The following is a 288,358-nucleotide window of genomic DNA, read 5'->3' on the forward strand; positions in this document are numbered from 1 at the left end:
AAGGTGACGTGGTATATTATAAAGAACAGAATGTGGAAGTCTGAGAGTCGGGAAGTTATTCTTTTTTCCTTGAAAGAGCAGATAGTTACACTGTAAAGCTCCAGTTTGTGTTTGCTATCCAAGATAAATATATTTTCATGCCAAATGCAGTGTAAATGAACTTTTTCATTTACTGAACTCATTAAAAATGAGGACCTTCTCAGTCATATAATATTATCTTAAAGTTTCCATTTTAACTGGTTAATTGTATCCATGTATAATATTAATGGACTTTTTTTTCCTAATAAAGAAGAAAGCTTCAGAAAAAAAAAAAAAAAAACTAATAGCCAAGCTAATATTAAAACTCTTCATTCTAACAGGGACATCTTTATTCGACCATTTAAGTTATGTAAGATGCTGCATTTTGAAATCATCAGTTATAAAAATAAATCACATATTATCCTAACTGCATTTTAAAAAAAAAAAATTAGAACTTGGATAACTCCAACCTGATGATACTATTGTTCATTTTTTGTTTCTCCTCTTAATTATTCCATTTTCTCTGCCTAAAGAGGAGAGTGTTTTGGGGCAGAGTTTTTGGTGCTACAATCACTTTTTACATTTAATGTTGTATGAGGCGTTCTACTAGCAGCATGTGTCAGTCAGCTTTTATAAAAGACTTGCCCAGAACCCATGTTGTGACTTGCGAATTTTTTGTCTGACATACTTAGGTAAACATATCATTAAAAGATACCTGAAAGTTTACAATATAGTCTAAACTTTACCTGACTAATGTTCAATTTCCACTCATAATTCAAGAGGCAAAGAAAGTCAGAATAGATTATAATGAGAATGGTATCCAGTGACCTGAACATTTGTTTTATTCAATATCATCCCTTATACTGATCTATGTTGATCTTTTAATATATTTGAAACCTGATATTTTTCTCTTTTTCACAAGTTGGTCTCATCTACTGCTCTCTTAAGCTATCTCTTCTTTCTTTGACTCAACGTGGAATGTACCTCATTTCTTGAGGGATTAAGTGCATAAAGCATGGGACTTGGGTAGGAATTTTGTCACTTACTACTTGAATGTGGGCAAGTTATCAAATCTCTAAGTGCCTGTTCTTCCTCCTCTTCTCCCTATGAATATTTTCATTTTACATATGAGAATCAGTGAAAAAGAACCTTGGAGGAAAAGGGCTTTTAGCCTGGGTCTGAAGTACGAGCATGGATTTGTCACGCCTCCACCCCACCGAGAAATTTGAATAATATTAAGTACTTTTGAGTCAAGTTCTTGGCATGTACTAATAAAAGCCTCAGATAAGGTTATCCCTTCTTTCCATGCCTTTGTGCATAGATGTCTGAGCTTAAGTAAGATCCTTAACAAGCCACCAGCCTTATCATTTTAGCTTTACCAGTATGGCCTTGTGGCTGGGGGCCAACAATGAATATAGCACCTCTAGCTGAATACAATGACTAACATTTTTGTGGGCTGATTTGTTTCCATATTTCTGTTTCCTCTCTTAAGGTCAACTGAAATGGGGCAGATATTTTGAGTAGAACTAGGGGGAAAGGGTAAGGGAAAGAATTGTCCATATTTTCTCTTTTATTGTCTTGATTTGAGGTAGCAGACGGGGATAATTTCTTTTGGGTTTTGTCTGAATTCAAAATATCCAATTAAGTCAACCAATAACAAATAAAATATCCCCACACTCACTTATTTGGTTATCTCCACAGACAATAAAAGGAAATTTCTTCACTAAAATTTTCATTTCTCAACTGATTGTTTTGACATTGTGTAAACTTAGCATCGGGCAAAACTAAAGTTACAAGGGCTCTTGAGAAATCTCTTGAGGGAGGTCTGTGACAGTTCTATCCTCCCTCAGATCCACCATTTTCTTTTCTACCCTTCTCCATCAAATACATGATTTTTTTCTACTATTCCCATTCAAATCTGTTATCTTTTTTTCTACTGTTTTTCTATAAGATGCATTTTTTCTTTTCTCCTTTTTTTTCTTTTCCCTTCTTCCATTCCTGTATTTCCTTTCCTTTTTTTTTTTTTTTTTTTTTTCTCTATGCATATGACTTACAATTGCCAGTAGGATTAAAATCCATTATAACTCCCCTACTACAGTGAGCAGAAGGGCTGAGAGTTAAGTTTTGTAACAAATCAAAAGAAAAACTGGCTGGTTTAGATGTTTCAAAGCCCATGTAACACTGAAATACCTACGCCACATAGAAGCTTATATATCAGCTTACAAATTTGTCAAGGGTTCTGGGCATAGCTTCAGAGTTAGGATGATAAGGGGCAATAATAGAAGATCTAAAGGGAATGGTAGTATGAGATTTATTACCAAAAAAGAAAAATATTGCCTTAGTCATATGGGGAAAAGGGTACAATTGTGGGGTATTTAGCAATAAGATATAATTGTTCTTCTACATTAAATATTTGATGAGATTACCCACAATAAATTAACTTCCCTAGGTACTATGGTTCATACTTACTTTGTACTCATTCCCCATTTAAGGACTTCTGGAAATTTTTCATGGAACAGGGCAGAAAGGAGATTTGGAGTCCCTTTTAAAAATCTGTGACTGTTAGTTTGGGAAGATATGTCTACAGTTGTGTTTTACTTATTACTTTACCTAGGTTTTTTTTTTTCCCCATTGCATAGACCCCTAAACCATCATAGTCACTTTATCTCTTCAAAGACTTCTTTATGTATTTCATAAGGGATTTAATCAATTTAACTGATTTGTGAATCCAAAAGAATTTCTTTATTGAAATGAATGCAAGTTTTATCAGTTCTGAAAGGAGATGATCCATTTATCAGGGTTCTAGGAGCATAGATCTACAATTGGAGGGATTTAGGAGATTAGCTATTTTACAAATTCAACAGCCAAGATCCAGAGAGGTTAGTGACTAACCCAAGATCACCAGAGCAGTGCGGAGCAGAGATCTGATCCTATTATTCCATATTCAGTCAGAATTCTTTCTACCATATTAGACTTCTTCCTTTCATCATCCTACCTATTTTTTCCATCACCCTATGGTAGATTTTGGAAGTTTGGGGTGGTGAATAAGAGTTTGGAGAAGATATGACTAATCTATCACCAAATGATTTTAGTTCAACAGATAAGGAGAAATGATAGGGAGTAAAGACAATGGATAATATTTCCATTATAGTAATTTAAGGATCTTCTCTCATTGAAGGATCTGTGGTTAGATTAGTGATAAGGCTTAGAGTAAAAAAAAAGAATTGAGCTCATGGGCCTTCCAGTCCCATCAGCAAACTAATCATTTGTCTTCCTGTAAATTTGCAGCTCTTGAGCTACTGAGTAAGATCATTTCTGCCCTTATTCACTATAGACCATAGTGTTTTGGGTGGGAGTCATGGGAAGGAAAGAGGAGTATTTAATCCATTGATTAGTAAGCTTTCAAATGCTACTTCCTCCATACCACTGTTAGATGTTCAGCCATGGCCACCTGTACATCTGACATTTTTCTGGGTGACTATTGGCAAATCAGTTACCTCCACAGATCGTTGAACATTTTCCTGCCTCCCATTTGGACTTATCCAGGACTGACTTCATATGATTTGTCAAGAGGGAATTTTCAAAAGCAACTCCCCCATTCCCCAACTCCACCACTTCCAAGCAAAACCACACCAAACAAAATTAATGTTTGCTATTTGGGAGAATAGCAAATGCATTTGGAAAACTTTCACCCATATCATCATCTCTTTAAAGAAAAATGAGGACAGGTGGGTTTAGGAAGAGCACCTCTCCTCTCCAAAGAGATATTTAATGTGAATTATCATTTGGAAAGCTAGTGCATGGATATACTTTTACTGCAGACAGACTCAGTCTTTTGGCCTAAAAGCTATCAACTCATTTGAGCAATCACAAACCATGTTTAGTGGGTAGTGAGGAAGAGAAGATGTCCTTCCCTTTTTTTCTTTGCCAGTTCTACCAGTGACAAGTCAAATGGATTCTTTAAGAAACAAATCCTTCCTCCTCCCCTCCTCCCTTCCCCTCATTTTCTCTCTCTCTCTCTCTCTCTTTCTCTCTGTCTCTCTCTGTCTGTCTGTCTGTCTCTCTCTCTGTCTCCCTCTCTCTCTGTGTCTCTCTCTCCCTCTCTGTCTGTCTGTCTCTCTTTCTTTCTCTCTGTATTTCTATATATACACACATGGTATATCATACATGTATATATATATATATATATATATATATATATATATATCTCACTCTCTGGGGATACATTTCTCATTTCTTTTGCAGAATTGCTTTCTGGGATTAGAAGGAGAATATTCTAAAGGGACCAAGTTCAGAGTTGGGAGGGGGGTGAAGAGACATTCAGCTTCTAAATGAGGTCTCCTTTTTTTACATTTCTGTCCTTTTGGTATTCAAGGTGTTCATCAATATAATGAAGTAGACCCATTGATTTATCATCTATTTGGTAATGTCATTACATTTTTAGCTCCCTGTGTCTTTTTGTCATTGGGTTACATTCAAGCACAGTAAAGACCAACTTTGAAACCTCCTTACTCAACAGCTTTATTAGTTATAGCATTCCACGACCTTTCTCAACATTCTTAAAGAAAAAGATAGAGTGTAATGTCGCCTTGCTTTGCTTATTGTTCTTTGTTGGGGTGAACAAAGCATTTTCGACAGTGGCTATAGCACATAATTATACAGCTTTCAATAGCAGTGTCTTGGCACATATCAAAGTTCAGAAGAGCCTTTAGAAAAAAAAAGCTGTTTTGTGGCAGCCCGGGGAGGGTCTCATCTTTCCTTCAGAAAATAGTTCAAGGCTCTTCTGTCAAGCTTTCCTACTTAGAGCTTTTTCTCCTCCTGCTTCATAAAGTTTAAAGGGGATTCAGTGGAGTTCTATGATCTATTTCCTTTGAAAGATTGTTCCTCTGCACAGAGAAGTCCTTTGACTTCAAGAGTTCACAGATTCATGTCTTTAGGTATCATATGTCTGACCTTATCAGTTACTCTATTTAATGTAGGAGAAAAAGTCTCAACTCTTTGTGTTTGTCTGTTTTGCCTCTGTGAAATGATTTGGTGAAAAGACCATCCTTTTTAACACACCACTGAGAGGCCGTTTCTGACTGTAACCTACCCTGTGGCTCTGCTCTCTTTAAAAAAAAAAAAAAAATTGTCCTTGTGTTTTGTGTATGGATAATTTCACAGTGAGAATAGAATTATACAAGGACAGGCGCACACACACAAAAAAATCTTTTGCTCTCCCTCTTACCTCCCTCCCCCTATCCCACCCCAAATGGTCTATTGGCTATTTTGGTGGCTGTACCCCAACAGGCAAAGCCATTTAACAAACACGGAGCTAGCGGCTGGAGTGCTGGGACAGCAGTAGGTTTTTTCCCTTGCTTCGACCTACCCCTAAGGCCTTCATAATTAATTGTCCTTCAGAGATGAGGAAAGTTCAGAGACAGTGTGTGTAGCGATGTCTATTGTCTGACATTCAGCTCTCCTTCCCTCTGCTCTTTTTCTTCATTCCACAAAGGGTTATCAATAGGAGCAAGAGAGCAAGCTCTCTTCTATAACAGCTGCTGGTGGTGGTTGTAGCTTTCAGTGGGACGTTATCATTGTACTCAGCCCATCTATGGATTAAATGGAAAGTTCTAACAGCCTTTTTTCAGACTTGCATGTTTATTTCATCTAGATTAAACAGAATTGTTTAGCTTAACTAAAACCTGTTCAAAGCTGGCATTTTTTTCCTTCAGATGGCAGAAAAAAAATTTTTTTCATCAGCCTTCTCTTTCTTGCTTTTTTTAACCATAACTTTTTTTTGCAAGGCATATGGAAGAAAGGTTAATGAACATATATTCATTTCTCTCCAGCACATTCTATAAACTTTGAAAAGCAACCTTCATTTTAGTAAATATTGTCTATTTCATTTGGAAGCTATCATTTCTGAAAACAGATTATTGTGATAGAGAATCCTTTTGTTTCACTTTCAGTGAATGATTTCAGGAAATCTTTACTACTGATTTTTTTAAACATGAAATAAAACAAAATTAATACTATCTTTTTCTTCTTCTTCTTCCTCCTCCTCCTCCTCTTTTTCTTCTTCTTCTTCTTCTTTTCTTTTTGACTAAAGCACTGAATAAAATGTGTGTCACATTTGAGAAGTGTAGGAAAAAATGCCTATTAATTATCATTATGTTACCGTTCCTGCTAAATAAGGTGAATCCAAGAAAAACAAACATAATCGTTCTTCTGTAGTGCATTTGAACTAGTAAATTAGAAAGGTATAAGTTGTTGGGGCTTTTTCAACCATATTATATACTTCAGTACTAGAGGGAGCAGTCAGGTCATTTAAAAAAAAAAAAAAACTAAATATAAAAATGTACTTCCTGGAATTTTCAGTGAAAGAACATCTGAAGCATGGGTCTTTTTTTTTGTCCCTATTAAGTTACTCTCCAGGTTGTTTTACTACAGATTTTCCTGTATTTAAGGAGAAATTGTATGTGAAATAGACATAACTCATAAAATCACACCAAAAAAAGAAGTCATAAAAAATTCAAATTATTCTTATGAATCTTTCATTAGAAGCAATGAAAAGGGACATTGGTATAGCCAAATCCTTTGTATGAGAAGCTCTTCTTGGGCTTTGCTTATCATTGTCTTTCAGTTTCCAAACAGACTTTCACTTTAAACCTGACAGAAGTCACCTAAAAGCCAGGCAGTTGTACTAACACAAATACTTACCTTACCAAGAGAGTCACTGCTAAGTGATTAGAGATACTTAGAGTCAGTGCTTGAAATAGGGTTTGATTGTTTTTTTCTTATACCATTCCCCCCTTCTCTTTTTAATACTAACTTTGGGTTGCTATTTTATTGATAATTAATAAGACTCCCATTCCTATGGGATCCTCTATTCCCCCCTTTCCATTTTTTCCTCACGCTTACCAAGTTGCACCTCAACTGGCACAGAGTTTGATGCTTTTGAACTTGACAGAAGTTTGGGGACCTTTTGAGATTCCAAATTCTCTTTCTTCTCTTCTCCCTGCCTAGTCCCTTTCTTCTCAATTCTTTCCACTCAACTCAAACAAATCCTTCTCAAGCCTTCAGATTTCTGTTGCCACTTCAGACTATATTCAACAACAACAGAAGGAATAGAATAAAGACTTCTAAGGGAGAAGGGGGGAAAGCACCCATTTTTTCAAGAGTCATCATCACCTTAGGGTTCCGGGGGGGGAGGGGGCAGCTGAAATCACCGCAAGCACCCTGTTTGCCCAGTCAAGTCACTCAGGACTCAGTGGCAGCAGTCATGAGAGATGGTAAGTCGTTCCTGTGTGTTTATTACGGGCCTCTAAAGACTCTTATTTATTCTCTCCCATGTCACCTTGTGTACAGTCTGGTCTGTGACACTGATGGTGATTATGTCATTATTTTGCTCTGGGGGCTTTGGCACATCTGCAGAGCTGATGCACATCTTCTTTGTTACGCTGGCATACGTCCCATATCGCAAATGCTTCATTAGCCTTACTGCCTGCCTCCTTGCCAGACGTGAGGGCCCAAATCCAGCCTCTCTTTGCTTCATTCTTTTGTGTGCTTGATGATCATCTATTCATCTTCGTGGTTCTTCCCTATTTTCCTCGACTTTTGAACTCCAGATGTCCTAGGTTTGGGTTTTTTTTTTTTTCCACCCAAATCACTCCAAAGTCCACAATGAGAAACAAGGTGACTCTTCACCCCTCCTAAGTCATCTGACCCCTTTTGACCTCTCCTGCTTTTTCCCTTCTCAAATGAATAGGGACTTTGAATAGGCCCCCCACCAGGACAGTTAACATTTTCTAACTTGCAATTTTAAAAGGAGTTGCTTATAGTTTATGATGGCTGGTAGGAACAGATTCAAGGGTTATTAGATATTGCTTATTGTATGCTTTCTTTATCCCACTCCCTTCACCCTACCCCCATTCACTCTCCCTGGTTCTTTTATTTTTTCCACACAGTGCTGCATTTTACCAAAGGGTTTTCAAAAAGAAGCTTTGAATGTGAGCACAGGAAATTTTCTTCCTGCCTCACTATGCAGGTTGTACTGTATTGAGGTCTCCTCTTCTCTGAACGGAACACACACACACACACACACACACACACACACACTCACACACACACACCCTTGCTCTCCTTCTCCCCTCCAGCCCATTGACTTACTATTAAATTTTGGGGGTGGTTAAACACTTGGCCCTTTTGAAACAGAAAATTATTTCACTCCCTAAATGTTTTTTTTAACCTTTCAGAGATAATACTATAGAGTCAGTCCTGTTCCTTTCACTAATATGTGTTAGCTTCTTAACTAACCAGAAGAGGTTTAAAGCTTACTATCTTGAGCAACGATTAGTGATAAGGATATGTTCTATAGTTTCTTTGTTTTTCTTAATGTAAATGAATTGAGCTATGTTAATATATTACAGACAGCTCCTTCAGGAAGTGCTTTGATGAGATTTCTTTCTTCCAGTCCTCCTCACTATAAAGCTCATCATTACTCTCTACCCCAATAAAAGATTTTTTAAATTTATTTTCATCTTTGATTAAAGCCCATTCAGATTTGAGAAGATGCTTCAGTGTGAGTGGCACATGCTCTGTGAGGTTATGGCCACGTTACTTCCAGTGAATTTTAATCAAGACTGTAGGACAAAGACCTTGGCATGGGTTAAAAAACAGTTTTCCCCAAGGGAAGCAATTGTTTCTTGGTAGACTCAGAGTTGTCACATTGTACCAGATCACTGACCCCTCTGATCTCCATCCCCTCGAGATCACTGAGCCAGACCCTAGTGTGGGGAATTGTTCTGTTGATATGTAAGTAGAGTCATAAATTTCTATAGCAAGGAGCCTCAGAGATAATCTAACCTTAGAGGAAAGAGTCCAACCTCATTTTTACAGACAAGTGGCTAAACCAAAAACAGAAACAACCCCAAAACATTAAGTGGCAAATCTGAGTAGAATCCATATCTCTTGAATTCCCATTCATTATTCTTTCTACTAGGCCATATTTTGACAGTTAAAAACAACAAAAATGCCATCCTGGGATAGCTGTGAATCATCCAAGTTAATGTGGTCTTTGACAGTGGCACAAAAGAATGTTTTGTGGGAAGAGAGGCTTTGGGTAGAAGTTGAAGAGAATCAATGTTTTGCTCAAAATAAGGATTCATTTCCTAGCAATTCAAGCTATCTAGAAATGGAAGGAGCTGTATTAGGAAGATCTTAGATGTCTTCAAGCAGGTTCTGAATGCTGGCTTTTCAGGGATATTGTACAAAGGGATTTCTATTCAGATATGAGTTGAATCAGATGATCTCCAAGATCCCTTTTTGTTCTGAGATCATTTCTAACTTTCCATGGGAAAAAATATACACAAAACTATAAATTAATTTTAGCTCTTTATAAAATAAATCTTATTTTCAGAATGTATCATTTCTCACGGCACAGAACCATAAATTTGCAACCAGCTGAGAAAAAATAACACTTTATTTCTGTTGGCCAAAAACTATTTTCCCTGAATTCCAAGAGGTGCTCCCTAGTTATAGTACTCAATAATAACAATGATAACAACCCATGTCTGTATATGGCTTTAAAGCTTACAAAAACACTTTATCTGCATTATCTCACTTGATCCTCATAGCAACTCAAAGAAGTAGGTACTATAATGATTCCCATTTTATAGATAAGGCAACTGAGGATGTGAAATGTTAAGACTTACCCAGAACCATGCAGCTAACTAGCAAACATCTGAGGTAGGATTTTAACTCAAGTCCTCCTGACTCCATCTCAAGCATTTGGAATTTTAGAATTCCAAATAAGTCTTTACTCAAACTATCCATGTCTTTCTTGACTTAATAGACTTAAATTTTATCTCCCCTCAGCCTTCCTCTCTCTAGAATGGAATCTTAAACCCAGTAGTCTAATCTCATATGGAAATTACTCTATCCTCTAAATCATTTTAATTGGCCTTCTGTGAACCCTTGGCAGCTCCAATGTGTTTTTCTCGGAATTATACTTGGTTTTTCAGATGATTAAGCCATCATACCTAAATTTAGGCCACTGTACCTGACGTGCATACCCCAGGTGAGGAGGGTCTTTCTTTTGTTGTCACACTAGCTATTCATCCTTTAAAGCAGTATAATCTGAGAATGAGCATCTTAGTAGCACTTGTTCATTGGAATTATCTTTCAATTGCTACAGGAACAGAGTATCAGAATCTCAGTAACCATGGTAAATATAACTGTGTCCACATGACGTCAGTCAACTGGATGAAAATGAAGAAATCAGTCCTTTTATCTGAATATTTTTTAATTTTTATAGATAAAATATCTTGTATATCTGAGTTTGCATCCAGAAAATGTCCACTAAAGACAGTTGCCATCAGGCTAGAGTGGACTTGATGTTACCATTGAAAATATCAATCAAATCTGGAGAGTTCATGGCCCTACATATTACTCGGTGTTATCCTCAAGAGGCATTTTAGCCCCTGAAATGTTCATTAACAAAGAAGTATTCTCACAAATAATTAAAAATAATAATGACTGTTAATAGTTATATGGTACTTTGAGGTTTGCAAAACATATATGATCTCATTTGAAACCCAACCACAACCTTGGGAGGCACATGCTGTCATTATCTCTATTTCACAGATGAGGATACAGAGGCTGAGGAGGTTGAAAGGCATGTCCAGGATCACAAAGCCAGCAAGGATCTGAAGCTGGATTCCAACTCAGATCTTCCTGGCTGCAAGCCTAATGCTCTGTCCATTGCTCGCTCTTGTGCACATCCCCTCTCCCCCCCCCCCCACACACACACCACACACACACACACACACACACACACACACACACAAACGCACACAGAGTTGTTTAAACTGCTTTGGTTCACTGCTTCAGCAGAGCAAGGCTTTCTTGTGTCCCTCCTGTTGCATCACTCACTAAAGCACAGAAAGTGGGAGATTTCTGGGTTTTTCCCTCCCTTCCTCTCTGGTACTAATAATCAGTTAGTACAAAAAAAGGTTTTCAGAATAGAAACTGACTTGCTTCCATTGTACCAACATTGCCACTTTTCTTCCCTCCTCAACCCCATCAAGTAACTTTTCCCAAAGAGCAAACAATAGGTTCCTTTCAATTAATCTGATTTGAGGGGTTAGCAACTGGACTGGGAAAAAAGATCTGCACAAAGAATCAGGAGACCCGAGTTCAAATTCTGACTCTGACATTGTGACCTTTGGAAAATGGTTAACTTCTCTGGATTTTATTTTCTTCATTGGTAAAATGGAGGGTTAGACTAGATGATCTTTTAGGGTCTTTCCAGCGCTATTTTGTAAGATTCTGAATGACATTCCTCTCAAAATAAGGCCTGTTACATCACTAGAGAAGGTAAAATAACCCTAAACATTTTGCAAAGCTTTAAGAGGTCAGAGTGATGGCTCTTGCAAGTCAGAAGTGCTCCATTCAGGGCCCTCATTCTTCTGTGCCATTCCTGCAGCCTAATTATCTCTGTAAAAAAATCTCCAGGGACCCCATTTGAGTCTTTACCGAGGCCTCCGCTGGGCTTATCTGAATATCTGCCATACCCTTGGGGACAGGATAACTGACCTGCTGGGAATACCGAGATTTAATTTTGGGGCATAAGCCCTTTACTGCCTGGAATGACGCTGATTGTTACCAAAGAGCAAAAGAGGAAATAAGTAAAAGTTAGATTTTCTGAACACTTTGTAGGTGATTTTTGATTTTCCTACTATATCTTCATGAGTGCCCTTCAGATCAGAGTATAGACATGGCAAAAATAAGAAAGAATTGATTTACTGAACATCTCCCATCCTGTCCAATCCAACCTAAAACCAGCTAAGCTCGCTCGCTCTTCTACTGCTTTACTTCAAGTTCTCTCTTTGGATAGAACTTTTTTTCCATAACCTACCTCTCCTTCCTGTTGCCCACATCAAAAGATAAAAGTTTACAAATCTCTGTGTGTGTGTCTCTATCTCTCCCTCTCTTTCTGTCTCTGTCCTTGTCTCTATTTCTCCCTCTTTCTCTGTCTCTCCACCCTTCTCCATTTCCCTCTTCATTTCCCTAGATGTCAATAGCATAAGATCACAAAAATCTCTTTCACTGAGAAATTTTGTTTATTGTGAGTCTATACAAATTTGTAATTTCATTAGACTGGGGAATTCTCCATGTGGACACGCTCTTTACCAACATAGATCAGCAATACAGTCAGTGCAGAACTTATTCTTAGAAAAAGTTCTTTAAGACATTGAGAAGCTAAGTGATTTGTCCGTGGTCACAGAGCTGGTATATGTCAGAGACAGGACTTGTCCCCAGGCTTTCCTGATTCTAAAGGCAGCCACCTATCCCCTCTACCATCAGTAGCCAACAAATGTTCAGAAATCTCCTGTTTCCCATATATTGGTAATGGATAATTGGCTCTGGTGTTGATTGTTGCTGGGTCTGTTAGAGTAAGGAAAGGGATATTAGAAAGTTATAAAATAAAGATTTGGTAATTTTAAATAGCTTTGGGCAAAGTTGTATTTGCTAAGTGAGAACAAGTATGGGGGAAGGGGAGGATGACAGACAGAGAAATTAGATAAAAGGAAAGAAAAGTCTTTTTTTTTTTTTTTTGTAAATATAAGACAAAAAACAATCCAAGGTGAAGGAGTGATTTTTCTAATGAATTAATAATGTGGAATTTGCTTTGCTTTTTCCTTCTCGGAAAAAGAAATTTTTGGGAAATTGCCATTTCAATATGGCAATAAGATTTCTGTCCCAAACATCCTCTCAAGTACTTTTAAAGCTCAAGGCCTTAGCCTTGAAGCTCATTCCAGCAATTCTGCTCTTCCTTTCAAAATTGTTTGCCTTGCATCTCCCAGGGATCTCAAAGCTTTTTACAAACTTTTATGTGACATGACCTTAGAGGGAAGGTTGGAACTTCTGAAATACAGTCATCCCTTGGTCCATGATGAAGTGTTTGCTGAGTTGCTGATCCTAGCAGCAATGGGCTTCCTATTTTGGAAAGAGAGAGGAAAGTGCACAAAACAGATTGTCTCTAGTCTTAGGAGTTGTCAGTCAAAACCATGTATTAGAATATAGGACACCCTTGTCCTCTATGGTGACTCATGGATCTTGGATATCACAAGAAGTCACTTCATCTTCAAGCTTAGAGGAGATATCTGAAGGCTTAAAATACTCTCTAAAGCATTGTTTGCACAGGGGAAGTGCCAACTTGACAATCACAATTTCTGCCCATTTCATCATTGAGAGGTGTCAATTATTCAATTACTGGCTCTCAGTTTTCCTGTACCCAGTAGATGCCTAGGTTTCTTACCCACATTTCCCACCAAGGAAATACAAGACTTTGTTGAATATTGGACTAACATAAGTAAGATGAAATTAGAAAGACAGATCTTCTGGAAAAGATAATTGTGAAATATATTGCAACACCAAATAGAAATAACATAGGATTATCTGGGCTATTATTAAGTTTAATGAATATGAAGGTCAAACAAGAGTTAGTCGAAGGTTTGCTGTCCAAGTAGGGACCATGGTTGATACTTCTTGGCTTATTATTTTAGTTGGTAATCATATACAAGGTAAGAAAAATAATATTGGAATATTATCTACTTCCCAAGGCTCTTAGGTCCCCAGCACAACCAGGATATAATTTCCCTTGCAAGTTTTAAGTGATGTATAACATCCAATATGAGCAATACACTGTTCCAACACAGATTTTTTTTATCCAAGATATCGGACAGATTTTTATACTGTTATTCTGTTTATATTTGGCAATAAGCAAAGTAAGGCTGTAATGCACAACAGGGCATAACATATGTTGTGGACAGGATATGAGGTGTAATAAGGATATTTATAAATATTGTCTTTTATTTATTTACCTAACCATTCAATATCTATTTCTCTTTCTTTCTCCCTTCCTTCCTTCCTTCCCTCCTTTATCTTCCTTTATCTTTATTTTTTTAATTCCTTCCTTCCTTCAGAACAGTGATTGAACAATGTAAGGGACTCCTGGTGAGGAAGCTCCCTCCATGAGCATAGATCTGCAACTGTTTTGTAATTTAAAATGTAGTCTAGGGACACTAAGTTGAAATTACTTCCCCAAGATCATGTAAACCATTATGAATCAGAGATAATATTTGAAATCAGGTCTGGCTCAGAAGGTGAACATCCGCTGTGCTATACTGCCTCTTTTTTTTTTCTTTTTTCCCCATAATATTTTAAATATCATAAATTTAATGATATGTAGGTATTTGTCATGTCAAGTTTATGTTAGACTGAAGAATCCCAGTCCCCCAGCAGTATCACACAAGTTTCTAACTTTGCTCCTGCTCATGGAGTATGGATGAACTCCTCAGTTTAGCATCATCTTAGTATTTACTGGTCAAAAAGCATCTAGTTGTGGACTTGGATATATAGGTGCAAATCTAATAGTTCTTTATGCAGAACATGTCTATATGTAGTTTAGAGAAATGCTTTATGACCAGATTAAGGTGTCATTAGCTGACCCAAGAGACCTTGGTTAACTGTTGAAGACATGTTACCACATTACATTTGGGTGAGACTAACCTGCCTGACCCAGAGAAGCAAAGAATGAATACTGGACCAGTAAAGAAGACCTTGTAAACTGAATGCAGGAATAGAGACAAGGTTTGTGATGTCATTGGTGTAAAGAATTCTTGAGTGAGAAAACTCTCTCTGTCCCTTCAGCCTCTAGTCTTAGAGAGTTGCTTGGATCACTGAGAGGTTCAGTGATTTGCCTGGGAACAAACAACCTGGATATATTAAGAGACAGGATTTGAACCCCAATTCTTCCTGGTTTTGAAGCTAGCTTTATCATCTATTCTACACCATATTGCTTCTCATCAAGTCTTGGTTATCCAAGATTAAGAAAAAAAAAACAATATTTTCTATAGTTATTTATCCGGAAATCTGGACACAGTGAATAGATTGCTGAACTTGGAAAATCACAACCTCTCACTGCCTCAGTTTTCTTGTCTGAAAAACAGAGTTAATAAAAGCATTCACCTCACAAGGTTGTTGTAGAGACAAAATGAGAAATTCATAAGGTACTTTGTAAACCTTAAAGTTCTATATAAATGTTTGCTAATTATTTTTTTTAATCTCCTAGACTTAAAAAATTTTCCAATAGAAAGATTGCTCTATTAAGGAGTTAGCAGAACTGAGTTATATTTACATCTTTCATACTAACTCTCTGAGAGCTAGGCAAGTCATTTAGCCTTTCCAAATTTCAGCTTCCTCATATATCAAATGAGAGAAATTGGTTTATGTGTGTGTGTGTGTGTGTGTGTGTGTGTGTGTAAAGAAAAAAGAGGCTTTCCCTAAGTAAGGCTTTTCCCTAAGTAATACAGACACATGAAGAAGGAAGAATTAAATCTAGTAAGAACATATCATCAAAACAGCAAAACCTATCTAGAACCATAATATTCAAGAATAAGTCATTAATATAACATTTAATAAACCAAATTACAATCTTTAGGGGTTCGTTTTCTTGGGATTTTACCCAGAATCTATAAAATTCTCATACCTTCCTCCAGAACCTATTTTGAAAGATTGCAGTTATAATCTATATAAAAACTTAAGCTTTTACTGAAAGCTTGATTCCAAGTTGGGAGACCAAGGCCATGTTCAGGTAATGCTTCTATCCTTGGTTCATCTTGTTCCATGCCAAGAAAAGCCAGAAGTATCACCGTATCAGTTCATGACATAGTTTTTTCCCCACACCATGAGAATAGAAACTAAAATTTACTGAGCCTTTTACATGGCATTTCATGTCCATTTATGTGAGATCCTTAACTTTACTTAGAGATAGTCTCTGAGTGAGTGTTTATGGGGGTTTTTCAAATTACATTTCCTCCAAAGAGTCATTTCTACTGAACCATGCCCAATTGCTACCTACCACTGATAGTATTGTCTACTTCTGTTTGTTCAAACTTAAGACTATTTTACCTCTAAGTGATCCTGTCATTTGTACCATGTGCATTCCCAAGATCAGGGAAATTGGTTTTTGTTTGCTATCTTTGATGATGGTCAAAACTTTTGACACCTTAACTTTGTCTAAGGGAAGTCCTGAAGTGATTTATGAATCACTTATGACTTATGAGGAAAGCAGTCACTCATTTTCTTACTTCTCAACTCTTATGTCCTCTTCTCTCCATCTTCCATCTTCTGACCCTCAATATGACTTCACATGCACAGAAAGCATAACAGCATGAGCAGCTTTCACTGGCCCAAACCTCTGATCCCATACACACGAGAGACCTCGGTTTGGATTTTGACAAGAAATTTTGTTGCTCATCAGGTTAGGTTGAATAAAGATATTTTTTTTTAAACAAGAGGCAAACATTCATGATAGCTGCCTCAAAGCTTCTCTCAAGATGATATAGCCCCTTCTCTAATACTTATATCCTTATCTAAATGCATAATGGCTCATTGCATTTTGTTCCCACAATGAGACACCCAAGAATTCTACTTTATATTCAATTTGAAAGCAAAATCAATCCTGAACCAATCTTATCATTTTTAAAGTATGTTTATCTAGCTTTGTAGTAGGAACAGGCAGACTGTTTGAAGGCCACATACTTTTCAAACCTTGGTTGCAACACGTTGCCCCATTTTGAAACCATCTTTATCTAGCCGAGAAAACTAAAATCTATTTGACAAAGTGGTACTCTGGCCAGTTTATCTTGCAATATGGCTTTAGCTCACTGAGTCTATTGATCTCCTTAAATTAATGTTTACAGAATGCTACTGAATTTTGCTCAACAGAACATTGTTCTTTTGAAGCTTGACTTAAAAAAAACCCACAGTACTGTTTTTGCCATGTTTTCCTTTGTTAGTACCAGGGAAACTCTTCCTTGCCCACCCCACCCCCTGTTACCCCCCAAGGGTAGCCTTGAACTATTACTGTATTCACTTCCTACAAATGTGTTTGCTCTCAGAATATTAGAAGCATGACACATGACTGAACTGTAGTTTGCAACTAGGGTGATTCTGGACAGTTTTTTGGGACTGTTCTCATGATTCTAGGATCCCTTAAGTTTTAATAGAAAGCCAACACAACAGAGTGGATTGAGTGGCAGCCTTGGAATTGGATAGACCTGAGTTTAAGACCTACCTTTGACACAAATTAGGTGTATGGCCACAAGTCACTTAATTTTGGACAGCTTGAAAACCTTCAGTGGTTCTTTATTGCCTCTGGGATGAAAAAACAAAACTAAACAAAACACTATTATCTCTAGAGTAAACTATATGCCTTTCAGATTGACCTTTAAAGTCATCTATAATTTAGCTACAGCTACCTTTCCAGGTTTTGTGCACATTACTTCTCCTAAATAAAATGTAAGGTTCTTGAGGGCAAGGATTGATTGAGTTTTTATCTGATATATATATATACCCAGCACCCAGCACAGTGCTTAAGAAATGCTTGTTGAATTTGTATTGATCAGAATTCACCACACTCCACATTCCCACCACACCAGCCTACTTCCTTTTTTCTCCAAATTCAGCATCTTGGCCTCCACAGCACCTTCTGTGCATTGTACAAACTATACCCATGTGAAAATATACTTCTTTCTCATAGAATCCTAGCTCATGTACTATCTCCTACAAGGAGCCTTCCCTGAACTTTTTAATTATTCTCTCTTGCATCCTTTCTCCTCTCCTTAAATTGGTTTATTCTATTCAATGTAGTTGAATCCTGGATGGTAAGTACTATTTTCACAATTTTATAGATGAAGAAACTGGAAGAGAGACTAATTTACATTGACTCATATAGCTAGTAAATGAGGATGGATTTGAACATAAATAGAAGAGTTGCTGATCTACATTAGTACAAAAAGTTTCCACACCTGGACTTCTAAAACACAGATGAATTCAAAGGACTAGATTTTTTTTGTTAAGTTTTTAACACTACCTATAACATCAAAACAGAAAGGACCTGAGCATAAAACCCAGTCATTGCTCCAGAATCTTCATTATTATATGTCACAATACAGCAAACACTTTGAAAGTATCTCCATTGCTAGTGGTGGAGTCCTATTCTTTATAAACATAGGTGCAAGGGGGCAGGATTCCTCATTAAAATTTAGATGTATTTTTGGAATTCTAAATATAATATTTCATTCCTCATCCACAGATGTCTGCATGTCTCAGACTTAGCATGAGGTTCCATTCAGCTTTTGACAATTTAAGAAAGAGGGATTTGAGTCACAATGTTGAAATATGGCCGAATTAAAACTTATCAGAGTGGGAGGAGCAATTCTGTTGCTTGAGTTTAAGGAAAGATACCATGTTTAGTTCTCCCACAGGATGTTTTACCTCGATATGCAGACAAAATGAAAGATATACCAGGAATCAGAGATCTTTTTGATATTTCAAAGTGGGATGATGATAATGATAATGATGCTACTTTGTGTTCACATAACACTTTATATTTTGATACTGATTATCAGATCCTCAGTCTTACAAATAGAAATAGGAAATCACACCCATTTCACCCTCTGTAGCATCTTAACCTCTTCCTTCTCAGAGCTTCTCCACTTCTCACTGTGTGTGCAAAATAAATGGAGAAATGACAGTCAAGGAAAGTGTTCACTTCTTACCTAGTTTCATATCACTTTGGATTCCCTTTTGTAAAGAGGACTTATGGTGGATGTAGAGATTTCTCTGCTTCCAGGAAAGGAGTTCCTGTGGGTAAAACTATTGGGGCTTCAAGTAGAAGACTGGGGAGGGAGCCCCCACAATGGAGAGACCTAGAACTGACATATCTGTTCTTACCTTTTCATCTGATAATCTCTATGTGGAGTTACTAAAGCATCTGAGTTTATCCATTTAAGTCCACTCTGTCTGCAGGGTAAGTCCCTAGCTTGTGCCACTGCTGTCAGGAGATATGTCTCTCCTTGATCAATATTTACTTAACAAACAGCAGGGGTAGGAGAGTTTGTTTAGAGGAATCATGTGCACACCAGGGTGAATGAATGCTCGGTAAAGTGCTTCAAATGTTGTTTTTTTCCCCCCCTTTCCTAAGATCTTTTACTTCTCTCTGTCCCTCTGTTTCTTTCTTTCTTCTTCTTCTTCTTTTTCTCCTTCTTCTTCTCCTTTTTCTTTTTCTTCTTCTCCTTCTCCTTCTTTTTCTTCTTTTCTCCTTCTTCTTTGTTCTTTTTTTTCCTTCTTCTTTTTCCTTCTCCTCCTCCTCTTCTTCTTCTTTTTGTATTCTCCTAGAGACACTTAGAAATCACCTTCAGAGAATGACCTTGCTGTAGGATTAAACATATTGTTCACATCTTGGGACAGCTCATGACGCAAGTTAACTTTTGGAAAACTTAGTATGTTGTTCCTTTTCAAATTCTGGGCCAGGTTAAATATTTTGGACAAGGTCTTAGGAAGAGCTGAACTTTCAAGTGTTTTGCCTTGACAACTTTGGGAGAAGGGGGAAGGAGGTACAAGAGAGGAAATAATCGCAAATTAACAAACGAGATCGCTTTGATCTATTGAAGGTTGGCATAAAGCAAGTTTCAAACTGGGCATTCCTGATCACACAGTTCTTTCAAAAGAAGAAAGCCATGTCTTTCCCATGATTTTTAGAACTATTGGAATGAAATAAAATGAAACATTATTTCTCTTTCTTTTCATACATTAGGAAAGGGGGAAGGGAGAAGAAATACAAAGAATTAAAGTTTTCCCATCTTTTTAACTTCTCTTCTTGAACAATGAGTGCTGGATCTCTGGAGTGACAGCCTTCAGTGCAACTGACTTGGAGGCATATAGGTCTAGTTGAAGGGGTTTTTGTCTCAGTGTGTTGGTGTGTGTGTGTGTGTGTGTGTGTGTGTGTGTGTGTGTGCTGGAGGAAGGAGTTATTTATTTATTTGATTTTGTGAATCAGAGTTGTAAAAGCCATCTGAAATATTCATGCAGAATTGTCTGGGCAGCCCGTTTCTGTTTTATTTACTGCACAGTAGAACAGCCACAGCGGATTAGTTCTACAATACCCATAACAAAGGCACAACAGCTGATGCATGTGATGTGAGGAGGTGACAAAACAGTTAAACTATGCTGCTGGCTACAGGCAAGCAGTCAGCAGATGCAGACAAAAGGGTTTGTGACAAGAATAACTCTCTCTCCAAGGCGAGCAGTGAAGAGTATCCAAAATACCAATACCCTTTTCTCCTTGACATTGTCTTCTTACAGTCAGCGTTTTATTGCCCTTTTATAGTAAAAATTTTAAAAAGAAAGAAAAGAAAAGAAAGATGGGGGAAAAAAGGAAAAAGAAACTCACACTTAAACTAATTCTTGAAAATATCAGCTGGAAATTGACTCCTTTCTTCACACAGCCCTGCTGGTTTCTCAGAGTGTGTGTCCTCAGTTTTCCACTTGAAGTTGAATTAAAAAAAAAACTACTCAAAAGTTTAAAAGAGGAACTGGAAAGCAAATCACTCCTAATGGGGATTAATGAGATGAAACTTAACTAAGAAAAGCATTTTAGGATAAGGATAGTGGGAGAGGCTATGTATAATTTGTTCTTCCATTCATTTTAGTGAAATAATTTCATTGATGAAATAAGGTCTGTGAGCCAATTCTTCAAAATGGTCAAGATCTAGGAGAGGATGGAAAGGAGGGGTGTGGGTGGGGCAGCAGTGGCTGGAAAGAGTTGGGCAAAGCACAAGATTAAGGTCCTCTGTGAGGGGCCCATGAATGAGCTTTATTTCAGAAGTGTGAAAAATCAGCTTCTCTATCTCCAGAAAATAGGAGAGGCTGTCTTCTTTTTAACCTTTGTAATTCCCCTTCTATTCTCTGTGACATTCATTCAGCTGCCAAGTTCGTTTGGCAAGGTTTGGGCTAGTAAGCGCACTTCCAGTGACCGCTAACCTTGGTATGTCCTGACACTTATGATGAGTATCTGCAGGACACAGAAGGCAGGCAGCCTGCTCTGTCAGGCTTTTATTATGTACTGCAGAGGCTGGGGACAGCCAGTTTAATAAAACAAATCATCCTTGAAGGTAAAGCAACTGGGAAGAAGAGGAGGAGGAGGAGAAGGAGGAGGAGGAAAAGGAGGAGGAGGAGAAGGAGGAGAAGGAAAAGGAGGAGAAAGAGGAAAAGGAGGAAAGGGGGAATAAGTGTCTTTGCCACTCAGTCCAAAAAAAAAAAAAAATCACCATCCACCCAACAAACTGAGCAATGCAGTGGCTGAGTGAACATACTTCAAACAGTATAAATTCTTCTTGCTCAGTCCCCTGCCCCCAACACCTCTCTACCATCACTTCTTTCCTCCTCTCCACCCCCATCACCTTGTCCTTCTTATATCCTCATTTATAGTACAGGAACAACAAGCTTACTCAACTTCTAATGAAAATTAATAAGTACCAGCGGCTGTTCTCCACCCCCATTAGAGGTCTTCTTACCCCCTTCCCACCTTCTCCTTCCAAATAACTTGGCAAGGAGTGACTAGCCCAGTTGGAGCTTGGATTCATCCATTTGGGTCTCTTACATTTGCCTTTGTTTTAAAACCCTAGATGAAGTAGTATCTGTAACATCTTAAAACTCCCTAGCCCTTCCCCCACCCCCAGCCTTGAGAAGCCTTTTCTTTCCCCATCTGGCCTGTGCAAGTAAAGCTATGGCATGACTCCTCTGAAACAGTAGAGTGGGGTCAGGTTTGCCTCTCCCCCCCCCACCCCTTCTACCCCCTCCACTGAGTCCACATTGTCTTACATTGGGGTCATTTGATTGACTCCTGCCACCTGATGCTGAGAAGATACTCAGGAGTTCATTCTGCAGATAGTTGAGTTCTATTAAAAGAAACCCAGACAACGGCTTACTTGTCACCAGGGGATTTTCGGCAGATGTTTATTAGTGATGTGAAAGCCATTAGGTGTAAAGAACTATAGAAAAGCATAGAGTCAATAGTATAAGCCTAAATTATGGTCCTCCCTGTCACCTCTCACACCACCCCCAGCATAATTTTTTTAAAAAAGTCCCCGTTGCCTTATTTTAACTGCAGGAATACCTGGAAAAAGGCATTCCCTCATCCCCTTTACCCAAGACTAAGTAGGTAGCATTGTATCTGGAAGACTAGAACAGACTGATTCTCTCAGGAAAACGAAACCAAAAACATTCAGCATATAAGCAGGATTTAGTGTTAGGTACTCCTTGATCTCCATTTGAGAGTCTAGTCACTGAGGTACTAACTAGAAGGACATTGTCATCTGACCTCCATGGCAATCCCACAGAGTCTATTCCAAGGTTAGCTAGCATTAGTGAGAAGTGGCTAATCTATTCATGTATTAACTGAAGAATTCATTGCCCTCACCACCACTACCAATGACCCAATACCCAAAGCAACTGCAGATCCAGCCTTGTTTATTAATGAATTCCAAGCCTTCTTGGGGATTTTCTCCATCATAATACTGCTATGGAGAGATGCCACTCTGAGGTCAAAATGGCACTCAATGAATTCCTAAGGCAAACAGCCCAATGTGGTGGAAAGGGTATTGGACAGGTTGTCGCTGCCGCTGCCCAGGTGTTTGACCCTTGGCAAATTATGCCTCAGCTATTTTTCTATAAAATACAGGATCTGAACTAGATGATCTCCAAATACCTTTCTAGTTCTACAAGTTCTATTTCATTTTCTCTTTATCAGCTCTCATTTAATAAGCATCTAGTTACTATTAAGTACAATATAAGGTATACCCAGAAGATAAGGTTTATTATATCAGCCAAGTATTTATTATCAATTATATTCTAATAATAATGACATTTTATATAAATGCTTTAAAATGGGGAGAGGGTTTTATATATATATATATATATATATATATATATATATATATATATATATACATATAAATCTCATTTGAGACTCAGAACAATTCTGTGAGTCACTTTCTTATTACAGATGGATAAACTAAGACTCAAAGATTGTGACTTGTCATTGGTCACTACAAATAAAGTGTAAGAGACAGGTTTTGAATTCAAGTCTTCATGATTCCTACTTCAGCAGTGTCTGATTATATCACATTGCTTCTTAAACATCTATTAGTTGCTATAAAGAATACAAAGAAGTATTAGCCTTAGTCACTGCCTTCAAGTTACTCATCTCTTGGCAAGGCAGAAAATAATATAAACAATATAAATTGTGACAATACAAGAATTATATGGTAATTTAAGACATCAGTATAAGAGATATAAGGCAGTATCTGATTAATTGCCAAATTAATCCATAAACAATATGGGATACAACCCACTAATAACCATTAAACAACATGGAGGAGAAGAGTAGGGAATAAAAGACCATTATTACTCAGTGGAATAATTAACTTTAATTGTTTCCAAGAATTATACTTACTTCTACGAGCCCTGATCTTTTTGCATTCATTCCCCTACCACTGTTTCTCTCTCTCTCTCTCTCTCTCTCACACACACACACACACACACACACACACCACACACACACAAACACACACACACACATACTCAAACTAGAGAAGATACCCATCCTTCTATTTTCTGTCTTTGACCCTCCTACTCTCACCTTTCAACATTCTCTGTTAAGCTTGGAGTGGTAAGGAATGACTTCCACGTAGGAAATGAGAACTATGACCTCTGGAGAGACAATTGGATGTAACAGAAAGAACATTGAGCTATCATCAGTTAAAAGATATGGATTTGTTTCCTGACTCTTCTCCTTTTTAGTTATGTGACCTTAAGCAAGGACCTTCATCTCTCTGAGTGAACATCAGTTTTCTCTTCTGTCAAATGGGGATGCATAGTGTTTATCCTGCCTAATTTATAGGCCTATATTGAGGATCACCTGGAATGTATAAAATACTGTGTGAATGTCAGCTGTGAATATATAAGCTTTTTTTCTTACTACTGTTCTCTGGGCTTCACCTACAGTGGCTGCCCTTATTGTCTCCCTAGTTAAGCCATGGGCACCATTCCCCTTAAGTCTCCATGCTGCTTTCTTGTGACACTTCTCTGGAGCCAAGGAAAGGATCTGAATTCCTCTATTTCTGGTGGCTGGTATCACCATCCTTCTTGAAATGTTTATTTTAATAAATGCCTTTGGTTATGGTTTTGTAACATTTGGCTAACAGCTCCCAAACCAAGCAGTTATAGTGGATAGTTGCAGAGTCTAACTGTTCTCCAGCCAGATTCCTCCTCTCAATAAAGCCTATTGGATAAAATGTGAAGATTATCTGTGGGGAGAGGTGGGAGGGTGGGGAGAGGGAGGAAAGAAGGGATGCTCTCCAAATGACAGTTAAATGGCTTTTTGTAACCATTAAAAAGTGAACAGGAAAGCCCAGCTCTCCTTTGGCCCCCCTCCTTCCTCCTCACACATTGCTCACAGCAGATAGAAGAAAACTTGGGAGATTTTGTGGAACATTGCCTACTAGGAATAGCAGCTTGGGGTAGGGGGAGAAAGGGGGTAGAAGGGAAAATACAAGAAGATTTACACTTAGAATCTTAGAAAACACTGGGTCCAACTGTTGCATTGTACAGATGGGGAAACTGAGGTCCAGGGAGGGGGCAAGACTGGGTTTGGAATTCACACTCACCTCAATGCCTCATTTCTTCTCACACTTGGTAAGGTAGAGAACAGCTTCAGGGGAAACTCTTGTGGTTGCTGCTACAAAGGTTCATTTTACCCCAAATCTGGTCAAGTCATCCAGGTAACAGAGAACATTGGTCTGGAAGACAGGAGATCTGAATTCTATCGTGGATCTCCTACTAACTTGCTATATGGCCTTGGGAGGCATACTTAATCCCCAGGAGTTTCAGTCTCATTTGAAAAATGAGAGTATTGGAATAAAGATCTTTCTCCTAATGGAAATAGAATACCTTGAGGGCAGGGACTATTTTGTTTTCTTTATATTCCCTGCCACCCTCACTCCCCCATGCTTAGCAGAGTGCCTAGCACATGGCAAGTGTTCATAAATTTTTGTCTCTTTTGTCTCTGACATTCTATGAAGGAGTAAAGTCCTACTTCTCAAGACAGTCATCACAGTATTTTTATTCTCTAAGAAATAAGTCATTTGAGGAAACCCATAAACTTTGAGAAGACGAATTTAACTGTGAAAATAGGGACGTTTAGTCTTTGTTCCTACGTCCTTACAGTCATGGCCAATATTGGTTGTAGACAGAGAAGAAAGGAATGAGGTATTTAAAATTTTTAAATATCTTTTGTTTAGATTAATTAGTTATATATCTAAAACAGAGAATATCTCACTCTATATGTTTACATTTATAAATTTCTGCCTACATATCTGCAGTACATTTATTTTTATATTTATACAAACACACATAGAGAGAAAAAGAATGTAAAAATCAAATGATACTCTTTTCTCCATATTAATACAGTTGTACTCACTTAAAAGAAATTCACTAGGCATTCATTTACACTTTCAGAAATAATTTATGATAATGATCCCTTCAGGGACATCTTATGGAAAGAAACCCACATTTTATCTCAGGGAATTTTCAAAGGATTCCAAACAAGCACATCAATAGCCACTAACTTCCCAATCTGGATTGTTAAATAAGTAAATAAATAAGAGAGATAACACTAAAAAAAAAAAAAAATCCCTCTTTCCTCCAACACTTTGGAAAGAACAGATTAAAGTTTGGGGGCTTAAAAAGGGATCCTTATCTCAAGAGACTGAGCCATAGCCTTAGTTTAAAAGACTAGGCAAACTAAAGTTTCATCAATCCATAGGACATGTCTCCTCATGTAGATCCAATTCTAAAAGAAAGATGGTTTAAAATGACCAATGTAACATCAACATTCTTTTAAAAATCATACAAATTATATTGGGGATAATCGTGACTTCTCAAGCATTATGACAGACTGAATGATCTGTCAAATCTTATCAAATTAGAAAGTATCAGAATTGGGGTATTTAAAAGAACCATATGCCTGCCATCTAAGAACTAAATGCTGAGAGGCAATATGGTGACATAAAAAGAGGATTTGTTTTAGTCAGATGATCTGAATTTGAATCCTGGTTCTGTCATTTTATTACCTGTATGATTCTGGGCAAATCAACAGACTTAATTTTCCCTACTGTAAAATGAAGGCGTTGGACCACTTTACTAAGTTGGTCCCTTTTGATTTTATGTTTCTATGTTCTGGTGTGATATTTTAGATTTCCATATATTTTGTAACTTATTTAAAGTTGATTACTTTATCTGACTTTCTTTTTTGTTTTCTAAATTATTATTTTTGTCATTTTTGGAGCCCAAATATTTTTCTGCATGAAAACCTTTAGAATTTATAATGGGAATAATTGGAGAAATAGGACTAAGTTTTGGGAAATTTCACTTTTAAAACTTTCAGTTTCGTTTCTGTTTTGTAATGTAAGGTCCCAGGGATGTCATGTCATCTCTTCTTCTCTTCCCAACCCCCATTCCCAAAGAACCACTCTAGAACTCAGGAATTTGTGATTTCAGTCAACCTCAGTATTTTCCTTGTGGGATCCTATTGCTAAAAGTCCCCTGAGCTACCCATCCTGTGTTCCTTATGCTACTATATATAACAACTTTTACATAAAAGAATATAGGACTGCCATTTTTAGAAAATGCAGGTGCCATATAAGCTGCTTTCTGAAAGAAAGAACTTAGCTTAGTTTCCTTTGAAGAACTGGAGACTTGAAATTGAAAACTTTATTAATGCCATTGTCTCCTTGTATCAGCAGGTTCCAGAGAGATTCCTGGAAGTCGCACAGATCACATTACGAGAGTTTTTCAATGCCATTATCGCAGGCAAAGATGTTGATCCTTCCTGGAAGAAGGCCATATACAAGGTCATCTGCAAGCTGGATAGTGAAGTCCCTGAGATTTTCAAATCCCCGAACTGCCTACAAGAGCTTCTTCATGAATAGAGATTTTCAACAACTCTTTCTGAATGTATGAAAAGTAGCAGTCCCCTTTGGATGCCCAAGTTATGTGTATCTAAATTTTGATTTCATATACATGTGTATGAGAGGCATAGATATGTTTATGAAATCAGCTGGTAATTCTGCCTCCTCCTCATGAACTCTCTCTTTTTTTTTCTTTTGTGTTGTTCTGTTGCAAGGGGATACTGAATTGTCCTTCTGCCTTCAGTTTACTTTTTGCCCAAGGCCCTTAACATTTGGAGACTTAAATGGGGTCCATTTTCAGGGAGAAGAATTTTGAAGTGGGTAAAGCCTGTCTTAGCAAGGTAGGGCATCATGTATGTGATGCTTCTGTCAGATACATGGCTTGCTGCTAAGTGGCATTTTGGCTGAGGGAAACCAGCATCATGGCACACTACTGTAGACAATGAAGTTTCCTCTTGTTTTCACTGCTAAAAAGGTCTGAAACTCTATGGAATCACTATTTAAGCTTAGTTTTATTTTATTTAGCTAATTATGTTGCTTTTGCTTTCATCTCTAAAAACAGCTAATGACATTTTTAGCAGCTCATTGCCTAAAGTGATACCCCCAGAAGACCAGATTTCTAAACAAAACAAAACAACAAAAAGCTATCAACTTTTTCCTAATAGGAATGATGATTATTCCCCCCCAAAAAATTAATGACTTAGATGCCAGTTTCTTATTGAGGCAAACCGATTTTGCACAAGATTAATCCTTTCGGGTTAAGACTGGCAATTCATGCATGATGGTCTAGCCACTTCTCTCATTTTACAGTATGGTCCTCTTGTTAAAAACAAAAACAAAAAAAAAAAAAACAGAACATATTTCATTCTCCACAAAGTAAAACTTAAATCTTTTCTATTTACCCTCATCTTGCTTCAGATATTAAAAGGCACACAAGTTTCAAACCTACTCTTTGCTCAACTTTGCTTAAAGTTGTATAAAAAACAAAACTCTCTCCACTTGATATTTAAGTTCTCCCCCCCAAATATAATTGTCTGAATTACCTTTATACAGAAAGAGAAAAAATAACCCCATCCTGGATTTTCTATTCCTGGTTATGCTGGAAACTTTTAAATAGCAATTAAGTTTGCTTGGACTTCATCTTGTCAGAGGAACACATATAAGAATTACCCTTCCACCCATCTACCCCCCCCAAAATAAAAAAGATGATCCTTCAAATTCACAAGCATTTATTAAGCACCTACAATGTAACAAAATAAGTCAGTCCCTCACTGTCTTGATGGATATGCAAAGTGATGACAACCTGAGTTTTCCCTTGCTTTTCTGTGCAGCTTTTAAAAATGAATGATGTGCTACCAGTCTCTTCTAACACAGAAGCTAGTATTGACCAAAATATGAGTAGAGTGAGTGTACAGTATAAGAAAGTTTGGGATTAATCTAAGTGACACTATCTCAGCATAATATAAGAAAGCTAGCTGCTAGTTCTTTGTGCTTTCTTCAATGGTTCTTTTTAAATTATTATTTTCAAATGTATACTGTCCAATATTTACTTTAAAAAAAAACCACATCTGATGGCATTTATACTTCTTTATTCTGATTTCTTTTTGAACAGATGCAGTAAGAATTTATTGTTCATTAATGTTTTCCGTCCCTCCCCCTTTCATCAGGTATTTTGGTTAAAAACAATTTTCATCAAATGATTCATTAACAAATCTGATATTTAGATCATAGGAAACATAAATATGGCATTTCCTTAACTTTTTTTCTATTCCAAAATTGCATTTGACTTTGGAGAGTGAAAGTTTACCCATGTGACTAAAGAGCTGACCTGATCACTGCAATTTCACTTCATTTATAAATACTGCTGATAGACAGAAATGTATGAAAGCAATTATTGTCAGCACAAAGCCTTAAAAACCTGCTGACTTCAAATTAAACAGCCCAATCCTATGATGCCCTGTCATTATTCCCAAGCACAGGCAGGATCCCTGCCGTATAGACAATGAAAACAATAACATGGGATGAAGTGCCAGCAGCTTCAAAATGTGTCAAACACAAAAACACATCTTTTTTTTTTTTCCAGCTTACTTTTCTTAAAGGATGGACACATCAACAGGATATGCATCTTTTTTTTCCTTTTAAAAAATATGATTTGGCAACTATGGCATTTAATATGTCTACAATGTGATCTACATTAAGTAAAGAGATGATCAACTGGTGATAGACCCCCTTTTGGGGTATTGCTACCCACAGGAGAAGGTGATCTACAGGGCCCAAATTAGGATCAAGTTAGTCCTTGGCTGTTAAAATATTACTGACATAGTGTTATACTACTGCATTGCTATTGACAACAGGAAAAGGCAAAGCCATACTTTATGCAGACTCTGTGGAAGAATTGCTATATCTTTTCTTGATCTGGAATGAAACTGATCCTTCGGTTATGATGAGTTGATTTTTAAATTACAATTCTGTCCCCCAACCACACATACTCTCCACCCTTCCCCTGCACCTTATTCAATTAAGTGAGCAAAACTGTAGACTCACACCTAGATGCTGTGGCATTTATTTAGCAAGAGTAAAAGACTCTCGATCTTCACTGAGGCATAGAAATGATTTCAGAGTAGAAACTGAATCTGCAGGAAACATTTCATTGCTTGGTTCTATAAAGAATAATCCTTCATTTTGCTTTTGGGTCAGGGGAGTTCCCCACCCAGTACAACCATATTATCTTATGCCTCTTAGTACATCAAAAATGACAAAAATTTGGGTGACAAAAATTCTTATTTAATTGAAAGTACAAACTGCCATTTTTCAGATGGTATGGCCACTCTCTCTAAAAGAAATTTCACTAGGTTAGAGAAGGCTAATTTTTTTTGTGGTGGGGGAAAGTTTAGACAGAGAAAAGAGTTTAAAGTTCCTGTTGAAATGACCACATTGCCACTCATTTTCTGCTAATTCTGATTTCTTTCTGCATACACACTTGAGGTTATAGTCTGTGCCTAGACCTTAAATGCACCAGCGGAAGGATTAAAAAAAAATCCTTCAAAATACCAGTTTTTTCCCACAAGTACAATTGTTCTTGTGCCTTCTGTGGCTTTCAATTTCATCTTTTAGACTTTATTTCCAATTACTACAGCTGCAATAAACTCTAGATTTTTTTTCTGGCTGTTTGACATAATGTTGATAGCTATGCATATTTTGTGTCTTTTTAAAAAAAAAACAAAGCGGCAGACTACGTTTTTGAAGAAGAGAATTTTTAGAACAGTTTGATAACGCAAATTATTTTTCCTCAATTGTTTGAGCAGCATTCAAGTTTTGAAAATTCTTGTAGAAGCCAATTTTTTGTAACTGTGGTGCAAATCTTGTGTTTTCTTAGCCTAAAGAAAAGTAGTATAGAAGCAATATTTCATATGATGTGCTATACATGTGTATGCATAAGTATACATGTGAATAGACACATACAGAATCTATCTATATACATATATATATATGCGTGTGAAGTGAAAAGCTTACCTTTTTCCTATCTAGATTTAAGATCCTATTTTAGACATCTGTTATGTTTTGTGAAAAGAATGTTCTATTGCAACTGCAAAACATTTAATTCTTACTGTATTCTGGTTGTTTAATGAGAACGTTTCACATTAAATGGTATAACAAGTGGAATATGTTAGAATGTAGGCATTATTTAAGGAAATGTTCACCCATATATATTCCTGAGGTTTGCTTTGTGCCTCTGAGTATTATTTAATTAAAAGTGTTTTAAGTTTGCAGAATCTTTGTTACTGTACCAGGGAAGTGGGTGAATACCTTTGAAAAAAATACAAAAACATAAAAATAAAAAATAAAACAAAACAAAACCAAGAGGGGAACTTTTATAAAGCAATGTAAATATTTAACCTTATGGCTGTTCTTGCATAAGACATAAGATTTTAATAATGACATTCTCAAAACATCTGTTGGATTTATTAGGAACACTTCAGTAACTGTATAGATAGTTGAAAGCATTCTTCAAAATCCAAGCCTCTCTACTTTTAAAAGATAACAGTCTCTTTCATCAGATGTCAAGGACAAGGGTGATACGGTTTCTGTAAAAATTACAGAATTTTTTTTCTATGTACATGAAGTCATTTAATAAGTAAAACAAAAAATTCTTTTCCATAGGTTAATGTTAAGATATAAAGGTGAAGATATTTGTGGCTTTAAAACTAGGATTTTCACCAGCAGCATTGATAAATTTGTAAATGAAGAATGGTTTACAGATCTCCCGGAATAAGCATTGTACATGCGAAGTTAGAGCAAAAATGATTTTCCATGTGTATTATAGAGTATTCATTGATGTGACTAGTGCAAATGTTTCCTTCTGGTACCAACTGTGTGTTTGAATATTCCAAGAGGCATTGTTTTCAAAAAGCTCCCCTTAAAAGAATGTAACTGGTTTATATGAGTATCAGTTACTGTATTGCACTTAACTGTTATGTTGAAGGAAATGCAATTTTGTTTTCTGTAGAACTGTTGGTTGTAAACCATCTATAAACTGAAGCTAAGAAAGGCTCATTCAAAGCTGGGATTAAAAACTGGTATTTTTTTTTTTTTTTTTTTTTTTTTTTTTTTTTTTTTTTTTTTTAGCCTTTGGGTCTTCTTAGAAACACTTTTTGTGTGGGATTTGATGGTTACAATTCCTTCTCCCAAAACTGACATTCAGTAAAATGCAGTCTGTTTGAGAGGGAGCAACAACCAGGAGACGTACATTTCTTGGGCTAGTCCTCTCACATGAAGATTTATTCATTCTGTGTTTTGGAAAAACATAGGTCCTCCCTTTAAGGGGACAAAAACTGTTTACAAGTGTGTTTGAGTTGCCCCCTACAGAATCAGAAATCAGACTGAGAAAACCCATATTGAGTAGGATGGAAAGCTCCCTGGAAGAGTCAAAGGTTAAAGTTCACACTGGTATCATCCCAGCCATTACTCATTTGTATATAGTTAAAAAAGTGACAAGACACTGCCTTTATATTATTTAGCAATATGTTGTAAATAGCATTAAGCTTTTTTTTTTTTGTAATAAAGACCCTTTAATTTGAAAATAGTACAATAACCGAACTGATAAAGTCAATTTTTGAGTTTGTTTTGTTTTGTTTTTTAGCTAGAGGCAATTTCAACTGTGGAATTTTTTTGTTGTTGTTGTCTATTGTTCTAAAGACTTTGCATAATTTATTGGTTTAATTTATCCTAATTTATTTGATGAAGGTGTACAATTTTGTATTACCAAGGATGTACTGTAATATTAATTGATGATATGATTTAAAAAAATGAGATTCCCTGTCCATATTAAATAAATTTTTAAAAGGTGCAGTAGACAATTGATTTTAAAGTCAAAGTGAACATTTTAGTTTGGCAGCTACTAAATTTTAAAACAGGAAAAAAAAAGACGTTGTTTGGGGGTAGGGTGGGAATGGGGTTTTATTTTGTGTGTTTTAAGCTTTTGTATACTCTCCAAACTTTGACCTTTTTGCTTTGTACCACTTAAAGGATACAGTAGTTCAATTGCCTTGTGTGCCTTCCATCTTCTCTTAAACTGAATGTATGTGCAGTATATATGCAAGCTTGTGCAAAATAAATATAAATTACAAGCTCATTGATATGCTTTGGATTTTTTTCCGAAAGTATCTTTAGGGGATTTGAATGTGGGGTCGAGGTCCACTCAGTACTATGATGTGGTTAATGACAATTCTATAGTGTTTATCCCCTAAGATTCTGGATGATATAACCTAACAACTGGGCCCTGAACACCAATGATACAAATGCCTTTTGTTACCTGGGCTGTTTGATTCACCCAGATTTCAGGGTTTCCAGGTAACCTCCTATTGCCACAAGGTTGATTCCAAGGACAAATTTACCTTTGTTTATCCCTTATGAGGAAGAACACAAAGCCAGGTTGGATCAAACTGTTGTTATAATTTTCTCCCCACAGTCACAAACTCCAGATGATTCAGAGGAAGACGTAAACATGACCACATTTCACCTACTTGCTAAAATCATAGAATAAAGAGAGGCAGCCTAGAGGAGAGGGAGGGGGAAATGGGAAAAGGTAAAAAGACTTGAGACAGACTCAAATTAAGCTCTGACACCTCCAAGTGACCTTAGCCAAGTCATTTATTTCAAATCTGACCTTGATTTCTTCATCTGTAAAATAAGGCTAGTTGCACATACACTGCCTCCCTCAAGGGAGTGTAATAAAGAAATATCTTGGAAACCCTGATTGGGTAATAGAAATGTTAATTGTTCTTTTGTAAACTGTTCCAGGAGAACCCAAAGCTTTTGTGACTTCTATTCTGGAAAATTTCAAGACTGACTAGCTACTCCTGTCTTTTATAAATGGGTTTAGATTAGTCTCTCCTGTAGCCAAACTTCCCAGACGTGTTAGTATATATGTGGTTTGGCTTTAGAGGGAAAAAAAAAAATTTCCTCTCCTTCCACTTGTCATTTGGACAAAGTTGGTGGTATAAGGAATGGACTACAGGTTTTGGAAATCAGAGAAATCTGAATTCCTTCCTATCTGTTTCTCTTTGCCTCCATTTCTTCAACAGTAAAAATGAAGATAATAATAGCACCTCCCTCAAGGGGCTGTCATGAGGACTGAATGAGATAATATTTGTAAAAGGTATAGAGTAGGCACTATATAAATACTTATTCCCTCTCTTTCATTTGCTTTTATTTAATGTAAACTTCCTTCTTAATCCAGCAACTAGAAGAATGAGCCATAAGACTTTAGAGACTGAAGTGATCTTAGAGATCAAATAGTACAATGATTACATTATGGATAAAGAAGTCACAGTCCTAAGAGGGAGCTTATTTAAGGTCACACAAGTAGATGAGTCAAGATTCAGATTTGTGTCCTTGATTTTGATGTCCTTGCCATTAAGTTATTTCCCCTTCTCTAGGCTTCAGTCTCGTTGGATTAAATGATAAGATAGAAATTTTGTAACTTGCCCAGAGTCACACAATGTTAAGCCCTCTAACCCTTTGACTCAAAATTCAGTAATCTTTTTATGGTATTGTTTTCCATTTTTAGGAGACTCACTACTTTAATATTGAAGCATTTATTAGGCAACTACTGTCTGCAAAACATTGTACTAACCACTTCAGAGGATACAAAATTTAAGTCCCAATCCCTGTCATCATTCTTTTATGAACAAAAGACATAAACTCAGATGATAATTTTAATATAAAACAACATAAGTACATTGGAAAGTTCCTAATGAGGTATAAAGTAAAGTCATTTGCCTTATTAAATAATGATAGGAACAATCGTAATCTTTTAGATCTTAGTTGTATCTTTTTTTTTTTTTTTTTTTTTTTTGGCCTGAATGCTAAATGTTTTACATTTTAACCATATCTTCCTCTTGGTAGAGGATGCCTAAAAATCAATGGAAGAGTTTTTTAAGTGACATAAGAACATGTTCATTTTTAGCTCTTTGTATAGAGTCTGAGATGCACCCCTCCCAAAATATCATGACCAGGAGTTCTTATTTTAGAGGTTGGGAAAGGAAAATCTTCTGCCTGTGTGGGACCTCACAAGCACCACAAAGGCTATTGGGAACAGATAAGCCCCTCTTCCTAATGGCCATCTATAATCTGTTTTGAATTGACACAGGTAATCTTCCATTCTAATTTATCCTAAATCATGAAAAATGTTAATTTCAAGAGAAATTACCTCCTTGACTTGTTTGTGTTTAAACAGCAAGCTTAAGAAAACTATGTTGTTTTTCAAATTAGGCAATAGATTTTAGACATTAAAATATTTCACCATCTTAACTGGGGAAATATTTAACCCTTTATTTCTCAATGGTCTTCAAGCAAAATCTAGATATCCAAGGACTAGATATCCTTCAGAGGGGATCCTTTGTCAGGTACAGGTCAGATCACATGATTTCTAAGGACTCCTCCAAAGCTAAAATCCCATAAGTCTATGACTAGCCATTTTTTAAAAAAATATTTTTTTTCTCATTCTGAATTTGACAAACACTAAAAGACCTAAGTGTTTCCATGTAGAAAGGATAGCAATATATTGAATATAAAGCTATAAATCTCATCATATGTAGCTTTTGGTTTTAAAAGTATGTGCTAACTTTACTGTCTGTAAAGCTATCTGCTTGTTTGTATAGCCAAATGGTATAGTGGATTGAATCAGTAAGACATAAGTTTAAATTCTACTTCAAACTGTATGACCCTGAACATATCATTTAGCCACTTTCAGTCTTAGTTTTCTCATCTGTAAAATGGGTATAATTTTAGCACCTAACCCCAGTGTTGTTTTATCAACATTGGTTTAGACCATTTTGAAATCCTAAAGTTCTATGTAAAACTTATAATCTATTTTTTAATAATAGCTATTAAATATTACTATGTCCTCTAAGCCTTCCTTTGTTCTCATTTGTACATTTTAAATGCTTCCTTAACACCCTTTTTTAGTATTACTTTCATTAACCTTTCTGATTACTTCAAATGTCCTCCCTAACCCCTGAAAAATATTTGAAATCCTTCATGGTAACAAGTTAGCATAGTCATACAAAACAGTAGCATGTCCAAAAATATATGTGTGTCTAGAGATATTAAGACTAACGGAAAAAACCCACAACTTCACTTGAACTAATTATATTTATTTGTTAGAAGAGAGAACTTTTATTAAGGGACTGTGGTATTGGGAGGTATATAGTATAATGACTGAGATGCAGAAATAAAAAAGAGAAAAGGAAGGAGATGAAAAGAGAAGAGAAGGGGAAAGGAGGAGAAAGAAGAGAATATTGCCTAAATATCTTCAAATAGACAAGAGGGAAATAAGTCATAGCAGAACAAAGACATACTGGGTTGTGTTTATAGTACCAACTTGCTAAGTGCTCATCTTGCAACTCAAAGTTAATTTCCTTAGAGAAAATAAAAGAAAGGTCAGCAAATAATAATGAGCAGCTAAGTGGTGCATTAGATAGCCTGATTTCAGGAAGACCTAAGTTCAAATGTGACCTCAGATATTTAATAGCTGTATGACCCTGGGCAAGTCACTTAACCCTGTTTGCCTCAGTTTCCTCAACTGTAAAATGAGCTAGAGAGGAAATAGAAAACCATTCCAGTATCTTTGCTGAGAAAATCCCAATGGGGTCATGAAGAGCCAGAAATGACAGAAATGACTCAACAATAAAAAACAACAGCAAATGATCTTACCATACTACATTCAACCTTCCTAAGGGATTCCCTCTGTAGGATATCTAATTCTTAGGCATCCAGCTTTTGCTTGAATCTATTGAAGAATAAGGTGTTAAATATTTCCCCAGTATTAGTAGTCCCAACATACTATTATATTAAAATTGGCATAAACTTTTAAAAATAGCTGTCACTATGAAGTGACAATTTTTTTTCTCTTTGTGTTCCTTTTCCAGATTTTAGTCCCTTCTGTCCAATTATAATATCATTTTATAACAACTTTTGTTTTTTTGTCACAGAGAAAAACATCCAATAGAGTCATGCTAGAATGTTAGTCATTTGGAATATTACTATTCCATTATTTTAGTTACATTATTTAGGGCCACAAAACATTAAACATTACTTAACCCAAAGGAATGAATCTCTAATAGTGAAACTTTAGGCATGGAACTAGATGCAAAATTAGAGGGTCAAGTGACTCTTCTGGAAGCTCTTACCTCATAGCATTTAGGTGATTTGCTCTCTAAAATATAAAATTACTCCATTGACTTCTATTCCTTGTTTTGCTATAAGTAACTCCTGGGACAGAGGCAAAATTCTGTGATTTCTAAATTTAGGGCAGAATTTTGAATACACAAGCCTTATAGGGCCATTCTTCAATATTTAAGATCTGGTCACCACAAAGGCATAAAAAGGACCTCCTGAGCAGTCTCTATCTGTGTAGGTGGACCAACAGATAAGAGTGGTCCCATATCTCCTGGAGGCCTGTTTGCTTTAAAGATAACCAAGATTTAGGGGAAGGGTTAGAGCTCCTGACAAGACTGAGGGAGGGTCAGGATAGAAGTAACCCAGAAGACCTCATCCCTTAATCTACCTAAGCAGCCATACTTCTTAGTGAAGGGATGGCAGAGGAAAGAATTTCAGTAATAATGGCCCTGGGCTCCAGGGTGGGGAGGAAGGGAATTAAGTTGAATCCCCCAGCCTCTTATTGATATCTTAATCACAAACTAAAGATAGGAACTGCACCTATTGATTAGTACAGAAAAACCTGAATGAAAAAACTTCCTCTCCCAAGTATACAAATATTTCTTTTCTACAATTTATTCTCCTACAGTTGGTTAACTGACTTACCCAAAGTCAGTGAGACTTGAACCCAGGTCTTCTGATCCCAAAGCCAGCTCTTTATTGACTGTGTCATGCTACCTCTCTCAAAGCTAAAAATTCAACTAAAATATATTATTTTTTAAAGCATCTTATAGATATGAAGCATATTTGCATGTATTATCATTTCAGTTGTCTAAAAACTACAAAAAAAGGTGTAACTGTTATTACAAGGAGGTGATAGCCCTTTTCTCTGACCTAGTGGGACTTAATCTGCAGTACTGTATTCAGTTCTGGGCATCACAATTAGGCAAGTTATGGTTGATAGACTATCTACAGAAGAAGACAACTGGAATGATAGAACCATACAAGCACAGGTTGAAAGAAATGGGAATATTTAGTTCAGAAAAGAAGACTTGGAGGGATGCAATACCTCTCTTCAAGTGTTCAAGGGGCAAGAGAGATCATATCTCTTCTAGTAGGTCCCAAAGGGCAGAACTAGGAACACAGGTACAAGGAGCAGGGAGGGAAATTGAAACTTCCTAACCATCAGAGCTTCCCCAAAGTGGACTACACTGTCTCAGAATGGAATGAATTCTTCAGTCATTAGAGATTTTCAGGCAAGGGCTAAATAACCACTTATCAGATATGTCGTGGGGGTTATGAAATGGACTAGGTGAAAACTAGAGGCAATTCCATCTCTGAAAATCTTTGATTATATGATTTTCATTTTATGTCAAGGAAATTGGGGCCCTGAACACTTAAGTAATAATATATAATTTACTTATGTAGCACTATAAGGTTTTAAAAACTCTATAAATATTATCTCATTTGATTTTCATTAAAAGCCGCAGGAGATAGGTACTGTTATTAACCTAATGCTAACCATTTTACAAAGGAGGAAGCTGAAGCTCAGAGGTTTGGTGATTGTCTGAGGGTCACATAACTAAGTAAGGTTGGATTTGAACCAGACTCAAGGCCTATGTCTCTATCCACTGTACCACTTAGCTGCCTTTCTCTGATCTCTAAGATTGCTATTAGCTCTAAATTCATTGAGCTGCTCAAAATTGCCCACATGAAGAAGTCAACTCTTCCATCTTCCAATCTAGAACTCTTCCACACTGTCTTTGTGGTTCAGAACACTAATATCAATCATTTTAAAGCTTTGTCCCCATAACCCTTTCCTTTACCTGCTGTATTCAGTCCTTGGTCCATCACCAACTCAATCCCTCCCTTTCCCAGCCTAGTATTCAGGAATGGAGCTACTGAGGTGGATTACGTTATGAAGTAATCTAGGCAGCATCTACTCCAAGTGAATCTATGTGGTTATTTAACCCAAGTGCTCACTTAAAACAGGAAGAGTGGACTATTTGGCTTCCACTCAGGAAAATATGCCTGCATCTGTACCTGACTTGCAAGAACTGGTTTCTCTCCAATTTGTACAAATGTTCTGGGCTTTGCTTGGTATCACTCCTTAGTGTGAACAGCCCTGAATCATTTCTAGAACTATTATCAAATAACAAGCACATAGGAGTCACTTATTTATTATCTGCCAACCACTGTGCTAATTGCTGGGAATACCCTTCTAGTATCATAGATGGAGAGCTGGAATGGATCTTGGAGGCCATAGAGTCCAAGCTCCTCATCATTTCACAGATGAGGAAAATGAAACAGAGAGGACAAGGGATTAGCTCAGAGTCACACAGATAATTCCCTTGATTTTCTATCAATTACCTAGAAATGTTTACATGTTCATAAACTCTGAAATCTCTTATCTGATCACAGTATATTGTCATTCTATTTTTCCTTTATCTTGCATTCCCAAACCCTGTCCTGGGTCCTCACTATGACTTTCAGTCCCTCTATCCTTCTATCCCAAATTATGTCTCATACTCACACACACACACATACACACACACACTACCCTTGTACTAACTACACCTCTTCCTTTCCCATCTTGATCTTTTAGTGAACCAGTCCAACCATACACAATTCTCTTTTCTCAAATCCCTTGACCCTACATTCCCCTCTCTGATTCTGTCTTGCCAAGCTCATCTTTGAATTATTCCCACAATCTATTGATTTTACTTCCATTCACAAGCTGCTGGAACAAAGCTAGAGAAAAATCATGAAACCTTGCTGTACCTACGAGAAATTTATGTTACATAATCACAATTGGGCCTTTACTATAGCAACATAATTCTTCCATAACTAATACATTAATTGACTATTTCATTCACTAGGTAAAAAAAACTTTTCTCAGCCTTATCATTCCTCTTCAAATCTCCCATGGTTTCCCTCTTCCTATTCTCTAAGCTGAGAACCATGTTTCATATCTAACTGAAAAAAATTGAAACTATTCACCAAAAGCTCCCTCTTTTCCCTATATCCTCATTTTACACATCCATACTATCCCACTACTATTACTCCTCTGTCTCAAACAAGGAAATGGCCCTTCTCTTTACCAAGACAAATTCTTCTACATGTCCAAGTGATTCTCTTCCATCCTGTCTTCTCCAGTGGATCATTCTCTCTATTATGTCACTTAGCTTTAATTATTCCCTATCTAGGGGCAGCTAGGTGGTGTAATGAATAGAGCACAAGCCTTGAAGTCAGGAGGACTTGAGTTCAAATGCGATCTCAGACCCTTAACACTTCCTAGCTGTGTGACCTGAGCAAATCATTTAACCCCAGTTGCCTCAGGAAAAAACAAACAAACTATTCCCTATCTACCAGTTACTTCCAGACTACCCACTAACATGCCCATGTCTCCATCATTCTAAAAAAGAAAATCTTCACTGAATTTGCCTATCTCCACTAACTCTTCTCCTTTATCCAGCTCTCTTCCCTTTCAAGGCTAACATCTTTGAGAAGGCTATCTACAATTGATGCTTCTACTTCCTTCCTTCCTTCCTTCCCTTTCACTCACTTCTTTATTTTTTGTATTCTTGCTCCTAACCCTATTACTGAGACTGCTCTCTCCAAAATTACCAGTGCTCTCTTAATTGCCAAATCTAATGACCCAATCTCAAACCTCATCCTTCTTGACTTCTCTGTAACCTCAGACATTGTTCATTCATCCCTTTTCTTTGATATGTTCTTCTCTCTTAGTTTCTGTGATATTATCTCCTAGTTATTATCCTTCCTTTCTGACCTCTCCTCAGTCTCATTTGTAGGATTTTCATCCAAGTTACATGGTAGTACCGAATAGCCCCCGGGTTCTACCCTGAGCTCTCTTTACTTCTCTTTCAATATTGTTTCATTTGGTGATCTCATCACCCACCCCACCTCCGAGATCAATGGTCATCTCTATCCTGATGATCCTTAGACCCATTTATCCTGCCCTAACCTCTCCTAACCCCTAGACTCACATCTCCAATTGTCTACTAAACATCTTAAATTAGATATCCTACAGCTCTCTTAAACTCAAGAGATCCACAATTGAACATACTATCTCCCCCTCAAAATCATCCTCCTTTTAAAATTTCCTATTATTTTTGAGTGCATCACCATCCTCTCAGTCAACTGAGTTCACAACCTATGTGTTATCTTTGATTACTCACTCTTTCTCTTTCACACACCCCTGCCCATATTCAATTTGTTGCCACATCCTGCCAATTTTATCTTGACAACTTATCTCTGCTATTCCCCCTTTAGACTCTCATCACCTCATATCTCAACTGCCGACTGGTCTCAGTGCCTCAAACCCCTTCCCATCTTCTATTCAACTATCTAATTGTTTCTCCTATAACACAGGTCTGATGTCACCTTCTACTTAAATTCTTCTATTTGGTTTGCTAAATCTTTCACAACATTTTATGAAGGCTCCTCCTACTTTTCTGGTTATCATATATTTTCCTCTCTTTACTTTATACAATTCATAGTCATTGGCCCCCTTTCCATTTCTCATACGTGACATTTTGTGTCCTTTCATTGGCTGTCCCCCAAATTTGAAATTCTATTCTTTCTCACCTTTGCCTCCTGTATTCTACAACTTCACTCAAGTCTCAGTTGGAATCCCAGCTTCTGAAAAAGGTCTTTGCTAACCCCCTCTAAATGCTAATGCCTTTCCACTGAATTTATTTTCAATTTACCTAGTATATTTCTTGTATGTATGTAGTTGTTTGCATTATTGCCTTTGCCATTAGAGTATAAATTCCTCAAGGGCAAGAACTTATTTTTGCCTTTCAGTTCTTAGCAGTGTTTGGCACATAGCAGGCACTTCATAAATGCTTGCTGATTTATTGACTTAACAAGTCTATACTTATATAACTATAGTCTCAAAAACAAATTAAGTCTGCTCTCTAAGCACTGGTCTAACCAAATACAAAGAACTTTATCATAATTAGAGTAATTTATGTTCTACGTCTTGTCCTTATACTTATAGATCTTGGTTTCCCAAACAAATCCCAATACCATTTTGCTATGATTTAACCCCTTTCAGGATCCTAGGAGCAACCTTTTTATAACAGAGAATGTGATCCCCTCATATTATCCACCATTTTAGCTCATAATCTTCCACTAATGTAATTCCATTTATACAAAATCAGTTACCATAACACCATTAACTCTTAAACATAAAACATATATTAATAGTGAGACAAAAATAAGAATAATCATAATATTACAGTCACTCAATATGTGGCAAAGGCAATAATAATACTTGACAGTCCACACATAAACTTGATTCACACTATTCTACTGATACACCAAGTGTCCATGGAGATCGTGGGTATGTACTTACAGAAACACAGAAAGGAGACATAAGATGAGAAAATCCATGTTTTAGGAGCAACTCAAAACTCTGAAATTCAGATGTCCTTGGTTCCCTCAGGATTTATACTGGTTGAAAATATAAACTCATTTGTAAAATCTCAGGATAAACGATGGCTGATTAAGAATAATGTTGTCTCATATACAGAGGAAAGTGATGGCAGATAAAACAAGCTTAAATAAAGTTGGCAAAAGACCTAAATCAAATCATCCCAAGAGAACATAAGAATGAAAATGAAAGAAATAGAAGAAAATGTAAAAGATCTGTTTAAAAAAAGTATAACAAATATAACAAACTTTTTTATCATCAAGGTCAGTAAAACTCACTGATTTGAACATTCCTGAATGTGTTTGTGGAAGGCACAGAAATGGTACCAAAGAAAACAAAGATGGGAAAAGCAACTGGGTTAGATACAGAGAAGATCGATGCTGGAGGCAATATGATTAAGAGGGCGTTTGGAGGGTTGATTCACAAGATACACAAAGAAGATAAAAAATCCCATGGTGTAGAAAAAAGTTTGGCATCTATACTGAAAAAAAAGCTAATGAAAGCACCTTAACAATAATTTTTTATAAAAATGCTATGGACATCCATAATGAGGGTACTTGTGGGAAATAGTCAAGCTTTTGCAAATAAATATTTGTAACAGATCACATCTTTAGTATTACATACATGCAAATGACTGAAAATATAAAAATGCCTATTTATTTTCTAAGTATTATTAAAGCAAAATGCCTTAGGAACTTACTTCAATAAGATGCATACCATCCATACATCAAAATTATTCCATATATCTTGAAAGATATAAAAGATGTTATTTGATGGGACCCACAGATCATAAATCCTGAACAAAGGATAACCTCACTGAAGTTGCTTTCATAGAAAGATACAATTTGGAATACAAATGGAAGAGAAACCACTTATATAATAGTAAGGTCCTCCAACTATTCTTGCCTATAAATGGTGTTGTATCAGTTAAATAAATCTCCAAAATATTGCAGAAACCAGAAAAGAGTCTAAAATACTCCTAAGCATTCTGACCATAATATAAGAAAAACCAAGTGGATGAAAAATAGATTCTGTCCAGATTATGCCATGAAATTATTGCAGACATATAAACACATGTGCATACTATCCATGCTCACTTTCCCCCCAATTTTATTCTTGACTTTCTAGATCTTTACATTTCTGAAAGTGAAGACTTTTTTTTTTGCTTGTGTGTTTATATTTATGTTTTCAGGGCTTAGTATAGTGCAAGGTATACAATAAGTACTTAATCAATTTTTGTGCATCTAGCTATATATCTAAGAGGGACATGTACTAGAAGGGCAGCTTTATTACCATCAAGTTATATTTAGCCTATACTAATCCATATTCTAAATTAATACAATATGCAATCTTTTTTTCTGTTATTTGGATATTTAAATATTCATGTTTGCTGAAGTTTAAATTTACAATTAAAAATTCTACACTTAAAAAAGCAAATCCTTTGTAAAATACAAAGTGCTATGAAATATGAATTTGATGTAAATTATCACTGTAGAGGAAACACCAAATGGTGATACAATTTACAAACACGGGCCAGAGGTTTTTGTTAAAGAAATATTTCTTACCATGACAACCCATTTTTAAAAACTATTGCTGTTTTTGTTATATACTAGTAAATAACCACAAAATCTGGCCCATTGCTCCTTTATCAAAGGCCAAGAGATGTGAAAAAAGAGGGTAGTAGGAATGAAGACATAATAAGACAGATTGCAGAGTACAGGCAATCTCTGGGTAAATCCCAGGAGCAGAGCAGAGGGCTTCTCATATACTTAGTGTAGTAGAAGTGTAGAAGTGGATTTAGAAGTAGAAGAGATGTATATTTAGATGTCAGAAGATCCTAATTCAGCCATTTTTCTAACTATGAAATGAAGAGTAAGTAATTTCATTGCTCTGAACATTCATTTCCTTAATTAAAAAAAATGCATAGACAACTATCTTTTCTATGTCACAGAATAATTTTGAGGACTGAAGGAAATGTCTGTTATACATACATCATATCAGTTATAAAAACAGTTTCCAAGTGTAATATATATGTTTATTAGGATAATTTGGGGAGCTAATAGAAGAATAGAGAGTTTCATCCTACCTGAGTTGTTTGCCATGTATAAAATCTCTAAATTTGGGATGAGGTAGGAATTAAGGACATGCTAAATCCAGCTTAGAAATATAACTTTGTGATTTCCAGAGGAATCCATAGGATATAGATTGGTTGAGTGAAAAGAACATGGATGAAGAAAAGGAAGCCGGAAGATTAGAGAGAATGACCCAGTTAGCCTCCTGACCTTTGACCACTCACTCTGAAACTTCAGAAAAAGGAAAATCAATGTGTTCTTAAAGCCTATAACTACAGGAATAGAATTTGATCCATTCAGAGTACTAACCATTCAATCAATTAGTTGAAATAAACCCAATTTTTCTTGAGTAGAAATCTAGGAGCATAGACCAAGATAAAGCCACATATTATTAATTAACTGGAATTTAGGAGGAAAAAAAAACACAGCCTACAGCATAGCAAATAAAACCCTCTGTCCGACGGAGCAGCCCATTCGCCATAGCTAGGTGTCCTAGAGGTCAACAAACAGGGGCTTGTGTGCCTACAGAGGAGGGGAAAAATAGTGATGCCAGAGTATCTTAGATTTATCTCTCCCTCCTGCTGGTCTGGATCCCCTTCACTGTTGGCAAATATTGACTGAGTTCAAGGGCACACACTGTACAATCTGGCTTGAGAGTTAGAATGGGGTAAAATCCTCAAGATGGAGTAATGTTGTTGTAACACAGCCTCTATCCAAATCCAAGGCTGGTTAGGGGCCATTTAGACCCCCTCCCCTCCTCTGATCTAGCTGATATTTGTTCCACCAAAGCAGGGATCATTTTATCATCATTCATCTTCCTCTTGCCAAATCTGCTACAACTGAAACTATGCACTTGATATATATTGAGAGGAGTGAAAGTACTCAAAGGAAAAAAATCATTCCAAAGCTTCCAGCCTAGATATTCCTCAGCAGAGCTCACTAGGTTTATGGCTTCCCCTAATTAAACAAAAAAGGGGCAAAAGGAGACTAAATGGCTTTTTTTTCAAGGTCATACAGGTAGTGTGCATCAGGTCAGTCAATAGATCAAAAACTTTTATTAAGTAAGCAGCTACTACGAGTCAGGTTCTGTGTGAAGTGTTTAAGGGTACAAAAAGAGGCAAAAAACAGTCTATTCTTTCAAGGAGCTCTCAATCTAATATGGAAGGCAACAAGCAAATACAACATATATACAAACAAGATGTATAGAATAAATGAGAAATAAATAAGAGAGCAAAGACACTAGGATAAATAATTGAGAAAGATTTCATATAGAAAAGATTTCAGTTGAGCCTTCAATCTCTTCCAGGGAAAGTAGGAGATGGAGATGAAGATAGAGATATTATGGTATTGCAGACAGCCAGAGAAAAAGCCTGGAGGCAAGAGATGAAGTGTTTTCTTCACGGAAACAAGAAAAAGAGACCAGCGTCACTAAAGAGAAGAGTAAGTGGCAGGGAGTAAGGTGCAAGAAAGCTGGAAAGTGGAAGGCAAAGTCTAGGTTATAAAGAGCTTTGAAAAAGAAGATTTGTATTTGATAGGAGTTGACTGAGGAGTGTAGAGAATGACATGGTCAGATCTGTGCTTTAGGAAAATTACTTTGATGGCTGAATGGGCAGTGGTTTGGACTGAGAAGAGACGAAGCAGGAGATCTAGTTCAATAGTCCAGGTGAAAGGGTCCTGCCCTAGTGTGGTGGCTGGGTTATAGGAAAGAGGGGGGGCCATATTCAGGGAATGTTACAAAGGGGGAATCAAGAGATCTTAGCACCAAATTGGAAGTTGAAAGGGAGGAAGGGTTTAGTGGGAAAGTTAAGAAGTTCAGTTTTGGACATGGTCTGCTAGATATCTAGTACAAGAGGTCTGACTTTTCCTCTGCCTCTCTTACTTGATCTTCCAGGAATCCTTCTGGGGGCTGAGACCAATTCATATTTTTCTTTGAGGCTTCAGATGTAATAGGGTTTTTTTGTTGTTGTTGCTGTCTTCTTCTGAGTTTGTATTTTGATCTTCCTTGTCCCCATAATAATTGTCCATGGTCAGCATCATTGTTACTGCTGTTTGTTCATTTTTCAGCCTCTTTCTTGACTTTTATTTTAAAGTTGGGTTGTGCTCCTTGGGTAGAAGGGACACTATCCCTAGTTTCAGATAAATTTTCAGTTCTTCCAAGGGGACATAATCTAAGGAGAGGTATGTTTATTACTCTCTTGACCTCTTTAAATGACCACAAGCATTATTTTCTGCTCTGGAACTATGACTAGAGACCCCACTCTTCTGCAGCTCAAGCTCTGGTGTGCTAGTCCTTGCCCTGGGATTGTGATCCAAGAGAGCAATCCAGATCTGTGTATGGGCAATGTAGCTGAGTCCTGCTCCCAGTGCCAGCAAAGGGGCCCCTGTAATCTGCTACTGACTCCCTAACCATCTGTGCTTCTGAAGCCACAATTGCCCTTGATGATTCAAGCACTAAAAAGACCTATTGCCAGTTTGCTGGGATGTAGTTTATGCTGGTACAACTATACACTACTATCAGTCTGATGCAACAGACCCTTCCTGCTGACTTTCTAAATTGTCTAGAAATTTGTTTCATCCCAGCCTTTCCTGAGTTCTGCTGCTCCAGAATTTGTCTTGAGGTGTTATTTAAAGTTGTTTGGAGGATAATTTGGGAGAGCTCAGGCAAGTCCCTGTTTTTTCTCTGCCATTTTGGCTCAGCCCCTCAGTTCAAGATGTCTGGAGATATGAGATTAGAGGTCAGCACAGAGGTTAGGGAAGGATAAGTAGACTTGAGAATCATCAGCATTGAGATAATAATTGAAATTCAAGCAAACCGAGCACATAATCAAGTGAAGTAGTATAGAAAGAAAAAAGAAGAAGCTGAAGATCTGTAGGATATCTATGGTTAGAGGCAAAGGGGACTGAGAATGAACAGCCTGATAGACAGGAGGAAAATAAAAATAGAATGGTATTCCAGAAACCCAGAGAGAAAAGAGTATCAAGAAGATTATGAGTCAAAGGCTATAGAGAGATCAAGGAGAATGAGGATTAAGAAAAGGTCACTGAATTTGGCAATTAAGAGATCGCTGGTAACTTTGGAGTGAGCAGTTTTGGTAGAATGATGAGGTCAGAAAACAGAATTAATTAACTAAAACAGTAATTAAGAAGAGGAGAGAAACTGAGGGTACCTATTGTAGACATCCTTTTCAATAGGTTTAGCCATAGAGGGCAGAAAAGATATAGGACAATAATTAATGAAGACGGGAGGATAATGAGTTTTTTTTGAGAAAGAAGGAGATATGGACATGTGTGTAGACAGTAGGAAAGGAGCCAATAGACGGGGTGAGACTGACAATACAATGGAGATGACAAGAAAGAAATCTATTGAAAGAAAAGGAATGGAATAGTATTACTTTTGCAGGGTGAGGAGTCAGCCTTGATAAGGAGTAAGGCTGTCTCTTCAGGAAGGAAAAGAGTGAAGGAGTAGATAATATCAGAAGGTATATGAGGGATATGAAATGAGGATGGTCCAATTTTTTTCCTGAAAAATATGAGGCAATGTTCTCAACTGAAAGGGTCAGAAACCACGAGGAAGAATCAAAGTTTGGAAGAGAGGTTATGAATACTGACATTGTAAATTGATAAGGAAAAAATAGTAGGATTGCCTAGCAGCAGTGAGAGTCCAGTTGAGGTTTTACAACATGAATTTGTAATGAACCCAATCAAAATGGTGGGCAGGGTGGGTGGCCTTTATTTGGAACTTTGGAGGGGGAGGATTGAGTAGGATAGGAAGGAGAATAAGCAACCATGGTGGGAGGTGGGAAAGGGGGTTAGATGAGGACCTCCAAAGATATGTAAGGGATGACAAGGTATAAGAATGTTCATCATTGAATGGAAGATACTCTTTCCTAAGGAAACTGGAGACAAGTGCAGCATAAGATGGAAAGCACAGTCAGTGCTTATTTCAATATCTTATTTCAATACTTGATTTTGCTTTTTTGTTTGTTTGTTTTTTGATGGGGTGATGGAGTTAATTGACTTGCCCAGGGTCACACAGTTAGTAAGTGGTAAGTGATAAGTGTTTGAGACTGGATTTCAACTCAGTTCCCCCAGACTCGTGGGCCAGTGCTTTATTCACTGTGTCATCTAGCTCCTGCCCCCCCATTTCCATACCCTTCTTCCTTATGAAAGCTGAAGATTTGGCAGGAAATGAGGCAGCAAGTGATAGAGATCAAATCTTCAAAGCAAGAGATAGATGTCTCAATCTTTCCTCTTTCCCTTGTCTCAAGAATCAGGTGCAGCAGGGAATGGAAAGCCTAAAGTCAAAGGGCAGATTGCTGCACTTTAAACCAGTGGTTTTTCCCATTGAGGTTGGGAGATCAGTCTGGCAGCAGCAGGTGGAAGTCGCCTTGTGGGCACAGATGAAAAGTTGATCTCACATGTAGCAGGAGTTGGAAGATGTAGTCAGAAGAAATTCTTCTCCTTTATCACCTGAGATCCAGAAATTAAACTAGCAGCAGGAGGTGAGGGGTTCTTAGAATCATGTGAAATTTGAACCGAGTTGCTCTTTCTAATGGATCACTCTGCCTTCTATATTCATTTCAGTTCTGATTTTTATTTATTTACATTTTGAAATTCTCTTTTGCCTTGATGCTGGTGGTATGGTGGGCAACTGAACAGCTTGACCTAAGTGTCCATAGGAGTTCAGTTTCAATGCGAGAAAATGAACAAAATAAGTTAAAGGAACATACAAAGTACCCCTAATTCATATGAATTTAGATATAATTGGCACAATGATTTAGGGACTACTGTTTGAGTTTCCATTATAGACAGATACTTTGCATGTAATGCCTACATGGAAACTTCTGTTTATAAAAATCAATAAGAATTATTGACTCTACCCTTACTGGTGATTCCCATTTGTTGAGGTGAAAATTCATCTCCTGTTAGCCTACATTTTAGAAAGGAGCCTCTTTTTAGGTCAGCTACACTGGCCTTCAGGCAAGAGACAAAATCCATTCTAGGTTCCAGACCTAAGGCTAACTCCCTCCTTGTATGCCTGGATTTCTAAAAATTTCTGTGAAAAAACAAATTGAAGAAAGCACAGGACATGATATCAGGGACTGGATATGTTAGCAACACAAAACATCAGAAGGAATCATGGACTGGAAAGTGTAGCCACATATAAATTGTGAATGTATAATTGGAACTGGGGGATGGGGCGCAGTTGTTGCATGCCTACCTTTCAGAAAGCAGGTAGCAAGAGCTCTCTCTCCTCCCACACCCACAGAAGGAGGATGTTGTTCCTATCTTGCCACCTTAATATGATGACAGAAGCTCTTCCCTTAGAGACACTGGCTCTCATTCCACCGGTGGGGGTGGGGTGGTAACTGGATCACTTACAGATTCACATCCAGAGGGGTTGACAGAGATTCAGTGGCTCCAGGCCTGAGCAAGAAAGGAGACTGAGGAGCCTGTCATCTGAAGAGTTCTCTCCCTGCTCTGCCTCTGTGATTTGGGGCTGTGTGCGTGGCTTTCTGACGGGCTGCTATTAAAATAGCAGGAGATGAACACTGATTCATCAACGGGCAAACATTTGTTCTATACATCATTAATTTCACTAATGATATCTCTAATTCTGACAGGTTAACCCTGGCCCTTCAGCAGCTATTTTCCTGGCCAGTGTCAATATTAAAATAGCCATTCTGTGGCCACCCTAAAGGTTGGGTTGCTTTCATTTAAGGTCATTCATTAGGGCTTCAAGTAATTAGAGTTTTTCTCCTTCTTGGATGATTCTTCCTTGCTGATTCCAAGCCTGGTGCCTTCTCCATTATTATTCCTGATTTACAAATGAGAAAAATGAGACCCTGAAAAGTGAAATTACTTTTCCAAGATCTCACAGTCTCAAGTCCAATGCTTTTCCCATATGTCATTCCCATTATGACCACACAGAGAGAAAGCAGAGTTGATACCACATACCTTAAATACCACAGGACCTTTGGGTATGCAAAACACACCAGATGAAATGTACTACTCTGCCCTTCCACCAGTTAATAAATGTAGAATTCAAGTATCCATGTGCAAATCCCTGAAAAGAGAACTGAGCTCCACATTTTCTTCAATCCTACCCTGCTCTCCTGCCCCCACCACCTGTTATGATTAGATTAACTCTAAGGCAGATAGGACTGAGCTAATTATTTTGAGCTATGTAATATCACCAAGGTTAAAAATAACAACAAAGAATACTTGGGAGGCACCTGAAAAAATGGCTCCTCTTAAAGATGGTTCCCTTTCCCAGCAAGAATTTAAGGAGTCTAAATGCTCTTCTCAAAATCATTCCTTCCCCCTCCTTAGCCTCCACCATCCTTTTCATACTGTACCATATTCAGGATCATGGAATCATAGAATTTAGAATCAAAAGACAAGTTGTAATTTGTCTAACTCAAATCCCTCATAAGAGGAGAAGATTCTTAAACTAAGTTACTTGGACAGTAAAGAATGAAGCTGGGATTCAAATCCAGCTCCTCTGGTTCCATACCCACTAAAGCAGTGCCATGATTCCACACTGTCCCTTCCTAGTATTCTTCCCTGAGTGTCTACCAGCTCAGTAAACCTTTTTTTCCCTTTATTTCCTGCATTTATTTGTAGTTCCTAAATCTAGTTCTCTCCACAAAAGTCCTCTGTCCACAATGGTGTGACAGTGCTGCTCAAAAATTATGACAAATAAGGCAAGTCAGCTAGAAAGGCTTGGCCTCCAGGTATGGGACTCAGGAGGGACTCTAAGGGCCAGCCTAGTCTATACCTCCTTTCTGAAATATAGACCAACAACAGATGAATTTTATTTGGCCTCAGTAACTCAGGAAACCACCACGAAGTGAAGAATTACCTTCTAATTAAGCCATAAAATCACAGATCTTTGGATGTACAAATCAATCACTAAGCGTTTACTATGTCTCTTCTGTGTGCTGGAGAGAGGAAGACAAAAGTTAAATGATCCCCACCCCCAAGAAGTTCCATTATATAGTAGAGAAAATATGTATTTATTAATATACATCAGATAAATATATACAGAAAAGGAACAAGATAAGTGGGTTGGGGGGAGTACTATGAGCTGGGGAATTAGAAAAGGGAGGTAGCATTCAAACAGAGATTTGAGTTCTAAATAGCACAGCTAAGAAGAGAGGGCATTCCTAGGATTGGGTTCAGCCAATACCAAATCATACAGACAGAAATGGAGAGTTAGAAGAGAGGTCCAGCAAAAAAAAAAAAAAAAAAAAAAAGCCATTTTAGTTTAACCCCAGTGCATGAAGGGGAAGTAATATATAATATGGTTAGAAAGGAAAATTGGAGCAAGATCAGGAAGGACCTTCAATGCCAAAAAAAAGAAATGAATATCATTTAGTTCATAGTAAGATTTTCCAAACCAAGAATTCTAGGGGAGCTTTCTTCATTGAGAGACTAAGAGAACTTGATTTGATTGGAGTAGTCCTGAAATGCTTCTGTCCCTTCTCTCTCTGCAATCATCCATTCCTTCTACCCCAACAGGAAGATGGTTCTTTGAGGAACTGAGAAAGGTAAGAGAAAGAACAGACAAATTTATTAGCCTTAAATACTCATCCTGAGCTCCTAACTTGTTCTTTAAGATGAAAAACAAGTGAATCCCAACATAGGGAGGTTGAGGAAGATTGATTTCTAGAACTTATGAATTCTGATATATAATATGTGTTCATTATGTATATATGTATCTATATATACACACATATGTATGTGTATATATGTGTGTGTATATATGCACTTACATACATATATATCTATATTGATAGGTTATCTGTACAATCTGTCACCAATATGGTGAGCCCCAAGAAAAGAAAGGTTATGTGTGAAGAAAATCTAAGTCAGGAAAACCTAAATGTATAATCCTGCCATAGACACTGACTTAGCTGTATATAAGCATGGACAAATCATTTAATCTGAGACTCAGTTTCCTAATATAGATGTAATGCCCTTTAAGTCCCCACAAACTCTGCATTTTACTTTTACCTTGCAGAGAAATACTCACAAGGAGTTGGACATGTTTTCCCCTTTTTTGGGTACAGAATCCCTATACTCTCCTATTCTTACGTATAGTTAGAAGTGAAAATGATAAAGCTATTTAATTTTGAAAAGTGGTAAAGGGGAACTAGATGGCACAGTAGATAAAATAAAGAGCTTAGGGTGAGGAAGACTCATCTTTCTGAGTTCAAATCCATCCTCAGACACTTACCAGCTATATGGCTCTGGACAAGTCATTTAACCCTGTTTGCTTCAATTCTTCATCTATTAAACAAGCTAGAGAAGGAAATGGCAAACCACTGTAGTATCTTTACCAAGAAAACCCCAAAAGGAGACATAACTGAAAAATGACTGAACAAATTTAATTTTAAAAAATAATACTAATAGTCCCCAATTTTATCATAGCACTTTATATCTTTTCCAAAACACTTAATAAAATGGCATATTAGAGAGGAAAAGAATTCTAGACAAGGAATTAAAGGGCCCAGAATCCAAAAGTCAATTGGGGTATTTTCTAGCTTATTTTCCCCCTAGAATATCACTCAATCTCTCTGATTTGTTAGTTTTTTTTTTTTTAATGCTCCTTTGAGAGTATGTTTTCCAGCACCTAGTATAATGCCTAACTGCATATAGTAGATACTTAATAAATGCCTGTTGGATTGGCTTGAACTCAACTCCAATAATAATGACATGAGTATATTTGAGTAAATACCATTCCCATTTCACAGATGGGAAAACTAAGACCCAGAGGAATAGTCATATTACAAGTTAGTGGCAGAGTGGGGACTATATTTCCAGTTCTCCAAAGCCTCAGAAAAAACTCTGTGCAAATGACAGGGAAATCATTCTTTTAGAGCCACTGAGTATCATCAATCATTATAGGATCTCAGAGCTAGAAAGAACCTTAGAGATCATTCTAGTCCGATCTATATTTCACTAACTATGGGAATTGTTCAGTAAGTAGAAAACATAAGCTGATGGTTTCCTCCTCTTCTGCCTTTATGGAAGCTCAAATAGCCCCCTAAGACAAGTCCCAGTCTGGGGGAAGGAGTTTGAGAGAGGGTGGAAAGCGGAGGAGGGGGCGTGGAAGAACAGGGAGGTGGCAGTGATTGAAAAGAAAAGAAGGAAATTATCCCAATTCTCGCACTGCTGGAAAATGGCAAAGTTATTGCTGCACAAAGACCCTCTCGAATGGCCTGCCTTCCAAAATTTCTACTGCACTCTCTGCAGTTACTTGTGTATGGCAGAAGCAGCATCTTTGTATTATATGAACAGTCTGCTTCATAATCAAATACCATCTGTCGCTACATCTGAACTTGTTTTCAACATCTGTGCGTTCTGGTCTTAACAAAGCTTTAAAAACTAATTCAAAAACTTTCACAGATCACTGCCTAAATACGTACATTGACCATCTTTCCACGTTGGTTCAAAATGCTTCTTCTATAGGTGCCTCCCCCTGCCTGGGAAGAGTGAAGAGGTATACACTTCACGGCTTTATTAAGCTTATTTCCTAATGGCCTTGGGTAGCCAACTGCAAGAGAGGGACACTTGCTTATGCACCGAGAGGACCCATCATATTCTTTCTTGTTGCCAACACAGTCCCTTTCTGCCAATGAGAAACCTGTAAGTTGATCAGCTACCATACCCCAATTACTCAAAATGACACTACCGATAAAACAGCAACCAAGGGGAGAATCAACTGGATGGCTTCTACGCGGCTAAAGTGTGTTTGAACAAATGGTGAAGTAAAATCCTGAGAGCCCTCGGGAGGATAAGGGCGCTGTTACTTTGCACATGCTTCAAAAATGTGAAGTACATCTTTACAGAACTTTTGGCCAACCCACTGGCAGATGTTGACCAGTTTTGCTTGTGTATACATCAGTTGCAGAACACTAAAACAGAGATTGGAAATTTTAATTTAGTCAAGGCAGTTGGGCTAAAATGATGGCTTTTGTTGAAACCATTAACTAGAGCTGCCTAATGAAGTACAGTATTGCACTGGCAGACAGAGCCTTAACGGGAGGTTGCCGGTTCCAAGCAGGAGAGAGAGGAGGCAGCGGGCGTTCAAGTTTCTGAATACAGGCAGAAGGGCAACGGGGACCTGAGGAAGCTTGAGCAGATTAGCCAGAAGAGGGGAAAGAGTCTGGGGAGGGTGTGATGGAGGGTATTAGAACATAGCACAGATCCTGGAGGACGGAGGAAGCTTAACCTTTGAGAATGTGAGTGTGTCCACACGGGTTGCTGTGAGCACAGGGTTTATTTTGGAAACATTTTCTTTTAAAGTTACAGCTGTATATTTCCAATAACTTGTCAGAAAGGGTGTGTTGGACTGAACAGGTGTTACCCCTCTTTGAAGGTTATTAGGTTCAGGACACAAAGAATGAATGTAACTTCTACAGCATGGAAATTCCTCATCTGATCAAATGGCACTTTGCGCTCCTCTAGTGCATTTATATGCAATTTTGTGTTCAAATTATTTATATACAGGGTACACCTCCCCTACGAGATGATAAGTTCCTTGAGGACAAAGATGGGGTCTTATTTATTTCCTAAGCCATAACTAGGACAGAGCAAATGAAACTCTGCCCAGAAGCACCAACATTCAGAGGGTGCAAAAATCTAAAACAAAAACTACTTCAGCATTGTGGAAGTCAACATGATAACCAATTCCCCCTAGTACTCAAAGGAATTTATCTTAATTGCTTCTTGTATCATGAATTACAAAGTAGATCTGGGGGCACATTTTGAACTATTTGTCCTGAGTTTTTAAATTGCTAGTAAAGTTCTGTTTATCTTTGTATCTCCCCATTGCATAAAGGGACCCTTAATAACTATTGAATGAATAAGGGATCAAGGAAAAGAAGGAGGTAAGAAGACCACAATCCTAAAATAAATTTCTCTATAGAAATAAAATTGCCTTTATTTGGCTATTGAATTTCAAGTAACTTTCAAAGGCAACCTACCTGTTCCTATTTTATTTAGGGTTGGTTTGTGGTAAAGCAAAAAGTAATTTAAATGTTGATGATAGATTTTAACAGGATTACTTCCTGTTATTAATGTTAATCCTGTTAATGAATAATAATTGAGAGAACTTGAAACAATCTGGTGATTTTGGAGATGTTTTCCTTCTACTGCCTCCATCTTTTCTTTGCTCCTCTCCCCATTTGTCTTTTTTTCTTTGTTTATTTGCTTAAAATATTGTGCCATTTAATAATGGGGTATCCATTGAATGATTGTAGCAATACCATCAATATGATCATTTTCCAGATAATTATTATTGCAGCTTGCTTTGGAGTCATTTTCGAATTTTTGCTTTTCTTCATCCCTCATATCCAATTATTTGCCAAAATCTGTCCATTTTGTATCAATTCCCATACATAGATCTTTCTTATCTAATCTTTACAAAGTCTCACCATCTGAGTTCAGACTCTCATCAACTTTCATTTCACCTATTTAAGTACCCTCCTAATAAGCCTATCTATCTCAAATCTCCTCCAGATCCAATGTACACTTCATATGTTGAAACAACAATTTTCCCAAGACACAGGTCTGGACACATCATTCCCCTGCCCTCCAAACTCTAGTAGCTCTTAATTAATGGCTCTAGGATTAAAAAGAAAAAAAAAATGTTACACCCTGTCATTTCAGGCCCTCCCAAAATTATAATCTAGCTTGAATCTAGAGGCACATAATTCCCTTTTCACATACTCTATGCTTCAACCAACAAGCTGCACCTTGAACACAGGTTACCATTTCCTGGTTCCCTTGTCTCCCTTTTCATCTCCACTTGTCAGACCATTTCTCTTCTTCCCACATTCAGTTCAAATGGCATTTCCTCCATTAAGCATTCCTTAATTCTCCTACCTAAAAATGTTCTATACTGCCTCAAATTTTCTTAGAGCATTTTATCTAGAACTCACCTTATCTGCATTCAACTTAGACCCCTCTAGTAAGTAGGTTTTTATCTTTTTGGTCTCAGAGCCCCTTTACTTTCTTAAAAATTACTTAAGACCTTTCCCCAAAAGAGCTTTCATCTGTATAAACTATATTTATCTATTATTTACCAAATTAGAAATTTGAATGTTTTGGTATCATAAAGATAGGTTTTATCTCACCAACCCCTTGAAAGGGTCTCAAGGACCCCCAAGAATACCCAAACCACTTTTTAAGAATGGCTACTCTGCAGAAGAACCTAAGAGCAGGGACGATGTCATTTTTATCCTTATATCTCAAACATCTAATATGTCATGGATGCTTACTAAATGTTTCCTATTCGTAAACATACAAATAAATATTGAATGGAAAATAATGGTCCTATCACTATTTATTATATTTATGAATAAAAGCATTACCTGTGTATCATATGGAAACCCTCTTGATAGAAAGGGTTCAGGTATAATATGGGAAACTTACCACTTTTATATCTTGTTGCCCAGATCATTTTGGAACTTCACTGTCTCCCTTCCTCACTCTCTGTTTCTCTGTCTGTCTGTCTGTATGTCTCTCTGTCTCTCTCTCTCTCTCTCTCTCTCTCACACACACACGCACACATACACACATGTATATATAGACAAACATATACAAACTTTATAGAGCTTCACCACCATATGTCTATAAAAGCAAATGGGCTTATAAGACTAGAAACATGAATATGTTTATATTATGGGAAAGAAGCTAAATTGTTTCAGAAGTGTTACAGAATTCCAAAATATCAGAGCTGTAAGAGATATCCAAGGCCATCTAAGCCAGTGATATTAAATTCAAGTAAATAAACGTCTGGCATATTACATATTGATTTAGAAAAACACATATTAACATTTTCTATGCTCTGTTGTATTTCTACTTATTGTGTTAAATATTTTGCACTTATATTTTGATCTGGTTTGGCTTGCATGATACCTTAGACCAATTAGTCCAATTATACCTGAACAAGAATCCCCTCTTCAATAAGTAATTGTTTGAACCTTGCTAGGTCTCCAGGAGAAAAGGAATCCATTGCTTACCAATGCATTTCATTCCACTTTTGCATAGCTCTAATGATTGGGAAATTTGTCATTGTCACCAACTGGAATCTTCTCTGAAATTTCTACCCATTGCTCATAGTTCTCCAATCTATAAACAAATAGAACAAGTCTAATTCTCCCACATAGTCCTTAAGATAAATACTTAATACTATTTATGACTATTAGGTCTTCTTTTCTCCAAGAAATGAACCTTTATATGGTCTATATATATATATATGGTCTATTCTTCTTACCATGTCACTCCTCTGGATGCAACACCAGTTTGTCAATACTTTTCCTGTTTGTCCTATCTAGAATCGAGCAAAGTACTTAAAATGTAGTCTGATTAAGGTAAAATATACCAAGACAATCATGTCCTTTCTTGTGGACACTAAGCTTAATATCAGTATAGCAACATGGCAGCCATGTCACACTAATGACCCACGTTAAGCTTTTTGGGTCTTGCTGGATCATGGCTGTCTAGCATGCCTTCCCTATTTTATAGTTATGCAATTGATTCTTCTTAATCCACCTGCAAAACATTCCATTTATTCCTGTTCAATTTCATTTTTAAAAAATTTGTCTCTTCATCACATTGACATCTTTATAGATCCTAATTCTATCAACCAACAAGTTCCTCTCCATCATCTTTGTGTCACCTATGAATTTAATACATTGACATTCATAAGAAAGAATCTTATTCAGCAAACATTTGACTTACTTGTCTTGAGAGTAACTGCCAAAGGCAACTAATAGATCATATATTCGTTTATAAAATCTTATGAAGAAAGCTAATAGATTATTTTGAACACTATCATCTCATAAGATAGAAAGAGGTAGTGGAGGGTAAATCAGGTTAAAACAAACAGCAATTGATCCAGCTAAGCAAAGTCATCCTAATGATTCTTAAAGAATTACAACAAATAGAAGAGAAATGGGGAAGATCTCTACAAATTATTTGATTGTTAAACTGTTTCCATAGTCCAGGATAGTAGAACTATCATTCCTGTAACTTAACATCACAGGATCAAATATGTTCATAGAAATGCCACTGAGGAGAACAAACATGAGAAATACAAACGGATTAAATTAAATTTGCTTCATGAGTGGCTTTAAAATAACAGGAGAAGTCCAAGAAAGTCCTCTGTACATAATATTAAGTCTGAGGGATAAACTTATGAGAGCTCATGGCCAAGAGTCACACAGGATGCAGAGGTTTGGATAGATTGTGATTCACATCATTGGAGGAAAATTTTTAACTAATGAGATTAGATATACATCTGACTATCTTCATGTAAGTTCAAAAGAACAAAAAAAGAACATAAAAGCAGATCTCTGGGCTACTTCACTAGAGACTCCCTTCTAGTCTCTTTTAGTCTAAGTTATACTCTTTAATTCCAATCAATCAGCCAGTTTTGAATCCACAAAATCCTAATATCATGTTGCTTTTATCTTTTCACCTTGTTTACCATATAAAAGATTTTGTCGATTGCTGGTTGGAAATCTAGGCATAACATGCCTAAAACATTCACTTCACCTGGAAGTTTAGTAATCTTATTCAAAAAAGAAAATGAGTTTATTCTGACATAATCTGTTTTTTAAGTGCCCATTTTGTTGTTGTTAAGTCATTCTATCATGTCTGTCCCTTTGTGACCCATTTTGGCATTTTCTTTGCAAAGATATGAGTGATTGGCCATTTCCTTCTCTAGTTCATTTTATGAGTGAGAAAAAAAACAAAAAACAAAAACAAACAAACAAACAAAAACTGAGATAAACAGAGTTAAATCCTTGCCTAGGGTCACACAACTAGTAAGTGTCTGAGGCCAGACTTGAATTTATGAAGATGAGTCTTCTAGCTGCCCTTATGAACCAATGTTGGCTCTTAAAGATCACTGCTTTCGGGGCATATGATTATGCAGTGGATAGAGCACCAGCCCTGAAGTCAGGAGGACCTGAGTTCAAATTTGACCTCAGACATAGAACCCATCCTATCTGTGTGACCCTGGGCAAGTCACATAACCCCAATTGCCTCAGTCCAAAAAACAAAAAGATCACTGCTTTCACTTCTAATGTGGATTCAATAAGCATCTATTCAATGGTAGATTTTACTGAAAACATTCAGAAGACTTGATCCCTATTGGTGCACATTCTATCAGGAAAAAAAATTAAGTCAATAATAGTTCACATTTACATAAAAATTTAAATTTTCCCCAAAAAACCCTTTTCATTTCCTACAATCCTGCTAAGTAACAAATACAATTATTCTTATCCTCACAAGATCATAAAAAGCAATTGAAATGCCTTGTGCAGAGATCATAGAATCCACCGGTGAAATCTTAAAAGGGATCTTAGAGATCATTTAGCTCAATCTCCTTGTTTTACTAATAGGAAAATGGATATCCTGAGAGGTTAAATGTACCCAAGGTCACACAGGCAGTCAGTAGCAGAATCATAATTTGAATTCAGGTTTTAAGACTACAAGTTGAGTATTATAGGTTCAGCATTCTTTCTACTGCACCACAATGGAAGGCAGCTAAAAATCAGGATTTTAACCTCTAATCTAGTGTTCTTCCCTCCATGCTGCATTAACAACAGTAACTAGGATTTATATAGTGTCTTAAAATTTACACTTAACAGATATTACTTCATCTTAACAGTAACAATACAATAAATGTGTTATCCTTAAAATGATTTTCCAGATGAACTGAGGCAGATAGAAGTTAAGTGACTTGTCCAGGATCATACAACTAATTATCTCTGAGTTCTTCAAGTCTATCTGAGTTCAAATCTAGCACTCTTTCTACTGTGCCAACTAACTGCCTCAAACACCATTAAACAAAAGCTAATTTTGTAAACAAATGGTAGAATTAGTTATTAAAATTGTTGTCCGATTGAATTCAGCTAGTGGTGTAGGTATTTTTAAAGATGATTTGCATGTGTCTGTAGATGCAGTCAAAGTAAAAGAAATCACCTAGTATTTCCAAGTGGTTTTTAGGACAGTATCGGTTGGTCGTTTGGTCTAATTTTATTGCAGGAACAAAATGAGGTTTCATCTGCCTGAAATCTCCTCCTTTCTCTTTCCCTGTCCATCAACTTTCTGGTTTTAGATGTTGAAAGCTTCTTGTTCTAAGAGAATATGAATCTAAAGGAATGCCCGCAGCTAGATAACCCTCAGCCATTCACACTAGTGAAGCCCCAGAGGCACAAATAATCCAAGTAAATCTAAAATATACATTTCATTTCTATTTAACCAAAGAATACATTATATGAGTTTGTTCATGTTATTGTTTCTAACATGAAACCTTTCCTTATCCCCTTAGTCATTGAGGTAGAGTGGGGAAAGGAGAGAACGAACAAGAACTCATTAAGCACCTATTGCAAGTTAGGCATTGTGCTGAGAACTCCAAAAATATCATCTCACTTGATCTTCACCATCCTTACAATAATCAATTTATAAACATTTATTAAGTGCCTATTATGTGCTATATACTGTGGAGATAAAAAGAGATAAGACATTCCCTGCCCTCAAGGATCTAATGGACAATCTAAAAGATAATCCTAAAGGAGGGATTTTTTTTAACCTATATTTACAACTAACCCATTGACAGGTTAAGTGACTTGCTCAGGCTCATCTGAGGTTGCATTTAACTTAGACTCCATCTCCAGCATTCTATCCACTTTGTTACCTAGCTACCATTAGTTTGTTTTCCTTCTTGAAACTACCTTACGTTGCATTATATATATTTTGTATTTAAATGAATATATGCTATATGCCCATAATAGAATATATGCTCCCTGAGGGCAGGAGTTGCTTGGTTTTGTCAATTCATCCCTAACATATAACAAAGGTGAATCAAGTTGGATTTATTACCTTCTTTTTCTCTAAGAGATTTAACTTTTATAGTTATGTTTATATTATTATTAAAATAAATTCAAATTTCCCTGGTACGTGCTGACAAATAGAGAGTAAAGCAAAGGGGTAGTTAGTCTTGGATTAAATATGTGCCATGATAATTCAGAATATGGTTGCCCTTTTATTTAACAATAATTCAGTAACAGAATTGCATATTGTTTTTTTGTTTGTCCTTAATATTTATATTTGTCTTTTTTTGAGAGAAGGTTTATAGAAATGAAAACTAAAAGAAGATTTACTTTTTTATTTATTAATTTATTTAAACTGAAAGAGGTTTGACTTTTATTTATTAACTTATTTATTAATTAATTAATTTATTTTATTAATTACTTTTTTATTTATTAAGTAGAGGCAGAAGAAACTATTGGGAACATCAAATCAATGGGGGCAGGAAAATGGGGCAAAGGGAAGAAATATTAAGATACTATTACCATTCATTATAGAACATGCTTCCAAGACATTTTCCCCTCAAAGAACAAGTGCATTAGCAAACAACGTTACTATTAAAGGTTTGTTAGCATTTCTATAAGAAATTCTTTATTTATGCCCAGGGTGTGGTAGAGCATATCAATTTCCAATCACAATAGTCTCTAGAACTGTATATACATTGTGGGTATATATGTCATTTTCTCTTCTCTGCCACTGTAAAAGTCCAGTGCTTGGTGTACACTTAACAAATGACTGCTTACTTAACTTGATGTTATAATGACCAAGTTTAAAATCAGGGAAGTTGCTGAACTTTTTGTTGAGCAGGAGAGACTGGCAAAAGCCTGGCAGAGCAAAATAGAAAGCAGGATCAGGGAGGAGTCAAGCAAGGTCTAAATTTGAGTCTCACCTAAAGATATTTGCTAGTTCTATGACTCTGGATTTTTTTTTATTTTAACTTTTCTTAGTTTCCACTTCCTCATGTATAAAATGGGCATAATTTTTGTTGTTGTCATTAGAATTTATTCCAACTTGTTGTGAAAATTGAATAACAATATTAGTTAATTTTTTGAAATTGTTTAAGGTTTACAAAGAATTTAATCTATTAATTCATATTATCCTCATGTCTACCTTGGAAAGTACCAAAAGTGTCATTACTATCCACATTAAAGTTGAGGAATACACGGACACAGGTAGTTCCAAGTGATATTCTCAGGTCCACAGAAATCTAAAGAAAGAATACAACTAGGGACTTTTTTCTTCCAAGTAAAGTTCTTAGTCATTGTGCTAACTAGTTTCTAATACCTATCTTCAAAAAAGTGTTTCTAAATCATATGGGAAGAGAGCCACTAACAATCTATAAATATCATTTACAGACCTCAAAAAGCAATATATATAAATGTGAGCTATTACTTTTGTTGTGTTTCTTGGATAGAAGGAGAAGAAAAGGACAATAATTTCTACAGCTGTGGTGTGGTAGTTCTCTTATTAAGTAATTACTGTCTGTCTTTGTCTGTCTCTGTCTCTGTCTCTGTCTCTCTGTCTCTGTTTCTCTCCCTCTGTCTCTGCTCTCTCTGTCTCTCACTTTCTGTGTCTCTTTCGGTCTCTGTCTCTGTATCTCTTTTTCTCTCTCTCTTTCCCTTTCCCTTCCCCCTCTCTGTCTTTGTCTCTCTGTTTCTGTTTCTCTCTCTTCCCCTCCTAATGTCTTTATCATGTTTTCTTCTCTCAACTAAATTCAAAAAAATCACAATTCAAATACAAACCCTAAAAATAGGTTTTGTTCTGACTTTCCTCTTTATTATGAGGACTGAATGAAAACTAATATATTCTATTGGTACTGTTTGTGGAAAAAATATCCATATTCTGTCCCTAGATATTGATGCTCTTACATCTTTTCAAGTATGACATAACTATTGCTATACCTGCTTTATCTCTTAAAGGGCAAAAACTGTAACTAAACGGTGCAACCTTCTTTATCTAGGGCCTGTTACCAGCCTTCTCCAGTCAATAAGTATTTATTAAACACCTACTATGTATCAGGAACTGAGCTAGGCCCTGGAAATAGAATAATAAAATGATATTGTCCCTGAATTCAAGAGGGTTATATTTTAATAGAAAAAATATGAATATGTTTAAGTTATATAAAATATAGGCAACTAGACACAGGCAAGATACTCTTTGTGGGGGAAAGACTGAAGCAAGAAGGGGACTGGGAAAGGTTTCTTGCAGAAGGTGACTCTTGAACAGAGTCTTGAAGGAAAACAAGGATCCCACAAAGTGAAAGAAGAGAGAACATGGGGGACAGTCAGTTTAAAGGTCAGGGATGGGGAGAATGGAATGATACGTGAGAGGAAAATCATGAAGGCTAGCTTTATCAACTGTAGATATAATGAAAAAAAAATTAAACATAATAAAAATGGAAAGATAGGATGGGGTCAAGTTGCAAAAAGTTTTCATTGCTAAACCAAGGAGCTCATATTTTATTCTAGAGCTAATAGAAAGCCACTGGATTATATTGAGTTGGGAGGGCAGGTGACATAGTTATTCCTACACTTTAGGAAAATCAGTTTGGCAGCTCTAAGTATGATGAATTGGGATGCAGGTAGAGTTAAAGCAAGACATCAAATAGGAGGTTATAGCCATGGTCTAGAATAGAGTTTATGAGGACCTAAACTAGAGTTGTGATTATGAGTAGATAGAAGACAATGAATGAGACAGATGCTATAGAGATGGAAATGGCCAAGTTTAGGTAGTAATTGTTTGAGGCCAGTTTTGAACTCAGGCCTTCCTGACTCCAGGTTTAACACTATCCACTAAGCCACATAGCTGCCTAATAATGCACAGTGATAAACGGAATGGTAGGGAATTGTGATCGCTTATGTTTTATGTGTTCACCAAAGTCACTGGACCTGAAGCTGTGTCCTAAACCAAGATTATTATATATTTATACACATATGTGTGCATATATATCTATTTATATATATACAGGCATATATGGAGAGAGAGAGAGAAAGAGAGAGAGAGAGAGAGGGAGAGAGAGAGAGAGAGAAAAAGTTAAACTGTTTTTAAACTGTTTTGCTTAGCATTATTATAATTACTTTATATATTTGTATTTTGGTTCTTCTTTCTTTCTATCTATAGATACTGGAAATTTCTATATTCTTGATCTTAGCAGTGGACCACTTGTGGACAATAACAAAATCAAGAGAGTGACCATCATAACTAAAGTAAGCAATAGAGTAAGTCATGGGAGTTGGTTAGAGTAAGGAACTGGGAGATTAGAATGTTTGAAGGTCTATACTTGAGTATACCCAGAACTACTTTTGGGAGCTGAAATGACCAATTAATTTAGTCTACCATTTCACCATATAATCAAACAACTGGTATATATTAAATTGACTGAGTAGAATGATTAGCTTGACCTTATTTAGAAAAAAACTTTTTTAGATAAGATAAAAAAAGCTTTTTTGGGGGAAGATGAAAAGAAGTTCCTATATCTCTTTCCCTGATCAAAAAAAAGGTTCATTAAAACATATGAGAATTTGGACAATAGTTGGAGCCCAATCATGTTCTTGCAATAAAAGCATTTTTCAGTCTAAGAGCCAAGCAATTCAGGGAATTGGAACCAAAATAGGTACTCATTTACCTATGTTTGTCAGGAAAATTTTTTTTGATATACGAATATAATAAAATATTATTATGCCATTCAAAGTAAAGAAAGCAATATACACAGCAACCATAATAATGCAAATGAAATCAATTCTTAAAAGCAATTGGACTCTAATAAAATATAATTAATACTCATAATCCTGGAGACCTGATAAGGAAACACATCTACCTTACTAGAAAGGGGAAGTCACAATAGAGATACAGGATGGGGTAATAAACACTTTCAGAGTTTGCCACGTTTTTGTTTTAATGTTTTGAATGTTAAAAATGGTTCATAGAGGGGTAGAAAGGAAAGGAAAAATAGCAGTTGTGTAAAAACTAAAGGCAACAACTGTTCTAAGTGCTACAGATACAAAGAAAAGATAAAAATAACCCCTGCTCTCTAGAAGCTTGCCAGCTAAAGAAGGAGATAATAAGCACATAAATAAAGATCAACAAGATTCATACAGAGTAGATACAAAGTAAACTTAGAGCATACAACTTTTTTTAAAAGATAGTTATAGAAGTTATAGAAGACTTTGGCAATGACAAGAACTGGATTTGGGAATCAAGTATAGCTCTGTAGCACCAGTATCTCACCTAAAACAGCAGCTGGGTAGATATGATACCAAAGTATGTTGGCCCTAGGATGGCTACACCAAAAAGCTGACTCTCCAGAATGTTCTGCTGAAAAAGGGATGAGGATGAGGCACCAGAGGAAAAACTAGCCCTGACTGACACTATATGCCACAGCATCTGGAGCCTTACTCAGGAGATCTCCTATGCCCAAGCTAACCTAGCTTCCCTTTGCTGAGCTAGCAGAACCTGATGGATGAGGTCATTTTTGACCATGACTAAAAATAGGTAATGACAATTGAAACCAGGAGGGACTAACAGACTGACATTTCTGAACAAGGAATCTGGGGGATACATTAAAACCTGGATATAGTAAGGGTGGGAAGCAAAGTGCCATGAAAAAAAATCACATCTTCTCTATATGAGAGAAAAAATATATAAATACATATCTGTACATATATATATATGTGTGTGTGTGTATGTATGTATGTATATATATATATATAAAACCTCAGTTCTCTACCCCCTGCCATCTTCTGCTATCTTCAGTCACCTCTGAGAAGTCCCTCAACTCTAGAAAGTTTTTCTTAGATTCTAGCATCTAGGTGAGAAAGGATTCTGTGGAATTTCCTACTGTGTGGGCTTTCCACTTAATGATAAAGGGAACCACAGGGATATCTAGAATACGAAAGACTTTGCCCCAGAAACTCTGCTTCCATCACAAAAATGTACCTGGGCTCACTAGAGTCTCCATGAAGACCCAGAGTCTTAATTTCATGGGTGATCCAGGACATCTAAACAAAAGAGGAGAAACCTTACAGTAATGCAATTAGATTGCAAACCCATTAGGGAAGGGACTAAAGATAGGTGAAAACCCTTGCATTAAGAAGACCTGAATATAAATCTGATCTTTTATTTACTTCATTACCCTGAACAATACACTATCAGGCTCAGTTTCCTTACTGTAAAATTTGCATAATTATAGCACCTACTTCACTGGGTTGCTATGAAGGTCAAATGGAATCATGTAAAGCATGATGAAACCTTAAAAGCTATATAAATGCCAACTCTCATTATTATTTACTCTATTTTCCCATAGCAATTGGCACAGAGATATTCAGTGACTTCATGATGTGAATTCAGTTCAGTGAATTATGATGACAATGATGATGTAACAAAAACAAGAACAGATGATCCTAGTAGATAATGTTGGTGCAAGTGCCTTTGGTTTTTGAAGAATACAAGCATGGTTTTAAATATAATTACAGAATTGGACATTGATTCAAATCTCAGAATTATAAACATGGAAGGTCCATTACAGATCAGTTATCTTGTATATAACTAGCATGAATCCCTTCTACCAAAACCCCAATAAATTGTTGTCCAGTCTCTGTTTTCACATCTACAATAATGGGGAACTCATTACCTAATGAAGAAATCAATCCATGTGAACTCAGATCTAATTATTAGAAAGTTCTTCATGACATTGAACCATGATAGCAAAATATCATTTTCTCTTCCACCCATTGGTTCTGTATTATGAGGCTAAGTTGAATAAAACTAATTCCTCTTTTATCTAAAAGCTTTTCAAATATTTGAAGGCTAAGCACCCGCAATTACTTCAATCACTCCTCAGATCATATTGGCTTAAGTTCCTTCACCACTATCTTCAATACAGAAGAATTTAGTTACTCTGGTATCGATTTGGAGGAGAGCAAGAGGGAATACTCATCTTATGAGTAAAAGATGTATCATACTAAGCCATGAGAGCTCTTTGAGTGATTCATATGTTCATCATCAGGGTCTCAGTAGACATCCCTGGAGTGATTCTGAAACCAGGTCAAAATACTGTCACTCCCCATCTTTAAGCAGAATGCATAATATTTTATTGTTAGCACTTTGTCCCCTCTACCTAAAGGTACCTCAGCTCAGGAATTTTTTTTTTCTTTTCTATCACAGAGAAAATTCTTATGGGATAATGGCTTCATAGTCTGCATTAGATATTCATGGGGCAAATCACCTAACCTCTCTGTGCCATTTTTTCTCATCTGTAAAATGGAAGGGAGAATGAAATACATGTCCTCTAAGGTTCCTTTTCTATCTTTAAATCTAATATATATATATATATATTTAAATCTAATATATTATATATATATATATATATATATATATATATAATTTCCCTACTCCAGAGAGCCAGAGAGCAATGGAATCTGCCACCCAGGATGCTTTGGGGACAGAATCCCAAGTCTTCATTGTCTGAGCTTCCCACCAAAGATGCTCTGTAACCAGACTCAGCTGGAGCAGCTGCTGTTGGATTAAAATGCATTCAATTACAAAGCTTTCTCCTGAAGTCATGTTAGGCCAAACCTTCTCTGAATTCTCTCATTATTGTCTAGGCTTGAATAGTAAAATTGAAAGCATGTTCTTAGGAGTTGTGCATTTACAAATAATATAAGGTATAGAATTTTTCTTTTCTCTCTCTCCTTTTACCAAGGATTAGAAGATTTAGGGAAAATCTATGGAAAGATATTTCTTTTTTGACATGGTCGTGCCTTGCCTTGTCCAATGGACATGAACCTTGAGAACATGTGTAAGTTATATACTTGTAAATAAAATCCTGTTTTCCCAATAAGTTGTAGGATAATTTATGATATTCTTAAGTTTTTTGATCAGATAGCAAATAATCTGTAAACAAATATGTGACTATTTAAAAGATCCCTGTACTAAATGCTTCTGTAAAATGAAGACTCCTCTTGTAATGCGGTAATAAGCTATGATTTAGCTGGTTTATAGATTAGGATGTCCTTGTATCAGGTTTTCTTAAAGCAAAGAACATTTAGATTTATTTTCTTGGTGAAGATTAGCAATTATAATGTAAGCCCTATAAGGAAAGTCAATAAACTCAACAACCTTTTATTAAGCATCTACTACATTGTCAGGCATTTTATTAAAAACTGAGCATACAAAGAAAAGCAAAAGACTCTGCTCTATAAGAATCTTGAGAGGCCTAATGAGGAGAGATGTATGAACAACTACACAAAAACAAGATATGCACAGATAAATTGGAAATAATTTCAAAGGAGATGCCAGATTACAGTAAAATCAAAAAAAGACTTCTTGCAGAATGTGAGATATTAGCTAAGACTTGAAGAAAGCCAAATATTGGAGACAAGGAGGAAGAAAATTCCAGGCATAAGGGAAAGCCCGTGAAAATTCTCGAGTCAGAAAAAGGAGGTCTTGTATCATGAATAGCAAGGAGACCCAGTGTCACTGTATTTCAGAGTATGTGGAAGGGAAAAAGGTGTAAGAAGCCTGAGGGGAAAAAATAGAAAGAGGTCAGGTAATGAAGAAACTTAAAAGCCAAACAATAGAATTGAAAATAAATAGGAAGCCAATGGAATTTATTGAAAGGGGGGGATGACATAGTCAGATCTGTACTTCAGGAAGGTCATTTTGAGAGCTGAATAATAATGGACTGGAGTGGGAGAGATTTGAGTCAAGGAGACCGATTAGAGAAATCAAATTTTACTTGTTTTCAACTCACCATCGTCTCCTTGTCCATTTCCCTCCTACAATTTTGAGCATATTTCAGCGTGTTCAGCTCCACTCCAGCCCATAGATTTAGAGTTAAAAGAACCTCAGCAGTCATCTAATTTAACTCTGACATTTGATGATGAAGAAAATGAGCCCAGAAGGTGAATTACTTGCAGAATTCAAACCCTGATCCTCTGTCTCCAAATGTAACTCCCTTTCCACTATACAATGCAAGTCAACACAATATGAATGTTAATTTCTGTTATTGTCCCTACTTTACTCTATCACCTCATCTCTGTTGGCTCAAGACTTATTTGAAAATTGAGAAATTGTGCCACTGATGCTTTTGCAATGGGATTTGCCCTCCTGCATGCTGTCATCAATGAGGTAGAGGTTCTTCATCACCTGAGATTTCAAAGATTTCCTCACTTGAACAAACTTCCCTAGAGAGCAAAGATGGGGGAGGGGGATTCTGAGTTTTAATACATTCTAATAATCCTGGACCTATCATAAAATGCAACTGAAACTCTAAAGATATGCCATCTGGACTGAGGAAATATGTCAGCTCTCAGTTTCTGCACAGCAGAAGAGATTTCCCTCTCGTATATGGTAGTGCTCAGTCCATCCCCCTCTCCTTGCTGCATCCTATCTCCTCCCTCTCCCAGTCCCCAGCCTTCTGGCCTCCCCCACCTTTTCAACAGCCTAGTCATCTGAGAAGCCTTCCCTGTCTTTAATTTTTCATAGCATTCTCAAGACCTATCACATATTTGTTTTGATTTATTCAATACCAATCCCTTCTTTGACTTTGGGGAGGGCTATCACCTTCCTTTCCTACTTCTGGAGAATCTGCCAAATCAGCAATTCCCAATTTTGTCATAATCATAGAAAGAACAAGCAGACAAGAGAGCTAGAAAAGGCCTTAGTGATGCAGGTACTTAAAAAACATCACATCCCTCCCAAGGGTCTCTGGGTTGCCTCCTTTTTCTGACTGAATGGAGATCTACCAGTATGAATTGAGAATTCTACAATATTCCTTCCCTGATAAGAGAAAACTGTTTTTCTCCCATTTGTTCCCTGAAGGAAGAGGCATTTGAATTTGTAAGATGTCAGTTAACTGTGGCAAATGTTTCCCATAACAGACTGGAAACATGTGAGCTTTTGGAGGATTAGAAAATAGACCGTCTCTGCTTCTCTGCCAGGGCTTGGAATCCTGTTGGGTCATTGTAAACAGTTAGCATTTAGCTGCCACCTCCGGTGTTAGAAAAAGGAGGAGAAATTGAAGTTTACTGAGGAGTGAACTGTCTACAGAGGCAATAATTCAGAAATAGAAAGACAGACAGAAAGACAAATACAAATAACAGCTAGGTGCAGATCCTGTCTCTGCATCTCCCTTTCAATGTGACCTTAGCCAAATGGATTCCCTTCTGTGGACCTCAGTTTTTGTTTTTTTTTTATCTATAAAAAGAAGATTTTGGCCAAAATGACCTCCAAGTTCCCTTCTAGGTCTAAAGATATGTTCTAATTAAGTTTTTCCAAAAGCTCTCTGATTGAACTATAAGAGAAATTCACCTCAACTGTCAATAATACGTACAATCAACACATGTTTGTTGAGTAGCTACCAAACTCAGTGTTGTGGGGAAATCAAAGTGTAAAAAAGAATGTCTAACTCTCCATATGTGTAGTTATGAATAAAAAGATGGATTATCATGATAAGTCCCTTCATATATCCATGAGTCTGTGACAATTACCAACAATATTCAGAACCCAGGCTTTGGTGCTTCTTATTATGAGCTTATGGTTATCTGGAAATTTTTGCTCAAGGAAAGCCCCCTGACTCATTAAATACATCTTGTATCTTTTTTTCCACTTTTTTATTATAGCTTTTTATTGACAGAACATATGCATGGGTAATTTTTCAACATTGTTTCTTGCAATCACTTCTGTTCCAACTTTTCCCTTTCTTCCCTCTTCCCTAGATGGCAGGCAGTCTCATACATGTTAAACATGTTAAAGTATATCCTAGATACAATATATGTGTACACGTGCATACAGTTCTCTTGTTGCACAAGAAAAATCAGATTTAGAAAGTAAAAATAACCTGGGAAGAAAAACAAAAATGCAAGTAGTCCACATTTATTTCTCAGTGTTCCTTCTCTGGGTGTAGCTGATTCTGTCCATCATTGATCAATTGGAACTGAATTGGATCTTCTCATTGTCGAAGATACCCACTTCCATCAAAATTACATCTTGTATCTTTTCTGCTGTTGCCTGTCCATGTCATACCCTGTTTAAGGTTCATTTTTTAAAATGAAGCTTTTTATAGAAACACCTTTGAACTTTATTTCTACTTTTCTTGTTTGTAGTTACCTGCTTCTTTTCAGTAGCTGATAACAAATAATATGATATAATATTAGGATTATTTCATTAAAAGGCTTAGAAAAACAGGATTCTAAGATGAGCTTCACCTTTTAGTCTTTAGTAGATGATTTTCATGAATTGTGGAATAAAAGAAAAATACATCATTCCAAGGCCAACTTTCTGGTACCAAACCCCTCTAAACTAATCTAAGCAGGTCCTAGTGCATCATTGGGCCCTTACTTGAATTAGAGCCTTTGCCCTTGGATAGAACTCCCTAGCTTATGTTCCACAACCTATCTGTACAGGGTGATCTCTTATCCCCTTTATGCCATAATGAGGTATTAGACTTAAGATGACAGAAGATTTCATTTGCAAAATAGAGAAAATAGCACATGACCACACTATAGGAGTTTTTTTGAAGGGTCAAATGAGATCATGTAAATTAATGTGTTTTGAAAATTATAAAGCATCATGTAAAGGCAAGGCATGAATATTATTATTCCAATCTGCCAAGGTTTATTGTGAGAATATCCATTGATATTCTGGATTTTCATTTTCCTTACTTATCAAAATACAAATGTGCTTTGAGATCTTAGGGAAAAGGTGCTGTTGGGTAGCAAATTACCATGATCTAATTAGGACTCCTTCCATAAATCTGTCATTCATCATCCATTTGGTCCTGTGCAGCAGAGCCCTCAATTTAAACTGTTCCATGAGTCTAGTCGAAGATATGTCCAGGACAGAATCCAACACAATATTCCAGTCTCCTCCCCCTAGTCCCCTGAGAATGGGCTACTCACCAATTTTGGCCACAAAAACAGTTATGTAGAAGAGAGATTCATTACGGTTTGGGCATAGATCTCAACCAGTGCCCATGCAACCCCATGACAACATTATTTAGCATTCAGATTGGATATGAGTTCTTACTGGGATGCAGAATATTCTAAAGATTAGTATTGCTAGCTCTTGAAACTAAAAAAAGAAGAAAAAAAGGGAATGGGGGAAGGGAGGAGGGCACAGAATTGAACTGACAAGTGTATCCAGCAGACCCTAAGTAAGATGAATACTTTGAGGAAGCATAAAAACCAAAACCAGAGTAAGAAAAATGTCAGTGCTAGGAAAATCAAATATAATCAACTCTTAATTATTCATGCTAATGGAGGGAATAAAGGTTTAGATAATACAAAATAGTGAAGAAGCAGAATGATGTGATAAAAAGATCTTCCTAATAATTGGAGCTATTCAAAACAGAATCGGTTGCCCCATGAGACAGCGGGCTCACTCTTATTGGAGGCTTTCAAGTAGAGGCTGGATGACACTTGTAAGGTATCTTATAGTAGGGATTCTTTTTCAGACATAAGTTGGATCACATGACTAATGCAGTTTCTTCTAATAGTGATACTGCATGGTTCTCAGTAATCATAATGGTGCTATGGAAAGAGAAAGGAATCTGGACTTGGAGTTCCAGAGCCTGAGTTTGAATCCTGACTGTCTCAGATTGCTTGAGTGACCTCTCTAAAATGAAGAGGTTGGGTTAAATAACCTCTGAAAACCTTCTGGTTCTTAATCTATAAACCCATGCAGGTGTACAATTCTATTCCAAGAGAAGATCATTAAGCAAAGTAAGGTTTTGCTTTCCTTATCTCCTGAGGAGGTAAGGATGTGCTGGAAAAATCTGACCATAATTATGTTCGCCACTGGGTCAGAGATCAGCTCCTTAGTAGTTTCATTTCACAAATCCTAACTGGAAGGAAATAGGCTAATCATATGACTAATGAAAATCTAATATTCAAAGATACTTACTGATTTACAGGGTGTTTAAAAGAGAGTAGGACTTACCCCCAGAGAGCAATAAAGTTAGTTCAGCTGATGGCCAGGAGAGTGAGAGCATTTTTTTTCCCTCTAAAAGGGAGGGAGAGAGGAAAGAAGCAGTAATTGCCAGAACCCCTGGAATCCCTACCTAGTGGTTCGGCCTCCCAGGGAGTTGAGCAGACTACTTTGTGCAGGTCATCCGTTCCTGCCCTCATTCTAACCATTAGCCAAAGCTGATATTAAGATCCCGGTGTTTATAAAGATGCAGGAGGATGAGAAGATTTGGGAGAAGGAAGGAAAAGAAGAAACAGGCCAGGAGGGTCAGAGGCAATAAGAAGTAAGAGAAACGAGATGTTGAATGAAGCTGTAAAGGGTAAATTCAGTTTCCCCTCCCGTGTGTGTTCAAATTAATGGGAGAGGTAAGTGTCCAAACACATCAAGGAGAGAACAAAATCAAACATCTTAACAGAAAGCATCACAGGAAGTAAAGTTTGCAAAAGCCTGAGCAGAGGCCTGAAACTAGACTAAGGAAGGGGGTCAAATTAATTTTTTTTCCAAAATAAAAAAGAGCTTAGAAGAGAATGGAGAAGGGGGGTGGCATCTGAGGTCAAACAGTGCATTCTAGTGTTTTATTGTTGTTATCAAAAAGATGCTCGGAAAGAAAAGGGAGAAGGAAAAAGCCCTTTTCCTTTCAAGTTTTAAGTTCCTTTTTTCTTCCTTCAAAAATGAGGTGTTTGAGAGGCTGAGCTGAGGTTCATCTCCGTCTATTTTAGGAGGCATTGCTGGTGGCATTGGACTCTAACCAGCCAGGGAGGAAAGAGGCAAGCAGTTGAGTTTGAACCTGAATTTCAGAATGACTGCAGAGTGGCAAGCTGAGAGGGGGAGAGCAGGATGAGCAGGGAAACAAAAAAGGGAGCAGGGTGCTGTTCTGAGTCCCCATCAAGGCCCTCCCCTCACCCTCCTCCCCAGTTAAGCTTAACCCAGACAGAGAAAACTTCTGCCATCTTTGCTGCTGTTCCCTTAAACCCTCTCTAATCACATGGGGAAACCATTGGACCAAAACACCTCCTGAAGAACTGCCTCAGGACTCAATGCCAACCTGAGACAGCTGCAGATGTTCAACAACGACATCAAGAACCTACTGTCCTTTTCTGCCCCCCCTCCTCCTTTGCCACCCTGGAAAGAACTGTGAAAAGACCACGAGTTGGTGGGCAGCCAACAAGAACTAAAGAACTTGCAGCTGGTAAAACCACCTGTGCCTTGTCAAATTCCAGCCAAAACAATCTCCTCCCCAGAGCCTCCTGTTAAGGAAAAGGGGAGAAAACTCTGATAATAAGTTAAGAATCAGGGGAAGGAAGGACACCAACCCCAGGTAAAGGAAAGAGGATTTTGGAAAATGGTAGATCAAAAATGTGATGAGCATGAAAAAGAAAGAGAGCAACAACTGTGTACAACCCAGCAAACCAGTCCCGGCTTAAATAGCAGTATTCCTAATTTGAATAACTTTATAGTCCAAACTCAAGCTAGGAAATTACTGGCAAATGAAGTGAGATCAGTGGAATGAGTTCAAATACAGGACCCAAAGCAGATATTTCACACGAGGTCGCCTTAGCCCTTATTAGCTGCAAAATAAACAGGTGTCCAGTGGAGATGGCCTCCTTTTCGACGGTCACATTATGAAGCAGAAGATATTTGGAAGGTTAAGGTCAGAGGATATAATGGCACAGAAAACAAATCACAAACAATGACTCAGAAGAAACCATAGTGTAAGAGACAAGGAATTCTGCCTTTTGGGATGAATCAACCCCTAACATCCCTCCCAACTATAAAATCCTTGCTACTTCTTCCTCATCACCCTTTCCCACCATCCTTTGGTCCCTTTTCCCTTTCTTAGAGATAAAATGAGTAACACAGAGGTAGCCACATTCCCTTAATGATATAGTAAGAGGATTGCTTATTAACAAAATTACTAAATGGTATCTACATTGTCTTTGGAAGACAGTAACTAAAATGTAAACTTAGAATAAGATGGGAGAATGCTCCTAAAAGGCAGCTGAGGGCCAAGGATGGACACAAGGCTGAGTGGGTCAAGATAAAAGTCATCAGGGTAGATGATGTCCTGGATGTCTTCGATGGGCCAAGAAAAGGAATTGAAAAGAGGATTGCTTTCCTATCCTATAGGATTCAAAACCGGAAAGTCTTAGATCACTATTCCAACCCCTTCACTTTAAGGTGGAAATGGAGGTGCAGAGAATTAAAGAAACATGCAAGAGATTATACAGAAAGTAGGCAAGTTGGAATCTGAACCCATATCCTCCGCATCCAATGTCCTTCCCACTATAATGCTGCTCCACAACAATGAAGGAATGTAACTGAAAAGGACATGATCAGTCTAACACTTCTGAAGACGTTGTGGGAAAAACATTGAAATCTTAACATTAGGAAATATTCACAAATCATTGGTTTAGCATCTGAAATCAAAGTCAAGAACAAACATATTACCCAGGGATTGAAAGTCAAATGACACACAATATGCATAGCCCAGGTCAGGGCAACCATAATGTCAGGAGCAAATTTCAGGGAAGAGAGAAAGACAAAAAAAAAAAAAAAAAAAAAAAATCATGGCATGGGAAATTGTTTCAGTAAAATTTAAATTGGCCAGGCCTGTTTTTGAAGCAAAAAAAAAAACAAAAAAACCACACTCATGGGTCATGAACAATTATGATTTAAAGATATCTTAACTGGGAACAAACATTCTCTCTTTCTCCCTCCTTCCCTCCCTCTCTTTCTTTCTCTTCCCCCTAACTTTCTCTCCCTCTGCCTGTCTACCTCTTTATTTCACTATCTCACTGTTTGTCTGTCATACACACAAAACTTAAATGCCAATAATTACTCATACTGGAAGGTAATAATAATAATAATAATAATAATGTTATTAATGTCTTCTTGGTTCTCAAATGTTGAACATAAGCCAGTCTTTTTTTCTGATTAATATTAACACTGACTAGATAGTCACGATATTATTGATCAGATAATGTTGATATTAACAGCTTGGCTTTTAACCAAGTAAAATAATGAAATTCTAGTGAAATTCCATGAAACATTAATGGTTCGTAACTGTGACAGTACTTATCCCTCAATCTAGGTTTGCTTGTTTTACACTAATGGTTAACATTTCATCTTCTTTGCTTTTTATAGAAACTAGAATAGTGCTACAGTGACCACAATGATGAAACAATTCCACCAGACAATGCTCAATGCGATGAAAAAACAAGAATGAAAAATCTTAATCTAGCCATTTATGACATGAGAAAATAGTACAATTTGGGAAGGAGTGGGTCATGATGGTGGAGAGGCATTTGTTATATAATAAAATCTCACTCTCTGTTCCCTAAGTCGAGATTCTTCCATAGAAACAATAATCCAATCATTTGCCTCAGCTGTGAAGATGCCATAGGGAATTTCATAAGCAATCTTAGGAGCAAACTCTACCCAATCAATGCCTGTTCATTCAGCCATATCTCCCTTGACTGGCATGCAAGACCAAATGATTTTTAACGAAGTGTAAGATCTCACCAGAGATGTGACTATATTTGACTTTTGACCACAACATTCTCAGGTAATCAGGTCAGTGACTACTTACCACATATGGGATATTTTCCAACTTTCTTCCAAAAGATCTGATGTTTTCATGGCATATTGAGGTCATTTTTATTAGATAATTGGTCCAAATAGAGTAAACAATATGGTTATTGCAGAAATTCTAGGAATAGACATTTAGCAATAGCAAAGTGAAAGGCCTCAGTTATCTTACTGCATATATAATACTGTAAGTGATAGGATCCACAGATACATCCTCACTAGAATGCCAAAAATAGGACATATACTACAGATTTATTTCAGGATAAGAGTTTTTAGTTTAGTTTAATTAACATTTTGTTGCTAGTATAACTTCCATTCAAAACTACAGTGGAAAAAACACTGAAGATGGAGCCCAATGACTTCAATTGATTCGGGATTCTGCCTTTTATTTTTAGCTTATATGACCTGTTAACCTCACTTTCCTCATCTGTAAGTTGGAATTGACATTACTTCTGTGAAATTAGATGTGAGATACAGATGAAATAATCTAGTAAAGTGTTTCATCGACTTGACATAGCTACAATAAATATAACCTATTATAACTTTTTTTACGAAGCTCTAATAAATACAAGCTATTATAACTTTAGTTCATGTATCAAAATATTTCTATTTAGTTTAGAGGATCCTGTCAACTCAATGTTGGAAAAAGTATTACTTTATCACAGTATTAGCAATCAAGACGCAAATTGGTAATCTGCTATTAAGTTTTTGAACAATACTGATTTTTCTTCTTAGTTTAGGGCCTAAAATGGGAGTGTCTCCATAAAGATGTGTTCTTGCTTGTGTGTTTGTCATAGTCATGTCACATATTAGGAAAATAATAATGATACTATTAATGAGAAGCCGCCTAGCTTAATGCAATACAGAATGATCCTTTGACATATACTGATCCAACCTTTTCATTTGCTCTAAGCAATTCTCTAAGACTAAGTTTCAGAGAAGGTGCTGACCTGCATTGGTATAGGAAGTTCTCTAAACAAATGAAATCATAGTTCCAGCCTTCAATTTCCTCCCCCCCCCCCATGTAATAATCCAAAAAATTAGTTGGACTAAGCTTTGGAATGTCTGTTTATTCTTACATTTGATGATCCATGTCGCTAGTATTCTGGGGATTTTTATTTTATTTATTTATTTTGCTAACTCTCTAGGCAAAGCATCTGTTTTGCTAAATTCCAAGGGACTGTGTAGCTTTTCTGATTGTTCTAGAATTTAATCTTATTGAGAGAGCTTTACATGGGCCATAAATTAGAATTGGGGGATAGCTTTGTTATGCAGAGAGTTTCATTTGAATTCATCTATATCTGGGTTTGTATCCATCTTTTCTTCATTGTTCCCTTTAGGTTATAAGCACTCTGAAAACCAGGACAGTGTCTTCTATTCCCTCTGTACCCCTATAACATCATCCATAACAGACTTTAAACATTATTTATTTACATTTTTATTTATCTTTTTTTGTTTTTTAAGTAGACCTGTGATTTCATTGTTAGAGAATCCCAAATGAAGAGACTCCCTCTAGCAAAGCAGATTGGCACCTGCTCTGCCTAGTCTTAAACAGTTCCCTGAGGTCAACAGATCATAAATACAGAATTGGCAGACCCCTCAGAGGTGATATAACCCAACAACTCTCATTTTTCAGATGAGGAAGCTGAAAATTAAGAAGATACTTGCCTAAAGTCATGTAGGAGTAAGTGTTAGAATCAGGAACTCAAATCAATTTTTTTTCTAATTCTGAGCCTGGTTCTCTCTCCCCTCTTTAACCAATAATATATGCTGCTGTTACTGATGGTGAATCATTCAGTAAGTCCATAAACATTTTTTAAGCCCCTATCATGTGCAAAGCACTGTGCTAAAGCACTGGGGATACAAAGAAAGGCAAACACTCAAGAGTTTGATATCAAAAAGATTGCATTCTAAAGGAAGAAAAAACATGTACTGAAATAATTCAAAAAATCTGGAGAATGATCTAGAGGTTCAAAGACAGCAGCAACACTGATGGGCAGAGATAGCACGTAAAGAAGAAAATCTAGGACAGAAAGCAGAGTCACCTTCCTACATAGGGAACATCAAGTCTTAAGGACTGGTTAGCAGCTGCTCAGTCTGAATGTGTGCTCTATAAAGCAAGGATTTCAGATATCCCATGCAGGTTAAGTAAGAATCTGAGGGGTACCACAAAGACTAACCTATACTGAATTAATACGAATGTTCACCATGGCACTACCAAATCCTCCTATCTCAACTCAAATAATCCCCACTAAAATAATTCCTCTGGCTTAGACAACAAAAGCATTACCTTTAGCTAATATTCTCTTATTTCTTGAGTATGAGGTGAGGATGAAGGGTCTTGTTGCTATCTCCTACTAATGTAGTAACCCTCATGACCACATCAGTATCTACTAGTTTGACAGATTTTCTAGCCCTCATATTGGGAACTAGAGAGCACAGCTTAGAAGAAATCACACATAAGACAGGTAATTTTTGATGGAGGAAAAGAATACAATTAGGAAATATCTGGTACAAAGGATGCTAGCAAGGGAAGACAGGGCTGAGTGAAGAAAGTATAAGGACATCAAAGGGTGGAGAGCAGCAGACTTTACCTATTTCACAATTCTTTCCCAGGATTATAAGACTTACTGAGATAATATTTTGTCTCCAACTGTGGTTTGCTTCAATGTCATTCATTACTTAAGAGTTGGTTATGAGTTTCCTAGGGTGAATAATGGGATATTAAATAATGGGCTCCACTATCCCATGCAGAAATATTTCAACAATAAATCATGATGGATAGGACTTTTCTGCTTAATTACACTCTGCCCTTTAGGTTCTCTGGATGAGAATTGAATGAAGTTTAGTAGAATATATTTCCCAAAGGAGAAAAAGTAAAATTCCCTTTGAGAGTAACTACATTCTGATTGTTGTTGCTCAGTCATTTCAGTGACGACTGATTCTTTGTTACCCCATTTAGATTTTGCTTGGTAAAGATACTGGAATAGTTGACCACTGCCTTCTCCAGTTCATTTTGCAGATAAGGAAACTGAGGCACACAGTGGGAAGTGACATTCCTATGCTCATTCAGCTAGTAAGCATCTGAGACGAGATTTGAGCTGAGAAAGATGAGTCCTCCTGATTCCAGGCACAGCACTCTATCCACTCTACCACCTAACTACCCCAGTATACCCTGAAGCTACTACTAAAGTTGTGTATCTGCTAAATTTTTTCACAAATGTGTATTGAAAATTAGGACTAAGAAGCAGAGACAAGTTAGCACAGTAGAGAAGTAGTCAGCTAAGCTCTTCTAACATTCTCCTACAAATAACTTTAACATATGCCTCAAATTGAATACTGAAATGGCAGAGACAACAAAAGGTCAGTGAAACATTCTTCCAGCATTCCATTCCTATAGGATAACATAGGAGGTCATAAAAAGAGATCTGTGACTTTGGGGAAGAGGCTGTTAGGAAGCACACAAGGATGAAAAACTAGGTGATGGAACAAAGTGGAGGTTGGCAGAAATATCAGTATCTTTAGGAGCACTCAAGTCAGTGATAGTAAAGGGACCTAGCAACAAGCCAGAAAGAGAAATGAGGGCACCCCTGTGGACACAGGACCAAAGCTGTTGGGAAACTCTATTACTTATACTCTCTTGAGTCATAATTCAAGGGCAGATCAAAAAGGAGTAGAAGCCCTGAGGGGCAATATCACTTTCCCATTCTAAGGAAAAAGGGACTCTGATGATCAATATCAATTGCAATCCCAAAGAATCAGGAGCCTTTCCTGTGTAAGGAAAAGAGTGCAAAAGAACAGCACAGTGACCATACCTGTCCCCAGAACATTCCATCTTGAAAGTACCTAAAATTTTCAAAACTTCTGAACTAGCTCTGAAAACATCAATACAAAAATCCTGAAATTTGAAAAGCTAGAGATAGAACTCCTGTACCTGTCCCCAGAACAGACGCCAACATTTACATAATGTTCCAAATCAAGAAATAGGGTGGGGAAATGAGAAAAAAAAAAAAAAAAGGGAAACTGACCATAAAAAGCTCCTGTGGTGGAAAGGAAGATCAAGATACAAATTCAAAAGAAGATAAAGAAGTCAAAACAACTATAAACAAAGCTTCAAAATGTGAATTAGAAACATAAGAATTTCTGGAAGTTTAAAAATTATTTTAAGAATGTTAGAGGAAAAAATAAGAAAAGGAAGAAAATTATGAAGCTATAATTAATAGCTTGATAAAAGGGACACAAATAAATACTAAAGAAAACAACACCTTAAAAACAGAATCATCCAAATGCTAAAAAAAATATGAATGGATAAATAGATAGATAGATAGATAGATAGATAAAGGCACAAAGTTCACTGAAAAATAATTTTTTAAAAATTAGAATTGGGCAAATGGAAACTAATGTTACTCTATCACATAGCAAAAAACAATAAATCAAAATTAAAAGAAAAAAATAGAAGAAAATGTGAAATTTGCTCATTAGCAAAACAACTGACCTGGAAAACAGATCTAGGAGAGATAACTTAAGAATTGTTGTATTATCTGAAAGCCATGATCATAGAAAAGACTAGACATCTTATTTCAAGAAATAATGATGAAAAACTATCCAGATATCCTAGAATTGAATGAATATACAGATCATCACTTGAAAGAAATCCCAAAATGAAAACTCCCAGGAATACGAAAGCCAAATTCTAAAGCTGCCAGGCCATAGAGAAAATACTTCAGGCAGCCAGAAAAAAACATTCAAATATCATGGAACCAAGACAGGAACACACAAGATTTAGCAACTACCACTCTAAAGGAATGGAGAGATTGAGATATGATACTCTGGAAAGTAAAAAAAAAAAACTGGGCTTACAATCAAGAATAACTTGCCTAGCAAAACAAAGTATAAACTTTCAGAGAGTGGAGGAGAGAATGGATACTTAATAAAATAGAGGACTTTAAAGAACTCATGAAAAGACCAGAGCTTGTTAAAAAAATTGACTTTCAAATATAAGACTCAAGAGAAACATAGAAAGGTAAACATGAAAGAGAAATCATAAGAGACTCATTAAGATGAAACTGTGTATCTTTCTAATGGTAAGATGATACATCTAAGATACATATATTTTCTTTTTATTTTATTATTTTATATACATATAACTTATTAGGGCAGTTGGAAAGATTCTATATAGAAAGAGGGTATGTGAATGAGTTGATTGTGTTAGGTTGTTGTAAAAATAAAGGATAGGCAAAAAGAGAGGGATGCCCTGGGAGAAAGGGGAAAGGAGAGAAAGAATGGGGGCCAGTATCTTACATTAAAAAGTGCTAGTGAAGTACTTTTACTTTAGTGGGGGAAATGGGGGGGCAGGTCATTCTTGACCTTTATTCACATCTAAATCGACTCAAAAAAGGAATATATATATGGGTGTGGGGGTATGTATGGGTGTGTTGTACATACATATGTGTGTATATACACATATATACACACAGTAGATATGTATATGGGTATGTGCTTATTACCTTATCCAATTAGGAAGTAGAAGGAAAAGAGGATAAGAGAAAGGAAGGGAGATAAAAGGGAGGGCAGATAAAAGAAGGCAGTGATCAGAAGCAAAAGAGATTTTAGAAAAGGAACAGAACAAACCAAGAAGGAGAAGGATAAACAGAAGAAATTAGAATGGAAGGAAATGCACAGTTAGTGATCTTAACTGTGAATATAAACGAGATAAACTTATCCATAAAATGAAAGTAAATATTAGAACATATAGAAAGAAGAACCATACTTGAAAGAGAGAGACACATGCAAAGTTAAAATAAGGGGCTAGAGCAGATTTTATTGTGCTTCAATTGAAGTAAAAAAGGCAAATGTGGCAATGATGATCTCAAACTATGCAAAAACAAAAATAAGCCAAATTTAAAAAGAGACAAGCTAAAATTTAGGAACCATAGATAATGAAGCAGTATCAGTCTTAAACATAGATGCACCTAGTGGCATAGAATACAACATTATAAAGGAAAAGTTAAATGAATTATTGGAGGAAATAGACAATAAAATTATACTAGGAGGACCTCCACCCTTCTCTTCTAGGAGTTAGGTAAAGCTAATAAAAGAGAAATAAGAATGTAATAAATATAAATAATAAGAATGTAGTCAAGAAGAAAAGGATCCTCGAAAATTTAGATATGGAAGCATAGATTAAAAACTATTTGGAAACTAAGTAATCTAAAATGAAAGAATGAGTGGGACAAAGAATAGTCATAAAAACAATGAAATTCATTAAAGAAAATGACAACAATAATCCAACATTACAAAATTTGTGGAATACAATCAAAGCAATACTTAAGGGAAATTTTCTTTCTCTAAATGCTTACATCAATAAAAAAAAAAAAAAGAAAGAATAGATCAATGAACTGGGCAATTGGGTATGCAATTTTTAGAAAACTGGAAAAAGCAAATTTAAAATCCAAAATTTATTTACTAATTTTATTTGTTTACTAATAAATAAAAGCAGGATCTGGTTTAATGGGGGGGGGGTGAAAACTAACAAAATAGATAAACCATTCATTAATTTGAATTAAAAAGGAAAGGAGAATCTCAAATTACAGTGTCAAAAATGAAAAGGGTGACTGTACAACCAATGAAGATAAAATTAAAGCAATTATTAGGAGTTATTTTGTCCAATTATGTGCTTGTAAAACTAATAATTTAAGTGAAACACATGAATATTTACAAAAATATAAACATCCTATATAAACAAAAAAAGCAATAAAATATTTCAGTAACTTTACCTAGAAAAAGAAATTGAACAAGTCATCACTGAATTCCCTATGAAAAAAATCTCCATGATTAGATGAATTCACAAGTGAATTCTACCAAACATTTAAGGAACACTTTAATCCTCATATTATATAAACTATTTTTAAAAAATAAATAAAGAAGAAATCCTACAAAATTCCTTTTACGAACAAATATAACTTTGGTAATTAAACCAGGGAGAACAAAAAACAGAAAAAGAGAACTTTAGATCAATTTCCTTAATGAATGCCAATGCAAAAGTTTAAAATAAAATATTAGCAAGGAAATTACAGCAATATATCACACCTATTATATGCTATGACAAGTTAGGATTTACCAGGACAGCAGGACTGGTTCAATATTAGCAAATCTATCATCATACTTGACTATATTAATAATAATAAAAATTACATGATTATATCAATAGATACAGAAAAAAGCGACAGCAGCCATTCCTATTAAAATACCAGAATGCATAGGAATCAATTAAATCTGTCTTTATATGATAAATTGTATTTATTTAAAACCATAAGCAAATATTATTTGTAATGGAGATGAGCTAGAAGTCTTCCCAATAAAAACAGGAGTAAAGCAAGGCTGCCTATTATCACTATTATCATTTAATATTGTACTAGAAATGCTGGCTATAGCAATAAGGCAAGGAAAAAATAATTGTAGAAATAAAAATGGATTATGCAGAAACAAAATAACACTCTTTGCAAATAATATGATTTTATACTTAAAGAACCATAAAGAATCATCAAAAAAAAAAAAATCCAACACAACTAGTTAATACAATTAACAATGTTAGCAGAGTTGCAAGATGTTAAATGAAATATAAAAATACCATCTCATACCTATTAGATTGGCTAACATAACAGAAAAGGAAAATAAAAATGCAATAGGATTTGTGGGAAAATAGGGACATTAGTGCATTGTTAGTGGAATAGTGAACTAATCTAACCATTCTGGACCACAAATTGGAACTATACTCAAAGGACTATAAAATGGTACATACCTATTGACCCAGCAATACCACCACTAGGTCTGTATCCCAAAGAGATCAAAGAAAAGATAAAATGGTTTGTTTGTGCAAAAATATTTATAGCGGCTCTTTTTGCATGGCAAAGAATTGGAAATTGAAAAGATGCCCATCAATTGGGGAATGGCTGAACAAGCTGTGGTACATGATTGTAATGGAATGCTATTACCCTAAATGAAATGATTGGGAGATGGTTTCGAAAACTTTGGAAGACTACTTGTATGAATTCATATAAAATGAAATGAGCACAATCAGAATTGTGTTGTACATAGTAATAGCAAATAATGATGATTAACTGTGAAAGATTTTGCTATTCTGATCAAAACAATTCAAACTGACTCATAATGAAAAATACTATCTACCCTCAGAGAGAGAACCAATGAACTCTGAATGCAGATGGAAGCATACTTTTAAAAACTTTTATTTTTATTATTTTACTTTGTTTTTGTATTCTTTTGCAATGTGGTGAATATGGCATGACCTCACATGTATAATCAAAATTCTTGCCTGCTCAAGGAAGAGGGAGGAACAGAAGGAAGAGAATTTAGAACTCAAAAAAAAAAAAAAAAAGATTTACTAAACAATTTTTTAAAAAGGACTTTTGTTTTTAAATTAATTTTAGGCTCATTTCCTGCAATACCCAAACAACTAGTCAAACAAATAGTGGCGGGGTTTTTTTATTATTTATTAATTCATGAACTAGACAAATGGTTGAATTGGCTTGGTATGATAGGTTACAATTGATCTGAAGGGAAACAGCTGGCAAGAAGGAATTTGCCCCTACGTGTTTGATTTAGGATACGGGTTTCATATGGGATGACACACGAAAGGAAAGGTTGGGGCTGTAAGAAGAAGTACATGGGGTTGCCCCAACCTAATTCTTAAATGCTCCTTTGACCAGATAGTGGAATACACTTTTACTTGGGGTTATTGGCATTCAACTTTTTAGTTAAGGAAAAGTGGAGGGAGCCAAGCTCAATGATTTTTTTTTTTAATCTCAACAAAAGCAACCACCTGATTTAGACATTTCAGTTCTCAGTGTTCTGTTTGCACAAGATCAGATCAAACTAAGTCCAGGACAACTTGTCACCAAACTAACAAATTACTTGAACATCTTATAAACAGAACTTTGCTTGTCTGTATGATGACTTGTTCAAGTTTTGATCTAGTCAATCTCTTGCCCTTCAAATTATCAAATGTGTCTCCCTGCTCTTTCCATACATCCAGATCTGTCTTTTTTCCTTAGTAATTTTTATCCATCTTATTGATGATGCCTTTAATCTTTATTGCAATTATTTCTCAACCCCACTCCAAACTGAAACTTTCTTTGTTACAAAGAGAAGTAGTTTACTAACATTTCTAACATAGAGACCATATCTGACAATGTAGAAAATATTTTCATGCCTACTAGTCTCTTACCTCTCTGCAGTAAAAATGAATATATGTTTATGTCTTTTCTAGATCTTCATTCTTAGTATTCAGAATTCAGTTTACTTTCAGTGATCTTAGAGTGGTACAGTAATAGGACATATTGTTCTCATGGTTCTATTTAATTCATTCTGCTTCAGTTCAAATAAAATTTTCTCCACTTCACTGAAGTCCCCATATCCAACATTTTTTATTGCATAATAATATTCCATGACATTCATATACCAGATTTATAGTAATTCTCCCACCACTCAGTTTTCAATTCTTTGCTATCATTAAAAGTGCTGACTATTTTGAGATATATATGTGAGCATGTGTATATATATATATATGTATATACATATATATACACATATATACATGTTTATATATATATATACACACACACACACACATATATATATATATATATACAGAGAGAGAGAGAGAGAGAGAGAGAGAGAGGTGCTTCTGTTTTTTTCTTTGACTTTCTTGGGGGAATATATGTCCAGTATTGTGCTTTTGGGGACAAAGACAAGGCCTAGTTAGTCATTTTTCTTGCATAATTCCAGATTGAGATACAGAATGGGTGGGTAACTTCACAGCTCCACCAACAGTATATCAGAATAGTTATCTTCTTGCTGCTCCTCTAGCATCAGGTCTCTTTTGCATTCTTCACCAATTTTCACAGTTTAAAGTACAACTTTCAGAGTTGATTTAATTTGCATATATCCTAGTATAATTGATTTGGAAGATGCTTCATAAGGTTATTTATATAGTTTGCAACTCCTCTTTTGAAAACTCTTCCTGCTTTCTAGAAAACTGCTGTCAGTCTCTTATCATTTGTACTCTTCTGGAGTACCTGACAGCAAAAGTGGTGCTGTAAAGATGGCCTTTGAATCTAAAAACAATGCTACTTACAATCAATCCTGAAAACAGCACAAAAATGGAAGCAAGGAACCAGGGTCATGAGATATGAGCTCTGTGAAAGGGATTGATCCCAAGTTTCTAAGAAGTAAGGCTTTGTCAGGAAGAAAACAGCAAGAAGAGAATGAAGGAGATATAGAGCAACACTGATAATGATAATGAAGTAATAATGATGATGACAATACAGTAATTTTAATAATGAAGAATCTCTCATTCAGTTCTTAACCTGAAGTCTATGAACTTTGTAAAAAATATGTTTTATAATTGCATTTCAATATTATTGATGTCTTTTGTAATCCTATGTATTTTATTTTATTCATTTAAAAACAATGTTCTAAGAAGTAATCCATACACCTATGCAAAAATTGACAATATATTAGAGCATTAAAAACCTCACAATCAAATGTAGAAAGTCATAAATACCAAATGCTTCCTTTTCAGACCACGATGCAATAAAAATTATATTCAATAAAGGACCAGGGAAAGGTAGTCTAAAAACCAATTGGAAATTAAATAATCTAATTTTAAAGAATGAGTGAGTCAAACAACAGTCACAGAAACAAACAATAATTTCATCCAAGAGAATGACTATAATGAGACAATGTACCAAAACTTATAAGATGCAACCAAAGCAGTTCTTAGGGGAAATTTTCTATCTCTAACTAGTTACATGAATAAAATAGAGAAAGAGAAGATCAATGAATTGGATATACAACTAAAAAATCTGGGAAAAGAACAAATTAAAGAAGCAATCCACAAGCTTCCTCAGAATATCAAAAAAAAATTTAAAAGCTTAAGAACCTTTCTCTGGACAGTAAGGTGAAGAGATACAGAAACATTCTGAACCCTTTGGCCTGTCCTTTGAGAAAAAGTCAATAATACATCTTAGATGATTTAGCTGTGGACTTGCCTCAAGATAAGAGTATGGTGGTAGAGGTTCCCAGAAGGATAGATTAGATAACCTTAGAATGTCTAGGATTCTGATATTTGACTCACACTTCTTCGTTTTTTTGCACCCACTCTGCCCCCTCCCCTGGCCATTCCACTCTGCTGCCACTCTTGAGTGCCCTGGCTTTCAAGTGGACATAGATACTGCCCATGACCAAGGCCATATCATTCAATTCCAACCCATCACTTCTTAAATTGTATCGGAACTGGCCCTTACAATTCCAAATATAAGAGCTACTAGGAATATCCTGTCTGGCCAAGTAATATTTTTTAAAGCAGAGATGGAAAAGATAGCTGCAAAGTTTTCTTTGTGATCATTGTTTAACATCGTATGCAATTAAATATTAATGAAAGTATGCTACTTTCATTTTGTGAGCAATTTAATTCAATTAAAAATAAATGGATCTCCTTGGCTCAGTGGGTATACTGATGCACAGTACAGCACTACCCTTAACTTGGTTTTAACTGTGTTTAAATACAGCACAGAGGAAAGCAGCTGAAATGAAACCCCAGGCTAACAGGATTAACTCTTTAGGCACCAAAAAGTCAGCCAGTCAGTCAATTATGGGCACACCTATTGAGCATGCAAGTACATGCAGCCTGTACCAAGCACCATGAGGAGGTAGAAACAGCAGGGATGTCCTCACCCTGGAGGGGCTAGTTGAGGAAACAAGTCATATGAAAAAAAAGACTTAGCTGATTTAGGAAGGTGTTTTATTTTGATTTGTTTTGATTTTTGGTTTGGTTTGGGGCTTTTTTGTAGACCACAGATCCCTCAGCATGCCTCATCAGTGTGCTGCAACAAACCCATAAGCCAAAATAAATTAACATGATCAATTAGCTAAGAACAAAATCTAAGCTGATGAGGAGGCAGTGTCAAGCCCTGGTTAAACCATATTTGAAGTTCTGAGTCCCTTTATTTAGGAAAGACATTAATATGCTGGAGAATGGTCAGAGAAACAAGTCCAAGATGATGAGAAAATACAAAAACAACCTTAAGGAGCATCCATTGATGTAACTAGGAAAAAATGGAGGGATGAGAGTGAAATGGTATAGGATCGTCATTTTTATCCTCCTGAAAGTCTGTTCTATGACAAAGGAGTATAAATCTATATGCTTGGTCCCAGAGAGCCCCAGAGAAAGAAAAAGGAGCTGAAGACTGAGGTTATAGACAGATTTCAGCTTAATATTAGGAAAAAGAGTTGCTAACATTTTTGACTAGTATACAGAAAAATTCCTGCAAGTGAAATTGGAAGTTCTTGGTAATGTATTTCCCATTACTGGAAATCTTCAAGATGAGGGTGAATGGTGAATTATTAAGGGTGTTGTCAAGGAGATTCCTATTCAGTTCCTTCTAGTGATCTCAAAGAATTACAGCAGAGACAGTATACTCAGTTGGGAAAAGCACTGAATTCAGTCAGGAATCCTGTTCTCTAGTCCTACCTGTTCCACTAAGTCCATGTGTGATATGGGGCAAGGTAGTTTACCTTTCTGGGTTTTCTCATCTGTAAAATCAAGAATGGCCTAGATTATCTTAAGATGTCTTGAAAAAAAAACCTTAAAAGTACTTAATTTTCCTTCACACTGACTTTCCAAACACACATGAAAACAATAAAGTTGATAAAGTCTTAGAGAAGATGTAAAGGGATAAAAGGGTGATAACAATTACTTGCAAAGAAATTAGGGAAAGAGTCAGAGTGAGTTTTCAATATTTTTTTTCAAGAAAGGTTTTTGTTCATTCATTTCAACTGCATCTGACTCCTCATGACTCCTTGTGAGATTTTCTTGACAAAGACACAATAGTGATTTGCCATCTCCTTCTCCAGCTTATTTACAGATGAAGAAACTGAGGAAAGCAGGATTAAGTGTCATGCTCAGAGTCACAGTTAGTAAATGTCTAAGGTCAAATTTGAACTTGCAATTTCCTGTCACTCCACCTACCATACCTCCTAGCTGCTCCAATTAAAGAAAAGAAGGATGTGAAATTTTGCAGAGGAGAGAAGAAAATATTTCAGGCTAAAGAAATGTCAATGTAAAAAGAGCACAAAGACAGAAACTAATGTGTTGATTTTGGGGGTAAGTGGTAGTTTCGACTGTGTTAGAGAGGAAATGTACCAAAAATGTTACAGCTGGGAAAAAGAAGCAATATCACCTCATCAAATGTCTTTTTAAAGTACAGGAAATAGGCCCAGAGTAGTAACAGGATTTGTCTAAACTCCTACAGGACTAAAAACCTGGTGGCCCAAGATCCAGGACCATTCTCTAAACAATACTGGGGGTGCTTCATGGGCTTCTGGGGAGTGTCATAGTGCTGAACTTGGAATTAAGAAGCTTCATCTCCTTGAGTTCAAATCTGGCTTCAGACACTAAGGGAATAATTCTGATGGATCACTTATCCTTGCTTGCCTTGGTTTCCTCATCTTTAAAATGAGTTGGAGAAGGAAATGGCAAAACGTTCTAGTATTTTTACCAAAACCCCAAATAGGGTCACAATGCAACTGAATAATGACTGTGCCAGCATTATATTATATAAAAATATAAAGATGTAAATATAATATAAAGATAAAAAGATAAAGATAAAAAGAAAATAGCCTTTGCCTTCAATGAGGCACAGGCAGCATATATACAAAATAAATATATACTATACATGTGAAGATAAAAAAAAAATTATAAAACTAAACATATAAAGATAAAGATAAAAAAAACTGCCCTTTCCTTCAAAGAGGCGAGATAACATGTAAATAATTAGGCACAGCCAGCATGGTATACAAAATAATATAAATATATATTACAAATATGAAGATAAAGATAAAAATATAAAATTTAAAAGATAAAGATAAATATATACTATAAATATGAAGATAAAAATATAAAACTAAAAATTATAAAGATAAAAAATAACCCTTGCCTTTAGGTACTTTATATTTCATTGAGGCAGATAACATAAATAATTAGGTACAGCCAGCATATATACAGAATAATATAAAGATATACTATAAATATGAAGATAAAGATAAAAATCTAAAACTAAAAAAAAAAAAGTTATATAAAAAGAAAAATAGCCCTTGCCTTTAAGTACTTTACATTTCATTAAGGGAGATATATAAATAATTAGGTACAGAGATAATATAAAAACAAATTGTACATATGAAGCAAAAGATAAAAATATAAAACTACAAAATATAAAGATATATGAAAAGAAAAAGAAAAATAGCCCTTGCCTTTAAATATTTTATATTTCAATGAAGGAGATATGTAAATAATTAGGTACAGATGTAATATAAATACATACTGTACATATGAAGCAAAAGATAAAAATATAAAACTACAAAAGATAAAGATATATGAAAAGAAAAAAAAAAGCCCTTGACTTTAACATGTAAATAATCAGGTATAGAGAGCATATAGAGAGAGTAAACCTTTTACTATATGGTCCTCAGTTTCCCTATTTCATAAAATGTGAGTCATTACACTTGCAGTTTCTATCTCATGAGCCATTGTGAGAATCAAAAGAAGTGTATGTAATGTACTATTTAAAGGTAAACAATTGGGACTGCATGATATTTGAAATCAAGGAACAACAGGAAAATAGTGTTGGTGAGACAGAGAGCAGAGGAGAAGGGCTTAGCTCGGTTACCATGGGCTCCCCTGTTTCCGCACAAGGGAGAACTAGCATCTGTGCCCTGTGTTTCAGAGGCTATCATTCAGTGGGACACTGTTGTCTTGAAAGGAAGCCATTTGAGAAAGTCTGAGCAGGCTGGCCTCCATCGGTTTGTCTGATAGCACATAGGACTCTGGTAAGTAATGTATCTGGGAAAGCCACAGAGATAACACGGAACTATTCTCTCCCTGCACCAAGAAGGGCTGTTGTTGTGGAATGAACTCCCTGCTTCCAGGGGCCACATCTAATAATAACAATGTTATCAAGGCTGTAATACTGAGCCTGAAATCTCTGTGTGTGTGTCTCGGACGGAGTATCTAGGAGCTATTGCCCAGCACTGAAAGGGAAGCTGAGCTCTCCTCAATGGGGAGGAAAATGCCAATCTGTTGACAAAACGTTTGCTGCAAAATAAAAAAGGGGGGGGGGGGAAGCAAAAGGAAAAAAAGAGAAAAAAGAAAGAAAAGAAACCTGAAATCCCAGCCAACATTTTACAACCTGAACGCATTGTGAACGTGATGATTTATCTGGCAGGAATAGGAAGCTGTGTTTGAAAACAGTGTATTCTTTTTAGGTGCAAGGTCAGCATTTGTCACACCTCAGGGTTACAGCCAGCCCCACTGTCTAAAGGAGAGAAATGCTGCACCATCCAATCCAAGAGGCTTCTTGGACTGAAGAACCTCAGCAAGAATAACAATGAAGGGAAGATGACATCCCCCGGAATTGTGCAGGAAGGCTTGTCTGGGAAAGATAATACAGACTGCAGAGTTAAGTTTATTCAACAGTCAGCAAGCATTTATTAAACACCTCCTGTGTACCAGACACTACAATAGGCATTGAGGATACAAGCACAAAGCAAAAAAAAAAAAAAAAAAAAAAAAAAAGGGAGAGAGACAGAGACAGAGACAGAGACAGAGACAGAGACAGGGACAGGGACAGAGGGAGAGGGAGGGAGGGAGGGAGAGGAAGGAAGGAAGGAAGGAAGGAAGGAAGGAAGGAAGGAAGGAAGGAAGGAAGGAAGGAAGGAAGGAAGGAAGGAAGAAAAGAAAACTCTGTACCCTCCAGTAGCTTTTATTCTATTGGAGGAAGAACAAGACATACAGAGATAAGTAAATGGAAAATATGTAAACAGGTCCTTCAAAGACTGGAACTGTGTCTGGGAATGTGGAAAAGGGAAGAAGGGTAGAAGAAACTTCAGAGCAAGGTCAATTCAATTCAGCTAAATAGTTATTAAATGCCTAAAATGTGCAGAGCCCTAGACAATTGTAAGATTGCAAATTATAGACCATTTATTTGCTAAGCTCCTTCATTGGATGGATTTACTGAAAATACCAATAATATCATAAGTCTGGACCAAAAGAAGGAAAATAAATATGTTTCATACTGTTCTGGGCTTATAGAAACAAAAAATGACACATTAGCTACCTTCAAGGAGCTGAAAAGGGGAGATACATAAGTATATGTAGGCAACTAGGTTGCCTACAGTGAATGTGAGATTTGGAGTCAGGACAACCTGAGTTCAAACTCTGTCTCTGAAATTTATAATTATGTAGCACTGGGGAAATCACTTTATCCTGGGACCTCATTCTCCTCATCTATGAACTGGGGGTAATAATAGAGGGTTTTTTGGAAGGTTAAATGAAATAAAATTATTAAGTACTTTTCAAATATTAAAGCACTATATAATGCTATCTAATGTTATTATTATAAATACATATTTTTATGTCAACATTGTAAGATGGAAAAAGTATTTATTAGATTTTTAACCAAAAGGCGTGTGTTCAAATTTTCACTTTGCTAAATGCTACCTGTGTGACCTCACTTTTCTCTTCTGCAATATGAGGAGATTGGATTTCCTAAAGTACATTTCAGCAAAATCTGTGATACAATATGAATTTTAGACTCTTGAGAAGTCAACTGAATGAATAAGGAGAATGAATCAATGAGATCTAGTTGGGGGGTAAGAAGGAAGGGGAGAAAGACAGTTAAGCCAAGATATGAGTTCACTACTCACAAACTGCAATCATAATCAAGCAGAGCAAGGGAGGGAGGAAGGAAGGGAGGGAGAGAGGAAGGACGGGAGGGAGGGAGAGAGGAAGGAAGAAAGGAAGAAAGGAAGGAAGGAAGGGAAGGAGGGAGGGAGGGAGGAAGAAAGGGAGGAAGGAGGGAAGGAAGGGAGGGAGGGAGGAAAAACTTGTACCTTACTATATATCATTGGCCAGAAGCAAGTGATTCTATTGCAAATGTTCTGGCAGAAGTCATGTCAATCAGTCATAGTCAGAAAGAGAAGTACATCAGAGTGGATGCAATAAAATCTTTCTTAAAACTTCTAGGCATAAAAAAAATTCTCAGTTAACCATTTGACTTCAGATTAAGGCAATCATGGGAAAAAAAAAGTAAACCATCTTTATTAGATTCTAAATTTCTTGAGGATAGTACAGGTATATTCCCATAATTTTTAACAACCAGATTTCCAATAAAAAATGTATAAATTGCATTGTTACATTTTCTCCATAATTTCCTTAAGTCTAGACAATCAATAAAACATTAAACAAATCCCTGATTTGTACTGATTGCTGATTTCCAAGTAAAAAATGCCACACTAAAAATTTAACAATCAACTCTCACCAGCTAAGTTCTGTACATGCCTGCAAGAAAACTGTATTTTATATGTCTTTGTATATCTCCCTCCTCTAACATAGCACAGTTCTTAATATGCAAATATTTGTTATATGAAATTTATATGAAATATATTAAATTTGTTTAAAAAAATCATGGATGATACCCCCCCAAAAAAAAAACTGGGAATAGGGTAGAACTGAAATATCAACTTCTCTGTATCTGTTTTTTCTAATTTGTTTTTCAAGGGATTTTGCTCACTTGGGAACTTTAAAAGCAGGTGCTACAACCAGATGCTTATGTTTCTTCAGTCTTGTGATACAGAGAAGTGAGGGAGAAAAATGGAGGTGACATCAAACCAAAAGAACCCTGGGACACAGAGCTAGGGACAGTGCCAAAGATGATAAGCAAATGATTCTCAGGAAATACTATGCAAGACTTGAAGAAAGTTTCATTTCCTTGATGCCCTGTCCAAAAATTTCAAATAAGGGTGCAAAATAAGAATGAGAGGCACTAACTATAAAGCAAGGGTGAGAAGCATTTGGGAGGGGGGACAGTTTGTTTCTTTATTGAAGGTTGAGTACCATCACTCTTCTACATATTCACTCCTCCTGCAAAAACTTATTGCTTTGGGGCAGCTAGGTAGTGCAGTGGATAGAGCACCAGCTCTGAAGTCAGGAGGATTCGAGTTCAAATATGACATCAGACACTTAACACTTCCTAGCTGTGTGACTTTGAGCAAGTCACTTAACTCCAATTGCCTCAGCCAAAAAAAAAAGGAGAAGAAGAAGAAGAAAGAAAATCTTATTGCTTTCGTTTTTCTCATCCTCCTCTTTCTTTCTTTTCTTTGTCCTTTTCTCTTGCCTTCTTTTAGAATCAGAAAATCAAAAATTTCAGATCTGGACCATCTATACCAATCTACTCCTGAAAAAAAATTTTCCCTCTACAATATTCCTAACAAATAGTTGTGCTATGTCTCCTTGAAGATTCCTAGAAAAGGATAACTCACTGTCTTCCAAGGTATCACATTCTACTTTTGGACAGCTCTAATTGTAGGGAGTTTTTTTTTACATTGACTTAAAACTTTTTGCAATTTCTGTTTATTGATCCTAATTCTGTCATGTAAGGCCAAATAGCCCAACTCTCATCTGTCTTCCACTTTTATCCTTTCAGATACTTGAAAATAGCTACTGTAGCTGCCAGTCTTCTCTTCTCCAGACTTAACATATCTAACTCTTTCAACCAGTGTTCATATGGCACACTAACTTCTTGTTATAGAAAAAAAAAAAAAGAATTCTGAAATTTAAGTTACAACCCCTGGGTTAAGCTCTTGCCTTTGCTATTTCTTATTTCTTCTTCTTCTCCCCTTTCCCAAGACTCCCTTTCTTTCCTCCTCCAATCATTGTTTTTATTTTTCTTCTTTTCCTCTCAATATCTTTTTCATTGGCCAAAGTGATTTCTTTGAAGAATAAGTATGATCATATCACCCCTTACTAAACAAACTCCAGTGATTCTCTATTATCTCCAGAATTAAATATCAACTTCTGTTTGAAACATAAAGCTCTTCATAAACTTGTCCCCCTTCTCCTTATAATTTACTCCTCTCTATATATTCTATAATTCTGTAACACTGACTTCCTTGCTACTCTGTGACCATGATGATCAATCCCCTGATTTCCAGGCCTTTCTTACTGATATCCTCCATGCCTTGAATGTTCTCCCTTCTCACTTCCAGATCTTAGATTCTCGGACTTCCTCAGATTAAGTATTAGCTTCTACAAGATACCATTCCAAGTCCAGCAACTGGACTGCTTTCTCTCTGAAATTACCTTCCATTTACATGATCTATATCTTTTATATATTTAGTAATTTACCTGTTGTCTCTCATTACAACTCAAGCTCCATGAGAAACAGGAATTGTTCTTCCTTCCTTCCTTTTTCCCCTTACTTTCTCTCCTTCTTCCTGCCTTCTTTCACCCTTTCCTTCCTTCCTTTCTTCTTTTTTTTCCTTCTTTCTTTCTTTTCACATCCCTAGCCCTTAGCCCAGTTCCTGGCACATAGCATGATATATATAATAAAAAATACTGGTTGACTTCAATTATTTTTTTCCTTTCTTTGTATCCCTAACACTCAACACAGTGCATAGCACCATAGTGACAGAGAGAAAGAGAGAGAGAGAGAGAGAGAGAGAGAGAGAGAGAGAGAGAGAGAGAAAATGAGAGAGAGAGAGAGGGCAAGACAGACAGTGAGACAGAGATAGAGACAGAGACAGAGACAGAGAGAGATGGAAAGAGAGAAAGACAATGAGACAGAGAAAGAGAGAGAGAGAAGGAGGAAGAAAGGAAGGAGGGAGAAAAGAGGAAGAGAGAAGGGAGAGAAAAGGGGAGGCAAGAAGGAAAGGAGGGAGACAGACAGAGAAAGAGAAAAAGGGAGAGCTTAACTTGACTTTTTTTTGCCTTATATTCTATTGATAGAATAGTGCCATTAATATATATGTTTGTTGTTGGATTAATTGACCTTTAATGGAACAAGTGAGTTTTTACTCTCTCAAAAGAGCCATAATAAAAGAATTTGAAATGGGAATTTGGTCAAAGAAGATAGCTCCTTCTGACCAAGTAATTCCCTGTGTTTCCCTTTTATTTGTATATATTAAATCAGTCCTTGCTTTCTATCTTCCACCAGTTTATACAAATGAAAGATTATGCAGATTATTATAAGAGGTTTTTGGGGGGTTTTTTAAATGATTTTCTCTAAACATTCAAAACTACAAGCCTCCAGACTGGAAGAACAAAAGTGTTCTCATGCCAAAAGGACCTTCCCTTTCTCTTTGCCTTTTCTAACTCCCACTTTAGGTGAGATATACAATATATCTAAAGACAAATAAATGTTCTTTGCAATCCCCCAGATTGTTTTAAACTCTGAAAGCAAAATACAGCCTCAAGGCTCATTAGATCTATTTATACAATTCTTCACTGGGAAAAGAAAAAAGAAAAAAAAAGAAATCTTCCAAAGAATGATAAACAAGCCATTGTGGCAGGGTCCTGTTTGAACTTCATCTCCAGTTCTGACAAATGCACCTAGCCCAGCCCTCTGGGCCAGGTAAACACACGTCTTTATCTTGAGTTCCCCTTGGTTAAGAGAAAAGAAAACAAGGGAAAATCGGGACACTCCAGGCAAGGGATGAGGACAGAGGTTGAGGGAGAGAGGTGGGAGGGAGGTAGAGGCCTGGCAAACGTTTATGTTAGGAGGGAAAAAAACACCTCTTAGTTCAATGTAAGATTTATCTCAACCTGGTGGCAGGAAGCTTGCCACCCATTCCCACAAAGCTGCTCAAGCCCCTTGGCTAACTGATTGTTTCTCAATCCAGATGAGGGCCATGTTAAGGACAGTGCTGACTGCCAGCTCACAGCTACCTGTATCTGATATCCTTGGGAATTTCAAATAACATGGAGTGACACAAGGGCCGCCCCAGAAATGGCTCACCATCTGCCCCCTCAGAGTTTCTCAACAGGCTTCTGTCTTTTCCAGGAATTACTCCCTTTCTGGGAAAGGCTGTGACCCTGACAAGAGATGGCTAGCCAAGTCCAAGGGCCTCTGGCAAGGGGCAGCTGGAGAGACAGAAGAGAAGAAAGAGAAGTCTCCAACTAGGCCTTTGTAATTTCTCTCCTAGGCAGGCAAAAGCCCAGATAGGATCCCCCTCAAATTCTACTTCCTTGACTGAACAAACTTGACCTAGGATTCTTTTAATAGCCCATTTTCCATTCATTGTAAGATTCTCTTTTCTTTACTACCAAAATCTCTTTCTTCATTCTTCCATTTTCCTCAGCTCCAATACCATATCCTTTCTAAGCTGGACAATTGGTTACAAATCAGAATATTAAAGGGCAATCAGAGACCAAATGGGACCAAATAGGACAATTTCCTTACAATACTTAGACATCAAAGATAACAAAAAACATGTATTCCAGTACCCAGATTTATCCAGAAAAGCTAAGCAATTTGACTGAGGTCACATAGAGAATGAGTAGAGCATTGCAATACTGGTCTGGTGATTCACCCAAACATTGTTTTCCCTTAAGCCACGAGCTCTTTATTCCCCAAACCAAAAGTAAATCTATAAAATCGAGGAATTTCAGAATTCATCTCTTCTTTTCCAAACTATAGGTCTTTCTGGTTTTACATCTACATAGATGATTCAAATCTCACCTCGGATACTTGCTAACTATATTAAGAGTGGGGAATCTCTAGCCCATGCTCTGCATAAGGTCTTCAAAATCATTTGCTAAGGCAATGGCAGGTGATGGATGAGCTGAAAGTTAGATATAATAACTTCCCATTGCTTGAGTTCTATATGGTGATAATTTTGTGTGGCCTGCAAATGATGTTGTAAATATCCAAATGGCCCTTGGTAGAAAAAAAAGGGTTCCTTATCCCTGAACTATATAATTCTGGATAAATCACTTGATTTTCCTTACCCTCAATTGTCTCATCTATAAATTGGAACCATAGAATCACAGGATGACTGATTTAGAGGTGGAAAAGTCTTTGATCTGATCCAAGTCTTTTATTTCACAGTTAAGAAAATAAGCCCAGGGAAATTGATTGCCTGAGGCCATACAGGTAGTAAGTAGGATTTAAATCAAGAAATTCTGCTTCCAAATCCAATCTACTTGGGTAGCAGTGGATTTCTAGGAAGCATGGAAAGGATCACTAAGAAAAGTGAAAGTTTCCTATGAAACTGCACTCACCAATTCTCTTTATAGGATATATATTTTCATGGTTGTGGTGAGGATCAAATTGGGTAATTATGTAGAGCTTCTTGCAAACCTTGATGTACTAAATAAATGTTTGTTATTGTTGCTACCTCTAGCACCTCAGTATTAAAGCAGATAGAAAGGGACACTAACCCCAGGCCTATGTAACTGAGGATATTAAGAAGCAGCTAGATAACTCAGTAGGTAAATATACTGGAGTTGTAGTCAATAAGACACGAATTCAAATGCTGCCTCAGATACTTACATGGTTCTGGGTAAATCACAACTTTATCAGCTACAGTTTCTTCATCTATAAAATACTTATGATTTTGGGGAGAAAATCTGTTTGTGTCCCAATCCTAAAAAAGGACAATACCAAAGAACATCCAAATTGCTGAAGAATTGCACTCATTTTACATGCTAACAAGGTTATACTTAAGATTCTGTAACTAGGCTTGAAGGCTATGAAGAAGAGCAGACTTGGTTTTCTAAGGCAGAAGAACTAGAAATTGCCAACATTCACTGGATTATGGAGAAAATAATGGAGTTTGAGAAAGATATTTACTTCTTTTTTACTGACTACACTATAGCTTTTAACTTTGTTGATCACAACAAAATGTGGCAAATTCTCAAAGAGAAGGGAGTACCAGGTCATCTTACATGTCTCCTGAGGAGCCTGTATGCAGGCTTTCTAAAAACTGAATATGAAACATCTGATTGGGAAGCAAAGCAAGATAAGGCTGCATATTGCCATCTTATTTATTTAACTTATTTGTACACTACATCATGTGAAAAGCCAGGCTGAATGAATGAAAAGCCAGAATTAAGGTTGCCCAGAGAAATATCAGTGGTCTCAGATAAGTGGATGACAATCACTCTGATGGCAGAAAGTGAAGAAGAATTAAGATGTCTTTTGAAAGAGTGAAAGAGGGTCAGCTAGGTGGCCCAGTGTATAGAGCACCAGCCCTGAAGTCAGGAGGACCTGCGTTCAAATCTGGCCTCAGACACTCAGCACTTGCTAGCTGTGTGACCTTGGGCAAGTCGTTTAACTCCAATTGCCTCAGCTAAAAATAAAAAATAAATAAAAAATTTTTTAAAAAGAGTGAAAGAGAAAAATACAAAAATTGGCTTGAAATTCATCATTAAAATCCTAAGATCTTGATAACTGGTCCATCACTTCGCAACTAAAAGAGGGAGAAGAAATGGAAGTCTATCAGATTTTATATTCTTGGGCTCAAAAGTCACTCTAAATTATGACTGCAGCTATGAAATTAAGAGATATTTCTCTGTGGAAAGAGCTATGGCAAATCTGGAGGGCAACCTCAAAAGCAGACCCATCGTCTTTTTTTTTTCCTCTGAGGCAATTGGGGTTAAATGACTTGCCCAGGGTCACACAGCTAGGAAGTGTTAAGGAGACACATCATCTTGCCAACAAAATTCTGTATAGTCCAAAGCTATGGTTTTTCCATTCACAATGTGTGACTATGAGAGTTGTACTACAAAGAAAGATGATCACAGCAGAATTGTTGGTTTTGAATTGTGGTGCTGGAGAAAATTTTTGACAGTCTCTTGGACAGCAAGGATATCAAATCAATCAATACTTAAATTAATTCAGGCTATTCACTGGAAGGTCAAATACTGAAGCTAAAGCTTAAATACTTCAACCTCTTAATGAGAAGATGGAAAAAGATATTGACAATGGGAAAGACTGAAGGCAAAAAGAAAGGAGGAAGACAGTGGATGAGATACATAGTGTCATCAAAACAATAAACATCAACTTGAAAGATAATAGAGGACAGAAGAGCCTCATATGGTCCACGGGATCTAAAAGTCAGACACAACTGAACAATAATTACACCCAGTTCCCAGGGTAGTTACAAGGATAAAATGAGATAATATATGGAAATCACTTTGCAATTTTTAATGAGTTAAATAAATACTCCCTATTAGTTTAGAGGGAAAATCACAGCATTCTCAACTTCCAAGTGCTAGAATATGAGAAACTTCTCCTTGTCCAAATGGTATGAGTAGAATAGCTTCTCCCTCTGGGCTGGAGGATTTGAAGACTCTTTGATTCAATCTAGCCAAATAGTGGCTTCCAGCTTAGTATTAAATATTTCTGGGGGAAGAAAGACTGTTATCTTCCTCAGAAATCTGTTTCTGGAAAAATTAAAATAAGAAGAAAGAGTTGGATCCTTTAAGCAGATTAAAAAGAGAGAAGAGATAACTAGGCAACTTCACTGGTATATGCAAGAAATATTAAAAGAGTCAGAGGAAAACTTTCAGGGCAGCTAGAAGACAAAAACAAGAATTGTAGAGAATGAAACATTAAAGGGTTGTGCTCCTTTTACCAATGAGATCATGAATCCTTTGAAGTATTGATGTAAGAATCACCCTTTACTAAAGCTGAAACCAGATTCTTTATTTTTCCTTTGCTGCTAGAAAGAGTGGGCTTGTTGTTCAGTAGTGTCTGACTCTTCATGGCTCTATATAAGGTTTTCTTAGCAAAGATACTGGACCCATTTGCCATTTCCTTTTCCAATGGATTAAGACAAAGTTAAGTGACTTGCCAGGGATACACAGTTAATGACTTTGTGAAGTCACATCTGAACTCAGGACTTCATGACACCAGAGCCAGTGCTCTATCTATGACCCAAATGCCTCTCCAGAGTGGTCAAGGACTTACCTATCTCTAAGTACTATACTAGCATTTATAAGAAAGCAGAGAGACAGAGACATAGATATAGAGACACTGAGAGAGAAAGTATGTATGATGTGAGAAGACAGACAGACAGACACAGACAGAGAGGAAGAGAGGGAGAGAGAGAGGATGAGGGAAAAGTGGAAGAGAGAAAGAGGGGGAAGAAGAGGAAGAGAGGGAGAAAGAAAGCGAGGGGGGAGAGAGAGGGAGGGAGGGAGAAAGAGGATGGAGGGAGGAAGGTCTTTCAAGGAACATGGCTGGTCCACTATTATGCTATTGGTGATCCCAATAGATCAGGCTTTCTTTTGAGAGCCATTAAAATAACAAAGATGATAAAAGGCAGATATGGTAAATGTTGAAAGGTCTATGGATAGACAGATATACCAACACACTGTTGATCAAGCTGCCAGTTGGTCCAGTTATTCAAGAAAACAATTTGTAAATTGGTGAGGAAAATCACAAAATTGTTCATAACCTTTGACTGACAAAAATCTATCACAAGACAAGTATTCTAAGGGGGGTCAAAGATAGACAGAAAGGCCCCATATTTAGCAAAATATGTGCCACAGCACTGTTGAAGTAGCAAAAGCTAGAATCAAAGTACTTAGCAATTGAGGACAGGCTAAGAAAATTGTTATATGTAAGCATAATATAATATCGTGCCATTAAAAATGATAAATTAGGAAAAAAATCAGAGAAACATAGGAATATTTGCATAAACTGATACAGAGTGAGATAAAAAGAAGCAGGAAAAATATATACAAAAACTATGGTAATACAAACATGAAACTCAAAGTTAGACTAATTAATTACAATAACTAATATTGGTCCCAGTAAATAGATGATTTTTAAAAATGCCTTCTTCTTTAGTAGAAAGGCCACTGAAGCAGAACATTGCCTGTGATGTCATGTATAGCCTTCTCTTTAGAAAGGAAGTTTCATGAGAGTAGAGATGATCTTGCTTTTTATTGTGAATGTTTAGCATGTAACATATTCTCATTATTTTCTTACAACAATTCTGGAAGTAGGTCCTACTATTAACTCCACTTTAAAAAAGACATACCTGAAGATGACAAATTGTTAAGAGATTTGTCTGCGGTCACATAGCAATGAATTTCTGAGGCTGGATTTGAACTCTGGTTTATTCTGACTCCAAGTACAGTGATATACCCATTATACTACTACCTAGCTTTCTCTAATATACCTTTCCAATTTTCTTACTCCCAGACACATACTCTTTGATCCAGTAACACTAACCTCCCGGATGTTCTTGGAACAAAATTCTTCGTCTCTTCACTCCAGGAATTTTTCTTTGGCTGTTTTCCAATGCCTAGAACACTCTTCCTCCCCAGCCCAAGTACTGAGTTCTCTGGCTTCCTTTAATTGCCAACTAAAACATCACCTTCTACAGAAAGCCTTCTGTAACCCCTCTCAAATACAGTTTCTTCCCTCTATTATCTCTTGTTTATTTTGTGGATTGCTTTGTATCTATATATTTTTGCCTGTTGTTTCCTCCCACCTGCACCCCCTTAGACTGTCATATCCTTGAGGGCAGGAATTCATGGGGGTTTTTTAACTGGCTGATTGGTTGGTTTTTGATCCTTTTTATATCCCCAGAGTTTAGCATAGTGCCCTAGAAACTAGTAGGTGCCAAACAACAATTATTTATTGATAGATTGGTTATTCAGTTGGCTTTTCTTAATCGTTTTCTTTGTTATAACTGAGGGTTCAGTGAGATAACATTGGGAAGGTATAGCTTTTATGGTATTAAAAACAAAAGACATCAATAAAATGTTTTTAAATGCTGAATATTAGTTAAATAAATGGAAGACTAAAATTTCCCCTATGTTAGCCATTAGGTATGCATTTTTTCTTTCCAGTAGACAGATGATCCTTCTTTAATTCCAATGATATACAATCAAGCCATGCTGCTATATATAGGTAGTTATCTCTAAATGGCTTTCGACCCCTCTAACAGGAAGAGGAGATGCTTTGGATAGCTTTTGACATGGCTGAGGAATGTTGGGTAACTAGCATAAGGATTTAATCCTGTCTGTTCAATTATCCCATAATTCTTAATCTATACTTCTCCTCATCAAATCTTCAACTTCACAGTCCTAAACAACCGTTCCTGGCCATTTATGTGTTATCTTTCTTATTAGCATGTAAGATCCAAAGGGCAAGATTTACCCTTGTATTTGAACCCCTAGCATTTAGCACAGTGTTTAGTACATAGTGTTTCATTCATCCAGTCAAAAGCTGAAATCTGCCATTTGCATAGTTTATGGATTTGACTCCCAGATATCTGGAAATAGAGTCACAGAAAATTAAATGCAGAAGGCTCCACATGTTACCGATAAGTTAACTGAAGCTCAGGGTCACTCAATAAGTGGCAAATCCAAGATGTGCATCCCAATCTTCCAGCATCAGTTATCCCTTCATGGCCATATTTTTATAACTAGAACTTTTTAGTATTAACGAAGATGCTTGTCACTATTTGTTATGTCCTAAAATGCCTTCTTATGTAGTGGTATGAGTGTCTTTAACTAGAAGATCCTGGAGGATCCGGATTAAATCTATCTAAAACTGTTGCACATAATGTTTTGGATATTGATGGTGAGGATAACCTCCAAGACATGATAAATAATACAGCAGTTAAAAATATCCATTTAGAGACTGTTCAGCTTAGTGCAAAGAACATTGAAATTCACTTTAGAAAAATGCATTTAAATCTGACATCATAGATCTTCATCTCTTCAGAGGTTATCTGATCCAACTGTCATTTTACAGATGAAGAAATTGAAACCTATAGAGGTGGAGTGATTTGCTTGAAATCTCACAGGTAGAATCAGAAGTAAAATTTGAACCCAAGTCCTCTTACTCCATAGCCACTTCTTTCTTAACTTGCCATGGCATCCATTTCCTCATCTATGAAATGGGAATATACTAGTTTAACTGACAGTGACTAAGTGTAATTAAGACAGATCATGAAGGACAAGCCAAGAAGCTTACAGAATTAATGGAAAACACCATTTTTTTTAGATGTAACATTTTTATTTTATTTATTTATTTATTTATATTTATATGTATATTTATATGTAACAAATTTTATATGTGGGATTAACACCCTGAATATTGAAAATCACATATAATGCCATATTGGTTTTTGTTTCTTTGTTTGTTTTTGCTAAGGCAATTGGGGTTAAGTGACTTGTCCAGGGTCACACAGGGAGGAATGTTAAATGTTTGAGGTCACATTTGAACTCAGGTCCTCCTGGCTTCAAGGTTGGTGCTCTATCCACTGCGCCATGTAACTGCCCCCAGATTTTAAAAAAGTGTATAGATCAGGAGCAGTTAGATGGTACAGTAGATAGAGCACTTGCTCTGAAATTAGAAGGACTCGAATTCAAACCTGGCCTCATACACTTAATATTTACTTGGGTAAGTAACTCAACTCCTATTGTCTTGCAAAAAATCAAAAATATGTAGATCAGTGTTCCTGAACTTATCTTTCTTTTTGAAATAATATTTTTATAAGGCAGATATCCTTAATCTGAGGACCTAAACTTTAAAAAATAGGCAATCTGCATTCAGAAAAAGAACTATGGAGATTGAATGTAAATCAACACATGCTACATTCACTTTTTTGTGTCTATCCCATATTTTTAAATATCATTTTTAAAAATCATTTATTCACTGGGATTGATATTAGTTATTGCAATTAATTAGACTTGCTTTGAAAATACATTTCAATATAATTGTTTCACTTGTAATCTTATGTATTTAATTTTATATATTTGAAAATATAATTCTAAGAAAGAGCCATAGTTTTACCAGAATGTCAAAGGGGTCCATGGCACAAAAGTGGTTAAGAACCCCTGGTATAAGAGATGGTTCTCTGGGAGATTGGGAAAAGGGAAGGAATACAGAGGGAAATGTAAAACCAAGCAAAAGAATCAATAAAAATCTTTTTTCTTTTAATGTGAGGTATTATCATTTGTCTAAGTGTAGTCTCTAAGCCATTTAAAGTCATTTTCATATGAAATATTTGCTCATTATACACCAATATGTCTCCTCTTAAGAGCTTTTATTTCATTCTTCATATTGCCTTGAGAGAGAAACTGAGACCAGAAGAAATATATGTGTAGTCCAAGAAGACATGCCTCAGACAGAGTCTATGATAACCAGTAATGTGTTTTTCCTCTTGTGGGTCGGGGCTGTGCCCAAAATACATGGTTGAAAGTGAAAAAAAATCCAGTCCCTCTATAAGTTGTTGAAAGGATGGGTTGCTGGTATTTTTTAAATGCCTTGACTGGATCGTTTGGTTTTCTTGTAGTCCCAGATAGTCTTACCCAAAGGGCAGCCCCATCAAACATCTACATTTCTCACCCTGATCCTCAATTTAAAAGACATATTTCTGAGAAGTCCAAAGTTCTAATTCAAATGCCCTCCCCCCCCAAAATAGAAGAGATGGTCTTAGTTAGATAAAGGGAGTTCATTTATTTAAATTTTGCCCAATGGGATATCAATCCTACTATTTGATACTACATGCCCTGAAGGAAAAAAAACATACATGAAAAGAATTTTTCCAGGGTTTGCCTCATAAAGGAACTATATCACAAAGTTAAAAACAAAAATGAATTATCTTGAGTCTTAAAAATCCCCACCCACCTTAGTCCCAGGTGACTCTGAAAAAACTTTGACTCACCAGGCTTCCCCATTGACCCACCTTTCCCATCTATAAGTCTTTGTGCTGGCTCAAAGGGAACTAGAGCCCTGTGTTGACATTTCCCAGGTGACAACAAAGTTGAGCCATATTTTAGGGATCTGAGTCTTTGCATATAATTAGCAGGTCAAATTACCCATGGGGAATTGAGCCTGGGCAAGCTGCAAATCATTATCAAAGGGATCTTCTGGTGGAGGAAGGGAGGGCTGGTTCTAATTTCCTTGTTTCTCTTGCTCTGGAAGATCCCTGTAGGGAGTGCCTCTAGGAAAGAACTTTTAAAAATTAGGGCTGTGGATAGACCACTGGCCCTGGAGTCAGGAGGATTTGAGTTGAAATCTGGCTTCAGATATTTAGTAGCTGTGTCACCCTGGGCAAGTCATTTAATCTTCATTGCCTCCCCAATTTTATTTTTAATTTTAAGAGTGTATGAAGAGTTAGGGGAAAGGGTTGAGAAAGATTCAAGGTACCATTTGTCAGTTATCTTCTGGATTAACTTTTAAGAAAGCATAGTCAGAACCAGAACAGAGGCTGGAACTAACACTTTGTAGAACCTTTGTGCTTTCAATCAGAAGAATAACTGCTCCATGTAAGACACTGGGGGGGGGGGGGGGGGGGGGGGTGGTGAGGAGATTGTTAAAAAGAATGCAAAAAAGCAGATCCCCATCCCTAAAATATTCTTTTTTAACCTCTATTTTTTGGAATCCCTTCTATAAAAGCCCTTTCCTAGTAAGAATTTTAGGGATCATAGATTTAAAAGTCTAAAGCCTATAAAGAGATCCTTTTGCCAGGAATGGGCTCCAGACAATTCAAATGAAGGTACTGCTAAATTTTCAGTTGGAACATTTACCCCATGGGATTTGGCTTACACTATAAACCAAGACTTAATTTATTGTTTTTTGGTTTTGTTTAGACTTAAGAAACCAAGAAAATACTAATTGTACAGGTTAAACTTATATTCTGCATACTTTTTTCTGTAAAGTTAGTTGTTAAAAAAAATTACCAGCATGTGCCCACATCCCTATCTATGATACTTCCTTCATTTTACAAATGAGGAAAGTGAGCCTGAGATAGGTTAAATGATTTGCCTAAATTCACACGAATAATTAACATAAGAAGTTGGATTTCAACCCAGTTATTCTAACTACAGAATTAATATTTTTCTACCAGCTGCCCCCTTTAATGAACGACATATTGAGTAGAGAAAAGACATGGCCCTCAAGAAGTTTACAGTCTATTTGAGTAACTATCAACACAAAAGTCTATGTGGTGGGTGTTAAATGAATAATAGATAGAAAAACTATCTGCTTTAGAGAAACCTTCAGTTCATCTTAGTCTCAGAAGGCTTTATTGGGGAGGTGGGATCTGAGGGGGTTTTGAAACAGCAGAAGGATTTTGTTTGGGAAAGGGAACAGGAAGCATTCAAAGGGGAAGAAATGTCATGCAATGAGCCAAAGTGAGAAAACAGGAAAGTACAAGCCCCCAAAGCAGATCATGAGGTATCTAATTGGGTTAGGAAATAATGGGAGATAAGACGTGGGTCAAGGAGTTTGGCCTGGATGCTATAGACAAGATCATAAATTCTTTCTGTATGCATAAACAAAGCCTTGTCTTATTTATTGTGGTATCTCCCCCATGCTCAAGCACAGTATGTTGTTCTTAAAGATAGGGGAGAGACTGGAGCTGTGATTTCATCAGTAGAGGGAAAACCCAGCTAAGGAAACTCCCTTTAACAATGCAGGTAAAGAACTTCTTTTCAATATACTCTTAAAGACTTGCCCAGAACATTGAGAGCATTTTACTAAGGGTCTCACAATGTATAAATATCAGAGTTAGAAATGAACACAGATCATCATGCTGGCTAATTCTTTACTACTATATTATACAGCTTCTAATAATGAGCAGAGTAACAAGGTCCTTAATTGTTGTTTATGGTAGCCAATAAGTCAATAATTATTTATTAAGTACTAATTATATGCCAAGCACTTTGCTGAGTGCTGGAGATAAAAAGATGGCAAAAAGAATCCCTCCTCTCAGGGAGCTTACACTCTAGTGGGGCTAACACATAGCTAACTAGGCATTCTTAAGATATAAACAAAGTTGATGGGAGGTAATTTGATTTATTTATTTTTATTATTATCATTATTATTGGGTAGATTATTGGGGTTGTGACTTGCCCAGGCTCACACAGCTGGTAAGTGTTATGTGTCTGAGAGCACATTTGAATTCAGGTCCTCCTGACTTCAGGGCTGGATCTCCATCCATTATGCCAATGGGAGCTAATTTGAGAAGGAAAGAAACTAGCAACTGGAGAGCGCAGGAATGGCTTTATGCAGAAGATATTTGACCTTTGATCCAGCAGTGCCATTACTGGGTCTTTTTCCCAAAGAGACCATGAAATAGGGGAAAGGACCCACATGTGCAAAAATGGTTGTAATGGCAAAGAATTGGAAAATAAGTGGATGCCCATCAATTGGGGAGCAGCTGAATAAGTTATGGTATATGAAAGTAATGGAATATTATTGTTCTATAAGAAGTGATAAATAGGCTGATTTCAGAAAAGCCTGGAAAGATTTACATGAACTGATGCTGAGCAAAACAAGCAACACAGAAGAACCAAGAAACCCAGCAACAACAGAACTATATGATGATCAACTATAATAGATTTAGCTCTTCTCAGCAATTCAATGATCCAAAGCAACTCCAATAAACTTTGGATGGAAAATGACATCTGCATCTAGAGAGAGAATGATGGAGACTGATGGCAGATTGAAGTGTACTATTTTCACCTTTTTTTCCTTCTGTCTTTTCTTTCTTTCTTGTGGTTTTTCCCTTTTGTTCTGATTTTACTTTCCCAACATGACTCATATGGAAACATGTAAAAAAAAAAAAAAAGAATGTTCATTTATAACCTAAAAAAGTAGAAAATGAAAAAAAATAATAATTATATAGAGGAAAATGCCAAAAACAAACAAACAAACAAACAAAAAACCAACATGGTACTTGAGCTGAGTCTTGAAGAAAGTCAGCATCTTGAAGGTAAATATGAGATTCTCAGAGCATTCCAAGCATGGGGGACCATCAAGACAAAAGCATGGGAATGGGAGATAGCCTGTTAATGGAATGCTGTGTTCAGGGAATAGAAAATAGGACAGACTACCTAATCATAAGGTTCGTGGAAAGGAATGAAAGGAGCAAACTAGTAAGAACTCTAAATACCAAATGAGAATTTATATTTGATGCTAGAAGTGATAGGAGGCACTTTGGGGAAAGAGGTTGGAAAAGTGACACAAGGGAATGAGAGATATTAGTTGGGATAAAAGAGCATGGAAGCAGGAGCTGTGTGAGCCTGCTGGCCTAGGTTCTGACCCCACCTTTTCTACCACCTTGCTGAGGAGCATTTCACCGCTCTATCCCTTCATTTCCTCATCAGTAAAGTAGAACCCTAAATGATTTCTAATGTCCATCCAACTCTAAACATTCTATTCTAACCCACATACATATCTATTTTTCCTTTGTCAGTCCTAAATTCCTTTACTGGTGTTTTGTTTGTTGGTTGGTTGATCTTGTTTTTGCTTCTCCCCCTCACCCCCCCCCAGTAAAATAATTCCACCAAAGAACTGGATTCCACTTCATCATATCTTTCCTTTTCCAACATAGTATGCTAGAGAGAGCACTGTCTTCCTATATATCATTGCCAAAGAATTGGATCCCATTTAATCATATCTTACATCTCGATCTGATTCTAAATCCAATACTTTTTTCAAGATCCCATACTGAAAAAGGTCAGATATGATTAAATTAAATCCAGTTCTTTGTAAGTTATTTTATTAAACACACACACACACACAGACACACATACAGACACACCAAAAGTATTTAGAATGAACAAAAAAATGCATATAGCTAGTTATGTGTATTAGAATAGAATTTTTTGAATTGGAAGGGACATTAGAGAACATTAAAGCTTCCACTTAATGATAAAGAAATTAAGGAACAGGGAGGTGAGGAGATGTTCAGCTAGTCACTGGGAGGAGAGCCAAAATCCAAATCACCCAACTCCTTTTTGGGTGCTTTCCACTACATAAACTCCCATAACACTTCCTGCCTAAATGTTCATTTAAGACTAATTTACTTCCTGTTATTGTTAGCTACCTAAATAGATTACCAATTTCTTGAGGACTAGGATTGTAGCATATTCAATTCAATTCAATAAACATCTACTAAGCACAACAAAACTATAATTTTTAGTTGTGAATTCTCCCTCTATGAGGAGCTCTCCTCCAGAACATTTGCTTCTTGAAGGAATGAGCAGTGTTTATGCTTTATATCTCTCCAGTGCTTACCATAGTGTCTAGCATAGGCTAAGGGTAATAAATGCTTCTTGACTAGCTGATGATTAGGCATTAGGAATACAATAAGAAACAATTCTGGCATTCACAGAGATTACATTCTACTACCTCCCCAACATTCTCCCTCTTCAATTATTACTACAAATATCCCTAGTTTCCTTTTAGTCCAGACTAAAATTTTATTTTCTATAGGAAGTTTTCTCAAGCCTCTATTCATTCCAGTGCCCTCTATTATTTCTTATTTATCCTGTCTCTCTCTCTCTCTCTCTCTCTCTCTCTCTCTCTGTGTCTCTCTTTCTCTCTCTGTCTGTCTCTCTGTCTTTCACTTTGGCGCTCTCTCTCGTTTTCTCTCTCTTTCTATATAATATATTTGGATATAGATATGTGTATATGGTTATATATGTATATGTACAAATATTTACAGATTGAAAGATTTTACATTTTTTTTGCTTTTTTGTGTGGTAAGTGAAAATCCTCTCATAGGAGGCAGACCTGAACTGGATCTTGAAAGGAACCGGAGATCCTGAGGCAAAGATGAAAAGGGAGAACATTTCAGACACAGGGAAAGTGTTTATTTGTATTCCTTTCAGTCCCTAGCACGAGTACTCAATAAATACCACTGGAGGCAAAAGTATACCATTAGCTGATTCTAGCCTGCGACTACACTTTCTCAGAAATTAATTTGGAAGATAAACCGCAAACAGCCAATAAGCATTTATTAGATTGTAAGCTCCTTCATTTGACTGTAAATTTCTTGAGGGCAGGGGCTGTCTTTAGCCTAATTTGTATCCTTGGAGTTTAGTATAGTGCCTGACACATAGTAGATGCTTTAGTGTTTAGTGATTGATTAAGCTTTAAAAGGCCAAGTTCTCCCATTTCATCCAGGGCTATTTCCAGTGGTCCCAATCTATATCTGTCCACTGGACCCAAATGGCTCTGGAGGAGAAAGTGAGGTAGGTGACCTTGCCCAGCCCTCCCTCCCTTAAATGCAATTTACTTTCATGTCATGATATCCCCTCCCTGATGTCACGGTCCTCTTGAAGCATGAAGGACAAACAAGAACAACAAGCACTTGCTATATGTCAGCAAAGGGCGGCTAGGTGGTTCAGTGAATAGAGTAGTCTTACTGGAGTCAGGAATCAGGAAAACCTGAGTTCAAATATGGCCAGACACTTACTAAACTGTCTGGCTCTGGGCAAGTCACTTATCCCTATCTGCCTCAGTTTCCTCATCTGTAAAATGAACTAGAGAAGGAAATGGCAAACCTGTGCTGTATCTTTGCCAAGAAAACCTTGAATGGGTCATGAAGAGTTGGACATGACTGAACAACAAATTGCTGGCTACTATTCTGGAGAAGACAAAGAAAAAAAAAAGTCATTCCCTACCCTCAAGTAGTTCACAGTTTAATGTAGGAAATATCTGAAAACAACTATTACAAATAAAACATAAATGGGATAATCAACAGAGGGGAGATACCTTCAACTTTACCCCTAATATTAAACTTCAACCTACCCTTTCTAGACATATCCCAGACCTGGGATCTTTCAAAGCAAAGAAATTCAGTTCAATTGTTGTTTAGTTATGTCTGACTTTTCTTGACCTACTCCATTTGGAGTTTTCTTGGCAGAGATACTGGATTGATTTGTCATTTTCTTCTCCAGCTTATTTTACAGATGAGAAAACTGAAGCAGAGTTAAGTGACTGGCCCAGGCCAGTTACTAACCCAGGCTAGTTAAGTATTTGAGGTCACATTTGAATCCAGGTCTTCCCAGCACTCTATTTACTGTGCCACTGGTGGTCCTAAAGCAAAGAGTCTCACCACTTAAATCTGAGTCTGTTCTCCTCTCCATAATATGTAAATAAGGATACCTGTCCATACCTTCTTTTAAAAGTATAAAGGATTATATAAATGTGGGTTATCATTATTTTTTCATATCTACATCCTTTCTTTGAAATACTCTTATACTATTCATTTTTTCTCCTGGCTATAAAACTCTTTAAAGTTTTGGGCAGGATCCATCTTTAATACTTGAAAGTAAATCTATTCATTTTCTTGCCCCAGGGGCGGCCTATATCTAAAAAAGTTTTCTTCAATTCTCTGAGAAACTTTCAAAGAATGAGGATGAGTGGAAGGAAAGACTAAAGAATATATCGCATCATAGATCTAGGCCTACTTAGGACCTGAAAGCTCCTCTGATGCCCCAAATCCTTCCTTTTACAGGTTAAAAAAAGAAGAAGAAGGCAAGAGAAAGACAGTGGGTGATTTGTCTATGGTCAGTCACCCAGGTTTATAAGTGTCAAAAACAGGATTTGAACCCAGTTCTCTGAATCCAGCATCCTTGTTTTTTCTACTATACCACAAAATAGCCATCTTGAAATATTTGAAAGACTAACCCATGGAATTGGATGTGTTCAATTTCTCCACAGAAGACAGAGCTTGAAGCATTGGGTAGAATTTACAGAAGCAAGTTTAGAGTTGAGATAAGGAAAATCTCTCTCACAATTATAGCTATCTCAAAATGGAATGGACTGCCCCATGAAAAATAAAGAAGTCCCCCTCACTGGGGTAAAGAATGTATGACCATTTGTCATATGCAGACTGTAGAGGTCCCTTCCAAATCTGAGATTCTGATAAACATCTATCTTCTAGGACATGGAGGATTAATACCTGAAATGGACCTTGGAGATTACAAATGAAGAACCATAGACCCAGAAGTATCCTTGTTCAAGAGCACACAAGTAGTAAGTCATAAAATCAGAATCTGAATCCACATTTCCTGACTCCAAATTCAGTGCTCTTACCCCTACAATACACTGAGGTCCCTGCAACACTGTATTTTGCTTAGCCCAATGGATAATTAAAGCACAAACTAAAATTTGTTTCTCAAAGTTCTCTGATGTCCTGTGGCTGTGTCTGCATGGAGGGAAGTAGGATGCGGGATGGAGCTCCCAACTGGAGAGTGGAACTGAGATACTCCCAAAGCAATGTCGCCTATCTTCCAGAGACAGTAATGTTGTTTTCCAGGAGTGATCAACTTTCCAAATTCACACCTGGAACTTAAAAATAGCTGACGCCAGCTGACAGGACCCTGAGGGCCTTACCATGCTGTGGGTTTCCCTTCTCCATTGCTGGAGAATTGAAATCAGAGGAATTACTGACATCTGGTGGTTGCTGGGCATAGTGTAATATTGGTCTTGGAAGTACATTGGCCTGAAATTTTAAGAAACCCATTTAAAGTCTTTCATTCCTCAAAGCCTGCACTAAATCGGGTGAGTTCCAGAACCCAAATGGATACTAGACCAGGTAAAGATTGACACATGACACTTTTTCTCAATAGAGAAGATGGGCTTGAGAATCTGTATTCAATAGCCTTTGTGGATCTGACTGTTCATTATTTCATCAGAGTAGACTCCTTAAATGAAGATCAGCCTCTAAAGGTAAAAGATATTATAATTCATGAAGAAAAATGTATTCCTCGCTTCAAAAAATAATTTTCAATATAAGAAATACCAGTTTCATGAGAGTGAAGATGCTCTCTGAAGCATCCCCGGGTTAGGAGATGGCACTTCAGGTATGTTTCCTCAGCACAATGTGCTTGGACTAGGGTAGCGGGAGGCCCCTCATATACAATCACGAGAGCTCAACAACTCCCTAACTTCAGAGAGAAAAGAAGTGAGGAGAGAAAACCTATACTCAAAGAAATGAGAGAACTCCCAGTGTAATTCTTTAATCCATGTCATTCAGATAACCCCAATTTATGGAAGACTTTTAGAAACTTTCTTGGAAATGCATATGTAGCAGGGCTTATGTGTCTCTATACCTTTATTCCAGAAAAAGTAACATAGAGACCCCTTTTCATGCCTTTCAACACCAAAGAGTCCATTGGATTTTACTGTCCAGAAAAGTTGGGGCCTCTATCAAGGTGGGATCCCCAGAGAGATTGTGTATGTCTAGCCCAGCCTAGCGGTCCATAGATGCTGCCCGATTTCATCCCCTTCATTTTCCAGAGGGAGTTAATATGGTACTTAAAAGGAGTTGGGAGTAGGAGAACAGAGGGGATTCTGTATCCAGCCAGAAAAATGTGAATGTCTCTGGGACTTTGAGGCATAAATTTCATGGAATGCCACAATATGCTCTGGGTACTATGTGCTATCTGGATGGATACACATGCCTCGGTGAGGCCTGGGGAAGTGTGTTGGAAAACTTTCCCTCTGTCTCTAGCTAAATGGTTTCCTGAGGAAATGAGAAAGAAGGAGGAAAAGGAATGAAAAAATTCCAGTAGAAAAAAAAGTCCCTGCTCTTCAACACAGGGAAGGTTACTGACAGAGCTGAAAATCCCAAATTCCTTTGCAATTCCAAGAGACAAAATAAGTGGATAAGGAGTAGGGACAATGATATAAATGGAGGTTTCTTTGGGGTTTACAGTGATCAGAACTGAAGTCAGATTCATTGAGCAGTCCAAATCTATCATAGCCCACACTCATAAAGCCCAACAGAGCATAACAAAACCTTTTTGGTCTTCCATTAGCAAAGGTAAAATCAAAATCCAGGACCCCAAACTACAATTTCACAAAGATTAACTATTACCCTTTTCTGATGCCCCTTCTAAATATAAAAGAAATGTCTCCAGAGGCAATAGAGCTCCTTCTTTCCTGAAGCCCATGCCTTTTGAGAACTACCTACCTAATAAATGAATTGGGGAATTTAAGTAATGGAATATTCCATTCCATTTATCAATCATCCATCTCTGTAGTGGAAAAGAAAATGAGAAAGAGGTAAACAGAAAGATGGAAAATAATCTGACCTCATTTTAATATATCAAAATGAATACCTTGGTTTTGATGTTCTTGACAAAATCAATAAAGCAAAGTGAACTCACAAATCAAGATAAAATAAACAAGGATTTAACACAATCATTACCACAGAAATGAATATTTATTGAGTATTACCATTGTATACCAGATCATCCATCCCCTTAGGCCCATGTAGCTCTTTTAGGTTTGCAAGACTTCAAACATCTTATCAATTGTTCTTCAAAGCAACCCCTTGAGGTAGGTGTTATTATCCCCACTTTGCTGATGAGGACCCTGAACCTGACATTTGACACTTGCATAGGGTCACATAGTGTCTGAGACAGGATTTGAATTTGTGTCTTCTTGACTTAAAGTCAAACACTGTCCCCAGTATGCTAGTTAACTCAGATGGGGCTTTCTTAGGAGAGACAAATATCTCACCTTCCTAATCTTATCATCATCTCAGACATGGAGGTGGTTTAGTGCCATCTGTATGTGGTAATGACATAGACTTTGTACTTGGAAAAGTACAGATACAAGTCTTCTTCCCCATCAAAGAATGACACAAACTTTTCCTGGACTGGGGATGGGGGAAGGGGAGGGAGGCGGAATTATATACACTAAAGGATACAAGATCCATTCTTTTCTTATGTTTGCTTCCAGTCAGTCTCAGAGAAAGAAGAAAGAGTCTTCTGTAGAAAATTAAAGAATAGAAGGCTAATTGTGCACCCCCATAGTGGAAGGTACATTGGATTGGAAATCAGAAAACCTACATTCTAATCTAAGAACTGACTGAACCAGCTGTGAGATCTTGAAGTTTTCATTTAATTCCTCTAGGTTTCATTTTTCTTTGAAAAACAAGGGGGAGGGGAAGAGCTGGGCTAGAAGATCTCTGGGGTTCCTTTCAGTTCTAATATTCTATGATTCTAAACCAAAGAGCAGTTCAAGCTACTGAATAAGTTTAGTTGATCTCCAAGTCAAGAAGACTCTGGTTAATGCTGATTGTGTGACCCTAGACAAGTCACAACCTCTCAAGACCCCAGGCAACTGTCCAGACTACTAAATTGCTGAGCAGGTGTCCATCTGCATGGGTAAAGGAAGTTCCCCCACTGAGAGTTCCCTACAGTGAACCTGTGAAATCACAGGTCAAATTTTTTAAAATGCTAAATAAGTAAGCTGTCATTTCTTTCTAGAAAACAAGTACACGATCACTCTCCATCAGCTCCATCTGCTGCTACTTGCAGATAACAAAGGAGATTGCCCAGCCTCTTAGATCAGCTTCAATAAAACATATCTTTCCAGGTTATAGGGAAGAGGGAGAAGAAGAGAAGTGATAATCTGGGAAAAGACAATAGTGTTTGTTTGTTTTTAAATCAACAATACATAAAAAGCCATCTTCCCAATTCTGGCTCCAGATCTGAGTAGAAAAGGAGAAAGCACAGCAACAGCTGAGGATCAGTTATATAATGCGACACTGACCTCCTTCTGAAATTGTAGGTGTGTCCCATATTGGTCAGTGACTATCTGGAAGCAGAATCAGGTCTACTTGGTTTTGTGAGGAGTTCTTGAAGGGAGGCAGACCTGAAATGAGCTTACATGGAATTTTTTAAATCATTTCCTGAGTCTCAAAAGTGAGAACTCCCCTAGATGTCAATTGCCTGTACATTTCCCAGAAGGAAAGAATGAAGACTTTCAAAAATTAATAATAATAATAATAGCAAGGCTGAGGAGTTGACTGAATAATTCAGTTTTTACTACACAGGGAGATGGAGAGAAAATCCAGGCACAGATGAAGTATTTGAATTACATCTTTTTTAAAATAACTTTATTATTTTAAAATATAGGCAGAAACATAAAAAACTAACCAAGTATTAGCAGGTGGGGTCCTGAATAACTGCTTTTAATGAATAAATAAAAGTGTGATTACTTTATTAGATATTTATAGGCAAATAGTATTGCTAAAATACTGGACAAGTTTATTTTAACTTTGGTTGGGTCTGTGAAATTTTATTGGTATATGAAGCTCAGGCTGAGGAAATTTCTTTAAGCATACTAGGTGCACATTGAGAAGGGGGTGTTTTCATACCTGTGGCATTGGTCTTTATTCTGAGGGCCAGACAGACATCCTGAAACATCCATGTTGATTCACATTTTATGAAAGTAAATTCTAGCTCTAATCATCTATGAATTTGTGGCCTATTGGTTTGAGAGTTAACATGGGGTTGAAAGAAAATAGGGGGAATCCAAGGCTATAAAGTTATACTTACAGCCTATAAAATTATAGAAGAGAAGGGAATCTAGGATTTAAAAGTCAGGAGACTGGAATTAAAATACTCTCCCCAAATATTTACTAGGGATGTGATCCTGGTCAAGTTATTACATCTCTCTTAATTTTAAATATTGTTTTCCCATAGTTAAGAGTCTTGTGGAAGAGGATGAGGAGGAAGAAAAAGAGAAAAGAAATGAAGAAACATCTTGATAATTAGAGGTCAGAGAGGAGACACAAAGAGACCACATAAATCAACCAATCTGGAGCCAGAGAAAAGCAGAAAATCTCAGGTCAAGGGGGAATCATTAAAACCAAATTCTAGCACTCGCCTTTTTTCTCAATATTTTATTTTTCCAAATATATGAAAAATAGTTTTCAACATTCATTTTTGTAAGACTTTGTATTCCAGATTTTTCTCCTTCCCACCTTTAATTCCCCCTCCCCAAGACAGCCAAGAAATCTGATAGTTTAAATATGTGCAATCCTTTAAACATTTCCATATTCATCATGTTATGCAAGAAAAATCAGACCAAAAGGGAAAAACCATGAGAAAGAAAACAAACAAAAAAACTAACAATACTATGTTTTAGTTCACATTCAGTCTCCATAATTCTCTCTCTGAATGCAAATGGAATTTTTCATATCTTGTTTATTAGAATTGCCTTGAATCACCTTATTGTTGAGAAAAACCAAGTCCATCACAGTTGATCATTACATAATCTTGTTACTGTGTACAGTATTCTCTTAGTTCTGTTTATTCCACTCAGCATCAGTTCATTAAAGTCTTTTCAGATTTTCTGAAATCAGGCTAGCACCTCCCATTTTAACTTTATAGGAAGTTAAAATCAAGATGAATCTCCTTTCCTTAAATCAGTCAAGATATATTTCTAAGACTCCAGATTGCTGGGCTGAACATCTGGATCATTATTCCCAAATGTTGCCATACTTTCTTAAGTAGGAAAAGTATATGAAATATTTCTACATGGAATATGGAAAAGATTTTTTTTTGTTACTAGATATCCTCCCCTATCCTTTTTTCTCCATTAGCTCCTAAGGGATTCTGTCCTATTAGATATCATCCCAATGGCTCCTTCCACTAAAGAAAAGTAGTTTAGAGTTCTCTATAATTATTTCATTCTTACAAAGCTTCTGAGAGGATACCGAGCAAGGTAAAGCCCTTAAATCAAAGCAAGAGAGATCAAACTTAATAACCCAAGGTGAGTAATAATTCTATAATCACAAAATTCTGGAATCTTAAGTGTCCAAAAGCTCCTCAACCTGGATTGAGGTTCTGGCCATCTAACTTTATATTTTGGCAGCTACCTTGAAGAAGAAAATATGCCTCCAGATCAATGAACTAAACCAGAAACCAAACCACCAATAAAATGGTACCATAGTATGTTACCTTAACCTTTTCTCTTCTTTACTTTTACCTTGATTATAGTCTCAGTTCACCATCTATCATAGCAATTCTCAAAGTGTAATCTGGGGTCTTCAAGGGATTCATAAAACAAAACCATTTTCATAATATTGAGATGTTTTAATTCCTAATATGGTAAATATGGACAAATATAATCCAAATTAAACAAGAGATCTGGGTCAGGAATGTTCAATAATTTTATAAATGGTCCCTGAGGTCATTAGTTTGAGAACCCCTAGTCTATCAGATCCCAAAATAGAGAGTTCCACCAACTTGACCTTCTATCTCTCACTTTCAGATATTCACAAATGCCTTCAAGAACCTCCTTCCTCTCTGCCTCTCTGAATCTTTGTATAATAAGGGTTTGAGAAATAGTCTTCAACAGCTTTGTCCTACCATTTTATATATCTCATTTCCCCCCCTTTTCACCTTCCTTTCCATTTCTAGCTCCCTTATATATGTATATATATATATATATATATATATATATATATATATATATTATCATCTACCTTCATTAGAATGTAAGTTCCTTGAGATCAAGGATTGTCTTGCTTTCTTGTGATTTTATCCCAAATTCTTTCAAGGATACCAGAGGAAGGTGTAGTTAGGACCTTTGAGGTAATGCCTGGAATATTGTAAGTGCTTAATAAATGCTCTTATCTATCATTGCCTATGATAGGAGAAGAAAATCTCATTACTACAGCTGCTCAATCTATACAGTTGTGGCTGTCTGTACTCTGTGGGTGGGCAGAGTGATGTGTGGATATGTGGGTGTTTTTTTTTAAACTCTATAGTGTCATTGCAGTGTGGCTTGTGCTCAAGGATCCCAGTTTCAAAATACTTGAATGCTGTTCCTTTGGAACTACAAATCCCAGTATGATGATAGCCATATCTCTTATCTTTATTACATTCATCTTATTTGAGGATCAGTTCAGGTGCCACTGCTTTTGTGAAGCATTTTGCCTCCAGCTATTTATATTCCCTTTATCTCCTCAATTTACCTTCTATTATTCTTACTCCCTATTCCATCTCCCAAGCAGAATGCAAGAGTCTTGAGGGTAATGATTATTTCATTTTTGGCTTTGCATCTCCAAGCACAAGGCCTTTGCACATAGTAGGCACATCATGAATGTTTGATTGTTAAACTGAATGTATCAGCACCTAGCTCCAAATCTACCACTCTTATTCTTCCCTTGACCCAACCCTCCCCACCCAACTGCTGAGCCAGCTGCCAATGCTAGCTTACTATTTCTGAATGAATGTAATCAAGCATATGGATGGCTCTAGGTCCAGATCATCAGTACAATGGCAGACAGCCCTGTGCCAAGCACCTCAATTATTTAAAGAGAATCTGTTGGTAGAAAGATCAGTGCGGGTCAGAGTTGACTTGCATACTCACGGGGAGAGATATTAAATGTGGTTAGCTCTTGGAAGATAAGGACTGTTCTTTAAGAAATAGTGCATCTATATAATATCTGTGATTTCCATTACCCATCATAGAACACAGATTCAACTGAACTATAGCATTTACCTGTGCCCCAATGGTAGGAAAATATTACTATATGTGTCAAGCTGGTGTCATTGCACTTAGGGATGCCCTTATGAAACTCTCTCCAAGCATCTAAATTGTTTCCCATAGCCTTCCTCCTCACAAAATCAAAGCCTCTGAGATTTGAACAGTACCTCAAAAGTCCCAACTATACTCTCTTCTGGTATTCCTGAAAGTGGTCGGCACCTAGCACCTTCTGAAGTAGCCCATCTTACTTTGGGGTTGCTAATTGTTAGAAAGTAGTTAGAAAGGAAAAAACTTTCCTTATGTCCATAAAATCTCACCCTGCAGCTTCCACTAATTCTTCTTAGTTCTATTCTCCAGAGCTGATGAAAACAAGTCTAACCCCTCTAAGGAGGGACTAGAAAAAGAAGGAGGGAGGGAGAAAAGGAGGAAGGGAGGGAAGAAGGAAGGGAGGAAGGAAGGAAGGAAGGAAGGAAGGAAGGAAGGAAGGAAGGAAGGAAGGAAGGAAGGAAGGAAGGAGGGAAGGAGGGAGGAAGGAAGGAAGAAAGAAAGAAGAAGGAGGAGGGAGGGAGGGAGGGAGGAAGGAAGGAAGGAGGAAGGAAGGAAGGAAGGAAGGAAGGAAGGAAGGAAGGGAGGGAGGGAAGGAGGGAGGAAGGAAGGAAGGAAAGAAAGAAAGAAGGAAGGGAGGGAGGGAGGGAGGAAGGAAGGAAGGAAAGAAGGAGGGAGGGAGGGAGGGAGGGAGGAAGGAAGGAAGGAAGGAAGGAAGGAAGGAAGGAAGGAAGGAAGGAAGGAAGAAAAAAAGGAAGGAGGGAGGGAGGGAAGGAAGGAAGAAAGGAAGAAGGGAAAGAAAGAAGGAGGGAGGTAGGGAAGGAAAGAGGGAGGGAAGGAAGGAAGGAAGGAGAGAAGGAAGGAAGGAAGGGAGAGAGGGAAGGAAGGAGGAAGTAAGAGAGAAAGGAAGGAAGTTCTTCCTCTTCAGTCCAGTATAGACAGGGAATTCCCATGGCTACTTTTGCCATCTCCCCTCAACATTCCACTCATTCTTTTACCTGACCCTGAGATTAACCCCTTGTTGTTGCCTTTCCTCTTGTTGAGAGCATTATCCTGCCATTTGTCTACATTGTACATGTGTGTCTATCAAACTACATGTTTCTAGAGAAGAACTGATTCTAGGTACAGTAGTAGTTCTGGTGTGATATTTTGCACAGCACGATGTCACATATGATTGGCAGGTTAATGAAGGAATGATAATGACCAGGAAGCAAGTCTGGTTTGCTGAGATAATCTGCCACCTTGATCATCTTTGTGTATATGTGGATTATATTTGGCAGAGTAACTGGGGAGGAGAGTGACAGGCAAAGGAGGGGTGACACATGGAGTGGGGAAGTCAAGCCAAATTTCTGTGGCAACATCCACACCATTAGAAATGGCCAGAAGAATCCTGAAAAATCTTGAAAAGAATCTTCAGGAAGTTATTCAAGTGCATCCAAGTATCCAGGTGCCTACTGACATGTGGAACAAATGTCCAGAAACTTGGCTGAGTTCGTCTATATTCATGCAGATGTTTGGCATCATGAAGTTGTTGATAATTTTTGTGGTTGGTTGTTTTTCTTTTCTTTTTCAGCTACAATGAAAGGGAATTAAAAAGTAGTAGGAAATGCACTAACTGAACTAGGAATGAGGGAAGTATCAGTTCTAGTTTCAGGAGTGACATTGCTACTTGGCCTTAATAAGTGGAATTACCTCTTTGAACCCAGTAGTTCAGAGCTAACTAGATGGTGTCTAAAACCCATTGCAACTTTAATATTCTATATTTTATAGTGGCATTTTCCCCATTTCTGTCCCCTTTAAAAGCCTTCCTATTCTTTCCCCATTTCCCCAAATATTTTTATACTTTTAAGTCCTAAGCAAATAAGCACACTGAATACAGTAATTAAACTCTCATATGGGGAATGGAAAATGAATTGTTTTTTAGGATTTTTTAATATTTATTTGGCTCAGAATTACTCCAAAATATGAAGGCTTTAATAATAAAATGACTGAAGAGAGGAAAAAAGAGTTTTCCAAAGATGGAACCAAATAATTTAAGATTATGGAGGGAAGAAAAGCAGCAGTGAAAATTAATGTCTTCCTCAGAACAGAAATATCACCACCAGCATTCTCATAAAATTAAGTCATTTCACATTAACAAACATTTATTAAGTTTCAGCTCTGGATGAAGTCCTGTGATACAAAGGTAAAACTCAAATAGGTCCTGCCCTCCAGTGCTTACATTCTAGCATTTTGGAGGTGATGGTAGTCATGGTAGTAGTGGTGGTGGTTGTGGTGGTATGGTGGTAGTGGTGGTGGTGATATTCCCACCTGTGATTTCACAACTCACTGGGGTTGAAGCTCCCTAAAAATTTACAGTCTTAGATAATGATTTGATCAGTCAGATAGTTATGTATAAAAGGCAGGATTTGAACCCAAGTCTTCCTGACCATTATCCACTGCAGCATGTTGCCTTACTGCTTTCTAGTAAGAAGAAGAGATTATGCACTGGAGGTAAAGGGGAAAGACACTGCTATCCACCAAGTGGGCCATCCATTACATAACAAACATAAGATTATAAATAGTGAAAATTAATCCAGGGTAAGCCCTCCTACAACTTTATCCACAACTCTACCACTACCTATCCCCACTTCTCCCTCTCTTTTAAAAGTCAATTCTAATAGATGCATCAACTGGTATGTGCTTAACAAGCCACTCTAGGCAGGTCTCAATGAACATGTGCATCCCCCAGCATGAGCAATTTAGGTGGAAATTCAACTGAATCACAATGAATAAGCTTGTCTATCAGACTGCAGAATCACTGGGAGGTTGAAACCCTTTATCAAGTAGCATTAAATGTATGCCCAATTAATGTGATGATATTAATGGATGACTTTACTCCCAAATGACAAAACAATTCATATTGTTTCACATTAAATATATGAAAAACATGGAGTGTGGATGATTTGGAACCTCAGCAGTAGCAAATGTAGCAATTAAGGTTGCAAAGAGGTTTTCATTATTCCCCACTGTTTGCAATAACTTCAAGTCTGAAACCCTCTCCATTTCAACAGACATGGCCAAGCAATCGTTTTTACTTTAGGTTGGTTGTAGTTGCTGTTAAAGACTTTCTGAGAAATCTGCTTAACTGGTTTGGATTTTTTATAAGAGAACAAAGGGAAATGTTAAATAAAAATTGATTAAAAAGCAAGCAATCATCATAACCAGAAATTTTGGCACGTGGAGCAATTCTATTAATGGATCAGGATATCACGAGTCCTGTGCCCAGGCAACTCATTACAAGTGGACTGACTAGAGTTCACCTAAGGTATGGGAGAAATAGAGAAGACTGAATCATCTGGTAGCTTTCTTTTTAAACCAATTATTCTTACTTTCTGAGAGAACTAGGTCTTGCTTCTGATGTTTACTAACTGTATGACCCTAGGTAAATTATTCAACTTCATAGTATCCCCAGGCAGATTTCTAAGACTCTAAACTATAAAGATGGATTGTTAGAGGAAGTTTTTCATTAGGAACTCTCGACAATGATAAAATTACATACAGGTCCAGCAGAGAAAAAAAAAAAAAAAAACAATTATGTTACCTGGGGGCCTTGGTTTACTAGTGACACAATAGATAGAGTGCAGGACTTTTAGTCAAGAAGTCAAGTATTCCTGACTTCAAATTTGGTTTCAGATACATGTAGCTGGATGATCCTGGATAAATCACTTAACCCTCTTAGCCTCAGTTCCTTCAGCTCTAAAATGAGCTGGAGAAGGGAGTGGCAAATCATTCCAGTGTCTTTGTCAAGAAAACCCCAAAGGGGCATAGAGTTGACCACAACTGCACAACAACTCCCAGTTAACAAGTTTTAGTAGTGAAGTATTACCAGTAGCCTTTAATTTTTAGTATCCTTGTTCCAAGTCCCAGTTTCCCTGTCATAGTTACAATTTGGCACATCAACATCTAGAAAAGGAAAGCCCTTTATTCCCTAAGTTATACAAAGTCTCAAAAAGATGTTTAGTAGCAATTTTTTTAAAAGACTGCTCAGTAATAAAGAGGGAAAAGCTCTAGGCTAGAAGCTAGGAAGTCTGCCTGCCACTTACTTGCTGTGTGACCTCTAAATGTCTATTATTAACCTCTCCTGGACAGTTCCCTCATTTATAAAGTGGAGATAATAACACCTGCCCTGTCTACCTTATAGCATTTGTACAAAAATCAAATGAGGTTATGTCCCGAAAGCTCAAAGCCTATGCAAAAGTCAAATTATTATCCATGACCTCTTCATAGAATCACAGAATCTCAGAATTGAGAGGAAACTCATGGGCCATCTAATATAACCTATGCCTGAGAGGAATTCCTTCTATGTTATACCAGCAAGCTATCATCCATGTTTCAACTGAAGACCTTACATTGGTCTCCATTACTATTTAATCTTGCATGAGAGTGTGCTGGTCCCTTTAGTTAGAATGGAATATATAAAGCTCCTTGAGTACAGAACAACTAAGAGCTCACTAGAATGGCAGAACACTGGCTGGATGACAGTCACAAATTCACTTCTTTCTGATGGAAACAACTTGGAATGCTTTGGGCTATTTATGGATTCTGCTAAGTCCTTCATGTATTTTGTGTTTTCTGAGTGGTGAAATGATGACTGCTCTCTACTCATATGCGATTATTATCTTGAGTGCTTTTAGAGGAACTGAGGAACCTTCTCATCCACAATAGGAGAAAATTAGGTACAATTTATTTGGAAGTTTTTGCAGAGTAAACTGTAAGGTATCCCAAAAGTTCTATTACTCTAGTAATTATGCTAGTAATGTCTTCTGAATGCTTCGATCATTACCTAGAGATGATACTCCTTCACTTGAACCAAAATTCTCCTTGAAGTATTGGTTAATTTTCTTCAAATTGAAATATTTTATCTGCCATTGCATTAAAGTACATCTACAACAGGGCAACTAGATGGTACAGTGGCTAGTGACTAGGTCTTGAGTCAGAAAAACCAGAGTTCAGATCTAACCTTAGACACACCTGCATTGGACAAGTCACTTAACCTATGCTTACATAAAACTGGAGAAGGAAATGGCAAATCACTTCAGTATCTTTGCCAAGAAACCCCATAGACAGTTGGTCAATGAGAGTCATGGACATCACTGAATAACAGACACCCATAACATCAAAATTATTCTTTACTTCCCTCTCTGCTCTGGGTTCCTCTGATCCCTCTAATTGCTTGGGAGATTCTGAGACTTTAATTATGGTCCCTGACTAGGAAATGCTAGCTTTAAGTAATGGCTTCTCTCCTTATCTCTAATTGTATATTTCACTAAGACTTTCAGGATACCTATATATGTAGGAAACAAAACAAATTAAAAGACAAATCAATCCTATACATTTATTATAGTTCTCTTTGCCTATGTATAAGTTTGTTATTTATAAACTTTTGAAATTTAAGGTCAAAAGATGTTTCATTTTTATTTTTGTATTCCTACCACTTAGCTCAGAGTCTAGCAACAGCAGATTATTAATAAGTGCTTGTCCAATTAATTTGAAGATCGATTTCTTTAGGATGTAGGACCTTACTGGCCTAAGCTACATTAAATATTTATCACCAACTCTCTTTGTGATGGTAGGCAAATCATTTCACTTCCCTGCCAAGTTCCTCATCTAGAGACTAGAGGTTTGGTAAATTCTCTTCTAGCCCTAAGATACTATATGATGGATAAATTGATTCTGCCATTAGATTGTAAACTCCTTAAGGAGAGGGAACATATTTTTTCTCTTTTTATTTCCCTGGTGCTTAATCCAGTGCATGGAATATAGTAGGCTCTTAATAAATATTTATTAAATGAATGAATATACCAATGACTGAGTAAGGTAAGAATGGAAGAGCTAAGGAAACCTATATCCAATTCTCAGCCTTGGATCTTGCTTTTTCCCTTAGGCCCCATTCTAGAGAGCTTTCTCTTTGACACTGTATTTTTTCATTTTTATTATTTGTCTAAACCTTCCCCCTCAATGAGTGCCAAAGGCTGAGTAACCTTCCTGATTTCTGATTTTATATCTCCCTAGATTTTAAAACCTGTGACACCCAATCCCTAATAACATTTCACCTCCTCACATGGCACCCTGCTCCCTACCCTTGACTGCTGAATTTCTGGTTTTGTAGAGCTTAAGAATATAAAAGTTCAAAAATAATTAGCCAGAGTAAAGCTAGAAGTGGTGTAGTGGAAAGAGTGCTTGGCTTAAGGTCAGGAGCCTCATCTGAATCTTGGCTACAAATTTTACCAGCTGTGCACTCCCTCCATTGATACAGATCACCACCCATCCATGCCCTCTAGTCCTATATAACACTTGCCCGGCTTGCCTAAAAGTCCTCCACAGGGAATTCATTGACATGCTGAGGACCTTCATCTAGTTATCTAGGGCTACTATACGTAAGAAAGGAAAGAATTATTCAGAGCCTTCTCTATAATCTGTTATCCCACAGGGAGGAGGAAGGGACAAGCCCAGTGGGGAATCAAGCATATTTCTGGTCTTGGGGAGAAGGAAAAGAGGAGGAGGAGAATCTGCATTGTTTACCCTTTCAAGATATAAGATGGAAGCTGTAGTGGTCTGAATCTTTCCTTCCCCCCATGGTTACCCCATGGGTCTGACATCCTTAGTGCATCTATCACTGTACTAAGAACATCACCACTGTGCTAGGGGAGACAGGGAACTTGGTGAAAAGAAAGGGGAAAAGTAAAAGGAGTCCCCAGAATTGCCCAATTCTTTCCCCTCACTCTTCCCCTCGACCCCCCACCTCTGATTAAATGTCCTCAGGGATCCCAGTAGGGAGTTTAAGAAGCTTATGCAAACCCACAATAACTTGTCTTGCTGCTCCAGCCCCTAAGTTCTTTCATGAACAGGCCTGAAAGACCACACAAATCAATTGATTAATCAGAACTCCAGGAAGTTCAGGTGGGGATGGGGAGGCAGGAATGCAGCAGCTGGGCTGAGGAAAAGGAAGATCATTATTTTTAATTCCAGCAAATCAATGTATTAATAGAGAAGAGAAGAAGGCAAACACAGTCCGACATGCCATGGGGGTGTGGGGAAGGTTGGGAAAGGGTAAGAGAAAAGCCCCCTTTCTAAATCTGCAGCCATAAAGGCAACCTGGTCTTTGAAGTCACAGTGGAGAACACTTAAAGTCTGGTATTAGCAAACACAGCTAACACAGCTCTACGTGCCCTTCCAAGGCTGGTGGCTACAGACATTTTTTTTTTTTTTTTTTTTTTGGTTAAACAATAGGAAAGATGGGAAAGAAAAGGCCAGCTTCTGCCCTCAGGGGTTTTACCAGAGCTTTTTCCGCTCTATCCCACATCTAAGAGGAAGGGAAACTATCTTTTGTTATCACTCAATCTCCCTTAAATTTAAGAACAGCTGGGGATATTTTTCATGATTCATTAAATTCATCTTATTCCAAAGAAATCTTCCTGCCAATTTATCTTTGCCTCAGCAGTTGGGTCTCCAGGAGTGTGCAGTTTCCTGAATGCAGTCAACCCAGGTCCACTGTTTGGGGCTGAGTCTGTGATCTTTCACGCCGGAATACCTTTTTTGAGGGTGAAAGAGAACAGGAAAGGAACCATCGTATTGAAATGAATCTTTCCAGTTAAGTTTTCCCTTTTAGAAGATAAAGAGAAAGTCCTCTCTCGATCACAGCTAAAGACCAACTCCGGCTTACTGCTTCAGTAGAGAAGAACAATTAGCAAGTTTGCTAATTGGAGTCCTGTTTATCTTTTCTGTTGTACAAACTGAGTTTGGAGAAGATGGTCCCCCTAGATTAAAACCGTTATTCTCTGGAGTAAGGACAGAGGTGTTTGAATTACACATTTTTATTGTTGTTGTTGTTGTTGTTGTTTATTTATCTCCCTCACACTTCAAAGCAGTTGTCCAGCCTTAATGAAGTGTTGGGGTACTCATCTTTCAAAAGACTTTTGTTATTAAATTAACAAATGATTCCTCTTTAAAATAGACCAAAAACAGGGCAGGTAGCTGGATAGAGTGTTTGATTTAGAATCAGAAAAGCCTGAATTCAAATTTGTCTTCAGGTATTTACCAGCTGTGTAAGTCTGGATGAGTCACTTAACCTCTCTCACTATCTCAGTTTCCTCATCTGCAAAATTGGCTAACACAGGGCTGTTGTGAAGCTAAAATAAAGTAATATTTGTTAAATACTTTGCAAACCTTGCCATTTCCTTCTCCAGCTCATTTTGTAGGTGAGGAGCTGAGGCAAACAAGGTTAAGTATCTTGTCCAGGGTCACCCAGCTAGTAAGTAAGTGTCTGAAGTCAAATTTGAACTCAGATCTTCCTGAGTCTGGGGCCTATGTTCCTAGAAATGCTAGATAATATGATTAGAAATAAGTAGCATGCTCATTTTGTAATTATCTCCTTTCTAATGCTGTAGAAACATTTACTAATTAGTTGAAATATAGGAAATCAATTCTTTATCTTGTTTCCCCATACACCTCCCCAATCTTTGGCTTCTCCTCTGTTCTCTCAAAATCGGGGGTAAGCCTTTCATTTTGTACATTTAGAGTTAACACTCATAACCTCTCTGAAGTCCCTTCTATCAAAGCCAAGTTCAATCACATCCTGCCTCCAACGGAATGATGCACAGTAAGCTTGTATTTCAACAAGCTTTTGAGGAACTCAATGATGATATATTAACTGATAAACAAAGGACCGCTGCTCAGCTAATATCCCTGAATAAGCACTAAATGAAAAACTCAAAGGACATTGTGGAAATCTTTTCCCACTGACACAAACAATTGAATATATTCTTTCCCTCTACATTGTGCCCCACATACCTCAATACATATGCTCCTGTCAATCCATCAGCAGCATCTGTGGCATTCCCATTATGTACAAAGTCCTATCCTAGATAATGAGAATACTAAAGAATTTGCTGGGTGATCTTGAATAAATCAGTTTACTTCTCTGAACATCAATTTCCTAATATGTAAAATATGAGAATGAGCCAGAAAATCTAGCTCTTTTGATCCAACCATAATATTTCATGATGTATAATCTATAAATGGAAGAGATGGTTCTTGACAGGAAGGGATTAAAATGGCACATGGATGACAAGTGTGAAAATAACAGACAATATTAGTAAAGGAAGAGGTTAACCCTGGTTTTATTTGAAGTAATACATAGTGGGGCAGCTAGGTGGTGCAGGAGAGTACCAAGCCTAGATCTAGGAAGATTCATCTTCCTTAGTTCAAATCCAGCCTCAGGTATTTACTAGCTGTGTGACTCTGGGCAAGTCACTGGAATCTGCCTCAGTTTCCTCATCTACAAAATGAATTGGAGAAGAAAATGGTAAACCATTTTGCCAAAGAAAATCCCAAATGGGATCCTAAAGAGTTGGATTAGACTGAAAATGACTAACAGCGTATCAATTGTGTCATTGTGTGCTGGGGATCCAGAGTGCCTGAAACAGCTGTCTAGGGCCAGATTTGAATTCAGCAAGATGAAGGCCAGCTCTGTATTGATTGTACCACCTAACTGCCTTCCATACAGCAGATGCAATATTATTTCCTTCCTACCGGCTCCCCTTTTCCCAGACTTCCCCTAGCATCTAACATGTAGAAAGGATCTAACAAACCCAATCATATTCAAGTGTTATAGAACTGGAAGTTTTTTGTATTATTAAAGAAAAAGGAGGACAGAGCAAATTTAACACAAAGAGATGAATCGCTAAGTGTAGAGATTCAGAGATCTTTGGTGGAGACAGTTTTAGTCTGGAAGGAGACCCTGAAATAACATCATATTGGTGAGGATCTGCTCTGTCTGCTATTCACATCCTTAACAAGGTTCTTATTTTCAACAAAAGATGAACATATAAGCTTCCTGAGTTGATAAAACACTCATAGAATCATCGAAAGTTATCACTAGCAAGAACCTTAAATATTATCTAATTCAGCCCCTTCATTTTTCACTTGAGGAAACTAAGTTTTTTCCCAATGTATTCAGATTTACAAAAGGGTTTTCCATTGCTAGGATTTCTTACCGAGATGCTCTATACCTTTACTTAAGGTCTACATTCTCATCATATGACAACTGTGGAAAGTGAGCAGAAAAGTAGATATGTTTGGTATCCATTTATGAAAAACTACCCTGGGTATAAGATGCCTCCAATATCTCTGCCATTTCCTTCCTTCATTCCACACCCAATGAAACCACTCTGGTTCATATCTTCTTACCTAGATGACTGAATTATGTGGTATAGTAGACAGAACACTGGATCTTAAAATAGAAAAACCTGGGTTCAGATCTAGATTCAAATGCTTGTGAGTTATATAACCTTAAGCAAGTAACTTAACCCCTGTTTCCTCTTCTATAAAATGAGAATGATAACATATATATCTCCCAGAGTTATTGTAAAGATAAAATGAGATATAAATACTTTACAAACCTTAAAATGCTATGGAAATGCTAGTTATTGTTAGTAAAAATATAAAATAAAATAAACTAGAAGCATGGACAGCAAGGTGTCACAGTGGAAAGAGTTCTGGATTTGAAATTACTCCTTCTTGACTCCAGGTTCAGCTCTCTATCCACTGAGTTTCCTAGCTGCCCCATCTAATCCTACCCACCTCATTTTGCAAACTGAGACCCACTGAGGTCAAGTAAGTGACTTCTTCAAGATGACACTGATAGCAAGTAGTAGGGTTGAGAATAAAAGCCTGATTCTTTCACACCAAATTCAGGGACTTTCTATCCTACCATAAGCATCTTCAACAAATGACAGAATAACATATTTACAACTGGAAGGAACTCTAGTGGGTATGTAGCCCAACCCCCTCATTTTACACATTAAGAAGCATAGGGTAACCTAAGACTCAGAAAGATTAATTATCCTAAGGTCACACAGGTAACCAATAGCAGTTCTGAGATTTGAACCCAGGTCCTTTAATTCCAAATCAATATTCTTTTCACTGAACCGTGTTGTTCTAAGGCTTATAATACTAAAAAGGGATTAGCTGTCCTCAATCAAAAACATAATAAATAATGAACCCTTGAAATGGAAATGTTATTTTCTCCTAACAGACATTTAATAAGACTAAAACAGCACATGGTTTCAATACATTATAATATCCATTTAATACATGTTCAATATTTCTATGGTTAAACAGACAATTAAACAGTAGGCATCAGACATTCTTTAAGTACAAAGGTAAGTTTTGCAAATTGAACCCCAATTATTGGTGATAAAAATCACTTGCTGTTTAATAGCCTATTAAGTAAAACCCACATATGTATATAAAGTGTTGCCTGCATGCATCAATCCTCATTATATGAAAAAAAAAATCCTCACAGTGAAATCCCTCTGCCAACAGGAAGACTCCAGCTTAAGCCTTAAGTATGGTGATAAAAATATAAGATCAGTTTCATCCTGAAGTACTAATCCCAATCTCCATCTAAAATTGCCTGACCCTAAAATATATTGGTCCCTTGTTCTAATCAGAGGAGATGTGTTCTGAATAGCACAGCTCCCTCTCTCATTGGCTAAGTCTTTGGTTTCACTGTAGCTGAAAAATTAATTCCTTTTCAGAAATATTCTCATCTTCTCCTAAAAGAAGGGGGGAGGAAGCTTTTTGATGTAGAGTGACAGGATTATGAAGTGACCCTCTAGGTCAGAAGGAGACTTTTTCCTTTTCTCATCAAGGAAATCAATTTCTAAGTCCAAGTCTCTTAAAATAATATATTCTTGTGGCACGCATGCAGCTTTTTTGATCTGCTATGAAAAGAATAAGAGGTAAAGAGGATCAGGGGTGGCGGTGAAATATTATAATCGGTCCGCACTCACACATCAGCCTTTCACTAAGTAATTCCAGATAAATTGAGGATTTACATATTTAAGATTAAATGGGGGAAAGAGTAGCTGAGGCATAAATAGAGGAATACAAAGATCCGGCACAGGCAAGTTAACTCTTAAAACTTAAAGTTATGGGGTGTTTATTTTATTTCTCCTGCTTCAAAGTTTCATGTTTATTAGTGAACAGCCCAGATAATCTCACTGGAATCAATTGAACCCACCAACCCCCTCAGGGGACTCTCTTTCCCTTTTTTTTTTTCCACCAGTCCTCAGAAAATACCAATTATACTGACAAGCAACAGTTAAATGCATACAAAGACACATAAATGCAGCAGATGGAAAACAGGAGGAAACCAGCTGGAAGTGTGTTTCCCTTAGAACTGTTTTTAACAGCCTGTGCACAAATAATGTCTCACTAATACAGAGATAAAAATAAAACATAAATATTTAAAAGGTGACTGGTCAAAGCAACAAGATGGCATAGGATGCCATTATCTTTCCAGCTCTATTACCCTTGGAGTCGGTTCTCCAAATACTTTCCAGCAAGGACTTCAGAGAAATTCTGAAATAAGTGTCAGTTTCAGAATCCTCGTGGCTGTGTCTGGGGGCTCAGTTACAATTTTAACCTTTCACCTTTGGATGGTGTAGTTCCCCCCAGAAAAATCAGAGGCTTGATTGGTGCTTGTCACACCTGTTGGAGCCGTGGCTGCCAACTCCTTTTTGCCAAAATGCCAGCTCTTAAACTGCAAAGTGGAAGAAAGGGTCATCTTTTGCTATGGGTTCAAAGTGCTGAATATTCTATAATCTAATGATAATTTTTAAATCTTCCCTGTAAGGACCAAATGAGCAGCCCTCCATAAATAAAAATGACATTCTGAACCACTTCTAGGAGAGTGATATAGGTTTAGTTTAAGTTTGGTTTTTTTCCTCCCTCTATCTAGCATTCCCTTAAGTGATCCTTCTTCATTTATTCATTGAACAAATATTTACTGCAGATTCCCAGGTGCTAGGTCCAGTGCTAGGGATGGGGACAAATTCAAAGATCGTAGAACTAGAAGTGACCTCAAAGGTCATCTACTGTCTCACATACAGTAGGTACTTAATAAATGCTTGGTTTTTAGTCCAATATCCTTATTTTCCAGATAAGGAAACTAAGACCCACCGATTTAACATTGTAGTCATACAGGTAGCACACAGGTAATAACACTGGAGGAAGAATTAAAACTTAGGTCTCCAGAACCAGAATTCTTTGAGAACTTTGTTCCTGCTTTCAAACTGTTTATAATTCAGGAGAAGAGCTAAGAAATATGGAGAAATCACTAGAATTCAAAAGTATTTTTATATTATACCAAAACAACAAAAAAGAACAAAGTGCCAAAGTTCAGGGGGATCACTTCCAAACAAGATCATCATGGAGGAAATCGTATTTCATTGAGGCCATGAAGGATGGATAGCCTTTTCCTCAGCATCGATGAGAGGTGGAGAGATTTTGGGGGAGGAAACATCATGAACAAAGGCAGGAAAGCAAGGGATCTGGTTAGGAAATCAGAAGACTCTGGTTTAACTTAGGGAGATTATTTAGGTAAAACATCGAGAAGCCATGGAAAATAGGTCTAGAAAAGCCAACTGGGGCCAGATCACAAGAGAACTGTGAATATCCAGGCTTCAGTTTATACTTGAAGAACTAGTAAGCCTCTGGTGTGGCAAATAAGAGATGTATTTTATTAAAATAAATCCATCAGGAGCATAAAGATGGGTGGGAGGAAGGGGATAGAGGCTTTATACAAGAAGAAGGGAAACCAATTATGAAAGCCTCTATGAGAGGCAATGAAGGGATGATACAATTGTTCATGGAATTTAGTCAGTGACTTCAAAGTAAGAATTGACAGGATTTTATCACAGCTGTATGACTGAGTAAAACACTTAAACCTCTGTCTGCCTCAGTTTCTTCATCTGTAAAATGAGGAAAATAACAGTACCTGCCTTACAGGGATGTTGTGAGAATGAAATGAGATACTATTGATCAAGTGCTTTGCAAGCCTTAAGGAACTATATAAATGCTTGTTGTTATGATAATTTTAACTCAACTTTTTTCCATTTAAAGTATAATGTTCCCACCTATGCAATAATAATAACATGCATATCAACTATTAAAGTTTGCAGAGTACTTTCTATATGTCATCTATCTAATCTTCACAACAACCTTGAGAAATAGGCACTTTTATTACATCATTATACAGATTAAAAAACCTAGCGATTATATGACTTGCCCAGAATCACATATCTAGTATCTGAGGTGAAATTTAAGTCTTCTTAGCTCTAAAGCTAGCATTCTATCAAACCCTTCTCTCCATGCTGAATCTGAGATCCTAAGTTGGATCTAGCATTAATTATAAATTAATTTTATTAAATTTATTATTAAATTTAAATCTAGTCATTTTTATTTAGCATTTTGTGATGAAAAAACTGTAAGTAGAATAAAGATAATAGGGACCTAAAGTACAAAGCTGCCATGTAGGAGTTCCTGATTTCTATACAGGGCAGTTAGATGGCAAGTGGATAGAGTTCTGGGTTTAGACTCATATTCCTTAGGATAAATCTGGTCTCAGATTTACTTACTAGCTTTGTCTTCCTGAATAAGTGACATAACCTGTTTGCCTCAGTTCCCTGATCTGTAAAATATGCTAGAGAAGGAAATGGCAAACCATTCCAGTATCTTTGCCAAGAAAACCCTAAATGTCACGAAAGTCAAACCTGATTAAATAACAGCATACTAATTTCTGAAACCCAAAGTTCCAAACAGCTGGTTCCAAAACTAGGTGGGAATTAAGATTTACCTGCTGAGGTTTTCTAGTGTAAAGCCCATCCTTGAGCATTCACAATTACAAATGTGTTCAGTTTCTGAATGGGAGATTATAACAGCCAAGCTACACTTACTCCTCACAGGGGATGCATTGAAGGAAAAACCAGCATTGAGGAGTAGAATCATTCCATTTATTATTTTGGGGGGGAGGATCCTTCTTTAGCAAGACTTCCAGGTGAGAAATTACTTTACTAAGGTTGTTTCATGCTCCATTGATCCTTTCTCTGCTTTTCTGCTTTTAACCTTTGAACAAATATTTATTTGATGATTTATATGAGATATTTATTTCTTTAGTATTTCTAGAGAAAGCAAGGGATCTCTGGCTACCTAAAGGCAGCCACTGAGTAGACTTTATTATTTTTTTTATTATAGCTTTTTATTTACAAGATATATGCATGGGTAATTTTTTAGCATTGACAATTGCAAGACCTTTTGTTCCAATTTTTCCCCTCTTTTCCCCCACCCCTTCCCCCAGATGGCAGGTTGACCGATACATGTTAAATATGTTAAAGTATAAGTTAAATACAATATATGTATACATGTCCAAACAGTTATTTTGCTGTGCAAAAAGAATCTGACTTTGAAATAGTGTACAATTAGCCCGTGAAGGAAATCAAAAATGCAGGCGGACAAAAATAGAGAGATTAGAAATTCTATGTATTGGTTTATAGTCATCTCCCAGAGTTCTTTTGCGGGGTATAACTGGTTCAGCTCATTATTGTTCTATTGGAATTGATTTGGTTCATCCACTGAGTAGACTTTAACAGATAAACGATTCTGTCTGTGCTTGGTATTCAGTTCCCATACTCCCAAATCACAACTGAATTCTTTCTCATCCCTGGAGATGGGCTTGGGCTTATATGGAGGAGGCTGGTCTGGTCCAGCAGCTTCAGAAGATCTTTCTTAACCCAAATCTAGACACCAGCTATGGTATCCAGAGATCATTCAGGAACTAGGAGCTTCCTAGTCACTCAGTATGGTCCCCAGAGCCAGTCTGTCTGGCTTTGAGCCTAGGATTGTTGTGATTGTTTCATTCATCCCAACCTCTTTATAACCTTATATGTTATGGCTCCTTAGCGTTGCATTGGTTTGCCCTTGTTAACTTATCTTTCTAAGATGGAAAATACTCCAACTCTTGTCTCTGGGCATTTTCTCTGACAGTCTTCCATGCCTCTTTCTTTTCATCCTCTCCTAGTTGACCCAGCTTGCCTTCAAGTTACACATAAAATTTCACCTTTTACAATTCTTTTCTCAATCCTTAACTGTAGGACCTTGCTTCTGTTAATTATTTCCTGTTTATCTTACATATAGCTTGTTTGTGTGTAGTGATTCTCTGCTATTAAGAGTATGAACTCTTTAAGAGCAGAGACAGTTTTTTGCATGTCTTCATATGGCCAATATTTAGCCTGGCACATTGTAGGAATTTAATAAATGCTTACTGGTGATTGAGAAGGATTCTTTGGACTTTTTGCATTTTCTTTTCCTGCTTCTTTTAGCTTGAAAGAGATCTGAGTACAGGGATGACCTTCACTTTCTCCCATGATTTTCTATGAGGTTAATTTAGAATAGTGTTCTGTGCATCTGGTAGATGTCCAACAATAGCTCCCCTAGAGCCATTCTTAAGGGGAATCCATGATAATGATATCTGTCAGATGTTAGCTGTGTGACCATGAGCAAGTCACTTGCTGGGTTTGTGAACCTAAGCAATCCTACTAGATTACAAATTGCGGATAAGATGAAATTGCAAGTGCAGATGGAAAAAACAACAATAACAACAAATAACAAGAAAACAAAACTTTATAGGACTAAGGATCAAATGAGATAATGTGTATAAAAATATTTTGCAGACTACAGAGAACTAAATAAATACTAAGCCTTATCTTTGTGAATACGGGTATTTTATATTAGTAATTTATAAATGAAAAAGAGCAGTACAAACAGATAAAGGTTTCAGAGCCCAGGAAGTTCTAAGTTCAAATTCTGCCTTAGATAAATACTGGCTGTATATCCCTGGCCAGTCCTAAACTCTCAGTATTCTTGGCAAAGCGAGTAAAACCATGAGTTGCAGAAGGTGCCAGCCTGCTTTAGTGAGGGAGTTTTATCACCAGAAAGTTCCTTTTATTTATAAAATCATTGGTCTAATACTTATCCCTAATTTCTAAGTACCAATATCCAATAGCATACAATAATGAATTATATAATTATTAAATGAGTTAGATGAGTGTTATATAGAAAACATTAATAAAATTATTATAAAAAAAACCTACATGTACCATTAAAAAAAGAAGAAATAGACTGTAGGATGAATGTCTCAATTTCTCTGCTATTTCATATAAGATAAGTTGAGGTAAGTTAACTATAACTGTGAAGCACCAGAGAACCATTAACTGATTGCTTTGTGACTCATAACTCCTACAAGAAAATTTATGAAATAACATCATTCACATGTCTTTCAGGGAACTTAGCGGGAGGAAATATAGCCTGGCATTTATCAGGAGGAAAATGAAGGGGGAAGGGGTCATCTCTTTGGGCTATGACCTTACTTTCTCTTCTCACTATCATCTTCTTTGCACTGAGTTCCTATGAATTTCAAAGGCAATGATCTTGTTGATGCTAGGATTAATGGGGAGAAATAGAAATGATGGCCTAATATTGAGGGTAAGGAGATTTCAGAAAGGGAAGCAACAACCTTTTGAAACAGGGACAAAAATAACCCATGTTTAGAAAGCTGATACTCAGATTGTTTAGTGTTTACTGCAGGGAGTTAGTTCCTAGGACTAGAATATTTTTATAATTAGGGAGTTTTGTTTATTATTCAGTCTATTTTTACCCCCTAATCAGTTTCAGAGAAGATCAAGAAATTCTGATACTAAATAAAATTCTGGAGTTCATGATTAACGCCCCCCCCATACACACACACACATGTACACAAAAAATGTGATTTAAATCTCCCTATAATTCTTATTTTTGCTTCAATTACCTAGATATTTCCAATGAAGAGGAGATGAAGTATTTAAATGATGCTTGAATTCTCCATTTCGTTTTGCCCAAGTAAGCACAACTCAGAAATCCCTCCCCCATTTTATATGTGTATGCAGTAATTTAATCAACTGCTTAGTAGACAAACCTTTTTTATTCCCCTCTAACTTATTTTTGTGCAATCAAATGGATGCTACAACTGAACCATCAGCTGAAAACACCAGTTCAACCATTTTGATCCATTGAGTAGGATTTTGTTTGCGTGTTTATTTTTGCTTTCTCTAATATAAACATAACAAAACAACTGAATGAACATCCAAGAAGTCTGATTCATATTCACAATCAGTCTAGAAAATTAAGGACTAAGGTCTAATTTTCCTTCTCAGTAGATAGGCTTTTGACTGAATTTATTTGGATACTTATCTCAACTCTCCACCCTCCTTTTACTGATATGGCTTAGAGCTCTTTATATCTGGGACTGGAGAAGCAGGGGGTTCCTCCCTTTGTTTCCAGCCCTCTCCTCTTTCTTCTGTCTTGTGCAGTTTCAGTCCAACTCTCCTGGGAACTGCCATTGATTAAAAGCAGTGCGATGTCATTCTCTTCTCTGGATCCTTGAGCACATGTCACTACTGTGCTTTTAGCTTTCTCCAAATGCATCAGGATAGACCAGAAACCTGAACCATACTTAAAAGGTTGTATGGTGTGTTTACTCTCCTTGGTTATGAATGAACCTGGGCATACAAAAGTGAATAAGACCAGATGAAGAAATCATCTCTGTTATTGGTTAACCCACATCAAGGAGTTTCCCAATGCTGGGAACTGGCCCTTTCTGGAAGCCCCACATCTGTCATTATTGCTTTTCTTACTGAAACAGTTGTCTCCTATCTCATTCTGAGGCCTTTTGTGTTAGACAGCTGATGCTTATTGGACATTGTTACTTGTTTTCTTCGGCTTCTCAAATCTTGCCTTTATCAAAGGAGTACAGTTTGAGAAGGGTCAAGGTTCAGATGGACTTGATGCCAATAGGGAAGTATGTCTTCTCCCTCCTGATTCATGGACTTACTCCCATCCCACAGCTGGGTCAGGTTTATGGCCTAAGGGGAAGCTTATTATTGCTGGCTGACTGAGAAGCTAACAGTCTATTTGCACATATACCTGTCACCATATCCTAGTTTGTTTCCCCTGTAACTTACTTTTTTAAGGTTCTATAGCAACAGATCTGCAATGAGGGATGATGAATTCAAGTTCCTTTTGGAACAGGCTTTCAAAGTACTTCCTCACTATTCAAGATCTCTTTTTGCAAATCTGCTCAGTGACCTAGAACAAATTTCCCCAATCCCCATCCTCTCTGCTCACCCTTCCCTTCAAAGTGTGAGTTTTCCATGAAGACTTAGTAAGATCTTATAGGCTTCTAGCACACACAAAAAAAACCCAAAAACAAACAAACAACAACAACAAAAAAAAAAAACAACAAAAAAAAAACATGTCACATCCTGGACAACAGAGCATATTGGACCAGGGGTTAGTAGCCCTGTGTTCTAGTCACTATTTTGCTATTTAACTAGAAGCATGACCTTGTGCTATTTATTCACTCATCAAGCAGTATAGCCTGAGGGATTGCATGTGGACCAAGTATCTGAAGCCCTGGATTCAAATTCCACTTCTACATTCTCTATGATTACAGTAAAGTTGTTTCACCTGTCAAATGAAGAATAATGTCTACATGATAGTGTTTGGCTCTAAAGGAAATTATAGAATAATGGGTCAAATAAAATAAAGTGACATTTAAGATCATGAATCTAGATGTAGAAAAAGTCTCAGAGGCTGTCTAGTCCAACCTTCTTATTTTGAGGATGAGAAAACTGAGAAAGCTTTAGTGGCTTGACAAAGTTCATACAGGTAGTATACAGTGAGAGGCAGAATTTGAATACAGTTCCTCTGACTCCACCACCTACCTTGATAGGGACAAGTATAAATATCTATGCTGTAAAATCAAATTTAAAATTCAGGACAGAGAAGGAATGATCAGACAAAAGTCTGAGGTAGAGACAGAGACAAAGAAGGAATTGGGAGGGGAGGGGAGAGGAGGAGGATCTCTTTTTCCTTTTGGTTATTAGTTCTTGAAATTTGCTTATATTTTGTACAAAAATGGGACCTTGCCATCTGCTGTGCTACCACACTCTCTAGGTCACCAAACCTGCTATGACAACTTTTAAACCCTTGCACATGGTCATTTGCTCTACCAGCACTTTCTGAGGATTTCTGGACCTATTCCCGCCCAAACCCTCTTATAGCACATATAAGAATAATAAGAGAGAATATTTTTTAGAATAGGAGCTCCTTGAAATCATGGACTATCTTATTGTTCTGTTTATATTCCCAACTTTTACTACAATGTTTAGTACATATTAGATAAATAATAAATGTTTTTTCAATCATTAAAAAAAAAAAAAATGAGGATTTCAAATTCAATATGACATCACCCAAAAAGTCTCTCTGAAGCATCCTGTTTTGCTTCTTCCCTTTCCAACCAAGTGATAATTGTTAAAATGATTTTCCTTAAGAACACACCTGACCAGGTCACTCTCTACCTAATATAACTAATTTCTCTCATTTCTTCTAGCATCAAATATAAATTTCACCATTTGACATTTAAAGCCCCTTTACAATCTGGCCCCAACCTACCTTGCCAGCCTTATTATACATTACTTTCCTTTCTGCTTTCAATGATCCAGACAACTGGCCTTCTTATCCATTGTCCTACTCATTGACCCTCCAGTCCAAGCCCTTCATTTTATAGTTGCTGAACTTGCCCAAGGTCATACAAGTAGGAAGTAGATGAGGGGGGGATTTAAAGGTTTTTTTTCCTACTCTGCCACACTTTCTCCCTTTTTTATTTTATCAAAATTATTTCCTTTGCTTATTTCATGTATTCTTCTTGATGATCCCACAAAATAGAGCAGAGGTTTTTCTTCTAATCTGATGAAAAAAATTGAGGCAGATTTCTAACTCCCACTTCCCCCCCAAAAGAAATATGTTTTAAAAGATGATAGAACATTTTTAAAATTAGTTGTCCACAATCACATAGCAAGTTAGTACAAAACTGAGATAGGTTGCCAAATTTTAAGATTTTGCTGGATAACAGTGTTAATATAACCAGTCTTTAAAATTGTCTAAGGGTATGGAGACAGGAATCTTCAGAAAAGGAACGTAATGGCTAAGAAGTTTATTCATCATTGCCCAAGTTCCTGTTGTCTTTTCCTTGAACTTGGATTTGAATGGTCTGCTGAGCAGAAGCTGCCATCATTTGTAAGGGCAAGAAAAGTAATCAGAATTTGAACCTAAGAAGAGGGTTCAGCAGCCATTTAGCCTGACCCAATTCCCCAAAGAAATTCCTACTGTAAGATAGCTACAAATGGATATACAGCCTCTACCAAAACAAAACAAAGCAAACAAACAAAAAACTATGATAGTAGAAGGGGGAAACTATCATGTCCCAAGGCAATCCATTTTACTTTTGAACATCTTTAATCGTTGGTAAATTTTCTTTCATGTCAAGACTAAATCTAATTCTGGAAATTCTACTCAAAACCCCTGGTTCTTTATTTCTGGAAACAAACAGAACAAGACTAATCTCTTTATCTCATGATAGGCTTTCAAATATTTAAATAGGGTTACTATGTATCCCTGGAGTCTTTTCTAAGCTTAACATATTCCACAGCTTTCATATGACATAGACTTGAGATCTATTACTGTCTTAATTGTACTCCTCTGGATAAAATCCAATTTAATAATGGCACAAATATGACATCTTACACTTGGGTTGAGAAAATCAACAGGATGAAGGAAATAAATAATGAAAGTTCATGTAAAAAAGACTCACTGGTCTTAGTGGACCACTTGTCCACTTGTAGTGAAACCTGACTGCCAAAAAAATCCACAATAAACAAAACCAAAATAAAACACACACAAAAAAATCCTTTAATGTTACATTAATAAAAGTATCAGATACCTAATAAGAGAGATAATAGTTCTGCTGTACTTCATTCTGATCAGATCTCAGCTTGAATATTATTTTCAGTTACGGGTACCACTTCACTTATTGAAAACTAAATTATTTTTCAAAATACTAGAGAATCAGGAAGCATGTTTTAAAATGCCTAAAAGTAATAAAATTAAAGCCTCAGATCTATATATCTATTTTATGTATAGGTATTTTTATATGCTATTTTTTAACTCTTCCCTCTTCTCATCATGTCAGAATACTTTACTTTTTATTCTTTTAAACTTTTGTTTTCCTTTTGAAAATTCTATTTCTTTTATTGATCTCATTTTAATATCATATTTATTTCCAAATATATCATTTCTTCCTCTGTTACACCACAACCCATCCCTTGTAAATAAATGTTTGTTTATTTAAAAAGAAAGAAAAAAAGAAAGACTAGCCAACATGTTGATCACTATTGATATATAAAATTATCCCCCTCCCACATAGTCCATTACTTTTACAACAATGAGACAGAGGTATGTTACTCATTCCCCTTAATGCTAGTACTTCCTTTGAGATAAAATTCAATTGATCCTGTTTACATCATGGTTGAACAGAGTTGTTGATATATTGTCTTCTCCCCTCACCCCCACTAATTATTATCCATGGGGTTATGAATAGTCAGATATGATTCAACCCAGAAGGGCCACACAGCCAGTTTGTGTCAGACATAGAATTTGAATCCAGATCTTCCTGATTTTGAGTCAGCTTCTTATACTTTATTCCAGATCTTCTTAAATTGTGATTTTTAGTGGATCATAAACTCCAAATTTCATATAGCTGAATATGGTAGTCACTAAAAATCTGGCAACATTAAAAGCCGTCAAATATTCCACCAAGATTTAATTCTTTATGTAAAAATAAACAAACATATCCATCTCTTTAGTATTCAAATTTATTTTTGTCTTTAATAAATGGTAATTATATGAATACCAAAGAATTGTTTTAAAATAAGTTTTTTTTTTATAATTTATTATCAATGATTGTTTGATTTGTATGCCAATTTTATATACTTACATAAGCAGGAATAAATTTTTAAGGGAAAAAGAGTCAAAAGTGGAAAAAGTTTAAGAAGCCTTGTTCTACCCCATTCTGCCTCTCATTCCTGAGAGTATTATATAAATAGCCACTATTATTATCATCATATGCTTTAGCTAGCTGCTGGGCAGTTAGGTGGAACAGAGGTAGAATATTGAGCCTGGAGTCAATAAGATTCATTCTTTGAATTCAAGTCTAGTCTCAGACAAGGGTCTAGCTATGTGACACTGAGAAGTCACTTAATCCTGTTAGCCTCAACCAAAGAAGGAAATGGAGGATCATTCCAATATCTTTGCCAAGAAAATCCCAAAAGGGGTCATGAAGAGTCAGACATGACTGAAAAACAACTCAACATCATTATAACACACCCCAAACATCTCAAAACTCATCACAATAAATATCAATAAATTGAATATTTCTAAGAAAAAATATTTCTTAAAAAAATTCTACTATGGAGACTGAATATAGATTGAAGCATAGTATTCCTTTTTTTGCTTGTTTATTTTTTCCTTCTCATCTTTTTTTTTTTCTCCGTTGGTGTGATTTTTCTTACATAACATGACAAATATGGAAATGTTTTTTTTTTAATTCCACATATTTAACCTAAATCAGATTACTTGCTGTCTTGATGAGGGGGAAGATATGGGAAGGAAGGAGAAAATTTAGAACACAAAGTCTTACAAAAATGAATATTGAAAACTATCTTTACATGTATTTGGGAAATGAAATACTATTGAAAAATTTTTAAAAAAGAAAAAAGATTTCTCAACAACCTCAAAATGGCCCATTTATTCAACACTGTAGCAATATGATAAAATGTGAAAATTTTGTACTCAAATATAGAGAAAACATCACAATTCAACTGCCATTCATCAATCACTTACTATATACATAGCATTTTACTGAGCACAGAGAGATGCAAAGATCAGCGGCAGTCATAGCTGAGTGTGTCTAGAAGGAGTTAGAGGTCTAGAAAGGGAACTAAGAAACAGACACAAATTGTAAAAAACAGACACACATATATCATATGATATATGTATATAAAAAGATTAGCACAATGTGATTCTCTGTGATGTTCAGGTGGATTTGTCATCTTATCGATTTTGATGTTACCTCCATATTGGATGTCTGCTCATCCTGAGAGACTATGGTCCATATTTTTTCATAAATTCACCATAGAGAATCTATCCAATATGCTTGAGGCCTTCTTCCTTTTCTCCTGACATCTCAAGGATACTAATCAGAGCCCTGAGGCTGTCCACCTGTTCTCCTTCAGCTTCCCCACCTGAACAACCCATCTTGTTTTTCTCATGCATTTCCCCTCATTCCTTTTTGTCAGTTATTCATTGGCTATTCGTTGCTTTCTGTTCACATTCACCATGTGCCTCTCCCTGCTTTGTGATACTGTGATGAAATGAAGGTGTCTGGTGAATTGCAGAAAGTGAATTAATTGAATATGATATTGGATTAATATTGAATTAACAGGCTGCTAGGTGGCATAGAATATAGAATGCTTAGAGTCAGAAAAGCCTAAATTTGAATTCTGGCTCTGCTGCTAATAACCTAGGAAGCATTTCTGAGACTCAGTTTTCTCATCTGTAAAATGAAGGGGTTAGACTCAATGGCTCCAGAAGTCTTTTCCGCTCCCCATCCATGATGTAATGATATTCTGGAATGACTAGGAAAATATATTAATCTTGATTTTGTTGTTATTGTTATTTAATTGTTTCTTGTATTCAATTCCTTCTGACCCCATTTAGGTTTTCTTGGCAAAGATACTAGAGTTTGGCAATTTCTTCTCCAGTTCATTTTGCAGATAAGGTAACTAAAGCAACTAGAATGAGGTGACTTGCTTAGGATCACACAGCTAGTAAGTCTCTGAGCCAAGATCTTCCTGACTCCAAGTTCAGTGCTCTATCCACTGTGCCACCTAGCGTTCCTTGCTAATTTTGGTATGAACTTCCTTTCTTCCCTCCTGGTTTGGAAGGAAAGACAAGTTACTCAAGATAATGAAAGATTCTGATCACCCCTAAATGGAGAGGTCTTTGCCCCAGAGTTTTAAAACTTAGCAATGGGCTAAACCAAAAGTTTAATAAAACCAATCTGACAGTGAGGGAATCCTGGAACAAGTCTAGGAGTTTAACAGGAGATTGTGAGGAAAGGAAGATCCATTCCTAATGGCTTCTTTAGCCAAATATATCAGCCTTAACATAATAAACAGAGGCCAATTTTGTATAAATTACTCAGGTCTGGTAAATCTCTGATCCATCCAGATTATTTTTAGTACAAGTCTTTCATATATGTCTGATTTTTCATATTCCTATGTTCTATAAGAGTTAATGGCAGAGTCAGGAAGACTGGGTTTAAATCCAGTATCAGGAGATAGATGGTATATATTCTTTTCAAGAGAGCCCTAGTGTGAACACAATTTGATTTCTGGCTTATTTTTCCCTGACCTGAGTAAATCACCATCTTTTTGATTCTGAGTTTTCTATCTCTAAAATAAGGGTACAGTATTATTTAGGATGATTTCTCAGGTACCTTCTAATCCTAATTCCTATGATTTTTATGAATTCTTTCCTTGTAAGTAAATCTCTAGAAAAAGGTAATAATGTATTGGTAGCAGGGAGAAAATAAAGGAGCTAGATATGAGAATCAGAGCATCCAGCCATAATATCAGAAATGAGAAGTTCAAGGTTTATGTTCAGATACAATACTAAGCTCCAGTGAATTTGGGATGATAACTGGTTTCAGATATTTAGAAATCATAGAAAGGAAATCAAGTGTATAGAACCAGGTAATCCCATTTGAGATGGATCACTTTTGGGGGGGTATTTATACCCAACTGTAGGCAGGGTCATGACCTTAGTCTTTCATAATAAGTTCCTTGAAAGGAAAGGCCATATTTGGCTTTGAAAGATCAAGGAAAAAATGATGAAGGAATTGGCATCTGATGTGGTATTGAAGGATGGGTAGGATTTCAGCCCATGTAATGTGTGTGTGTATGCGCACGTGTGTGTGTGTGTGTGTGTGTGTGTGTGTGTATGTGTGTGTGTGTGTGTGAGAGAGATTGAGAGAGAGAGAGAGAGAGAGAGAGAGAGAGAAACAGAGATAGAAAGAGAGAATGTGTGTATATGTGTGCTGAAGTGGAAATGGGGTCAAGGTGAGTCATAAGAAGCTCTTATTCAATTCTTTTTTCAATGAGACAAAAAGAAATATAGGGTAGAGCTTAAAGGATCCTTCCTTAAAAAAACTAGAAGAAGTTGGCTACATTTTTCTTTTTTTTTTTCTTTGTAAGTTAATGTTTTGCTATTAAGTTGTACACTCACTACTCTCTCATCACCAGAAGTCATTGGACAGTGAAATGTTCTGGAAATGAGGCTGGAAATCAGGTAAGTGAATCATACATTTTCAAAATAGTGTATGAAATAAAAAATGATGAATGACCATTAATTAAACCCATGAAGTTCTCCCTTACTTCTTTACAATGGACCTATAATAATTCTACATATATAATTATGTATATATAGAATTTACATATGTTTTTATATATGCAATTTTAGACCTAGAAAGAATATTATATGTCATCCAATCCAATTCTCTGTCTTATAGATGGAATCTATCCAGTCCCAAACAGGAGTCAACCAGGCTCTGATACCTACAGTGAACTCTCTAACGGTCATGCTGGCGAATGTTTAACAAGCAACTCATCAAGATAAAAAAATAAGGGAGTATAATGTACTTTTTGTTTTTGTGAAGTAATCAGGGTTAAGTGACTTGTCTAGGGTGACATAATTGTTAGGTGTTTGAGGTCACATTTGAATTTAGGTCCTTCTGACTCCAAGGTCAATGCTTCATTCACAGTATCACCTAGCTTCCCCATTTTAAAATTTAATCTGTATTATTAACATTTTACCCATCATTTTATTAAGTCTAGGCAATCAATAAAACAATACATCAAACCCTGATATGTAACTTTTGCTAATTTCTTTAATTTTGGGCTCTTTTTAGCAAGTTCAAGTTGGCTTCAGTGGAATATTTGACTTGAAGATGGAACCCATTCCATTTTTAGAGAAGGGAAAGAAGCAAACATCATAATATTCAATACATAAATACTGCCACCATTATTTTACAAATAAATAAAATGAGGGTCAGAGAATTTAAATGACCTCACTTAGGATCAATATAGCTAGTAAGAATCAGATCTGAGACTCAAAGCAGAAATTCTGACTTCAGGATCAGTTTATTTGTATTATCTCACACTACTTGTCTATACCACATTATAAAACATCTGATATCTTCTACCAAAAGTCCTGCCACACATTTATTTCCATGAATGAAAATGAAATGAAATTTCAATTGAAAAAAGTCATTAGGGAAAGAATCTAGTAAATAAACAAGGTCTCTGTTGCTGTCTTCTACATTCCCCTTCTTCCTTCTTTCTTCTCCCAATGGACAATAAAATATCTTTTCAAAAGTCAAACACATCCATGGACAACAAGGAGAAACTGCATAATGTCTTTTAGCCATTTTATCTAAATGATAAGGACTGGACATATAGGGAGGTCCCAAATGAAGGAAATCCTTCTACCAGTTCGGGGCAGTATCTCACTTGAAATGCATAGTATTAAGTCAACGGTTTTCAATTTAGGAGCAAGTGGGTGGCACAGTGGATAGCCTGCAGTTAAAAAAAAAACTTCTCTTCCTGAGTTCAAATCCAGACTTAGATACCTACTAGCTATATTATCCTGAGCAAATCATTTAATCCTATTTGCCTCAATTTTCTCATCTGTAAAATGAATTGGAGAAAGAAACAGAAAAACCACACCAGTATCTCCACCAAGAGAACTCCAAATGGGATTACAGAGAGTTGAGCATGACTGAAAATGACTGAACAACAATACATCTTAACTCAGAGTTCCTAGATATTTCAGACATATGTGAACATGAATAAGAAAAAATTTTTGGATTAGAAAAAAATTACATCTTCATTTTCATTAACCTTTAATTTTCACTATAATCTTATGTGTTTTATTTTATGCATTTAAAAACATTATTGTGAGAAGAGGTCCATAGGTTTCTATAACATAATATACCTATTTTAAAGAGTTGCCCAAAACATTGAGAGTTTTTCGTGATTTGCCCAGGAGTCACGCCACCCAGTAGGTGTCAGAAGGTACACTTGAATGGAGGATGCTCTGCCTCAGAGGTCAGCATTCCATCCATTTAGCCACTGTATCTCATTCTCTAAGAATTCTCCCAAATCGCCATTGCTTTTAGGTTTTCTTCACCTTCTTCAGCAGCAATACTTGGTAAAGTTAAATGGTGCCAGAGTGGGAATTTGGATATATGTTCTAAATCCATAAGATTAGATTAGTATATGATCTCTAAGATCCTAATTGCCTCTGCAACTATCTACTTATTAATTAGTTTACAACTTGAGATTTAAAATTTAACTTCCAATTTACTGGTTCCAATTCAATAAATTGGAATAGATAAAACAGGAACAACAATCACAATAATAAAAATGAATTTACATAACACTTTTGGTTTTACAAATTGCTTTCCTCATTGAAAATCTGCAAGATCACACATACATCATTTCTCCCGTCTTACTGAAGAAACAAAGACATGATCACACAGCTAGCCACAATCAGAGCTACCAATAGAATTCCAATCTTTCCTGGACAGTCAAGCCCTTTTCCTTCTACATATACTACACTGACCTCTGAGGCATGTCCCATTCTGGGATTCTATGTTTCTGTGACCTCCTTTACATGTATTTCATCCTGTCTGTCTTCAGCTGTCCCAAATGTAAAATCACAAGGTACATTCCTTATCTTCTCTAAGTGAGGAACAATTCTTGGGAAATATAAATCCCCATTTGGAATCCCTAGATGAAGAGGCCAAGTCCAGGGACACTTTGCCATCTGGGGGCAAAGTGATCCAGGAGATAGTCTCCTTTCCCTGCTTTCATTACTGTCACAGAAACAACAGTTCCAGCTTTTTGTTCCCACCCCCTCCAAGTACCATACTCTTCTCCCCTCCCTCCATCCCACAAGGGATTCATCATGTCCAAACAGATCTTACTTTTCCCTGAAAATCTCTATATAAGCACAAAATGAGATGATGATTTTTTTCACCATCATCAAGCAGTTCTTCACGTCTTTGGCATGGTGTTGGTATTTTCAAATGAGAAGGCAGACGTGTGACCCATTTGAATTGATGCATTCCAGCCTGCCAAGCTTCAATTTTGACCTAGTCAGGGTATTCCCCACCAGCTAAAGCACAGCTGTTAGGACAGGGAGAAGGTCATTTAATTCCCTAGATGTACAGTCAGTTTGGGGCTTTTCAGTATTAGTAAAAACAAACCAGAAAAATTGTCATTTTTTTCTTTTTTATCTACATTGCAAATATGGGAGTGAGGAGGTGGAATTTCCTTATCCTCTTGGATTGGATAAAATTGGTAAAATAAGATTGTAATAAAGAAAAGTGGAAAGAGAATTATTCTATAGAATTCTATATTCTATAGAATCTGGTGGATCACCAGATGAGACTATGTTAGGTAACCTGAGTTCTAGTCTGGTCTCAGCTACTAACTATTTGTGTAAATTTGGTTGAACAAAACTTTACCTTTTAAGGTCTCAATTTACATCTCTTAAAAAAAAATTTTAAGGGGGTCAGATTAGTTAACAGTTAATTAAGTTCATTTAATCACCAAGCTCTTTTCTAACTCTGAAGTTCTTTGATTAGATATATATATGCATATATATATATATATATATATATATATAATCAGGGAATATAATTCAAGAATTAGGATTTAATATATTGGATAACACAAGTGAGTTAGTCAGCATGGGAACAGTCCTGAAGATGGAGGGGGGGAGGTTATAGGAATGAGAGAGGAGGGACAAAAGCTGTCATTCCTTTTATTTGACTTAGTCCTCTAACAACTGGACCCTCTTCTGTTTTAAACCAGCTATTTGCCATTTTAGAACTAAACTATTTGCTGTACTCGTGTCACAAGCCCATGCACATTGGGTACACTATCACTTTCCAATTAGTATTGTGAAAGGAGAGAAGGTTGCTTTTATGCTAACACCCTTTTAGAAGCTTTTTTCTTTTCTATAAAATGAGGATAATAATAATACCCATTTCCAGGCTTCATAGAGCTAGAAAAGACCTCAAAGGTCATATATATTTTCTCTCTCATTTATTCAGTCAGTCAACAAGCATTTATTAAGTGTTTGCTGTAATATAAAGACGAAAAAGTTTATGTCCTCAAAAGCTCAAATTTCAATGCAGAAGATAATATGCAAACAACGATGCACAAACAAGATATGTAGTGTAAATTGGACAGTAGCTTCAGGAGAAAGCAGTGGAGGTAGGAGGTGTTAATGGACTGAGAAAAGTCTCTTACAGAAGGCAAAATTTAAGTTCAGGTTTTGAGGAAGTCAGGGAAGCCAGGAGGCAGAAGTAAGAAGGAAGGACATTCTAGGTATAGGGATGGAAAAGTAAAAAGAGCTGGAGTTGGAAAATGGATTATCATGGTGGAGGAACAGCAGGGAGGCCAGTGTTATTGAATTGAAGATTTTGTGGGGGAAAGTAAATTATAAGAATATGACTATAAATAAAAAATAAAATAAGTAATACATTAAAAGTAAAATATAATATAAAAATAGAAGAAAAGTAGGAAGCTAAGATATGAGAGGCTTTACATGCCAAACAGAGGATTTTAATTTAAACTTAGAGTCAGTGGAGTTTATTGGGTAGAGGAATGACATGGTCAGACCTGAACTTTTAGAAAGATTATTTTGGCAGTTAAATGGAAGATACATCATAGTGAAAAGAGATTAGAAGCAGGGATACCAACCAAAAGGTTTCTATAATAGTCTAATTACTAGTTGACCAAAATCCATATTAGGGTGGGCATTACACAAATATATAGAAGGGAAGGGACATGCATGAGAAATATTGAGGCAATAAGAACTGGCAAATGATTAGATATGGAGAATGAATGGGAGGGATGGGGTTAGGCATGGAATTTGGACACCTGCATAACTATAACGCTGATGGTACCTTCAACAATAACAAGGGTCTTAGGAAGATAAAAGACCTTGGGAGTTTAAAAAAATGAATTTTTTTTGGTTTTGACTTATTGAGTTTGAGAGGTCTATAGAACTTTCAGATTGAGATGCTCAAGAGGAGGCTAGTAATACAAGACTGGAGAAAGGGCAGGACTAGATACATACAAATGGGAATCATCTCCATAGAAATAATTAAATGCATGCCAACTGATGAAATTACAAAGTCAGATAGTATACAGCATTGGCTCTCATTTAAAAGTTTTTAAATCTCCTTGAAATTCAAGACAATAGTCTAAGTTGTTTGAGCTAAAAATTCTTTAATGGAAACTTAAGCAATAAATAATTACACAACCTTGTTACACATAGGTACATATTCTGTGTAATAACAAACATAAATATTTGAAGCATTGTAGATTTGTTTCTGGGGCTATTTGGAACTTTGGTAAAATTTATCACTATAGTTGCAAGGCCTTAATGAATATATCTAAAATTTGATATTATTAGTAGTATTTTAAATAATCTTGGGGGGTCCATGTCACATTTTTTGTTGTTGCTGAAAGGGAACCAAAGGTTGAGGAACATTGGTTTAGAAAATCAAGAGAAGAGAACTTAGGACAGAGCCACATATAGCATGCATGATCTTAATGAAGATAAAGCAAAGGAGATTTAAAAAGTCAGAAAACAGATTACAGAGATTGAAAAATAGCACCGGCCCTGAAATCAGGAGTTCAAATTCGGCCTGAGATACTTAACACTTCCTAGCTGTGTGACCCTGGGTAAGTCACTTAATCCCAATTGCCTCAGAGAAAGAAAGAAAGAAAAAGAAAAAGAACCAAAAGTGAAGTGAACAGAATTGTATACAATAATAGTAACATTATGTAATGATCAACTGATAGAATAAGTTTTTTTCTCAGAATTGTATACAATAATAGTAACATTGTGTAATGATCAACTGATAGAATAAGTTTTTTCTCAGCAACACTTTTCCAAGACAATTCTAATAGACTTGTGATGGAAAATGACATCCACATCCAGAGAAAGAAATATGGAAACAGCATAAGTCTCACTTATTTTCACTTTTGTTTTTAGTTTTTCTTTCTTGTAATTTTTCCCTTTTGTTTTGATTTTTCTTTCACAACATGACTAATATGGAAATATGTTTAAAATGATTGTACATGTATAACCTATATCAGATTGCTTGCCATCTTGGGGAGAGGGGAGGAAGGTAGAAAAATTAGGAACTCAAAATTTTTACAATGGATTTTGAAAACTATCTTTACATGTATTAAGTGAAAACATAATCAACTGAGAAGAGAAGAAATACTCATACTAACTGTGCGCAACCCTCTCAAGTTTACCCATGAATGGGGATGAGAGATATAAAATGATACCTTAAATGGATAGTCAGATTAAATGAGGTTATTTTAAGGATGTAAAAGACATGTGTTTATTTGTAGGCAGCAGGGACAGGTGAGAAATTAAGGCTCAGAGAGGTCACAAAGATAGTCAGTGATAAATCTGGGATTAAAATTCAGGTCATAAAATTCTAAATTTAGTGCTTTTTCTACTATGCCATCCTAAATTTTTCTGAGGATGACATGAAATAATATATACAAAACATCCTATAAATTTCCATAGTTATTATTAGGACAAACTCTATATTTTTTCCAGACCCAACATGTCTGGTCAGTCTAAACTTCTTTCTTTAAAACTCTTTCAGGGAAATACAACTTGAAGACAAACCCAATCCATCATGACTTGATGTGAGATCACAGCTCACAGTTGGAATGTACTGGGAATCACTTTTGGTACTGAAAAGGTTAATTGTCTCCTGTTGTGCAGTAGAAGCTGAGAAAAGGATCCTGTGTTGGGGAGGAATTAGAGTAAATGAGGTTTTCTTTATAGGGCTGCTCATTCTCAACATGTTGAAAGGGCATTAGTTCACAGTCACTTTCTCTGGAATTACCAAATCTGCTCAGGAAGCCTTCATTAGGATATTAAACAAGACTTAATAAGTGAAAGTGATTTGCATCGCTGATAATCATGTGCATTAATCAAGGCAGCTTCTGTCTCTCCCAGTGCAATATGTTTCATGTTCCATTGTAAAGCCCCTTTAATTCTAGAGGGCTTCTTAAAAGGGAAATGTTACATTTAGAAAGCCATTTTTAAAATGATTTACTTAGCAAAGATCACTATAAATAATGTTCTCCTCACTTCTCGGCTTTAACCATCAAGATAATTAATATTGTGAGGTTTGTGTCAGGGATACTGACCAGATGTGTTTCCATTTATCAGCCCTAGATTGCACTTACTCTAATAAACATTTTGGCCTTAAAAAAAATCAAAACAAGTTGCAAAACCAAATAACTCCATCTTACATTTTAATCCAAAGTCACACTTTGTGGCTAAGGCTGTGATGCTTTTCTTCTATGTTGTTATACACATTAGTCTTCATACAGTCAAATACAAGTGAAAGTAAAGAAAGAAGATTGTTTATTACTTTATAATACACCTGTTTTTGTTAAGGTCAGTGGCCTTAGAGGAAGAGAGTTTGGTTCACTGAAAGTAATTGTATAAGCATTAAAAAAAAGGAACACATTGCAAGGGTTCGTTCATGCAAGACAAACACTAAATGTTGTTAGGATAACTTTATTTTTTTTAAATAATCTTGTTATCATTCTCACACAAAAACTATTTAAAGCCAGGGTCCTTATATGTTTTTGTTATAGAACTCTTTGGTGTTCTGGTGAAGCCTTTGGATCCCTTCTCAAAATAATGGTTTTAAATGTTTAAAGTAAAATACAGAAGATTACAAAGAAAACTAATAATGTTGATTATATTATTTTAATATATATTTAAAATATTAATATTTTAGAGGCATTTTTAAATTTTAGGGGCTGCTAGGTGACACATTGCATAAAACATTGAGTCTAGAATCAGGAAGACCTACATTCAAATCCAGTCTCAGAAATTTATTAGCTTGTGACCCTAGGCAAGTTATTTAATCTTTGTTTGCCTCAGTTTCCCTATCTGTAAAAGGAATAATCATAACACTTACCTCCCAGGGTTACTGTGAGGATTAAATAAAATAATAATAATGTGCTTACCATGGTAGGTAAGAGATAAATACATATGTATACAGGCAGGAAGGAAGGAGGGAAGGAAGGAAGGAAGGAAGGAAGGAAGGAAGGAAGGAAGGAAGGAAGGAAGGAAGGAGAGAAGGAAGGGAAAAAGAAAGAGAGGGAAACAAGGAGTCTTGCTATATGCTAATTGCTATAGATAAAGATAGAAAAGCAAAACCAAACCTGCTTTCAAGGAGTTCATACTCTAATAGTAGAACACCCATATATGTATAGAGGAAGGAAATACAAATATATCTCCATTAAGTTTGGAGTGCATGCATAAATACATATATCCCTAAAAACAAACTGCAGCAGGCTATCCTAAGCTTGCCAGTTCCCTTATCATCTTTAATTCTTGCTACTGTCCTACTTCTGTTGAAACATTTATAGTCCCCTTCTCCCTTCAACCAAGGCAGCCTCATTTATTATGTCTCTGCTAAAATTAACTCCACGTTAATTTCTGGAGCCTTTGAAGTTTATTGCTGGAAAAAAGGGTTATTTGCTGGCTCTGGCTTGGGATATTATTGTTTGCATGCACTAGGGCTTCACATACTATTTAAATGGTGCTCAAGAGATGAAGTTTCCATAAAGCTAGGGAGACTTGATTCATCCTAATGGCCTGCAACATGAATTATATGTCCTACTTCACTACCTTCCTGGTTCAATAATCTGGGATAGCTCCTTTGGAGTCATTTATCCAGAGGGGAAAAGATGTAATTCCCAGCTGATGACTAGTGTGTACTTTTTTATTCTTTCCTAGATCCCCTAACTGGTGCTTTTGCAGTACTCCCTTCTGTTAGTGGTGAGTCCAACATCCTGTTAGTTCATCTCTGTGCAGCTTGTCTAACTAATGTCATGGGTTGGATATTCTGACTTTAGGCATTTCTCAGATGGGTATGTTCTGGGGACACCATTCAACTCATTTCAGTGACAGCTCATATGAGAGTAGCAGGATTTTTTGTTGTTGTTGTTGCTTACTCTGAATATAACTATTTGTTCTTTTGGGTGAAGAGGGGGAAAATTAACACATATCCACAGACATTTCCTATCTGGTCCCTCAGGGAATTACTCTGGGACTCATGCATGCTTGCTTGGGCTCAGCACCAATGACTAAGCCTGAAAACCTTAAAAGTTCACTGCCTTCCAGTTGGATTCCCTCTGCTTTTCATGGCACTGGCAGAAAACACCCCAACTTTTATTAATTTATAGAATCATAGGATTCTAGAACTGGAAGAATCCTTCAGAATTTTCTCCTACTACCCTGTCACTTTACAAATGGGAAAACCAAGCAAGCTGTCTCTACCTCTGTCCTGCCAGGAGATAGATGTGAAATGATTTGTTCAAGCTCATAATGATTATAAATTACAAAACCAGACATAACTTTGGTGATTACTCTGGACATCATTTTACTAAACTCTGAGCAGCTATTTGATCTGCATTAATAAAAGTCCTATAGCAGACTTGTGCTGAATAGTACATAATTTTTTTTCAAAAACACCTTCAATTATGACAGATTCAATTTTTATTATAAACTAAATAGCCTGCCAACAATAAATTTTGCAAAAATCCAAAATGAAGCATTGAATCTTAAATAAACTCATCATTTGATGAGATAAAAACAAATGAATTAATTTTTTAAAAATTAATCTTTCATGCACTTTATTTTTATTTTATCCCTGCTATAGAGTATAAGTTCCTTGAAGTTACGGGTTCTATGCTTTTTTTAATCCCCCTCCTCATCCCCAGCATGGAGCATAATGCCTGGCACTCTATAAATGCTTTTTTACCCCCCCCAAAAAAAATGCTTATAAATTGATGGATTGATTTTGACTAAAGTAAGATTGGAGAAGATAGAAGGAGGTGATAGAATCAAGAATGATCAAGGAGAGCTAAGAGGAATTAATAAAAGGTTGTTGAATAAATATTAAAAAGGATAACCTCCTAAAACAAGATAAAAGAAAGGAAATAGCAGAGAATAATGCTAAGAAGTTTTGATGGGATAGGAGAATTGAATCAAGAAAGAGCCATAGAGTGCCAACCTAGAATAAAGAAAACTCATCTTCTGAGTTCAGATCTGGTCTCAGACACTTACTAGCCATGTGACCCTTAAGTCACTTAATTGTGTTTGCCTGAGTTTCTTCATTTGTAAAATGAACTTCAGAAAGAAAGGGAAAATTACTCCAGTATTTTTGCCAAGAAAACTCTAAATGAGGTTACAAAGAGTTGGATACTATTGAAATGACTGAACAAGGGTAATTGGAGGGAGTATCCACTTACTTTTAAATCTTATCAGTGAGCTAAGTCATTTAACAATTGGAAAGGGGTGGTTAAAGGATAGTGCATGAGGATTTGAATTTGAAGCTAAAAGAAAAGAACAGTTGAAACAATTGGCCATATAGTGAGACAGATTGTCTGAAAGAGTTGATTAGGATTTTTGAGCAGCCTTCAGGGATCAGCTAAGGTTATGAACAATCATTTTTTAATGACTAAAGTCACATTCCATGATTCTAAAAGTCATTTTTAACTTCTGTGAGTTTTAGTTCTTCATCTGTAAAATGAGTAGGTTGTTCTGTTAGAATTTTCTACCATGGACTGCTAAAGTTCTATAGTATGTTATATATTCATTTATAATTAATTACCACCTGTTAGTAGGTGACTAATTATAAACAGGTCCAAGAGTAATCTCTTCCAACCAAGTACTCCTCTTCACTTCTCCATACTGATCAGCTCATGTCCCTTTCTATATAAACCCTTCCTGATTGCCCAATTGTTAGTATTCTCCCTTCCAAAATTATTTTGTATGTGTTTTGAATTTGTTTACATGTATTCATTTTGTTTATTTCCAGCAGAATGTAAGTTCTTTGAGGAAAGGACTATTTCATTTTTGTCTTTTATCTCTAACGGTAAACATAGTTCCTAGCACACAGTTGGCATGTTACAAATGCTTAAATCAATTTAATTATAGCTATTTTCAAATATTGGAAGGATCATTCTTTTGATGAGGGATAAAACTTACTATGCTTGACCCCAGAGGGAAAAAATAGAAGCAATATGGGGCAGTGACAAAAAAGCATATTAAGCTTCTAGAGAAAAACTTCCTCAAAATTTGAGTTTTTATTTTTCCCCTCAGGGTTCTAAGGAACACTATGACTGGAATTATGAGCCCTTCCACTAATATGCCTTCACGTGTGATGATCAGTTGAACTCAATTATTCAATGAGTAATAAAGATTCCTTATTATATGAGATAGCTGTAAAGGAGGTGGGAAGGGAAGAGCATGAGAAAATTTAATGTAAAAACAATAAATATAAATTAAAATTCTTTTTTTAAAAAAAAAGGTAGAAATTGTCCAAGTTTTCTTACACTCCAATGTTCACAAGATCAACTTCAAGGCATCAAGGTTTAACTGAGACACATTATACAACTAAGCTACCTGATATTCAAATTCCTAATTACAAAGCTTTCTGATTTTAAACAAATCCCTGACCAAGTTTTCTCAACCAAACCAAAAATACTTCTTGTGCAACATCATTCCATTTCATTCAATGACTTTCAAGGACTTCTAAACTGATAAGAACTTTCTAAATCCAGTCCATAGTTTTTCCAGTTCATTGATTCTACACAGGTACCCAGATCTTGTTCATACAATTTGCATCTCTGATCAATGGATTGACACAACAAAGATGTTATCATCTAATAAAGGCATCAGTGGTAAGTAAAGTAGTTGGTTGATTAGTTGACTTAGTTAAATTTCATTTACCCATACGTGTGCAATTGAAGGCAAGGAGGAAAAGAAAAGAAGTGATAAACTGAGCCTCAGTGTGCTTTCTTCTAAATGGGAAGAAAGTTGATGGTGAGGAGAATAATTTGAGACATAAGTGAGGTGAAGATTTGAGATCCGTTCTGAAATTGTGGTCTTCATAATAGACTCATCAAAGAAGGAGAGTGGGGCTTTAGGGAAGGGGTCTAGTAAGGAGGAAGAGAAGATGCTTGGAGAATGAGTCAGGATATGACTGAGGTCAAGGAAGGCTAGGACTCTTCCTAAAATGGTATTCCTGATGAAAAAACCAATTAGGATCATCATTCAGAAGAGTGAGGCTTAAGGGTACAGGTTTCTCTAGGTTGGCTACTAAAGGGAAGAAGAAGCCAAGATGATCAGTCAGTATATGAACAATGTAAAACATGACTGAAAGCCTTCCTGACATGGTAGTTCCAATGAGAGAGAAACCAATCAGGAGAACATAGGCTGAAGAATGCCTTTAAAAGGATATCTTTTTTCCCTTTGAGGATTCATTATGAAGTTCACTTTGGAACTATTAGTTCCACTATTAGTAATAGAAAAACTGTTTCCTGGCTTGGCTCTTTCTTGGATGCAGCATCTCACCTGATGAGTGAGTCAATCTTTGTTGGACTGGATCAGAGAGATAATTCAGCTGCTTCAATGGCAATCCTGGTGGTCTCTGTTTCTGGTTCTATTTGCTGAAGGGGGAGAGGAAAGAGAAAGAGAGAGAGAGAGAGAGAGAGAGAGAGAGAGAGAGAGAGAGAGAGAGAGAGAAAGAGAGAGATATGGACAGAGACACAGACAGTGAGATAGAAACAAGAAGAGAAGAAGAAGAAGAAGAAGAAGAAGAAGAAGAAGAAATGGTGTTATCAAGCATTTATGAACACATGAAGACTGGGTGGGGAAATAAAACTACCCTACCCCCTAGTTAACAGTTAAAGAGTCTTCCTCACTCAGGTAGCTCAAGAAAGACCATTACTCAAACTTTTTATATGCTGACTCAGTTCAAGTTCTCCTGCATCATTAGCCCTTCCAACTCCTAAATCAATCAAATTACTCTTCAACACTTCACACACCAGTCCTTCAATAATTTGTGGCCAAGAAGGCTCACCAAACCTCCATGTTTTGCACTGAAAACAGGCACAAAATATTGCATGTTTTGGAGTTCAGAGAAGAAAAAGGAAAAAAAATGAACAAATTACATTTAGAACATCTTTCTTTCCTTTACTGTTTTTCTTTCTTTCTTTCTGAAACATTCAGTTTAGTGACTTGCCCAGGGGCATATAGCTAGTAAGTCTGTGTGGCCAAATTTGAACTCAGGTTCTACTAACTCCAGGACTGATATTTTACCCACTGCTCCACCTAGCTTCCCTTATGCCATCTTCTATATAGGACTTCTAAAAAATATGTGTGTATATACAAATGTAGATTTATGTGTATGTATAAATATATATTTTTTTTCTCAGCACCACATGGAACTTTTACAAAAGCTGACCATGCCCTAAAGCACAGAGACATGGCAAATAACTACAAAAAACTCATATTCGTAAACATAATTTTTGTAAACCATAACATAATAAAAATGGCCATTAGTTTAAGGAAAAATAACAAAAGATAGGGATTTAATTGAAGCGATAACAATAAAATCCTAAATAATGGGTGAGTCAAAGAACCAATCATAAAATGATTAATAATTATATTAAAAAGTATACTGATGAAACAACATAAAACAATTTGAGATACAGTAGTCCTTAGATGGGCAGGTAGGGAAGGGAACACACACCCACATACATACATGCACACACACACACACACACACACACACAACACAACCCTAAAAATTACCAAAATAGAAAAGAAGAGGATTGATGAAAGAAATATGTCTGTACAACAATTAGAAACCCAACAAATAAACCTAAAAGAAGCACAAAAGAGAAATGGATAAATTGGGAAGAGTTCCCAATCAATATATTCAGTCCTAAATTTTATCCTAAACTCCACTCTCCTATTACAGACTACCTACTATAATTTCCATTTCCATATCTGTAGGCATTTCAAAACATGTCCAAAATAGAATTTCTTATATTTTCCCCAAGTTCATCCTGCTTCTAAACAATCCTATGTCTATTGAAGATATTACCAACCTTGAATTCACCTCAGTTTGCAACTACAGAATCATGCTTGACTCTTACCTCTCTTCCCCTATCCAATCAATCATCTATCTTATAGAAATAGAATCAATACCTCTCACATTTTCCCCATTCTCTCCATTCAGTTAGCCATCTCTCTAGTTCAAGTATTCATTACCTCTTATATGTACTATCAAAATGTGGTCTTGTTTTCCTAAGTTTCTATCCTCCCCAATCCATACTCCACTAACATGCAGATCTTATCATGTTAGCCCCATATAGGGATATACTTTTAACAGCTGTTCTCTGAAAAAAAAAAAGTATGCACAATACATTTTAAAGTTTAATCTGCATTACTTCCATTTTCTCCATCACTTATTTAAAACCAGATAATCAACAAAACAATAAATCAAATTTTGATTTGTATTTTTGCTGATTTCCAAGGTATAAATGCTCACATTGAAAATTTAACAACAGGCTTTCACAATCTGGTTAGTACAAACCGGCTTCTGAATATCTCTGGTCTCATACGAAAAAATTTTCAGTGGTCCTTTATTGCCTTTGGTTTAACATATGTACGCCACTGCCTGACATTTGAGGCCCTGCATTGTCTAAACTACTTTTCAAGTCATTTCATATTCCTCCCCTTTGTACATTCTCCCTTCAGTCAAAATGGTCTGCTATCTGCTCTTGTACGCAAAATTCTGTTTTCAGCTTTCTTACCTCATAAATCATAAGCCCTCATCTCTGGAAGGCATTCCTTCTTCCCCTGCCCCAGAAAATCTGCAGATGCCTTCTAAACACAATTCAGATACCTTTTCCTAGAAAAGATCTTTCCTGATATCCTAAACTATTGGCACTTTCCATTTTGAAATTATTTATATTTACTTAACTGGTATGAATTTTTGTGTCCTATCCCACCCTCTCAACCCCCACCTCAGGTGAATGTAAGGTCATCAAAGACAGGGGCTGCCATTTTTGTCTTTGTAGTCCTTTGCAAATAGTAGGTGCTTAATAAGTGTTTCCTGACTTGAATTATTATTGAATTAAAGAACTAGATTTATAAGCGCCCAGAAAAAATGTTAGAATGGTCAGACCAACCATGAATTGATTATCCCAGAGACATCTGTTTGAGCAAAGGGGGGAGGTATATTCAGGCACAGAGATGAGAAAGAAAGGTCTTTCATGAACAATGTCGTGCAATTATCTGTGCTCTCGGAGTAGCAGCTTTGCTTTGTTACTTATTCTATTATTCCCTCCTGAGGTCAACCAGGATAGCAAATCCATTCCTCTCTAGAGGACCCTTCCCTAAAGAAACCTCCCTCTGGCTTCAAGATGGGCCAGAAGCCACAAGCTCAGAGCTGGAGGAGGTGCACCGACAGCAGCTGCTGCCTCTACCCCTCCTTCCTCTGTGCTCTCATCTGCTATGGCAGTCATTCCTCCCCTAGAGCCTTTCCCCGGGCCTTCCACAATGACAGCTTCCCACCCCCCAGCCACTCCTGCCAAATAGGGACACATCCTTGCCCCTTGAGAGGGCAAGGAGCAAGAAACTGACCTAACCCCCTTGGATGGGCCAGGTCAACTGGGATGCAGGCCTGGGAATGGGAAATGAAAGGCAAGAAGGGGATACTGCTGTTTCTCTTAAAGGTCAGGGTACAGAACAATACCCACCATTGCAATTGGCTCAGAAATGCCTAGTCCTGCCCTTGCTCTGGGGGTCACTTTGGTAACAAAGCCTCTGTACTTACATACTCATTATTGATGTCTTATGGCTAGAAGTGTTTATATAGCTTGTCAGCATGTGTTATGTCATTGTGTCAGATCATATTTTCTCTGACACTGTCCGCAAGGTCTATGCATCTAGACTAGGTTCTGAGTTACCTTCCTGATGGCTAAGAACAATATTTGAACTCATTTTCCACTACTACATGTATGATAGAAGATATTGGCAAAAAATTACTGGAGAGGAGAAAACATTGAGTATCAGTCAGGAAATCTGGATTTGAATCCTAACTGACACCCCTTTCCCATGAGACACTGGGAAAGATTGAGTTTCTTCATCTATAAAATGTGTGGATAAATAGTGTGATGGATAAGATTAAATTTATGGTTCCTTCCAATTCTACATATATGTGGTTAATAATGTTTTTCTCTTGTCTCCTAGAAACTTTGTGTTCCCTTATAGTAGAGGAAATAGGATCATTTACACCTGGAATCCAGTTTCAGTTATATGACTCTAAGCAAGTCATCTTGTTATTTGTTATACCATCTATACATTTAAAAAGTTGGACTACATAGTCTCTAAAGTTCAAGTTCTAATATTCTAGTATACTCTGTGCCATCTTTCCACACTCAGGCTTTGACAGAATTCATAGCTTTCCAAGTTGTCAATCATAACAGCTTCTAGACCCAAAATTTCTCTGTCCATCTGAGAAATTGATAGAAAAACCCATGTTGGGTCCCTGTAGAACACTGCTCAAGATAACAGGTATGGAGACTGCAGTTAGAAATTAGTCTGCTTTTAAACAGAAGTAGGGAGAAAGAAACTTTCTGATCCACCACATAAATCCATAGTAGTTTTCCTTCCATTTATCCACCTGACTACAGACTTGAGATATCAGGCAATCAGTCACTCAGTATGTCATCAAGGTTTTATAGATGCAGGCTATATATCAAGTACTATTCTAAGTGCTGGGGATACCAAAAAAGGCAAAACCCAGCAGAATTTCCACTGCAATGAAGGAGATAACATATAAATAATTAGCTGGACTCAAGATATTTTGTATATATATATACAGTAGATAGAAAGCATCCTCAGAGAAAGAGTAATTTGCAGCCCAGAAGGACTGAGAAAGCTCTTTTGGAGTAAATGGGATTTGAGGTGAGTCTTGAAGAAAATCAGAGAAACTAAGAGGCTAAGATGAGGGAGTATAATCCAAATATGGTGGGTGGTATTAGAAACAGAGCCAGGAGATAGTGTCATGTTCAAGAAACTGCCAGTAGACTAATATTATGGGAACAGAATGTTTGGCAGAAAATAAGGTAAAGGAACACTGGAAAGGTAGCAAGCAGCCAGGTTGTCAGAGGGTCTGTCAAATAAGGAAGCAGTGGATAGAGTACTGGCCTAGAGTCAAAACATCTTCCTGAGTTCAGATCCAGTCTCAGACATTTACTAGCTGTGTGAACCTGGGCAATTCATTTAACTTTGTTTGCCTCAGTTTCCTCATCTGTAAAATGAGCTCAAGAAGGAAATGGCAAACCACTTTGTTATTTGTCAAGAAAGCCCTAAATGGGGTCATGAAGAATTGAACATGAATGAAAATTGTGGGACAACAACAAATTGCCAAAAGGTTTTATATTGGATTCTGGAGGTAATTGATCAGAGGAGAAGCAGGGTCAGATCTACACTTTGGAAAAAACACCTTGGAAGCTGTGAGAAAAGTAAAGAGGGAAGGAAATTGAGGCAGGGAAACCAGGTAGGCCAAGGCAACAGTTCAGGTGAAAGGAGAGAAGGTTCTGTGGCTCAGTAAATGTAACAGAAAGTTAGACCTAGCGAAAACCCTAGAAAAAGCCAAGTCCAATTCCTTCATTTTACAGGTGAGGAAACTGAGGCTCCATGAGGATAAATGATTTGCTCAGAGACCCCCATCCCAGTTACACAGAGCTAGAAATAGGTCCCACAACCAGCCAGAGGTAAGTTGAGGACTTGAACCAGGTCTCACTTCATTTCTGGTATTCTTTTCAGAGTGCTTCCTTGGGTCAGAGAATGTGGCAAGAGAAAGAGGACTCACAAAAGTGAAATTTTTTAAAGCTGAATATTGTGTAAGAAAAGAAAATATATTTTTCTCCCCCTCTTTGTAGAGGTGAGGGTTTTTGGGTATAGAATACTATATTCTGTCTGATTCAGCTGATATGTTAGATTTTGCTAAACTGTCTTCCCTTACTCCCCTCTTTTTATCCTTTGTTACAAGGGATGGCTCTCTGTTGAGGGTAAGGGAGAAGGACATGTTTGAAAATGAAGGTGATGTAAAAACAAAAGATAATAACCAAAGAAAGTTTCAAGTGCATTTTTAGAAAAGGAAATTGAATGACATTCTGGAGTTGGTATTTTTTTTTTCCCAGGGCAGCTGAGAAAAGGCAAACAGAATCAGCCCTGAAGTCACCTATTAGACACTAAACCTCAAAGAGTGATAGGGTAGGAGACTGACATGGTAATGAGCTCAGTTGGGCCACTCTCTGCTGGCCCCTCCACTGGCTTACAAACTGCTTAGCCAAATCCTTTTAAAGAATATGACATTGCATCCTTAGTCAAGAAGTCTTTGCTTTTTCCCATCAGGGTGACCTCAAAAGCTCCTGGATCTCACCCACCCCTGCCCTACTCAGAACAACAGAGAAGAGATGATAGGTGAGAGATGGGGGAGAATTGAAGGGTAGATAGGAAAAAAGTGAACTTAGGAAATTTAGATAAACAATTAAATATATTGACACCTCATTAATTCAAATTAATTGGGGTTGAATGACAATCTGAATTAGAGAAAAGTGGGAGATAGATTTTTTTTAAAGGAATACAGTTGTCATCTTTTCTAACATACAAGTAACTGGAAAGTTACTGCTAACGAGCAATTTCTAAGTCCAGGGCCTATTTTAATGAATAGCTGAGGTTCTTCTGTGATTAACAGGCACATGCAAACAATTAAGGTGCTAAAGTTTTGCCCATTAGCTTTGCATAGGCAGTAAAGATAAACTACTCCAGTACTCCAGACTAGGAATGAAGCTGTCAAGTTTCTCCTGAAAGTGCCCACAACAAGAAGGAGACAACCTTGGAAAGAGTCCCTGAGCTAATAGGATTGGCTCATCTATTTCCTACATTCTTTTCCCCTTCAGCTTCACATCCTGGGTATCTTGTTGCTAACCTCATTCCTCTCTTTCCCTTTAAAAGCTCTCATCTTGTTTTTCCATTAAAGTCCTCCCATGTTTCCATGATATAGAAGTCCTCTCAGAATCTTTGTGTTGGAAGGGAAATCAACCCATAGCTCAGTCCACACGTGTCAAGAATCTTCCCCATTCCAACCTCAAAATACAAATGTTCATCGGGTCTTAATTAAATAACTCCAATTACAAGAAATATCTCACTTCCCAAAGTAGCCTATTCCATTTGGGGAAATTGTAACAGAAGGAACACTATATTTGAAATCAGAAGATCTGGGTTCAAAGTCTCAATCCTATATGACATTGGACAACAGCGTGTTAGAGCTGAAAGACCACAAGTACTTGGAGCTAGAGGACCACCTTGTGATCTTGGATAAATCATTCACCATGGGTCTGGCTTTATTACTTGCAAAATGAAGGGGTTGGAGTCCCTTCCAGAATCTGCAAGGTTTGTGATCAAACAATCAATAAACATTTATTAAGTGCCTACTATGTTCCAGGCACTACGCTAAGTGTGGTTACAAATAAGAAAAAAGAAAGAGAGTTTGTGCTCTCACTGAATTTATGATCAAATCACTTCATATCACATACATCCTCAGTCAAGAGGTTTTTCCTTTTTTTCCATCAGAGTTTACTCAAGAATCTCTGGGTTTCGCCCACCCCTGCCTTACTCAGAATAACAGAAGAGAGATTATTGGAGAAAGGGATAGAAATGGAGGGTAAGTTTTAAAAAAAGTGAACTTAGGAAATTTAGGTAAACAATTAAATATATTGGTACCTCATTAATTCAAATTTATTAGGGTTGAATGACAATCTGAAATTAGAGAAAAGTCAGCCTATAAAGGGAAGAAGTTGGACTACAGGGACCTCTGATGTCCTTTTCAAACCTATGAGCTTGAATTCATGAAGTTTATCTGGAACTAAATAAATGCTGATGGGATTTCAAAAAAAAAATATTTCACATGAGGCACATGCTCAACTTTCTAAATACCATAGAGAATGCAACATACTGTTCTCATAGGGGAAAAAAAAACTATTCCTGAGCTTTATAATCATCTCAGGATATTCTCTTCCTATACATATGGAAGTCACCCATCTCCTATTTAAAAAAAAAAATACCTAGCTAAACAAAAAATCCCAAACATGCAGTTTTTCTTTACTGGGATACATTTGGCTTGCTTTTTCTGTTCTTTTTCTTCTAAACATTAATTAACTAAAGCACTTACATTAACTGGTTAGATTTAAATGCTGTACTTTTTAAAAATAGTCATTTATTGATAAAACATATGCATGACTAATTTTTCAACATTGACCCTTGCAAAAACTTCTGCTCCAACTTTTCCTCTCCTTCCTTCTACCCCCTCCCCTAGATGGCAGGTAGTCCCATACATATTAAATATGTTAAAGTTAAATGCTGTACTTGAGGTCAGGAAGATTTGGATTCAAATATTACTTGGAATACTACTGGCTATGAAATCATGGATTAGTGATGGAACCACTCCAAACTTCAATTTCTCTATTTGTTAAAAAGGTTCTAATAGTCTTTGTAATAACTATCTACCAAAATTTTTAAGACACAAATAAAAATTCTATCCAGTTCTAAAAAATTTAGTAGGCACATACTATTTATAAGATACTATGCTGGATTAATATAAAATATTTTCAAAAGTCAGCTGAGGATTGCATCTATAATTTTGTCTGATGATTGATTTCCTCAAACACTATATTTACATAATGATTTGTTCTGTAAATCTCAAATGCACCACTTAGATACTGTTGTATTTCAGCTGGGTTGGTACCTGATGGCCCAAGAACCTCCTTCAGGGCAGGAACTATGTTCTCTCTATAACAGTAGTTCCTGGTATAAAGCCTGAGGACCTGTGCTACTCCTACTGAGTTCTATTCAGTCCCAAATTATACAATATTTATTTGTTTCAGGAGATGAGCCCCAGATTCTTAAGTGTCAAAAGTTTGTGTGGGTCCAGGCCAATCTTTCTGCCTCCTCCAGCTTTCTGAAGAAGGCATTACACTTCCAAAAATATTTCCCCAGTGCCCAGAAGAAGAAATATAGAAGATAAACATGTGTTAAGTACCTACCATATGGTAAACACCGTTAAGTGCTTTACAATATTAGCTCATTTGGTTTTCACAGCAACCCTGGGAATTAGGTACTACTACTATCCTCAATTTACAATTGAGGACAATGAGGCAGCAGAGGTTGAGGTGCCCAAATACCTAAGGCAGGACTTGGATTCAATTCTTCCTGACTCTGGGTCCAACACTGTATCCATTGGGTTGCATCCACCTCTAATAGAGGAGAGCCTATTATATGTGATGTACTCAAATGTGTTTGTGAGTTGTTGCAGTCATCACATTCCCTCCTTGTTCAAAAACCTACAGATATTTCCTGTTGACTAATTTATCTTGTCCAGCTCCTAGATGTAGACTTCAAAGTTCTTGGTTATTTAGTTGCACCATTCACCTAGATGGTAACATGGAAACAACATCAAAGTGGGAATTAGAAAAAAAAAAAAAAAACAAGGGTTGAATCTTGAATCTTGTCTCTAGACACTTATAGTTGAGTAATTCTGAGCAAGTTATTTAATTTCTCTGGGCCTCATTTGCAAAATGAGGGGATTAGACTCAAAGGCTTTAAGATCCCTGTTCTTTCTCGAAATTTCTCCTCTCATTAGTCTTCAACTTAACATCTCTACCATGAATAGAGATTATGTCCTTTGTATTTTATCTCTCAACTCCCCACCTGAAATAGTCCTATGGATAAATGTTTGATAAATGCTTGTTAAATAAGTGAATTATCATTGGGTTATCTTTAAAAAAATTAAAAAAAACATATGTGAGACACCAGCAGTAGACTGTGAACCACACAGTTCTTAGAACTAGCTGTAATTCTGACAAATGTAGTTAATGTAGTTAATGGTGATGGACTGCCTTCCAGCTCCCTTAGTACCAGACAGTTAAGAATCTATCCTATTATTTAATGCCTCTAAGAGAAAAAATATATATCTACAATCTCCCATTTTAGCACTTATTGTAATATACAATAACCTTTCCTTTCAGGGAAACTTTAGAATCATTGAAGCTATAGGGGATCACAGAAATCATTCATGCTGTTTCAGCTTGTTTATGATTCTTTGTGACCCCATTTGGGGTTTTATTGGCATTTCCTTCACCAGCTTATTTCACAGATAAGGAAACTGAGGCAAAGAACTTAAGTGACTTGCCCAGGATCACACAGCTAGTAAGAGTCTGAGACCAGATTTGAACTTATGAAAATGAGTCTTCTTGACTAGGCTAGCACTTTATATTGGGCCATCTCCATATTGTTATCCTGATAATTTTGTATATTCTCATTTATTTTAAAGGGGAAAAAAATGAGGCTCAATTTGAGCTGAAATTTGAACCCAGATCATCTGGATTTCAAATTCAATATTCTTTACCTTGTACTATAGATTAAAACTCTTCACATGGCCTCTTTATTAATCTTTTCAGTCTTGTTATACTTTATTCCCCTCCTTACACTCTATGGTCTAACTATATTGTCCAACTTACTATTCCCCTCTTATGTTGGTTCATCTCTCATCTTCATGTCTTTGCACAGGCTGTCCCCTAGGTTTGGAATGCTCTCCTTTCTCACTCCCACCTTATAAAGTCTCTAGCTTTCTTCAAGATTCATCTCAGAAGGTCTTTTTAACCCCTCACTTTCTCACTCCCTAGGTTACTTTCCCTCTTCATGGCATGCATGTAACATCCTTCTATCTATATACATAATGTCTCTTACATTTGGATATAAACTCCTTGAGAAAAAGATTTGGCTTTGCCTTTCTTTTTATCCCTAGCATTTGGCACAGTGCCTGGCTCATTGTTAAGTGCTTAATAAATGCTCACTAATGGATTGATTCCCTTCATCTTTGGTTTTTCATGATCTGTGAAGAAGAAAAAAAATCACTTAAAAAGTATCATTGTCTATATATATTTTGTTGTCTAAATCAATGAGGCAAGGAAAAGTATCCAAAGATAACATTGCAATTGTAATGAGATAATTAAGAAAGAACTATAAAAATGGTGTTAGAGAAAGAAAAGCTGGTCATAAATTGACGTACACTTCAGATTTTTAGGAAAGCAGATTTCAAAGGATTCAGAAAAAGGTTAGATGGGGTATTATAGCCTAAAGTTTTACAGGGGAAATCAACCAAAAAGGGATGGAAAGTTTTTCAAGAATAGAGTTCTAAAGATACAGATAGAAACAATTCTGATGAGGAAGAAAAGGCAAAGCTATCTAAAAAGACAGGTATGGATTGCAGGGAACTCATGGACCAACTTAGATTTCAAAGTAACACAAATAGAAGATGAAAGAAGGGCAGGTAACAGTGGGTGAATGAGCTGAAACTGGGGATAAATGTTAAGAACAATGAAAAGGATTTTTTAAGCTATATTGGGTAAAAGAGGAGCATCAAAGAAGTATGACAGAGAGAGGAAAGGACAATTACTAAATTCTTACTTTGCTTCTCTTTTCTCTGCCAAGGAGAATGATCCTTAGAATGAAAAGGATATTTAAAAAATTTAATAGGGAGCTGAAACACAGAACAAGGAAGGAAATAATGAGAGAGCATCCAGTTACACTTGATGAGTTCAAGGCAATAGTCCCAGACAAACTATATTCCAGGAATGGCCAATATGATTGCTGAGACACTGTCAGTGATCATTAAAAGATCCTACAGGAATAGAAGAGGTGCCATAGGATTGAATGGAGACAGACAAATGTCATGATTTTCAAAAAGAGATGAGAACTGAGTCTTTCTCCTATAAGTCAATAACCTTGACTTCCATTCCTGGCAAAATTCTAGAAGGTATTATTAAAAGGATGACTTATGAACATGTTGAAATAAAAATAGTGATCATTAAGAGATGTCATTACTTCAAGAATAGATCATGCATTACCAACCTCATTTCATACTACAAAGAATTATCATTAGAGATTGGTTTACTTAAAATACCTAAAACAAAATCTTTCCTGCTTCCCCAAGGATAAAATGGAAAAATGAACAAATAGTCTAGTTTGGACAATAGTTTATTTAGATGAATTTAGCCACTGTTGAATGATTATACCCCAAAATAAAATTATTAATAATGTCAATCAAGGAAGTATCTAGTAGAAAGGCCTATAGATTTTTGTCTTACTGTATGTTTCTTACATTTTTATTAAATTCTTGGATAAGGATAAAAGTAGCATTCTTTTCAAATGTGCCAATTCTATATTTGTTTACATTGAGAGAAATAATATCAAGAGAAAGGAGATTATCAACTCTTTGGACTCTGCCCTGATCATTTCACAACTGGAATAATAGGAATCAGGAAACTTGAGTTCAAGTTCTTATAGCCTATAGCTACCTTTCATTTAAGTTATTTAATCACTCTTTTCTCATCTCTAAAAAGGAACTTGGGATATCTATCTATCTATCTATCCTATTTATATATATATATATATATATATATATATATACATATATATGTATATATATATATATATCAAGTTTCTTTTTAACTATGCAATCCTATAAAATCAAGTATTTGTTATTAATGCAATAATTAGATGTTTTTAAATTTAAAAAATGAGCCTGGTGAAAGTTTGGCATGAGACCCAGCTAAGCCAGATCATCTCATGAGAATTTATAGATGAAACTGGAAAGTAAACAACAAATGAAAACCAAACAGAATAGATCTGTCAGAGTTTCTATAGTGATCTATTATTATCATCAATGACAGTGAAATCATCCCATTAAGAATATGACACTTTAGGACTAAATGTGCTACATGAAGAAATGGAAATTGTCTTTAATATAGTGACTTTTAGAAGGCCTCCACCTGATGTGTCACTTTTTCACACAGCATAAGTGCCCATCAACTTTGGAATCCTCATCACCTACAGGTTTAATGTGGCAAGATTTAGGTAATCATAATGATGTAAACATGGCTTTCAAGGTCATACTATATTACAGACAAGATAGGATCTTCAAATTAAATGAGGCAAGATATTTGAAATAGGAGAATAAAGGAAATAGCAATGGGAAGTCAAGCAATGGAACTATCCTCAGTTGTCTTCCACAAATAAATAACCCACTAATAATATCAACTCCCAAAAAACTAACACAGAGATGAATAAGATGCCTCTTCCCTGGAACAGGCAGGATGGAAGAAAGTCAGTTGCTCCAAGTCTCCTCTTATCTTGTTTTCCAAGATATTATGGAGGTCTGTTGTAGTCTCTTGAGTGCAAACAAATGCTACCTTGCTGATTCTGGATCACTCAAGCTTTTGCAGCATGCCTGAGATTAGATAATATATGGTAGACTCGCCCACCCAATCCTGCTTCCATCTTTTCTGCTAATTGTAGTCTTACTTAGCCCGCACAAACTCCACCAACTCTTATTCTCTGGTCACTCCAATGTTTTAAAACCTCCCACTTTCCAAGACACTCCCCAACGATCAGAGTCCTCACCTCATAGTGGCTTCTCTCTACATCCTCTTAGGATATAAAGTACAGGGAAATTCTCCCACTGGATAATGTTGTTTCTTCTCAAGCACTATGAGAAATGAAGTCTTAGAAACTTTTCCTTGTCTATATCTATTACATAAACAGAAGAAGTCTGTGTAAGAAACACAGCAGTTTTAAAAGCACTGAGATATAAAATTTTAAGATCTCTCAAAGAGATGACACAAAAAAAAAATGTGAATAAGAACACATCAGCAAGTACTTGACCATTAAGTCTGTGAAGACTGAGTCAGCACCCTGGATACTTTAGAATCAGCCAGAGTCAGGATAAGCAAAAGTCCTTGGTCTTTATTCTTGGTCTTTAGGATAGAAGTGAATTGGATGAACTCAGGATCTCCACCACCTTCTTCTTCCTCATCTACCGCCAAAGTGACTCTGGCTTGTCTTACTCCACCCTCTAATCCTTCCCACAATTCTCTGTATATACCAAAAGATTGAACCAACACAGAATAGTGGGAAGGGCCATTTTCCAAGCATATGCTAATAGAGTATTGTCTAATTGGTAATTAGCCTTAAGTGATCAGTTGTCTAACCTCAGTACATCAACTCAGAGTTTCAGCTCTTTACAAAGTCTGTCTTCTTTTCTTATTAAACTTCAGGAAAATCATTAACACATGTCTCAGTTATATCCTTGATTAGTTTCCTAATTGCAAAATAAGGATAGAAATTGGGACCTATAATTTCATCTGTCTATGAAATTCTTACTTGAGACAACTATCTACCAGTCCAAGTAAGCTCCTTTACTGTAATTTAGTCTTGAGAAGGTCCTGAAAGGTCAAATGATATCAGAGACAGACCTTCCTAGTTTGAAGACTGCTCTCTAGCTACCATCCTATGTTCCCTTTAGAAGTTGTGGGAAAGATCTCAAAATGAAATGCTTCATGAGGGAATGGGTTCTTACCCATAAGAGTCTTTAAGAAAACATTGGATGATGAATTGTTGAGAATGTTGTAGAGGAAGTTCAGACTTGGAATAAAACTTGAATAAAATGAAAGGGATAAATGTGAATAATGTGCAAAGGGAATGAGAAAGTTTTTGCAGATTTCATTCTACCATAGACCCCATATTTGCAATCCCACAATTGACTAAAAAATGTAGAGAATACAAGTTACCATGTTTATTGCAATGGTCACAAAATTGCATTTGATTCAGTAAGAAAAAGCATAGTCTTAAAGACTTTCATTCAAGGATCCTTCATGCATATTATGATCACTCAAGATTCCTTGACAGACCTAACCATAGAGACAAGATTGATGAACACAGAGAACTAGGTAGTAGACAGAGTGCTGATCTAGAATTAAGATGAGTTAAAATCCAGGTGTATTTACTAGCTAGATGAACTTGGTCAAGACACAAAGCCTCTGTTGTCTGTTTCCTTATTTGATAAAGAGGAATAATAATACCAGCTATATCCCACAGTTGTTGTAAAGATGCAATGAAATAAAAAAGCTCTTTTTAACCTTAAAGGACTAAATAAATAATTTCTGTTATTGTTATTTTGTGAAATTAAATTATGTGAGCTATAAAATAGCTATAGATTGTATTCACCAAAGGTCCTGGACATTGTCAGAGACCTAGTCCAGAATACAAATGGAAAAAGAATTCCTTAAAGATGGTATAGTTTTCTAGAGGATCCTATTTGTATGGCTATAACATTTATTTGTATATAGCATTATTATGATTGTCTCAGCCCATAGAACATAAGGAAGCCTCCTCAGTGAGATAAAGTCACTCAAAAAAAAAGTGACTTTTTTGTCACTTTTTTTGTGACACTTTCTTTTGTGATTTGTCATGAATCAGTTCATGTAGTAAAAACTCAAATACTTGTTTACATTAGCATAACATTCAATTGGAAGAGTAGTCCCTTGATTTAGTCTATCCATGCCATATCTTGCACAGTTTTTCAGATGGACAATGACTGGGGGCAAAAATTGAGTCAGAGGAAAAGAAAACTAAGAAAAATATGTATTTTCAATGATAATATACAATTCTCTGAAATGAAAACCCATTTTTAGCAACCCCAGACTCTATCAGTGATGCTAGTTGGCTAAAAATCATGGAATATTGCAGTTTCCAAAGAATCAGAATTGTGTGGGTGACCAAAAGGGCAATGGGGGAAACCACAGTGGGTGCCAATGAATTCAATATATTATCATCAATGCCTTGTTTTTTACAGGAAATACTGTGTGAAAAGTATTAACAAAAGAAAGTAAAAGATATTATCAAGGAAATATGTAATCTGAAAAGTGGGTGGTCCAGTCATAATGGGAATGAGGCATGAGTAGTCTGTGCTATCCAGAGTGCTTCCTCCAAAACAGTACCTATGAAATGTTTAAAAAACCTATGGTCAAGTTTTGCAATATTATAGGGACTGATGCAATTATATCAGCAAATATTTGGAGCACTTCACTATCCATAAGAAATGATGTAAAGATCCCTCATGGGAAAAAAAAAATTGGAAGACATGAGAAAAAAGTGCCTGGATAGAGCTGCCTCACTGGATGAAATAGCCACAATCTCAAAAACAATAAATTACCATGTGAATTTTCCATTTCTGTAAAACATGATTTCTTCAAAATTAAGGTTTTGATAAAGAAGCTGCTTCTATCAGTGCAGGTTTGCAAATATTTTGCAATTTAGAATCTATGGTCCATCTTATCATGTTTTATAAGAATAATACACAAACAAATAAAAGGAATAATAAACAACCTAAGAAATGTAGACTAGGATGAAATTTACCCAGACAAGAAAGCCTTCTACCTATTTATAGAACTAAAAGAATGAGGTTCACCATTATCATCCTTATTATCATCATCATCAATATTATTATTATTATTAATCCATTCATTGATGGCCCATATTACCAAAGATTTATACTTATACTAACAGTCCAAGAAGAAGAGAAAAATGTTGAAACTTGGAAATTCTGTTGAAAGCTCTTCAGAAGGAAATATATGGATACTCTCTGCTCTGGAGTTTTAAAAAACATTCTCCATATCTACCACCAATAATAAAAATGATATTGAACTTGGTCTTAATAAAAAGTAAATTTGCTCTGTATCCTTCAAAGACAGTTGATTTTGGAAAGTGCATATTCAAATGGTCATTTTCACCACTTTCTTCTACACCTCTTCATTTTCTATGGAACACTTATATGATCCAGATGCTAAGCTGGAGAAGATATAATTCCACCTGCAACATCTGGCTTTTTGGCAGCCCAGACAGGATTCTTCAAAGATGCATCTCTGCCTTATACACAGTTAGACTGCTGGTTGGTGGCTTTATCTTCTTAGATGTAATTTTCCTTTGATTCACCTATAATTCTGAAGAATTGATGCATTTGTATCCATTTTGAATAAGATTCTATACAAATGCTTCATTTGATCTCTGAACAGATTCTTTTATTTCCTCTTATGTGACCTTTCCTTTAATTCAGGCACAATCCTTAGAGTGATTCAAAACTATCATATCTAATACCTGCACAACCAGTTATGTTTGTTCTAAATGAGCCATATTCTTAGAATTGAGAGACAAGGAAAAAATCCTTTTGTTGGTGTTTTCAAGAAAGGGGAAACAACAAAATAGAATAAGATCTTTTTTAGTCTTCTCATAACCTTCACATCTTTAGTCCCCCACCTTCTTGGCACAGGTATTTTGTGGGGATAACCCCCTTCCAAACTTCCTATAGACTGAGTTCTCTTCTAATTTTAAAATTCTACTTTCTCATAATCAAATAAAAAATTGACATTTTAAAATGGAAGGTAACAACATATATAGATAGATAAATAGATAGATATACATGCATGTATATCTATCTATAGAATGTGAGGATAAAACAACATATGTTTTGTTGAGAAATACACTTATATTTCATTTGATTCTTCTTCAAAGCAATTCCCTTGGGAGATTATATGTTTATTCTAATGATGTCATGATTATTCCAGACACTTCTGGAATGCCTCTTTGAAATCTGCCTTGAAAGCCTATGACACATTCTTTTAAATGTAATTAGTTATGATAAATCTTTACCTTTTGAGGACCTATTTAGATTTTTTAGTTGTTATTCAGTCATTCTTCATTTTAATATTGATGAAATCATGTTTTTGGAGAGAAATAGAGACTATATGTGGTATCCATCCAGTGAAGCAAATTGCAACCACTCCAAGCCTTCTTCTCCTGCTAAGTTCTTTTCCATGTTCCCTGAACTTTTTTCCAGGAGAGATCTCTCCATCATTCCCTACAGATAGTAAAGTATTCCACATGTTCCTATATGTTGATGTAATTACCTCAGTTCCCATAATATACAAAACTTGAATGAAGAATTCTGATTTGGGATTTTCTTGACAAAGATAGTGCAGTAGTTATCATTTCCTTCTCTAACTCATCTTACACATGAAGAAACAGAGGTAAACAGGGTAAAGTGAATTGCCCAGTGTCACACATCTAGTAAGTGTCTGAGGCCAGATTTAAACTCCTGAAAATGACTCTTCTTGACTAGAAGCTTGTTACTCTACCCACTGTGCCACTCATCTACCCCATTTAATTTGACAGTTAAAAGTCATTTGATGCTGTTTGGTAAATAAGGTAAATGATCAAGCTGAAGAATACAGTTTGTGATCAATGACAAGTTGTGACCAAGAAGTAATGAGATCAATTTTCATATGTGGCCTACAGATTAGCTTTGAAGGCATTTTCCAAAGAGGAGTCCCCAAAATGCTTAGAATAATGGCAACATCATTAGGATGTATGCAGTCTCCTAAGGGCTCTAAAGGACAAGACTCACTAGGTAGCTAAATTCTCTCATATTCATCTCAAAATAATGTATTGCTTTATAGTTATACCTCATATGCCCCTGTATTATTTATTCTTATTAGTACTCAGATTCTTCTACTGCAAGCTTCTTTCTAGTTTTCTCAAAGAGCCAAATCAAAGAAGGAAACCATGAATACCACAGAGACAGAATTGTGTAGTGAATAAGAGAACTGTCTTAGAACTGAGGAAGCTTGTATTGTCCCATTTCAAAGCATATGATTTGGCTCAAGAAATTCATTTACCTCATCTGAATAGATAAAACCAAAAGATTGTTAAGGTCCCTTCTAACAATAAAATTCTATGAATCTTCAAATGACCCCAGCACCAACCTGTTGCCAAGAGCACTGTAGAAAAGATTCACATATTATATGGGAAGTTAGATTACATTATCTCTAAGATTCCTTCCAATTTTTTGAATGAATGATACTATGGTCACCACCATTCAGAAATTTTATGTCTCTGTGGAGGGGAAAATAAATCAACAAGCATTTATTAAATACCAGTGGCTGACAAACTTAATAGATGTTCTCTTCCTTTCTCCCTCAGTTCCTTTCTTCATTCTTCCTTTTCCTTCCCTCCCTTTTGTCCTCCTTCCTTCCCTTCTTTTTCTTCTTCCTTTTCTTCCCTCTTTCTCTCCTCCCTTCTTCCCCCCATTCCTTGCCTCTTTCCTCCTTTCCTTTCCTTTCTTCTCTTCCTCCCACCTTTCCTTTCCTTCCTTCCTTTCTTTATTCCTTCCTCCCTTTGTTCTCCACCTTTCTGTTCTTTTACTCTTTCCTGCTTCTCTTCTTCCTTCTTTCTCTTCCTCCTTCCTTCCCTCTTTCCTTTTCTCCCCCTCCCCTTGTTTCCTTCCCTCTTTCTCTTCCTATCAGTATTTCTCTCCTCCATTCCTTCCTTCTTTCCTTCTTTCCTTCCTTGTCCCTCCCTTTCTTTCCTTCTTACATTTCTTTCTTCCCTCTTCCATTTCTCTTTTCTTTCCTTCCTTCCTTTCCTTTCCTTCCTCCTTCCTTTATACCATTTTTCCATTTCCCCTTTTTTCTTCTTACCTTTTTTCCTTCTCTTTCTTCCCTCCTCCCTTCCCATAGTAGGACTTAATAAATACATATGTTAAATATCTTTATATAGCAATATAAGGGTGGAATAGTGGACTTCAAAAAGATCTGAATTCAGATTTTCCTTTGGTCAACTTACTATGTAACCACAGGCAAGCTACTTTCCCTCCCCCAGACTTGGGTGTTTTAGATGGTTACCAATCCATGTGGGTTGATTGCCATCTGGGTTGGTAAAAGGAGTTCCTACACTGATGAAATTCCAGATCCTTTCTATACATAAATAGCATTTTCAAACATATTATCCCATTTAAGCCTCTCAACAGCCCAGGAGTTTCAATAGTGTCATTATTATTATACTGATTTTAAGGATGATACGTTAATGAGACTCAGAGAAGGACTTTTTAAGGAACTTGTCACAAACCACACTGACCCAAACCTTGTTCTTCTGAATCCAAGTTTGGGGACTTAGATTCCAAGTATAGAGATTTCTTTTACATAAGGTTTCCTCTGTTCAAAATACCTTAGGAGCATAGAAAATCCATGCTATTTACACCACAGAAGCAAAGATTCATAAGGTAGAAAGTGTCCTTAGAAAATCTTATGTGTATTAACCTTACTAAAACCTTACCTACTATAGAGGTGACATTGATAGCTCCTAAAGGGAAGCTCTTTTTAAGGCTAGTGTTTGTGATACAAGCTTAAGAAGGGCTGACCCTTCTTCACTCAAAGAGTCACTTTTACAATGCACCCTGAAGGATACCTAGAGACCATTCCAAATGCCTTAAAGTCCCATCATTAGATTAAGGTCTTATCTCTGGAAAGCCACTACCAAAATGCAAATGATTTTCTCATACTGCATTTTCTCATTATGCAGCTTAGACAGAGAGAAGGACTCATCATAAAGGAGAAAGAAAAGCATCAGTGAAATTGTCAATGTATTTATATTTAAATCATGTATTATGACCAATGATGCCACAAGGATATATGGGGTGATGGAGCAAAGATAGCCTTTTTAGCAGATGTCCCACTGGCTTCCCTGTTTCAAGCCTCTGCCCTTTCCAATCCATAGCTGCAAAAAATGATTTCCTAAACATAAATATAGCCATGTCACTCCTCAACTTAATAAACGCCAATGCTTCCCTCTCATCTCTAAGATAAAATACAATCTTCTCTATTTAGCATGTAAAGATCTTCACAACTTTATCCCCATGCTACCTTTCTAGGTTTATTATACATTAACCTCTTCATTCCTTCTACATTCTGGCCAAACTGTTCTTGTTATTACTAATATCCAATACTCTATGCCTATGGTTTTACACAGTCTTTCTCCCATCTCTTTTCATGTCTTACAATCCCTAGTTTCCTCAGAGTTCTGCTCAAGTGGTACCTTCTAGATGAGATCTTTTATAATCTCCCTAATTGCTAATGCCCTTCCTCCAAAAATTACCTCATATTTACATATGTGTATGTCTATTCATATTCCTCAATGGAATGTAAATTTATTGAGAGCAGAGGGTATTTTAATTTTTTTTTTGCTTATAGAAATACAGTAGAATACCTAAAATGCTTATTGGTTTCTTCACCAGAAATAAAGATAGAATACATTTACATGATTTAATGATTATTGGTGTACTTGTGCAGGAAATCTGATGCCTTACCACTAGGAGAGGTAGCAAACAAAACTGCACCACAATGCAACCGGGGGAAGCAAATAACTAATGCCCACACATTGCTCTTTGAGCTACTTTCCTTCTGGGTAGGGGAACAAACATTTATTAAGCACCTACCCAGTACCTATCAGATCCTGGGTTAAGCATGTTATAAAGCTTCTGCTGGGTCAGAACAATGAGGAAATCACACAGAGTTACAACTCCAACAGGAAGGGTTTCTGAAAAGCCCAGGCAATAGAATCATGACCTTCCTGAGGTAAGTCCAGAGACTTACCTGGATCTGAACCATTTTCTGCAAGCAACAAAATCTGCTTAAAGACAGCAAGATTAAGGCCAATCTAATATCCCCAGCAACAGCCACAGTTCTTCCTTTTTAAATCCCCAGCTACACTCAACCTTGAATGTCAGTAATGGAGGAACAAATACAGATTCATGTGTTACTGGCCCATTGTTTCCCCTAGTCATTGTACTAATGTGGTGACCTTCTAGAAACAATTCTTTAACACATCAGTGAATCAATACAGAGGGACAGTTGTTGAACTACCTTTGCTTTCATTTTATAATCTACTACTTAGAGAGACTCAAACCACTAAATCCTGTGTTGTTGGTGATTGTAGACAGTGGGGGAAAGAGGAGAGAGAATTGAGGAGGGGGAGGAAGGTGAAAGAAATTAGCAGAAAAAAATGAGAAAAAGTTATGAATAACAACAAAGCAGTGATTCAAAGCAGTTCCAATAGACTTGGGATGGAAAATGCCATCAGCATCCAGAGAGAGAACTATGGAGACTGAATATGGATTGAAACATAATATTTTCCTCCTTTATTATTGTTGTTTTCATTTGTTTGTGTTGTTTTTCTTTTTTGTGTTTTTCCTTTTTGATTTTTTCTTGCACAACATAACAAAAATGGAAATATGTTTAAAAGAATTGCACACATTTAACCTATATCATATTGCTTGCTGTCTTCAGGAGTGGGGAAGTAAGGAAGGGAGAGAGAAAAATTTGGAACACTAAATTTTACAAAAATGAATGTTGAAAACAATCTATATCCATTTGGAAAAATTAAAATACTATTTTAAAAAAAAATATGAATAGAAAGCACTGATAAATTGACACGAACCCTTCAATGGTGGAGAGGAAGGAACAAGCATTTATTAAATGCCTACTATGTGGCAGGCATTATATTAAGAGCTTTACAAATATTACAAATTGCAAATATTGATCATTAAAACTCTGGAAAGTAGGTGCTCTTTTTATTTCCATTTTCATTTGAGGAGTTGAGACAGACAGAGATTAAATGAATTATCCAGATTCATCCAGCTAGGAAGTATCTGAGGCTGCATTTAAATTCGGGTCTTCCTGACTCCATGATTAAAGCTCTAACTACAATAACTCCTAACTGCCTTCTGTCAGTAGAGATCAATGGATATGATGCCATGAGGAAATTGCATCTTGATTTGGAGTGTCCCTAACTAGGAAACAAAGAGATTAGGTGCTAGAACCCTTATTTACCTATTTTGTGGTTTTATCTGGAGACAGTATTTACACACATCCCCCTTTCCTTAGTCTAACTATATTATGGGATTGGGGTGTGGTGGACAGAGGATTAGCTTCAGAACCAGGATGACTAAGGTTGAAGTCCTGCTGATGGCTATAGGAGAATCCTATAGGCAAATTACCTAGCCTCAGACAAGAGCCCAAAACTATTATATAGTGCCTAATATGTGCCAAGCACTATGCAAAGTTCTTTTTACAAATAGTTACTCATTGATTCTCATCACAAACCTGAAAGGAGGCTGTATTAGTATTTCCATTTTGCAGTTCAGGAAACTAAGGGAAACATAGTTTATGTGTGATTTGCTTAGGGTCAACTATAGCAGATGTCTGAGGCTGAGTTTGAATTCCCAGAGTCAGAAAGATGGGAGTTCAAATTTAGCCTCAAATATCTACTAGTTGGATGATCCTGGGCAAGCAGCCTCAGTCAAACTGAGACCTGTTGAAGATCTTAGCTAAAAAAAATGTCATCCAGAGTCATCTGCAGTCATCTTAATTGATATCTTGCACCTGGACTTAGATAGCTCTGGAGGGGAAAGTAAGGTGGGTGATTTGCACAGCCCTCCCTCACTTAAATCTAAGTCACTTGTAATGTCATGTATCACTTCCCTGATGTCATGGTCCTCTTCCAGAACCAAGCAATAATGGGTAAGTAATCTAAATGCTCTTTACCTTAGTTTCCTCATTTGGATAATAATAGCACTTCCTTTAAGGCCAACCTAATATCTTCCATAACAATCACGATGTTTCCCAAGCCTTATAGAAATGTTAGTTATTATTATTATCAAATAATAAATCTAAAAATGCTCACATATTTTATTATTTTTATTATTCAGTCATTTCATCTGATTCTTCATGATTCCATTTGGGATTTTTCTTGGTAGATATACTGAAATAGTTTGCCATTTCCTTCTCTAGCTCATATTACATATGAAAAAAAAAAAAAACTGAGTTAAGTGATTTGCCCAGGTTCACATAGCTAATAAGCATCTGGGGCCAGATTTGAACTTAGGAAGAATAAGCTTTCTGATTCCAGACCTGCATTCTACCCTCTATGCCACCCAGCTATCTTATATTCTGTCATACTTTCCATCTGCAGCAAATGATTTGACTTATAATATGACTGAATCCACACAAATGAGAACATTACAACAAAGTTCTAATTTATTTATATCATCATCTGTCATTAATCTCTTCTACATATCTAACCTAAGCCCTGTCTCCCCCCAAATGAAAGAGAATAAACAGCATAATGTAATTCACACAGTAGAACTAACAGAACCTAGTAACATAGTAGCTAATCACAAGTGATTAATAAGTGCCTATTGATTGATTAGCAAATGCTTATTAAATAATGAATGCAAATTAACAGGTTTGGGTTTTTTTGTGAAGTCATCACACATTGGACAAACTCTTAATGAACTCTCCATGGGAAGTAATCCAGCCTTGCGGAATGTGCCTCAAACTGGAAAATAGGACTACGGAGTTCTAGTCCTGGTTCTGCTGGTCTTGGGTCTTGAGAAAACCGTATACTATTTGTGGACCCCATTTTTCTCCTCTTACTGCAAAGTAAGGCAGCGGTTAAAAAGTGACCTGAATTGAAAAGGGCAAATTTGAACTCCACCTAAGAAAAATCTTTCTAATCATTAGAAGGATAGCAAAGTGGAACAGGCTCCCTCAAGCCATAGGAGGGCTCCCCCTCACTTGAGGCCTTCAAGCAAAGGCTGGATGAACACTTGTCAGGCGTATTATAAAGGGGATTCTTGTTCAGGAATGGGTTGGAGTGGGTGGCCTCTGAGGTCCTTTCCAATGTGGAGATTCTGTGATCGTGTACAAGTCTTGATCTCTCAGGTCCTTTTCAGCTCTAAAGCCAGTGGTCCTATGGAGTTCTGATGGAGGGCACACATGCTCCCTGCAAGTGACGTTATGAGTTGCCAAATTCACAAGCCATGTGACCTTGAGCACACACAGAGATGTGCCTGAAAGGGAGATCTCTAGTTTATTCTCTGGAGTTCAAAGGTAGAGACCAACATGATAATCTTTCACTGATGTCCTCCTCTTTTCTGCTCTATGGTTGCCTTTTCTAATCACTCTGACCAAACTGTTGAAAGCAGAGCTTTAGTGTATCCAGAGGGTTGTACCTGGCAACTCTTGCAACTTCATTTCATCTGTTTATGAACTCAGTACTTCAATAGTTAAATTGTTTGCAATCTACCCTGTGGGGTATGTGGCTTAATTAACTGACATCTACTTGACTAAAGTCCTTTGAAATTCTTTGCCTGCAAAGACCTGTAAAACATGTCCATTCAGCAACACAGCAGGTATGTCCTATCTGATGGTCATGACATTCAACAAGACTAGACTAGTGGGAAGGGATGAGGAGCAGGGGGAAGTCTATCTCTGGACTGGCAGGCACTCTCCCACCTGTCTGATGCTGTCAGATGCAGCCACAGGAACGAGACCCTCTAAGTCAAGGGTGGCCTCCAGGAGATCATTGTCACCTTCAGAAGAGCAGACTTCAGTCAGGGAAGGGAGGCCATCGGTGGCCAGGCTGCGCTGTAATCCAGGCAGATACTGGATTCTTCAGGATGGATGGTGCACTTGCACCAGACGAAAACATCACACTGTGCAGTTATGGGCTAACTGCACAGGAATGGAGCCAGTCTGGTTCAGTAAAAAGTCTGAACTGGGGAATGTGTTGTTTAGAGACTCAATCAGTGCTGGAAGCTCATATTCATCACTGAGTAGCCTACTGCTAACAATAAGCCTCTCTAAATTTAGGGCTTTTAGATTTGGAAAACACTTTAGGTACATTATCTCATTTGAGATTGGTACAGTGGGAATTATTATCCCCATTTTACAATCAGGGGAACTGAGGCTCTGAGATTAGGGGATTCCCTTGAATTATGCATCTCATATCAAAGAAGGGATTTGAACAAAGGTCCTTCTGATCCTGCATAGCACTATCTTCACTATATCATGTTTCTTTAAAATAATGGAAATTACTACTTGCAGATAGCTACTCAGTGGATACATTTTCAGTGCTTTAATCATTTTTTGATACTGAAAGAAATCCGTAGTTTCAGTAAAATAGGCAGTCCCTCTTAGCATGAAAGTTACAATTCTCATTCTGGGTGGCTATTATTCATTTCTTTCTACAATCCTCTGTAGAAGTCCAAGCAAGATATAATTCTTACAGCAATAAGTTTCCTCATTAGTCATTGAACAAACAACTCATTTAAAATACTGAATAAAGTTAATATTTATAGACAATCTATAAACTATATTATGGCTCAGAATCCTTTCTCTCTTACTACTATTCTGCCATTATCACTGATGAAATAGAATGGAGTCATACAAAACTAAGTATCATTTCACTTGATTTTTCTTCATTTCATAAATTCATTACTGAGTGGCCAATCTATTTGCTCTGAGCCTCTCTATATACTTAACTGGACTGGCCCTCAGAAAGCAAATACAGTCTGCTGCCAGGACCATAATCAAAGCCTTTCCAGCATGGTAGAACCTGTCAGTTTATGTTTTAATGGTACAGCCAATTAGAACCCAAAGTCATTTATCTCCACATCAAACTGAGGCATGAAGTTAGGACTTGTTGGTGATTCTAACACTTTAAAATATTAGAGAATTGCAATTAGTACATTTCATGAAAGAGTTACTCTGGTGCCTTATGGCATGATAAGCTATGAGTTCTAGAATAAAAAGTTTTCATTTATTTGGAATAGAAAGGTGGAAAAGTTTTAAATTGGTGGTTTTTAAAGTCACTTAAACAATAATTAAACATTACAAATGGCATAAGTGTATATGTCATAACTCTGACTAGCATCCAATCAATTAATAAACATTTATTAAGCATGTATTAAGTGCCATGCACTGTACTAGGTGCTAAGGATACAAAGACATGTTCTCAATCCATTTGGGTAAGACAATATATACACATACAGATATGTAAGCTATATATATAGATATAGATATAGATAGATATGTACTTCATATATGTGTGCGTTATAAATGTCTACACATATATGTACATATATGAAATAATCAGACTGATTTCATGTCTTTTAAAAAATTGATTCTATTTGCAGTTAATTGATTTCATCCTCTAAATACCTCAGTCATGATTTCTTTGTCTCTGAACTTAATTGAAAAATTTAGCTGGCCTGGAATAAGTTAAGTTTATATATCTAGTTCTCCCATTAATCATTGTTCTATCCTTGTGTCAAAGAAATCTGTTACCCTTGAAGGAAGCAGGTGGACACCAGGGAGTCTGTTTCTAATATCTTTACACTACCAAACTATCCTTCAAGGATGTCTGTCTGGTTTGCTATCCAAAGAAGACTGATTTGCTATCTCTGTCCTTGCAGATGCAGCAGGACTCAAACAATGAACATGTCTTAGTCACAGAAGAGTAGTGTTTTTGTTTTGTTTTTATTTTTGCTTGCCTTCATTCCTAATTTCCATCCAGTCATATCTTCTTCCATCTATGATGTTATTCTTCCTATTTTCTGTGTTCCACAAAAGTATGAAAGAGGCTATTTCCCCCAATTTGCAGTCTTAGTTTTTCTGAGATCCTATTTATTGATAAATTTGTGCTTTACTAATAAATTAATCATGCTTGGAACTTTGTGCCTCAGTCTACCTTAATTTTTAACTGTAATACATACATATGTAAAATATTTATGTATATATACATACATATACAAACATTTACTGATTTTGAAAGGAAAGTATTATCAATAGAAGGCATTAGTGAAAACTACATAAAGAAAGTGCTTCTTGAACTGAGACTTAGGGACTGAGATAAGAAGGGAGTGCAGTCTAGACAAGGGGAACAGTCAGCAAATCAGTGAAGTAGAATGGATGAAAAACAACAAAATGACCACTTTGCTTGGGCCTCAGTGTGCATGGAGAGAACAGTAAGAAATAAAAATGGAGAGGTAAATTGAGTCCAGATTGTGAAGAACTTTACATTTCAAAGTGGAGGATTAAAATTTCATCTTGGAGGCAAGTAATCAAGATATTCTTAAGCACAGCATATAATGGTCAGAATTGTGCTTTAGGAATCAATATGAAGACTGTGTGAAGGATGGATTAGAGAGAGGAAGAGATCTGAAACATCAGTTAAGAGTCCTAAAAGGTCCAAGTGAAAGGCAATGAGAATTTAAACAAGGGTGGTTGCTTTGTGAGGAGGATGTATGGGAGAGGTGAAATAGAAATGGTGTAATTTGGCAACTGAGGGGAAATGGAGTAAGTGAGAGTTAAGAATCAAGAATGACAATAATGTTGCAAATCTGGATGAATGAAAGGGTGGTGAAGTCCTTAACAGAAATAACTAAATTCTGAAAAGAGGACAATCTGGGGGCTAATTCCAAGAATGTCAATTTATCGAAATAGTAAAATGGCTCATAGGAAATCCATCTCAGTCTTATTTCTCCAGAATATCCCATGACAAAGTTCAAGGAAAGGGAGATAGTTGAAAGTTTGAGATGAATAAAGCTTTCCCATTGGAAAATACATTAAAGTACTCTTTTGGAAGAGATAATGATAAATGTTGGAAGGGATACGGGAAAACTGGAATACTAATGTCTTGTTGGTGGAATTGTGAACTGAAACCTCCATTCTGGAGAGAAAATTGGAACTGTGCCCAAAGGGCTACAAAACTTTGCATACTTTTTGATCCAGCAATGCCTCTACTGGGTCTGTGTCTCAAAGATATCATAAAAGAAGGAAAAGGATCAACATGTGCAAAAAATGTGGCATTTTTACTGTAGCAAGGAATTGGAAATTGATGGATACCCATCAATTGGGAAATGGCTGAATAAATTGCAGTATTTGAATGTAATGGAGTATTATTGTTCTATAAGAAATGATGAGCAAGCTGATTTCAGAAAAGGCTGGAAAGACTTACATGAACTGATGCTAAGTGAAGTGAGCAGAAATAGCAGAAAATTGTACATATTACATATTATATAACATAATATATATACCACTATATATATACAGTATATATACAACTCTCTCTAAATATATATGTACATATATATATATGTATATATATATATATGGCATATGTCAACTATAACAGACTTAGTTCTTCTCAGCAATACGGTGATCCAAGATAATTCCAACAGACTTGGGATGGAAAATGCCATTTGCATCTAAAGAGAGAACTATGAAGACTGAATAAGGATTGAAATATACTATTTTCATTTTTTGTTGTTTTTTTTTTCCTTCCTTGTGGTTTTTCCCTTTTGTTCTGATTTTTCTTTTGCAAAACAACTAATATAGAAATATATTTTAAATGATTGTACATATATAACCTATATCAAATTGCTTGCCATCTTGGGGAAGGGAATGGGAAGGAAGGAAGATAGAAAAAAAAATTGGAACTCAAAATCTTACAAAAGTGAATATTGAAAATTATCTTTATATATAATTGGAAAAAATTAAATACTATTAAGTGAAAAAATAAAGTACTGTTTGGTAGTCATATAATGATAGCATTTTTTGGTCATTAGATCTCTGCCCTTCAATGGTACATAACAGCACTTATAAACCCAAACCTTTTTTTTCTCTTTTTAAAAAAAAATTTTATTATAGCTTTTTATTTACAAGATATATTGCATGGGTAGTTTTCAGCATTGATAATTGCAAAACCTTTTGTTCCACTTTTTCCCCTCCTTTCCCCCACCCCCTCCCCCAGATGGCAGATAGATCAATACATGTTAAATATGTTAAAGTATATATTAAATACAATATATTTATAATGTCCATACAGTTATCTTGCTGCACAAGAAGAATCAGACTTTGAAATAGTGTACAATTAACCTATGAAGGAAATCAAAAATGCAGGTGGATAAAAATAAAGGGATTGGGAATTCTATGTACTGGTTCATATTCATTTCCTAGAGTTCTTTCGCTTGGTGTAGCTGGTTCAATTCATTACTGCTCTATTGGAACTGATTTGTAAACCCAAACCTTTTAAAAAAGACTTTTTCAACCTGACCTCCATCTATCTATCTTTCCATCTATGTACTTATTACTCCTCTTCCTAAACACTACAATCTTTTGCAATAATATATAATATACAGCAATCTTAGTTCTGACTCTTAGAAGCTCTTTTTTTTTTTTTTTCAAAACTCTGTAATGCCGTCTACAAGTGTCTACCTTTTCTGATTCCCAACTTTCTGCTCATATTTCTTCTGTGTGTGTGTGTGACCCCCATAGAATGGAAGCTCTGTAAGAATAAGTAATCTTTCATTTTAATCTAGTACCTAAAACTGTACCTGGTACATAGTAGGCACTTAAAGAATGCTTGTGGGCACTTGTTGATTTTGACAACTTGATCCCATGGAAAGGAAGAATTCTTAAGGTTTTAGAAGAGCGAAGTTACCATGTACCAGACCAGAGCAACCAAGGCAAGAATGGTCCAAATTTAGAGTCTGTATAGTGGTAGGGGCTCATGGCACTGTCCCATCATAAGTTAAATAAAGTGGAGGAGAAAGGGGAAAATGTTATTGTTAATGGTGAAAGAGGAAAGAGAAATTCACTCCTCTATCTGGAAAGACCTATTTTAGAAGATGTCTGAAACACCAGTTTTTCTCCAGTGAATCCTTAAAAGGAGTTACTTGATTTTTAAAGGCCATCAAGGACATAGCTAATCCTTTAGCCAGCTCCTGCCTAACCAGCCGTCCTACAATTTCATCAGAAAGAAAGAAAGAAAGAAAGAAAGAAAGAAAGAAAGAAAGAAAGAAAGAAAAGAAAAGAAATTCTTCCTACTTTTGTAAAGGAGTAACTAAGTACCCAAACTTTCCCCCCATTGAGGCAACTGGGGTTAAGTGACTTGCCCAGGCTCATACAGCTAGGAAGTGTTAAGTGTCTCATAGAGCTCAGGTCTTCCTGACTTCAGGGCTGGTGCTCTATCCACTGCGCCACCTAGCTGCCCCAGTACCCAAACTTTTAAACATTTCTTTTTCAAGCTGTGAATTGATTCCTAGTTTCTCAGTCTTTACAATCTTTACACTGAGCGTGTGCGCCTTTCGAAAACTCCTTCACCAGGGACAAAATAAACCATTCAAAATAAAAAAGAAGCATATCTTTACAAGACACAAATGCAGCTACTTTAATAATTCATTGTCTCTGTTACTTCCCCATAGTCTATAATTTCATTAATTAGGAGGAACTCAATTGATCAACAACCTTGATCTATATCCTTCTATAGTACAAAGCTTCTCTGAATCCAGGAGTTGTTTCAAAAAATCTCCCCTCCCCCCCAAAAAAAACCCAAACAAACAGACAAACAACAATAACAACAACAACAACCACAAAAACCCACAGTTCTATTTTTTTGTCTTTACTTTGGATGATTCTCCTGCCAGTATATATGATAGCTTATTTAATACAATACATCCTTAAAAAAAAAAGATCCAGAATTTATGGACTGGGATATTTTCCAGTATAGTCAATGGGAATTAATAATTATCCTCACCATTGCTAACATTTATATAGTGCCTCCTATGGCCAATAGGGGCAGCTAGGTGGATAAAGTCCTGAATTCAGGTTCATGAAGACTTGTCTTCCCAGGTTTAGACACTTACAAAATATGTGACCTTTGGCAATTTACCTAACCCTATTTACCTCCATTCTTTATCGGTAAAAGGAATTGAAGGACATAACAAATCTCTGCCAGGAAAATCCCAAATGGGGTCACAGAGAGTCTAACACAACTGGGAGGAAAAAGCATTTGAACACCAATAACTAGATGCTACTAAGCACTTTTTTCCCTAGTGGATTTTGGATCTAGAATGAATCAGACCTCTTAAAGGCTACTGGCAAAGATATCTGCATTTCACCATGATAATTGTGAGCAGGAAAATGGACTAAATGCTAAGTGTTCATAAAGAGAGTTTGACCCCATTTTCCCACTGTTCTGAACTTGCTGTCTTTAGTCCACAGAACCTCTCTCCTGCTCGCAATCTTATCTCTTACTATCTCACCTCTCCTCTCTGTCTCTTCACCCCCAAAGTGTATCTTTCCTAAAACCTAGAGACAAGAGGTAAATTATAGAGGTGCTGCAGTAAGTTATCATTTGAACCTTAGTTCTCTGACTGAGCTTAGTATACATTCTACTTCATGATATTCCTTGCCCTCTCATCCTATGCAAGAGACTTTCCTGTCTCTATCAAGATAGTCCCCTACCTGATTCACAGGCCATCTATAAATTCAGTCTGACTGATCTTTATTTTACTCCAGGTCATGAAAACCTCAAGAATTCTTTCCCTCAGTTGAACTCTAACATTAGCTCTTTCAAGGAAGGTCAATATCTAAAATATTATTACTTCCTTCTTCTTCTTCATCACTGACTAAAAAAACTAACAATTTTATTGTTAGGACAACAGCATTCCCAGAGAAAGCAGCTAAAGAGCACAGAAGTACCTTCAAATCAACTTTGTAAATCATCATCTAACCCCTATGAGTTTTAGTTTCCTCATGTGTAAAATGAAATAATTAAACTAGATTATTATTAATATCCTTCAGCTCTAAATCTATTATGTGAAAATAATGCTGTAAGCAATTAATAACAAATTCATTTGGGTGAGAGAGAAAACTAGTTACTGCAGCTAACTATATTACTCTCTAATTTTGATGCCTTTAGGGCAAAACCCCAGTCACTTTACCTTAGTTATGGCACTAATGACTGTGACTGCTATTAAGCCTGCCCTAAAGAGACCATAACTTCCCTTACCCTCTCTTATCCAGAAGCATTGTTTTCAAGTAATTTCCTTACTGAGATAATATCCTTCTCTATCTACTTTCTGTTTAAATTATGCTTCCCACAAGTATCATTTGTCATTGGACTTCTTTGTATGATTCACACATTATCATTCTAACATTTGATTCACACACACACACACACACACACACAAGAGTTTCTTAGTATATGGTCATATTATCAATCAACACTTAGTTCTTATTAATGTATGATTCCATGGTTCTAGAGTGGAATTTTTCTTTTTTTGGGGGGGTGGGATGGAAAGGAGAAGGATATTGAGTTTACAGATAATAAGCAAAGACCTATTTTGATAAGCTGCGTGTAACTCAGGTAGCTTTTTATTCTTCCTGTGTTAGAATCCTTTCCCTTTCTCCCACTCTGATGGAACTTTGACGATTAATAACAAATACTCCCACATACTGAAATCCAAATGGATCAGTAATAACTCTTACCAGCTGCAGTGGGGATCATTATTTCCTCTTTCTCCCCAAAGTTACCATTTGGTTTCTGTTCAGTGAAAAAGAGTTGATTGGTACCTCCAGATATTCTTCCAAATCACAGGACATTCATCCTTGAGCAAGCCACAATCTCCTATATAATCATCATTTACTTAATCCTCAGTAATCCCTTTGTTGTTTAAGCTTTTCACTTAACCCTGCTTCATTTTGATCACATCCACTTAACCAAGAGCAAGTATCATTTCATCAATCAGATCTTAGGTCACTCATCTGTCCAAGCTAAACTCAAACTTCTATTTTATAATCTTTGTTCTCCAAAACTCTTGGTCACAGGACCTTTCACCTTCTTTTTCTGGACCAAGATACCTCCTGTTCTTCTCTGCCTTTACTCCCTTGGTGTAGACACACAAAATTTTTGCTATTGCAATTGTTCAACTGTATCAGCTCTTTGTGACCCCATTTGGGGTGTTTTTTGGCAGAAATATGAGTAGTTTGCCATTTCCTTCTCCTGTTCATTTTACAGATGAGGGAATTGAGGCAAACAGGATTAAGTGGCTTGCCCAGGATTACACATCTAGTGTCTGGGGACAGATTTATGGTCATAAAAAGATGATCTTCCCAAGTACAGAGCCGGCCCTCTATCCATTTGTTCCACCTAGCTGTCCATGCCTTTACTTAGGAACTGATCTCCCTGGACAAAAATAAGGTAAGAAAAGAGGGAAGAAAATGAGACATATTGTGACTTCTCTGAATTTTGTTTTCATTGCATTTCATTCCCAATTTCATTTCATTTCATTGGGAAAAGATTCTAGGATCCTTGGGATTAACAGGATAGGGAGGACCTGAGTAGGGTGTGTGTAATGGCAGCAGGGAATAAGCAATTGATGAAAGTTACAGTGATTTCCTTGTACAATAAGGAAGAATTTAATGACTACAAAAGCTAAAAACAAAGAGGATAAGCTCCCTATCACTGAAAGAAGAGGCTAAATGACCACTTTGTCAGGGATATGATATCATTTCCATTGATAAAATAGTATCAGTTTCTGATGTTGAACCATTTGACAATGCCCAAGGACTTTGGTGATAAGAGCTTTCTTTTGGGATCTTAAGTAGCTGGTGTTGTATTCCCTGTAGGAACAGCTGCCAGGCTCCATCTTCATGGGGATTGCTTCACAGGATGATAGCTGAAGATACTGACCTAATCTAATCTAGGAAACAGGGCAGCACTAAGGAAGGCAATCAGTTCAGAAGAGAGGGCACTGGACTTGAAGTCAAAAATCCTGGATTTGGATGCCAGCACTTCTGCTTATAACGGTGCAACCTTCACCTCTCTGACCCTTGCTTTGAGCATTTGTAAAATAAGAAGTTCAGCTCTGAATGCCTCTAACTTTTCTTCCAGCTCCAAAGCCGTGAAGAAAGTGTTAGCTAGAGCTATCCATTTGAAAAAACCAGGTTTAAATGGACCTCAGGACCCATATTCCACTATGAGATGGGTCCATTAAAGAAGTCCCTCCATCCAGTCATCAGCCTCCATGTTTATCTCTACCCAAGGGAAGCAAGGAAATGCTCTAAAGCCACCTCCAGAAAGAGAAATACCCATCCAGTAGAAAAAATCACAAATCCTCAAAATTGTATGTTTAATTCATAAAGTAAATTACACGAGGTTAGTTGTACAAGTAGCTGCGATGTCCTTAAAAATTATTCTTTAACTGAGGAAAAGTTTTTTGACCTTTGGAGAAAATGCTTGCTTCTAGCTATGACTAAAAAGCGGTTTCCTTCTTTCTCTGTTGTGTTAAGAATCTTTTCTTCTTATAAAGAAGGCACCACAGTGATTTATAGCTGTCATGAAAGCCTGGAACCCTTTTGAGGTTAAGCTACTCAGCTATTCAACTTTCACTACAGAAACTTTGAAATTCAAAAAGAAAAAATAATGTAAGTTTTTGAAGGACATGTGTTGCTGTAGGTGATCCTGTTAATTAAAAGTGATTGCCTGCTAGGAAATCATACTTTAAAAAAGTTTCATGAATTTATTAGAACCCTGAAGGTATCTTTGTATGCACAGAGCTTTACATGCGATTTATGCAATTTTGTTTCAGATCTGTTTAAAGCCACCCTGACACTCCCAGAGCTGGGAACAGTACTGTGAGCATTTGTATGTATTTTGGCTAATTGAATTATGTGAAAATACATACTAATGAAGCGTTAGCAAAGGTGTTTGCTGAGTGGAGTGAAAGTCTCATTTTCTTCTAAATTAGGAGGCTTTTTTTTTCCCCAAGCAGATTAGTACTCTGGGAAGAACTCCTTCCTTATAGGAAAAATAGCAAATGATTTAATAACACTTTGTATCTTGCATGCTAAAGAGCTCTGTGCATTCCTGATGTGTACATTATTGGAAAGGGAGTGGTGTCACTTAAAAAAGTCTATTTAACTATTTTTTTAAACCCACTAGCCTCTGAAGAGCAATGGAGTGTAATTACCCAATAAAATGAGTGATCAAATTAATATTAACTTCTTGGAATCCTGGGCTTTACCCTTTATCTATTTGAAGGAATGGTTTTGAGTTTTTCTTTTTTCCATAGGTGTTATTATATAATAGTTCTATTTTGCCTAATTTACATTTGGAAATAGACCACTAAAATATTTCTTCCTGCAATACCACTAACAGAGCTACCCCCCTACCCGCTTTCCTGACCCATTTGTTGAGAAATAAATGACAGTAAAATTCTCATTGTTTTTTACCTAAACCAGGGAACTGTCCAAATCTATCCAGGTGAAAGTATTTGTAGTACTTGAGGGTTGTGGAATAAAATCTACCTTCACCCACACTCCCAACCCAATACATTATTCTGAAAGGAAGACAACTTTGTTTCTCCCTCCATAAGTCCTAGAAGGTTGGTGATCTGCATTTGTAAAGAATACAGCGTTGATGCTGTATTTTGATGACATATTTGATTGATGACATATTTTTACAAAACTTTACCATCTATAGAAACATTTTCTGGTTTATGCTGTTTGGATCTCAATGTAGAGAGAAATAAATTTTCCTTCTTATATAATCTTAGTCAAATGTATGCCATTGATTTGGTCTTTTAAAAAATTAAAATCTTTCCATACTTCTCTGTATTCCTCATTCTTATTATTCTAAATTGTGTTCCCTTAAATGAATCAAGAACTCATTTAAATCATTCACTTGCTACTGGACATTTAAATTGTTTTCAATTTTTTTTAATTGAAATTCAATGTAAAGCTGCTATAACAGTCTTTAATAAGTTTGCACTATTTTTGTTTTTAAGCATATTCAGAGCACATTCCCAACAGTGGAATTACTAGGTCAAAGGGTATGTCTATATTTCTAACTTTTTTACTGTGTGGAGGCAAGATTGCTCTGCAAAAAGATTCTACAAGTTTGCAAATCCACCAGTAATGAGTGTTTATATGCACCTTTAAGTATTCTGCCTCTTTTACAATTTCTGTGATAAAAGAAAAACTATTTTTAAAAAATCTGTTCCATTCCTGATAGAAATATTGTACATGAAGTACCTTTGTAGGAGGGATCCTATTGTCTATTGCAGGGGAAAAAAACTTAGAAATTATGTCTAAATTTTGTTTAGCTTTTGGGGCAGCTAGGTGATCCAGTGGATAGAGCACCAACCCTAAAATCAGGACTTAACCCCAGCTCTGTGTGTGTGTGTGTGTGTGTGTGTGTGTGTGTGTGTGTGTGTGAGAGAGAGAGAGAGAGAGAGAGAGAGAGAGAGAGAGAGAGAGAAACAGACAGACACAGACAAGGACAGAACAGAGACAGAGACAGAGAGAAGGGTAAAGAAAGAGATTTTCCTATATTAAAATAAGTAGGAGCAATAAATCATAAAAAGAGAAATTTACCTTCTCTAGAGTCAGGCTCCCCCAGGATCAACCTGAGGTCCATTTGATTCGAGCCCCTTGCTGGAGGTCCCCTATGCTCCTCTGTAATGCTGACAACATTGGATTTCATTGTTTTAAATTATTTTTTGCCAACTTGATATAAGTTGATAGCTCAGAATTACTTTAATGTGCACTTCTTTTAATATTTATGAGGTTGAACATGTTTTTAAAGTGATAATTAACAATTTGAGTTTTCTCATTTGAAAATTATCTCTGCATATTCTTTGACCATAATCCAGAGTTCTTTCTACAATATTGCATGCTAGATTGCTAGATGAATAAATGTCCAGAATTCATGAATAGAAAGATTGTTTTTGGATGTTCAGCTCACTCTTGATAGAGTATTTGAGATTCTTTAATTCCATCCTACTACAAATTTCTTAAGTGTAGGGACAGGAGGCTTGTAGCAGATAGAGGGCTAGACTTGGAACCAGAAACAACTGAATTCCAATCTCCCTTTAATCTCTTACTAGCTGTATGACCAAAGCAAGTCATTTAGCCTGGGTCTCAGTTTCCTCATCTGTAAAATAAGAATAATAATACATCTATTCCCACAGTGTTGTTGTAAGGTTCAGTGAGGTGATGTATATAAAACAGCTAGAGGGATATAGTGGGCAGTTGTGTGAGGCAGTGGATATAACACTGAAGCTGAAGTCAGAAAGATCTGAATTCAAATCTAGCATCAGACCCTCACAAACTATATGAACCTGGGAAAGTCATTTAATCTCTGTCTCAGTTTCTTTAGCCATAAAATAAGAATTATAATAGCCTACCTTTAAAGATTATTGTAAGGATCAAATGAACTAACGTTTGTAAATCACTTTGCAAACCTGAAAGCATTACATAAATATGAGCTAATCATTGTGAATGCATTTTGTACTTTGCCTATATATCCCCAACACCGAATCAGTGATTGGCCTACAGTGAACACTTAATAAGTCATTGTTAAATGAATAAAATAATAAGCAGTACCTCTTTGCCCAGTAAGAACCTTCCTCTCATTAGCAGCTATTTTCCCAAAGGGTACCCCCATGACTGTTCCTTTGCAAGTGTTACACGTGTATGCATGCTATCAATAAGTCCTCATGACAAATGTCCTTATGGACTTCCCTACCTGCAGCTGCTCCCATTTCAGCTCTCTATTCAGACATTACTTAACTACCCTGAACAAAATGTCTCAGTGTCAATTTGAATGGTGAAACCATTTTGACACCATGGTTTATTCCTCACTCACTGAAAGGCATGCTGTTCTCCTCACTTGGGTGATCTACTTCTTGTCACATCAGTATATATAGTAAAATCATGGCTTAGGGGGAAAATCCTGTACTTGAAATCAGAAAATATAGATTGGAGACCCATCTCTACCTGGTGACCTCAAAAAAGTCACTTCATCAAAGCCTTGGTTTCCTCAACTACAAAAGGGAGATCATAGATCTAGCTCTAAAAGGAAGCTCAGAGACTATCTGATCCATTTACAAATGAGGAAACTAAGACATAATAAAATCAATTCACTTGCCTGAAGTCATACCAACACAAAATATCAGTTAACGTTTGAACTCAGATCCCATGACCCCAGCATCTATGCTCTTTTTACTATATTACCTTATCTTGCTTATTTCACTTATTTCTTGCTTATTTTACTTCACTAAGCACTTAAATAAGTGCTTAGAACAAAGCACTTTTTTAAAAATACAAATATTTCAGTACTTCAAAAACATGACATTTCATTAGTGTGAGTAATTTCAATGACACATATTACAAACCTCTCTGTAACTTATTGGATGTTCTTTCAAAATTCCTTCCAATACTCTTTTCCCAATCTCATAATAAGTCTTTCTGAATTTGAGTAGATTTGTCTTATATTTGAAACTTTTCCCACTTAAGACCTGTAGTCAGAAACACCTGAGTTTCTAGATTGAGTGCCTGAGTGCCTAGGCTCTAGGCAAATCACTAAATCTCTATTTCCTTTAGTTTCCTTAACTATAAAATGGTAATAATAAAAGCACTTTCCTCCTACAGTTGTTGTGAGGGTCAAATGAGATAATATTTGTAAAAGTTCACAACACTATTCCTGGCACATGGCAGGCACTATATAAATGCTTATTTCTTTTCCTTCTCCTTGATAAGACTTTCCAGAGCTTAGATTTCACTGGCATAGTCTTGAGAATCCAGGCTCCCCTTCCCTTTGCCATGGTGAATAATTAGTTGTATTAATTATATGATTACTGTAACTATCAATCAACAGTTAATTGTTGGCTATTAATATAATTTTATTTAATAATTATGCCATTATCATCTTTTTTCAATTTGTTTCCTAAGTAGCAGAATTTATTTGGCTATTTATACTAAATCAAAAACACCAGACTAAAAGTTAAAGAGATCCAAGTTAGAATTCTGACTGTGGAACTGTGTTGCTTAGGGCAATTTCTCTGGGCCTTATTTTCCTCAACTGTAAAATGAAGGTGTTTGACTGGATTGTCATTAGGATCCCTTGTCAGAGAAAAAGAATAAATAGTAGGGAAACTCCTTCTAAGCCCTTTGTGCCAATGTATGTCTGGCACGTCTTCGACCACTTATAGTCTTAAGAGAGTTGCCAGTGTCACTGAGAAGTTAAATGACTTTCTTAGAGTCATAAGTGGTACTTGAGTCTAGCCCTTTCTAACTTTGAGTCTGACTGTTCCATAAATAAGTGAAATTATTGGTTGTTTGTAGGGGCTCCCCTAGGATCAACTGGTGCTCCAGGCTTCCTTCAGCTATCACTAGACCAAGACAACAGGCTAAGTTGACAGCCTTATCTCTTGTGAGTCCTCGTGTATATGTCTTTTAATAGAAGAATGAGGTGTTATTAATTGCTTGAAATTTTTATTATAATTTTACTTTGAAGTAACAATTTCCATCCTATCTCTATTTTCCTTAGTAAGGAACACACACACATACAAACAAATACACACATACACACACTGCACCAACTGACATGGTTTAGTCCTTCCAGTTAATCTTAAATTTTAGTTCAATGAATTGCACTTCCAGGTGTTAAATTATATTACAAAGAAGTAGTTATCAAAACAAGTTGTTATTGGTTGAAAAATAGAGAAATAGAGCAATGGAACAGACTAGACAAGGGAGAATCACACACAGTAGAATTTAATAACCCAGTGTTTGATGGAAAGTGGAAAACATAAATTACCTGAAAAGGAAAAAAAAACTCTTTATTTGATTTCTTAAAAAGCAACTAACCCTAAACTGCAAAATAGTCTAACAGAAATTGGACTCAGACCAACACTTTAATCTCTATTCCACAATGGATTCTAAATGACTATAAAACCTTAATAATAAAGATCATATTTTTTAAAAAATTAGAAGAGAAGCAGATCATTTACCTCTCACAGCTACAAGTAGAAAATGTATTCTTAACTAAATAAGATATAGAGGAAATTATAAAAGATAAATAACTTTACATGAAAATGCAAAGTTTCTACAGAGACAAAAATTCATATAAGATATATTATAAGAAAGGAAGCTGATTGAATTAGGGGGGATCTTCCTATCAAATTTATTTAATAAGGATTTAGTATCCAAGATATATATATACATATATAATAACCAATAATATTTGCATATATATGTATATATACATACACAAATATAACGACTAATCATTATTCCAAAAATAGATGGTCAAAGAATATGAACAGTTTTCAAAAGAACTACAAAGTATTCATAACTACATTAAAGAATGATCTAAATCATTTTAAAGAATTCTAAAGAATAATCTAAATCATAAATGTTAAAAAAAAAACTTGAGATTTTACTGCACACCCTGAAAATTGGCAAAGATGATAAAAATGGCAATACTCAATCTTAGAAATATTATGGAATGATAGGAACACTATTAAATTATTATACAAAACCATTTTGGAAAGCAATTTGAAATTATAAAAATAGAGTGACTGAGATGTCCATCCTGGACATTCTATTGCTAGACTTGTATCCCAAAGGAAAACCCAAATAAAAATAAAGTCTTCTTAATACACCAAAGATAGTAAAGAATTGGAAACAAAGATGTACATCAATGGGGGAATGGATAAACAAATTGTATTAAACAAATATGATAGAATGTTACCGTTCTATAAGAAATTACATAGGTAAAGATCTACATAAACAGATACAGTGCAGCAAACAGAAGCAAGAAAGCAATATACACAACTATAACAATGTAAATAGAAAGAGCAACTATACATCAAAAACTCAAAAGTGAATGTAGCAAATTTGTTATAAAGTCCAAGCAGAATTTAAATGAAGAGATATAAAAGAATAGATGGGAGGTCTACAGGCATTACATATTATACATGTTTGTGTACCTTTTCAATATATCTCTCAGTTATGCTAATATTTTACCTCTTTTAAAAATACTGTTTATTATATGGGATGGATGGAGAGAGGGGATATAATATAAAAAACATCAATAAAAATTTATTTTTCAAAATGAGTCCCCTAAGATCTTTCCTTTAAACTTCATGCTTGTGGAGTTGAAGAATTTTCTAAAATAATGAAAGCCTTAGCTAAGACCAGATTCCTCATTCATTGCCAAAGAATCATCATGTAAGAGCTGAAAGAGACCTGAAAGATCTAATTCAAAAATTGCATAGTACAGATAAAACAGAGACCAAAAAAAAGGAATAAGTAACATCTTTAGGTCATGAAGCTTATAAGTTTATATACAACTTTCACCATCTCATGCAAAGTCATATGATTAGTAATGATGATATAAAGCATTTTACATACATCATATCATTTAAGCTTCATAAAAACCCTGAGAGATACACACAAAAACTATTAGCATCCTTATTTTTAAATGATAAAACTAAGACACAGAGTACTTAAGTAGTTATTTATAGTCATAAAGCTAGTAAGTATTTTTAGACAGGATTGGAATCCATATCTTTCTGACTTGAATACATTTTGCCAAAAGAAGAAGAAAAAGGATACTTGACCATGTATGTTTAATTATTTTATTTTAATGATGGATCATTTCAAATAAGCCCAATTTTCTCTTTTGAGCAGAATGCATTTATATTTCCATTTATAGCCAGGAAAAGAGTTTTATAATTTCTCTACTTTTCATCTACCTCTGGACCCATTATTGTCTATTTGAACTGTCAATGTCACATACACACAAACACATATACATATATGTATGCATATATATATAATGTTTGTGCATATATATATATATATATATATATATAAATGTATATAGTACAGGCTCTATAAGGAGTCCATCCCGATACACATTGAAATCTAATCAATCATCATGCCTCATCCATTTGATTTTTCCTATGTGAATAGACAAGTCTGTTAAGGACCATGCCTAGGTGAAGGGGCAGGTCAATTCTCCATGAGCCTCCACAACTGTGAATCATAACATCTGAAGGTGTTGAAAAGCAGCCACTCCTATAATTATAGATTCCTTTCATGAAGCTCTGCACTGTTCTGGGACTTTAAGTAATCAGCACCATATCATTCACAAACAGGAGCATTTAAAGACTTCATCATCCATGGGGTATTCCTCTTCTACTTGGATCTCCTCCATCACAGTAGCAAGTATACACCTTGCTTTATACTTCATCAGATGTTTATTACTAGAATATCATAGAACAGAATTATTTTTTATCATTACATCTTCCAAAAAATATTAAACAATCATGACATAAGGATGGATATTATGGGTGGGAGAAGACTTGTTGTATAAAAAAATGTTAAATCAGCTTTTGTTCTGCCCCCCAAAAATTATAATCAACAAAAAATAGGTACACTTTTCAGTTGATTGGGAAATGGTAAAGACGCTTTGAACAATGTTTTAAAGAAATATTGTTGAATTTTTTTTGTATTTTGTTCTCTATTATTGGTTACTCTTATTCATATAGCGTTACCCTTATAAAGAGTTTTTAATGAAGGGATTAACAAATTCCATTAGATTGCAAGTCCCTTGAGAGCAGAAACTTTCTATCTCTTTCTGTATCCTCAGTGATTGAATATTGTAGTTCTGGGTAATGGTGGGCACTTACTAAATGTTTATTGATTGATTCTTTTGTGGAATTTGTCTTTCATTTTATCTTCAGCAACTGGTACTTATGCTGCAATCATTTTCATAGTTAATGTTTTGCAAATACTTATCATTATTACTACAATTTGTGATGACCATAGATTCCATTAACTTTGTTGTTGCCTTTCAAAAAATGCTAAAGCCAAACCTGTCCACTCCATTCTTTGCATCATCCTTCCATTGTGCTGCAACTTCCATCTTTCTTCAAATTTTATTAACAGAATGTCAAGATTGCTGCAAGTCAGCTAAACCACTCATTGTAGATCACTCATTGTTATCTAATGAATATCTCAAATTTAGAATACCAGAGTTAAGTTTATGTTTATAAAACTGAACACCCTCATAGCCTTTGTGTCATCCTGCCACTGCCACTACAGTGGCATGTCCATAGCCGCTATAGCTATTTTATGAAGTAATTTGAAAAAAAAAAAAAAAGTTCCCCTTCAGGAACTCTGTTCAACATAGTGACTAACCAAAATTCCAGAAGACTCAAGATGAAAGATTCTACTCACCTTGTGATAGAGACGTGGCAATCTCGAAGTATAGGTCAAGGCTTATGTCTCTGTTTTAGTTTTGGACATGGCCAGTGCAAAATTTGTTTTGTTTTACCATACATTTTTGTATAAGGATTTGTTTTTCTTGCTCAAAAGAAGAGAAGAGAAAAGTAGGAGGGAGAAAATTCAGACATGAAAATAAAATAAAACTGAATTTAAAAGAGACAGAGCCAGAGGCTTAGAGACAGACAGACAGAAAGATAGAAAAGAAAACATCCATTTATGCATTTCTTTAAGGATATAGATTATGTATCCAAGAAACAAGAAAGACGTGCCAACAGATACATCAGTATACCTCAGAAATGACAAAAGAGGCAAGAGGAAGATCTTTATCACAGGTAATGAGTTTTTTTATGTAAGAATTATGGCAAGATATGGATGAGAGTCACAGAGAATGAAAAGAGACAGAGTGGTTATGATTATCCTTAAATCACAGGTCCACTGGATATTGATTTTGTATGTCTAATTTTGTGGAACTTCAGGATATGGCACAAAATCCACTTCTATAGATGAGCAATAGCTTTTTTTGAAGAAATTATTTTGCATTCATTAATGATTAAGAGGTTCTGAAATGAGTTCAATTTTTTTTATAAATGCATTCTTAGATTAATGTATTACTATGGCTCTCACTGAAGAGGTTTTGTCTAGCTGTAAATAGAACAAAGCCATCTTCAAATGACAGCTCTTGGAGAAACTAGACCTCAACAGGAAAACTATCTTTTTTTGTGGACCATGCAAGGAATTTTGCACTAACAAAACCTTAGAAGACACATATTAGATATTATAATATGCAATTCTACATCCAGCCTATTGAATTTATTCATCAAATCTTACATAGGTGCTGCAGATGGAGAAAGTCCAGAATGGAGAAAGAAAAGAAGAGAAGATTGGATGACATTTAGAAAACTGCCCAATTCTTTCAAGTTATCCCAAATTTCTCATTATTGCAAAAGCCCATATCTCATGTCTATACCAATATTTATATTCTCTTCACAATGTTATGAACACAACCATCTCAGGAGGATAAAAATTATAAGTAACCCAAAAGGCAATGAAAAGATTCATTCTACATATAGATAGACTAATTGCAATTGCAGTTCTTGAGATAAGCAAAATGAAGCTCTCCCTTGAATCAACCTTGTAATTCTTTATATAGGATCAAAAGGGCTTAGATTTGGAACAATTAGGCATCTTAGAGGTCATCAGATCCAACTATCAAAGTGCCATATGTAGTCTAATTATGTTTAGAACCATAACTAGCTTAGAGCCACCAGGACTTTTCTCCATGGTAGGAAACCTAGAGGGAAAAATTATTTTGAACATATGTACTCTTTTATTAGTGTAGGAAAAGGTGAGAAGTCAGATGCTGGCTGAGGAACAAGGAAAAGAAAGTTTGGATCATGAGTGTCTGTTGAGACAATAGATTGCAACCTGCTCACTCTCTCCCTCATTCTACTCCAAGAAGTTCTAAATTATACTACCTCATTATCTTCCTAAGATTTCCCTTTCCCTCATTCTTTTCCTAATGGACTGGATTACTCACATACTCTTCCTCTGTAAGCAATAACACTTCTTATAAAAAAGGGAAATATCAAGTCTATTCAAAGATCACGCAGTTAAATATAAATGATCTGGGTCCATTTTTTTCTACTTTAATAGGGAGATTTTAGGAAGATTTCTTGTCATGCAGGACAGAGGACAAATTGGTAATACCCTCTTTAATAGCAATGATGTACAGTTAGTAACTGACATAAAGGACATTATTTAAGACATAAATAGAAAAGGAGGAGTCATGTAGCAAAAATAAGAAACAGGAATGGGCAGGCCAAGTGATACATCAATATACCCCAGAAATAGCAAAAGACCAAAGGGAAAACCTTTATCACAGTGAGTGAGACCTTTATGGAAGATTTATGGCAAGGCATGGACAAGAGTCACGGAGAATGAGAGGGGGTGGAGGGGTTGTGATCTGACTGAAATGACAGATGTATTAAAATGTCAAATGCATTTTTAGTTGTGTTTTTTAGACTTTGTCCTATATCCTGAGGCTCCACATCAGAAGACGCTGTTTTAACCAGCAGACAAATAAATGGGAAAAGTATTGTTTTCCTTCCTTCCTCCTTCAGTATCCTTGTCCTCTTTCTCCCTACCAACGGCTTAAATTCCATGGAGACAGCATTATAGTAACTTTTCAACCTACCTAATGAGAATGTATTTTGAACTGACAAAAAGTAGAAGAACTAAAATGGGCATTATTTTTATTCGCTATGCCAAGTCCAATTCACCAAAATTTAAGGGAACTTTCCTTGTTCCCTTGTACATGGTAAGGATTGAATGAAGGAACAAAACTCAGGGGCATCAAGGACAAACAACAAAGCTAGTGTGCCCAAGGATGAGGAGCAGGGGAACGTAAGAGAAATTAATCATAAAGGTATAGGACATAAAGCTGGAAGAAACTAATAAGTTACTCCTTAATTTTACAAATGAGGGAACTGAGGCCCAAAGAAGGGAAGTGATTCCCTTCATGTTTTAAGTTCATCTCATCTAACAGGCTTCCTTGATGAAACTCACCCCCTCTCTATTCCCTCCTTCATTCTCTACTCCTATTTTGTTTTCTTTGTGTGTGTTTTTTTTTAACTAGACTGGTAATTTCATTTCATTGGTATTGGGGAGTCTTAGTAAAGAAATTTATTTAAACAATGAAAGTCCACAAATATCTAAGTAATTTAGAGTATTAAAGAGTTTCCCAGAGCATCCATCCAAGGTTGTATAGCTAGAATGTATCCTGACTGTGATAAGATTTTTAAGCACTATATCTGACTACCTCTCAAATACTCAATTAGAATAAATGCAATATTTGTATTTATTAAGTTTGAGATCTATCATTTAGCCTTTATTGACATGTTGATCTATGATATTCTTACATATGTAGGTCCCATCATATCACTCTTGACTACAAGACCCTAATGAATATCTAACATTTATGAAGCACTTGAATGTTTACAAAGGAAACATTTGGTCCTCACAATAACTTTATGAGATGGGGGCTCTGTTACAAATGAAGAAACTGAGAATTAAAAAACGTATTGATTTTCCTTGATTCATAGAACTAGCAAATGATTGTGGTGAAATTCAAACCCAGTTCTCCCGACTCTTAAGGTCAGTGCTGTACCCATTATACAACTCCTGCCCCTACAGCTAACTAACCTCTCCCACTCTCAGACAGGAGAAACAGATGATTGCTGCCGACCTAAACCCTGACCCTGGAAAGTTGGCTGGATATTTCTACTTATAACTATGAGAATATAGTAAGTTTCTGAGTTTTTCAAAAGTATGGTGCTCTATTTGTATTATTCTCATTAATGGTACTATGACTATTGGTGGAACTTCAAAGTTCATGATGAATTCACTTTGATCCAAGTTGCATATTCTACCCATAAGAACAGAAGAAAAAAAGCAGATAGGAAGGAAGGAAGGTTAGGAAGGAAAGAAGGGAGAGAAAAATTGAAGGAGGGGAAAAAAGAAAAGAAGGAGGGGAGGAGAGAAGGAAGGAGGGAAGAAAGGAGGAAAGGAAGGAGGCAGGGAGGGAGGCAAGATTAGAAAAGGATGGAAAAAGGGAAGAAAGAAAGAGAGAGGGAAGGAATGGAGGGAGGGAAAACATTTATTAATACTTTTTAATGAAATTAAAATTATATGCCAAGCAGTGCTCTAAGCACAGTATATACAAAAGAAAGAAAGCATGACAGTCCCTATCCTCCAGAAACTTGCATTCTAATGGGAAAAGACAATCTATAAAGTGGAAGTGGAGAGAGAGCAGGAGAATGTTTTGTCCTATGGTGTCCTGGTTCTAGGTAAGATAAGGCAAAAATTCCCCTTTCAGAGGCCAGGATCCAAGGGGCAAAGCACAAATTCCAGTGAGAGGAATATGAGAATGTGGCAGCAGGGTATGTGGCAAGATTTGGGAAGTTAGTGAAGTGATGATTATAAGATGAATGCAGTAATTTATCATCATTGGCAAGCTGGCTAAGTCTACCACTAATGGACTACCCACTTGTACCAATAGGTTCTGTGGCCTTCCCCTGGAGAACTGAGCATGTAAGCAGGATTTTCTCAGTCGGGTAAAACAGCAGCAGAACAAAAAGAAAATTTCAAGATAGGCAATCAATAAAAGAGGTAATTTGCCTCTGGGATGCCTTTTTATTCAAAGCTAAGAGAAAAAAGAAAGATCCACCTCCATTGAGACTTTTCAGTACATTTGGGGAATTTATCTGGGGATAGTTATACATTGGACTATGAGAAATTCTCTGAAGGACATAAATCACATATAGACTATGGCAACCAGCATGAGAAATGTTTAAAATTCTCTGTCCCTCACTGTTTCTCAGGTCTCGGACCCCACTCAACTATCAGAGGCTTTGTCTGGGAATGAAGGGGGAGGGGGAAGAGGCAACCTGGTAGCTTTGTAACCAAAAGCTAGCGTCCTTGTTGAGATGCAGACAATGTATCCTGGCTTCCATTATGTTGCTTCAGCCCCAAGCTCTAAAGAGTATTGATAAGGGGCATAGAATAAGCAAGAAAATCAAGGCTTTCTGAGTAATGGGCCTTGGAATCTTGGTTATTGTTAAATTTACAAATAACTTGAATAAACCTTTCAGTTAAAGAGGAAAAGAAGAAACAAGTTTTCAGCTCACCATTGGCATTGATCACACAATCATTCCTCTCACAGAGGACAGCCTTTTGGAACAAGGACAGCCATCTTCTTACAATACGGTTGGATAAATCATTTTCCAAGTGAAAAGATCTGTCTCTCAGCAGCATGTCCAGCGGCTCTCCACTTGACCTGAATCAAAGACACAAACAGTGTGAGATCTAGCTATTCAAGGACCTAGACCATTCCCTTGATTTGTGTCCCATAAGAGCTGATATCAATTTAGACTCACATTTACAATTCATTTCAATGCTGGCTGTATATATGGTTATATTGATAGGGGCAATCCTTTTGGGAAAGAGACATACTCTCTTTTCTTGGATATTGTAAACACTTTCCTGATTTCAACTATCATGTTTTTCTTCAGCCCCATCTGGCCTTTGGAGCTCCATATCCAATTGCCTAGTAGTTATTTTGGAGGCAGTGTGGTACACTAGGAAAAAAAACCAAGGGATTTGAAATATGTGGCTGTTCAGTCATTTTTCACTCACATCTGATTTGAGTACTGATTTGGACAAAGATACTATAGTGATTTGCCATTTCCTTTTCTAGGTCATTTTACAGATGAAAAAAACTAAGGCAAATAGGCTTCAATGACTTGCCCAGGATCACACAGCTAGTATCTGAAGTTGGATTTAAATTCAGGTCTTTCTGACTCCAGGCTTGGTGCTCTATCCACTGCACCAACCAGATGTCCCTGGAGTGCATGGACCTGGATTCAAATAACCTATCTACCTCATACTATCTGTGTGATCTTGGCCAAAGCATTCAACCTCTCATAACCTCAATTTCCTTATTTGCAAAATGAGAGGAACTGGACTAATTAGTTTCTAATGTCCCTGACATCTCCAAATCTATTATCTTGTGAGTTCTACCTACCAATACCTAAAACTCTAGATGTGCCAAACTGTACTCATTATTTACCTCTTAAAACTTGTGCTTTCTTAACTGATTTCTTGACTGCTATTAATGACAATTATAGTGTTCTAGACACCCAGACTCAATTTCCTGGCGTTATCTTTGACTTCAGTCAATTCATTGTACATGTACACACATACAAGGTCACACACACATCCCATTGGATATCCAGTCCAGATAATCTCACCTATTTTATATATCCTATCTTTAACTTTTCCAATCCCATTTCTACCACCCTAATTCAAACTTTCATTATCTCTCTTCTGTGTGTAGTGACCTCCTAACTGGACTCCCCATCTACAATCTCTTTCTACTACATGGGCATATTCATTTTCCTAATGGATAGCTCTCTGATCATGTTACTCCTGTTGCATGTCAATAACTTCCCACTCTCTGTTGAATTTATGTCCTTAACCTGACATTTAAATTTCACTTACACAATTTGATTTCATTTTTATTGCCTGGTATGGCAGAATGAAGACTATGATATTGAAACCATGAATATTCCCCATGATTTCCTGACCATATGTTTTTTGCTTACACAGTTCCACATTCCTTGAATACCACCTCCATCTCAACTCCTTGAATCTGATCCATTCTTAAAGCTAAAATGTTACCTCTGCAATGAAGCCTTCCCTGATTTTCCTATTCAGCTATAATCTCAGTGCCTGGAACTTCCCAGAAACTTATCACTTTCAGTTCTGTACTTGAGTTAATTACACAACTTTCTCATCCCCCCTATTAGATGGGAAACTCCTTCAAGATAACTAGATCAAATCTTTTTTTTTTTCCTCTTTGGATCTCTCTCAGTATATAAAGTATCAAAGTTAACTATTTCTTGAATTGTTGTGAGAAAGAATAATAATCAATGTAATGATCATTTACTAAGCATTTACTTATCATAGACTCTGTGCTAGTTATATGTTGCCCATATAGATTACATGTGTCCGTGTGGCTTTGTCAAACTTCTGCTCACAGGGAAATATAAATAGATATCTCTGGAACTTTAATCACCCTTTTCAAAGAGAGACTTTGATTTCTTCCAGGAGAAGAGCAAAAGATAAGGAGGGGGGGCACTCATTCAGAGAGGGGATATGTTTATCGGCCCTCCTAAATATAGAGAATATAATATTTAGGTTTAGGTCACATTTCCTCATCATTATGTCTAAATTGAGAAGGAGCATCCCAAGCTATATCCAAAAACTTGACTCTTCTTATTAAATACCAGTGGTACAAAAGCCAACACACAGAGTAAACAAATAATCAATTTACTGAAGAAAATACTAAAAAAGAAATCAAAGAAGTTGTATATATTAGAATAGAGCAAACAACATACAGAAGGAATGAATTCTCTAACTGGGAGAGAACTCATTATATTCTACCAAGAGTTTCCTGTAACATATAAGAGGAAGTTCCCCAAAATCTCTCATGAGACAAGTCAGAAGTACACATGCTCTAGACTTCTTCATAATATTTTTCTCCAACTAGGGACACAAAAAGAGCCTGGAATTGGATGTATCCACTCTGGACATTGAAAGCCAGAAGAAAAACTCTCCTTTCTCAAAATCTCCCTAATTCTGCCCCTCACACAGACTGGGAGCATGAGGCATCATTCTCTCCAAGAGTAAGGATAATCTTGTAAATGTGACTCTTTTGTCTTGACCCCCAGGTTACCAATAGAGTAATACAAAATAGTTTAAGAGAAAAGACGCTAGATGCTGGGAAGGGCTTCATTTAGAAGCTGTAACTTAAGCTGAAGTTTGAACTTAGGCACTCCATAAGGCAGAGTGGACGAGGAAGTGCATTCTAGGCATGGAGGACTTTAAATGCTAAGGCACAAAGATGGGAGATGGAGTGTTGTGCATAAGTAACAGGAAGAAGGCAAGTTTGGCTAGATGTAGTGTGTAGAAAGAGGAGTAATAGGTTCATAGATTGGGAGCTATGAAAGGGACCTTAGAGGTCATTGAAATCAATCCTGTCATAATACAAGTGAAGAAATGGAGGCTCGTTGGGTTCAAATGATTTGCTCAAGATCACACAAATGACTTAGTAAGTAGTAGAGCTAAAATTTGAACTCCCAAATATCAGACTCTACCCAGTCCCCACTTATGGCTTTTAGTCTTCCCAATCATGCTATCTGTTTTTGGAATTTCTCTAAACATTTGGACTCTTCACACTGAAACATTCAATCACCATTGTGACCTTCTCAAATAGGAATATCCCTCTAAGGCTGGCCTCTTTCTCCAATTGGTGAGTTTCTTCTGCAGCTTTCATTTGAGGGGTAGAGGGAGCTAACTTTTTCATTTCCCTCCCCTTCGTTCCCCTCATAGCTTCTAGACTTCAAAATTATGACCCCTTTCATGTATCTTTATTCCCTCCATTTTCCTCTCCACCCCCAGCTTTTTTCACTCCTTTTTAAGTATTATCACTCTTCATTAGACTGCAAGCTCATTGAGGGCAAGAATTCTTTCTTTTTGCTTATATCTGTATCTACCGTGCCTGGCAATAATAAGCAAATTAGTGTTTGTTTCCATCTTTCTTTTCTCTACTGTTGTTATTCAGTCATTTCAGTCGAATCCAACTCTTTATGACTCTATTTGGGGTCTTCTTGGCAAAGACACTGAAATGGTTTACTATTTCCTTCTGCATCTCATTTTACAGATGAGGAAACTGAGGAAAACAGGGTGAAGTGACTTGCCCACAGTCACACATCTAATAAGTGCCTGGGACCAGATTTGAACTCAAGTACTTCTGACTCCAGGACCAACAATCTATCTACTATGCCATATAAATGTTCTTCCCTCTAAATCCAGGATTTTTCCCCTTATTCCATGCTTTTTTCAATATAACAAAGCTTGAAATGTAGATTAGAACCAGGCTCTGATGGGCTTTAGAAGTCTTAAAAATTTATATTTGTATCTATATACAATAGAAAGTGACTGAGATTTATTGATTAGGAGAATGACACGATTAAACCTACATTTAAGGAAAATCACTTTAGCAGCTGTCTGGCACATGGCAAGTATTTATTGACTAACTGGAGTTCTAATTAGATTGAGAAACTGAGAGATTGAAAAATACATTCCAATTATTCACATTAATTGATCAAAGTTCAGAAATCCTCCACTCCAGGGTCTATCTGCAACTTCTCCATTCCAGCTTTTTTTCCTTTTTGAAAACACCAAGAATCAGTTTTTACTAGAGCCAATCACCTGCCATACTTGGATCAGACACCATACTAAGATTGCCTTTAGCCCTAATAATCATGAAGTCCACATTTATAAGAAGGATGGGAACCAATGGGTGAAAGTTCATGAACTGAAGAAGCACAAGGGACACATCACAGATAATGATTAGGTTTCCAAGAGTGATCAAATTGTAACTTGTGGTGCGAACCATAATACCCATGTCTGGAGTCAGAAAGATGACATTTAGAAACCAACCTTGGTGACTCTAAGGATTGATTGTGCAACCACTTTTGTGAAATGGTCTCTTCTAGAGAATAAATACAGCCCGACTGATTTCTTTGTGCTACTTTGAGTCTGAAAATGACTGGTGGATGAACAAACACATAAAGAAAGCCAATTCATTCTACTGTCCTTAGTTTGGACTGGCACTCCAACAATGTTTGGCTAGCTGCTGGATCTTGTAACTTCAAATACAGAGTTTTTTCTGCCTACATTAAAAAAAAATTGATGGAAAGACAGCCAATTCTTCATGGGGTACTTCATTTGGTCAACTGATGTCAGAGTTTGGTGCTACCAGAAGAGGTGGGTAGGTCCATGGGATTAATTTCTTTGCCAGTAAGAACCACCTCACTTGGGTCAGCCATAATAGTACTGCATCAATTACCTATAGAAACATGATAGTTTCACAGATTAAAACAGTTCCTTCCACTCCTAAATGTGTTGTCCATCTCTGAGAATGATGTGGTGGCTGCTGGCCATGACTGCTGCCCAGTGGTATTTAAGTATGATGATTGTGGCTCCTTGACTTTCATCTCCAAATTAGACATTCCAAAACAGAGTATCCAGCACAACATCTCTGCCAGGAAATGCTTCCACAATATGGACAAGAGAGCCATGATTGAGGATCTCAACACTACATAGAGCATACTATACCAAAACATTATCACCCAAGTGTCTATTCATGCTGTAGACAATCAAGACTGCCACAAATTTTGTACGACTGGCACTGATGGAGCAATGATAATTTGGGATTTCAAGACTTTAGAATCTTTGATTCAAGAACTACGAATCATGTGAAGCTGTACTCCCATTCTCTGGCGTTTATGAAAGACACTTGACAGAATACAGCTCCAGCATTTGTATAAAGACAGGAAACCCTACTACAAATCAAAACTAAGAAAATACCCCTTGCAGATGTTTTGGTTTTGTTTAAAAAAAAAACATAATTGGTGAATGTATTCTTTTTTTTAAAAATCAGCAGTGATGTTTTTCTGATTGGCTATTTCATCCCATTCTTGACCAAAGCTGCTCTTTAAGTTGTTTATCATGGGAAGTTGTCATACTAAATTAAAAGAAATTTTTATGTAAATTTCTGATAAAAAAAGAATTTTAAATGCAGAAAAAAAGAAATACATTTCAAATATGTTTTGTATGACTTCACATGTATGATCAATATTAAATTGCTTATATGTCCCATATCATATAATATAGTAGTAGCACAGCTTGAAAAAAAAAGAAGCTAAAGTAAACCTGGAGATCACATCTTTTGAGTACTCATTGCACTTTGGGTAATAGTGGAATGATCACAAGGATATTAAACTGTTGTCATGCCACTGGATCACAATTTAGAGTAACTAGATTTTTGTAGCAAAAATATCCACTATAGGATATTTGCTTAAGGAACTGTGCTAGTTTTGAGTAGAAGGAATTGGTTAGAATTGAGTAGAAGAAAAACTGATTGGTTTGAGTAGAAGATGAGAAGGAACAGTGGAGGTGGAGTCCTGAAAGAGTTAAAAGCAAGGAAGTCAGACCACAGTAAAATTAGGTGAGACATCCTGACATGAGTTTTATTGACATGTACTTACTTATTAAAACCAGGAACTAGGATAATATCAGGACACATGCAATCACTTTCTACTTGACATTGAAATGTGGCACATTTAGACACACTACTAGGCCATTAGGGGAAAGTGATGCAAGAAGTTCAAATACAGAAAAACCAAATAAAATTGCAGACCACTCTACTATTAGGTTCATTCAAAGTAAACAGCACACCTGCTCAGTGCAATAGATAGTACATTAGACTTGGTGTTAGGGAACTGAGTTCACAGCCTTCTTCTGCTTGTTCCTATTGAGAAAATAACTTAATTTCTCTGGGCCTCATAAAGTAAGTGGTAGAAGTAGATGAATTTTGAGATCTCCTCCAGTTCTGAATCTATGATCCTATCCTATGCTGTGTATCCTGACCCCATATGAGGTCCCATAACTGAATGCAGAGATTATGAATCTATGATTTATTTTCAGTAAATATTTCATTTGTGAACCTATTTTATATACTTATATATCTGGGGTTATATAAAAATTTCTCTGGACAAAAGGGATCGTGAGTATAAAAAGTTTAACAAGTCTTGCAAAATAACAAGTACTTTTTTATAGTGTACAGTACAGAACCAGTCTGATAGTAACTTTGGAACTGATCATTTGTTTGATTTGATTTTGTATTTCCCATTATGTCAAATAAGGCTCTTAGAACCCACCAGTAAAAGCAATTTTGTTTGGGTGCTGTATGATAATTTTCTTTAGCTTTACCTACTTATAGCTTTTGTTCGCAGCTTCTCTGGGATAATAACTGCATCACCAATGCTGTTTCTCAGCAAATTAGCACAAAGGAGAGGTGAGATAAATTTTGCCAGGTTTAGACCCCATTCAAGGTTGTGGGCTCTAACTTTGAAAATGAACTTGAAATGCTCTTGGTTCAAGTTGCAGTAAGTGCTGTTTAAAAACTATGACCTCCTGGTTCAAGAATAAAGACTCTAAGGGATTCCTCGCTATCAGGTAGCTCTTATAAAACCTGATTCTGATGAGGCAAGTGTAAGGGAATCTGAGAATGACAGATTGAATATCTCTTGAAATAAAAGGGGGGTTCAAGTTGAAAGAGAAGAGTACTTAGTAAAATGCATTTTGGGTCCCACTCATCCCAAAATATTTGAAAAGTAATTGGGATTCATTTTGCTGATCCCTGAATATAGCCAAGGTCTTTTCTCCTCCTCATTCCTAAATAAAGAGCCTTAAAATGTTTTATTAAGCACTCTGAGGCCAATCCCCTTATTTTAGAGTGTCTCCCACTCTATCCTCTTTGGTAATATATCTCTACCGTTGATATTATCTAAATGTGTGAAGGAGGGGATAGTAGAAGAAAACATCCCAGTTGTACCCAATACTAGCCAAGGCAGAAATGCTCCTCAAGGATATGGATTGAGGGGGTAACTTCCTATCAGGACCCTCCTGAGTCCAAACCTTCACTCTTAATAAGTTACATGGTTTAGATTGAGAGGATAGCCTTATTTTTTAATGGGTCCAGATCCCTTTTATTCATAAATGACTCCTGAACAAGCTTGTAAATAGAAAGTTTTATGATGTTTGTTGAGTACTCCCTGACCCCACACCCTACACCCCCAAGAAGAAAAGAGGCTAAGAATACACAACTCTGTTTGGCTAGATGGGGTGATAATGGCAGTCACCAAATACTTTGGAGTGATTTTTCTTGACCTTCGTTTTCTTTCCTCCTTACTGATGAACTAAGAGGCAGCAGCAATTTGAAGTGGTTCTGAGTTTGTTCTCTGCTGAAAAATGGATCAGTAGGGAAACCTGGGAACCCCTCCTCTCAACTTCTCTGTAGTGAATGGAAGGGAAATTTTCTACTGAGTGAAAAAATGTTCAGAACTCACTTTGGATACACAGTACATATGTTGTAGAGACAGAGAGAGGGAGAGGGAAGGGCAGAGAGAGACAGAGAGACAGAAAGAGACATAGAGACAGAGAGAAAGAGACAGAGACAGAGAAAGAGAGAGAGAGAAACACAGAGAGACAGAAAAAGATGGAGGGAGACACAAGAACAGAGAGACAGAGACAAAGACAAAAAGATCTCCCTAGATCAGCTAGGTAGCATGTGGATAGGGCAAGAGTGCCAGTCCAAGAGTGAGGAAGACCTGAGTTCAAATCCAACTTTAGACACTTCCTAGCTATGTAACCCAAGTTACTTAACTTTTTTTGCCACAGTTTCTTTATCTACAAAATGGAGATAGCACCTACTTCTCATGATGTTAGTAAGAAATGAGACAATTGTAAAACAGTGCCTAGTAAGCACTTAATAAATGTTAGTTATTAAATGTTAGTATTAGCATATTCTAATATAATATGTATATAGTATTATCCACATATATAATAGCTTATACCATATTCTAATATATATAGTATTATATATCTATTATATATCCACATATACAATAGTTAACAGCATATTCTAATGTAATATATAGTATTATGTATCTATAATATATTCACATATACAATAGCCAACAACATTCTAATATAATATATAGTATTATATATCCACACATATAATAGTCAATACCATATTCTAATATAATATGTATATAGTATTATATATTTATAATATATCCACATATACAATAGCTAACATTTATTAAGCACCAACTATGTACCAGGTATTGCACGAAATATACATACATATACATACATATCTAATCCTTATTTAACTATCCTGACTACCTGAACTGAAGTCAGGGAGTCTCATCACCATACAGGTTAAAAAGGGATAATTTTTTCTTAAACAACAACTCTCAAAGTCTTTTTCTTCACATTATTCACTTGCAAGAAGAGGAAGTTGGTCATTTAAGGTCTTCTAAATGTTTCTAAGAGTCTCTAAGCTCCCTTTTAGCTACAAATCTATGGTTCTTCCTCATTTTCTAGGAGTTACAGTCTGGATCAATGGAGGAAACTGATGAAATTATGGATCCTAAAAGTGCTTACAAAAAATACATACCCATATATGTGGTTACATAAATCAATGCTGTGTAATAAGTGTAATAGGGATTGGAATTAGACCTGTGATTTCATCAGTATAGAGAACTCTAGAGTGAAGAAACTCTACTAATGTAGATCTATGCTTTTTCTAAAATTTATAATTGTCTTAGAGTTGCCTAAAGCACTAAGAAATTGAGTGTTTTGCCCAGAGGCATAGAGTGACCATGTGTCAGAGCAAGATATGAACCCAGTTATTCCTAGATCAGAAGACCTCTATCCACTATGGTTGGCACATTGCCTCTGTGATATAATTTCATGTCATATTCATGTAGCATTATGCAATTCACAAAATACTTTTGTCCTAATAAATATGTAAGATAGGGAGAAGAAAATGCTAAATCATATAATATAGATAATTAAGGATTAGAATAGACTCCTATAGTAGCTTATAATAATATAGTCAATTTCAAAGAAAAGGAATTTGGAGACTATCTAGGTTCTACTCCTTTATTTTAGTAATAAGGAAAATGAGTCACTGAGAAAAAGGTATTTCAAAGGTTATATTATTGTTCTTTAATGGCTTTAATTATGTCCAACTCTTTATGATCCCATTTGGGATTTTCTTTGGCAAAGAAACTGGAGTAATTTGTCATTTCCTTCTCCAGCTCATATAAATGAGAAAAGTGAGGTAAACAGGGTGAAGTGATTTGCCCAGACTCAATGGGTTCAAATTTGAACTCAGGATTTCTTGACTACAAGCCAGTGCTCTAGCTATCTATAGTATCTATAGTGTATTTACACACACACACACACACACACACACACACACACATATATATATATATATATATATATATATATAGTGGGTCTGATATTTATATATATATATATATATATATATATATATATATATATATATATATACAGAGAGAGATATTAGTATCAGAGCCAGAATTAAAATTCAAGCCTTTTCATTCCCATTCTAGCATCATTAGTTCATTATTTTCCAGTCACCATAGTACAGAGGTAGCAGATTCTGAGAAACTTATTGAGAAACAATCAGAGAAAGAATATGAGAGAATAGAGAATATTTCTCTCTTAAAAAAAATGCATTGTTTCACTGCATATCTCTCAATCAATGTAGATCACAGCCTTACGGTGTCTTGGCTCATCAAAGACTGAGAGCTAGCTAATCTAATATTCACCAGTTTGGGCTTTATTCAACACAGATTTCAAGAATCCAGGATCACCTCTGTGTTTTGATGAAGTATTGTGTGGGAAAGCTAAAAACAGGTAATAATAAAGTAAAATAACCCAAAAAAGTTCCTTTAAATTTCACTGATCAAATCTTATTACAGTAGAATAAAAGTGATCAAATTAGTCTCTTAGTCTTTTCTGGGGAGGTAGATAGTACAACAGACAGACCAGAATTCAAATCCAGTCTCAGACACTCACTAGCCGTGTGATTCTGAGCATGTCACTTAATTCTGCCTCAGTTTTCTCATCTGCAAAATGAGCTGGAGAAGAAAATAGCAAAGTACTCTTGTATGTTTGCCAAGAAAACTCCATAAGGATAAAAAAAAGTCATACATCACTGAAACGATTAAACAACAAAGTCTCTGTAAGCAAAACAATTCTTCTTCCCTAACTTTTCTCACAATTCTTATTTTTGATTCTCAACTATCTTTGCTTTATCAATTTTTCAAAAAGAGTTAGTCTCTCTCTATCCATGAAAGCCATTACCACCACTACCTCTCCCCACATCTGTACTTCTCTGTCTACCAAAAAAACGCTCTCCTACAATTTACTCATCCACTTTCCAGAACTCTATTCTGAGTTCTCTCTGCACTACACCTCTAATCACCTTTCCTCTGGGCCCTCTCCAGAGGAAATTTTTGGCTTTCTTTCTTTCAAGGATTCCAGGTCAATCTGGGCAATAAAAATGTTAATAATAATATAAGTGTAATAAAATCCAAAAATGTTCACTGATATTGTTCCTCTTCTAAGCAGATACATCCAAAAATATACACAAATAAAATAAATATGTGGCTCTGGAAGAGGAAATGAAACAAATGTGGAGGCTAAGGGACATCAAAGTAAAGCCAGTTATCATGTCAAGGACTGGGATAATTATGCACAAATAAGTTAAACATTTCTTAAAATAGGGACTCATTTTGCATCACCATTTGTTTTGAATGGGATAATTCTGAATACCTGACATGTAACTAGGAGATTTTCACTTCAATAGTAGACCATTGGGCACCAAACGAGAATGAATCTTTGAGACTAGTTAGTTAGTCTTCATCTGACAGGAAAACTGAGACCATAAAAAAAAATACATTATTTACTCATCATCATGACTTATAGATTGTATTGACAAAAAAAAAATTTTTTTTTGAACCCAGGTCCTCTCATTTCAAAGCCGGTGTTCTTTCCATAGTACCATGGTAATTCTAAATATATTTAATTTATTCCCATATTTTTTTTACAAATGCAACACAAACTTTGATAATCTCTCCCATAGCTGCCTAATTACTGTTATTGTAATTTTAAGAAAGGCTATACAATTTTGACATGTCAATTTAATTGCTATTCCATTAGGAGTCATCCATGAAAAGATTGTTCTTTTTTCTGTCATGGCTAAAAGGAAACTAATTGAAATAAAAAGAAAGAGGATAAATTTGGGGAAAGGAAAAAAGAAGAAGCATTTATTAAGTGCCTACTAACTACTAGGCACAATGCTAAAAACTTTACAGATATTTTATTTAATCTTCCTAGGTGCTATTCTGATCTTCATTTTACATTATCAGCCTTCAACTAGCAGTCATAACCCGTCTGTAACATTTTTATTTCTCCCAATAAAATTTCAAAAATCCACCATTTGTATTTTCCTTAATTTCCTTCACCAGCCTGAGTAAATATTGATCTTTAGCACACCTGACAGTTTTTAGAGGACTAAATATTGAGCAGATAAAAATAGATACAGCATTGGACCTGGAATCAGGAAGATCCAAGTTTAAATCCATCTCAGATGCTTACTAGCTATGTGATTTTAAGCAAGTCATTTAACTTCTCTTTGCCTCAATTTCCTCAACTGTAAAATGGGGATAATAACAGCATGCATAGTGCCTGAAGCATAGTAAACACCAAGAGAATGTTTGGACAGGTAGGTAGCACAGTGGATAGAGCAAAGGCCTAAAGTTCAAATCTAGTGCAGACACTTAATAGCAGTGTGACTCTGGGCAAATTCATTCTGTTCACCCTAATTTCTTCATCTGTAAATAGATCTAGAGAAGGAAATGGCAAACTATTCCATATCATTGCCAAGAAAATTCTAAATGGGATCATAAAGAAACAGCTACAACTGAAACAACTGAACATCTACAAAATGAATATTTGTCCCTTTCCTCCCTGCCTATGTTGCCTACCCGTCTTTCTATCTTTAGTACAAATATTTTAGAAACCTAAGCTGGTTCAAAAGTTCCTATGCTTACTATATCAATTCCTTATGACAATTCTCATTTCTCATGATTACTGAATTCATGATTGAATTATTATTGAATCTCCTGATTATTCATTTTCCTTTTTGTCTTTAGAATTTCTTCCTTGAGTATATTCCATTCTTTCTAACCTGACTACCCCAGTATAATTTTAATTCATAGGATTCTACCATCTTTTATCAGAATCTTTTGAAATACAATTTTCCAAAGCCTAAGTTGTACATCAGGCTGTGTCTAAGTCTTTATTTCCTTCTCTATCACGAATTCTAGCAGTTAGTGGTCACTTGTTCCCATCCCTACAATCTTTCCTTCATTTACATCTCAGCAACCAGATCCTCCCTTTTAGTGAGAATCACAGTCAAATGTTTCCTTATTGGTTTCTCTACCTTTTTATTGACAAAAACATCATTAAGGCAAATCAAGAAGTAATTACTTTCTCTACTTTTTCATTAAGGGAGAGGTCCAGCAGACTTGTGGAAAACTGATATCTCCCATCACTAATATGTTAGACCTCTGGCCCAGTATTGTGATCTCTTTCTTGAACTCCCTATGTATTTCCTCTTTCTGGCCAGATGGTCTATAGTACAATTCCATGATAAAATCAATTCTGTTTTTCTTTCCTTTGATCTTCAACCAAAGTTTTTCACTAGAATTTTCCTTCCAATTTCTAAATTTTCTCATCTGTGTATACCTCAATATATAATGCTATGTTATCTCTTTTATTTCTTTTGAATAAGGTATACGCCTATCCATTACCATATGCTAGTCTTAGATTTCATTCCACTATGTCTTAGTGATACCTATGAGGTTAAATTTGCAATTTTCTATTAGGAGTTTAAGTTCCTTTTTTCCTGTTGCCTAAACATTGGGCACTTATATAGAAGCTTTTGAAGCCATCAGTTTTAATTTTGTCATTCTGTGCATAGATTTTTGTCTCCTATGCACTTCTAGATATCTCAAGTGTTCTTCATTCTTTATTGTAGCACTTCTCTAAGGAGTCTAGGTGGCTTGATGTTCATAAACAGTTTTTTCTCTTTCTTTCTCCAATTTACTTTAGTCTAAGTCCTTTTTTATTAGATTTGTAAATAACCAAGGAAATATGCTCTTGCCAAAAAATTTTAAATGCACTCCACACCTGGCCAGAAATCTGACATCACTATATTTAAGTATGATACAGGGCTACAAATCCCATTCTCAGACACCACTGCCTTAGTGTCTACTGTCACTTAGTGTCTACACTGTCTACAAATATTTACTTTCCAAATCAATTTTCCTATTCTTCCTTCTTTGATTTCAGTGGATAGCAATAAAGAAAACACAATTCAGTAATCTTTGACAAGACTTTGTAGGTTTCTTTAAGCATTATTTGTACTGACAAAAATTACCAGAAGTGGATGATCCATTATCCATCTTGAAAAGTCTTGGGAGGTTCTCTATTATGTTTTAGCTACATATCCCAGGAAGACAATAGATCTCTGTAATGTTTTTATCAAGAAGACTGGCTTGATGACCCTAAGCAGGGAGTTACCAACCACCCCCATTCTTCTCTTCTTCCTCTGATCCACACTAGATAACCTCTCACCTGGTCATTTCTGTTGCTCTAGTCATAGTATCATTTCTTTGACATAAAACATCTGCTCTTTCCTCAGAGGACCTAACTCCTCTCTTCTTCAGGTTGATTCTTATATATATATTTTTTAGTTCAAAGTGTACTATTGACCTTTTCCTTCCTTTCCTCCTCTGCCTGGAGGAACTTCACTCTCCAAACTCCTGACAAGGGTCAACTTTTCCCTCTGCCATTTCAGATCCTTTCACCCCATTGAAGCTCTGCTTCCATTTCTTTTAAAAGAACACATCATTTTCCCTGATCACCTGGAGTGTGGAAAGTTATGAGTTCCTTCACCTTCTCTTTTAGGTTGGAAAGAAATCTACAGTAAGAATGGAGATATCAGTTACTTGGCTATGTTCGAAATACAAGCAATGTACACTTAAGACAATGCATTGAAAAAGCCTTCCTTCACTGTGTTGATTGAGATTCAAACACTAATTTTGTTTTAAATAGTTCTGAATATTCACACCTGACCTGTTAAGCACCTTATTGAGACACTGAAAGCCTTTTCTTTATCTTGTCTTGACAATTATCTTTTCTTTTTCCTTTTATTTGAAATACATTGGGGTATAGGGATGGTTTTTTGTCTTTCTTCTCATCCCCAAAGCTCAGCATAGTGACTAGCACATAGGAAGTACTTAATATGTGCTTCTTGACTGACTGAATAAATCCTGCAGTATGATGTAGTGGAAAAAGCACTGTTTCTGGAGTCTGGATTCAAAAATTGCTACTACTACCTACTTTGTGATGTGAACCTGAGCACATCAGAGCCTCTCTGGCCTGTAAAATAAAAGACCATTCCGAATTGTTCTCAGACTTCCCTGTAAGTATTAGTTAGATCTATAACCCTTGACTTTCTCCCTTCATTTTCTTCTTCACTAACCTTTCTTCTCCTTTAATCTTCTCTCATTTATGATAGAAGAAAATATAAATAAGGATCATCAGAAGACAAAAGAATCTAAGGATCAATAAAGTAAGATGATTAGCCAAAACTTGGGAAAATGGAAGAAGAAAGAATTGGATTCATATTTTATAAAATAGCCACATTACCCTATGAGTGATTGATTCAATATCTATTGTTGTTGGTCAATCATTTCCAGTTGTGATCCCATTTGGGGTTTTCTTGGAGTGGTTTGTCATTTACTTTCTCTTCAACTCATTTTACAGATGAGGAAACTGAGGCATATAGGGTTAAGTAACTTGTCCAGGGTTACACAGTGTCTGAGATAAGATTTGAACTCAGGAAGATGAGTCCTTCTGACTTCAGACGATGTTCTACACATGATTGGTGCCACCTAGCTGCCTGCCCATGCTACTCTATGATTGAATTAACATCTATTGGGGGTTGCTATCACAATGAGAAATGACTCAAATGTCAAATAGAGAGATGAAATAGCTTGAATTGTTTTCCCCATTAAGGAAGATACCCAAACTCCTTAGAGTTATATTTTGAAAAAAAAAAAAGCAAGAGAAAGACTGAATTATTTATATCCTTTAAAGGATCTCACTGTTCAACTAATAGTATATTCATGTACCTGTGAAAATTATTGTTTTTTTAAAGTACTGATAAATGAGCATAAACTAGAATTTTATGTAGTACTAGGATTGTAGGCCCAATTAGGCAGCTAAAGAGGCACAGGATTAGAGCATTGTATCTGAAGTTAGGAAGACTTAAATTTAAATCTGTCCTCAGTCACATAATAATATTGTAACTCTGAACAAGATACTTAACCTCTGTATTTATCAGTTTCCTTACTTGAAAAATGTGTGCACCTATCTCACAGGATTTTCTGAGGATCAAATAGATTAATATTTATAAGGTTTCGTACACAGTAGGTATTTAACATATGCTTGTTTCCTTCCTTCTAAGATACAGAGTTTAAAGAAATCTCAGGTCATAGAATTCAATTGCAAATGAGAAAACTGCAATGAACTCTAACAAGAATTAGTGACTTGCCCAGAGTCATAAAAATAGTCAGGGTCGGAGGTAAGATTTGAATTCTGAGCTGAATATGAATCATACTAACAGTATTGACACCCATGGGCTGCATCTATATTTCATATGTGAAGATTTGGCAATTGCTTAGAAATCTATAGAATTAGACTGGATAGTTGAGACCTAAGGAATCTATTGAATTTGTGGCTGTGCAGATACAAGTTATTTCTACATGATATCACCATCTGCAGTCAGTCAAAAGTTCTCCAAGTGGGCACAATACATGAGAGTGGGAGCATAACCACAGCTTTCATTCCAGATGGTAGTTTAACACCTGGTGGCGAACAAGCCAATTGGCTCCAAGAAACAGTGGCCCTATTGAGACACCTTCTGTGTCTTTCCCAAGGGCCAAATGCTGATGAAGCTTCAGAAACAGGACCCTCCCTCTCTAGATTCTGATTGACATAAATCTGCTTTTTGATTCTCAACCCACAAAAGAGACTCATAAATCAGCTGCCATAAGAAAAGCTCATCCTCCTGAAAGGATCTAACCAGAATCAGATTCGCTACAAGCAGAACAAGCTCATGCAGATGCAGAAGGTGGGAGAAGGCCAATTCCCCCCAAACTGAGTCCCAATAAAGTCAGCTTTCTACTCTCACACCCAGTGTCTTCAAGAAGAGAAACTTTTAGCCAGTTGAAGGGGGCTATTGTCAATCCTGACCAACAAAATTCCCAGCATTTCACTGGCCTTAATCGTTCTCACTATCCTGGCATCCCCTGCATTTCACTGGCTTTTTTAGCTCTCAATATCCTGGCATGCCCTGTATTCACTGGCCACAGCACTGTGATTTTAGCAGCCAGCCATCCCTCAGTAGGTCTGCCAGTAAGTGAAAACCCCTGATCATCATTCCCTATCTATGCACTAATGCCAAGCCAAACCCTGAATAATCAGTAGCCTTATTTCTAAAATTTTGGCTTCAAGAAATGAGACAGACTAATAAGTGAACTCCTTCCAGAGGCAAAAACAAAGAAAAGCCAAAGAAGCCCTTTCTGATTGAAAGAAACAAAACAAAAAAGCAAGTAAGGTTAAATAGCAGCAGTTTAATGAAAATTGCCCAAGACTTAGGGTCCGAAGACAAAATGGCAGTCTTAGCTCTAATTCTTACTAGCTGTGTGATCTTGAACAAATCATTTAACCTCTCTAGACTTCAATATCTTAATCTATAAAATTTAAAAAAAAATAACAATACCCACACTAGCAGAATCAAAGGATCTGTATTCAAATCCTGATCCTGCTATTCCCTCCCAGTATGTTTTTGGGCAAATCACTTAACCAATGTGGGCCTAACCCAGAAATCAGGAGACTGAATTAAAGTACCTCTAAGGTCTCTTCCAGATCTACATAATCCTCTGGTCCTAGGAGAGACCTCATAGGCCGCAGCTAGGACCAAATGAGATATGTGAAAAGCATTTTTCTAAGCCATAAATGTCAGTAAAGTGGCCCAATTAGATGCATGCATGAGAACAAAACCAGATGAATTGCCTCATCAATCTTAACAGGCAATTTATCAAACTATTTGATTCGGTAAAATGCCCCCACTTTTGAACACCAAATGGTGGATTTGGTTACTCCAAATCAAGCTGAGATGACTCATTCATTTTTCTTCTCCAGGAGAAATTATTACATTATAGATCCAGGCAGAGATGCCCTCCATCTCTTTCATTTTCCACTGGCCAGGAAAAAAAAAAGCCTTTTCTTGAGGATGAAGTGCTTCTTCTCTGACTTAAGCTGACCATCTCCTTGCCTGCCTGGACAGTATTTAGTGAGTCTAATTAGCAGGAGGAGAAGGACTGAGAAGCTTCAACAATGAGTTCTGCAGAATGGAAGGACGCCTGTTAAATGCCCCACATGGCTCCAAAGAGCCATTCAGACAAGCAGACGTTGTTCCTGAAGGACCGATCCCACACTGATGTGCATGCAGGCCCCTTTCGAGATCAGTGATCCATGCAGCTCCAGCGGTAATGGGATCAGATCCTTAAAGCCGAAAACCTGCACCTGTTAGGCCCAGAACAATGAGTCATTCTGAAGTCGGCGGCTGCTCCAACTTGCTCTTTTCCAGATCGTTGAAAAGAATCTTTCCCTTTCTCTCAGAACTTGCTGATCACTCGGCAAAGTACTCTGACGCTATTTGCAAAACAGCCTACAAGCTGTGAAAATGATGCTATTACAGATGTAATGCCACAGACCCGCTAGCCTCCCATTTGGAGAATAATAGGCCGTAATCATATCTTCTTTCCATTTCAGTGGGATGTAAATTAAACACATGTGAATGCACTGCGTGGGGGTGTGCATGACTACACATACACACATACATAGTGGATTTTTAATAGATGGTATATGAATCCATTGAGTCAGTATAATAAACAAAAGACCTGGACCTGAAGGCTTACATTTGAATTCTATTTCTACAAGGAAAGTGCTTCTCAAACTTTAAAGTGTTATGTAAAGATCATTTACTATTATTGTTACTACTAACATATATTAGTCATGTGACTCTGGGCAACTCATTCAACTTTGCTTAATCTCTCCATATCTAAAGAAAGGAAGTTGGAATCAATGATCTCTAAAATTTAATTCTAGCATTCTACTCCATAATTTTATAGAACAAAGGTTTTTAAATTTTGGGATGTCATGTGAAGCGTATGTGCCCCTTCTCAGAGTGATATTTCTAAATGCATAAGTAAATTATATTAGATTATAAATTAAATCAATTATGCTGAAATACATTTATCAAAATGCATGCATATGCACATTTAAATTTTATGGGCCCCAGGTTAAGAATGTCTAGTATTGAATAAGATCTGAAGAGGTCATTTCTTTCATCCTAATTCTTCCAGACAGAATGGTACCCATACTTTTGAGTCAGATCATATATTTAAAACTAAAAGACATCTTAGAGTAGTTTTTTTAATATGCAATTATATATAAGGTTACCTAATCCCATCATTTTCTTCTCTTTATTTTTTCTCCTTTTAAAAAAAAATATTGAGGCTCTTTGTGTTCCCAGGCAAGAAGTGGAGGGGCTATTCACAGTGTTTGAAGTGCTCTACTCCTAAACTGGGGCAGTTCCATCCTGCTCGGCTCTCTGGGGACTCATCATATCAGTGCCAAACTTAGTGTAGACACGTGATCATCACAGCGTATTGCAGAGCTCAAGCAACCCCCTAGCTTCAGACTCACCAATAGTAGGGATTATATATGCTACCAGCTTTTTTTCTTTCTTTTTAAAAACCAAATATGGACACTAGGACTCAGAAAAGTTAAGTTTACCAAAATCATTCAGATAGGAAGTAGCAGAGTCAGAATATGACCCCAGAGTCAGAATTCTTTTTTCTCTTTGTGGGTGTGTGTGTGTGTGTGTGTGTGTGTGTGTATGTTTAAAATTGATTTTTATAATGAATTACTAAAAAGCCATGTAAACATTTCAACATACAAAGGGAGGAAAGGGAAAATGTATATGAATAAGTGAACTTCTATGTATGTCTTCTTTCCATTAATTTCAAGTTGAGAGTCTTTTTTGTATAATTCAAATTTAAGTCATTCTGATAGTGCCCTGATCACCTGTCCCTTTCTAAACATCTTTCTGCTCTTTCCTGTCTGTTTTTTTTTCATGATTCATCTACTTTTTTTCTTTTCTTTTCTTTTGTTAGCATTACTATCACTGTTCTGACTCCCACCTAACACCTCCCACTTAGAAAAAAAAGAACAAGGAAAATGTAATAAATAAGCATAGTCATGCAAAACATATGTATACATTGGCTGCATCTGAAAATTCATGTCTCATTCTGCATCTCTAGTCCATCACTTTTCTGCCAAGAGGTGGGCAATAGGATTCATTATCCATTTTCTGGATTTGCAATTGCTTGCAATGTCAACCTTAGCTCTTCAGTTTTTCAGTGGCTTTTTGTTACTGTTGCCATTATTGTATAAATTGTTCTGGTTCTTATTCCCTTTACTCTGCATCATTTCATAACCATCCTCCTAAGTTTCTCAGAATGTGGCCCTTTAGTTATTATAATGTAAGAATATCCTATTTCATTCACATTCCATGATTTCTTCAGCTATTTCCCAATTGATAAGTACCCACTTTGTCTCTAGTTCTGCCACAGCAAAAAGTGCTACTATGAGTATTTTATATGTATGTATGTTTATATGTATTTTGTATGCATATATATGTATTGTGTATTTGTTATTGAGTCTTTTTAGCCATGTCCAATTCTTTGTAACCCCATTAGGTTTTTCTTGGTAAAGATATTAGAGTCAATAAATAAATAAATAAATAAAATTTTAAAAAGAAAGATATTAGAGTCTTTTGCCATTTCCTTCTTCAACTCATAAGGAACTGAAGCAAACTGGGGGGTTAAGTGACTTGTGCAGAGTCATAGACCTAGTAAATGTCTCATGCAGGATTTGAACTCACTAACATAAGTCTTCTTGACTCCAATCTTAGCACTCTATCCATTATATCATTTATTTGCTAATATATACATATATAGATATACATATGTGTATATAGATAGATAATCACATATAAATACATATATGCCCTGTATATACATGTGCACTAATATATGTCTATATGTAAACATACATACACACATATTATATTGCCTCTCTAGCTGGTCTAATTTTTTGCTTCTAAATGGATAAAGACAGAAACCCTCCAAGATAAATGCCTGAATAAAGTGATTCCATAATCTCCTTCCATAAGCTGCTTCAACACAGTGGTTACCCTTAAAACCATGATTTTTTTTTAATGTTTAACTGAATTGTCTCAATATAATTTAACACTATATTTTCTTATTCTATCTAAAATGGAAAAGATCTGCATTCTCCGCACAAACACAGAATTTGTCAATCAATAAATATATATTTAGTATTTCTATGACCAGGTACTGTGCTAAACACAGAAAATACTAAGAGGAAAAAGACAATTCCTGCCCTCAAAGAGCTCACAATCTAAAGGGAGAAATAACAAGCAAACAAAATATGTACAAACAAACTACATACGGAATAATTAGGAAACAATTAAGAATGGGAAAGCACAAGACTTAAGAGGAATTGGGGAAAGTTTCCTGTTACAGATGGAATCATACAACTTAGAGGCAAGAAGGGACCTTAGAGATAACATGATGCAATCCCAAATGTACAGTGAAAGAAATCAAGGTCCAAAGAGGGTGAGTTCTTTAGAGTCACACCCCTAGGAAGGATAAAACCAGGATAAAATCCTGGGTCTTTTGGCTCCAAATACTAGTACAAATAAATTTTATAGATATGAAAACAATTTTAGCTTTCAGATTTTTCTTCTCCAAGCTAATCAATCATAGGACCAAGTTTTATTCTTTAATTACTTTTGATGTTTCTCCAGACCCTCTCCAGTTTCTTCACATTTTTCTAATGATAATTGTTGAATGAGTACAGTCTCCTAAAAAGTAAGGCAATTCTTCAGTTTCCTTCCAGAGTGAAACAAACTTTATTATTGTAGAATTCTTCTTCAGTCTTAATTTTAATGCTTTGACCCTGCTGTTTAAGCAGTGCTTTCTTGTTCAAATTCCTGTGAAAATAGAGGCCATAAACCTTTAATAGATGAAAAGAGCCATAGGAACCTTCTCAATGTCAGGATAAATAATCCCAAATTAATCATTCTAAATAGTACTTGGTTCATCCCCCAAAAAGTAAGTGAGTAAACAGGTTCCAGAATTAACCTAGACAAGATTCCTACTTTTTTATTTTAATTTTTAATAGAGAATACTAGAATTTTTGCAGACTTCAAAATGACTATGTCCAAACAAGGCCATATTGATTAGGATATATAGTACAGAAGAAAGAACACTGGTTGTGCAGTCAGAGAACCTTGGTTTTACTCCTGTCTTTAACATCTATTACTTATTTAACTTTAGGCAAGATCTTAATCTTTCTGTGACTCTTTTCTCATACAACTATTTTAAGACAAGTTGAAGATTAAGCAAGGGGCAGTACTCAATATTTAGGTTAAAATGTTAGGTAAAAACAGTTAGCTACTGCTCTATTCCTCTGAAATAGTACCAGATTAGTGGTGTTTCTTCGCCTTTTTTAACAGATACATCAGAAGGAAATCCTGTGTTGAGATTCCCCTATGTTAATAATGGTATTCAGGAAATAATTAGCCATAGCTTAAAATATCAAGGCTATACTTTTATGACCACAGCAGATATAAAACTATTGGAGAATAATTTGGTTATGCAACTGGAGCATGAAGAGAAAATATAGAAACAAAAGGGGAAAATGTTAGGTTAGGATGAGAAAATTTGAGACTAAGTACCCATATTTCAATAGACACACAAGGTCCTTGGGGAGAGTGGGTTCAGGTTTAATGAGCAAAGGCAGCCAAAGATTGAACTGACAGCTTCTAGTTGCCTAAGTCCTTTTCTCCCTTAAAGGAAATCAATTCTTCTTCAGTATGGCTCTCTGTTAAGGTCCTTCTAGAAACCCAAAGTTGTCTTTCCTTCTGAATGTCTAGTTAATTCACAATGACTACTAAGGATACTGATGGGATTTTACAAAGAACAGAAGATTATTTATTATCTGGTCAATTCAAAGGATCGGGGAGAAGAAGGAAGGAAGAAGTTAAAAAGGAAAGTTATTCTCTCTTCTCAAAGACAATTCTCTCTCAGGATTCCTTTAAATTCAACCTCTATCTGGCTGGCCTGTTCCTGGAAAGCATTTCTTCAAACAAGCTTATCTGGTTTTACCTAGACCCAAAGGTTCATCTGATTCTTTCAGCCTATCACAAGATATTTCCTGTTTGGTATCATCTGTTTGATCCAATGATCTTTTCAAATTGGTTTGGACGTTTTGGTTGGTTAAGGAAATATTCACACCTAGTTTTATTGTTTGAATCAAAATGCCTGGACCTTTTGAGATTATATTAATTGGGGTGGGGTATGTGGACTTCTTATTGTAGCTTTAAAAAAAAAAAAAAATTCTGTGAATGTGTTATAACTTCCCAGAAAAAGTAAATGCCAGTACTGAACTAGAGCCAGGAAGACCTCGGTTCAAATCCAGTTTCAAGTGCTTACAAGCTGTCTGATTCCAAAATTTTATCTTTTGTAATTGCTCCTATCTCTTGCTTTTGGTTAAAAATATCTCTTATCCATAGCTGTAGAAGGTATAAGATCTGCTTCTCTTCTAATCTTCTTATAGTATAATCTTTAATATTAAAGTCACATATCCATTTATTATGGAATAGGGTATAGGATATTGGTTTAAGCCATTGGTCAGATTACTTTCCAGTTTTCCCCAGCAATTTTTATGAGATAGGGAGTTCTTTCTAATAATGTATTCTGGTTTCTTGAACACTAGGTTACTGAGTTCCATTGTTTCTGATTCTATCTTGTCTAGTATATTCTATTGTTCTGTGACTTTGTTTTTTAACCAATATCAGATAATTTTGATGGCTGATGCTTTATTATTTAGTTTGAGGTATATTGAAGCATTATTCCATCTTTATCTATACCTCATTCCATCATTTCCCTTAATAGTTTAGAACATTTATTTTTTCCAAATGATTTTTAATTATTTTATAAAATTCTATAAAGTATCACTTTGATAATTTTGAATGGCATAGCATTAAAATTGCAAATAAACTTTGATAGTAGTATTTTACATGATATTGGCCCAAACAGTTTTGTGCACTGAATGTTCTTCCATTTATTTAAGTTATTTTTCATTTCTTTAAAGAGCACTTTACAATTGATTCTATATGTCTCTTATATGCTTTGGTAGATTTGATTCCATACATTATATGCATTTTGTGATTATTTGGAATGAAATGCATTCATTACTTCTAAAATCAAAATGGGTCAAGAGGAAAACAAAGTCATCAACTACTTAATTCAATTCATTTCAATAAACATTTGTTATGTATTCATTATGTGCAGAACATAGTATTAGGCTCTAGGTAAGATAAAAATATTTAAATAACTCATGGAACTTTTTGTCTCACATGAAGGGATATGACAGTCTGATAAAATTAAAACAATCAGTCAGACATCTGGATGTTTTGCTTTAATGATGCCAAATATCTGGATGTTCCCTGAACTCAAATATTAGGAAACATGTTGATCCATTCACTATCTGCTTTTCCATTGGCTATGTAACTGTTATTATCATTGTTATTATTAATAATATCCCACATTTATGTAGATCTGTACAAAGTGTTTTATAGATATTATTTTGTTTAATGAACAATATCCCTGTAGTAGGTAGCAGAGTATAGTAGAAAGAGGATCAGACTAGGATTCCAAACACTTGAGTCAGAATTCCAGTTCTATCACCTCCTAAAATCATGACCTTGCAAAAATTACAATCTCACAATGCTTCAAAGTCCTCACATTTAAATAAAAATATGTAGCTAGTGCTTGTTGGCTCTCTCTCTTTCTCCTTGAGCAGAGAATTGTACTAGGAATACTAGGATACAAGAAGGGCTGTTAGGCTACTAGGAGGTAACCCAGAGAGTCGGAGATTTCACTCCCTACATGGTCATCAGTTTGAATCCCTAACAGCTATATTTCTCTTCCATTTTTAAGTGTCAGTGAATAGCACCTCAATTCTCTTTAACCACATAACATTAACTAACTTTTATAAAGAGATATTTACTTGAAAAATATAGCAAATTCAAGCACCAATCCTTCACACACAAAGACACATACATAAACCTCAAGGAGCATATTCTCCCCATACCATCTTTGTTTTTTTACATGAACAGATTCAAAATGTAGCTCAGTTCTTACACATCAATGTTCACATTGTCAACTAGGTCTGGGTCCAGAAGGTCACTCCCAAAGATCATTCCTTGCTCCTTGGAGTACATTGATATGCTGGCCATATAATCCATACTCTGGAATACTAAAATTACAAGGGAGGTTCCACTCTATATATTCATGGAGTGATAAGCCTATAAACACAATTCTGGAACACTGAGATGCTAAGATACTCTGAGGACTTTTTGAACTCACATTGTCAGAGGCTACTTTTAATTTACTGCTCTGGTATCACTGTGCTATCTAGAGCACCAAGGCGATAAGGAAGTAATCGAAACCCACAGGTCTCTTCAGCAAATTAGTCTCTTCTTCAACATATGTTTGCTGTACCAGCACTAGTTACAGAATGTCCAACGTGCTTCAATGGCTCTCCTAAGCAGTCCCAGTTTATGTCATTCAGGAGTCTCCAGGAAGCAAGTTCTCAAGCCTCCTACCATGGAAAAGCACTAGCTGAAGCACTCTGCACATACCAGACACTAGCATAAGGAATAAATGTTTAGTTGTATTAGACTGAATTGAAGTCAATTGAATCAGATCCTATTCCAACAGGGCCCCATATTCCCATGTAGCCATTTAGCCCCATGGTTATACTTTTGGCACATTAGTTCTCTGAGTCAAATATCTACCACATAGAATGAGGGAGGTGAACTAGATGACCTCCAAAGGGTCTCCATTTCCGAATCTATGATTCCATTACCCTACAAAGGCAAAGTAATGGAATGAATAGAACACTGACTTCTAACGCAAGAAGACCCTGGTTCAGGAATCTCCTCTAATAAATATCAGGCAAGTCACATAACTCCTTAGATGCCCAGACAATTCTTTTGTACAATCAGTTGCAGAGCAAGTGCAGAGTTTCATTGGAAACAAGAATTTTATTATCGGAAGTTTTGCTGTCTCCTCTGGCATTGCTCTCCATAAGCAAATTGCACTGAATTTGCCCAAGACATAGATAGCTACAGTTAGTTATAGCTCTGCCTTTGTGTTACTTTTGCTACTTATCACTTACATCCAATCATTTACCAAGTCCTGTCAATCAGAATTGTAGGAGGGATGTGATTTCACTTTACTCCTTCTCACACACTAAGTAATAGACAAATCAGCCTACTTGGTGTTCCTCAAATGTGACATTCACTTTATTTGTGTCTTGATTCTTTATTGCAAATAGCATAAGAATAAGGACAGTGAGTTATTTCATTTTTGTATTCTTTGCACCCCCCCCCCTTTGCCTAGCAATCTCACATAATGGGTATTAATTACTCTTTATTGAATGAATGGTTATTCCCATTTTTTTAGATAGAAAAACTAAGGCTTAGAAAGATGGTCAGAAACACAAATTTTCTCTAAGTCTAATTGCACTTTCCACCATACCACATTGCTTGGTGAGGGTGGGGGGAGAAAGGGAAGAAGACAGCACTTAATAAACGTCTAGAGAGGTAAGTGCACAAAATCAACCTTCATTTCATTTCCGCTCATTCATCTTTTGTCTCTCTTTCTTTCTGTCTATCTGTCTCTGTCTGTGTCTTTGTCTGTGTCTGTCTGTCTCTTTCTCTCTGTGTGTCTGTCTCTCTCTGTGTCTGTCTCTGTCTCTGTCTCTCTCTCTCTCTCTCTCTCTGTCTCTCTCTGTCTCTCTCTCTCTCTTCCTCTCTGTGTCTCTTTTTCTCCCTCTCTCTTTCACTGTCTCTCTGTCTCTCCTCCCCAGGGACAAGAAAGCAGTTGCTTATTTCCAGAGGAGACACCAGGCTAAAAGGGTCCACTTCCCATCATTGGAGCAGACTGTTTCATGATTGCCTCTTTTAGTCCATGAGATGATTGAAGACCGATAACTTTTTACTTACTTGGCAAAGCATAAATCCTTCACAGAGGGAATCTATTGTCAGGCCATCTTGACCACTTCAAAAGCCTAGTACTGTACCTGCAATTGAATGCTGCTTAGTGTATGTGAAATGATAGGTGAGCTCTGAGGTGGTGAGTGAACCTTTCCAGCCCTTCATTGGTTGCCCTGTCCCTGCTGGGAGAAAATGAGTCTCTGCTTTGGATCAAGAGAAACACAATTACCTTCTTATCCATTTTCAAACAGCCTCTTTCCTTGCAAATCTTTCCTAATAAGAATAGCTTATCTTTATTTACCAGGTAGCCCTTGTCGCCTTTGAGATGCCAGAAGGCCCAAAAAAGGAAGCATAGAGAATAAGTATTTTCTATTAAATCATAAGGAGACATAAACATATAAAGGTGTCCTTCTCCTAAGAGGACACTGACTTGTTATAGGTCAGTTCGGGGTTGGCTTTTTTTCCCCTTCTTTTTTTAAAGTGAACTCTGTTCTACTTAGGAATAAGATGAGTAGCTAAGTAGGGAATTCAATTCTGTATTCCATTTCTCCTTCTATAACCTGAAAAATTCTGAGGGTTCCAAGAGTTTAAAGGTTATCCAATCTAGCCCCTGCCTCACAGGATTACACCTATAAACAAACTCTCCCTATAAACAAAATCTCCACTAAAAGGGATTATACAAATAGAAGGCTGTTTATAAATGAATGGGGAAAAAATGAAATTCAGACATTAAGACTTCTTTGTTTTATAAAATGCCTGATGACTTTCATATCATTTTGCGATCCCCCAACACCAACCTTTCCAGGTTTACAATTCTCATTCAGAACAGCTGGCCATCCATATTTTATTTAATCAATTCTTTGAAGTGACCCAGATTGCATTTCAGAATGCTCTGGAATGCATAAACTGTAGACATGTGTAAACGTATATTAAAGGATGTAGCAAGTTAAGACCAATATTCTATAGGTCTGTGTGGTTGGTATAATTGTAAAAATAGAAAAATCTGGTTTGGGTCTGTTTTAGTCCTTTTATCAAGGGAGGTAAACTCTACCAGCCACCATAATGCTATTCCAAATTCTCTTTACCGTAACTCCTTCTGTGTTATGGTATATATTAAATACTTAGTAGATGTTTTTCATTCAATTTAATAACATTTACTTTGTGAGCCAAAAGAACAACCATTTTCCTAGACCAATGTGGTGGTGGTGTTTTTTAATCTCATGTGAATTGTTTCTACATTTATAGATATATGGGTAAGATCAGATCATAGAAGGATCTCTGACTTTTTGCCCTTTGTTCCAAGTAGAAGTTAAACATCAAGAAATATGGAATAAGATTTGGCAAGAAATCTCTTCCTCCTCAAAACTCTTGTATTAATTTTTTCCACTTTTTTATTTGGTTCAGAGGTGTGAAAACTCTCTCCCTTGATACAGAACAAAGATAACTCATATGTAACATTATCTTAGAGAACTGGATAAGGAACAAAGAGGTTATTTATTTGAATTTCTCTGGTTCACACAGTCATTGAATCAGAATGTTCTGTATTATGTGACCCCAGAGTTTGTTAATGCCCTCCCCAATTACTTTGTATTTACTTTGTATATAAGTTGTACTTAAGTACCTGTGTAGGGCTAATCAGAAAAGTCTTTGAAACAGGAATATGTGTACATAAAGCTAAACCTCCTTCATTTGGAAAATCCCATCTCAATTCTCAACAAGGCAAAAAATATTAGACTATTCTTCTCTTGTCTCTACATATACCATCACATATGAGTTCTAATAATTCCTTTTCTCTTTTCTTCAGTGAATATTTATCAAACATGACTTTTCTTCTTTTTTTATTTTTTTATTATAGTTTTTTATTTACAAGTTATATGCACGGGTAATTTTACAGCATTGACAATTGCCAAACCTTTTGTTCCAATTTTTTCCCTCCTTCCCCCCATCCCCTCCCCTAGATGGCAGGATGACCAATACATGTTAAATATATTAAAGTATAAGTTAAATTCAAAATAATAAACATGACTTTTCTTATTGGGGAAATGCAAAAGATAAGTGGATAGTAGTTAAGAACCAAGAGAAAGAAGACAGAACTAATTAGGTCCTATTTTCTGTTTCATCTTAGAACTTAGTAAATATTAAACAAAAATAATTAATGAAATTAAAACCCAAGATAAAGAGATAGTAAGAGTACAATTCGCACTCCTCAAATGAAAGACCACAGGAATGGTATAGACACAGTACATATAAATTTCAGCAAGTTATTTGACAAAGTATCTCAAGATTTCCTTGTAAACAAGATGGAGAAATATGACCTAGATCATTTGATATCAAATTCAAATAGAAACAGAAAACACTAAATATATATACATATATGTATAAATCCCTATGGGTTATATACTGACATGGAAAATCCCAAATTAATACTGTGTTTATTTTATTTTTATTTATTTTTCTAAATATGGGAAATAATTTAAACTTTATATTTAGATTGTATTTTAATATAGTTTTGGAAGCAGTTTGGAGTGTAGATTTGATCTAAGTGCTGCATGTTTGACAGTTCTGGCTGAGATGATAGTACAGTTAGGTGAATTCAGAGCTAGTTGATTGATTAGAATAGTGCTTTTCAAATAGGGCTGATCATTGCTAACCTGGAAAAAGTTCTCCACTGGAATTGACCCAAGATATGTCTTCAGCTTTATATGGCTTAATATTTTTATCAGTAACTTAGATGAAGGCATAAATAATGTTTTTCTTTATGTTCAATAGAGCAGAGTTGAAAAGAACAGTTAATATAATGTCAGAATTAGGATGCTAAAAATATGTTGACAAGTAAGAATGATAGGATGTAAGTAACAAGTGATATTAAACTGTAATACTTGTAAAGAACTATATTAGGGCTCAAAAATTCAACTGTGCAAATACAGAATAAGAAAAGATGGCTACAAAGCTGTTAAAACTATTTTTCTATTGAGATTTGAGGATTTTAATGGAGTAAAAGCAATGTGATACAGAAACAGCAACAATAAAGGTAATGTGTTCTTAAGAAATTTTGCCAGTTTGCACACATAATGGCTTTTGAGATCTCTTCCAACTATATAAATTCTAAATGACAGGAATATAGATATAGAACCAAAATCAACCTCAGAGGTCATGTGGTCCAACTGATTCATTTTATAGATGAGGAAAGGAAGATTCAGGGGAACTGGGTATAAAACCCAGCTATATAACTTGCCCAAAATCACTCAGATAGAAAACATCAAAGGAGAGATTCAAACCCAGATTTTTTGACTGTAGGCATAATCCTCTCCACACTATACTACAATTCAATGAGTCTTTGATTCTATAACTTCCCTAGAAATACTAAAAGGTAGCAATAGGCAACAAGTCTGTCACTTCAATCTATTCTATATCTATATCATGTTTCACATCCTTTAGGCTGTTGTGTGATGAGCATCTCTCCAAGGTACAATGTCAGGCTTGAGTTCTAATCCCAGCTCTGCCCTTTTCTATCCATTTTATATCAAGTAAATATTACCCTCTCTGAGGACACAGTCCTTAAAGAGAAAAGTATCATTAGGTTATTTCAATCTTTTTATCAAGGGAATTAAACTTCACCAGCCACTATAATGTGATTTCAAATTCTCTCTATCATAACTCCTTCTAGTGTTGTGGTATGTATTAAGTGTCTAATAAATAATTTTTCATTCAATTCAATAATATTCATTTTGTGAACAAAAAAACCCAACCATTTTCCTAGACCGATATGTTATTATTTTTGCCTTCCTGTGTATATAGTCCAATTTTCAAGTCAGTCTCTTCATCAGGTAAGGGGAGATGATATTATATTCCCTCCCTCCTGTTACTGTTTTGTATGAATCAACTGAGATCATGCATGCGAAAGCATTTGGAAAATTACTGAGCAGTGTATAAAGACAAGTTGTTGCTATTATCATTATTTGTAGTAGTTGTGTTATAACAATAATTGTTAGCATCTATATAGTACTTTAAGTTTGCAAAGCACTTTCCAAATATTATCCCTCATTTGTATTAGAAGTAATGATTCCATAAAGACATTATATTTAGAAGAACTGCTTACTTAGATTCTTAAACCAATAAACAAAGAAATTGTACATTTAACTCAGTCATTGTTAAATCCCTGATTTTAAGGGAAAATATCTACACTGAACAAATTATCTGGATAATTTCAGTTCATTTTTTAAAAGAAAGGATAAAATGTGATGTAGGAATCTAGGTTGAGTCATACGGGGAATTCTTTCTCAGGTATGGATTAAAATTTATAGTTAATAACCTGCCTCCAACTCTGAGATCATATGACTCCATGAAATCTTATGCTTGAGTTGGAAAAAAAAATCAGCTTCTCAAATACAAGATAAGGGAGATGTGGCTAGTTTATGTGAAAAAGGTAGGGTTTTAGTTAATTATAAGTTCAGTATAAATCAACATTGTGATCTAGCAGCCAAAAGAAAAAATTAACATGACCTATTAAAAACTATATTAAGAAAAGGATAATGCTTCTGGAGGTGATTATCCTGCTGCAGCTGTATTCTCCTCCCAGTCAGACCACACTTAGGTATTTTGGTAATTGCAAACTACCAAATTTTTTTTTTTAAATTTAATAGCCTTTTATTTACAGGATATATACATGGGTAACTTTACAGCATTAACAATTGCCAAACCTCTTGTTCCAATTTTTCACCTCTTACCCCCCCACCCCCTCCCCTAGATGGTAGGATGACCAGTAGATGTTAAATATATTAAAATATAAATTAGATACATAATAAGTATACATGACCAAAACGTTATTTTGCTGTACAAAAAGAATCAGACTCTGAAATATTGTACAATTAGCTTGTGAAGGAAATCAAAAATGCAGGTGTGCATAAATATAGGGATTGGGAATTCAATGTAATGGTTTTTAGTCATCTCCCAGAGTTCTTTTTCTGGGCATAGCTGGTTCAGTTCATTACTGCTCCATTGGAAATGATTTGGTTGATCTCGTTGCTGAGGATGGCCTGGTCCATCAGAACTGGTCATCATACAGTATTGTTGTTGAAGTATATAATGATCTCCTGGTCCTGCTCATTTCACTCAGCATCAGTTCGTGTAAGTCTCTCCAGGCCTTTCTGAAATCATCCTGTTGGTCATTTCTTACAGAACAGTAATATTCCATAATTTTCATATACCACAATTTATTCAGCCATTCTCCAACTGATGGGCATCCATTCAGTTTCCAGTTTTTAGCCACTACAAAAAGGGCTGCCACAAACATTCGTGCACATACAGGTCCCTTTCCCTTCTTTATAATCTCTTTGGGATATAATCCCAGTAGTAACACTGCTGGATCAAAGGGTATGCACAGTTTGATAACTTTTTGAGCATAGTTCCAAACTACTCTCCAAAATGGTTGGATTCGCAAACTACCAAATTTTAAAAAGTATTTTGATCAAATGAAAAGTGTCCAGAAGAGAATGACCAGGATGATGATGTACCTTGAGTTTATGTCAGAGGAAAACTGATTGAAAAAATACAGGCATGTACTTGGTAGATCCGTTTCACTTGAGGTCTTGAAGTAATGGCTAGATGAAAACCTGTTGCAAAAACTGTAGGGGAGATTCATAATCAGATACAAGTTGATCTAGGTAACTTTTGAGTTCTCTTCAAGCTTGGAAATATATTCTGCTAAAGTCTGTTTATATCACCTTTTTTTTTTTTTGCAAGTAAATTCACACAATGGCCAGTAGATGTCAGGAAGGGATAAGAAAATGCTTCAAGGCTCTTGTATGTTTGTTAAAGCCCAGTCTTTCTGCAGAAATGAACTTTGTCTGTGAAAGTTTATTCAAAGAAATAGCTCACTCTCAAAGAAAGCCCCTGAGACATAACTGCAATAATTTATTTATCTGAAATCTATTCTTATTTCAGTCAGTGTGTACAGAGCAATCCCAGGAAGAAGTGATTCTCATGAGAAACCATGAAGGGTTCCTACCATACAGCTTCTCTTAGCTCTGGCCAATGGTGAGCATTTGAATCCCAATTGTTTCCACCCTTTTTTTTTTTTTTTTTTTTTTTTTTTTTTGAGGGAAGAGAAACTTTGGGAAAAGGCACAAGACTGAGAGGCAAGTATCTACCACTCTATGGGAAATCTTTTGGATTTTAAATTATTTAGAGTACAGAAGGAACCTCAAAGTCCAATCCCTTCATTCCATAGAAAAGGAAACTGAGATTTGTCCAAAGGTCACAAGGGAATGAACAGGTAGAGCCTGGGATTGAATATATAGATCCAGCAATGCTAAATTTAGCAGTTGAGAAACTCTAGCCACTGCACCATTGGGCTGTCCAGCAGAATAGGGAGGTGAGCTGATACTGGGATGAAGTTACTTTCAGGGTTTGCTCAGACTCACATTAGGGAAAATGAACTTGGCCAGCTGCAAATGGACTTCTAAAAAGTGATTGCACTTCCCTCAAGTAATTTTAGAGTTGAAAGGAATCACATATTTCATATTTTCTGATTCAATAATCCCATTAAAAAAAAAAGACACTGAAGCCCCCTGAATATAAGTAGCTTATTCAGTCACATAGGTAGTTAGTGCCAGAGCCTGGATTATAACCCAGGTATCCTGACTTCCAGATTAGTGCTCCTTTTTTTCCCTCACTTAATAGTATTTCTTTTTACAATTACATGTAAAGATAGTTTTCAGCATTCTTCTTTTTCTTATAATTTTCACTTTATTTTTTTAAATAATAGCTTTTTAATTTCGAAATATATGCAAGGATTGTTTTCAACATTCACCCTTTCAAAATCTTGTGTTCCAAATTTTTCTCCCTCCTTTTCCCCCACCTTCTCCCCTAGACAGCATGTAATCCATATATCACTATTCATTTTTTGTAAGATTTTGAGTTCCGATTTGTTTCCTCCCTTTCTTTCTTCCCTCTCTCTTTCCTTCCCAAAATATCAAGCAATCGAATATAGTTTACACATGAACAATTCTTTTAAACATATTTCCATATTAGTCATGTTGTGAAAGAAGAACCAAAAGAAAAAGAAAAAGCTAGTGCTCTTTCAACTATAGTCCATGTTTCTGAAGGGAAAATCTAAGGAAGAACCAAACTAGTTAGGAACCTGGCATTTGTATTAGTCTATAAAGTATCATGGCTTCCAGTGGCCCAGGACCCACAGATATACTTTATTGTGCATCTTTGTCTGAGCACTGCTTACAGGCTGGCATTCAAAGCCTTACACAATCTGACTTCCCTGTCCAACTTTATTCCCAACAAAAAACCTCAACCCCATCTAAGTCCTTCTCCTTACTGGTTCACACATCTGTTACGCACATTTCTACTTGTCTTACTAATGACTTGTGCTTCCTCCAAAAAAAAATTACCTTATATTTCTTCTGCATAGATTTTATATAAACTTAATGTATACACATTGTCTCCCCTAATAGAATTTAAGATCCTTGAGAGTAGAGCTGTTTCGGTTTTGTATATTCCCAGTGCCTACCAAATAATAGGTGCTTAATAAATGCTAGTCAATTGATTGCTAACATCTCAACTAGAATGTTCTTCCTATTTCCCATAGTGTTCTCATCCATCAAAGTTCAGCTTGAGATCTTGTCTTAAACTGGTCAAACTGTCCTCGAACCTTTCAACCCACATTATTACTTTCCTCCTTTAAACACTCTTCAGCCATTCCTTTGGGCACATGATGAGTAATCATTTTCATATTGTTATGTTTTCCACATACTGCATTCTCTAGTAGAATATAAAGTCCTTCATTTTGTCTTTGTATGTCTGGCACTCAACAGAGTGACTGACATGGAATAGACACTTAATAAATGCTTTGTTGAATTCAATTAAAATATTAACCTATCTTAGCCTTCTGTCCCTGTTCCCCAGTTTTTGCTGCATTGTTTTGAGCACAAAATAAGCCCTCAATAAATTGAAATTGAATTAAACTAATCTGGATTGTTGTAGGAACTGAACAAAACAGGAGCTGAAGAATATGTTACTGGAAGCAGATTTTGAAAAAAATATATAAAGAAAAATTTCCTCACAATAAGATACTCAACAATGGAATGGAGTATTTGTGGAGTGATTAGATGACCTGCCAGAGATGCTGTTGAAAGGAGAATAGACAAGATGGCCTCTAAGATGCTTTCAGTTCTTAACTCTGCTATTTACTAACTATAACTTTAGGGAAATCACCTATTCTCTCTTGGTGACATCTATAAAACTATGGAAAAAACCTAGATGATTAAGCTAGCATTATGCTATCCTACACTCCAAGGTTCCTTTCAGCTCTAAATTGTAAGAAATTTTATGACTATATAAATTTTGCCCTGTTAAATTGAATTGTTGTATGCTTAGCAATTATTGGATGCTAAGAGACAAACTAGTCCAAAAACATAGTAGTAGTAGTAGTAGTAGTAGCAGCAGCAGCAGCAACAATAGTAGTAATGTGAAGGAGGAGAAGGGAAAGAAGAAGGAAGAAGAAGAGGAGGAAGAGGTAATAGTAGTAGTAGTAATAGTAGTAGTGGTAGTAGTAATTCAAGAAAATAGTAGTTTTGCAAAATATCACTGCAGACTCTAAAATGTTATTAAGCATCTACAAGATAACTAGCAAGACATTTCTTGTTCAGAATTATGAATTAGAATTTTGTTGCCTTTCATAAATTAACATATAAAATCCCCATATTATAAATCTTATCCTCAAAAAAGCCTTGAAAATTCAACCAACAAAATGTATTACAACTAGACCACTGTCACAGAGAAAACAATGGCCTACAATCATTCAGATACAACATTGATCCATGAAAATGTAAAAATAATAATATTTTTTTAATTATAACTTTTAATTGACAGAACATATGCATGGGTAATTGCATTCACTTCTGTTCTGACTTTTCCCTTCCCTCCCTCCACCCTCTCCCCAATATGGCAGTCAGTTTTATACATGTTAAATATGTTATAATATATCCTAAATACAATATATGTGTGCAGATCTGTAGAGTTCTCTTGTTGCACAAGAAGAATTGGATTCAGAAGATAAAAAATAACCTGGGAAGAAAAACAAAAATGTAAACAGTTCACATTCATTTCCTGGTGTTCCTTCTCTGGGTGTAGCTGATTCTGTCCATCATTGATCAATTGGAACTGAATTAGATCTTCTCTTTGTCGAAGATATCCACTTCCATCATAATACATTCTCATAGTATTGTTGTTGAAGTGTATAATAATCTCCTGGTTCTGGTCATTTCACTCAGCATCAGTTCATGTAAGTCTTTCCAAGCCTTTCTGTATTCATCCTGCTAGTCATTTTTTACAGAACAATAATATTTCATAACATTCATATACCACAATTTACCCATTCTCCAGTTGATGGGCATCCGTTCATTTTCCAGTAAAAAATAATATTCTTAATGAATGTCACCAAACCAAATACTCAATCTCTAAAATACATGGTATGACCCACCAGAATAAATGAACCAAGATGATGTACACATTATCCCCATTGTTTTATCTGCTACTGGAGTTGTCTCCAAGATGCTTTTGATGATCTTAAAGAATATAAGGTTAAATCTCTCTACTTTACTCAACAACAAAAACCAAGGATTTGATCTCCCTGTGAACTAGTCCACAAAACATCAAATATAAAATAATAATAGCAAGATAAAGATTTGTCTTAAGACTGTTTGTACCTGAATGCCAATGAAAAACATGAGATAGGATAATCGTGATCATTATATATAATATATAACCACCACTAATATAACTCAGTCCTCTTTTGTCCTGTATCTTTAGGATCACTGTTCCAAATGTTCAGACTCCCTCATTGTATGCATCCAGTTTTACAAACTTCTCATTTTTATTGAAGTTCTATCTTCTTCATCAGGTCCAATAAATTTAAATTTAGTTTTATCATACCTATTCCTATGCTCATTGACTTTTCTTGCAACTTACTTTAATGTAAAAAGATTCCTATACAGGGATTCAGAAGACCTGAGTTCAAGGTCTAATTTTGCCACTTTGAAGCTGTCTAACTTTGGACAGATTTCACCTCTCTGAACCTGTTTCCTCATCTGTAAAATGAGATTAATAATTCTTTACACTACCTGCTGGAGGATTATTGTAAGTATCAAATGAGAGATAGAAACAATAACTATATAACACAACATAAATGTGGATTATAAACACTGTACTGAATTAGAATTTCATATACATATTTCACCTAAACACGTTGGGTTATAAGATTATAGACTTAGAATTAGAAGAGACTTCAGAAACCATCTAACTCAACCCTCTCTTTTTAAAGATATGAAAACTGGACTCCAGAGAATTTAAGGAATTTGTCCAAGGTCAAACTGTTACTAAAGTGACAAAGTTAGGTCAAATGCATTTGGAATAAACTCCAAAGAACTACACGAAATTTTTGCTGTCTTGGAATACTTCTGCATTATGTTATTGGAAAATAAACTGGGGCTTAAATATAGGATGAAATATATATCTCAGTATAGGCATATTTGGTTACAACAGTGTTCTTATAGAAGTTAACTGTGTGCATTTATTTACCTTATGTTTGAATATTGTTATACCTGTTTTCCATCTGTGGATTTCTTAAAATACCAAAACAAAAGTGTATCATGTCCTGTGGTACTTACTGATTTACTATATAGTTGTGAGGCTGTATCTCAAAGTGGTGAGACTATTTTTTGAAGTTGTCACATGTACATGTTTATGTTTTCCTATGGAAAGGAATATGGACCCTTTTGAAAGAATAATTGTATGTAAAACAAGCTTATCAATTAAAAGTGCCTTATAAAACTAAAATCCCATCTTCTAAAAAAAGAAGGAATTAAATTGGTCAGTTCTTAAGAATTTTTATGCATTTTTAAATTCTATAAGCATTTATTTTCTCCCATTTCTACACACACACACACACACACACACACACACACACACTGAGCAATTTTTAAAAAGCTCTTATAGTAGAATGTATCATCAAGCAGAACAAGTCCCCATATTGTTTACGTCCGAAAATGTAAGTCTCATTCTACATTTTAGATACATCACCTCTCTGGAAGGCAGTAGATGCCATGTTTCATCTTGAATCTTCTGGAACATTGGTCTATCATCAAATTGATCCAACGTCTAAGGTCTTTTATTTGTTATTCTCTATAATATTGTTGTCATTGTATAAATTGTTCTCCCAGTTGTGTTTACTTTATTTGGTACCAGATTATAGCGATTCCCAGTTTCCTCTGAAACTGTCCATTTTTTAGGAGGGAATATTTTTTGTGATTCAATAATAGTCCATGTATATACTACAATTTGTTTAGTCATTCTCCAATAGGTGGGCACTCCTTAGTTTCAAGTTTGGGGCTACTACAAAAAGAGCTATTATAATTATATTTATGCATATAGGTCCTTTTTTTTAATCTTTCTTTGATCACTTTAGGATATAAGCTTGCAGTGTGAAATCAAAGAATATATAGACCATTTAGTGACTTGGGGAAATAGTTCCAAATTACTTTCTCAAATGAATGGACTAGTTCACAAGTCCATCAATATTGCTTTAAAGCATATTACTATTTAACCACTGCTTCTCCAATATTTATTATTTTCCTCTATCATTTTTGACAATTTGATGTTCTTCATTTTCAAAAAGGACTAAATGACATCAAGGAGTGATGTCTTAATTTGAATATGAATTGGATTTAAGTGAGGCAAAGTCTTGTAGAGTCATCAGCCTCTCTTCCAGAGTTATTGAAGTCCAGTTTCAGGACAAATGTAAAGATGGCAGGTGATTGCTCAGGATGTAGTGGATGACTTTGGTATTTTAGTCCTGACTAAGCTCTAATCTTTCCACAGCACCTGCTTTAGCCACCTTCCTGGCTGTTGGAACAAATTGTTCTCATCCATCCTCTCCACTATGTTTGGGATAAATATTCCCTAATTCACTGATGGATTTGAGGCTTTTCAGTTATCCTCAACCTCGCTTAGCCTGTTTGTTTTACCAAGGTGTAGCCACCAAGTGCCTGCTACAGCTTCTTGGAGGCAAGTGAGATTTGGGTAAAAGTCGACACCCAAGGTGGATGAGAAACCCTAAAAAGACTTGACAAGCCCTTACACCATGGGTGCTGTCCCTCCCCTCCCCCAACAACTGCTATATCCTTGCTAATCTGATGAGTATAAGGTAAATCACAAACATTTGTACCAGCCACTGGGAATACAAAAATAGGCAAAAACATTCTCCCTGTCCTTGATGAATTTACGTTATAACAAAGAAGAAAACATGCAAAGAGCTATTTACAAAGAACATTACACAACATTAGATAGATTGATTGAGAGACAGGTAGATAATAAATAGATCAATAAAAATTATATTCCAGATAGATAGATAGATAGATAGTAAATGGAAGATCATCTTAGAGCAAAGTCACTGCATGGTTTGGGAGTAGGGCTAGGAAAGCTCTCCTAAAAATATGAGAATTGAGTTGAATCTTGAAGGAATCAGAGGAAGATAGAAGGTGGAGGTAAGGAAGGAAAGCATTCCAAAATTAGGAGACAGCTAATGAAATAGTATGGCATAATAAGATATTATGTCCTGTTTTAAGAAAGTGGTTGTTGCTGGATTGTAGAGGATGTGGAGAGGAGTAAAGTTCAGAAAGTTAATTAAATCAAAAAGGCATGATACCTCTCCTTCAGATAAGTGTACCACAGGGACCCTGTAAATTCATCCTATAAGGCCAAAAATAAAATGTCATTCACTCCCAATGCTCAAAAATATCCAACAATTAGATTCATTGTTGGCTCAGTGGAAGGAAATCTTGGAAATTTGGTTCATATGTTCATATCTCTCAACTAGGGGTGCATAAAGCACGGGCTGTTACACTCACCCATGTTTTATGAGTTTCTATGATCTATCACTACATATGTATTTTTCTTCCCATTATCCTTAGTTTAGAATGTACTGCTCAGTCATTCATCCAACTTACCAATAAATATTTCCCACCTATTTGCCAGTTCATTTGTTTCATAAGGCTTTAAATGGACTTGAAAATTCTTCTCAATAACTGTTCTCTAATATGTTTTAATAATGCATTTCTTGTCCTCTTTGGTTGGCCCAGGTCCAGCCATTATCCAACCACAGTTACAGATAAAGGGAATCCTTTACAAATCTCTCTTATCTGGGGGAGCAGGAGGAGGAGAGGTGTCAAGTACTTGATGCAACATACATTTTTGAAAGCCTCTCAAATTTGGTATATAAGAACAAGATTGCAACTACCTCCAAGGGTAAAGTCCCTTACTTTTCTCATAGCGTAAATGTCCCACAAGATACAATTTGCTAGGACTCAGCAAATAATAAAGGACACATAGTTCAGATCCATTTGACAAATTGTTGTTTGTTGATTCAGGCATTTAAAAATCAGTTGGAAAACACTTTGCAGTTTTTAATGACAAATATATTTATTTCATCCTTGTTCATCATACCTAGGATGCAGCATTAAATTCAACAAGCTTTTATTAAATATCTACTATATGTCAGGAATTGTGCTAAGCTTCAGGATACAAAGATATAGGAACTAGCCCCTGCCTCAAACAGCTACTCAAACTACTACTTCTACAAATCCTACATATGAAGAAGAAAATTGGACTTATAGATTGAAATTTAGAACCCCAAATAAAAAATTCACAAAGGGCCTTCCTTACTTTTAGTTAATTACAAAATAATCAAAATTTCAACATGCCTGTGGAGAGAGAAATGGGAGGCAGCTGGCAGAGACTGGTTTCCTTGCTGTGACTCAAGCTTGCTTTTTTTAATTAACTTTTGTACTTTCCCCTTGGGGTCTACAAGTCACCTAAGGAGCTAAACCTTTAGCGACTTGTGTAACTGGCCTTCAATCAATCAATGCAAGTTTGTGTGTTGATTGATTAACTAATCACAGGAGGTACTCATTTGCCAGAAACCACAAATGGGGAATTGGTCTACTATATCTAGTTGTTAACTTCTCCCTATTTTCCATTAAAATGGTGGCTGAGGAGGAAATGACTTGGGGATATTTCTCTGGCAATTCTGGACATAGACTAAAGACTCATCTTCAGAAAGTGATGTAACTAATAGTTGCAATAACCCTCTAATAAATAAACTTTGAGAACCTTTGAAAAAAAGAGTCATTTATTCCTAAAGACCTTCACTTGGCCAGGATCACTCAGTCATATGGGAGGGAAAGGGGAGGAGAAGGGGAATGTTCAAAGCAATTAAATAAATGTTGGATCCAAATATTTACAGTTAGCTTCTGGTATACTAATTAGTTAATTGTCCACTGGGCAGGCACCTGTGCATATTTTCACTTAAAAGTTTGCTGGGGGTATAATCAAAAAGACCATTAATTTTTCCTAATAGCTTTTTAACGTTAAAGGGACTTTTTTCAAATAAGTAATGGTCATATTCATTGATGCACACAGATTGTAATTTCCTAAAACCAAATCTTTATACACATATGCAAATCCTCAGAATTCCCATTGCATAGTAAACTTTCATTTAAAAAATAAATGGAGAAATGGGGGGGGGGGAGGGGAGAGAAGTAGATATGCTGGAGTTAAGTCAGAATCTCACCAGGACCTAGTGCTAATACTCTGCTCCTGCAGTTTTCACCTTCCCCAGGGGTCTCCAGTCACAGGTTGCTCTCTGCAGAACACAGACCAACTCCACTGGGCTTGATTTCTCTGCAGCAGAAACCATAGGGAAAAAATTCCTAGGACAAGGCTTAGTTTAAGGGATCAAGAATCCTTGGGAATGCTACATGCCTCAAATAACTATTTACCTTGAACTGGCCTTTCTGCCATTTCCTGTTTATCACTATCAACTGCTGGCCTCCTCTGACCCCTAACAACTATGCTTGACTAGTTAGCTACTCAGATTCAGTTAGAAGTCCAGAACACATATTAGGCTCCCTTAGTCCAAGCTTTTGTCAGTGATTAGTAAGCCCTTTAGTTAGTCAAGTAGCAGGCTTGCTATTTATCCTGAAATTGTATAGAAAAGAGAATTTCTATAAAGCTAATCTGTTTGATTGTTAATCAACATTTCAGAGGGCCATGATAATATACAACTTACTCTGAGCCCTCACAATTCAGAAGAAAACCAGTATATAACCAAACCAGTTTATCTCAGATAAATTATAGTAGAAAGAACTTTCATTTTTACAGAAAAATGAAGAAGAAATTTATTTTAGTCATTTGAGCACAGAGAAACCCCAAACTTAGCTACACAGTTTTCTCTCTGGTCTCAGGGAAACAGAAAGAAACAGTTATTTCAAATCTTTTCTTCAGCTACTAGAGAAGAAATATGCAAATAGCTTCTATCATTTCCTTAAAATTGGAGGGGGAAAGAGAAAATGTGAAGAAAGAAAATTAATGAAAATGGTAAATATAATAGTTTGTAAACTTGTATTTCCATGATCATTCTTTATAAACATATTTATAATTAAAATATACCACATATAGGAAAGTGTTCTGTTACTACGATTTCCTTAGATCTCTCCCTTAGCAGTTCCCAGATCCCCAAGTCTCGGTGGAAGTATTTTTAGTAGGGATTAAACACATGTCTATATGCTCTGCTAGCCATATGGTTATAATGTAACATTAAATAAAAATACAATAAAGATCCCTCAGACCTCTGAAATTGTGATCTGTGATCCTAGACTCTTACCATTTATAGCTGGCATATATATCCCAATTTCACAAAATCATTACTTTCAGTGAACTTTTTTTAAAAAGCTAATTAGAAGTTTATCAAATGGGTGCTGTTGTATCTAGGCAAATGCTGCACCAAAATAAAGGAAGTAGGTTTATCAATCGGACTGGTGAGCTATCAGCAAGGGTTCTTAAACAGTAAACCAGGTTATTGAGGGAACTGAAGCTTCTTTTTCTGCAAAGAGCTATATAATATTAAATCTCACTTCCTTTTAGAAAGCTTTCCCAGATAATTCTAACCCCTGGCAATCCTTCTCTTTTCTGAGTTCCTATAGTATTTTTGCCACAGTTAAACAATTCTGTCTAATTTTATTGTGCCTGCTTCATGTGAATAATAAGTTTTGTCTTTCTCCCTTCTCCAGTTCTAGAAAACAATTACAGTATTATACATTTCTTTTACCTCCCTTCCTTCATTCCCTAGTCATTCATATTCTCAATATTGTAACACAATACTAGACATTATCATCCCACAAATATTTTTAAACATCTACTATGTACAAATCCTATAGAGTTGTATTCCTACAAGGCACCAAGTCACCTGTATGCAATGCTAGATATACAAAGGCAAAAAAACAAACACAAAAACTACCTCTCCCCTAAAGTAGATACATTCTACTAGAACACTTAAGGTGTTTAACTAATATGTATTTATTTAATTGAATTGGACTAAATTGACTCAAAGATGATAAATATCCTTTTTTTTAGGAATATGTTCCTATCTGGAAACAAATTAAGGAACTCTAGAAATCCCAGATGCTTCTACGTCTGTGCTCAAATCATCTTGGGCTCTACATTATAAACTTGGATCCTAGTCCCTTGTGAGGCTCAGGTATTTTCCCCACAGTCATTTTAAATTTAGCAGGTTCTCACAGAATCTCAGATTCTGTTCCTTCTGTTTTAAGATGATCTGATTTTATCTGATTTAACTTTACAAATCCCATAGTACTTGGCATAATGCAATACCTTGTACCCTGAGGGTATCATTAGAAATTTGTAATGACAATGACACATGGAAGAGGGAAAGAGAAATGTGTCCTTAGCTATCATTGGAATGTGCTTTTTAATTTTTTTTAAAAAAACAAATTAACTTTAGTTAGGATTTTAATCTTGCCTGCTGTTCTCAGTAGCAGATGAATACTGCCTACTTCCCAAAATTCTTCATAAACACTTCTGTTCAGTTGCATCCAACTGCCATACATTTCACTAAACCTAAAATTAAAGATGAGATTGGAGAAGGAGGAGGTTGTGTGGATTTTTTTTTTTTGTAAAAAGCTATTTGAATGTACTTGTAATAATATTTCACCTTTAAATGCTTGGGTTGAATAATAATCTCTCTCCCTAAAAAAAACCCAAAATAATTTTCATTCAAATTCTATTCTTCTAGCATAACTTTTATTTCTTTGGACTTTCCCAACAGTTTTTTACATCTTTTCCGGTTCTGCCTTCAGCCTTCATTTCTTCCATCCATCCAAGCACATGCCTTGATATGAGCTTCTTTTGAAGTATGGGTCAGGCAGGAAAAGACTTGCATTGCCCAGCAGGAAACTGCTGGAATCATCTTCCTCCTCCTCCTTTGATTCCTCCCATGGAAAATCTAGCACAGTTTTGACAAAGAGATAGTGAATGATGAATTTCACTGTGGGGGGAGATCCAAGGAAAAACTATTGATGGTACAGAGGTGTTTGAATGGAGGGGCTCTGCTAGAGCCGTTCTCCTCCAGCCCAGTCCCATTGCACCCTCAGGAAAAATGGAATACAATGCCATTATGTCAGTCTGCAAGCTCTATGTAATGCTCAGCACCACAATCAGAAGCAGATGTAGTCATAAATTCAAATTCTGGGGACCTATTGGAAATTCCGTAAAGGGAGCATCTTTCTAAAGAGCCATGATAAGATTCTCCCCCCCTCCCAAGAATCTCTATTTTCATAGGTCCCTATGCATTTGGGTTATGCTTAGACATTCACTATATGCACAGAAGGATACTATTTAATGGAATTAGATGCCATCTCCACTTAGGATTACATAAAGATCTCAGTTTCAATAACGAAGTGCCTGTTTTGTGCCCTAAAGCCTGGCTAACTTGCCAGATTTCTTGCATGAGACCCTATTTCCTCTAAGATGAAAATCCTGCCTTACCCCCAAATCACACAAGGACTAAATATGTGCTCCTTAATCTCCTTTCCTAAACTGTGTTGCTTTCTGCTGACACCTCCAGAATTCCAATTTGCCTACACTCCTGCTTATGTGGACTTCCCTGATCATTTAGATGTCTTATATCTGTAGGTCTATCATATTTCTAATCCCCAGCAATCCCCAAATTGACCTGATCCCACTACTAACCAAGTCCTAGATTTGGCAGGATGTAGCAGGACTACCAGGACAAATTGTGACAAGGACAGTAATTTATTAAATTCTACCTTGGGGAATGTAAAAGGAAACCTCTGGGAACTTTTCACCCACAGATGCTACATTGTAATTTTTTTTTTTTTTTTTTTTTTTTTTTTTTTTTTTTGGTATACACAAGTGCCATTCAGGTGACTTTTGTCATCATTCAAAGTGGATTGGAAGAAACATTCTCTGATCCCTTGGTTCTTTAATTAGTTTTATTCCTGTGCATTGAAATGGGCTTAGAAAGAAGGCTATAGACAGTGTAGAGATTTCCAGTCTTACTGGGCAAGACAACTAACATCGTTGAAACTCACTTTTCTCTTCTCTACTATTGCAGGTGGACCAACCATGTTGTAAGTGAAAAATTTAGCTTGAACAGGCTGGGAGAACCAGCTGACTAAAACATGGGTCAGGCAGGAGATGGAAAACAATTCCATTTATTCCTTGGCTAACTCAGATTTATAGAAAGCATGAGATAAGAAACACCTGGACCCTGTCCCATGAGAGCCAAGTCAGCACCTTTCTACCTCACTTCCTTAGTGGTCTTAAGCATCATGGGAGAGTCTCTCATGGAGAGACTCAGGCTGAACCCTGAGCCTGCTTCTCACGGGAATAGGAGAATTGTAAGCTCTGACCTGAACTTGGGGCTTAGACTCTGTTCAAGTCCTCTATACTCTATCTCAGAATGTTTTGAGGCTCATCTGGGATAATGTATGAAAAGAATTTGACAAGCAAAATTTAAAATTTGATAAATTGTAGTTATTATTGCTAATTAAATGTCTTAGTTTAGAGTTTGCTTGCCTGAAGGCAGAGGAATGGCCCAAATAGTATGTTATTATAGAATACCATGATGTTAGGTAGTTACCTATATAAATCGTACAATAATTTTTACTATAAAGAGGTGTTATGAGACAAGTACCAAACTGAGTCTGTCTTTATATTAGTCTCTTATATAAAGAATCATCCTACAATCTCATGAAAATATTTAGGTGAATAAACAGTCTTGTTAATAGAGTGTAAAAAAAAAAAAAGAAGAAATGCTGAATTCCTAGGTTTCATTAATGATATGCACCTATTTCAAAGAATCTAAAGGAAACATGATATAATTTGGAATCAGAAGACCTAGATTTTAATCTCACCTCTCTCTTACTTAACTATACTACGAAATTGGGCAAGTCACAATTGTGTAGACCCTTGGTTTACTCACTTATAAAGTGAGGGGTTCATTTCATTTCAACAAATATTCATTTATTATTTAGTTAATTTAATTCATTAATATTCATTAAAATACTACTATATACAAGACATTGTATCATTCAATTCATTAATATTTATTTAAATATCTACTATTTTACAAGGCACTGTGCCAAGCACTATATGTATATTCATTTATTATTTAATTCATTAATATTTATTTAAATGCCTACTATGTACAAGGCATTGTATTGGGCAATATAAGGAGATAGATAGATGCTGAAGGTCCTGCCCTCAGGAGGTTATATTCTTCTCATAAAATATATACAAAGGAGTGTTTTTTAAAAGTAAAGAGATATAGATTAAAAGTCAGAAGAAATCTGACACCCTTGCCCCCATTTAAATAACTGTGCCTATGGAAAAGCCACTGAATCTCTCTATAAAATTCAATTTCCTTATCTATAAAAAGGAGATGATAATACTTTTATTTTGGTACAGAATATATCACTTTGGATACAGTCTTGAAAATTTGGAGCTACTGTCCACAGGAACTTCCAGTAATGGGACATTTTCTGGTTGGGTCTGGTGCTGGCAAAGATTGCTTTGACTTGCAGATGTGACAAAAGACAATAATAGTACACGAAATTTGAAGTAAAAGGAAAAGAAAGAAATTGTGGCCTAAAATACAATACAATTAAGTATATATGTCCTCTGCTGCTTATCAGCATTAGATTTCTAAGTCAGGTGGAACCTCCAGAATTATTAGCCTTTGGCTTATTTAAGCAGTTCCCTCTTCAGTGTTCATGTTTCCAAAATAGACAGGTGCATAAGCCAGATTAATGCACAGCAGAGTTTCTGGGACCCTAAAGCCAGTGATCCTGCATTACTGATTGTTCAAGCAGCTGTGACCAAGAAAATCATAGAAATGCTCCTGTGTGGTAAACTGTTGTGAGTTAAACTGCTTGTGCCCGGCTCCCATTTGGATGGGAGACAAGAGATTTATGAAAAGATCCTGAACTTCCAGTTTGGCTCTCCCACAGTTAGAGTGACTTAAAAGAGTGAACATGAGCTTCAGAATGAAAAGAAGGTTTTGCCTTGGGGTTTGCAGCTGGGAAGTGATCAGAATATTGCATTCTATAATACATCTTTCTGGTGCTTCTTCATTTTACCCTGATTTAACTAATCTAATTAAACTGTTTAGTTCACTATGTACTTGATGTCTTTGTGTATTTTAATATCCCAGCTCTACCAGAGGGAGTTGCCAGAGGGAGGGGGTGTAATAAAGGCAATGATTGATTAGTAATCCCCAATTAAAGTCTAGAATGTAATAGTCTGACTTACAAAATGCCCTAATTCTGAAATAGTCTTCTGGGGCTCTCCATGGCAAGGGAGTCACTGGCTTATTATTTCTATAGGTCTAACATATACTATATACAATTGAGAGTAGGATACTTACTGTATTTGTACTTGGTAATTCACTAAGAAACTTCTTTGTAAACCTTAGCACATTATTTAAAATTGAGTTATTATTACTTCTACAGTTAGAACAAGATTCTGCAGTGGAAAATGTACTGTGGCTGGGTCTTAATGTAGTTTGAATGAAGTCTGGGATTCCAGAGTACATTACAGGGTGCAAGAAAAACACCACAAGACAGAATGGAAGTTAGCACAGAGAAAGTTAAGTAAATCAACTTTATTAAGGGAAATTATTCATAATACAAGCTGGGGGTGGGGAGATAGAAGGAATAGAACATGAGCAGATCTTTCTCTTATGCCTGGAGGAAGAGGGCTCTAAAAGTCATAAAACTCAGTGTGTTTTTGTAAGATTCTTATCTAGGTTAATAAGCAGGACCAGGTATTGAGGAGGGGAAAGAAGCTTAGATCTGCCCTGGAGGTCAAAATTCAGGAACTAGTGATAATTCCTGGAAGGAAAATGGAAGCTTATTGATATTTAAATTCTCCACAGGCCCAAAAAACAAAAACAAAAAAAAAAGGAAAGTTTTGGGTCTCTATCATGGTCAGCGGATTCAATGGATTTGGGTTTATTTGAGTTTCTCTCCTTTCTTAATTCCTTAGATTCTAAAATCAGAGAACATAAGCCATACTCTTGGCTCTACCACTCACAGCTCTATAATCACCACAATATTACCTAAAGTCTCCAGGACTCCATTTCTTTCTTTTTTTAATAAAGCTTTTTATTTTCAAAACACATGCACTTATAATTTGACTGCATTGACCCTTGCATATCTTTGTGTTTCAGAGTCTCCTCCTTCCCCCAACCCTCTCCCCTAGATGGCAAGAAATTTAATATATGTTAAATATATTAAAATATGTTAACCAATATATATAAACATATTTATATAATTCTCTTGCTGCACAAGAGACATCAGATCAAAAAAAAAAAAAAAAGAAAGTAAATGAGTAAGAAAACCAAATGCAAGCGAACAACAATAAAAAGAGTGAGAATGTTATATTATGATCCACATTCAGTTCCTACAATCCTCTCTCTGAGTGTAGCTGTCTCTCTTCATCACAAGATCATTGGAACTGGCCTCAATCATCTCATTGTGGGAAAGAGTCACATTCATCAAAATTGATTGTTGTATATTACTGTTGTCATGAACAATGATCTCCTGGTTCTAGTCATTTCACTCAGCATCAGTTCATGTTAGTCTTTCCAGGCTTCTCTAAAATTATCCTCCTGATCATTTCTTATAGAACAATAATATTCCACAACATTCATATACCATAACTTATTCAGCCATTCTCCAATTGATGGGCATCCATTCAGTTTCCAGTTTCTTCCCACTACAAAAAGGGCTGCCACAAACATTTTTGCGCATGTGGGTCCCTTTCCCTCCTTTAAGATCACTTTAAGCCCAGTAGTAACACTGCTGGATCAAAGGGTATGCAGAATTTAATAACTTTTTGAACATAGTTCCAAATTGCTCTCCAGAATGGCTGGCTCCATTCACAACTCCACTAACAATGTATTAGTGCAGGACTCCATTTCTTTATTAATGTTCAGGCAAAGCTTGAATATGACTCTCTTTGTCCTTGAAAGGAGGCCAAATTCAAGTAAAAACTTTGGGAGTTATATTTATCCTAAGGGTAAAAAAAAAAGAAGAAGGAGGAGGAGGAGGAGGAGGAGGAGAAAGAAGAAAGAAGAAGAAGAAGAAGAAGAAGAAGAAGAAGAAGAAGAAGAAGAAGAAGAAGAAGAAGAAGAAGAAGAAGAAGAAGAAGAAGAAGAAGAAGAAGAAGAAGAAAAGAAGAAAAAGAAGGAAAAAGGAGAAGAAGAAGAAGAAACTTTGAAACCTATTTCTCTGCAGTTTTAAGTTTTAAATTTTTCTGAAGAGGAAGAGGGGAAAGAACAATCAGAGATGAAATAAGTGGATGTCATTCCCTTGAAACAATTTCTGTTGTTTCTTTTTTCAAACCCAAACCTATAAGAGAACCATAAGAGGTGAAAGCTAAAGCTAAAAGAAGAAGAAAAGAAAAAGAAAAAATATGAAGATATGAAGAAATGAAGTCATGGACAAAGTGGCAATCCTTTCTCTGCCCTTATTTCAGCTGGGGATATCTGCCATCCATTCCTAAGCATGTTTTTTTATTCTGTTAAAAACAGAATCTGACCCAGCTGGTCTTTTTTTTTTTTTTATAAACACCTGTGGTTGACCCCTCTTTCCCTGCTACCTCATCTCTTGAGTTTCCCTGTGTCATTTTGTTGGCATCAATGAGTGTAAAAGTCAGCTCTGGGGACCACAGAGAAGAGTGATCTTTCTGGGCTAGGAAACTCTTACAGAGTGTTTTTGTTTTCTAACTGGGAGAATAACAACAAACTAGTTATGTTTTGTAATTACCTTTCCAAAGACAGAAGAACCACCAATTTAGAGACTTTTAAAATCTACTCTATTAGTTCATTATTCTAAACAGTTATGTCCGCTAGTAATTATATATAAAACATTTGATTGGACCAAAAGATCTCTTAAGATTCCTTCCAGTTCTAAATAAATTGTCCTAAGTAAAATACAAGGCTGGAGGGTGGCAAATCAAAGGAGAGAGACCCAGAAAAAAGTGTACTAAGTTTAAGAAGAGAAAAAAAATGCTTTTAGTTCTGTAATGTTTTGAAAGAAGAGAATGCTTCAGAAAAGAAAAGATAAGATAGATGGGAGTTTATTCTAGGTATAGGAATATACATGGAAGTAGAAGATGATACTTTGAGTTCTGTTCCATACTAGGAGTCAAGTTTGGCTGGAATATGAAATACATGAGAAGGGATTATATAAAATAAATCAGAAAATGTAAGTAGAAGCAGATTATGAAAAGTCTTTAATGCTTGGCTGTAGAACATATCTTATCTTTCAGGCAAGAGAGAGTTAAATTATTAAAGATTTATAGGCAAGAAAGTGGCATGGTAAGGCCTGTTCCTGATTTTTGGCAGTAGCATGAAAGCAGGAAGACTAGTTAACAAGCTATTGCAATAGTCTAGGTGAGAAAAAACATGTATTATGGTAGTATCTAGGTAAGCAAGGTAAATGAATGAATAAAAAGAAAAGCATTTATGAAATAATTATTGTGTCACGCACTAGGCTGGGGATAAAAAATACAAACGTAAGCTAGCACTCGCCTTCAAGGAGTTTACACTAACATAGGAAGAAAAAACAAATATAAGGAAATGATGGCCAGAGAAAAGTGTTTTGATTTGAGAAGCTTCAGGGATGGTGAGTGATGGTCTGAGTGGCTGAGACCCTTTCCAGCTCTAAAACTTTGGGAAAATTCTTGTGTGAGCCTAGCCTAGGAAGGGTAGTATTCAATTCTGAATCATTCTGTCATGCAGCTAGTGAATTTAACTCTTAATTCAATGAATATAGATGGTTATTCTCTGATCCCAGCTTCAAAATGTAGATGAATAGAATCATTTCATCTTCTTGACATCAAGACTGAAGATTTTTGTTCAAGTTTCACTTTTGATTTCCCAGAAATATTGGAATGATTCCATTAACCCTATGAAGAGGAGAAAGCTTCTTTGCCTTGCTCTTCCTTTTCCCTTCATCTCATCTCAACTCCACCCCCAGAAATGCAGCAGTGATTTTAGCTAGTTTCTCTCAAAGGTTTACCTTCAAGATTCTGGCTGAATTTTTAAGGTTATATTTTGTCACTTATCTTCGTGACAAAGGTTAGGGAAGATGGAAGAGTGGGAAAAGTGAGAGTAAATGTAAACAATGTGTGAATATCATGTTCTTACATATAGTCTGGCTGAAATTTTTTGGTTGGTTTTCCACATCATTTTTTTTGATGATTAAATTGTAATATATATATATATATATATATATTAAATATATATATATATATATAAATATATATATATATATAAATATATATATAATATATATATATATATATATAAATATAAATATATATATATATATATATATATATATATATAAATATATATATATATATATATATTATATATATAAATATATATATAAATATATATATATATATATATATAATATAATATTTTTGTTGGTTTTCCACATCATTTTTTTGATGATTAATTAATATATATATATATATATATATATATATATATATATTATAATTTAATCAATAAAATATATATATATTAAATTGTAATATATATATATATATATATATATATATATATAGAACCACCAAAATAAAGGACATAAAAATGGAGATTTGAAAAAGAAGATTGCATATCTACAAAGAAAGCAAGAGATAATAGGTCAACAGCACAAGTGTTCTACTATTACCTGTAATGGACTGAAGTTAAGCAGATGCACTGAGGTCCCAGCATTTAAGGCTAATTACCAATTGGACAATACTCTATTAGTATATGCTTGGAGAAAGAATGGTCCCGCCCATTCTCTGTGCAAGTTTGGTCTGTTGTATAGGAGATTGGGTAGAGCATTTGGAGTGAGAGAGCCAGATGTACTGCTGGCAGGATTCGTGTTCCAATTGCTCTCACTTTGTATCACCATTCCCGTTCACCTCCACAAAGAATAAAGATCAAGGACTTGCGCTTATCCTAACTCCGGCTGATTTTAAAATACCCTGGGTGCTAATTCAGTCATCACAATTACCCTCATGATGACAAGAGTAGTGAGGATGACTCTCATATTGTTGGGTAAAGCTTTTTGGGAGAGTTAAATTATGACATGAAAATGGAAAAATATAGATGTGCTTCAATATGCATTATTGGAGAGAACATCCATACTGATGAAATTAAAGATCCATTTGAGGGTTTCATTATTTCCATATCATGAAAACCTTTGATAGTTCACTCTCTATTGAGTTCACTTATCATTGTCTCAAGCTCCAAGAGTTTCAGATTTATATCTGAAAAGAAAGAAAAAGTCAAAATGCTTCAGGCAATCTGAGCAGTATTTACCTACTACACACAAACAGCTTAAGACTCTTCTTCCATATTACTGTTCTGTAAGAAATGACCAACAGGATAATTTCAGAAAGGCCTGGAGAGACTTAAACGAACTGATGCTGAGTGAAATGAGCAGGACCAGGAGATCATTATATACTTCAACAACAATACTATATGATGACCAGTTCTGATGGACCTGGCCATCCTCAGCAACGAGATCAACCAAATCATTTCTAATGGAGCAGTAATGAACTGAACTAGCTATACCCAGAAAAAGAACTCTGGGAGATGACTAAAAACCATTACATTGAATTCCCAATCCCTATATTTATGCACACCTGCATTTTTGATTTCCTTCACAAGCTAATTGTACAATATTTCAGAGTCTGATTCTTTTTGTACAGCAAAATAACGTTTTGGTCATGTATACTTATTGTGTATCTAATTTATATTTTAATATATTTAACATCTACTGGTCATCCTGCCATCTAGGGGAGGGGGTGGGGGGGTAAGAGGTGAAAAATTGGAACAAGAGGTTTGGCAATTGTTAATGCTGTAAAGTTACCCATGCATATATCCTGTAAATAAAAGGCTATTAAATAAAATTTTAAAAAATTTAAAAAAAAGACTCTTCTTCCTAATTTTTATATTTCACAGGGTCATAAAATTTAAAGCTGGAAGGACCCTTTGATGGTCAACTCACCTAATCTCGTTTTATAGATGAAAGAAAGAGACAAAAACAGAGAAGGAAGTAGGAGGGAAGGAAGGAGGGAAGGAGGGAGGGAAGGAGGGAGGGAAGGAGGGAGGGAAGGAAGGAAGGAAGGAAGGAAGGAAGGAAGGAAGGAAGGAAGGAAGGAAGGAAGGAAGGAAGGAAGGAAGGAAGGAAGGAAGGAAGGAAGGAAGGAGGGAAGGAAAAAAAGGAGTTCTTAAAATCAAAAGCCATTAAATAAAATCTCCTCTCTAGCCCAGCTCTAATCCTTCCCCAAAATCCCCCAAAAGTTCTCTGAGGTGGGGATGATACATTTCACACTGCTTAAATGGGGTACAGTTTGCACAACCTAGAGCACAAAACCTGCTAGTTACAGCTGTCTGGCCTAGAAATATCAGCTGTCTACTACCTTCCAATACTTCATAGCTTTTTACCCTCCTGGTTAGTGAGATGTTTGCTGAAGTCTGACAAGAAGAGCTGCAACAGTGCTCTCAGGAGGCACCAAATACTGTGTATTTTACAGCTCTTTAATTCTGCCTTATTATCTTCTGTTGCTACAATGGAGGTCTTTGACTGCTACTTTCATCATACTATCAGGCTTCCTTTTGATGCCTAAATTAATACTAATGGGAAGCTTTCAGCTGTTTGCTTACTTACTTTTCTTCCTGAACAGCTTCTCCCAGTTGAATTGCTCTACCTTGGTGCATTATTCCTTTTAAAGCTCTAATTTTGAGAGGGGAAAAAGATCCAAATAGTTCATATTTTTGTTAGCAAATTTACATCTAAATATTCTGAATATTCCCTAATACCCCCAATTGTTGATAAAAAAAATATCAACAATTCTAATTTAACTGTTGCCTCATTCTAGTCTTAATGAGATCACCTCCAGGACCACTGCCAGAACCTGGCATTCAAAGGTCTTCATAATCTGATTCATTCTTACCTTTCTAATGCTATTACACCTTACTCCCACTTACTGTGCTGTTCTTTGATCCAGTGACACTTGGTATTCCTCAAACAAGACCCTCCATCTCCAACCCACACATTTTCACTGGTTATCCTCTATGCCTGAACTCTCTCCCCCCCTCATCTCTGTCTTCTGGCTCTCCTGGCTTCCTTCAAGTTCCATATAAACTCCCACCTTCCACAAGAAGTCTTTTCTGATTCCCCTTAATGCTAATGTCTTCCTTTTGTTGCTTGTTTCCACTTTAGCCTGTTTATATCGTGATTGCACACAGTTATTTTTATGTTTTCTGCCCCCATCAGTTTGTGAACTCCTCCAGAGCAGGGACTGTTCTAGATTTTTTTCTTATACCCCTGGAGCCTTTATTAAATGCTTATTGACTCAAGCCATTCTCCAATTGAAAAATGGTCAAAGGATATGAACAGACAATTCTCAGATGAAGAAATTGAAACTATTTCTAGTCATATGAAAAGATGCTCCAAGTCATTATTAATCAGAGAAATGCAAATTAAGACAACTCTAAGATACCACTACACACCTGTCAGAGTGGCTAAGATGACAGGAAAAAATAATGATGATTGTTGGAGGGGATGCAGGAAAACTGGGACATTGATGCATTGTTGGTGGAGTTGTGAACGAATCCAACCATTTTGGAGAGTAGTTTGGAACTATGCTCAAAAAGTTATCAAACTGTGCATACCCTTTGATCCAGCAGTGTTACTACTGGGATTATATCCCAAAGAGATTATAAAGAAGGGAAAGGGACCTGTATGTGCACGAATGTTTGTGGCAGCCCTTTTTGTAGTGGCTAGAAACTGGAAACTGAATGGATGTCCATCAGTTGGAGAATGGCTGAATAAATTGTGGTATATGAATATTATGGAATATTACTGTTCTGTAAGAAATGACCAACAGGATGATTTCAGAAAGGCCTGGAGAGACTTACACGAACTGATGCTGAGTGAAATGAGCAGGACCAGGAGATCATTATATACTTCAACAACAATACTATATGATGACCAGTTCTGATGGACCTGGCCATCCTCAGCAACGAGATCAACCAAATCATTTCCAGTGGAGCAGTAATGAACTGAACCAGCTATGCCCAGAGAAAGAACTCTGGGAGATGACTAAAAACCATTACATTGAATTCCCAATCCCTATATTTTTGCCCACCTGCATTTTTGATTTCCTTCACAAGCTAATTGTACAATATTTCAGAGTCTGATTCTTTTTGTACAGCAAAATAACGTTTTGGTCATGTATACTTATTGTGTATCTAATTTATATTTTAATGTACTTAACATCTACTGGTCATCCTGCCATCTGGGGGAGGGGGTGGGGGGTAAGAGGTGAAAAATTGGAACAAGAGGTTTGGCAATTGTTAATGCTGTAAAGTTACCCATGCATATATCCTGTAAATAAAAGGCTATTAAAAAAAATAATAATAAATGCTTATTGACTGAATAGGCAGAATCAAATAGTAATAACTTCAGCAACCAACTTTACTGAAAATGAAATAATAATGACCGCCTACAAGTTGTCATTGAATAACTCAAGAATGTTTTTACTGTTTGTAATGTATTTTACCTATTGGCCTGATAAAGCCTGAAATTTCACCCTCAGAAATCCACTCCTTTGAATCTTTATAGAAATCAAGAATGAACTATTGACATAAATATAATACTGGAAAAGTCAAGACACTAATCTCATTTTAGATATTTATGCCAGGGAAGTGGAGAGAGTAGAGAAAATACCCTAACAAACAACTGAGACCAAAAAAGGAAGGAGGAGGCTTTAAGAGGGAAGAAAATGGTTGCTCACTATATGATGCTGACCACTAACCTAGTCTTCTCTGGGGATAGAAAATTTCAATTGTATATTAGAAAAGATGAGATCACATCTTTCACTATGACTTAATTGCTCATTTCCAGCATACACTATGGGTGGGTTCTATAGCAACATAAACAGTGACCCTAGACCACCACAGATACCCATGAACATCTCACAACAATGACACAATGGGAGGAAACTTAAACCAGGCCTTTACAGGTGCCCAGCTGCATCTCACCCTCTCTAAAAATGAAAGATGAACAACTCATCTCAATTTTAACTAGTGTCTCCTCAGAATTTCCTTCACTCACTCTCACTACATAATGCATATGTCCATCTGCCACTTCCTGGGAGCATTCCAAGGAAATCATTCTTGTATAACATAATATACTTCTTTCTTTTACTGTCTTTGATTCTCCATAGTTTCCCATTCTATCTAGTAGTTAAGTAAAGAGGGGATTTCTGTATTTTGCAAATTTTGCCTAGAACCATCCCCAGTCCTTTCCATTAAACACATAAGGAAAGAATGACAGGGTACCCCTGAAAGAATTTTTATCTTCCTTCACCCCCAACATATATCTGTGGTTTAGGCCAGATTTTAAGCACAAAGGGGCTTGATTCAAGAGGACCAGAACCTATCAGCCCATCAGAATTTATTGGCTATCACAAGGAACAAAGATTTAAAAGAAATAGGAAAAAAAAGAATAAGACAAGGTCATTACCTTTACAAAGTTTATAATATATAATTTTAAAAAGAATAAATACACATATGATAAATTATTAAGTTAATCATATATTTGTTAAGTGCTTTCCATGAACCAGATACTCTCAAAACACAAAAACAAAAAATGAAACAGCATTTTTCCTCAAGGAGCTTACATTCAATAGAACTTTACTGAAAGTGAAGCAATGACCACCTACAAAATGTCATTGAATATCTCAAGAATGTTTTACTGTTTGCTATATATTTTACTTATTGACCTGATAAAGCCTGAAATTTTAGCCATAGAGATCCATTCCTTTGAATCTTTGTAGTGATCAAAAGTGAACTATTAACATAAAAATAATATTGGAAAGGTCAAGATATTAATTTGTATTAATGCAAAGTAAACTATTAATATGGCACCAATGGGACATAGTATATTAGAGACATAGATCTGGAAAGCTTCTAATTCAACCATCTCATTTTACAAGTGAGGAAACTGAGGTCCAGATATGTTATGTTATTTGCTCAAGTTCACATAGGTATTAAGTAGCAAAAACTACTTTTTTTTAAAACTCAGGACCTTTGACTCCAAATCCAGTGTTCATTTTTACTGTACGCTCTTGCCTCTAAAATGTATTTGATTTTCTCATGAAGTTTATGACCTAATAGAGATATGTGGAAACACAGACACAACTACATAAGTGAATGAAAGAAGCACAAAACAAACTATGATGAAGTATAAGAAGTAAAAGGTCACTGAAGATTAGAGAGATTAGAGAAGACTTCAAGAAGGGGATGGTATTACAGCTGGATTTTAAAAGATGGGGAAGAATCCAACAGGTGATAAAGAAGGAGAGAAGATCCCAGGCATGGGAAACAGCATGTGGAAAAAAAAAAAAAAAAAAAAGCACAGTGACAGAGAGTGTAGGGACATGTTCAGGGGACAGGGGACAGTATAGTTTGACTGGACAAATAGAACACAGAACAGAATTGTTTAAGAAAGCAGTGGTCAAATAAGATTATAGAGGATCTTGAATATTGAATAAAAGGATTTGAATTTTGTCTGGAAAACAAAAGAGCCACTGAAAATATTTTAGCAATCTCCAGATTATCTGTCTGAGAATAGTTTGAAAGATAATCTGGATGAGGGGGGAAATAGAAAGGGAAAGATCCATGAGAAGGCTATTATACTAGTACAAATATTTGATGATGAAGACATATTAGATAGATAAGGCATTTATTAGATGTCTAATAAATGCCTTATCAGAAATTACAGTAAATAAAGCATAAGACCCAGCATCAGGAAGACTTGAATTCAAATTCAGTCTCACATACATAGCAGCTATGTGGCAAATCATTTTAAGTTCTCTCGTCTTCAGTTCCCTCATCTGTAAAATGAGGATGATAATAGTATCTATCCCACAGGGTTGTTGTGAAATTCAAATCAGTTAACTCAAATGAATTTTTGCAAACCTTAAAATGCTTTTTGCAAATGCCTTTGCAAACCTTAAAGTGCTAGTTAGTTGCTAACTATTATTATTCTTATGTTGTCAGACACTATGGTAAATTAGAATGATAGCAGTGGGAATAAAGAAGAGAGAGTGTGAAGGGAGAATTAACAGGGCCAGATAACCAGTTGGATAGGAGAGGTGACAATGGGAAGGATCAAAGATAAACCAAATCTTTGAATAAATATTTACTGAGTACTTATTATGGGTGAAAAATTCACTGTGCAAAACCTCTAGTTCATGTGACCAACAATAAAAAAAACAAATATTTTCTATGATATTCTTGACCTCTCAAATCTCTTTAAAAACTGCCTCTATAGGACACCAAGAACCCTAAAGATCACAATTATGTGAAGTGATACCTAATTCATATTCACTCAGCACCCTTTTCCCCACTTCCCAGGAGCAAAACTGTACTAGCCACCTAACTCACAAACTTGCAATAAAATTTAAACCTCTTTTCAATGTCTGGAGATCCAAGGTCCAAACTGCAGAAATTTTCTGAGTATATGATATCCAATGTCACCATAGCATTCTGAGCTGCAACAGATCTCTGTAGAATACAGGAACAGAGGAAATGGGGCAGGACAACATGGTGAAGGGTAAGGAAAAGACTTTTATGACACTCCTCTAACTTTAGTTTAGTATCCAGCTGGGGACAATTCTGTTCTTCTTCCTCCTCTAAAATAAAAAAATTCATTTCAGGGCAGAGGATCCAGTTCCTTTGGAAACCAACAGCAGAAAGGATGGAGTTAGAAAATGAGCAAAAGAAGAAAATAAAGAAAAAATGAAATTATTAAAGTTCTCAGAAGAAAGAAAACTCAAAGACCTTGATCATAACAACAATCAAAATATTAATAGTGCTTAACACAGTGCCTGGTACATAGAAGACTTGTTGATTGATTGATTAATTGCATATTGCAAAGCAAAGGGAAAAAAATTTTAACACCTAAAGAGGCAGAGGAATCTATAGATTTTGAGGATAGCATGGAACCATCTTCCTGAGTGGTTTAGAAGAGAAATGAGAATGTGAAAGCAGAATTTATGACCTGCAAAGATAAAATAACTTGTAGAACAGAAAAACTTAAATTTGGGTTGACAAGTCTCACCAAAGAGAGAAGACAGTGGATAAATGATCTGGAATGCTATAAAATGAAGGACAATCTGGAAGAAGAATCCAAAAGCAATATCATTTCATCTCAGACAATATATCATTTAGATATTCATTTGGAGAATCCAAAAGCAATATCATTAAAGAGAACATTCTCTCTATAAAGCAAAGTGCATTGATCTCCAAGAACAAGTAAAAAATAAGCACATGATACAAGCAATAATACAAGAAAATTGTCCAGATCTAAACACATAAAACAAAGTGCCAATTGAAAGAATCTACAAATCATTTCCAGAAAAAAACAAACAAAAAAAAACCAAGACTGCAAAATACCAGAATCATAGTGATTAAATTTAACAATTCAATTAAGTAATGATAAATTTTTAAGTTACCAGGCTTCAAATACAAATAAGAGGAAATATTAATAATACAAGGTTAATCTGTGCCCAATAGAAAGTGCAAGAGAAAATGGAAAGAGCAGTGGAACTCAAGTTGTAGCACAAGATGGCTTACTCTGCAAATATGAACTTAACAATCAAGGAGAAATGATAGATGTTAAATATTAAAGAGGCACTTAAAATGTTAAGGACCACACCTAAGTACAAAACTCAGAAAGCCTGTAAAGGTTTAAAGGAGAGTGTGCCATTAAGGGGCGAGTGGGTTCTTCAAAAGCCCCCACAGTTTTGAATCATAATACATTTGAAGGAATTGCAAATCAGTCTTGCTTGTAAATTGGGAATGAAATAAATAGGAAGCAAGAGGGAAGAGGATCAAGTTCAGCCAATGCAACTGTCTCTCAGTCTTCTTGTATTAGTATCATCTTCTCATATGAAGGGATCTATTCTGCTGATCAGAATTAGAACCCCAGCAGCCACTAGCAGGTTGCTCCTGTTATGTTAAAACATTCTTAGAAAGAAATTATTTACATTTTAAAGGTGCAGGACTAAAGAAATACAGAAAGAGTGAATGAATACAGCAGGCAAATACAGCAACAAACGAGTAATAGGAGAGAGCAGCATGAGATTTCTTTCCAAATGAACATAAGGAGATAGGTTAAAAGGAGAAGTTAGGTGGAGATAAGGGAGACATGGGCTGGAGCATCATGAACTAAATTTCACAACACTCCACTTACAGATGAATCAATGTTTTTTTGGGACTAAGTTTCATATGGAAGAGGGAGGAGAGGAAAATAGTAGAAGAAAGTTTGTAATGTGCCCTGGTCAACTAAGACTAAGAATAAGGAAAGGTGACTGATATTGTGTCTTGGAAAAAGAAAAGAATGCAGTAAAATAAGTGAGATGAGGGGGGAGATAAAAAAGGAGGTAGGGAGAAAGACCTTATTTTTGTAATGGGAGGGAGTTTCATTGATTAAAGTTCCTGTGGGTAAAGAGAGGTGTTCTATGAAAAAAGATTGGTGCTTGAAGACATTCATCTTGCCTTAGGAGAGGAGAAATTGGAATTCTGAGGGAATAAGAGAGAATAAAGAGAGGGGAAAGATTTTGAAGCAAATGAAGAAGAAAATTAACCAGGGAGGGCATAAGTCAGTGGTGGCATGGAATTGGCATTTTTTTCTAGAAAAGAGAAATAATATAAAAGAAGGTCCAATGGACAAGCTCTACAAAACAGTGGTAGAAACTGCCCAGAAGGGATACTTTGGAAGTTTTGACTTCATGAAGAACATAGAGAATAAAGAAGAACCAAATAAATATAGGGACCATGAACAGGGGAATGAGAGTCTGCAGGGGTTCTCAAACTTTTTAAATAGGGAGCCAGTTCACTGTCCCTCAGACTTTTGGAGGGCTGGACTACAGTAAAAACAAAAACTTTGTTTTGTGGGCCTTTAAATAAAGAAACTTCATAGCCCTGGGTGAGGGGGATAATTCTCCTCAGCTGCCACATTTGGCCCGTGGGCCGTAGTTTGATGACCCCCTAGAGTAATCAGAAATTGAGATTAGAAAGTGAAAAAGATTGAGGGGGAAACCAAAGTGGCAGAGTAAAGGCAAAAACTCAGTTAAACTTTTCCAATATTGTCCTCCAAACAACTTCAAAATAATACCTTAAATTGAACTTCAGTGTTGCAGGAATATACAGGAATATTCTGGGAGAAAGAAGAACGGGGAAGAAGAATGAGTAAAATTATCTCATAAAAAAGGCATGAAAAAAGAGCCTCTACAATAGATAAAAATGGGGCAGGGGAGTGGGGAGATGGGCAACACTTGATTATTCTCATCAGAAGAGCTCAAAGAGTGAATAACATACACATTCAGTTGAATATAAAAAGGAGATAAGAGAAAGGAGAAGGATGGGGGTAGTAGAGAGTGATTAAGGGAGGCAGTAATCAGAAGTAAAACAGACCTTTGAGAAAATGGGGTAAAAAAGGAGAGAAAAATAGGATGAAGGGAAATACATAGATAGTAATCATAACTGTGAATGTGAATGGGATAAACTTACCCATAAAATGGAAGAAGATACCAAAATAAATCAGAAACCAGAATCCAATAACATGTTGTTTACAAGAAAAATATTGAAACAGAGGGACAAACAAAAAAATTAAAATAAGGGGCTAGACCAGGATTTATTTTGTTTCAGCTGAGGTTTTAAAAAAAAGGCAGTAGTAGGAATCATGATCTCAGACAAAGCAAAAGCAAAAATTGACTTAATTAAAAAAGATAAGCAGGTAAACTACATTTTGCTTAAAGTTGCTATAAATGGGGGGGCGGAGCCAAGATGGCGGAGAAGACACACGCGACTTTCTAAGCTCTTCTCTTACCCTCTTTATCAATATTATATCGAGCCTCAAAAATAGTCTTGACTGCTACAATCGTAAAGATAAGAAGTAGAACAACTCACCGGCCAAGAAAATCTGCAGTCTCGCCAAAAAGGTTGGTTCGGGGCCAGGGGGAGATCAGGCGCAGACGGGAGAGAAATTAGGTTCGAGGAGAGTCTCAGACCGTGGGTGAAGGCACAGATCTCAGCATAAGCGCCAGCCCCAACCCGCAGTACAGGGCTTTTCCTTGGGGCAGTTGTGATCCTGCACCGCAGGAGGACGCAGCCCGGGTTAGCCTCCAATCTGCGCAGTGGGGAGCTCGGCTTGGGGCCATAGAGCTTTTCCAGGGCCGATTTGCATCAGGCAGAGACACTGGGCAGAGTTTGTGGCGGTCTGCAGTCAGCTGCTAATACCACAGTCCCACAAGAGGTCTCCGCCTGGGGCGTGACACTTTCACCACTTAGCCTCTAGCCAGGGGCAATCGATAATCCACTCAGCCCTACTAAGCAGTTTGATAGCTCGGCCAGTGCTGAATCCACCTCCTGTTGGGGGAAGGGAAAACTCTCACACAGAGCACTCCCATACCTCAGAGGCGGAAATCGGTTTACATCTCTCCCTATTCTGCAGAGGAAGCTGGTAACCCCCTTGCCTAGGAGACCTACCCTAAAGGCTTTAAAACATGAATAAAAAGATGAAAAGAACAATCGACAGCTTCTATGCAGAAAAGAGCAGGTCAGCAAACTTGAAGAGACCTCAAACAGCAAAAAATGCATCAGACTGTTCCTCCTTTACATAATGCTCTCATAGAAGAGACCATTAAAAGTCTCAAAAGAGAGTTAGAAGATAAATGGGGAAAGGAAAGAGAAGCCTTACAAGAGAGCAACAACTTCCTGAAATACGAATTGGAAAATTTAAAAAATTCTCAGGAAGTGCAGGGAAACAAAATTGGTGAATTGGAAAAAATAAAGAACTCACAAGAAAGTAGGATCTGTGAATTGGAAAAAGAAAATAATTCACTAAAAAAAAATTAGTGAAATGGAAAAAAATTCCACAGACCAAAACAATACATTCAAAAACTCAATTGGACATATACAGAAAGAAGTAAAAAAAGCTATTGAAGAAAATAATTCTTTAAAAATTAGAACTGAACAAATTGAAACTAATGATTCATTGAGACAGCAAGAATCAGTCAAGCAAAACAAAAAAAATGACAAACTGGAAAAAACCACGAATTATCTACTTGCAAAAACGACAGACTTGGAAAATAGATCTAGGAGAGATAATCTGAGGATTATTGGACTTTCTGAAAACTATGATGAAAAAAGAGCCTAGATACTATTTTACAAGAAATCATCAAAGAGAACTGCCCAGATGTAATAGAATCAGAAGGTAAAATAGGCATTGAAAGAATTCATCGAACACCTTCTGAAAGAAACCCTAAAATAAAACCCCAAGGAATATTGTGGCAAAATTTCAGAACCATCAGATTAAGGAAAAAATTTTACAACAGCCAAAAAAACCATTTAAATACCGAGGTGCCACAATAAGGATCACTCAAGATCTGGCTGCCTCTACATTAAAGGAAAGAAGGGCCTGGAATATGATATTTCGAAAGGCACAAGAACTTGAGATGCAGCCAAGAATAAACTACCCAGCTAAGCTGAGCATTTTCTTCCAGGGAAGAAGATGGACATTTAATGAAACAAATGAATTCCATTTGTTTCTGAAGAAAACCAGAACTAAACAAAAAATTTGATCTCCAAGAATAGAACTCAAGAGATGCAGAAAAGGTAAAAATAACTCTTGAGAATTGTATTTCTGTTGTGGATATACAAAAAGAATACATGTATAATTTGATTGTACTGATATAACATAAAAAAGGGAAGTAGATATGGAAAAGGGATGATGGCAGAATAAGGTGGGAAGGAGGGATAAAAGAGGGAAACCACATCCCACAAAGAGGCTAAGGAAACTTATCATATCTGAGGGAATTTAGAGAGGGGAGGAACATTGTGTGAATCTTACTCATCAGAGTTGGCTCAAAGGAAAAATAATTGACATTTGTTTTAGAGAAAATTCTCTCGCCTCATTATAAAACGGGGAGAGGAAAAGGAAAAGAAAAAAGAGTAATAAGGGAAGGAAGGGGAAAGACTCAAAGGGGGAGGGAGGATTATAAAGAGGATAAGATCGTGATACAAGAGGGGTACATAAGTTTAAAAGGGGAAAGAGGGTTGGGGAGGCAAGAATAAGTAAAGCACAATCTGGGGTTATAGGATGGCAGGAAATAGATTTAGTAATTCTAACCGTAAATGTAATGGGATGAACTCCCCCATAAAGAGGAGGCAGATAGCAGACTGGATCAAAAGTCAGAACCCTACAATGTTGTTTCAAGAAACACATTTAAAGCAGGGGATGCATATAGAGTAAAAGTAAAAGGCTGGAGCAAAATCTATATGCTTCAGGTGAAGTCAAAAAAGTAGGGTAGCATCCTTATCTCAGATCAAGCAAAAGTAAAATTGATCTAATTAAAAGAGATAAGGAAGGAAACTACATCCTGCTAAAGGGTAGCATAAACAACGAAAGCAATATCAATATTAAAACATATATGCACCAAGTGGTATGGCACTCCAACTTCCTAAAGGAGAAGTTAAAGAGAGTTGCAAGAAGAAATAGACAACAAAAGTGTAATAGTAGGAGATCTCAACCTTGCACTCTCAGAATTAGACAAATCAAACCAACAAAAACAAATAAGAAAGAAATTAAAGAAGTAAATATAATATTAGAAAAATAGGGTATGTTGGATCTTTGGAGAAAATTGAATGGAGATAGAAGGGAATATACTTTCTTCTCAGCAGTTCATGGAACCTATTCAAAAATTGACCATATATTAGGACATAAAGACCTCAAAATTAAATGCAAGAAAGCAGAAATAGTAAATGCTTTCTTTTCAGATCATGATGCAATAAAAACTACATTCAACAAAAAAGTTAGGGGGAAATAGACCAAAAGTAATTGGAAACTAAATCAATCTCATCTTAAAGAATGATTGGGTGAAGCAGCAAATTATAGATACAATTAATAATTTCACCTCAAGATAATGACAATGATGAGACATCATACCAAAATTTGTGGGATGCAGCCAAAGCGGTAATAAGAGGGAATTTATATCCTTAGAGGCTTACTTGAATAAAACAGAGAAAGAAAAGATTAATGAATTGGGCTTGCAACTAAAAAAACTAAAAAGACCAAATTAAAACCCCCAATCAAATACTAAATTGGAAATTTAAAATTAAAAGGAGAAATTAAAAATATTGAAAGTAAAAACTATTGAACTAATTAATAAAACTAAGAGTTGGTTCTATGAAAAGCCAATAAAATAGATAAGCCTTGGTAAATCTGATTAGAAAAAGGAGGAGGAAAATGAAATTAGTAGTCTTAAAATGAAAAGGAGAACTTTCCACCAATGAAGAGGAAATTAGAGAAATAATAAGGAGTTATTTTGCTCAACTTTATGCCAATAAATTTGATAACCTAAGTGAAATGGATGACTACCTCCAAAAATACAGACTTCCCAGACTAACAGAGGAAGAAGTAAATTGCTTGAATAGTCCCATTTCAGAAAAAAGAAATAGAACAGGCAATTAAACAACTCCCTAAGAAAAATCCCCAGGACCAGATGGATTTACATGTGAATTTTTACCAAACATTTAAAGAACAATTGGCCCCTAATGCTATATAAATTATTTGATAAAATAGGGAATGAAGGAGTCCTACCAAATTCCTTCTATGACACAGACATGGTACTGATACCTAAACCAGGTAGGCTGAAAACAGAGAAAGAAAATTATAGACCAATCTCCCTAATGAATATTGATGCTAAAATCTTAAATAAGATATTAGCAAAAAGACTACAGAAAATCATCTCCAAGATAATACACTATGATCAAGTAGGATTTATACCAGGAATGCAGGGCTGGTTAATATTAGGAAAACTATCAATATAATTGGCCAGTTAATAACCAAATTAAAAAAACCATATGATCATCTCAATAGATGCAGAAAAAGCATTTGATAAAATCCAACATCCATTCCTATTAAAAACACTTGAGAGTATAGGAATAAATGGACTTTTCCTTAAAATAATCAGCAGCATCTATTTAAAACCATTAGTAAGCATCATATGTAATGGAGACAAACTGCAACCATTCCCAATAAGATCTGAGGAAACAAGGTTGCCCACTATCACAGTACTATTTAATATTGTATTAGAAACGCTAGCTATAGCAATAAGAGCTGAGAAAGAGATTAAAGGAATAAGAATAGGCAATGAGGAAGCCAAATTATCACTCTTTGCAGATGACATGATGGTATACTTAGAGAACCCCAGAGATTCTGCTAAAAAGTTATTAGAAATAATCCACAACTTTAGCAAAGTTGCTGGTTATAAAATAAACCCACATAAGTCATCAGCATTCTTATATATCACTAACAAAATCCAACAGTCAGAGTTACAAAGAGAAATTCCATTTAAAGTAACTACTGATAATATAAAATATTTAGGAATCTATCTGCCAAGGGAAAATCAGAAACTTTATGAGCAAAATTACAGACCACTTTTCACACAAATTAAGTCTGATCTAACCAATTGGAAAAATATTAAATGCTCTTGGATAGGGCGAGCAAATATAATAAAGATGACAATATTACCTAAACTAATCTATTTATTTAGCCTATACCAATCAGACTCCCAAAAAACTATTTTAATGACCTAGAAAAAATAACAACAAAGTTCATATGGAAAACAAAAGGTCAAGAATTTCAAGGAATTAATGAAAAAAAAATCAAATGATGGTGGCTTAGCTGTACCAGATCTAAAACTATATTATAGAGCAGCAGTTACCAAAACTATTTGGTATTGGCTAAGGAATAGATTAGTTGATCAGTGGAATAGATTAGGTTCAAGGATAAAACAGTCAACAAATATAGCAACCTAGTCTTTGACTAAACCCAAAGATCCCACTTTTGGGATAAGAACTTACTGTTTGATAAAATTGCTGGGAAAATTGGAAACTAATATGGCAGAAACTAGGCATTGATCCATACTTAACGCCAGACACCAAGATAAGGTCAAAATGGGTTCATGACCTAGGCATAAAGAATGAAATTATTAATAAATTAGAGGAACATAGGATAGTTTACCTCTAGACCTGTGGAAGGGGAAGGTTTTATGACCAAAGCAGAACTAGAGATCATTACTGATCACAAAATAGAAAATTTCGATTATACCAAACTGAAAAGTTTTTGTACAAAACAAAACTAATGCAGACAAGATTAGAAGGGAAGCTAATAAATTGGGAAAATATTTTTACAGTCAAAGGTTCTGATAAAGGCCTCATTTCCAAAATATATAGAGAATTAACTCTAATTTATAAAAATCAAGCCATTCTCTAATTGAAAATGGTCAAAGGATATGAACAGACAATTCTCAGATGAAGAAATTGAAACTATTTCTAGTCATATGAAAAGATGCTCCAAGTCATTATTAATCAGAGAAATGCAAATTAAGACAACTCTAAGATACCACTACACACCTGTCAGATTGGCTAAGATGACAGGAAAAATAATGATGATTGTTGGAGGGGATGTGGGAAAACTGGGACATTGATTCATTGTTGGTGGAGTTGTGAACAATCCAACCATTTTGGAGAGTAGTTTGAACTATGCTCAAAAGTTATCAAACTGTGCATACCCTTTGATCCAGCAGTGTTACTACTGGGATTATATCCCAAAGAGATTATAAAGAAGGAAAGGGACCTGTATGTACACGAATGTTTGTGGCAGCCCTTTTGTAGTGGCTAGAAACTGGAAACTGAATGGATGTCCATCAGTTGGAGAATGGCTGAATAAATTGTGGTATATGAAAATTATGGAATATTACTGGTCTGTAAGAAATGACCAACAGGATGATTTCAGAAAGGCCTGGAGAGACTTACACCAACTGATGCTGAGTGAAATGAGCAGGACCAGGAGATCATTATATACTTCAACAACAATACTAGATGATGACCAGTTCTGATGGATCAGGCCATCCTCAGCAACGAGATCAACCAAATCATTTCTAATGGAGCAGTAATGAACTGAACTAGCTATACCCAGAAAAAGAACTCTGGGAGATGACTAAAAACCATTACATTGAATTCCCAATCCCTATATTTATGCACACCTGCATCTTTGATTTCCTTCACAAGCTAATTGTACAATAATTCAGAGTCTGATTCTTTTTGTACAGCAAAATAATGTTTTGGTCATGTATACTTATTGTGTATCTAAGTTATATTTTAATATATTTAACATCTACTGGTCATCCTGCCATTTAGGGGAGGGGGGGGGGTAAAAGGTGAAAAATTGGAACAAGAGGTTTGGCAATTGTTAATGCTGTAAAGTTACCCATGTATATATCCTGTAAATAAAAGGCTATTAAATAAAATAAATAAATAAATAAAGTTGCTATAAATAGTGAAGCAATGTCAATATTAAATATAGGTGCACCAAGTGTCATAGCATCCAAATTCTTAAAGAAAAAGTTAATTAAGTTACAAGAATAACAATACAGATAGTACAACTATACTAGTAAGAGAACTCAATTTTTCCTTCTCAGAACTAGATAAATATAACTATAAAATAACTGAAAAATAAATTAAGGAGGTAGATAGAATTTTAGAAAACTTATATATGATAAGTCTCTGGGGAAAAAATGAGTGGGAATAGAAAGAAACATCTCAACTATACATCTCAAGTGTATATGACACTTTGCAATAATTAACCATATATTAAGGTGAGCATTAAAAACCTCATAAGCAAATGCAGAAATATTAAATATATTTTTAGATTATAATGCAAAAAATTATACTCAATAAAGGGTTGTGGAAAGATCACTTAAAAATTAATCAGAAACTAAATGATCTATTCCTAAAGAATGAGATCATCAAGGAACAAATCATAGAAATTTATTATTTACTTATCAAATTATTTCATCAAAGAGAATGATAACAATAAGATATCATATGAAAATTTATGGAATGCAGCCAAAGCATTTCATAGGGGAAAATTTTTGTAATTAAATGCTTATATCAATAAACTAGAGAAAGAGCAAATCAATACAATTTAAAAAATAGAAAAAGAAAACATTTTTAAATCCCCAATTGAACACCAAATTGCAAATTCTAAAAATCAAAGGAAAGATTAATAAAACTGAAAGTAAGAAAAACATTGACCTAATAAATAAAACTGAGTTGGTCTTATGGGAAAAAAAAGAAATAGATAAACCATTTGTTAATTTAATTTTTTAAAAAAGAAAACCAGATTATTCTAAATGAAAAAAGGTAAATGTGCCACCAACAAAGATGAAACAAATTAAAACAATTAGGAATTATATTGACCAATTATATATGCCAATTGATCTGATAATTTAAGTAAAAGGGATGTGTTTAGAAAAATAGAAATTATCCAGATTAACAGAAACAGAAATGGAATACCTAAATAGCCCTAGCTTAGAAAAACAAATAGAACAAGCCATCAATGAGCTCCATGGAAAAATCCCATAACCAGATGGATTCACAAATGAATTCTTCCAAATATTACATAAGCTGATTGAAAAAATAGGCAAAAAGGGAGTCCTACCAAATTCTTTTTATGACACAAATATGATTTTGATACCCTAAACCAGGGATAGCTAAAAGAAAACTATAGATTAATTTCCCTAGTGAATATTGATGAAAAATTGTAAATAAATTTAATTTAATAAATTTAAATAAATAAAAAGATGATAGCAATATATCACAAAGACCCTACACTATGACCAGGTGGGATTTATTAGAAAACTGTCAGTATAATTGATTCTATTAATAACAAAAACAACAAATATCTCAGGTCTAATATCTAATGAAAATTAGATGCAGAAAAAAGCTTTTGACAAAATACAACAATAATTCCTATTAAAAAATACTAGAAAGGAGACCTCAGTTTGATCTCCCACTGCATCCAGGGCCATCTTTGGGATGATTTCTGATCTGCATCTTGATAATGTATCCAGATGGTTCTGGAGGAGAAAGTGAGGCTGGTGATTTTGCACAGCCCTCCTTTACTTTAGTCCAATTCACTTGCATGTCATGGCATCAGCTCCCTGATGTCATTGTCCTCTTGGAAAACAAAGTACAAACAACAACTACAAAGCATAGGAATAAATGAAGATTTCTTGAAAATGATTAGTATCTAAAGCTATCAGGAAGTACTATCTGTAATGGGAATAAGCTAGAAATTTTCCCAATAAGATCAGGGGTGAAGCAAGGAAGTCTATAATCATCAGTACTATTCAATATTATACTAGAAATCTAATTATAGCAATGAGACAAAAACAAGAAATTGAAGAAATTAGAATAGATAATAAGACAACAAAACTGTCATTCTTTGTAAACAATATAATGGTATACTTAAAAAATGTAAAGAATTCTAAAAACTAGTTAAAACAACAATTTCAGCAAACTTACAAGCTATAAAATAAATTCACATAAATCATCAGCATTAATTTATTTTACCAACAAAGTCCAATAGCAATAAATAAAAAGAGAAATTCCACTTAAAATAATTGCAGACAACATAAAATCCTTGGGATGTAATGGACAAGATAAACTCAGGACTTATATGAATTCAACAATAAAACCCTTTTTTTTTTTCACAAATGAAGACATTTTGGAGAATAACAAATTACTCCTGAATAGGCCAAGCAAAATAAGGGAGAGAGAGAAAATTTGGAGATAAAATTTTTTTAAATGTTAAAAATAAATAATAAATGGGGAGAGAGAGAGAAAGAAAAGCATGAGAAATCCTTTCTGGAAAGAGGGATAATAATTAAATTTTAAAAATTAATGAATAGCAGTAGTTCAAGGGCATGAAAGGAAGAGAAAATCTACTGTACTTAGAGAGGGATAGAGGAATAGAATTAAATAACTAGATAAAAACAGAAAAAGGAACTAACAAGCAAAGCTCGAAGGCTTTCTCTTTGGAGTAACAAATGGGATGGAGGAAATTGGGAGTGAAAAGAAGAGAATCATTGGGAATGGGACCAAATTAAAATAGATTAAGCTAAAGTAAAGAGATATAATATTAAATTTATAGTGAAAGAGAGGAAAAGTATAAATTGAGAGGAAGGCCTTTTAAGACCCACAATCTGCTTTTGCTTTGTCTGAGATCATGATCACTTCCCCTGTTTTCTTTGCTTCAACTAAAGTATATAATAGATTCTGCTCCAGCCTCTTATTTTTACTCTGGATGTATCTCTCTGCTTCAAATGTGCTTCTTATAAATAACATATTGCACAATTTTTAATTCATCTTGTTATCTGTTTCTGTTTTATGGGAGAGGTCATTCCATTCACATTTATACTTATGATAACTGCATATTTCCCTTCATGCTACTCTTCATTTGTTTATCACCCTCTCTCTTTTACCCCTCCCCACTCTCCCTCTTCTCAAGGGTTTCACTTCTGATTACCATCTTCCCAATATATCTTTCCTTTTATCAGTCTTTCCCCTCCCTTCTATTATCCCCATCCCTTTTTACTTCCTTAAAGGGTAAGATAGATTTCCATAATCAACTGAGTATGCATATTATTCCCTCTTTGAACCAATTTTGATGAGCCTCAGATATAAATTTTGCCCACCATCCCTAATCTCCATCTTCTGTTCCATTATAACAACTTCTTTATGTCTCTTTTATGTAGGATAACTTAATCCATTCAATCTCCTTTCTTCTTCTTCCAGTACAATTTTCTTTTTTAATTTTTTCTTCTGGTTTTTAGTATCATTCCATCAAAGTCACCTTATATCTACAACTTCTTTCTACAAATATTCCCTCTAATTGCTTTTATAGTAATAAAATGGCTTCGAGTTATTTATGTTTTCTCTTTCTTGTTTCTTTTTTTTTTACTTTTTTATGGAGATCAAACTTTTTATTCAGCTCTGGCCTTTTAATTACAATTACTCGAAAGTCCCCTATTTCATTAAATATCCATTTCTTCCTAAAAGATTATATTCAATTTTGTTGAATAAAAAGATAAGTAATATTTATCTAAAACTATCAGTAAGCATTATCTGTAATGGGGACAATCTAGAAACTTTCCTGGTACAATCAGAGGTAAAGTAAGTATGTTCATTATCACCTTTATTATTTAAAATTGTATTAGAAATGTTAGCTATAGCAATAAAAGAATAAAAGGAAATGAAAGGAATTGGAATAAGCAATGACAAAATAAAGCTATCACTCTTTGTAGATATGATGTTATACTTAAAAAATTATAAATAATCAACTAAAAAACTACTTAAAATACTTAACAACTTAAGAAAATTTGCAGGATACAAAATAAACCCACATAAATCATTAAAATTACTAAATAGTGCCAACAAAGTTCAGCTGCAAAAAATGAAAAGAGATTCCATTTAAAATAAGTGTAGAAGATATAAAATACTTGGGAGTCTGTCAAGACAAACTCAGAAAATATAGGAACACAATTGTAAAAGACTTTTCACAAAAAAAGTTAGATCTAAACAATTGGAAAAAAATATTAATTGCTCATGAGTGGGCCAGGAAATATAATAAATATAATATAATATATAAATATAATAAAAATGCTAATACTACCTAAATCAAGTTATTCATTCATACCAATAAAACTGTTGGAAAATATTTTACAGAGCTAGGAAAAAAATAACTAAATTCATCTGGCAGAAAAAAAGTTCAAGAATATAAAGGAGGTCAATGAAAAAAATGTGGATGAAGGTGGTCTAGTCATACCAGATCTCAAACTGTATATAAAGTAATGGTTAACAAAACAATCTGATAACAGCTAAGAAATAAGAGAGGTGGATCAGTGGGATAGATTAGATACAAATTCCATTATAATAAATGACCATAGTAATCTAGTACATAAACTCAAAGATCCAAACTTTTAGAACAAAAACTTATTTGACAAAAACTTCTGGGAAAACTGGAAAACAATGTGGTATAGACCAGTATCTCACACTTTATACCAAAATAAGGTCAAAATGGGGACATGATTCCAGTATAAAGAGTGATACCAAAAGCAAATTAAAAGAGCACAGAACAACTTATCTGTCAAATTTATATATAAGGGAAGATTTCAGGCCCAAAGAAGACATAAATAGCATTACAAAATGTAAAATAGATAATTGTGATTATATAAAATCTAAAACTTTTTGCACAAACAAAACCAATGCAATCAACATTATAAGGAAAACAGAAAACTTGAGGGCAGAGCAAAATTTTCCAATAAGTATCTCTGATAAAGTCCTCATTTCTCAAATATATGGAGAATTGAATCAAATTTATAAAAAAAATTACAAATCGTTCCCCAACTGACAAATGATCAAAGGATATGAACAAGCAATTTTCAGACAAAGAAATCAAAGTTATCCTAGTCATATGAAAAAATGATATAAATCAGTATTGATCAGAGATGCATGTACCTTTTTTCCCTAAAGCAATTGGTGTTAAGTGATTTGGCCAGAGTCACACAGTTAAGAAGTGTTAAGTATTTGAGGCCATATTTTAATTCAGGTCCTCTCATTGTAGTCAGTACTCTATCCATTGCATGGGGGATTAATAGGGGCATCTAGCTTCCCCTATTAATCAGAGAAATACACATTAAAACAACTCTGAGATACCACCTCATACCTATCAGAGTAATTAATGTGACAAAAATGGAAAATGTTGGATGTTGAGAGGGATGTGGGAAAACTGGGACACTAATATGCATTGTTGGTGGAGTTGTGAAAACTGATCCAACCATTCTAAAGAGCAATTTAGAACTATGCACAAAGGGCTATAAAACTCTACCTATGCTTTGATAGAACAACACCACAGCTAGGTCTATACTCTAAAGGCATCCAAAAAGGCCATGTTCATACAAAAATATTTATAGCAGCTCTTTTTTGTAATGGCTAAGAATTGGACATCAAAGAGATATACATCAATTGGGGAATGCCTAAACAAACTGTAGTACATGACTATAATGGAATATTATTGTGCTATAGGAACTGACAAGCAGGATGATTTCAGAAAAATCTGGAAAGACTTGCATGAATTGAGGCACAGTGAAATAAACAGAACCAGGAGAGCATTATACACAATAACAGCAATATTATTTAATAAAGAATTGTGATTGACTTAATCATTCTCAACAATACAATGATCTAAGACAATCCCAAAGAATTAATGATGAGGCATAGTATATACTTTTGGAGGAAAAACTGATAATGATTGAATACAGACTGAAACAAATTATTTTTCATGTTTTTTTTTCATTTTTTTACTTGAATCTTCTTGCACAAAATGACTAATACAGAAATGTTTCACATAATTGCACAAGTAAAAAATAAATAAAGTATGTGTGAATATAAATTAAGAATTTTAACATGACTAAGAGATAGGAGATGTTCAGACTATAAACATGTATATATGTATATATTTTAAAACTTCACTTCCTAGGGAGTTTTTATTAGATTTACTAATAGTGCAACATTTTTTTTTTGAAATTTCTAATTTAAGCCATCAATTTCACCTCTTTGAAATTAGCACAAGGCTTCTCTTAACATAAAGATATTTTCAAGGTCTGATATCCTCTAAACCAGCTGGCAGAAGCAAGTACCTTTTCTATTTAACAAAATTCCCTTTCCTGAGTTGAAAACATAACAGATGTTTGTGTGATAGGTTTGAATGACGCATTCTTCCTGTGTAAAAAAAAATAAAAATAAAATAAAGTGAACATTTTTTCATTAGCTGGAGAAAGCCCAGAGAGAGACTGACAGCTGATATAACGTCATCCGTTCTGCAGCCTGGAACACTGAGTGACTGGTGCTGGGCGATCGTGACTATTTATAGAATTGTTAATTCACAAGTCTCTTTTGGCAGAGCTGGCACTGAACACAAATTCATGATGGTAAATGAAAACTTCTTCATCTTAACACTAGATCTATCCGTCAATAAGCATTTGCTAAACACCTGCTCTTTGCTGAGATCTAGCTTTGGGGTCACATTTTAATAGGGACATTAATAAGCTGGAAGTGGCCCAAAAAAAGGGACCAGCTTGGAAGCATACTATATTAACTAGAACCATGAAAGGAAATGAGGATATTTAGCTAAGAGAAGAGAAGGCTTGGGAATCTTGAAAAATTGTTTCATGTATTTAAGGGATTGTCACATGGAAGAAGGATTAGACTCAGTATGTCTGACCAGAGAGTAGAGAAAAGCTAGAACCAATGGGTGAAGAAGGTACTAGGAAATAAATTTTAACTCAATATAAGGAAGAATTTCCTAATAATTAATCAAAAATGAGTTCTCCATCTCTAAAAATTTTCATATGTAAGTTAGATAGCCACTTGTTAGAGATGTCATATGTTTTGCTTTTTCTTTATATTTTCAGTGGTAAGCACAATTCCTTTAAAACAGTAAGAACCTAATAAATGTTTGTTAATTGATTAAATGCTTATAATGGGGATGGAGTAAATAGACTCTTAGGTCCTTTCCAATTTTAACATTATATAATTCTATGAGATCAGGAGAAATTAAAGGGTTAGTCTTGGTTTTTAAGGAGTAATACAGTCATGTCACTTCTAACTCTTTGCCTCCATTATAGAAAACATAGTATGAATTTTAAAGAATAAAGCTAGAGGGTAACATAGGATGGTATGTGAAGAGTATTAGAATTGGATCCAAGAGAAATCTGTGGTAAATCCTGATTCTGATTAACTAGTTAAGGCCAAATGCTTTAATTCCTAGCAGCCTCTATTTTTTAAAATCGCAAAATAAAGCAGCTTGATAAGTGACCTTTAAGATTCCTTTTAATTCTTCTACTTCAGGGTTCTAGTCCTGATGGGAGTCAAGAAATAGGGTGGGAAAGAGGGACACATGTGATTGAGACTAATCACATTTGAGTATACTTCCTTGCTCCCAACACTTTTGTATATTTAAAATATGGTTAAAAAAAAAACTTTCAGCCTTGAAAAGGAAAAGAGAGGAAAAATTATAAAAGGCCAATATGCAATTGGAAGGAAATTCATAGTTAAAAAAAAAAACACCAGAAAAAAGGGGTCATGTAACCAGGATGCTTACTCCAGCTTGTTGATTGTATATATCTGGTCTTTCTTTAGCACCAGCTAGTGCTGAGAAGGCCAAGAAAATCAGTGAGGCTCCAAGCTCCTTCCTAACGCCTTATAAGTAACTCTGGCTGAGGTCACTCCTGAATGAGTAGTGATAGTGCTTAACTAAATTGGTCATAGCTCCTGAGGGAAGCATCTGTCCAAACTCTAAGAGCACATGGAGTCATCCCCAGATCCCTTAGCTATGTGCGTTGTAGGATCTAAGACAGCACCTGTTTGCCATCACATATTTCCTTCTCCTCAAGTGAGACAGTGTGGAGTAGATTGAAAACACTCTGGGATTAAAAAACTTTCAAAAAAGCTTTGGCATTTTCTAGCTGTTCAAGTCATTTCACTCTCTGAGCTTCAGTTCCCTCATCTGTAAAAGGAGAGGATTGAATTAGATGCTCACTAATATAAATCTGTTATTTTATTGTTCTGTTGACCTCTCTTTACAGGAGTTTCTTCCTCTATAAAAATGGATATAAACATATCTCTCCTCTGATTCTCCCCACCAATTGTTCAGTTCAGAGAATGCTACAAATCAGGACTTGATTTATAATTTTATTGTATAGTATTTATTTATAGTTTATCTAGACTTAACAAAGAAAAAGAGAAAACATTAATAATGCAGATTAAACTTAAAAATGTGTCATGTATACATTTTGTTTTGGGAGAACTGGTTTTAAACATTTACCAATGTACCCCTAGGTAGAGAAAGTGTGGGAATCAGTATTTATGAGGTCTTATTGAACTACAGCTAAATGTTTAGAACATTAAGCACATGGAATTTGCATGATTAGATTAACATAGTAACTGCTCAGGGTCATACTGCCTTCCATCTCTACTGTCATTAAGTAGGAGGCCAACATGTTAATTGAGTGAAATAAATGAAACTAACCAGATTGTAGCAAAATCAGTTTTGATTCAAACACTTAAGAAATGTGAAAAAGACTCATTCCTGAAGAGCCATTTTGCTACAGATCTTGAGCTACCCAAAAGATTCTCTGTAAATATTATGTATATGTATATGTATGCATATACATATACATCCATATGTGTGTTATTTAAATACATATGTGCATACATGTATGTATATCATATGTAGAAAGCTGTGCTTGTATGTGTGTGTGCACATGTAATATATGTATATAAATAGCAATATATACACATTGTAGTTTATGCATGTGTATGCATAAATACCTATTAACTCCTTAGGATCACACTGCCTCATATCTCTATTGCCATTAAGTAGATGGTTAACACTGGATCATCCAACTCAGAAACAAATTAACATTACTTCTGATCTACTGAAAGAGGTATACAAGTATGTATTATGTGTGTATTTGTATAATCACATGCATATACACACATACATATGCAGAAATGTACTAGAACCAATTCAAACTGGTTCATAAGAAGTTGATTGTTAAATTTTCAGTATGAGTATTTATGCCTCTGAGTTTGGCAAACATTACAAACCAGGGTTTGATTTATTGTTTTGTTGATTGTCCACACTTAGGAAAGTGATGGAGAAAATAGACCACTGTAGCAGCAGATCTCAAGCCATCCAATAGTCTTAGTCTCCCCAGGATCAGGGATGACAGGCATAAGGAACCATGATGATTCATTGTTAGTAGCACATCAAGTATTCTTGACTCTCAGGCCAGTGTTTTTTGGGTTTTTTGTTTTTTGTTTTTTGTTTTTTTTGTTTTTTGTTTTTTTTTTTTGCTAGATCATGTCTATCCCTTTCTATTCTTGGCTTTAAATTCAGTGTCTCTTAGTCTCAACTGAAGAAGAAAATAAGTTTTATAAATATTCTTTCACATTGCAAGACATCACTAGATATGCAAATTTAGCTTAGTTGCACAAAATCATGGTGCTCACGACTCATTTATTATTTCTGTACATTAGTCTCACTAATTTAAATAGTTGGCTAGATGATCATTCTCAAGTGAAGTCTGAATTATAAAATATAATTTTATTACTTTCACAGAGTCACAGAATTTGAGAGTTCAGCCAACATCTAGTCTATTCCAAACCATGAAAAGAATCCCTACTACAAAATACCCAATAAATAGCCATCTACTTTCTGCTTTAAGACCTCTAAGAGGTAGAATGCAACATCTCTCAATGCAGCCTATTTAACATTTGGAGAGTTAGAAAAGATTTCCTCACATGTAGGCTAAATTGCCTCTTTGCAAATTCTATATGTTGTTCTTGGTTCTGCCCTCTGGAACCGAACAGAAAAAAAAACTAATTCCTCCTTCACATAGGAGCACTTCAAATACTTGAAGACTAGTATCACATATCCCTTAAGACTTCTGTTCTCCAAATTAAACATTTATAGTTTCTTTAATGACTCCTACTACAGCATATTCTCAAGTCACATTATCATCCTAGTACCTCTTCTCTGGACATTCTCTTGCTTGTCGATCTTCTTAAAACTATGACACCCAAAACTAACCTCCAGATGAAATCTGACAAGGAGAGAACAGTAGGATAATGTTTTCTATTCCTGTCCTCCAAAGGTCACATTAGGTCTGTAGGCTGCTTCATCACACTGCTGATATATTAAGCTTACAATCTACTTACTAATATACTTCAAATCTTTTTTTGATGTACTTGTTGTCTAACCCTACCATTCACCATCTTACACAGGGGAAGGTGATAAATAGATACATAGATACATAGAAAGATATATAGATACATAGATACATAAATACATAGGTAGATACATAGAAACAGATAGATACATAGATAATAGATAGATACATAGATAGAAAGAAAAATATTCTTTGTCCCAATTTTACTTTTAATTCAGTAACATCCATTAAGGGACAGTGGTGAAGTGGAAAGTCAGAACCAGAAGACCTTACTTTTGGTTCTGGCAACTTGCTTTGTGACCTTGTATGAAGTAATCTCTTCACATTTCATCTCTCATTCCTTTGATGACAATCCTACAGTGGTTCCCTGTTGCCTATCAACTAAAAATCAAACTTATTTGCTTCACACTAAAGTTCCTCTGCTGCCATTTTAAGCTTCTGGCTTCATCTTAGGGTACCTACCTCTCGGCGTAGTCTTCACTCCAAACTAGTCTATTCACTGTAATCTTTCCATTCCTTCACTTTCCTACTGTGAGGAAATGGATGGACATTTAGTTGGTTTCCACAGTAATGAAAATTCAACTGGAGAAATGAAACTTAAATTAGAAAATTGAAACCCACAAGCATATCAAAGAACAATCAAGGATGGAGGTTATCTCCCTCAAAATAATGTAAGGCAGGGATTGAGTTTGGTAATCAGAGATGATGAACTGAGATTTGAAAAGAATCTTTTGTTCCTTGTCCCTAGCCTTCCAGGGTTACTGAAAGCTTCTTAGGAGTATGTAACAAGGGGTAAAGATTTATAACCTGTAACTACTGTAACATTCAATTAATGGGGAATCAGGGGAGAGATTTGTACCTCAGTTTTGGAAATAAAATACTATCTGGAATTTCTACTCTACACTACTTCTCTTTCTGCACAAAGATGTTTCTATTAACCTAGGCACCCATTCTTGCAAGAATGTATATAAATCTTTCCTACATTCATAAGTAAGTCAGTGGAGTTCTTGGTAAGATATTTTGTTTCTTACATTATCTTTGTGCTATTGTCCATGTTGTTCCCATGCTTGATATTTCCTTACCTTTCATTGAATTCCTATCAATTCTTTAAAGCCTAATTCAATGCTACCTCTTCCAGAAAGTTTTCCATCATTCTCCCAGTCTGCATTGGCCTTCCCTCCTTTTACTTTCAATCACATTTTATTTCCACTTCTTTCATATGCACTTCTTTTTATTTTCTACCATAGTTATTTGTATACAAGCCAACCTCCCTTTACTAAACTAAGCTTCATGAGGGCAGGAACTATGTCTTATCTAAACATTATATTTCCTGTTTTAAATTATTGTACGTGTATAAATATATCAGATTGCTTGCTCTTTTGGGGAAGGGGAAGGTAAGAGAGAGAGAGAGGGAGAAAAAAATCGGAACTCAAAATCTTACAAAAATGAATGTTGAAAATATGTAATTGGAAAAATAAAATATTATTGAGAAAAATAAATAAACTTCATATTTCCAACTTGCCTCTCTTTACCTTTCCCTCCCACACACACACACACACACACACCCCAACATAATGATCTTTAAGTAATAGGTTTTCAATAAACATTTACTAACTTGAATTGAATTGCTATGTCCTTTCCTAATGAAAATTTTGATTCATGCTCATTAAACATTTACCTAATGGCATCATTCAATAAAGTGTTCATTAAGCACCTACTAAATTTGTGAATTATTTGTTTTTTCAGTAATTTTATATATAAATTCCTTAAATTTAAAAGCTACACTATAACTAGAGAGTACCTGAGGCAAGAAACAAATATTGATAACTTGTACCAGGCAAACAGTATGAGTTATGGATTCTTGAATCAACTTTGTAATTCATGATGTAAAAATAATACATGAAATTATTAAGAGAAAGTCTGTTGTGCAGGGGGGGTAGAGATTATTTAGTCATTATAATGATTCCTACTTAGCTACATGCTCCTGAAATCTCCTAAGATATTTTAGGGTTTAAGAACTAGGACCATATCTTATAGATCCTAGGTCAAATCCTACTTGTTTGAGCTCATTGTTTGAGCTGATTGGCTCAGAGTAAATTGTAAATATCAATTATTTCCATTTGGGTCAAAAACCCTAAAGATTTGTCCCTGCCAGATTGATATTTTGGGGGGGGTTGGTGTTTTTTGGACTAGAGGCAGATAATCATTTTTTACCTAGCATTAATCTCTGATTGGGGTTGCCTCAAGGTCTCATCATCCAGGGCCAACTCCAATCAACCTGATCTATATCTTGGTTCCAGAGGAGAAAATGAGACTAGTGACCTTAAACATCCCTGCCTCACTTAAATCCAATTCACTCTCTGAGGTCATGGTCCCCTTCTAGAATAAAGCACAAACAATAACAACAACAACAACATACTCCTGAAGAACTGAATATGTTAAAAAAAAAAAAAAAATCCATCTGTTTTGGTGCCCTGAGGCAGAGCCTTGATCACCATGGGTAGTTACAGATCTGCATAAAAGATATGGCTTTTTTTGGATTTGCCTCAAGTGTAAGTTTTTAGGATACTTTTCAGTCACTGAGCATTGCTTACATTGCATTTAACCTTAGTATGCAAAGATTTCTTCTAACTGTTAGGCCTGGAATAAAGATAGCCTTTAGGATAGCCAGAGTGCTATGCCATGACTCAGCACAAGGAAAACATGAGATCTTATTTATTCCCTTAGTTTCAACTCTAATCTCAAAACACTAAATTAACTGCAAGAGACTACATGAAGCTGGTAGCTTTCTTCCCCTTCCCATCATCCATGTTAGAAACCCACATTAGAAAATTTGTATAATTCTAAATTACCTTCAGAAGAAGAATGGATTTTTGAAAATAGTGTATCTATCTTTAATACTTCCTTCTATGTTAAAGATAAAATCATGAAGGCAAAGTGGAGAATCCCTAAAAACATAAAGGTTTTAAATCAACTGATATTTGTTTAATTAAATGTTTATAATTTAATGATTATTTCTAA

General features: G+C 36.0%; 1 protein-coding gene, 1 long non-coding RNA gene and 1 pseudogene across 6 annotated transcripts in view; 2 read left to right on the forward strand and 1 right to left on the reverse strand.

Annotated features, from left to right (window-relative positions):
* PROX1 (prospero homeobox 1) overlaps window positions 1–32,511 on the forward strand; it is a 59,148-nt gene extending 26,637 nt beyond the window's left edge. For 3 of the 5 annotated variants that reach the window (XM_031937359.1, XM_031937361.1, XM_031937360.1), the window contains one exon: window positions 26,712–32,511. In XM_031937359.1, the coding sequence (XP_031793219.1) occupies window positions 26,712–26,900 (189 nt within the window). In that variant the 3' untranslated portion in view covers window positions 26,901–32,511. The remainder of the gene's footprint in view (window positions 1–26,711) is intronic. The other 2 variants (XM_023501971.2, XM_023501976.2) reach the window with 1 other exon arrangement.
* Window positions 32,512–50,539: 18,028 nt separating this feature from the next.
* Window positions 50,540–206,975, reverse strand: LOC116419109. Its single transcript, XR_004229375.1, has 3 exons — window positions 206,724–206,975; window positions 206,475–206,623; window positions 50,540–51,613 (listed from the first exon to the last, which is right to left on the reverse strand). It is a non-coding gene; the product is annotated as an uncharacterized LOC116419109 (long non-coding RNA).
* Window positions 206,976–210,370: 3,395 nt separating this feature from the next.
* Window positions 210,371–211,765, forward strand: LOC100934184 (annotated as a pseudogene).
* Window positions 211,766–288,358: the final 76,593 nt, after the last annotated feature.

Source organism: Sarcophilus harrisii, chromosome 4 (genome assembly GCF_902635505.1).
Source record: "Sarcophilus harrisii chromosome 4, mSarHar1.11, whole genome shotgun sequence".
NCBI classification, from domain to species: domain Eukaryota; kingdom Metazoa; phylum Chordata; class Mammalia; order Dasyuromorphia; family Dasyuridae; genus Sarcophilus; species Sarcophilus harrisii.